Consider the following 268,562-nt stretch of genomic DNA (forward strand, 5'->3'; position numbering starts at 1 on the left):
CTGCAGCAAAACCTCGCGGCTCTTAAACTCAATCCCCCTGTTAATGAAAGCCAACACGCCTTCTTAACAACCCTATCAACCTGGGTGCAGCTTTGAGGGATCTATGTACATGGACCCCAAGACCCCTCTGTTCCTCCCACTTCCAAGAATCCCGTACTTTAACCCTGTATTCAGCATTCAAATTTGATCTTCCAAAATGAATCACTTCACGTTTATCTAGGTTGAACACCATCTGCCACATCTCAGCCCAGCTCTGCATCCTGTCAATGTCCTGTTGTAACCTGCAACACAATATACAACTCCCCCAAGCTTCGTGTCATCGACAAACTTACTAACCCACCCTTCCACTTCCTCATCCAAATCATTTATAAAAACCACAAAGAGCAAAGAACAGCTCTCCAGGTGGAATACTTTCCATCCACTACCACTCGCTGTCTTCTTTTGTCCAGCCAATTCTGTATCTAGACAGCCAAATTTCCCTGTATCCCATGTCTAACTTTCTGAATGAGCCTACCATGGGGAACCTTATCAAATGCCTTACTGAAATCCATATACACTACATCCACAGCCCGACCTTCATCAATGTGTCTCGTCACATCCTCAAAGAATTCAATGAGGCTTGTGAGGCATAACCTGCCCCTCACAAAGCCATGCTGACTATCTTTAATCAAACTATGTTTTTCTAAATAATCATAAATCCTATCTCTCAGAATGTTTTCCAATATTTTGCTCACCAGAGCCATAAGACTGACTGGTCTGTAATTCCCAGGGATTTCCCTATTCCCTTTCTTGGACAGGGGAACAACATTCGCCTCCCTCCAATCTTTCGGTACTACTCCAGTGGAGAGTGAGGACGCAAAGATCATTGCCAACAGGGCAGCAATCTCCTCCCTCGTTTCCCATAGAAACCTTGGGTATATCCCATCAGGCCCAGGGGACTTATCTATCCTGATGCTTTTCAAAATTTCCAGCACATCCTCCTTCTTAATATCAACCTGTTCGCGTCTATTTAACCTGGTTCACACTGTTCCCATGAGCAACAAGGTCCCTCTCTCTGGTGAAAACTGAAGCAAAATATTCATTTAGGGCCTCCACATCTCCTCAGACTCCAGGCACAAGTTCCCTCCACTATCCCTGATCGGCCCTACTCTCACTCTGATCATCCTCTTATTTCTCACGTAACTGTAGAAGGCCTTGGGGTTTTCCCTGATCCTTCCCGCCAGGGCTTTTTCATGTCCCCCTTCTAACTCTCCTCAGTCCATTTTTGAGTTCCTTCCTGGCTACCTTGTAACCTTCTAGAGCCGTGGTTGGGTCAGCTTTTATTGCCCATCCCTAATTACGCTTGAGAAGGTGGTGGTGAGGCACCTTCTTGAACCGCTGAAGTCCCTGTGGTGTGACCCACAGTGCTGTTAGGGTGGGAGTTCCAGGATTTTGACCCAGCGACAGTGAAGGAACGGCGATATATTTCCAAGTCAGGATGGTGAGTGACTTAGAGGGGAACCTCCAGATGGTGATGTTCCCAGGTATATGCTGCCCTTGTCCTTCTAGGGGATGGTAGGGGTCATAAGTTTGGAAGGTGCTGTTAAAGGAGCTATGGTGAGTTCCTGCAGTGCATCTTGTAGATGGTACACACGGCTGCCACTGTTCTTTGGTAATGGAGGGAAGTGGAATGGTTATGGAAGGGGTACCAATCAAGCGGGGCTGCTTTGTCCTGGATGGTGTTGAGCTTCTTGAGTGTTGTTGGAGCTGCACTCATCCAGGCAAGTGGAGAGTATTCCATCACACTCCTGACTTGTGCCTTATCGATGGTGGGCAGCCTATGGAGAGCCAGGAGGTGAGTTACTCACCACAGGTTCCCCAGCCTCTGACCTGCTCTTGTAGCCACAGTAGCTGGGTCTTATAGCTGGGTCCAGTTCAGTTCCTGATCAATGGTAACCCCCAGGATGTTGCCATTTTGCAAAAAGAGAGAGAGCAATAGTTGCACGTGCACAAAGAGATGGAGAGACTGAAGAGGAAGACGTACGCATGGAAAGAGAGAAACAGAAACTGAGAGAGAGAAAGAAGCAGTTATTCCCAGATTGCTCAATGGTGAGAATAACGGTCACTGTGTATGTTATACATCAGTCAATGTCAATGTGTAATGGGTTCTATGGGTCAGTAATTGTTCCAGCTCATCTAGTCAATTCTCTTTGATAATCGGTCACTACCACCCCCAAGATGTCACTCTTGCAAGGACTTATTTTTCCTTCTTCCTCCAGGATGTTGAGGAATAATCGCATCAACTGTATCCATAACAACAGCTTCACAGGACTGAGCGGTGTGCGCCTTCTCTCACTCTACCACAACCAGATTGCCACCATTACACCAGCTGCCTTCAACACACTGCACTCGCTCTCAACCCTGTGAGTACTCCCAGAGTTCCCTCCTCCTTCTGTACCAGACTTTATTTTACTCTGGTTTACGTATGCCGTAAGGTTTTTTAATAACCCTCCAGTACAAGGGGGCTAACTCCGCTTCACCCCGAGTAAACAAACACTTTTATGAAGAGAAATCTTTTCCTCCCCCCCCCCCCCCCCCCCCCCCCCCCCCCCCCCCCCCCCCCCCCCCCCCACCTTGGGCTGAAGAAATCAAGGACTTCGCTCAGGTGGGAGTTTTGAATCTCCCGGTGGGAATGCGGCCTAGTGAGTGGTCAGGCCTGCCCGGGAGTGACAGCCAGAGGCCCAGCTGGGTGGTGAGCGCAGTGAGACGTTGTCAGGTCAGGCAAAGACCTCGAGAGAATGTCAAACGCAGTAAACGGTTTCTGGGACCCCCACCATGACCATTGCCACTTATTGCACCCACACCAGCCCAAATGACATTGAAGTTCCTCTTCACCCCCATAGCAACCCTGGACAGCAGAACTGTTGCATCGTATAAAATGTCATAGAATATATGCACCTTCTCCCCGGGTTTCCTCCGGGTGCTCCGGTTTCCTCCCACAGCCCAAAGCTGCGCAGGTTAGGTGGATTGGCCGCGATAAAATTGCTGTTAGTGTCCAGAAGATTAGGTGGGATTACTGGGTTACAGGGATAGGGTGGGGACCTGGGCCTAGATAGGGTCCTCTTTCGGAGGGTCGGTGCAGGCTTGATGGCTGAATGGTCTCCTTCTGCACTGCAGGGATTCTATGATTCTATATGGAACAGAAACAGACCGTTCGGTCCAACTTTCCATGCTAGCCTTTACGCTCCACACAAGCATCCTCCCACTTAAATCACCCATTCGATCTATCCTTCTATTTATTCATGTACTCATATAGTTTCCCCTTAAATACATCTATACCATTCACCACAAACACAAATGTATAGATACACACATATACATTTACATGCATGCACAGTCACAGACACGCATGTATTGTTGGGCATAGGCATACCATGCTTTCTCCACACCTACCTAACCTCAGAATGCTCGATGCCCAACACAGGGACACACTCATATGCCTGCCCCTGCATCTGCTTCAGAAGGTGGTGGTGAGCTGCCTTCTTGAACCACTTCAGCCCTTGAGGTGTAGGTACACCCACTGTGCTGTTAGGGAGAGAGTTCCAGGATGTTGCACCAGCGACAGTGAAGGAGCGGCGATATATCTGCTGCTCTTGTCCTTCTAGATGGTAGTGGGCATGGGTTTGGAAGGTTCTGTCTGAGGAACCTTGGTCAGTTGCTGCAGTGCATCTTGTATATGGTACACACGGCTGCCACTATGCGTCGGTGGTGGAGGGAGTGAATGTTTGTGGAAGGAGGAGCAATTAAGCGGGGCTGCTTCGCCCTGGATGGTGTCGAGCTTCTTGAGTGTTGTTGGAGCTGCACTCATCCAGGCAAGTGGAGAGTTTCCATCGCACTCCTGACTTGTGCCTTGTAGATGGTGGACAGGCTTTGGGGGGGGTCAGGAGGGGAGTTACTCGTCTTAATATTCCTAGTATTTGACCTGCCCTTATAGTCACAGTATTAATATGGCTAGTCCAGTTCAGTTTCTGATCAATGGTAACCCCCAGGATGTTGATTGTGGGAGTTTAGTGATGGTAATGCCATGCTTAGATCCTCTCTTGTAGGAGATGGTCATTGCCTGGGGCTTGTGTGGCACAAATGTAACTTTCCACTTGTCAGCCCAAGCCTAGATATTGTCCAGGTCTTGCTGCATTTGGACACGGACTGCTTCATTATCTCAGGAGTTGCGAATAGTGCTGAACATTGTGCAGTCATCCGCAAACATCCCCACGTCTGACCTTATGATGGAAGGTCATTGATGAAGCAGCTGGAGATGGTTGGGCCTAGGACACTACCCTGCGAATTCCTGCAGTGATGTCCTGGAGCTGAGATGATTGACCTCCAATCACCACAACCATCTTCCTTTGTGCCGGGTATGACTCCAACCAGCGGAGGGTTTCCCCCCTGATTCCCATTGACTCCAATTTAGCTCGGGCTCCTTGAAGCTGCTATCGAGCAAATGCTGCCTTGACATCGAAGGCAGTCAGTCTTACCTCTGGAGTTCAGCTCTTTAGTCCGTGTTTTGAACAAGGCTGTAATGAGGTCAATGTTGTAGAGGGCGTGAGGCCCAGGATCTGACAAGGAGAGCCACAGGCTTATCAGGGTATTAAAACTAGTTTGTTTACACTACTTATAGTAAGTACATAGTGTGTTATTGGGAAGGAATATCACCTCAGTGGGCTGCCATCTGCGCCCTCCAGTGCCTGGCACACAAATGCCTCACATCATGACGTGTCCCATGAATTGACATAGCCATTCTGTTAACCCTTTATACTCCAGTCAGGAGCTGAGTGGCCCTGGCAAATCCCAAACTGAATGGCAGTGAGCAGGTCATTGCTGAGCAAGTGCCGCTATGATAGCGCTGTCGGAGATCCCGTCCATTACTTTGCTGATGGTGGAGGGTAGGTTGACATTTGGCAGGATTGGATTTGTCCGGCACTTTGTGGCGACGACACCTCTGGCCAACCTGCCACGTTGCTGGACAGACGCAAAAATAGTGAATGATTGTTTGGAAAAAGATCAGTTAAGGTTTTGTTATTCGAAGGCTGTTTGTCCACACTGTGGGTGGTCAGGATATGTAATGATTCACCCCGGGCGGTGAATCGTTTCAAAGAGAACTGGATAAATCATTTGAAAACAGTGTAAGAGGATTTGGACGGAAGCAAGGGAATGGGAAGATGGTGGTTAGCTTAATTTACCGACAGCTGAATCAATATTTACTGCTTTCAACCCTCTGATCAATCGCCTGCGAAGCTCACTGCACATTTACATCACCAACAGGTACGCTATTTGGAATAGAAAAACAAATATAAAAGCATGTGTGTGTTTGCATGTTTACATGTGCACATGCATGCAGATAAGGGAAAACACATGTGCACACACACACTCCGCAAACATACACACACACCTGAGCTGCACACATGTGGCACAGATATGTACACATGTTTAACACACATGCACAGGCATACACACATGCGCGCACACACACAGACATGAAAATGACAATTGCTTATTGTCACGAGTAGGCTTCAATGAACATGCACAAATGCATGCTCAAACACACTGCTATGGGCCAGGGTTTAGAAAACCCCAAAGTGTATCATGGAGATCACCTGACCCACAACTTTGAATAGATTGTGGTATGGGGAGCACACGGCCCACTCTACAGGTGTGGTACAGCAGAAATGGAAAAGTATTTTTTAAAGCAAAACAATGTTTATTCTCTGAACTCAAGTTAAACTTTTTAAAACATACAGTGAACATCTTAGCAACCATCAATTCAAATACAACCCCCAAAGAAAGCAACACTATGTAATGCTTACACTGTCCTTTTATATCCAAAAAACATAACCTTTAACAGAAGCACATCAGGTTAAAGTCACGACTGAAAACATTTATAATTCTGAATTCACCAAATGATCAAGAGATAGTCTTTTCATGGCAGAGAGAACAGCAGTACACCTGCTTTGTCTGGCTCCAGCTCCAACACTGAAAACGAAACCAAAAAAACACAGACACACCCAAGCTTTTGTCAAAGTGAAACTAAAAAGCAGAGCCAGAGCTCAGCTCCACCCACACTCTGACATCACTGCAACAACAGTTCTTAAAGCGACATTCTCATGACACACACACACACAAAGTACGACCAGTCACTGCTCCTAGTGCATTTTACACTTGTGTGTTTATTACGTACCTTGTGTTGCCCTATTATGTATATTCTTTTTATTTTATTTTATTTTCATGTACTTAATGACCTGTTTGAGCTGCTCACAGAAAGATACTTCTCACTGTGCCATGGTACATGTGACAATAAACAAATCCAATCAATCCAGTTTACATAACTGTCCTGACACTCTGCAGCAATCTCCTCGCAAACGCCTTTAACTGTAACTGCCAGTTAGCCTGGCTGGGAGAGTGGTTGAGGAGGAGGAAAATAGTCAGCGGGAATCCACGATGTCAGAAACCGGACTTCCTGAGAGAGATCCCACTACAGGATGTAGCTTATCAGGACTTCCGCTGTGAAGAAGGTAACAATCACTTGCTTTGTTATCGGATCAATAAAATTGTTTAGTTTTATTTTGTGAACTTTTGCACTCATTAAAGTGAAGGACCTTGTAGTTACAGAATGGAATCATAATTCACCATCACACACTCCCAGGACAGGTACAGCACGGGGTTAGATACAGAGTAAAGCTCCCTCTACACTGTCCCCATCACACACTCCCAGGACAGGTACAGCACGGGGTTAGATACAGAGTAAAGCTCCCTCTACACTGTCCCCATCAAACACACCCAGGACAGCTACAGCACGGGGTTAGATACAGAGTAAAGCTCCCTCTACACTGTCCCCATCAAACACACCCAGGACAGGTACAGCACGGGGTTAGATACAGAGTAAAGCTCCCTCTACACTGTCCCCATCAAACACTCCCAGGACAGGTACAGCACGGGGTCAGATACAGAGTAAAGCTCCCTCTACACTGTCCCCATCAAACACTCCCAGGACAGGTACAGCACGGGGTTAGATACAGAGTAAAGCTCCCTCTACACTGTCCCCATCAAACACACCCAGGACAGGTACAGCACGGGGTTAGATACAGAGTAAAGCTCCCTCTACACTGTCCCCATCAAACACTCCCAGGACAGGTACAGCACGGGGTCAGATACAGAGTAAAGCTCCCTCTACACTGTCCCCATCAAACACACCCAGGACAGGTACAGCACGGGGTCAGATACAGAGTAAAGCTCCCTCTACACTGTCCCCATCAAACACTCCCAGGACAGGTACAGCACGGGGTTAGATACAGAGTAAAGCTCCCTCTACACTGTCCCCATCAAACACACCCAGGACAGGTACAGCACGGGGTTAGATACAGAGTAAAGCTCCCTCTACACTGTCCCCATCAAACACTCCCAGGACAGGTACAGCACGGGGTCAGATACAGAGTAAAGCTCCCTCTACACTGTCCCCATCAAACACACCCAGGACAGGTACAGCACGGGGTCAGATACAGAGTAAAGCTCCCTCTACACTGTCCCCATCAAACACTCCCAGGACAGGTACAGCACGGGGTTAGATACAGAGTAAAACTCCCTCTACACTGTCCCCATCAAACACTCCCTGGACAGGTACAGCACGGGGTTAGATACAGAGTAAAGCTCCCTCTACACTGTCCCCATCAAACACTCCCAGGACAGCTCCAGCACGGGGTTAGATACAGGGCAAAGCTCCCTCTACACTCTCCCCATCAAACATTCCCAGGACAGGTACAGCACGGGGTTACATACAGAGTAAGGCTCCTTCTACACTGTCCCCTTCAAACACTCCCAGGACAGATACAGCACGGGGTTAGATACAGATTAACACTCCCTCTACACTGTCCCCATCAACCACTCCCAGGACAGGTACAGCATGGGGTCAGATACAGAGTAAAGCTCCCTCTGCACTGTCCCCATCAAACACACCCTGGACAGGTACAGCACGGAGTAAGATACAGAGTAAAGCTCCCTCTACACTGTCCCCATCAACCACTCCCAGGACAGGTACAGCACGGGGTTAGATACAGAGTAAAGCTCTCTCTACACTGTCCCCATCAAACACTCCCAGGACAGCTCCAGCACGGGGTTAGATACAGGGCAAAGCTCCCTCTACACTCTCCCCATCAAACATTCCCAGGACAGGTACAGCACGGGGTTACATACAGAGTAAGGCTCCTTCTACACTGTCCCCTTCAAACACTCCCAGGACAGATACAGCACGGGGTTAGATACAGATTAACACTCCCTCTACACTGTCCCCATCAACCACTCCCAGGACAGGTACAGCATGGGGTCAGATACAGAGTAAAGCTCCCTCTGCACTGTCCCCATCAAACACACCCTGGACAGGTACAGCACGGAGTAAGATACAGAGTAAAGCTCCCTCTACACTGTCCCCATCAACCACTCCCAGGACAGGTACAGCATGGGGTCAGATACAGAGTAAAGCTCCCTCTGCACTGTCCCCATCAAACACACCCTGGACAGGTACAGCACGGAGTTAGATACAGAGTAAAGCTCCCTCTACACTGTCCCCATCAAACACTCCCAGGACAGGTACAGCACGGGGTCAGATACAGAGTAAAGCTCCCTCTACACTGTCCCCATCAAACACACCCTGGACAGGTACAGCACGGGGTTAGATACAGAGTAAAGCTCCCTCTACACTGTCCCCATCAAACACTCCCAGGACAGGTACAGCACGGGGTTAGATACAGAGTAAAGCTCCCTCTACACTGTCCCCATCAAACACTCCCAGGGCAGGTACAGCACGGGGTTAGATACAGAGTAAAGCTCCCTCTACACTGTCCCCATCAAACACTCCCAGGACAGGTACAGCATAGGGTTAGATACAGAGTAAAGCTCCCTCTACACTGTCCCCATCAAACACTCCCAGGGCAGGTACAGCGCGGGGTTAGATACAGAGTAAATGTCAGTGCTGTGAAGTTGTGGTTTGTGTTGTAGGTTACGAGGAGAGCAGCTGTATCCCTCGGCCTCAGTGCCCTGCAGAGTGCACCTGCCTGGAGACTGTCGTCCGCTGTAGCAACAAACACCTGAAATCTTTACCGAAAGGCATCCCAAAGAACGTGACTGAACTGTGAGTTAGAGAGGATCAGACAGAACCCGCTGTGATGTTCTCACTCACTGTATTACGTGTATTCACAGCCAATGTGATATTACTGCAGTAATCAGATTGCCTCTCTGCACCTTCACCAATGCTCGACAGTGACTGTGAGGTAGGGAGGAAGTGTTCATGCCAAACAGACCGAGAAAAACTGTGAGAGCGGAAAAGAGATAAATAAATCAGGCATGAGGCAAATATATGATATCAATTTCAACGTAACCCACGCAGAGACAAAATGACGTGAGCTGAATGTCACTACAATTTTAATATCCCCATCAGTTTCACACTCTGCAGATCAGTTAGTTAGAACCAAACAATAAGAAGTCTTACAACAACAGGTTAAAGTCCAACAGGTTTGTTTCAAAAACTAGCTTTCGGAGCACTGCTCCTTCCTCAGGTGAATGGAGGTGAAGGAGCACTGCTCCGAAAGCTAGTGTTTGAAACAAACATGTTGGACTTTAACCTGGTTGTGGTAGCATGACTAGAGGTACTACGGTACCTGGGAGTGTGAGCTATCATTGGTGGAGAAGGCTCCTTGCTCATTGGCCCAAGTGTTTGCATTTCATTGATCGGAATGTAAGGTAGCTCCGCTCAGTGAGGCGGAGTATAAGAACCCGTGTTTCCCAGCAGCCTGCCTCTTTCTGTACTCGAGCTGCTGGGGAAACATCTTGGTGATTAAAGCCTTCAATTCGGACTACATCCTCGTTTCAGTAGTTATTGATCACGCATCACTGGTGTTGTAAGACTTCTTACTGTGCTAACCCCAGTCCAACGCCGGCATCTCCACATCAGAACCAAACAACCAGGAGAGAATCAAAGGGAGGAAAAGGAAGGGTTTTCATTTAATAGCAACTCCTATGACCCTAAGATGTCCCAAACTCCTTCACAGCGAATTCATTAAAGTTTAATTTGCTTATGATTTTCCAAAATTCCCTCGATTCAGGAATGACTCCCGCAGATTGAAAGTTAGCAAGTGTGATATTGCTATTCAATGAAGGAGGGAGGGAGGAAACAGGGATCTCCAGGCCTGTGGCCCCAGTATCAGTCATCGGGAAATACTGGAGTTTATTATTAATGAGGTGTTAGCGAGACACTCAGAAAATTGCCATAGAGTCATAGAAGTTTACAGCATGGGAAACAGGCCCTTCGGCCCATTTTGTTCATGCTGCCCAGTTGTTACCACTAAGCTGGCCCCAATTGCCCGCATTTGGCCCATATCTCTCTACACCCAGCTTTCCCATATAACTGTCTGACTGCTTTCTAAAAGACAAAATTGTACCCACCTCTACGACTGCCTCTGGCAGCTCGTTCCAGACACTCACCACCCTCTGTGTGAAACAATTGCCCCTCTGGACCCTTTTGTATCTCTCCCCTCTCACCTTAAACCTTTGCCCTCTAGTTCTAGACTCCCCTACCTTTGGGAAAAGATGTTGACTATCCACCTTATCGATGCCCCTCATTATTTTGTAGACCTCTATAAATTCACCCCTAAGCCTCCTACGCTCCAGGGAAAAAAGTCCCAGTCTGTCGAGCCTCTCCTTATAACTCAGACCATCAAATCCCGGTAGCATCCTCGTAAATCTTTCCTGAACTCTTTCTACTTTAATAATATTCTTTCGATAATAGGGTGACCAGAAAGGATATTATTAAACTAGAAAGAGTGCATGATTATACAGAGTCAGTATAATTTGATAAAAAATTTGATATAATTTGATAAATATCAGGGGCTGTTTAGCACAGGGCTAAATCGCTGGCTTTGAAAGCAGACCAAGGCAGGCCAGCAGCACGGTTCAATTCCCGTACCAGCCTCCCCGAACAGGCGCCGGAATGTAGTGACTAGGGGATTTTCACAGTAACTTCATTTGAAGCCTACTTGTGACAATAAGCGATTTTCATTTTTTCATTTCAAAAGCCCTGCAATTGTCCAACTCAATGACACCAGATATTGCTTTTTTACCATCATAAAACTCCTCAAGGCATTTCACAGGTGCATCATCAAACAACACTTGACATTGAGCCATAAATGAGGTGCTAGGACTAAAGCTTGGTCCGAGAGGGAGGTGGTTAGCAATGTCTTGTGGGGGAGAGAGACTTACAGAGGTTGAGGGAGAGAGTTCCGGACTTTAGGGCCCCCAAGCAGCTGAGGGCACAACCACCAATGGGAGAGCGTTTGCAATCTGGGTTTGCGTAAGAGGCTGGAATTTGATGAGCGCAGAGGCCTCGGAGGATTGAAAGGTTAGAGAAGGTCACGGAAATAGCGAGGAGTCAAGCCATGGAGAAACGTGAACGCAAAGGTGGGAAATGTTAACATTGCGGCACCGCTGGACTGCGTAGCAGTGTCAATCAGGGATCGCAATGGCTGATGGGTGAATGGGTTTCAATGCAAGTTACCATCTGGGCAGCCGGGTTTTGGTGACGCTGGAGGTTATGGAAAGTGGACAGTGGGACGCTGACCATTGGGAACATTATTAGAATAATTGCCGCGGTAGCAAAGATGCAGAGGAAGGTTTCAGCAGCAAATGGACAGTTACATATTTATGTCAACCAATGATGCAATTGTAATTGAACACAACCCATTTCATAAAATTCCACCAGCCCTCATTTTTTTCTTTATCTTCCAGGTACCTGGATGGTAACCAGTTTAGTTCAGTTCCCACCGTACTCAACACCTTCAGACATCTACAGCTGGTGTAGGTATCCTGGGGAGAAGGGTGGTGTTGGGGTGGAGGGTGGTCCGAGATAATGCTTTTCCAGGAACATGCCCTGAACATGCGAATCGGGGAGTGGGACGGCTCCATTTGATTTGCGATGACCCATTTTAAGATCCATGTTCCCGAACGCAAGGTTTTGAAAAATACTGGGGTCCCAGGAGACCAACAAGGGGACGAAGACCCAATCACATGGCTCTGTGTCCAGTGACGTAGGTCAGGGCCTTAGAATGAGGTGAATCAGGACATTCCTGCCTCATTATTCTTGTCTGTCTCAAGGGGCACCCAGATATCTGCAGAGGCCTCAATGTGTTCCTGGGAACAGGGTGAAGCCGGGACCTTGCTAATGGCCAGAGGAACCGCACTCGGTTAGCTAAGGCGCTGTGTCAAGGGTGCAGTGTGGGGAGGTGAGAGAATTTACCTCTCTTATTGCTGAAGTGATGTTTGTACACATCATACCGCATCCCTAAATGCACTTGAAGGAGGATTATTCAAAGCACAGGGGAGGTGGTCACTTCCGCCTCCGCCATTGTGAAGACCATGGCGAAGGCGGAAGGAAAAGAGTGCCCCCACGGCACAGGCCCGCCAGCCGATCGGTGGGCCCCGATCGCGGGCCAGGCTACCATGGGGGGACCCCCGGGGCCAGATCGCCCCCCTTCCCCCCCAGGGCCCCGGAGCCCGCCCGCGCCGCCTGCTCCTGCCGGTAAGGTAGGTGGTTTAATCCACGCCGGCGGGAGAAGCATGACAGCGACGGGACTTCGGCCTATCACGGGCCGGAGAATCGCCGGGGGGGGAGGGGGGGGCACGCCGACCGGCACGGAGCGATTCCCGCCCCCGCCGTGTCCCGAATTCTCTGGCACCGGAGATTCGGCGGGGGCGGGATTCACGCCGGCCCCTGGCGATTCACCGACCCGGCGGGGGGGCGGAGAATCCCGCCCATGGTTTATGGTGAGCCCAACAATGCGTAAGAGGAGCAGGCGATTCTGGGCCTATAGTTCCCAAATCACTCCACCATTGGGGGGGCTTTCCCTACCTCTTGCCTGGGTCTGTTGTAGACACACTGATAGAGATTGGTTGCTGTAATGAAGTTATCATTAACTTCATTGTCATTGTATTATGGGACTGTCGGGGGCGGTGGGGCGGGGGGGGGGGGGGGGGGGGGGGGGCGGTGGGAAGGACAAACTAGATGAAGCTGATTTTTTCTTTCAGTCTGGCTGTTCCTGGTTAAGCTCAGTTGTGAGGAACCATACTGTTTGGATTATGTGCTGTGCCTTAGCACCAGGAGGCACAGCCGGAGGTCAGCTTGCCCTCTGACCCCATGTTCCATTGTGACAGGGTAGGCTGGGCTGACGGTCATTTTGAACCTTCGAAAGCCCCCGTCTTCCTCGCAATGCACCCCCCTCCCCCACGATCGACCCACCTCACCATGCACAATAACCTATCAGCTTCATCCCAAAAGGCTAGTTTGAGGACCACCCAAAATTGGTCCTGATTTCAGAGGCTTCGTGCTCTGATCCCTCCTAATTTCCAGCTAGTTGCTTCATTGGCAGCTGCTGTGAGTTAAGTCCTGGGAGCTTTGAGAGGGGGGGGGGGGGGGGGGGGGGGGGATTGAATGGGAGCGGCACCAAGAACGGATCCTCAATCTAGCCTCTTCTGGTTCGCACCCAAAAAACCGGGGCAAACCAATGTATATTTCCCGATGGGATGAGGGTCATAGTGTGCACGGTGAGGTAGGCCAATAGGAAATGAGGGGGGAGCTCTGGGAGAAGGATGGGGCGTTCAAAGGATCTGCCTACCACCTCCGAATGGCCACATCGCAACCGCAGCTTGAAAAGGTATTCGCACAGGGGTCAATAGTGCTCAGGAGCTTGGCTGAGCCCTCCTGCTGCTCTCCCTTCCACCATAAAGTAAATAATTTTAATAAACTTTCCTTGAAACATCACTGGTTAAGCTGCACGTAGAGCAGATAAATTCTGAGTGCAAAGCCCCAAATAAGCTCTGGCGCAGACACGGGGAGAACGTGCAGACTCCGCACAGGCAGTGACCCAAGCCGGGAATCGAACCTGGGACTCTGGCGCTGTGAAGCAACAGTGCTAACCACTGTGTTACCGTGCCAACCACAATGCCACGGGATCTATGAGGGCAGACAGGGTCTCAGTTTAATGTCCCAGTTAAAACTCAGCATCTCTAACAGTGCAGTACTCCCTCTGTACTCCCTCTGTACTCCCTTAATACTCCCTCAGTACCCCCTCAGTTCTCCTTCAGTACTCTCTCAATACCCCCTCAGTTCTCCTTCAGTACCCCCTCAGTACCCCCTCAGTACTCCCTCAGTACCCCCTCAGTACCCCCTCAGTACCCCCTCAGTACCCCCTCTGTACCCCCTCAGTACCCCCTCACCCCTCAGTACCCCCTCAGTACTCCCTCAGTACCCCCTCACCCCTCAGTACCCCCTCAGTACTCCCTCAGTACCCCCTCACCCCTCAGTACCCCCTCTGCACCCCCTCAGTACCCCCTCAGTACTCCCTCAGTACCCCCTCAGTACTCCCTCAGTACCCCCTCACCCCTCTGTACCCCCTCAGTACCCCCTCAGTACTCCCTCAGTACCCCCTCAGTACTCCCTCAGTACCCCCTCAGTACTCCCTCAGTACCCCCTCAGTACTCCCTCAGTACTCCTTCAGTACCCCCTCAGTACTCCCAGTACCCCCTCAGTACTCCCAGTACCCCCTCAGTACTCCCAGTACCCCCTCAGTACTCCCTCAGTACCCCCTCAGTGCTCCCTCAGTACCCCCTCAGTGCTCCCTCAGTACCCCCTCAGTGCTCCCTCAGTACTCCCTCAGTACTCCCTCAGTACCCCCTCAGTACTCCCTCAGTACTCCCTCAATACTCCCTCAGTACTGTACTGGGAGCGTCAGCCTGGATCTTTGCACTCAAACGCGAGTGAGACACAAACCCACAAACGTCTGACTCCAAGGTGTGAGTGCTGCTCCCTTTTAACATGTCCAAGACGTCAAACGCCTTCCTGAGCCAGCAGCCGGAGACGTCACAATTGTGCCTGAACCGATAGGGCATCAGAGGTGAGAGTTTGGCTCCTTAATATGAACCTCCCTCCCTGCGTGGAAGACCAATCACAGGCTCCCGCGGTTTTCAACCAATGATGATAATCATTTCCTTCCTCCCTCAACAGGGACATGAGTAACAACAGGATCAGTTCCTTAACCAACACGTCTTTCATCAACATGAGCCAGCTGACTACACTGTAAGTAACATGTAGCCATGGGTATTTACAGCAAGCTGTGAGCCCTCAAACTGGTGTAGGATGGTGAATTGAGTGGGCAAAAAATTTGGCAAATGAGTGTATAATGTGGCAAGAGTATGGGCGCGATTCTCTGAGCCCCGCGCCGGGCCGGAGAATCGGCGCAACCGTGCCACGCCGCCCCGATTCCGCCGGGCGATTCTCTGAGGAGCGGAGCATCGGCCACATTTGCGCCGGCGCGTTTGGCACGACGCCAGTAACGGGCCGCTCTCCGCGGCCACCGATTCTCCGACCTTGATGGGCAGAGCGGCCACGCGGAAACGGCAGAGTCCTGCCGGCGGCGTTCACACCTGGTAGCTGCCACCGGGAACTTTGCGCGAAGGGTCAGGGGCAGCTTGTGGGGCGGGGAACAGCGCTCCTTCACCGGGGGGGGGGGGGGGGGCTCCGATGGGGTCTGGCCCGCGATTGGGGCTCACCGATCGGCGGGCCGGCCTCTCTAGCCCCGGCCGGCCCCTGAACCCCTACGCTATGTTGCGTCGGGGCTGGCGCGCGGAGGAAGTACCCTGCGGATGCGCGGGTCGGAGCGGCGCCCATTTGGTGCCGGGAAGGAAGGCTGGAGAGTCGGTAGTCCCCGCGACCATTTCGCGCCATCGTGAAACGCGACGGCGTTCACAGCGGCGCGAACACTCTGTTTCGGAGAATCGCGCCCAATATACTTTGGCAAGAGACAGCAGAATGCTGCAGTCCTGCGTATCCTTGGAAAAGGAATGACAAAAAGTTAGTATGCAGCAACAGTAACTAATTCTGATGGTGCAATGCAGAGGAGGAACGAGGATGTGGGGCGAGTCACCAAGTGATAATAAAGTCACGTTTGATTGTCGCCGTCTCACTGTTGCATTTTCTTCCCCTGTCTCTTTTTTTCCCCCAGGATTCTCAGTTACAATTCCTTACGGTGTATCCCCGGCTCCGCATTCCAGGGTCTGCGCTCTCTCCGACTGCTGTAAGTCCCGGCTGGAAAATACTTTGCCATCTTACAACACCACAGCTCGGGTATCAGGGCCCATTCTGGGCAGCCGGATTTGAGGAATTTTGTCAAGGACTTCGGGAGCAGGGGGGGGGGGGGAGGTTTACTGTAACGGTGCCAGGCTGCCACCGGGAACTTTGCGCGAAGGGTCAGGGGCAGCTTGTGGGGCGGGGAATAGCGCTCCTTCTCCGGGGGGGGGGGGGCCTCCGATGGGGTCTGGCCCGCGATTGGGGCTCACAGGTTTACTGGAACGGTGCCAGGCATGATGGCCTTCAGAAATGTGAAGAAGCTAGGGTTAGAGCAGGGAATCGCAGAATCCCTACAGTGCAGAAAGAGGCCATTAGGCCCATTGAGTCTGCATCAATCCTCAGAAAGAGCACCCTACCCGGCCCACTCCTCCACCCTATCCCCGCAACCCCATAACCCCACCTAACCTTTTGGATAAGAAGGGGCAATTTAGCGTGTCCAATCCACCTAACCTACACATCTTTGGACTGTGGGAGGAAACCGGAGCACCCGGAGGAAACCCACGCAGACACGGGGAGAACGTGCAAACTCCACACAGATAGTGACCCGAGATCGGAATTGAACCCGGGTCCCTGGAGCTATGAGGTAGTAGTGCTAACCACTGTGCCACCGAGAAGGTTAAGAGAAGAATTAATTGAGATGTTCAAAATTATGAAAGTTTTGAGAGAATGGTTAGGTAGAAACTGTTTCCACAGGCGGGTTCAGCACTGGGCTAAATCGCTGGCTTTAAAAGCAGACCAGGGCAGGCCAGCAGCACGGTTCAATTCCCGTACCAGCCTCCCCGAACAGGCGCCGGAATGTGGAGACTAGGGGCTTTTCACACTAACTTCATTTGAAGCCTACTCGTGACAATAAGCGATTTTCATTTCATTTTTATTTCACTAACCAAAGGACACAGATTTGAGATAATTGTCCAAAGAACGAATGAGGAGAATGATTGCAGATGTGGCAGGGTTAAATCGTGAAGGGCAGGTGCACAGACCTGCCTTCCCTGGGTTTAGAAGATCAGGATCGCTCTAATTGAGATTTAAAAATGTCAAAATAATTTATTATTGTAGAGACAGAGAAATGGGGTTGGATTCTCCGCCTCCTCCCGCCGAAATCACGGCCGTCACTGGGGAGGGGAATCCCGTTTGGCGCAGGAATCGGCGGTTCGGCGATTCTGCGGGCACCGAAAATCGCGTCACCAGGGGGTTTGCCGTGACGGGGTAAAACCCCACCAAACAATCAGAGGATGGTTACATCTCCTCGAAAGATTCAGCCTTTTGTGCCCAACAGGGACTGGGTGAAACACGCTCACCCCATCTCTGGCTACTGGCTTCCCAATTGGCAATGGCTCACCTCTTTGCCAGCTCTCAGATCAAAACATGAAGTGTCTTGATGCAGTCTCCTATCAGTCCTTGAACAACATGTCCCTAATTTGGCATAAAATTAACGTCAAGTCCTGTTCACCCCTGTGCTCACTGACCCAGCTCCCTGGCCAGTAATGCCTCAGATTTAAGATGCTGGTCCTTGCTTTCTGATGCATGTCTGTGGGGGAGCTGGGGGTAACTACATCCCAACGGACAGCTGCTTTGAGGGGGAGCGCAAGGGGGAGGGGCGGAAACTAGGAAAGTAAAAACAAAGGCTGTATGAAGAAATGGAGCCCTGAGTTACTGTGCAGACTGTGTGTGTGTGTGTCTGTGTGAATACCAGCAGGCTCTGCTTATCAGAGTGTCAGGGTGCCTTGTTGTGGTGGGTGGGGAGATATCAGTGATGCTAACAAATTGCCTGTCTTAAACACAATCTCCTTCATATAGTGTTACTGACTCTGAGTGACCAGGAGGATGGGCAGTAATAGCAGCTGAGCCTGAAGGGGCAAGGGAGTGTCTCTAAATTAGTGGAGTCTTACCTCACAGTGTTTTTAAAAATTATTAATTCTAACTTCGCGGTATCTTTCAAATAGTGTTTATTCTCTGGTTCCTCCCCCAACAGATTGCTGCTGGAGGTAGTCCCAGAGGAACCTGGTTCCCTTTCTGTTCTCGCTGCTCCTCTCTAAGCCCGAGCAGTAAATCCAGGCCGACTATTTGAACAAGGAGGTGTTCCTGCTGTGCCCCTTCCTCACCTGCCCGAGACCCACTTCCGTCCTCACGTTCACACAGTCACTCACACTGACACATACTTACTCACACACACACACTCACTCACTCACACACACTCACACACACACTTACTCACACACACACTCACTCACTCACACACACTCACACACACACTTACTCACACACACTCACTCACTCACTCAGACACTCGCGCACACACACTCACTCACACACACACACTCACTCACACACACACACACTCACTCACTCGCGCACACACACACTCTCACACACACACACTCACTCACACACACACACTCACTCGCACACACACACACACACTCACGCACACACACACACTCACTCACACACACACTCACTCACTCGCACACACACACACTCACTCACACACACACACACACTCACTCACTCGCACACACACACTCACGCACACACACACACTCATTCACACACACACACACACTCTCACTCACTCACGCACACACTCATGCACACACTCACACCCACTCATTCACTCACTCACTCACACCCACGCACATACACTCATGCACACACACACACACACTCTCACTCACTCACTCACACACTCATGCACACACTCACACACCCACTCATTCACTCACTCACTCACACACACTCACGCACACACACTCATGCACACACACACACACTCACACACACACTCATTCACACACACTCACTCACTCACTCACTCACACACACATAATCACACACTCACATACGGACACGCACTCACACACACGCACTCACAGATGCACACACTCACATACATACATACTCACACACACATATACTCACCCTCACACATACTCACACTCACATGTACTTGCACATATGCACTCACGCACACATACTCACACATGCACTCACACACATGCACTCACACATACTCGCACACACTCACATACACATGCATTCATACATATGCACTTACACACATGCACACACTTGCACTTACGCACACGCACTCATATACACACTCATACATACACACTCATATACACACACACTCATATACACACACATACACACACACTCATATACACACATTCAGACATACTCACTCATATACACAGACTCATACACATACTCAGACACACTCACTCTTATACACACTCATATATACACACTCACATGCACACACTCACACATACACACACTCACTCATATACACACATTCAGACATACTCACACTCATATACACATACTCAGACACATTCACACTATTCTACACACACACTCATATACACACACTCACACTCATCTGCACACAGTCACACACACACTCATATAGACACAAACACATATACACATATCAGTGAACAGCGCACCGTCAAGAAACACACGGCTTGGGAGTCCAGAGAATCCAGCCTGTACTCAAATACACACTCATATACTCACACTCATATACACATACTCATATACTCACACTCATATACACATACTCATATACACACACTCATGCTCTTATACACACACTCATACACACACACACACACACACACTTATACATACATTCATATACTACACTCACACACACACATTTACACTTATACACACACATTCACACTCATACACACACACATACGCACTCACATACACTCATATACACACACTCATATACACACTCACACACATATATACACTGCACACAACATTCACACTTACACTCATACACACACACTCACATACATGTACTCACACACTTAGACATATACACACACACTCGCACACACACTCGTACACACGCCACGCACACATTCATACACACACATTCACCCACACTTTCATACACTTGCTCATGCATTCACACACACACATTCTGATACACACACACTTGCGCACACATTCACACACTTAAACTCATACACACACACACATGTACACCCATACACACACTTATACTCATACACACATGTACACTCATATACACACACATCGTAAACATATTCACACACTTACACCCATAGAGGGGCTGGTTTAGCTCACTCGGCTAAATCGCTGGCTTTTAAAGCAGACCAAGCAGGCCAGCAGCACGGTTCGATTCCCGTACCAGCCTCCCCGGACAGGCGCCGGAATGTGGCGACTAGGGGCTTTTCACAGTAACTTCATTTGAAGCCTACTCATGACAATAAGCGATTTTCATTTCATTTTCATATACACACACATTCACACATGTACACTCATACACACACATCGTGCACACAAGTACACTCATATACACACACACACACGTGCACACATTCATATACATGTGTGCATGCACACATTTACACAGTTACACTCATACACATGCACTCTTGTGCACTAACACATTCGCACACACAGATTCACACACCTACACTCATGCATGCACACTCTGATACACAGACACAAACACACATGAGAACTCATACGTACATATATATGTACGCACACACATGCATGCACTTACGCTCACGCACACTTAATCTTGCACACATTCACATGCTCACACAGGCACGCACACTTACACACACTCACTTGCACACACTCATCACATACACACACTTACATACACATAGTCACACACACACACTTACACAGACACATACTTAGACAGAGACACACACACAGACACGCACACACATTTTCCAATGTAGATAAGGTTCAGGGTGCTGTGATCATATTTATTTCATTCCACGCCAATGTTCCTGATTTAAACCTACTCATCCCTCTGTCTCTGCCGCCTTTGTTCATCTCTCGCTCTGTCCTAATTGTCCGTTTTTCCCTGTCTCGATCTCAGTCACTCCCCTTCACTGCACCGAGCACCAGGTTCGATCCCGGCAGGTCAGGTGGATTGGACATGATAAATTACCCCCTGTGCCCAAAAGGTCAGGTGAGGTTACAGGGATAGGACAGGGGAGCGGGCCTAGGTAGCGTGCTCTTTCAGAGGGTCGCTGCAGACTCGATGGGCCGAATGGCCTCCTTCTGCACTGTAGGGATTCTATGCCTCTCTCTGCGATTGTCGCTTGCTCTCTCACTGTCCGCGTGGAGTTTGCTCTGTTTTCTCTCTCTCACCCCATCTCTATCTTTCTCCTGTTCAATGAATAATTACATTCAATTATTGCACCGACTTTTCAAGAATAGGAGAACAATGGGCCAGTTAGCCTGACGTTAGTAGTAGAGAAAATCTGTCGTTAGGGATGTGATATCAGGGCATATAGAAAGTCATTTACTGATTGGGTAGTGACAGTATGGATTTATCAAAGGAAAATTGTGTTTGAAAAATGAAAAAAATGAAAGTTGCTTATTGTCACGAGTAGGCTTCAATGAAGTTACTGTGAAAAGCCCCTAGTCGCCACATTCTAGCGTCTGTCCGGGGAGGCTGGTACGGGAATCGAACCGTGCTGATGGCCTGCTTGGTCTGCTTTTAAAGCCAGCGATTTAGCCCGGTGAGCTAAACCACCCCCGGACAAATCTGTTAGAGTTTCTTGAGATTGTAGAGGAGGTGGTGGTATAGAGGTATACTAGTCACTGGACTAGTAATCCAGAGGCTCAGGGTAATGCTTCCACAGGGCAGATGGTGAACTATGAATTCAATAAAAATCTGGAATTAAATGTCCGATGATGAGAATGAAACTATTGTCAGGGCAGCACGGTGGCGCAGTGGTTAGCACTGCAGCCTCACGGCACGGAGGTCGCAGGTTCAATCGCGGCTCTGGGTCACTGTCCGCGTGGAGTTTGCGTGGGTTTCGCCTCCCCCCCCCCCCCCCCCCCCCCCACAATCCAAAGATTATAGGGCAGCACGGTAGCACAGTGGTTAGCACAGTTGCTCCACAGCTCCAGGGTCCCAGGTTTGATTCCCGGCTTGGGTCACTGTCTGTCGGGAGTCCGCACGTTCTCCCCGTGTCCGCGTGGGTTTCCTCCGGGTGCTCCGGTTTCCTCCCACAGTCCAAAGATGTGCAGGTTAGGTGGATTGGCCATGTTAAATTGCCCTTAGTGTCCAAAAAAGTTTAGCTGGGGTTTCGGGGATAGGGTGGAGGTGTGGGCTTAAGTAGGGTATTCTTTTCAAGAGCCAGTGCAGACTCGATGGGCCGAATGGCCTCCTTCTGCACTGTAAATTCCATGAGCAGAGTAGGTGGATTGGCCACGCTAAATTGCCCCTTAAAAGGAAAAAATGAATTGGGTACTCTTAAATTTACATTAAAAAAAGAATGAAACTATTGCTGACTGTCGTAAAAACCCATCTGATTCACTAATGTCCTTTAGGGAATGAAATCTGCCGTCCTTACCCGGTCCGGCCTACATGTGACTCACGACCCTCAGCAATGTGGTTAATTCTTAAATGCCCTCTGAAATGGCTTAGCAAACCTCTCATTCAAGAGCAATTTAGGGATGGGCAATAAATGCCAGTCCAGCCAGCACGTCCCATGAATGAATAAAAAAAACCAAGCAGGATGGATAAGGGGGAACCGGTGGATGGAGCATATTTAGATTTTCAAAAGATATTCGATGAGATGAAATTCGGACACAAAGTTAGTGCTGATTGGGGTAATATATTAAATGGATGTATTTTAATTTCTTTCATGAATGTGGGCATCACTGGCAGGGGGAGCATTGGTGCAATCCCTTAATTGCCCTTGAGAAGGTGGTGGTGAGTTGCCATCTTGAACCGCTGCAGTCCGTGTGGTATCTATAAGTTGCTGCAACTGTGTGGCTTGCGAGGCAGGTTCAGAGGGCATTTCAGGGTCAACCACATTGCGGTGGATTTGGAGTCACACGTCGGCCAGACCATGGGAGGACAGCAGACTTCCTCCCCTGAAGAACATTAGTGAACCAGATGGCAGAGAGCCTCACAATTGTATCGAATCGCTCGGCACATGGACTGCAGCGGTTCAAGGAGGCAGCTCACCATCAAGGGCAATTAGGGATGGGCAATGAATGCTGCGATGCCCACATCCTAATGAATAATAAAAATGCTGCCATGGTGGGATTTGAACTGGTGTCACCAGCACTTTAGTCTGGGCCCCTGGATTACTAGTCCAGGCACATTACCACAGAAGCACTATGTGTGCGTGTGCATGGCCTTAATGGGACCTCAGCTAGTTTCAATTTACATCAACAACTAAAGAAAGTACTTGAGTCAAGCTTGCTGAGGTGAAATGTAAGCTGGAAGGAGAGCACAAACCGACTGCAGAAGGATTTATAGGTTAAATGATTTGTCAAGAACTAATGCAGATGGAGTATGATGCGGGGAAAATGTGAAGCTATCTACTTCCAAAGGATTTTTACAAGATAAGAGACTGAAAAATGTCGGTTTTTGATGGGGTCCGGGGTGTTGTACTTGGTTCACAGAGCGTTAACATGCAGGTAAACAAGCAATTAGGAAAAGCAAACGGCGTCTTAACCTTTATTACAAAAGGATTGGAGTGTAAGAGTGAAGAAGGCTTACTGGAATTATACAGGATCATCGGGAATACTGTGCACAGTCCCGATCTCCTTACCTGAGAAAAGGATATACTGATTTTCGAGGGATTGACTCCTGGCGTGAGAGGATTATCCTGAGGAGAGATTATGTGGAGTGGATGATTCCCCTTGGGATTTCAAAGAATGAAAAGTGATCTCATTGAAACAGAAAATATAAAAAGTATATAGAATATTTGCAATGGGCTTGCTAGGATAGAGTTTGCCATCAATGTCTCAGAATAAGAGTTGATAATTTGCTATATATATATATATATATCTCCCTCTGTCTCTCAGTCTCTCTTTTTCTCTTCCCCCACTATTTCTTTCTCTCTGCCCCGTCTCTCCTTATGCATTGTCTTTCTATACCTTATTGTATTGCCCTCTCCTCGTAGAGCTTCACTATTCCTGAATTAGCATCACTTCAGATGCCCCTTCCCTTTGTGTCACACAGAGACATCATTTAGGATTTAATATTTCCATTTCAAAAAAAGAAACAACGCTAAAAGTCTTTGGAAAGAGTGTGTTTGGTTTCCCCTCCCTTTCCTTGTTTTTGTACCTTTTTGGAGACGGTCCCTTAGCCATGCTCTGCCCCTTGCCCCTTGCCCCTTGCCCCTGCTGCTCTGAGAACACTTTCAGCAGTCCAGTTCCTAATTCAGTCACAAACTGGCAGATTATTTAACAGGCCAGTGCTTTCATTAACACCCAGAAACTGTGTCACCTGACAACGTGCTGAGTGCTGCTGGCAGACAAGAGTTTACTAATTACAGACTTCATCTCTCAGCGAGTGAGGTGATGGCTCGGAAGAGATTGAAGCATGGAGTCTGTTAATTTGACATTTGGTGAAGAATACCTCCAACTGGTAAAAGCATCGGAGTGCAAAGTAAAATGCACGGATGGTAACAGAACTGAGATGCTGTAATTATGAGGAAAGGCTGGAAAAGCTGGGTTAATAGAAGAGAGAAGGGAGTACTGATGGAGGTCGTTAAAATTATGAAGGAATTCAAAGGGGTAAATGTACAGAAGGCATTCACACTTGTAATGAAATGAAAATCGCTTATTGTCACGAGTAGGCTTCAAATGAAGTTACTGTGAAACGCCCCTAGTCGCCACATTCCGGCGCCTGTTCGGGGAGGCTGTTACGGGAATCGAACCGTGCTGCTGGCCTGCCTTCAAAGCAATCCAAAACTAGGAGCCATAAATGAAGATATTGATAAATACAGAGCAAATTTATTAACCACCAAAATGAAATGAGATTCACTCTTATTTTATTACAAGGTCCAAAAACACAAAACAATAATCATTTGAACTCCCATTCCTCACAGCCTTGGTCTGGATTATCCCATCAGTCCTAATTGAGTCCCTTTAAGTTCTGGGTGGGTTTCCGCAATCACGTTTGACTTCCCCGAAATGTCAGTGATCTTTGGGTGATGCTGTTGGAGGAACGAACTCCAGCGGGATAACCTCGCGTTCTGAATTTAGAATTTCTCCACCGAGGTCAAAGGGTTTGTTGTGTTTCTTTAATGATGTAAAGGCACCAGTCACTCGTAAGGGATTGGACGCGCTCATTGTGTGTTTTTCTATTTAGACTAGGCACATGGGAGCATTTATTCATAGGTAGAAAGCTTGAAGACATCATCAACAGAGCTGTGCGTACTCTGCTCAAAATCAAAAGTGAAACTAATACTGAATCACATGACACTCTCCCTCTAGCACCTTAAAGACATATTACAACATCCCCCTTTCTTTGTAACAATATTTTCCCCCTTCCAAAGAAGTCTAAGTATTTATAATACATGTTCACATTTAGTTACCATTACATAAGTGTATAGAACTGATGAGTCTCCAAGTGTCCAATGTGTAACTGTAATTCGATGGTACAGCCAGATCTTGTAAGGTAAACTCCTCTGGAGGTTTCTTCAATTGCTCACAGTGATTTGTTGTTTTGGCGTTCTTGGATGATGTTCCTGGTTGCGTTTGGGATCGAACCCTTGATGCAACAGGACTGTATGGTGGGTGAGGAGCTGGAACGGATTTGTCCATGGTTCTACCTCACCATTGTGTCTCTGTGCATAGTAGCTTCATAGGACCTTGGTTCCAAATAAATCCTTGGCACCTCAGATGGTTTCCATGGACCTTCTATGGGATCCTCGATGCAAAGCTGTCGTCCCAATTGTAAAACTTGGCAATCCAGTATCTGCATTTTATCTGCACATTGGTCATCTTCTCTTTTTTTTATTCATTTATGGGATGTGGCCATTGCTGGTTCGGCCAACATTTATTGGCCATCCTAGTTGCCCTTAAGAAGGTGATGGTGAGTTGCCTTCTTGAACCGCTTCAGTCCTTGAGGTGTAGGTACATCCACCGTGCTGTAAGGGAGGGAGTTCCAGAATTGTGCCCCAGCGACAGTGAAGGAACAACAATATAATTCCAAGTCAGGGTAGTGAGTGACTTGGGAGGAGAATCTCCAGGTGGTGGGGTTCCCAGGTATCTGCTGTTCTTGTTTTCTGTATGGTAGTGGTCAAGCAATTTTAGAAGTTGCTCTGTAGTTTCTGGAGAGTAGAATGGGTAATAGTAGGTGAATTGGTACACACTGGTTTGCTGAATATGAGCTGTGCCATGGATGGTGTAGTAAGAAGTCTTACAACACCAGGTTAAAGTCCAACAGGTTTGTTTCAAACACGAGCTTTCGGAGCGCAGCTCCTTCCTTAGGTGAATGAAGATTAGGGTTAGGTCCTTCATTCACCTGAGGAAGGAGCTGCGCTCCGAAAGCTTGTGTTTGAAACAAATCTGTTGGACTTTAACCTGGTGTTGTAAGACTTCTTACTGGGCTCACCCCAGTCCAACGCCGGCATCTCCACATCATTGATGGTATGGTTACACTTAAAGGTGTGACTCTCACATGTAACATTGCACTGTCTATATTTGAGAATTAAGGATTTTACTGTGCAAATTATTCAGTCAGCTAGGCCATTGGATCTATGATAATGAAGTGAAGAGGTAGTGTGATTGATATTCCACTTCTCACACATATCCTGAATTCATAATGGTCTCTCTAGGCACCCCCAACTAAACTAAAAATAGCACTTAAGAGTTTGCGTGACAGTTGTGCTTGATGTACTACTCAATTGCTGAATAATTCGATACTTGGTAAAGTAGCCAACGATAATGATGAAGTTAGTGCCAAGGACATGAGAGAAGTCAAACGTAACTTTGGACCAAGGATGGGCAGGAACTTCATGTGCAACAATCAGTGGTTCTTTGTGCTTTTGCCATATACTGTTGATGCCTTACACTTCTTGACAACTTCAATATCATTGTTCATATCCAGCCAATTGACTGTCTCTCTTGTGAGTCTTCTGATCTGATCTATGCCCATCTGTGAGCGATGAAGATGCTTAAAAATATCAGGTCGCAAAATTCCAATATGATGACCTGCCTGTCTTTAAGAGTAACCCCCTCCTATGAGATGCCTTGCTCATTCCAATAAGGCCCAAAATAGTCCCACGTGAGGATTGCCTCAGTTTCTGTAATGTGGAATCTTTTTCCGTTTCTTCTTGTGCTGTGTTGTTGTGCAAAATGTACCAGACCAATTGACAGACTTGCATTCTCCTGCAAGCTTAAAGCTGCAGCTCCTTTGAAAGTGCCCGTTTTGTTGAAGCATTCTGAATACTTCCAAGTTAGGCCATGGACTGAGGTTATGGAAGCAGTTTCTGAGATTGGTCTACCTTGTGATTTCTGACCAACGCTGTGGATTGTCATCAGTGCAAGGTGGCGGCCATGATGTAGAATGTCTGTCACACCCAGGAGGTTGCACATGGAATTCACCAACAGTGTACACTGAATGTCTCACAGTGGTAGGCTTCTCCATGGAGTTCCGTCTCTGTGGATATATGTTCTTTTAGGACTCGCAGAGGTAGTATATTGGCTCTTACCCCTGTGTCAATTTTGGCCAATAACGAATCGTTGCCAACTATTATAGGACAGATAATTTGACTCTTGGCAAACACTTTGGATGGTGTGACAGCATCTGTGTTTTCCACGAGATTACTGGTGAGAAACATGTGTTCTCCACTCATCATCTTGTTGTGCACATCATTGTAATTTTCTGGTTCGTCAGTCACCTTTTCTACATGTTTTTGATGGGACACCGGATGGTCTCTTATTGCTTAAAGGTGCCTGCTGTGTGCGGTCTGTTTGGATCAGTGCACAGCTCTTTGTAGCTGCATCTGCCTTTGCTCGAGTGCCCTCCCGCTGCCCTTTCCTGCCCACATGCCTTGCAGAATTGATGAACAGCTAGGCACTTCCTTGATGCCTTCAGAAGTTTGCATTTTCCACCGGTCTTGCTGGGTTTAGATGCCAGAGAGGGCTTCAACGTTTGGGGTTGTATTTCAGGCCTGTAAGCTTAGAACATAGAACATTACAGCGCAGTACAGACCCTTCGGCCCTCGATGTTGCGCCAACCTGTGAAACCCCTCTAAAGCCCATCTACACTATTCCCTTATCATCCATATGTCTATCCAATGACCATTTGAATGCGTTTAATGTTGGCGAGTCCACTACTGTTGCAGGCAGGGCATTCCACGCCCTTACTACTCTCCGAGTACAGAACCTACCTCCGACATCTGTCCTATATCTATCTCCCCTCAATTTAAAGCTATGTCCCCTTGTGCTAGACATCAGCATCCGAGGAAAAAGGCTCTCACTGTCCACCCTATTTAATCCTCTGATCATCTTGTATGCCTCAATTAAGTCACCTCTTAACCTTCTTCTCTCTAACGAAAACAGCCTCAAGTCCCTCAGCCTTTCCTCATAAGATCTTCCCTCCATACCAGGCAACATCCTGGTAAATCTCCTCTGCACCCTTTCCAAAGCTTCCACATCCTTCCTATAATGCGGCGACCAGAACTGCACGCAATACTCCAAATGCGGCTGCACCAGAGTTTTGTACAGCTGCAACATGACCTCATGGCTCCGAAACTCAATTCCTCTATCAATAAAAGCTAACACACCGTACGCCTTCTCAACAACTCCATCAACCTGGGCGGCAAATTTCAGGGATCTATGTACATGGACACCGAGATCTCTCTGCTCATCCACACTACCAAGAATCTTACCATTAGTCCAGAACTCTGTATTCCTGTTACTCCTTCCAAAATTAATCACCTCACACTTTTCTGCATTAAACTCCATTTGCCACCTGTCAGCCCAGCTCTGCAGCTTATCTATGTCCCTCTGTAACCTGCAACATCCTTCCGCACTGTCCACAACTCCACCGACTTTAGTGTCATCCGTAAATTTACTCACCCATCCTTCTACGCCCTCCTGCAGGTCAATTATAAAAATAACAAACAGCAGTGGCCCCAAAACAGCTGGAGAATGGCCGGGTCCGTGGCTGTGCGTGTGCACGGCGACGACCTGCAGCGGTCGCCGTGTAAACCTCCATTCCCAAACGATTGGCAAACTTTGATGGCTTTCCCGTCTGGTTCAGACGCACCTGAATCAAGAAATCATTGGCGGCATTCTCCGATCCGCCAGTCCCGTATTCCGGCACGGCGACCCCCCCCCCCCCCCCCCCCCCAGCAGCGGTATTCTCCGTTCCCGCAGCCGGCCTATGGGGTTTCCCATTGTGGCCACCTCACCGCGAGTGCGCTGCCGATGGACAGGAGGATCCCGCCGACGGAGAATTCCGTACATATGTTTGTACGTTGTTTAATCATTTTGAATTCGAAGTCTGTCAGCCGCATCCCAGTTCAAACTGGGGAATTAAATGGACATTCTGACAATATCTCTTTAATGTTCCTCCTCCCGCAGTATCTGGGATGAGAGTCACTGTAGCTGCTTTCACTCACTGTTCCGTTATAAACGCAACCTTCCCTCGCCCCGTTTTTATGACGATTTGTTTTCTTTGACCCCCCCCCTATTGATCCGACCCACACACCGGCCACTCGGCGATCCCAACTGAGCTACCCTGATGCTGGACATCTCAACGGGACGTCCTACTCGCTGAACTGACAGTCTCACCCTGAGGGATCTGTCTGCATACCAGCTCTCGCTCGGTGCTGTGACTTCAAAGCTGCCCTGGGCAGTCGCTATACTGAAGGCTCAACACCCTCCAACTCTGCCACTCAGTTACAGTCTGACCAAAACATCAAGGGTCATCTCACACCGTGTAGCAAAATCGAGGTTGTTCACAGTGTCGCACCTGCACTCAATCATTCGGCCAGGCTGTTTGACCACTGCTTCGCTCCAGGTTGTGTTGTTATAATGATATAAAGGCACCAATCTCTCCTAAGGGTTTGGGTAAACATGTCGTGGATTCATTTAATGACACTAGGCGCATGGGAGCAGAGCTGTGTCAGTGTTCTCTGCTCAAAAGCAAATGTGAAACTAAGACTGGATGGCAGGACACATTTCCCTTCTCGTGATGTCATGCTGCGCCCCCTTAAAGGCATATCACACTAGAATGTGGTCTCCCTGTATTCACATTGGACGCACATCTCAAAGTAATAAACCGAGGATTTCTTTTTCTACTGTGGAAAATTGTCTCTGATCTTTGTTCAGTTTTTTGGGGAGAAGTAACTGATCTATCCCTGACTCATCGTCCTGGAAGAAGACAACCCCAACCCTGACACCACGAACAGGAATGGCTACTTTAAATACTTGGTTAAAGTTCGGAGCTGTGAGCACGGGTTCACTTCTTAAAATGGCTTTCAGCTTCTCAAAAGCTGCCTGGCATTTCTGAACCCTTACTACTGCTGCTTTTATCAGTGGTGGATCTGTCAGCAAGGCAGCTATTATGTCTGAGGTTTGTCCAGAACTTGCGGCACACATCCCTAAAAATCTTGCCATTTCCCGTTTTGTTGTCAAAATGGGTAAATGTCCGACTGCTTGTGCCTTTGCCGCTCGAGGAAGTACTTTTCCTTGACCCACTACGTGTCCCAGATAGATCATTTGAGCCTCATCAAACATCAAACTTGCTCTTTGCAAGATTGACCAGGAGGTCAGCTGACTGCATTTTCTGGAAGTGGGCTTCAAGGTGCTCCAGGTGAGTTTCTCAGGTGTCACTGCACACAAGGCGGTCCAGGTACTCTACGCAATTTGATAAGTCCACCACTAACTGGCTCATCAACCGTTGAATGGTGGCTGGGGCATTTCTCAGTCCAAATGGCCTCATTCAACACCGGTATAAGCCATCCGGAGTCGGGAAGGACGGGTTTTCCTTCATGCAGGTGGTCAAGGGAACCGGTCGGTATCTCGACGACCTTGCAGGAGTCGATTCAGAGCCTCGTAGAGCCACGTGGCTTGGGGACAAGTTTAACTGGGGAGCTCCAGTTACTGTTCCTAGACTTTATCAGTTGACGCTCCACCATGTTGTCCTGAACATGGGCTGGCTTTTCTGGATGATAGGGGCGGTGTCTTGTGGGAGGGGACACACCGTGTCGAGCTAAAGTGGTGCAGCCTAACCTGACTCAACAAATGCAGGCAGCAATTCCCGTACCAGCCTCCCCGAACAGGCGCCGGAATGTGGCGACTAGGGGCTTTTCACAGTAACTTCATTTGAGAAACCTACTCGTGACAATAAGCGATTTTCATTTTCAGGACACTCTACATAAAGCAGACAAAATGTGACATTGAGCCACCTGGTGAGATATTCGGACAGGTGACTAAAAGATTGGTCAGAGGTGGATTTTTACAGAGGCTCTTGAAGGGTGTGTGGGGGAGAGAGCTTTAAGGAGGGAATTCAAGGCACAGCTTCCAGTTGTGAAGTGATTAAAATCTAAATTGGAAGAGTACGGAGATCTCAACGTGTTGGCGGGCTGGAGGGAGTTACAGAGATTAGGGAAAGATAGTGATGTCGTCAATGATGAAATGGCCAGTTCAGAACTCAGTGCTGGTGGATGAAGAGCTTTTCAGAATTCAGTGGATTGAAGGGACATATTTTCAATGAAAAAGAATGGGTGGGGGGGGGGGCGCAATTTAAAGAAAGATATTCCATAGAAGCAGAGACTTTGCTAATCTGCATGTCTCGGTCAGTGAATCATTCACACACCTGAACAAGAACAGACCGTTCACAGCTGACAGGTCACATCTCATAAGTATTTCCACCTCCGATCGATAATTTGAGGTATTGAGTGATCTGTCCGGCCTTCCGAAAGATCGGTACATTTTCCCATGTGCTCGGTCTCGGTGGTTCCCTACTCCACAGGGCACTTCCTGAACTTGCCTCTTCGTTTGTCCACACAGCTCACTGCATGGGAATGACATCTCCACTCTTCCCGGAGGAATCTTCGCAGACGTGGTATCTCTATCTCACCTGTAAGTGCGGGACCTGTTCACTGCGTGTTATATTAAACATTTGATGTTAGTTCGTGGGGACTTCTTCATGTTCATCCAACATTCCCGCCAAGACAGGAAGTCCCAGATTTCCAATCTGCGTTACTGACTGATCTCCCCAGGACAGCTGGGGACATGCTGATGTTGGCCGTGGCTTTGTGAGTGGGGGGCGGGGAGCAGTTAAGAGTTAACCACATTGCTGCGGGTCTGGAGTCACAAGTAGGCCAGACCAGGTAACAACGGCAGATTTCCTTCCCTAAAGGACATCACTGAACCAGATGGGTTTTTCCAATGACAAAAACAAATGACAATTTTATGATTACCATTACTGGTACCAGCTTCATATTCCAGATTTTCTGTTTGATTAATTGAATTAACTTTCTACCCACTGCCTTGGTGGGATTTGAACCATGAAACTAGATTACTAATTACATTAGCACGGCACCATTACCTCCCTTTTTGAAAGTCTCTGGGGTTAAGTGGGTGTCAGACGAAGGCAAAAAGAAGGGTTGAAGGTGAACCTCCCCTCAGTTAACACCAGGACAAGCGGCGATTGGATTCCCTAAACACCTCAACATAAAGAAAGACTTGTATTTATATAGCATCTATTACCTCAGGGCATCCCCCAAGGTGCTTCACAGCCAATGACGTACCTTTTGAAGTGTAGCAACTGTTGTAATCATAGAATTTACAGTGCAGAAGGAGGCCATTCGGCCCATCGAGTCTGCACCGGCTCTTGGAAAGAGCACCCTACCCAAGGTCAACACCTCCACCCTATCCCCATCACCCAGCAACCCCACCCAACACTAAGGGACGTAATGTAGGAGACACGGCTGTCAATGTGCGCACAGATGTAATAAGGGCTGGACAATCTGGTTTTAATGATAATTGGTTACAAGACAAATATTGGCAAGAGGACCGGGAATAATCCCCGGCTCCTCTACCAATCAGGGCCATCCAGATGGGGCCTTGCTTTAATGTCTAATCTGAAAGATGTTAATTCCACCAGGGCAGCGTCCCCTCTGCACTGCACTGGGAGTGTTGACCTAGGTTATACGTTCAAGTCTCTGGAGTGATTTTTAACCCACAGCTTCACATTCGGAGATGAGAGGCCACCGAGCCTTCAAAAATACTTAATTGGCTGTAAAGCAGGTTGGGAAGTCCTGAGGTTGTGAGCGGTGCAATAGAAATGCAAGACATTTTATCTTCCATAGAAATTGTTCCCCTTGATACACAAGAAAGAACTTGCCTTAATGTAGCTTTTTTATTTCAACTCCCAAAAGTCACTTCACATACAATGAGTTCCTTTTTGAAGTACAATGACTTTAAAAAAAATAAATTTAGAGTACCCAATTCATTTTTTCCAATTAAGGGACAATTTAGCGTGGCCAATCCACCTAGCCTGCACATCTTTTGGGTTGTGGGGGCGAAACCCACACAAACACGGGGAGAATGTGCAAACTCCGCACGGACAGTGACCCAGAGCCGGGATCGAACCTGGGACCTCGGCGTCATGAGGCAGTTCAATGACTGACATACACACTGTTTCGTCAAACTATAATTTAATTTGAATCTTTATTAGTGTCACAAGTAGGCTTACATTAACACTGCAATGAAGTGACTGTGAAAATCCCCTAGTCACCACAGTCCGGCTCCTGCTCAGGTACACAGAGGGAGAATTCAGAATGTCCAATTCACCTAACAAGCACGTCGTTCGGGACTTGTGGGAGGAAACCGGAGCACCCGGAGGAAACCCACGCAGACTCCGTACAGACAGTGACCCAAGCCGGGAATCTAACTTGGAACCCTGGCGCTGTGAAGCCACAGTGCCCAGGATTGGCGACAAGGATTCAGAAAAATGCTTATGTGTTTTTGACAGCATTGGAGGACGGAATTTGGGAGATTTGTTCGCTTCACATGGAGTCATGGAATCTTTAACATTTAGCACTGGGCTTCAATTTAATTCCTCAGTTAAGTAACAGCACCTCTGACAGTGCAGCACGCTCTCTGTACTGACCCTCTGACAGCACGGCGCTCTCTCAATACTGACCCTCTGACAGTGCTACACTCCCTCAGTACTGACCTTCTAACAGTGCAGCACTCTCTCAGTACTGACCCTATGACAGTGCAGCACTCCCTCAGTACTGACCCTCTGACAGTGCAGCACTCCCTCAGTACTGACCCTCTGACAGTGCAGCACTCACTCAGTACTGACCCTCTGACAGTGCAGCACTCCCTCAGTACTGACCCTCTGACAGTGCAGCACTCCCTCAGTACTGACCCTCTGACAGTGCGGCACTCCCTCAGTACTGTCCCTCTGACAGTGCAGCACTCCCTCAGTACTGACCCTCTGACAGTGCGGAACTCCCTCAGTACTGACCCTCTGACAGTGCGGCACTCCCTCAGTACTGACCCTCTGACAGTGCAGCACTCCCTCAGTACTGACCCTCTGACAGTGCGGCACTCCCTCAGTACTGACCCTCTGACAGTGCGGCACTCCCTCAGTACTGACTCTCTGACAGTGCAGCACTCCCTCAGTACTAACCCTCTGACAGTGTGGCACTCCCTCAGTACTGACCCTCTGACAGTGCAGCAGTCCCTCAGTACTTACCCTCTGACAGTGCGGCACTCCCTCAGTACTGACCCTCTGACAGTGCGGCACTCCCTCAGTACTGACCCTCTGACAGTGCAGCACTCCCTCAGTACTGTCCCTCTGACAGTGCGGCACTCCCTCAGTACTGACCCTCTGACAGTGCTACCCAGTGAGGCAGGGTTGACACTGACAGGGTGCGATCTGCTTTGACTAAATGGAAAATGCTAGAATGGAGTAAACCTCTTGCTGACTCTGTCTCTCACTCTCTTTCAGTGCCATTGGGGCGAACCCACTCCACTGTGACTGTAATCTACAGTGGCTTTCAGACTGGGTTAAAACTGGGTACAAGGAGCCTGGCATTGCCCGCTGCGCTGGACCAGGGGACATGGAGGGCAAGCTCCTCTTGACCACACCCGCCAAGAAATTTGAGTGCCAGGGTAAGAATGTCTCCTCTCTCGTTGGACAATGGTGTTTTGGGCTGAATTATAGTATTTCTCCCAAAGCCCTTCATTATCATGTGAATCGGATGACATCATGTTGAGCTCGACCACAGGTCCCCCCCCCCCCCCCCCCCCCCTGTGCAAAACCTCGGCCAGCTGTGTAGCAGTTTCAGACGGTCCACACACTCACTTTCCTGCAAATGATGCTCCAGATTCAGCATTGCTCCACATAGACTCCAGATTCAGCATTGCTCCACATAGACTCCAGATTCATCACTGCTCCACATAGACTCCAGATTCATCACTGCTCTAGATAGACTCCAGATTCAGCATTGCTCCAGAAAGACTCCAGATTCATCACTGCTCTAGATAGACTCCAGATTCAGCATTGCTCCAGATTCATCACTGCTCTAGATAGACTCCAGATTCAGCATTGCTCCAGATTCATCACTGCTCCACATAGACTCCAGATTCAGCATTGCTCCACATAGACTCCAGATTCAGCACTGCTCCACATAGACTCCAGATTCAACATTGCTCCAGATAGACTCCAGATTCATCATTGCTCCACATAGACTCCAGATTCAGCATTGCTCCACATAGACTCCAGATTCAGCACTGCTCCACATAGACTCCAGATTCAGCATTGCTCCACGTAGACTCCAGATTCAGCATTGCTCCACATAGACTCCAGATTCATCATTGCTCCAGATAGACTCCAGATTCAGCACTGCTCCACATAGACTCCAGATTCATCATTGCTCCACATAGACTCCAGATTCAGCATTGCTCCAGAAAGACTCCAGATTCATCATTGCTCCACATAGACTCCAGATTCAGCATTGCTCCACGTAGACTCCAGATTCAGCATTGCTCCATGAAGATTTCACATCCATAGAATCCCTACAATGCAAAAGGAGGCCATTTGGCCCATCACGTCTGCACAGAACCTCCGAACGAGCACCCTACCTGGGCCCACTCCCTGCCCTATGCCGGTAACCCCGCGCATTGACCATGTCCAATCCACCTAACCTGCACATCTTTGGACTGTGGGAGGAAATCGGACCACCCGGAGGAAACCCACGCACACACGGGGAGGATGTGCAGACTCCGCACAGACAGTGACCCAAGCTGGAATCGAACCCAGGTCCCTGCCGCTGAGAGGCAGCAGTGCTAACCGCTGCGCCACCGGTGATAGAGATACAGCAATGATTCACATAGTTCAGCGCTATTCCTCCAAGACAGCAACAACAACTTGCATTTATATAGCAAATTTAACACAGTACACATCCTAAGGCACTTCACAAGATTGGAAGGTACTTTCACAAAGAGCCACATAAGGAGATATTAGGAAGTGCGACCAAAGGTCTAATTAAAGAGGTAGGATTGAAGCTGAGCATTAAAGGAGGAGAGAGTAATGGAGAGGTTTAAAGAGGAACTTCCAGTGTTTCGGGCCTGGATAACTGAAGACATGGCCACCAATGGTGGAGCAATTAAAATCAGGGCCAGAATTGGAGGAATGCAGAGATTTCAAAGTGTCTTCAGGCTGGAGGAGGTTACAGAAGCCTCGAGAGGGAGAGTTTTATTAATTCAATGTTGCCGTACTGATGTATTTGAAGTTTACGTCCTTTGTAGAGAATGGTATTCCGTTACTCAGCCACTCCAGCTGCATTCTGGGTGTGCTGATGTCACTGGCTATGCCTCAGATAGAACAGGTTACTGGAACACCAGCTGATCTGCCCGATCATTGCTCAGTAATAAGCATTAATTAAATGTGGATATTTTACAACTGGAAAGTTTAACACCGAGCATGCTGGCTTTTGCCAGCAGACCAGATATTGCTTTCTGTGTCACACAACACTGTGTTGTCCTACACAGGTCCAACAGAGCTGAGCGTCTTGGCAAAGTGTAGCCCCTGTCTTTCCAACCCCTGCAAGAACCAAGCAAACTGCCGGGATGATGCCTTGGATTATTACAGATGCACCTGTCTGTCTGGCTACAAGGTAACAGCAGATTCACTGTGATTCTCCCAAACCCCTCGATTAGATTCCAGTCTGTAACTCACTCCCGGGTATCTGTTATTCTATATTTAAACCACCCTGAGCCCCTCGATTAGATTCCAGTCTGTAACTCACTCCCGGGTATCTGTTATTCTATATATAAACCACCCTGAACCCCTCGATTAGATTCCAGTCTGTATCTCACTCCCGGGTATCTGTTATTCTATATATAAACCACCCCGAACCCCTCGATTAGATTCCAGTCTGTAACTCACTCCCGGGTATCTGTTATTCTATATATAAACCACCCTGAACCCCTCGATTAGATTCCAGTCCGTAACTCACTCCTGGGTATCTGTTATTCTATATATAAACCACCCAAACCCCTCGATTAGATTCCAGTCTGTAACTCACTCCCGGGTATCTGTTATTCTATATATAAACCACCCCAAACCCCTCGATTAGATTCCAGTCTGTAACTCACTCCCGGGTATCTGTTATTCTATATATAAACCACCACAAACCCCTCGATTAGATTCCAGTCTGTAACTTACTCCCGGGTATCTGTTATTCTATATATAAACCACCCTGAACCCCTCGATTAGATTCCAGTCCGTAACTCACTCCTGGGTATCTGTTATTCTATATATAAACCACCCAAACCCCTCGATTAGATTCCAGTCTGTAACTCACTCCTGGGTAACTGTTATTCTTTATATAAACCACCCAAACCCCTCGATTAGTTTCCAGTCTGTAACTCACTCCCGGGTATCTGTTATTCTATATATAAACCATCCAAACCCCTCGATTAGATTCCAGTCCGTAACTCTCTCCAGGGTATCTGTTATTCTATATATAAACCACTCAAACCCTTGATTAGATTCTAATCTGTAACTCACTCCCGGGTATCTGTTATTCTATATATAAACTACCCCGAACCCCTCGATTAGATTCCAGTCTGTAACTCACTCCTGGGTAACTGTTATTCTTTATATAAACCACCCAAACCCCTCGATTAGATTCCAGTCTGTAACTCACTCCCGGGTATCTGTTATTCTATATATAAACCACCCAAACCCCTCGATTAGATTCCAGTCCGTAACTCACTCCTGGGTATCTGTTATTCTATATATAAACCACTCAAACCCCTCGATTAGATTCTAGTCTGTAACTCACTCCCGGGTATCTGTTATTCTATATATAAACCACCCCGAGCCCCTCGATTAGATTCCAGTCTGTAACTCACTCCTGGGTAACTGTTATTCTTTATATAAACCACCCAAACCCCTCGATTAGATTCCAGTCTGTAACTCACTCCCGGGTATCTGTTATTCTATATATAAACCACCCCAAACCCCTCGATTAGATTCCAGTCTGTAACTCACTCCCGGGTATCTGTTATTCTATATATAAACCACCCTGAACCCCTCGATTAGATTCCAGTCCGTAACTCACTCCTGGGTATCTGTTATTCTATATATAAACCACCCAAACCCCTCGATTAGATTCCAGTCTGTAACTCACTCCTGGGTAACTGTTATTCTTTATATAAACCACCCAAACCCCTCGATTAGTTTCCAGTCTGTAACTCACTCCCGGGTATCTGTTATTCTATATATAAACCACCCCAAACCCCTCGATTAGAATCCAGTCTGTAACTCACTCCCGGGTATCTGTTATTCTATATATAAACCACCCTGAACCCCTCGATTAGATTCCAGTCCGTAACTCACTCCTGGGTATCTGTTATTCTATATATAAACCACCCAAACCCCTCGATTAGATTCCAGTCTGTAACTCACTCCTGGGTAACTGTTATTCTTTATATAAACCACCCAAACCCCTCGATTAGTTTCCAGTCTGTAACTCACTCCCGGGTATCTGTTATTCTATATATAAACAATCCAAACCCCTCGATTAGATTCCAGTCCGTAACTCTCTCCAGGGTATCTGTTATTCTATATATAAACCACTCAAACCCCTTGATTAGATTCTAATCTGTAACTCACTCCCGGGTATCTGTTATTCTATATATAAACTACCCCGAACCCCTCGATTAGATTCCAGTCTGTAACTCACTCCTGGGTAACTGTTATTCTTTATATAAACCACCCAAACCCCTCGATTAGATTCCAGTCTGTAACTCACTCCCGGGTATCTGTTATTCTATATATAAACCACCCAAACCCCTCGATTAGATTCCAGTCCGTAACTCACTCCTGGGTATCTGTTATTCTATATATAAACCACTCAAACCCCTCGATTAGATTCTAGTCTGTAACTCACTCCCGGGTATCTGTTATTCTATATATAAACCACCCCGAGCCCCTCGATTAGATTCCAGTCTGTAACTCACTCCTGGGTAACTGTTATTCTTTATATAAACCACCCAAACCCCTCGATTAGATTCCAGTCTGTAACTCACTCCCGGGTATCTGTTATTCTATATATAAACCACCCCAAACCCCTCGATTAGATTCCAGTCTGTAACTCACTCCCGGGTATCTGTTATTCCATATATAAACCACCCCGAACCCCTCGATTAGATTCCAGTCTGTAACTCACTCCCGGGTATCTGTTATTCTATATATAAACCACCCAAACCCCTCGATTAGATTCCAGTCTGTAACTCACTCCCGGGTATCTGTTATTCTATATATAAACCACCCCGAACCCCTCGATTAGATTCCAGTCTGTAACTCACTCCCGGGTATCTGTTATTCTATATATAAACCACCCCGAACCCCTCGATTAGATTCCAGTCTGTAACTCACTCCCAAGTATCTGTTTTTCTATATATAAACTACCCCAAACCCCTCGATTAGATTCCAGTCTGTAACTCACTCCCAAGTATCTGTTATTCAATATATTAACCACCCCAAACCCTTCGATTAGATTCCAGTCTGTAACTCACTCCTGGGTAACTGTTATTCTATATATAAACCACCCTGAGCCCCTCGATTAGATTCCAGTCTGTAACTCACTCCCGGGTATCTGTCATTCTATCTATAAACCACCCCAAATCCCTCGATTAGATTCCAGTCTGTATCTCACACCGAAGTATCTGTTATTCTATATGTAAACCACCCCAAACCCCTCAATTAGATTCCAGTCTGTAACTCACTCCCGGGTATCTGTTATTCTCTATGTAAACCACGCCAAACCCCTCGATTAGATTCCAGTCTGTAACTCACTCCTGGGTAACTGTTATTCTATATATAAACCACCCTGAACCCCTCAATTAGATTCCAGTCTGTAACTCACTCCCGGATATCTGTTATTCTCTATATAAAGCACCCCAAACCCCTTGATTAGATTCCAGTCTGTAACTCACTCCTGGGTAACTGTTATTCTTTATATAAACCACCCAAACCCCTTGATTAGATTCCAGTCTGTAACTCACTCCCGGGTATCTGTTATTCTATATATAAACCACCCCGAACCCCTCGATTAGATTCCAGTGTAACTCACTCCTGGGTATCTGTTATTCTATATATAAGCCACCTAAACCCCTCGATTAGATTCCAGTCTGTATCTCACTCCCGGGTATCTGTTATTCTATATATAAACCACCCCGACCCCTCGATTAGATTCCAGTCTGTATCTCACTCCTGGGTATCTGTTATTCTATATATAAACCACCTAAACCCCTCGATTAGATTCCAGTCTGTAACTCACTCCCGGGTATCTGTTATTCTATATATAAACCACCCAAACCCCTCGATTAGATTCCAGTCTGTAACGCACTCCCGGGTATCTTATTCTATATATAAACCACCCAAACCCCTCGATTAGATTCCAGTCTGTAACTCACTCCCGGGTATCACTTATTCTGTGTAAGAGACAAATAAAGCAGCAATAGATGTGTCCGGGAGGTTTAAATGATTACAGAATAACATTGGGTGAAGGAATAATATTTCTACTTCTCATACTATCACTTCCTTTTCTTCCACAGCCTCACTCTCCATTCTTTATTTCTCCATTACGTTCCCGTCCAATCCTTTCCGCGGCTCTCTATTTGATTTTAAATTGTTAAATTTGTCGGGTCTTCCAATTCTATTGAAGAGCGGTCGAGCTGAAACGTTAATTCTGTTTCTCTCTCCGCAGGTATTGCCAATTCTGCTTAGTATTTCAAGGAGTTTTTGTTTTAATTTCAGGTCTCCAGTAAATCACACCATTCGGTTTTCACTGTTTGCCAAATTCCTTTGTTGCTCAATAATCTTGGTGTTGGCCCATTCCTGCCCTGCCTGCTGATTTTCTGACGACACCACATCTAAATGAGAGAGGTCTCACAGTCTGAGTGCCCTTTATGTTTGTGTGTGTGCGCGTATGTGTGTGCATCTGTTTGTGTGTGCGTGCGTGTGATTGTATGAGAATGTGTTTGTGTGTGCTTATATGAGAATGTGTTTGTGCGTGTATGAGAATGCGTTTGTGTGCGTGTATGTGTTTGTGTGTGTATGTTTGTGTGCGCGCGTGCTTGTATGAGAATGTGTTTGTGTGTGTGTTTGTGTATGCGTATCTGTGTGTGCGTATTTGTGTGCGCTTGTATGAGAATGTGTTTGTGTGTATATGTTTGTGTGCACGTGTGTTTGTATGAGAATGTGTGTGTGTATGTTTGTTTGTGTGTATATATGTTTGTGTGTGTGTTTGTCTAACTTTGATATAACTGGATTAAGAACAGCTGATGTAGGGTCTGACAGGAATGCAGGAACAGGAGGAGGCCATTCAATGAGATCATGGCTGACCTGTATCTCCCAAACTCCCTTTCCTTGTTGATTGACAAAAATTCATAACCACGGATTTAAAATGAACGGTTGACCCAGCATCAATGGAAGTGAATTCCGGCCTTTGCCTGTCGAAGTGTTTGCTAACTTCACCCCTTGAAGGTCTAGTTCTGATCGTTAGACTGTCCCTCGGCTGGAGGCTCTGAAGGTAGTGGTGATAGTTCCACACAGAACCCTTGGGTCCGTGGTGAGAGAGACAGAGTGACCTGCCCACTTGGTCCCAATTGCCCTCCTCATTGAGCTGCACTTGTTACTGTTCAAGTATTTATCCAATTCTTTCAGTGTTAGGATTGAATTTGCGTCCATCCTGTTGTCAGGCAGTACATCCTGGATCGGGACAATTTACTGCATTAAAAATATTCTCCCACCCGCACTCCACTTTGCCAATTACCGTAAATCTGCATCCTCTGGTTACTGATCCCGCAGCAGTGCAAACAGTTTCTATATCAAACCCCCAGTCTTGATTGTGACTGGCAGTGGCCGCTACACCTTCACTGACATGGTACCCAACAAGAAGTAACTTTGCTCTTTTCTCCAACTCTTCCAGGGCAGGCACTGTGAATCTCCGATCAACGCCTGCATCAGTAAGCCTTGTGAGAATGGAGGGACTTGCCATGTTAAGGACGGAGACCGCAGTCCATTCTGGTGAGCAGAGATCTTTTTAAACATCTCCTTTATTTTAACTGGCCCCGGAGTCGAGCTCCTGACCTCTTTGCTCAGAATGCCAATTCCTCTGTATCGTGGTGGTTCTCTGACCTGCCTCAGTTCCTCTGTTACCAAAGTCATCATCCCTTCTGTGACATTATGAGAAATGTACAGAACTGTAAGGGTTAATGTTATGTCTCAATCAACCACTAGAGGGAGCTAGATGCAGAACTATATAAAGCATCAATGCTGAGCCTTCTGGGAGAGTGGTGCGGAGAATGATTGTAGGAAACCTGGTGTGAGTGAGAGCAGATCATAATTATTGTATTAGTCTAGAGATTATTGGTAGATGAGTGTAGATTGTATATTTATTGTCAATTGTTTATTACATAGAAGAGGTTTAATTCAATTAAGTAATGTAAATAAATCTTTAGCTTTGTTTAATACAAAAGCTAGTTGTGGTCTTTGCGAACACTACACCATCCTGTGATCCGAACCATGAAAAACACCACATCTTCATCACTTCCCTCCTCGATATTCCAATGGTCCCCCGGCCGGAACGCCACTTTGCGTACGGTACAAACCTGGGCTCGTTCAAGACTCCGCTGTGTTATAAATCACACCAAGAACCAGTTGCCCAGGATTGTGCTCACTGAAGTTGCCCCCCCACCCCTTCCGCACCATCTCTGTCCTGGCCTCCAGCCCGACAATCCTCTGAGATCTCCACAAACCTCCAACCCTGCCCTCGAATACACCCCCGATGGAGGCCCCGGGCTCTGGAGGGCACAACGCCAGAAACGAAGGAATCAAAAAGTAAACAAAAAAAAGTGAAAGTTGAGTGAACTGCTCCTCCAATTACCCTGTCTCTCCCCCCACCCCCACTCCAACACATCCCCATGACCCAGGGTTGTAACCCAATACAGTATAACACATGTTACCCAGAGACGGGTGGCCAAGATTGTGGCGTTGTGTAAATAATCAGCAGTGGATTTCCATTGGCTTCAATAGATTAGGTTTGAATTTGATCCACTTTGTAAACACACACGAAAATTTCCAGCTGTCGCTCAGAAACATAGCTTTCCATTTCTTCAGCTTTTCATTCTTTGTCTCCAGTGTATCTTGGGGGTGTGGGGGTGGAGGTGGGGGTGTGTAAAGGATGGAGGGGGTGGGGGTGGATCTGTCACCAGCATCATAGCGGCCCGCCCCCCTGCTCCCCGTCAACACTCACCTCGCCACCCAGCCGCACCGTGTCCTCCCCCTCATTGTCCACTCCCTCAGTACTGACCCTCTGACAGTGCGGCACTCCCTCAGTACTGACGCTCTGACAGTGCGGCACTCCCTCAGTACTGACCCTCTGACAGAGCGGCACTCCCTCAGTACTGTCCCTCTGACAGTGCAGCACACCCTCAGTACTGACCCTCTGACAGTGCAGCGCTCCCTCAGTACTGACCCTCTGACAGTGCGGCACTCCCTCAGTACTGACCCTCTGACAGTGCAGCACTCCCTCAGTACTGACCCTCTGACAGTGCGGCACTCCCTCAGTACTGACCCTCTGACAGTGCGGCACTCCCTCAGTACTGACCCTCTGACAGTGCAGCACTCCCTCAGTACTGACCCTCTGACAGTGCAGCGCTCCCTCAGTACTGACCCTCTGACAGTGCGGCTCCCTCAGTACTGACCCTCTGACAGTGCAGCACTCCCTCAGTACTGACCCTCTGACAGTGCGGCACTCCCTCAGTACTGACCCTCTGACAGTGCGGCACTCCCTCAGTACTGACCCTCTGACAGTGCAGCACTCCCTCAGTACTGAGCCTCTCACAGTGCGGCACTCCCTCAGTACTGACCCTCTGACAGTGCGGCTCCCTCAGTACTGACCCTCTGACAGTGCAGCACTCCCTCAGTACTGACCCTCTGACAGTGCGGCACTCCCTCAGTACTGACCCTCTGACAGTGCGGCACTCCCTCAGTACTGACCCTCTGACAGTGCAGCACTCCCTCAGTACTGAGCCTCTCACAGTGCGGCACTCCCTCAGTACTGACCCTCTGACAGTGCAGCACTCCCTCAGTACTGACCCTCTGAGTGCAGCACTCCCTCAGCACTGACCCTCTGACAGCGCGGCGCTCCCTCAGTACTGACCCTCTGACAGTGCGGCACTCCCTCAGTACTGACCCTCTGACAGTGTGGCACTCCCTCAGTACTGACCCTCTGACAGTGCGGCACTCCCTCAGTACTGACCCTCTGACAGTGCGGCACTCCCTCAGTACTGACCCTCTGACAGTGCGGCACTCCCTCAGTACTGACCCTCTGACAGTGCGGCACTCCCTCAGTACTGACCCTCTGACAGTGCAGCACTCCCTCAGTACTGACTCTCTGACAGTGCGGCACTCCCTCAGTACTGACCCTCTGACAGTGCAGCACTCCCTCAGTACTGACCCTCTGACAGTGCGGCACTCCCTCAGTACTGACCCTCTGACAGTGCGGCACTCCCTCAGTACTGACCCTCTGACAGTGCAGCACTCCCTCAGTACTGACCCTCTGACAGTGCAGCACTCCCTCAGTACTGACCCTCTGACAGTGCAGCACTCCCTCAGTACTGACCCTCTGACAGTGCAGCACTCCCTCAGTACTGACCCTCTGACAGTGCAGCACTCCCTCAGTACTGACCCTCTGACAGTGCAGCACTCCCTCAGTACTGACCCTCTGACAGTGCGGCACTCCCTCAGTACTGACCCTCTGACAGTGCAGCACTCCCTCAGTACTGACCCTCTGACAGTGCAGCACTCCCTCAGTACTGACCCTCTCACAGTGCAGCACTCCCTCAGTACTGACCCTCTGACAGTACAGCACTCCCTCAGTACTGACCCTCTGACAGTGCGGCACTCCCTCAGTACTGACCCTCTGACAGTGCAGCACTCCCTCAGTACTGACCCTCTGACAGTGCGGCACTCCCTCAGTACTGACCCTCTGACAGTGCGGCACTCCCTCAGTACTGACCCTCTGACAGTGCGGCACTCCCTCAGTACTGACCCTCTGACAGTGCAGCACTCCCTCAGCACTGACCCTCTGACAGTGCAGCAGTCCCTCAGTACTGGAATGCTGAGCTATGATGGGAATCAGTGGGAAGATTTGCTGCTTATTGTCTCATTAAGGCTGTTTTGCTGTTGTTAAATTGTGTGCGGGTTTTGAGCTGATTATCGTTACAATATCCTGTTACCCTACAGGTGTAGCTGCCCAGACGGTTTCTTAGGAAACACCTGTGCTACCAATCTTAATGACTGCAAAGTAAACGCCTGCAAAAATGGTGCCACCTGTTTGGACGGAATCAATAACTACACCTGCCTGTGCCCCCCCTATCACACAGGTGAGTGATCGCTCTGATCCAGACTGAGCAAGTGGCAGGAGAGGGAGGCTGGCAGCTCCAACACACAGAAAGAACTACATTTCTATAGCACCTTTCTCAACCTCAGGCCATCTCAAAGCTCTTGACAGCCAATGAGCTAAATGTGGAGTGTAGCTACTGCTGTAATGTTACAGTTGCCGCAGCCAGGTTATGCACAGTAAGATCCCACATGCAGCAAGGTGATAATGAACAGCTTTTTGGGATTCTGGGTAAGGATGAATTTTAGCCAGAGGGGACATCCTGCCTTTTGTTCCAAATATCAAACGTTTAAATCCATCTCAGAGAGCAGACAGGGCCTCGCTTCAACAACCCATCAAAAGACAGCACCCCTGACAGTGCAGCACTCCCTCAGTACTGACCCTCTGACAGTGCAGTACTCCCTCAGTACTGACCCTCTGACAGTGCAGCACTCCCTCAGTACTGACCCTCTGACAGTGCGGCACTCCCTCAGTACTGACCCTCTGACAGTGCGGCACTCCCTCAGTACTGACCCTCTGATAGTGCAGCACTCCCTCAGTACTGACCCTCTGACAGAGCGGCACTCCCTCAGTATTGACCCTCTGACAGTGCAGCGCTCCATCAGTACTGACCCTCTGACAGTGCGGCGCTCCCTCAGTACTGACCCTCTGACAGTGCAGCACTCCCTCAGTACTGACCCTCTGACAGTGCAGCACTCCCTCAGTACTGACCCTCTGACAGTGCAGCACTCCCTCAGTACTGACCCTCTGACAGTGCAGCACTCCCTCAGTACTGACCCTCTGACAGTGCGGCGCTCCCTCAGTACTGACCCTCTGACAGTGCAGCACTCCCTCAGTACTGATCCGACAGTGCAGCACTCCCTCAGTACTGACTGACAGTGCAGCACTCCCTCAGTACTGACCCTCTGACAGTGTGGCACTCCCTCAGTACTGACCCCCTGACAGTGCAGCACTCCCTCAGTACTGACCCTCTGACAGTGCGGCACTCCCTCAGTGCTGACCCTCTGACAGTGCAGCACTCCCTCAGTACTGACCCTCTGACAGTGCAGCACTCCCTCAGTACTGACCCTCTGACAGTGTAGCACTCCCTCAGTACTGACCCTCTGACAGTGCAGCACTCCCTCAGTACTGACCCTCTGACAGTGCGGCACTCCCTCTCACTGACCCTCTGACAGTGCGGCACTCCCTCAGTACTGACCCTCTGACAGTGCAGCACTCCCTCAGTACTGACCCTCTGACAGTGCAGCACTCCCTCAGTACTGATCCGACAGTGCAGCACTCCCTCAGTACTGACCCTCTGACAGTGTGGCACTCCCTCAGTACTGACCCTCTGACAGTGCAGCACTCCCTCAGTACTGACCCTCTGACAGTGCGGCACTCCCTCAGTACTGACCCTCTGACAGTGCAGCACTCCCTCAGTACTGACCCACTGACAGAGCGGCACTCCCTCAGTACTGACCCTCCCACAGTGCAGCACACCCTCAGTACTGACCCTCTGATGTGCAGCACTCCCTCAGTACTGGCCCTCTGACAGTGCAGCACTCCCTCAGTACTGACCCTCTGACAGTGCAGCACTCCCTCCGTACTGACCCTCTGACAGTACAGCACTCCCTCAGTACTGACCCTCTGACAGTGCAGCACTCCCTCAGTACTGACCCTCTGACAGTGCAGCACTGCCTCAGTACTGACCCTCTGACTGTGCGGCATTCCCTCAGTACTGAGGGGGGGGAGGGGGAGAGGGGGAGGGGGGAGGGGGGGGGGGAGGGGAGGGGGGGGGGGGGGGGGGGGGGGGGAGGGGAGGGGGAGGGGGTGGGGTATCAGGCACCGGGTTGGGGGGGTGTTTTGGGCGGCCGGGACACAGATCCGATGCAGGGGCACATGGCCGATCAATGGCCGACATTACGGAGCTGCCTCTCCAGTCCGAATGCGCCACGGCATTCAGCGTGGCCACTAGTGGCCGCCATCGTGCTCATGCGTGGACTCAAAACTGAAATGTGCGGGGCCCGTATCTGCAGCTAAAGCTGCGAGAATCACTCCGGGTCCCTCCTCGTCCCCTGTAGATAAGCGAATCAGTCTATCTTTTTTCAGGAAAGTGGGGGGTGCAACGCCAGCGACTTTACGCTGACGTGGGGACATAGCCCCATTTTGGGAGAATCCAGCCCCATATGTTTCAATTCAGTCACCTTTTCATTCTTCTAAACTCAGGCAGTGCCACAGGCTCAGTACCCACACGGATTTAATCCCGAGTGCAAACTAAATCAAGGAGTAAGTATCAATTAGAACATGCAAGCCAAAGCTGTTAAACAACAAAGACATTTGCATTTCAATACACAAACTCAGGACTTCCCACAATGTTTCACAGCCGGAGAAGCGTTTCAAGTGGATCACTGTCGTCGTGTAGGATCCAATTTGCACACAGCAAGATCCCAAACAGTGATGTGGTAACCGCCAGATAATCAGGTCTTCCTGACGTTGGCTGAGGGATAGGTATCGCCAGGACAGCTGGGGGAAACTCCCCGGCTCCTCCTCAAAATAGTAGACGTGGAATCCCTTATCTCCATCTGAGGGGGCAGACAGAACTTCAGTTTATCATCTCATTTGGAAGAGAGCATCTGAGACATTTCAGCACTCCCTCGGGGCTGAATTGGGAGAATCTGCATCCTCTTCACGTCAGAGTGGGGTTCTGACTCTGAGATAACGCTGCTACCCAGCTATATCACCGCAGTTCCCCAGCTTACTGACAGGATATGGATGGTGTGTGTCTGAGCTGGGTCCTGACCAAGTGTTACCTTGCTCTCTCTCTCTCTCCCGATGCAGGAGATTTGTGCGAGGAGGTGGTTGACCATTGCACACCCGAATTAAACCCATGCCAACAGGAGTCAAAGTGTGCGGTGACTACTGAAGGACCCAAGTAAGTAACGTATTGGAGCCGCGAAGATCTGACCCAATCACCAACACCAATTGTGTTATTGGGAAGTTAAAGAACAGGATTGATGCAGGTAGTTTCATCAAGTACCGTACAAGTGGGAACAGTGTAGAGGGAGCGTTACTCTGTATCTAACACCGTGCTGTACCTGTCCTGGGAGTGTTTGATGGGGACAGTGTAGAGGGAGCTTTACTCTGTATCTAACCCCGTGCTGTACCTGTCCTGGGAGTGTTTGATGGGGACAGTGTAGAGGGAGCTTTACTCTGTATCTAACCCCATGCTGTACCTGTCCTGGGAGTGTTTGATGGGGACAGTGTAGAGGGAGCGTTACTCTGTATCTAACCCCGTGCTGTCCCTGTCCTGGGAGTGTTTGATGGGGACAGTGTAGAGGGAGCTTTACTCTGTATCTAACACCGTGCTGTACCTGTCCTGGGAGTGTTTGATGGGGACAGTGTAGGAGGAGCTTTACTCTGTATCTAACCCTGTGCTGTACCTGTCCTGGGAGTGTTTGATGGGGACAGTGTAGAGGGAGCTTTACTCTGTATCTAACACCGTGCTGTACCTGTCCTGGGAGTGCTTGATGGGGACAGTGTAGAAGGAGCTTTACTCTGTATCTAACCCCGTGCTGTACCTGTCCTGGGAGTGTTTGATGGGGAGAGTGTAGAGGGAGCTTTACTCTGTATCTAACCCCGTGTTGTACCTGTCCTGGGAGTGTTTGATGGGGACAGTGTAGAGGGAGCTTTACTCTGTATCTAACCCCGTGCTGTACCTGTCCTGGGAGTGTTTGATGGGGACAGTGTAGAGGGAGCTTTACTCTGTATCTAACCCCGTGCTGTACCTGTCCTGCGAGTGTTTGATGGGGACAGTGTAGGGGGAGCTTTACTCTGTATCTAACCCCGTGCTGTACCTGTCCTGGGAATGTTTGATGGGGACAGTGTAGAGGGAGATATACTCTGTATCTAATGGATAGGAGTGTGTAGGTGTGAGGCTGGGCCTTACTCTCTGTCACTGGAACCTGTCCAAGTTAATCACAGTCCCTGGTTTGAATCTTGATGTTGTGTTTCTTAGGTGTGAATGCAATTCTGGATATGCCGGAGATAACTGCAGCGTTGCCATTGACAACTGTGACGATCACAAGTGTCAGGGAAGCAGTTTGTGTATAGCTGGGATTGATGGCTATACCTGTTTGTGCTCGGAAGGTTACAGGTGAGTGAGGTAGACAGTTTACAGCTGTGAGTATTGCCAAGCTATCCGAGTCTCACAGCTAGCAGTACATCAGTGGGAATGAATAAAGATTTGGATTTATATATAGTGTCCTTAACAATCCCAGGAAGCCCCAAATCTCTCTGCAGCCAATGAAGTGTAGAGAGTGCGGCAGCCCAATTGTGCACAGCAAGCTCCCACAAACAGCAAGCTCCCACAGACAGCAAGCCCCTACAAACAGCAAGCGCCCACAGACAGCAAGCCCCCACAGACAGCAAGCTCCTACAGACAGCAAGCCCCTACAGACAGCAAGCCCCTACAGACAGCAAGCTCCTACAGACAGCAAGCGCCCACAAACAGCAAGCTCCCACAGACAGCAAGCGCCCACAAACAGCAAGCTCCCACAGACAGCAAGCTCCCACAAACAGCAAGCTCCCACAAACAGCAAGCTCCCACAGACAGCAAGCCCCCACAGACAGCAAGCTCCCACAAACAGCAAGCCCCCACAGACAGCAAGCCCCCACAGACAGCAAGCTCCCACAAACAGCAAGCTCCCACAGACAGCAAGCCCCCACAAACAGCAAGCTCCTACAGACAGCAAGCCCCCACAGACAGCAAGCTCCCACAGACAGCAAGCCCCCATAGACAGCAAGCTCCTATAAACAGCAAGCTCCCACAGACAGCAAGCCCCCACAGACAGCAAGCTCCCACAAACAGCAAGCTCCCACAGACAGCAAGCCCCCACAAACAGCAAGCTCCTACAGACAGCAAGCCCCCACAGACAGCAAGCCCCCACAGACAGCAAGCTCCCACAGACAGCAAGCCCCCACAAATAGCAAGCTCCCACAGACAGCAAGCTCCCACAGATAGCAAGCTCCCACAGACAGCAAGCTCATACAAACAGCAAGCTCCTACAGACAGCAAGCTCCCACAGACAGCAACCTCCTACAAACAGCAAGCTCCTACAGACAGCAAGCTCCTACAAACAGCAAGCTCCTACAGACAGCAAGCTCCTACAGACAGCAAGCTCCCACAGACAGCAACCTCCTACAAACAGCAAGCTCCTACAGACAGCAAGCTCCTACAAACAGCAAGCTCCCACAGACAGCAAGCTCCCACAGACAGCAACAAACAGCAAGCTCCCACAAACAGCAAGCTCCTACAGACAGCAAGCTCCTACAAACAGCAAGCTCCCACAGACAGCAAGCCCCCACAGACAGCAAGCTCCCACAGACAGCAAGCCCCCACAAACAGCAAGCTCCTACAGACAGCAAGCTCCCACAGACAGCAACAAACAGCAAGCTCCTACAGACAGCAAGCTCCTACAGACAGCAAGCGCCCACAGACAGCAAGCTCCTACAGACAGCAAGCTCCTACAAACAGCAAGCTCCCACAAACAGCAAGCTCCTACAGACAGCAAGCTCCCACAGACAGCAAGCTCCTACAAACAGCAAGCTCCTACAGACAGCAAGCTCCCACAAACAGCAAGCCCCCACAGACAGCAAGCTCCTACAGACAGCAAGCTCCCACAGACAGCAAGCTCCTACAGACAGCAAGCTCCCACAAACAGCAAGCCCCCACAGACAGCAAGCTCCTACAGACAGCAAGCTCCCACAGACAGCAAGCCCCTACAGACAGCAAGCTCCTACAGACAGCAAGCTCCCACAAACAGCAAGCCCCCACAAACAGCAAGCTCCCACAGACAGCAAGCTCCCACGGACAGCAAGCTCCTACAGACAGCAAGCTCCTACAAACAGCAAGCTCCCACAAACAGCAAGCTCCCACGGACAGCAAGCTCCTACAGACAGCAAGCCCCCACAAACAGCAAGCTCCCACAGACAGCAAGCCCCCACAAACAGCAAGCCCCCACAAACAGCAACAAACAGCAAGCTCCCACGGACAGCAAGCCCCCACAAACAGCAAGCTCCTACAGACAGCAAGCTCCCACAGACAGCAAGCTCCCACAAACAGCAAGCTCCTACAGACAGCAAGCTCCCACAGACAGCAAGCCCCCACAAACAGCAAGCTCCTACAGACAGCAAGCCCCCACAGACAGCAAGCTCCTACAGACAGCAAGCTCCTACAGACAGCAAGCTCCTACAGACAGCAAGCTCCTACAGACAGCAAGCTCCTACAGACAGCAAGCCCCTACAGACAGCAAGCCCCCACAGACAGCAAGCTCCTACAAACAGCAAGCCCCCACAGACAGCAAGCTCCCACAGACAGCAAGCTCCCACAGACAGCAAGCTCATACAAACAGCAAGCTCCTACAGACAGCAAGCCCCTACAGACAGCAAGCCCCCACAGACAGCAAGCCCCCACAGACAGCAAGCCCCCACAGACAGCAAGCTCCTACAAACAGCAAGCTTCCATAGACAGCAAGCTCCTACAGACAGCAAGCTCCCACAGACAGCAAGCCCCCACAGACAGCAAGCTCCCACAGACAGCAAGCCCCCACAGACAGCAAGCTCCCACAGACAGCAAGCCCCCACAGACAGCAAGCCCCCACAGACAGCAAGCTCCTACAAACAGCAAGCTCCCACAGACAGCAAGCTCCTACAGACAGCAAGCTCCCACAGACAGCAAGCTCCTACAAACAGCAAGCTCCCACAGACAGCAAGCCCCCACAAACAGCAAGCTCCCACAGACAGCAAGCCCCTACAGACAGCAAGCTCCCACAGACAGCAAGCCCCCACAGACAGCAAGCCCCCACAGACAGCAAGCTCCTACAGACAGCAAGCTCCCACAGACAGCAAGCTCCCACAGACAGCAAACTCCTACAGACAGCAAGCCCCCACAGACAGCAAGCTCCTACAGACAGCAAGCTCCCACAAACAGCAAGCCCCCACAGACAGCAAGCCCCCACAAACAGCAAGCCCCCACAGACAGCAAGCCCCCACAGACAGCAAGCTCCCACAGACAGCAAGCCCCCACAGACAGCAAGCTCCTACAGACAGCAAGCCCCCACAGACAGCAAGCCCCCACAGACAGACAGCAAGCCCCCACAGACAGCAAGCTCCCACAGACAGCAAGCTCCCACAGACAGCAAGCTCCCACAAACAGGAAGGTGACACTGACCAGTGGATGTGGTTTAGTGATGTTGGGTAAGGGATGAATATTGGCACCTTGCAGAACTCCCCTGGATCTGAAGGATTTACTGCCTGTGAGCTGGTAGGATGGACTTGTTTAACATCTCACCCAAACAGCATCTCAGACAGTACAGCACTCCCTGCATTGCCACATCCGTCTGCATTTTGCGTTCAACGCTCTGGGGTCTCACTCTGACGGGTGGGAAGCTGCCCACGGAGCCTCGGGAAGCTCAAGGTGAGAGTGGCGATCGAGATGTTACAACAGCCCGTAACTTCCTCAGACCCGGGGGGGGCACAATCAGATCAGGTAGAAAGTGGGGAAAGGTCAGTCGGGCAGGGTGGGGGGAGAGGTCAGACCCGGGGTAGGGGGGGGGGGTCAGACCCGGGGGTGGGGGGGGGGGGGGTCAGACCCCGGGGGGGGGGGGGGTGGCACAATCAGTTCAGGTAGAAAGTGGGGAAAGGTCAGTCGGGCAGGGTGGGGGGAGAGGTCAGACCCGGGGGTGGGGGGGGGGGGGGTCAGACCCCGGGGGGGGGGGGGAGGGGGGTGGCACAATCAGTTCAGGTAGAAAGTGGGGAAAGGTCAATCGGGCAGGGTGGGGGTCACACCAGCAGGGAGGGTCTTGCCAGGAACAGGGTTCGGATTGGACAGTGGGGGTCGTGTCGGCCCAGAGTGGGGATAGGGGGTTCAGGTGGTGTGAGTGTGGTGTGGTGGATCCCCTGGGTGGGGGTGGGGGGGGGGGGGGGGGTGAATATGGAGATAGGGAGAAGAGAGTCAATGGAGGGGTTTGAGCTCAAGGTTAAGAATATTAGAAAATTAATCGCCATTCAGCATCAAGTCTTCACAAAGGAACACTTGCATGACGTCTGATTCAACCAGTGGGGCTGTATCCCAGGCAGCAGGATGGAAATGATAGTTGGGAAGCAGTTTTTAGGGGAAATGTGTTTTGATCAGCCCCAGTCTGACCAATGCCTCTCTTTCTCTCTGTGTCTCTCTGCCTCCCCCCAGTGGCCGTTTCTGTGAGCTCCCTTCCCAGGCACCTCCGGTGACTGCCCAGTGCCAACTGCAGGATTGTCTCAACGGTGGGCAGTGTGTCAACATTGGGCCCCGTGCCCTGTGCCAGTGCCTCCCCGGCTTCGGAGGGGCGCGGTGCGACAAGCTGGTCAGCGTCAATTTCGTGGACCGGGACTCCTACCTCCAGTTCACGGAGCTCAAGAACTGGCCTCGTGCCAACATCTCGCTACAGGTGAGTATGAGGGGGAGAGACGCTGAAATATTCTACCCCAGACAGTGTGAAGGGGAGAGACGCTGAAATATTCTACCCCAGACAGTGTGAAGGGGAGAGACGCTGAAATATTCTCCCCCAGACAGTGTGAAGGGGAGAGACGCTGAAATATTCTTCCCCAGACAGTGTGAAGGGGAGAGACGCTGAAATATTCTACCCCAGACAGTGTGAAGGGGAGAGACGCTGGAATATTCTACCCCAGACAGTGTGAAGGGGAGAGATGCTGAAATATTCTACCCCAGACAGTGTGAAGGGGAGAGACGCTGAAATATTCTACCCCAGACAGTGTGAAGGGGAGAGACGCTGAAATATTCTACCCCAGACAGTGTGAAGGGGAGAGACGCTGGAATATTCTACCCCAGACAGTGTGAAGGGGAGAGACGCTGAAATATTCTACCCCAGACAGTGTGAAGGGGAGAGACGCTGAAATATTCTACCCCAGACAGTGTGAAGGGGAGAGATGCTGAAATATTCTACCCCAGACAGTGTGAAGGGGAGAGACACTGAAATATTCTACCCCAGACAGTGTGAAGGGGAGAGACGCTGAATTATTCTACCTCAGACAGTGTGAAGGGGAGAGACGCTGAAATATTCTACCCCAGACAGTGTGAAGGGGAGAGATGCTGAAATATTCAACCCCAGACAGTGTGAAGGGGAGAGACGCTGAAATATTCTACCCCAGACAGTGTGAAGGGGAGAGACGCTGAAATATTCTACCCCAGACAGTGTGAAGGGGAGAGACGCTGAATTATTCTACCTCAGACAGTGTGAAGGGGAGAGACGCTGAAATATTCTATCCCAGACAGTGTGAAGGGGAGAGACGCTGAAATATTCTACCCCAGACAGTGTGAAGGGGAGAGACGCTGAAATATTCTACCCCAGACAGTGTGAAGGGGAGAGACGCTGAAATATTCTACCCCAGAAAGTGTGAAGGGGAGAGACGCTGAAATATTCTACCCCAGACAGTGTGAAGGGGAGAGACACTGAAATATTCTACCCCAGACAGTGTGAAGGGGAGAGACGCTGAAATATTCTACCCCAGACAGTGTGAAGGGGAGAGACGCTGAAATATTCTACCCCAGACAGTGTGAAGGGGAGAGACGCTGAAATATTCTACCCCAGACAGTGTGAAGGGGAGAGACGCTGAAATATTCTACCCCAGACAGTGTGAAGGGGAGAGACGCTGAAATATTCTACCCCAGACAGTGTGAAGGGGAGAGACGCTGAAATATTCTACCCCAGTGTGAAGGGGAGAGACGCTGAAATATTCTACCCCAGACAGTGTGAAGGGGAGAGACGCTGAAATATTCTACCCCAGTGTGAAGGGGAGAGACGCTGAAATATTCTACCCCAGACAGTGTGAAGGGGAGAGACGCTGAAATATTCTACCCCAGACAGTGTGAAGGGGAGAGACGCTGAAATATTCTATCCCAGACAGTGTGAAGGGAGAGACGCTGAAATATTCTACCCCAGTGTGAAGGGGAGAGACGCTGAAATATTCTACCTCAGACAGTGTGAAGGGGAGAGACGCTGAAATATTCTACCCCAGACAGTGTGAGGGGGAGAGACGCTGAAATATTCTACCCCAGACAGTGTGAAGGGGAGAGACGCTGAAATATTCTACCCCAGACAGTGTGAAGGGAGAGACGCTGAAACATTCTACCCCAGTGTGAAGGGGAGAGACGCTGAAATATTCAACCCCAGACAGTGTGAAGGGGAGAGACGCTGAAATATTCTACCCCAGACAGTGTGAAGGGGAGAGACGCTGAAATATTCTACCCCAGAGAGTGTGAAGGGGAGAGACGCTGAAATATTCTACCCCAGTGTGAAGGGGAGAGACGCTGAAATATTCAACCCCAGACAGTGTGAAGGGGAGAGACGCTGAAATATTCTACCCCAGACAGTGTGAAGGGGAGAGACGCTGAAATATTCTACCCCAGAGAGTGTGAAGGGGAGAGACGCTGAAATATTCTACCCCAGTGTGAAGGAGAGACGCTGAAATATTCTACCCCAGGCAGTGTGAAGGGGAGAGACGCTGAAATATTCTACCCCAGACAGTGTGAAGTGGAGAGACGCTGAAATATTCTACCCCAGTGTGAAGGGGAGAGACGCTGAAATATTCTACCCCAGACAGTGTGAAGGGAGAGACACTGAAATATTCTCCCCCAGACAGTGTGAAGGGGAGAGACGCTGAAATATTCTACCCCAGACAGTGTGAAGGGGAGAGACGCTGAAATATTCTACCCCAGACAGTGTGAAGGAGAGAGACGCTGAAATATTCTACCCCAGACTGTGTGAAGGGGAGAGACGCTGAAATATTCTACCCCAGTGTGAAGGGGAGAGACGCAGAAATATTCTACCCCAGGCAGTGTGAAGGGGAGAGACGCTGAAATATTCTACCCCAGACTGTGTGAAGGGGAGAGACGCTGAAATATTCTACCCCAGTGTGAAGGGGAGAGACGCTGAAATATTCTACCCCAGACAGTGTGAAGTGGAGAGACGCTGAAATATTCTACCCCAGTGTGAAGGGGAGAGACGCTGAAATATTCTACCCCAGACAGTGTGAAGGGAGAGACACTGAAATATTCTCCCCCAGACAGTGTGAAGGGGAGAGACGCTGAAATATTCTACCCCAGACAGTGTGAAGGGGAGAGACGCTGAAATATTCTACCCCAGACAGTGTGAAGGGGAGAGACGCTGAAATATTCTACCCCAGACAGTGTGAAGGGGAGAGACGCTGAAATATTCTACCCCAGACAGTGTGAAAGGGAGAGACGCTGAAATATTCTACCCCAGACAGTGTGAAGGGGAGAGACGCTGAAATATTCTACCCCAGACAGTGTGAAGGGGAGAGACGCTGAAATATTCTACCCCAGACAGTGTGAAGGGGAGAGACGCTGAAATATTCTACCCCAGTGTGAAGGGGAGAGACGCTGAAATATTCTACCCCAGACAGTGTGAAGGGAGAGACACTGAAATATTCTCCCCCAGACAGTGTGAAGGGGAGAGACGCTGAAATATTCTACTCCAGTGTGAAGGGGAGAGACGCTGAAATATTCTACCCCAGACAGTGTGAAGGGAGAGACGTTGAAATATTCTACCCCAGACAGTGTGAAGGGGAGAGACGCTGAAATATTCTACCCCAGACAGTGTGAAGGGGAGAGACGCTGAAATATTCTACCCCAGACAGTGTGAAGGGGAGAGACGTTGAAATATTCTACCCCAGACAGTGTGAAGGGGAGAGACGCTGAAATATTCTACCCCAGACAGTGTGAAGGGGAGAGACGCTGAAATATTCTACCCCAGAGAGTGTGAAGGGGAGAGACGCTGAAATATTCTACCCCAGTGTGAAGGGGAGAGACGCTGAAATATTCAACCCCAGACAGTGTGAAGGGGAGAGACGCTGAAATATTCTACCCCAGACAGTGTGAAGGGGAGAGACGCTGAAATATTCTACCCCAGAGAGTGTGAAGGGGAGAGACGCTGAAATATTCTACCCCAGTGTGAAGGGGAGAGACGCTGAAATATTCTACCCCAGGCAGTGTGAAGGGGAGAGACGCTGAAATATTCTACCCCAGACAGTGTGAAGTGGAGAGACGCTGAAATATTCTACCCCAGTGTGAAGGGGAGAGACGCTGAAATATTCTACCCCAGACAGTGTGAAGGGAGAGACACTGAAATATTCTCCCCCAGACAGTGTGAAGGGGAGAGACGCTGAAATATTCTACCCCAGACAGTGTGAAGGGAGAGACGCTGAAATATTCTACCCCAGACAGTGTGAAGGGGAGAGACGCTGAAATATTCTACCCCAGACAGTGTGAAGGGGAGAGACGCTGAAATATTCTACCCCAGACAGTGTGAAGGAGAGAGACGCTGAAATATTCTACCCCAGACTGTGTGAAGGGGAGAGACGCTGAAATATTCTACCCCAGTGTGAAGGGGAGAGACGCAGAAATATTCTACCCCAGGCAGTGTGAAGGGGAGAGACGCTGAAATATTCTACCCCAGACTGTGTGAAGGGGAGAGACGCTGAAATATTCTACCCCAGTGTGAAGGGGAGAGACGCTGAAATATTCTACCCCAGACAGTGTGAAGTGGAGAGACGCTGAAATATTCTACCCCAGTGTGAAGGGGAGAGACGCTGAAATATTCTACCCCAGACAGTGTGAAGGGAGAGACACTGAAATATTCTCCCCCAGACAGTGTGAAGGGGAGAGACGCTGAAATATTCTACCCCAGACAGTGTGAAGGGGAGAGACGCTGAAATATTCTACCCCAGACAGTGTGAAGGGGAGAGACGCTGAAATATTCTACCCCAGACAGTGTGAAGGGGAGAGACGCTGAAATATTCTACCCCAGACAGTGTGAAAGGGAGAGACGCTGAAATATTCTACCCCAGACAGTGTGAAGGGGAGAGACGCTGAAATATTCTACCCCAGACAGTGTGAAGGGGAGAGACGCTGAAATATTCTACCCCAGACAGTGTGAAGGGGAGAGACGCTGAAATATTCTACCCCAGTGTGAAGGGGAGAGACGCTGAAATATTCTACCCCAGACAGTGTGAAGGGAGAGACACTGAAATATTCTCCCCCAGACAGTGTGAAGGGGAGAGACGCTGAAATATTCTACTCCAGTGTGAAGGGGAGAGACGCTGAAATATTCTACCCCAGACAGTGTGAAGGGAGAGACGTTGAAATATTCTACCCCAGACAGTGTGAAGGGGAGAGACGCTGAAATATTCTACCCCAGAGAGTGTGAAGGGGAGAGACGCTGAAATATTCTACCCCAGTGTGAAGGGGAGAGACGCTGAAATATTCTACCCCAGACAGTGTGAAGGGAGAGACGCTGAAATATTCTACCCCAGTGTGAAGGGGAGAGACGCTGAAATATTCTACCCCAGACAGTGTGAAGGGGAGAGACGCTGAAATATTCTACCCCAGAGAGTGTGAAGGGGAGAGACGCTGAAATATTCTACCCCAGACAGTGTGAAGGGAGAGACGCTGAAATATTCTACCCCAGACAGTGTGAAGGGAGAGACGCTGAAATATTCTACCCCAGACAGTCGCAGATGATCTGCTTTTGAATGCATTTGAGACAGAGGTCAATAGAATTTTAGATAGGAACTAGGAACACAAGTCGGCAATTCAGCCCTTCGAGCCTGCTCTGCCATTCAATCAGATCATGGCTGATCTCGTCCTGATCTCAAATCCACCTGTTCTCCATATCCCTTTGACCAGTTTTTAAAAAATAAATTCAGTGTCCCCAATTCTTTTTTTTATCCAATTAAGGGGCAGTTTAGCGTGGCCAACTCACTTACCCTGCACATCTTTGGGTTGAGACCAATGCAGACACAGGGAAAATCACAGAATTTACAGTGCAGAAGGAGGCCACTCGGCCCATCGAGTCTGCACTGGCCCTTTGAAAGAGCACCTTACCTAAGCCCATACCTCCACCCTATCTCCGTAACCCCACCTTAACTTATTTGGACACCAAGGACAATTTAGCACAACCAACCCACCTAACCCGCACATCTCTGGACTTGTGGGAGGAAACCGGAGCACCCGGAGGAAACCCACGCAGACACCGGGAGAACGTGCAGACTCCGCACAGACAGTGATCCAAGCCGGGAATCGAACCTGGGACCCTGGAGCTGTGAAGCCATAGTGCTAACCACTGTGCTGCCTTGCTGCCCTTAACTCATTTCTTTAAATCAAAAATATATCTGTCGCCTTTGTGAAACTATTTAATGATTCCGATTCCACCGCACTATGGGGGCAGCGAGTTCCACAAATTCACCACCCTCTGCGAGAAGTAGTTCCTCCTCATCTCAGATCTAAATCTGCCCCCTCTCAGCCTACAGTGACATGGGATAGTGTGTGGGAAGATGGAGGTAGATCAGGTGTGATCTTAATGAATGCTGGATAGTCTCGAGGGGCCGAATGGCCTGCTCCTATTTCTTAGGTTGACAGGAAAATGGGACTAAAACGTTGTGACAACAGGAAGCACAGCTTACAGACAGGAAGTGTCTACACCAGACACAATAATATGCAAGTGACGCCTTGTTTCCTCAGGTCTCGACTGCGGAAGACAATGGGATCCTCCTCTACAACGGAGACAATGACCACATAGCAGTTGAACTCTATCAGGGTCACGTGCGGGTCAGCTATGACCCAGGAAGTTACCCAAGCTCCGCTATCTACAGGTAATGGGAAGCGGGGCCCCGAGGTTTCGGTATAACCGGTCCTCAACCAGGACCATTCGATCTGCTCCTTCCTTTCTCCAGTAACCTCGCTTCCCATTCTCTCCACCACTCCCTCGCTAGCTGTCCTTTCCGCATCGTGACCAAGTGTCCGTTCTACGTGGGTGAGGCCGGGCAGTGAACACTGGAGGTCAGGAGAGGCGTCCCCATTCCTCCCCGCCAGCTGCCTCCAGAAGGAAGGTCCCACATTGCACACAGCAAAGATGGCGGATGGAGAGTTGCTGCAAGGCACATTTCACACTGTCTCCATGTCCTGAGACACTTTACAGCCGAGTTCTTTATAATGTGTAAATACTGATGTAAAATAGGAAACTGAGTGGCCAATTTACACACAGCAAACTCTTTGGAATGTTAGTTAAAGGATGCGGGTCTTGGGGTACAGGGGGACGCCCCTCCCTCGGAATCAGAAGCTCTGGATTCAAGTCACACTCTGGACTGGCTATCCATGGGCAGTGTGTCCATAATGTGGCCGAATCTTTCCATTACGTCAATGGCCGCTTGTAAGAATAGGAAGTTTCCTGATCAGCCAAAACAGACCCACGGATGGGCAGAGTAACCAACACCCTCATGACGAGAGAGAATTAAAGGATAAATATTGGCCACACCTCCGACAGTCCCGCACTCCCTCAACGAGCACCTCCGACAGTCCAGCGCTCCCTCAGAGAGCACCTCAGACAGTCCAGCGCTCCCTCAGTGAGCACCTCCGACAGTCCAGCGCTCCCTCAGAGAGCACCTCAGACAGTCCAGCGCTCCCTCAGTGAGCACCTCCGACAGTCCAGCGCTCCCTCAGAGAGCACCTCAGACAGTCCAGCGCTCCCTCAGTGAGCACCTCCGACAGTCCAGCGCTCCCTCAACGCTCCCTCAGTGAGCACCTCCGACAGTCCAGCGCTCCCTCAACGAGCACCTCCGACAGTCCAGCGCTCCCTCAGTGAGCACCTCCGACAGTCCAGCGCTCCCTCAGCGAGCACCTCCGACAGTCCAGCGCTCCCTCAGCGAGCACCTCCGACAGTCCCGCACTCCCTCAACGAGCACCTCCGACAGTCCAGCGCTCCCTCAGCGAGCACCTCCGACAGTCCAGCGCTCCCTCAGCGAGCACCTCCGACAGTCCAGCGCTCCCTCAGCGAGCACCTCCGACAGTCCAGCGCTCCCTCAGTGAGCACCTCCGACAGTCCAGCGCTCCCTCAGCGAGCACCTCCGACAGTCCAGCGCTCCCTCAGCGCTCCCTCAGCGAGCACCTCCGACAGTCCCGCACTCCCTGTGAGCACCTCAGACAGTCCAGCACTCCCTCAGCGCTCCCTCAGCGAGCACCTCAGACAGTCCAGCACTCCCTCAGCGCTCCCTCAGCGAGCACCTCAGACAGTCTAGCGCTCCCTCAGCAAGCACCTCCAACAGTCCAGCACTCCCTCAGTGAGCACCTCCGACAGTCCAGCGCTCCCCCAGCGCTCCCTCAGAGAGCACCTCCCACAGTCCAGCGCTCCCTCAGTGAGCACCTCCGACAGTCCAGCACTCCCTCAGTGAGCACCTCCGACAGTCCAGCACTCCCTCAGTGAGCACCTCAGACAGTCCAGCGCTCCCTCAGCGCTCCCTCAGTGAGCACCTCACACAGTCCAGCGCTCCCTCAGCGCTCCCTCGGCGCTCCCTCAGCGAGCACCTCCCACAGTCCAGCACTCCCTCAGCACTCCCTCAGAGAGCACCTCAGACAGTCCAGCACTCCCTCAGCGAGCACCTCAGACAGTCCAGCGCTCCCTCAGTGAGCACCTCCGACAGTCCAGCACTCCCTCAGCGAGCACCTCCGACAATTCAGCACTCCCTCAGTGAGCACCTCCCACAGTCCAGGGCTCCCTCAGAGAGCACCTCCGACAGTCTAGCACTCCCTCAGTGAACACCTCCGACAGTCCAGCACTCCCTCAGTGAGCACCTCCCACAGTCCAGCACTCCCTCAGTGAGCACCTCCAACAGTCCAGCGCTCCCTCAGCGAGCACCTCCCATAGTCCAGCGCTCCCTCAGTGAGCACCTCGGACAGTGCAGCACTCCCTCAGCGAGCACCTCGGACAGTGCAGCACTCCCTCAGCGAGCACCTCCGACCGTCCAGCACTCCCTCAGTGAGCACCTCCGACCGTCCAGCACTTCCTCAGCAAGCACCTCAGACAGTCCAGCACTCCCTCAGTGAGCACCTCCGACAGTCCAGCGCTCCCCCAGCGCTCCCTCAGAGAGCACCTCCCACAGTCCAGCACTCCCTCAGAGAGCACCTCCGACAGTCTAGCGCTCCCTCAGCGTTTCAATCTGAACTTTTGTGCTCAAGTCCTACAACCGTCTAACTCAAAAAGCCAGATCACTGTCCAATGAACCACGTTTGACACCTTACTTTGCTCCAAGTTGTAAATCTGCAGCCTCTGGTGATCGAGACACTGACCGGTTTTCAGGTAGAGGAGGAAAGGGGCGGAATGGTCAGCCAATTTCTCTCTTTCTGTGCATCCTGCAGCCTGGAGACAATCAATGATGGTCAGTTCCACACGGTCGAGATTGTGACATTAGACCAGATGGTCAATCTGTCCATCGATGGTGGGACACCCAAGAGCATGGAGAGCTCCGTCAAGCAGTCAACACTCAACCGCGAGACACCGCTGTACATCGGAGGTACGATGGCAACAGGCCAGGTTGGCTGGCTCACCCCTTCCTCCTCAAACAAACTCACAATTCCTATAGTCAGGAACGTTCTTAAACTTAATTCATTTCACGCTCGGGATGGTGGTCGTCACTGCCAGGGACAGTAATTATTGCCCCCCACTTCCCTTGCCCCTTGAGGAGGACGTGAGGAGCCGCCATCTTGGGTCTTCATCTGGTTGGTAAGGGGTGGTGAGGGATTGATGTACCCGTCAGGTGGCCAATGGAGATTGGCACCAGGGGAGGGTCTGGCAGCAAATCTGTAAGGTGTTGGACTACGGGAATCTGAACCATCCTTTGACCTGAAACGCACAGACACGGATGGCCCAATCACCAGCACACGTTTATTAAGCTCAATTAGCATACACATACTTACAGCCGGACAGTGATCTCTGCCCCAATGTCTCCGGGACGATGTCGGGGTTTTCCTGTTGACCACACTCACCGCGTCTTCGCCAATGATGTCCGAGATTCCGCCCTTTTTACCCCCTCGGCACGCTGCTGGCTTGTCGGACTGGGAGGGTGGCACAGTGGTTAGCACCGCTGCCTCACAGCGTCTGGGGCCCAGATTCAATTCCCGGCTTGGGTCACTGTCTGTGCGGAGTCTGCACGTTCTGCCTGTGTGTGCGTGGGTTTCCTCCGGGTGCTCCGGTTTCCTCCCACAGTCCAAAGATGTGCAGATTAGGTGGATCGGCCATGATAAATTGCCCCTTGGTGTCCAAATTGTGCAGGATAGACGATGGGGCTAGGGCGGGGGAGAGGACTTGGGTAGGGTGCTCTGTTGGAGGGTTGGTGCAGACTCGATGGGCCAAATGGCCTCCTTCTGCACTGTAGGGATTCTATGATACTAACAGGATTAGATTTGAGTGACATCATTGTTCGTCCTGACCACATGATGTCTCAGCAAGATAACATGATTGAATTAGAGCTATTGGACGCAGGCTAATTTGATCTTCTTTATCTTTGCCATTGTTCTTGAAGAAAAACACGTTTCAGCAACATTTAATTAGACAGAGGTCAGAAATCAGTGCCAAATGGCAGAATGAGCAGTTACACGTTGGTGACTTTTCCAGCAAGGTTAATAATCATGCCTCAATGCTTAGCTTTATTCATAAAGGCAAGCCATGAAAATACCCTGAACCCTACAGGCTACGATACAGGTCAGCCATGAACTCTTGGACTGGTGGAGCAGACTCAAGGGGCTGAATGACCTCCTCATTTTTAACATGTTTCCGGGGCCTGTTGCTTGCTTACTACAAAGAACAAAAGAACAAAGAAAAGTACAGCACAGGAACGGGCCCTTCGGCCCTCCAAGCCCGTGCCGACCATACTGCCCGTCTAAACTAAAATCTTCTACACTTCCGGGGTCAGTATCCCTCTATTCCCATCCTATTCATGTATTTGTCAAGATGCCCCTTAAATGTCACTATCGTCCCTGCTTCCACCACCTCCTCCGGCAGTGAGTTCCAGGCACCCAAAACCCTCTGTGTAAAAAAACTTGCCTCGTACATCTCCTCTAAACCTTGCCCCTCGCACCTTAAACCTATGCCCCCTAGTAAGTGGCCCCTCTACCCTGAGGAAAAGCCTCTGACTATCCACTCTGTCTATGCCCCTCATAATTTTGTAGACCTCTATCAGGTCACCCATCAACCTCCGTTGTTCCAGTGAGAACAAACCGAGTTTATTCACCCTCTCTTCATAGCTAATGCCCTCCATACCAGGCAACATCCTGGTAAATTTCTTCTGCACCCTCTCTAAAGCCTCCACATCCTTCTGGTAGTGTGGCGACCAGAATTGAACACTATACTCCAAGTGTGGCCTAACTAAGGTTCTATACAGCTGCAACATGACTTGCCAATTCATATACTCAATGAAGGCAAGCATGCAGTATAAACATTAAGGCACCAACCACACACAAGTGATTGTTCAACACAAAAATACGACAGGTTCATTTCTGAAGGATGTTGGTGACAGTATTGATCGCAGATGTCGAAGTTGGCAGCTTCATCAGAATCATGTGCTTCGTTTCCTCTCGTGATGGATACAGAAAACATCAGCACATTCACTGAAAGGTGCACCGCAACAAGGTAGTATAATAAATAATTGGCGATAGCCCTAAAAGGGATATTTATACATTCGTCCAAGAAAAATTTCACCTCCTTGTGCTCGAAAGAAGATAAGAAATGGGAGCAGTAGGCGGCCATTTGGCCCCTTGAACCTGCTCCACTGTTTAATAAGATCATTAACTCTGCCCGCTGCCCAGAATCCCTTCCAGTCCAAAAATCGATCATTCTCAGCCTTGACTCATGAACATCCGTCGAACTCAAAGATTCACAACCCAGAGTGAAGCAATTTCTCCCCATCTCAGTCCTAACTGACCCCAACCTACCCCTGAATCCGGAGACTGAACCCTAAACTCTCCAATCAGAGGAAGCAGCGCCGACTCCATCTTTAAGAATATATAGGCTCGGTGAGGTGAGTCACCTGGAGGGTAAAGCCGCCACAGTCCCAGGTGACCATCGGCTGCTTTCCCCCTTTTTTTGTTTTTAATTAAGAGTATCCAATTAATTTTTTCCAATTAAGGGGCAATGTAGCGTGTCCAATCCACCTAGCCTGCACATCTTTGGGTTGTGGGGGTGAAACCCACGCAGACACGGGGAGAATGTGCAAACTCCACACGGACACTGACCCAGAGCTGGGATCGAACCTGGGACCTCGGCGCCGTGAAACAGCAGTGCTAACCACTGCGCCATTGTGTTGCCCTAGGCTGCTTTCCCCTTTGAGGGGGAGAGCTGACTGGTGGTGACTTAACCCGAGGTCACCACAGGGGCAAAGTTGAGAACATGAATAATGTCAGCAGGCACGGGAATCGAACCCACGATGCTGGACCCGCTCTGGATTACGAACCAGCCATCCCGCCTACTGAGCTAAACTCCTGACAAGTAGAGTTGCAATTTACCAGTTCTTAAAGCAGTTGTGTTTCTGTTCCCTTTCCCCCTCCCCCCCCCCCCCCCCCCCCCCCCCGTGCCCAGGGATGCCCGTCGATGTGAATTCCGCAGCGTTCCGGCTCTGGCAGATCCAGAATGGATCCAGCTTCCACGGGTGCATCCAGAACCTATACATCAACAACGAGCTCCAGGACTTCACCAAGACTCAGATGAAAGCTGGCGTGGTGCCTGGCTGCGAGCCCTGCAGAAAGATCATCTGCCTCCACGGCATCTGCCAACCCCGCACAGACTCTGAGCCGGTCTGCCACTGTGAACGGGGCTGGATGGGGCCTCGCTGTGACCAGCCACTCGGTGACCCCTGCCTGGGACACAAGTAAGTCAAAGGCCACGACCTGAGACCTGAACCAAACCAACGCCTGTTCATTCATCAGCCCCGCGCTCACTTGACACACACAAGCTCAGAGTTAAGCTACATCTCAGTTTTAAAACTCTCAGTGCGTCACCCTGGCCTCATCTCTGTAACCACCTCCAACCCAAAACCCTCCGAGATATCTTCGCTCATCTATTTCTGACTTCTCCTGCACTAAGATTTGCGCTGCCTCGCCGTTGGTGGCTGTGCCTTCAACCGCCTGAACCTGTCGGCCCCAAGCTCTGCAATTTCTTCCCGGAACTTCGCCCAACTCTTTGTTCCTTTAAGACATTTCTTCTTTCACCAAATGTTTGGTGATCTCTGATATCCCCTGACGAGGCGTGGTGTTAAACATTCAAAGTGCTAACCAATCAGTTCCTCCTTTCCCACAGCCCCTACATTTAAAAAAAAAATACTTTCTCAGACCTCAATCCAAAAGTTACCATTAAAATTTGATTCCACCCCCCCCCCCCCCCCCCCCCAAACCCGGAAAGCACACACTCCAGAAATGTGCGAAAATCTCGGTGAGCTCTCGAGGGAGAGATTTCCCCGTCTCGGGGGCGAGACATTAAAATGTGGCCCCACCTTTTTTCTCAGGTAAGAGTAAAAGATTGTCACAGCAACTATTTTGAAGAGGTGCGGGGTGGTTTCCCCCAGTGTTCGGGAGAATATTATAATTGACATCATTAAATTGATCCGGTCATTATCAGTTTGTGGGACTTGGGCGTCTGCACATTGGCAGCGGTATTCCCGATATTGTGGGCGACAATTGACAAATCGCAGCGTTGGCTGTGTAGCTCTTTGGGACTGACCAAAGGTTTTATATTTTATATACTGTACCCAAGATCACAGTGATTGTTAGATGCAGGTTTGTACGGTGGTGACTGGTTGAAATCATAACCTTGCCCACCAGGGGTCAGTGTTTGCCACCCGTGAACATTTGGACCCCACGTTTGCAGTGTGGAGCAGGTACATTCATAACAAAGTCCTGTTAGCCCCCACCTCCCCTCCCTCAGCCCAAACCCAACACCCCCACATTACTCGCCTGCTAATGGCACCACCCTGTGTGATACTGAGGCTTTGAGACCAGAAGGCTAATTTGATCTCTGCAGAGTTAGTTGAATGAAGTGAAGCTGGCCTCATTAATCTTGGGGACACTGACTCAGGGGAGGGTTTACCACAGGATTCAGCTCCTGATTTTGCCACCTTGGAGTGGGACCAGCCTCAGCCACGATTCACCCCAAGGTCGATCAGCCTGCCACGCTGTCCCCATTCACTGGGGGTACAGCAATGGGGTGCTCATTGAGCCTGGGTGCCATCAGCTCCCAGGAAGGAATCCACAGGGGGAGATGGGAAATTAACGTAATGATCCTTTCAGCTCGTTGTCTTAGAACTTTGGAACATTTACATATTGCGGATACATTTGAGACAGTCACAGAATCAACTCCTTCTCCATTCGCAGCCCTAAAACAAAAGTGTATTGATTCAGAGTAAAGCTCCCTCTACACTGTCCCCATTAAACACTCCCAGGGCAGGTACAGCACGGTGTTAGATACAGAGTAAAGCTCCCCCTACACTGTCCCCATCAAACACTCCCAGGACAGGTACAGCACGGGGTTAGATTCAGAGTAAAGCTCCCTCTACACTGTCCCCATTAAACACTCCCAGGGCAGGTACAGCACGGTGTTAGATACAGAGTAAAGCTCCCCCTACACTGTCCCCATCAAACACTCCCAGGACAGGTACAGCACGGGGTTAGATACAGAGTAAAGCTCCCTCTACACTGTCCCCATCAAACACTCCCAGGACAGGTACAGCACGGGGTTAGATACAGAGTAAAGCTCCCTCTACACTGCCCCCATCAAACACTCCCAGGACAGGTACAGCACGGAGTTAGATACAGAGTAAAGCTCCCTCTACACTGTCCCCATCAAACACTCCCAGGACAGGTTCAGCACGGGGTTAGATACAGAGTAAAGCTCCCTCTGCACTGTCCCCATCAAACACTCCCAGGACAGGTACAGCACGGGGTTAGATACAGAGTAAAGCTCCCCCTACACTGTCCCCATCAAACACTCCCAGGACAGGTACAGCACGGGGTTAGATACAGAGTAAAGCTGCCTCTACACTGTCCCCATCAAACACTCCCAGGACAGGTACAGCATGGGGTTAGATACAGAGTAAAGCTCCCTCTACACTGTCCCCATCAAACACTCCCAGGACAGGTACAGCACGGGGTTAGATACAGAGTAAAGCTCCCACTACACTGTCCCCATCAAACACTCCCAGGACAGGTACAGCACGGGGTTAGATACAGAGTAAAGCTCCCTCTACACTGTCCCCATTAAACACTCCCAGGGCAGGTACAGCACGGTGTTAGATACAGAGTAAAGCTCCCCCTACACTGTCCCCATCAAACACTCCCAGGACAGGTACAGCACGGGGTTAGATTCAGAGTAAAGCTCCCTCTACACTGTCCCCATTAAACACTCCCAGGGCAGGTACAGCACGGTGTTAGATACAGAGTAAAGCTCCCCCTACACTGTCCCCATCAAACACTCCCAGGACAGGTACAGCACGGGGTTAGATACAGAGTAAAGCTCCCTCTACACTGTCCCCATCAAACACTCCCAGGACAGGTACAGCACGGGGTTAGATACAGAGTAAAGCTCCCTCTACACTGCCCCCATCAAACACTCCCAGGACAGGTACAACACGGAGTTAGATACAGAGTAAAGCTCCCTCTACACTGTCCCCATCAAACACTCCCAGGACAGGTTCAGCACGGGGTTAGATACAGAGTAAAGCTCCCTCTGCACTGTCCCCATCAAACACTCCCAGGACAGGTACAGCACGGGGTTAGATACAGAGTAAAGCTCCCCCTACACTGTCCCCATCAAACACTCCCAGGACAGGTACAGCACGGGGTTAGATACAGAGTAAAGCTGCCTCTACACTGTCCCCATCAAACACTCCCAGGACAGGTACAGCATGGGGTTAGATACAGAGTAAAGCTCCCTCTACACTGTCCCCATCAAACACTCCCAGGACAGGTACAGCACGGGGTTAGATACAGAGTAAAGCTCCCACTACACTGTCCCCATCAAACACTCCCAGGGCAGGTACAGCATGGGGTTAGATACAGAGTAAAGCTCCCTCTACACTGTCCCCATCAAACACTCCCAGGACAGGTACAGCACGGGGTTAGATACAGAGTAAAGCTCCCTCTACACTGCCCCATCAAACACTCCCAGGGCAGGTACAGCACGGGGTTAGATACAGAGTAAAGCTCCCTCTACACTGTCCCCATCAAACACTCCCAGGGCAGGTACAGCACGGGGTTAGATACAGAGTAAAGCTCCCTCTATGATGTTGTTCTGTGTTATAGGTGTGTACATGGCAGCTGCGTGCCGTTGGACTTAGTGACTTACCGCTGTGTCTGCGATGAGGGACATAAGGGAGCACTCTGCAACCAGCAACAGGAGCTGTTTAACCCGTGCAAGGGACTGCAATGCGAGCACGGCCAGTGTCAGATCACAGAGCTGGGCGATGCCAAGTGCGAGTGTGAGAATGGTTACACTGGAGATCTCTGCAACCAAGGTAGTGGCTCAGCTCAGGACCTGTGTGGAGCTGGTGGGGGAGGGGGGGAGCCCACGGTCTAACGGGAGTGCATTTTAAGTGTGTGTTTATTGTTAATTACATCAATGCGATCTGGACCAAAGCATATGAGCCAGAGTGATCAGAGTGTTTTCGGCTGGCTTAATGAAACTGCACCAGGTTACCCCTCTCAAATACGCAAAACCTTTTTAAATGGAAACTTTTAAATAAATTGATGATTCCAATCCATTGTCCCGGTTCATGGGAGGTTTCACATTCACGATTATGCTTCAATGGAAACATGTCGGTGTGTCAGCCTCTGGTCACTCACCCACATTCCTGCCTTGGAAGAGCAGGGGGATTTCCCCCCCCCACCCCACCTTACCCATCCTGTCAGTGTCCTCGCCGATATTTATCCTCTCCTTACACTGGAAAAACATACCTGCGCCCGGTCATGTCACTGTGGGATCCTGCTGTGCGCAGATTGGCCGCCGTGTTTCCGACATTACAACGGTGACGAGGCTTCAAAAGTACTTCCTCAAGGGCAGCACGGTGGCACAGTGGTTAGCATTGCTGCCTACGGCGCTGAGGACCCGGGTTCGAATCCCGGCCCTGGGTCACTGTCCGTGTGGAGTTTGCACATTCCCCCCCGTGTCTGCGTGGGTTTCGCCCCCACAACCCAAAGATGTGCAGGGTAGGTGGATTGGTCACGCTAAATTGCCCCTTAATTGGAAAAAATAATTGGGTACTCTAAATTTTAAAAAAAAAGTACTTCCTCGCGCTTTGGGAAGTCATAAAAGTTATTAAAGACACTCCGTAAATTCAAGTTTTCCCTTTAGAAACAGAGTGTGCGGGACGGCACTGATTTCAAATGTGGTCAGCCCTGGATCATTCCGGAGGCTGAGGGCGGACAGAGAAAACCAGGTTAGAAAGTTAGGAACGCAATTGTTAGCAAATAGTCCAAAGTTTAAAAAAACAAGGTAAATATAACAATGAGGAATATATATTTAAAAAAAAATCTTATTGGCAAAAGGACATGGGGTCGATAGTACAGAAATAGGCAGCCAGTTCCACTGCCCTTGTTGGGGTGAATGCTGCACAGAACTCCAACCCTCGCCAGCTCATCCATCCAGCACATCCTTCAGTTCCTCTCCCCCTCGTATGTTTATCGAGCGTCCCCTTAAATGTATCCATACTACTCACCTGTAATAGCGAGTTCCATAGTCCCACCACTCGCTAGCTAAAGATGCTTCTTCGCCTGAAGTCCAGATTGGATTGGCTGGTGACAGTCATATTGTAAAACGTGAATCCTAGTTAAGACCCAATATTAAAGTAACAGGTTTATTATTGTAATATACTATCTGTTTTCTATGTCACAGTTTCTAAGAACTGGCACGGCGGCGCAGTGGTTAGCACTGCTGCCTCACAGGGGCCAGGGAGCCGGGTTGAATTCCTGCCTTGGGTCACTGTCTGTGCAGAGTCTGCACATCCTCCCCGTGTGTGCGTGGGTTTCCTCCGGGTGCTCCGGTTTCCTCCCACAGTCCAAAGATGCGCGGGTTAGGTGGTGGAACGGCCATGTTCAATTGCCCCTCAGCATCCAAAATCATGCAGGTTAGGTGGAGTTACGGGGGATAGGGCGGGGGAGTGGGCTGAATGGCCTCCTTGTGCACTATGGGGATTCTTTCCACAGCGGACCAGCTCCGCCAAGTTAGATTGAGCCTGAACAGAACTATTTGTACATTTAAATCTTTTCCTGACTCTGCGAACGTTGAGTCAAGCGTGGGGAGTGACTTGCTACCAGAGCCATGAGCATAATCAGAGCAAGCCTATTCCAGAACAAAGTCAGGAGCTCTCACTCCCCGAATAGCTAGCCTGTATCTGCAATTCTGCAGAGGGTTAACTGGACGGAGATTGCTAGATTGTTAGTTGGGGATAAACCACTATGGGGCGAAGACAGCGAAATGGAGTCAAGATACACAATAACCCGAGAGGCTGAATGGCCTTTTCCTCTTCCTACATCAAGGGATTGGCAGCCGAGGACAGAGATGTCAGAACAAAATCGAAATTCACAGACCGGGTTGCATTGCGAGTAAAACACTGACCACTCACGTTTAACCTCAGTGTTGTCCAGCTCGCACTGGTACATCTATAATGATGGGTTAACATCGGTAAAGGGATCAGCGAGTCGCAAATCAATCATTAGCTCAGTTAGTCCTTCGTTATTTTTAGAGCTAATGTTGAATAAATTCTTTATTGGAGGATATTTTTTATGTTCTCGGAACACACGTATCAAAAGCCCCAATCAAACATCGCCAGAGTTATATTCAGAGTAAAGTTCCCTCTACACTGTCCCCATCAAACACTCCCAGGACAGGTACAGCACGGGGTTAGATACAGAGTAAAGCCCCCTCTCCACTGTCCCCATCAAACACTCCCAGGACAGGTACAGCACGGGGTTAGATACAGAGTAAAGCTCCCTCTACACTGTCCCCATCAAACACTCCCAGGACAGGTACAGCACGGGGTTAGATACAGAGTAAAGCTCCCTCTACACTGTCCCCATCAAACACTCCCAGGACAGGTACAGCACGGCGTTAAATACAGAGTAAAGCTCCCTCTACACTGTCCCCATGAAACACTCCCAGGACAAGTACAGCACGGGGTTAGATACAGAGTAAAGCTCCCTCTACACAGTCCCCATCAAACACTCCCAGGACAGGTACAGCACGGGGTTAGATACAGAGTAAAGCTCCCTCTACACTGTCCCCATCAAACATTCCCAGGACAGGTACAGCACGGGGTTAGATACAGAGTAAAGCTCCCTCTACACTGTCCCCATCAAACACTCCCAGGCCAGGTACAGCACGGGGTTAGATACAGAGTAAAGCTCCCTCTACACTGTCCCCATCAAACACTCCCAGGACAGGTACAGCACGGGGTTAGATACAGAGTAAAGCTCCCTCTACACTGTCCCCATCAAACACTCCCAGGACAGGTACAGCACGGGGTTAGATACAGAGTAAAGCTCCCTCTGCACTGTCCCCATCAAACACTCCCAGGACAGGTACAGCACGGCGTTAAATACAGAGTAAAGCTCCCTCTACACTGTCCCCATGAAACACTCCCAGGACAGGTACAGCACGGGGTTAGATACAGAGTAAAGCTCCCTCTACACTGTCCCCATCAAACACTCCCAGGACAGGTACAGCACGGGGTTAGATACAGAGTAAAGCTCCCTCTACACTGTCCCCATCAAACACTCCCAGGACAGGTACAGCACGGGGTTAGATACAGAGTAAAGCTCCCTCTACACTGTCCCCATCAAACACTCCAAAGGACTGTTTTCTTCACATTCTTTAACCGCTGCACACCATCCTGACTTGGAAATATATCACCACTGTTGTTGGGTCAAAGTCTTGCAACTCCCTCCCTGACAGCACAGTGGGTGCACCTACACTACGTGGACTGCCGCGGTTCACAAAGGCAGCTCACCAAAGGCCAACTAGGGATGGGCAATAAATGCTGGCCTAACCAGCGAAGCCCACAGCCCAAAAAATTAAAGCTGTTGACCAGCGACAATACTGAGATGGGAAAAATAATTGTCTAATCGGGTAACAAAGAACGTGAGGTGGAATGCGACTGCCTCCTGGGCAACCTTTGGTGTGCATCGCCTTCTTATTGTTTGTGTTTGTGGAGATGGACATGCCAGGAGACCATGCCTGGAGAGTGGAGGCAGGGTGGTTGGGGGTCATGTGATTAAAACTGCCACAGAAATATAGACAACCAACGTTGGCGATTGGAGAGACGCTGCACGAGGTATCGGAGAGTTCAACCGTGAGTGAGCATTCACGGACCCCGGTGTGATACACAGGAAACGGATCGAGGTGGGGGGCGTGGGGGGGAGGGGTGGAGAGACACACTGGCTCAGTCGCTGAAAGCACCATCTGCTGTGGGATTGAATTATCGCAGAGGCGGAAAATATGTTGGTCCCGTCGGTTAGGGGCAAAAAAACAAGACGTCGCACCTCATGCTCCAAGAGCCAGGCATTCCTGCCGTCCTCGTCCTGGACCTGATTGGAATGCGGCAGCTGATTCAGGGCAGGCTCTGCCGACCCCATCGAAGCCGACTGTTGATTCGCACGTTCACGGTGTCTGCGAGATGTGGGAGCGCAGAATCCTCGAGGGAGAAGAATTTTCAAAGGAAGCAGTGAATGGAATCTTTAACCCCCCCCCCCCATCTGCAAACCAAACCTGAAAACAGAAGAAAAGCTGCGGTCATTGGGAAATCAGAAACCTGCCAAGCATTCCCCCAACCTCATTAAAAGCATGCCCAGGTGTATGCCAACAACAACGTGCTTTGATAGAGAGCCCCTTTTGTGCTCAAATACCCAAGGTACTTTGCAGGAGCAACATATGACACAGAGTCTGAGAAAGAGATCTTAGAGCAGAGAACCAAACACTCGATAAGATACCGAAGGAATGTCTTACAGCTGAGGGGGCGGAGGTGCAAGGGAGTGAGAGCAAGAGAGAGTGCAAGAGATTGTGAGAGGACAAGAGAGAGCGAGAGCGTGCAAGGGAATTTGAGAGTACGCGAGAGAGAGGGCGCGAGAGAGAGCACGTGAGAGTGAGAGCGAGAGAGAGAGACAGCGATAGAGTGCGCGAGAGAGCTAGAGCATGTGAGAGTGTGGAGCGAGCGTGCAAGATTGTGGAGCGAGCGTGCGAGAGCGTGGAGAGAGCGTGCGAGTGCGAGAGAGAGCGTGCGAGAGAGAGAGAGAGAGAGAGAGCGCACGAGAGAGAGCGCGAGAGAGCGCGAGAGAGAGCGAGGGCGTGGGAGAGAGCATGCGAGAGAGCATGGGAGAGAGAGCGAGTGTGCGAGAGAGAGAGTGTGTGTGTGTGCAAATGGGAGAACAAGAGAAAGAGAGAACAATTAATATAGAGGGTGCTCAACCTGCCAGATTGGTCAGAATCTTGTCGGAATGAACAGGGTCCAAGGAAACTTCAAATCGTCTTGAAGTAAGAAAGTTCCAATTTTCAGCTCATTTCATTGTCACCCGTGAATCTCAGACATACCATGAATTTGCAATAGAGAAAAGATTTCTATTTAATCTATGACTAATTCTGCCATAAATCCAGTAAAAGATACCAGGCAGGTCCACTTCAAAAACAAATTCCTATTCAAAGATCAGCAAAGTTTCCTGCTGCCCCTGGGAAGCCGATGATGAGGGACCGACCCCCCCCCCCCCCCCCCTTCCCCAAACAGGTTGGGGTATAAATATTGGGCAGGACACGAGGGAGAAATCTTCAGCACCTCTTCGAAATAGCGGCACAGGTTTCACCCGAGCAGGCAGCTGGCTTTAATCTTTCAGCTGGTTTAGCACACTGGGCTAAATCGCTGGCTTTTGAAGCAGACCAAGGCAGGCCAGCAGCACGGTTTAATTCCCGTACCAGCCTCCCCGGACAGGCGCCGGAATGTGGCGACTAGGGGCTTTTCACGGTAACTTCATTTGAAGCCTACTCGTGACAATAAGCGATTTTCATTTTCATTTCATTTTTCAATGCAGTGATCCCACAGCACTGGACTGGAGTGTTAGCCGTGATGGTTCTGTGCTCAAACCCTGGGATTGGGGCTTTAATTCCGGAACCGTGTGATTCAGAGGCTACGCCCGGAGCCTTCAGGTGCAAATGCGGATCAGCCCCGAGAAGGTTCTGACTGATTTTCTCTTGTCTCTCCTTATCCCGTGACTCCCCCTCCCCTCCCCTCCCTTCCCCTCCTCCCCACGCACCTTTGCAGAAGCGGAGTGTCGAGGGGTTCCCGTGCGAGATTATTACCAGCTGCAGAGAGGCTACACCATCTGCCAGAGCACGCGTCGCGTCTCCTGGGTGGAGTGCCAGGGGTCGTGCCAGGGCCCGAGTTGCTGCATCGAGCTGCAGGTGAAGCGACGGACATATACCTTCGAGTGCAGTGACGGCTCCTTCTTCACTGAGGAAGTGGAGAAAAGCACCAAGTGTGGCTGCATGCGGTGCCTGTAGCTCGCAAACCTTCGCACGAGACAGAGTATATTATATATCTTAAAGCAAACACACACCAGTCAATGACATCGCAAATCAGCAAGATCGGCAAAGGGCAGTGACTTATTTGTACAATTAGACTGGTTTGAAACAGTCACAGAAATAACCGGACAACATTGTCCGATCTGACACATTCTCCCTGGACTCGAGGGAGAATTGTGCATTCAGAAGAAAATAAACTATTGTGCTGCATTGACACAACCAGAACATCAGAGCTGAAGTCTTGGAGCATCTGGAAGCGGGACTGAACGCTGGGGAGACTGTGGGGGAGGTACGCAATCCAGGATGCCAAGAGTGTCTGTCCCTTGTCTTTCTTACATTCTTGCAGAGAGGCTTGTCTGATGTTAGGGGAGGGGAGGGGGAGGGTTTGATGGGAGGGGGAAGGGATGGGGTGGGGTGGGTGGGGTCTCGGGGATCACATAATAAAAAAAAACAAATCCAACTCTTGTTCTTGTGCATGTCATAGAGGAATGAAAACTCCCTTTACATTCCAGAATTATTCAAACAGAAGACTCGACAAAACATATCATCCTCGCATATTTGATGGGGACAGTGCAGAGGAAGCTTTATTCTGTATCTAACCCCGTGCTGTACTTTCCCCGAGGTGTTTGATGGGGACAGTGTAGAGGGAGCTTTACTCTGTAACTGACCTCGTGCTGTACCTGTCCTGGGAGTGTTTGATGGGGACAGTGTAGAGGGAGCTTTACTCTGTATCTAACCCCGTGCTGTACCTGTCCTGGGAGTGTTTGATGGGGACAGTGTAGAGGGAGCTTTACTCTGTATCTAACCCCGTGCTGTACCTGCCCTGGGAGGGTTTGATGGGGACGGTGTAGAGGGAGCTTTACTCTGTATCTAACCCCATGCTGTACCTGTCCTGGGAGTGTTTGATGGGGACAGTGTAGAGGGAGAGTTACTCTGTATCTAATCCAGTGCTCTACCTGGTACTGGATATCCGAGTGAGCTCTACTCTCTCACACTAATAACCCTCATTCCAACGTACCAAAAACTTGACACTAACAAAAGTTGACCATCTGGAAAGGTGAGTCACATCTTAGAGTCTATGAGCCTCTTTAGATTTCATATCACAAATTGTCACCCTACCTCCATCATGTGTTTCTGTCACATGCCTTGCTGCAGTCTTTGCCTCATCCTCGATGTTAGTATGATGTGTAGGCAGCACTGCGAGCAATAATGGGCTTGCACCTTTCCAGCATAGCAAGATAAGAGTCCTTGTGCGATGGGAGAAAATAACAAGTTACTGAATGAATAGTATTATGAGTTTTTTTTAAAAACAATAAGATGCTTGGCTTCCCAGTTTTGTTGTATGGTTATAATATAAAATAAAATATTATTTAAAACAGTCAGAGCTAACTGGCTTTATCCTTAAAACCAGTCAATAAAATGGTTAATAAAGAATATCTCTCTTGCACATTCTCCACACGTCTGCGTGTGTCTCACCCCCACAATTCAAAGATGTGCAGGGGATAATAATCTTTATTAGTGTCCCAAGTAGGCTTAGATTAACACTGCAATGAATTTACTGTGAAAAGCCCCTAGTCGCCACACTCCTGCGCCCGTTCGGGTACACAGAGGGAGAATTCAGAATGTCCAATGCACCTAACAGCACGTCTTTTGAAAGTTGTGGGAGGAAACCGGAGCACCCGGAGGAAACCCACGCAGACACGGGGAGAAGGTGCAGACTCCGCACAGACGGTGACCCAAGCCAGGATTCCAATCCGGGTCCCGGACGCTGTGAAGCAACAGTGCTAACCACTGCGCTACCGCACCGCCCACGGATTGGCTCCGCTAAATTGCCCCTTAATTGGGAAAAAAAATAAAAAATAAAATAAAGGTCGCTCAAGTAGCCTCCATGGTTTAAATACGAAAGTAATCGATTCTGCCATGTCATGGTGGATCTGAGCAAGAGTTGCAATGGAGACACTGCAATTGGCTTCAACATCCGATCCTGCGATTTGATTCCCACTGCCAGAGTTGTATTTTGCCTGAAAAGGATGTGTTAGACTCTTATATTCTCCTTCAGTCTATACTCACCAGGTGGGCGTCAATAGTGGAGGACCGAGCTCTCCATGCATCCAGCCCTCCATGGTAGTGGACACCATTAGGGTTCCGGAATTGTCCAGGAGGCTCCAGGAATTAAAAGATTAATTTCCAGGTGCGAGCCCAATACAGGAACAGGAGAAAAAGGGGCAACAACAAAAAAATGTGCCTCAAAAATAATTCCTTAAACAACCTTTCAATAATAGCCACAAAATTATAGAACAGTTGCAGCAGGTCATGGGAGAGACCTCTACATCCCCACAGTGCCACAGGATCCTTTACAACCACCTGAGGGGGCAAGGGGGGGGGGGGGGGGGGGGTCTTGTGTTAACATCACCTCAAGCAGATTGACAAAACATAAAGGCAAAAGGAGGCAGACACAGACTGGAGGACGAAAACATTTATTCTTCGGCTGTCCCCCGGGGTGAAGGATGACTTTGATTCTCTCCAGTTTGATGGGTTCTGAGATGGCGGATAAGCCCACCCCCCCGACTCTGCCACATGTGGGACAGGTGGCGTTTGAAGGTTTGGGCAGACGGGTGATTCGGAGGTTTGTGCCCTCCTTCCGCCATCTCGTCTTCACCGCTGAACGTTCACGACAATCTCTCGAGATGCTCGGTGCTTTCCGGATGAACTTCCTCCATTTATGTCGGTCACTTGCCAGGGTCTGTCATGAGTTGGCGGCGACATTTGACCTCTTGAGGACATCCCGGAAGTGTTTCTGCTCTCTGCCTGGGAGTCTCCTGCCCTGAGTGAGTTTCGAGTAGAGTGCCTGCTTTGATCATCCAGTGCCAGGTAGCATGGTGGTTAGCATAAATGCTTCACAGCTCCAGGGTCCCTGGTTCGATTCCCGGCTGGGTCACTGTCTGTGTGGAGTCTGCACGTCCTCTTGCAAAAATACAAGTTTCTAAAAGGATATCTTGAACATTTGAAAACCATCTAAATAAGAGATAAAAATACAAGCTCATTCAGAGTGATCTGAACACTTTACTCAGATGTGGGAAGCTTTGATCTCTGAAGATTTTAGACACAGATTGGACAGAGTACAGTTTTCTATTTGGGGTCAAAACAGTGTTTTACACAGCTGTTTTATACACAATAAAAAAGTCAATGTTTTTCAGTGAATCATTCTGTTTGCCCAGTGAACTAAACAAATCAGATAAATTCCAGGTTTAATCCCAGTCTTGGCCGAGTTATCGCCCGTCAGGAATACATCTGGTGCCCAATTTTGAAAATGTGTGAAGCCATAAACTGAATATCTGTAGGACCTTTCACATCAGGACTTGTTCACAACCAGCGAAGTGCTGTTGATGTGTAATCACCGTCTTGAACCAAATGTAGCAGTCAACTTGTACACATCAGGATCCCACAAACAGCAGTGACATAAATGACCAGAGAATCTGAGATTTTATTTTAAGGCTTTGAATAAGGAATAAAGCACACCAGGATAACTCCCTTGATTTTCTTCAAATAGTGCCACAAGATCTTTCATGTCGACCAGAACAGGCAGCCCCAGTGGTTTAATACACCATCAGAAAGACGATGCCAACACTCCCTCAGTACCGCACTCAACTGTTGTCAGCCTAGATTATTAGTATTTGCTCTCTGTAAAACCCAAGTGTACCCAAGACTGGACGCACTGCTGTTTCCGCTTCTCTCCAGCATGCCTGGAGTGAATAACAAACCCAAAGCATCTCCTCCCCAATGCTCTGGTGCAGAACAAGTCTCAGTTCCTGATCTCGAGGTAGGGCAATCGGTGGACTGTGGACATCCTTCACTCACGGCCTGACCTGCCTCAATCAAGTTCTGCTAACCTTTCCCCCTGAATGATTTTCTGAATGCACAAGAGCTTCACGCCCCAGTTTGGAGCCAAGAATTAGTTGTGTACTGTTGTGGAATGCGCGCGTTGCTGAGCTGCTCACACACAGTGTTGATGACCTGATGTTTGAAAGACTCAGTGAAAGGTCGCCTGACATTTTCTTTTGATGTTGGGTAGACAGGCTCTCTAGGGTATGGCTTCATGGGTCTTCCCCACTAATTCACCCAAATTTCTGTGTCTTAGTTTTGGCAATAAATTCCAATTGAGAACATCATATCTCGCCTGACGTCCTGGCCAATATTTACCCTTTGATCGTCACTAAAAAAATAGATTATCTCAATGCCCTTGCGGGAGCTTGATGCGCACAAATTTCACACTCCAAAGTGACGACACTTCAAAAAAGTACTTCACTTAAAAAGCTTTGGAACATCCTGAGGTGGCTATATAAATTCAAGCTCTCTCTTCCTTGACCAGGCCCCCGTCTGCTCCCAGCAGCCACAAGCTCACACTCACTCCCAGGAATGTGGGCAGCGACCAGGATCATGGAACCCAGACTGAGTTCCCTATACCCAAGAATGATGCAACAAACCCATTAATTCATTGAGCAAGGACTGTGAATTGAGCGTCCACATCTCCACAATCTGCTTGACTGAGAGACAGAGATGCAAACTCCAATATGGCTGGTTGTATATTACTGACATTGCTTTTGGCACAACAATGAACATCACCAAGAATCGCTTCAAGCCAAGGGCAGAAATGCTTAGGCCAAAAAATGACTCATAGAACTTTAAAGAACAGAAACAGGCCATTCAGCCCAACTGGCTTATACTAGAGTTTGCGCTCCACATGAGCCTTCCTCCCACCCCACTTAACTTCAACCCATCACCATTTTTTTTCTTGAAAGTAAATAAAGCCTTGCATTTAGATAGCAGCTTTGAGAACATCCCAGAGCGCATTACAGCCAATAACTTTTGACATGTAGTTAGTTATAATGTAGAAAACACAGCAGTTGATTTGCGCACAGCAAGATTCCACTAATAGCTGTAAGACAATCATCAGATAATGTTTTTTTTTTCATAGCGGTGTTGATTGAGGGATAAATAGCGCCCAGGACCCTGGGGAGAATTCAATTGCTCGTCCCCGAATTAGTGCCATCGAATTAGGTCCACCTGGTGGGACCTCAGTTTAACCTTTCACCCGAGAGGTGGCACACCATTTGACAGGGTAGTACTCCCTGGGTACTGCATTGGGAGTGTCAATCTAGCTTTTGTACTCAAGTCTCTGGAGTGGGAATTGAACCCACAACCGTAACCTGAGTCAAGCACCTAGTCTTTGTTGGCTGGGAAGAGCTATGAGGCACCCAGAGGTCAGAAAAAGGTACTATTGAAATGCAAATTCTTTCTTTAACCCGAGAACTCTCTACTTCAGTCCACAAGTGCTGTGCCAATGAAGGCAGCTTTAGTATCTGTGACCTCACGTCTACACATTAAATAAACTCTACAGCAAAGACACCAGAGAAGGACATAATCAAGTTATGCTTTAATAAGATTTGATAAAATATACACATCAGGAATGGCCAGAATAAGTACAGCATGATGATGCTAGAACATTTGAAAAACACAAGTAGGAATTGAGAAAAAAAAAAATCAAAAAATACTGATTCGACTGGGAAAGAAATTGGAAAATTAAACTCTAAGACATGGCTTTTAACACATCAAGTTAGCATTGATTTCCCCATTACCCCAATGATCAGTAACAGGTGATCTAGTCCTGGATGGAGGCCACAAATGAAGAGGACAGGTTGTATAAAATTTCTGTACGCTAATTAAAAGAGAGAGCGAGGGAGAGAATGTGGAAGCAGTAGGAAAGAGGGGGAGAGGGAGAGGGGAAGAGAGTTAAGGCAAGTGAAGACAATGGGGGAGGTAGGTAGAGAGATGGAGAGGGACAGAAAGAAAGAGCGAGACAGAGAAAGAGACAGAGAGAGAGGGAGAGAGAGAGGGGAAACAATCAGAGAGAGGGAAAGAGAAGGCAGAGAAGGAAAAGGGGGATAAAAAGTAGGGAGTACACACATTAAATAAAGAATATCCAATTTGCCATTGTGAAGCTGAAGCAAACAATGAGTCAGTTATACATATTGCAAAACACAACAATATAATTCACATATTTTATAAATAAAGTTTTAAACTTTTTTCTTTAAATTTTAATAGTGAGGTATGAACCATGCATCAGACAGTGTGGTGTTGTGGGAATTTTATTTCAAACACTGAAACATGATTTACTGCCAGTCACGAGATGGAAGTGCTGAACGTTGTACAGAATGTGCGCACTAGCTGTGCAAGAATCTACCCTGTCGAATAGACACCGGTCCCACCACTACCAGGCCAGTTGAAAATGCCCACTAAATAGATCTCTGCAGTCACAACATCCAAACCTTGTCAGCACACAGTAAGGGGCTGGCTGCGTTCCTGATAAATTAACTTTCTTCCATCCAACCTACACCAGCAACGGTGTGGCCAGATACACGAGGGGTTTGGGGAGGGAGTTAAGTGGTAACACCAGGGGGCAAACAGTACCAAGTAACAGGACATTAATATCTGCAATTCAACCGTCAGAATTTTGCCTTATTGAACTTCAAGTACCTTTGTGCATGGGATAACGCTGAGGCCCCAAAATTATACCCATCAAATCTGATATCATTTTTCAAAAAAAATAAAAATGGGGCCAACCCGGCGAGCACCAGTCCTTTTGTTTTCCAATTGTCCTGACGCACTATTGCACGTACAACAACCACCCACCTGATGCACTATTGCACGTACAACCACCCACCTGATGCACTATTGCACGTACAACAACCACCCACCTGATGCACTATTGCACGTACAACAACCACCCACCTGATGCACTATTGCACGTACAACAACCACCCACCTGATGCACTATTGCACGTACAACAACCACCCACCTGATGCACTATTGCACGTACAACAACCACCCAGTACACATTGACCAAGTCAATAACGGAGGGATTGGTTATTGCTGGGTCAATTAAAACCCTTTGAAAAGTCTCTCCTTCCCCTGCCCACTAAACCCCTATCCCAATTATAGCAGCCGCTAAGTTTACTCTTTTGCTACCCTTCTTGTGGAAGGCTCTCCCACATTATTTACATTTTGATTTTTATAACCCCAAATAATTAGCATAAATATTATTTACAGAAGCACAATGGATTCTTTCAAATATAAAGAAAAGCTTTCCTTTAAAAACCCGGGAGAAAATACTGAGGTCTATTGAAAGACATTATGGATTATTGAGAGGCATTGCCCAATCAAGTTTCTAATATTGTACAATTACATAAATCAAATTACTGGTTATTCTATCAGTGTCATTTATTAATTGAATGAAGGATGTTTAAAAAATGGTTCCACACCTTGGAGAGCTGCTTTGAGATGTCCAGATGGTGTAAGTCTCTATTTATTTCAATGATGGGGCTCATTTTGCTCCTGAATAGGTCAAATTCCTTGCTTTAAGTATCTGAAAGGGTTCCATGCAAGAATTGTAATGCTACATCTCTTTTTCTCCATCTCTGTTACAAAATTAACCCAGCTTTAATATAGACTCCCAATTCTGCAGAAATAGTTTTCGCTTTCTAACCTCAATATCCTCCAATCCAGGGCCAGTTTAGCTCAGTTGGCTGGTCAGCTGATTCATGATGCCGCGGGGCTGGTTTAGCACAGTGGGCTAAATAGCTGGCTTGCAATGCAGAACAATGCCAGCAGCACGGTTCAATTTCCGTACCGGCCTCCCCGAACAGGCGCCAGAATGTGGCGACTAGGGGCATTTCACAGTTACTTCATTGAAGCCTACTTGTGACAATAAGCGATTATTATTATTAAGGCCAGCAGCATGGGTTCAGATTCCCGTACCGGCTGAGGTTATCCATGTAGGCCCTGCCTTCTCAACCTTGCCCCCTGCCTGAGGTGTGGTGATCCTCAGGTTAAATTACCACCAGTCAGCTCCCCCCTTCAAAGGGGAAAGCAGCCTATGGTCACCTGGGACTCTGGCAACTTTATCCTTCAATCACATCACCCTTTAACCTTCTCAATTCCAGGAAGTACAACCTTAGTTTGTGTAATCTCTCTTACTTTTAGTGAGGTCCAGGTTATCATTCTGCTAGACCTCCCTCCAAGGCCAATTGGCAAAGAGTCACCCAGACTCGAAACCCTAGCTCTCTTGTCTCCACAGATGCCGTCAGACCTGTTGAGGTTGTCCAGCGTTTTCGGTTTTTGTATCCTTCTTAAAGTGGAGGCCTCAGAACTTACATGGTCCTCCAGGGATGGTCTAATTAGGACTGAGATATAAAACCCAGCATTTTATTAGACATTGACTATTTCCTGTCCCTATTCATGACATTTAAAGATCAATGTATTTGGATCTCAAGTCTATTTAGATCGGAATCCCTACACAGTGAAGAGGCCATTCAGCCCATAAAGTCTGCACCAACCCTCCAACAGAGCACCTTACCTAGGCCCACTCCCCCTGTAACTCCATAACCCCACTTAACCTGCACATCTTCGGAGAGTAAGGGGCAATTTAGCATGGTCAATCCAGCAAATCTGCAGATTTTTGGACTGTTTCTAGCGTTTCACTGTTTAGAAAGTCCTCTGTTCTATCCCTTTTGATCCAAAATGGACAACTACACATTTACCTACATTGAAATCTATTTGCTAGTTTTGCTCATTCCATCAATCTCTCTGTGATATTATATCTGTGTCTACACGGTTTACATGCCACCTATCTTTTGTGGCATTGGCAAACTTGGATATGTGCCTATCTCTCCCATCAGCCAGGTCACCTTGGCAGTGTTGTTGAAAATCCTGTCGCAGCACAGTGAACAGACTGAGACAATTTCCTTTCAAAAAAGGCTTGTGAATGGATGGGAGTGAGTAATCCACAGCCTGAATAATTAGCGAGAAATCAGTGGGTTATTTATATATGGCAGCACACCAGAACTTTCGGAAATCACATACACCATTAATTGAATAGTTCAGAGTTTGTTTTATTTCTGTGACGGCTCATATATTCAGCCCTTGGTAAGTGTTAATCTACCCATTTTAAGCAGCATCTGTCCCCCCAGACAGTTCACAGCTTCTTGCAAAGTGCAGTAAAGCTGGGGGTAGCCTTCTGCCTATCTCCATGTAACCCCATCAACATATCCTCCCTCGCGCCTATCCAGTTTCCCCTCAAATGCATCTGTGCTATTAGCTACAACCAATCCTTTTGGTGGCAAGTTTCACATTCTCACCACTCTGGGAAAAATGTTTCTCCTGAATTCCCTGTTGGATTTATTAATGACTACTGCATCATTCACAAAATAGATTCCCAAGAGCACCAATTGGTAAATCGATCATCACGGGAGTGAATTATGCAGTGGAAAATGAAATAACTCATTACCATCATCCTGAGATAGCGTCACAACCATGCAATTCACTTGTCATGTGAATGTCCCTTTAAGAAAAGTGTGCTTTATCAAATGGCTGCAGTGATGTCATTGTGTGGGTTTGTTTAGTTTCGGTTTCAGTTAGAGAGCTGTATTCAAACCAAGCAGATGTGTATTGATCTCTCTCTCTGCAAACTAAAGAATGTCTCCAGATCACTCGATGATTTCAAAGTAATACCTGCTTCTGTGAGGAACGCAAACCTACTGTCTTTGTTAAAAAGGGTTTCTGGCTTATGGATGTTGCTAGGAAAGTTATTAAGGGTTACCTATAGAGTATTGTATCTGTTGGGATTATCAGTGTTGGTAGTTGATGAGATGTGTTCTGTGTGTTTATAAAATGTTAACTGGATTCATAGACTAAATGTTGTTTTTGTGTTAAAATACTTTAGATCTCTGTTGCATCACACCTGTAAAGTGGGCCGTTGTGCTCCCCATAACATTTCATAAACACACAGTAAACATCTTATCAACTACCAACACTGATGATTCCCACAGATACAATACGCTGTAGGTAACCTGTAATAACTTTCCTAGCAACATCAATAAGTCAAAGACCCTTTTTAACAAAGACAATGGGTTTGCATTCCTTAAAGAAACAGGTATTACTTTGAAATCATCAAGTGATCTGGAGACATTCTTTAGATTGCACGGAGATCAATACACATCTGCTTGGTTCGAATACAGCTCTCTAACTGAAACTAAACTAAACGCACAGCCAAAAGGGGCTTCCAGCTCCACCCACACATTGACATCACTGCAGCCATTTGATAAAGCACACATTTCTTAAAGGGGCATCCACATGAGACACTGTGCAAGAGATGCGAAAGTAACCCCTGCAATTTCTACAATTTCCAGCAATGAGTCAGCTGGGCATTGCACATAAACCATCTACAATCCTTTGGCTGGATCACTGTCTGAGCTGTTTATTCAGTAAGAATAACCATTTAAAGCTCTCGCTGTGTCTGTGCTCGGGGAACCAAGACCTATTATTTCCATATACAATCATTTTGATACAAAAATCTGTGTGCATTAGAAATTTTGAAAATACCAGGGAGTGATCTCACACAACTCAACGATTTCGTCTCGACATCCGTGCAGTATTCAAGAGAGGCAACTCAACATTCTGAGTGTTTAAAAATAATATCTAAACTTACAATTTGGGCAGAGGTGATCATTCCATCACCGAGCATCAACCTCTCTTTGGCAAGTTTTTTTTGCCATCTGACTTTTCCTTTTAAAAAAAAAAGAGTTGCAGGACAGGTTGCACGTGCCAAGTTTTAGAGAACACAGTGCATGCTATTGGGCAGATGGAATTCAGGCAAAAGCTGCCAGGTTACTCTGGGATCTCAGTATGGTGCAAGACTGGCGACAATACCATGATAAGCCATTACGAAGTAACAGGCTACGTGGCTGGCACAGAGGACCAGAAACAAATGGAAAAACGGAACAAAATGGGGAGGGAAAGTATGATCAGCTGAAGATCAGCTTTACCACAGCCTCAGAAGAAACATCCAATCTCAGATATGGGTTGAGACAGCAAGTAACTTGGAGAATCGTGGAGGCTGTGGACAAACTTATTTCTATCCCTGGTCTGTATTCTATGGTTGCATTCTCCAGAAAGAGTTCTTCCCAGATCTACCTCTCTCTCCCAGTGACATTGGAAGGCAACAGTAAGATGAAGAGTGGAGATTGGAGGGGAGGACACTGTTGCCTTGGCTAAGAATCCAGAATCTGAACGCGCAGGATAATCTCAAAACAATTTTGGACATGGTCTGCGATGCATTCCTCACCTCAGCGATGAGAGGCAGAGATGGAGAGAGGTCATCTCTCTGGATGTGTGGTTCCCCAATGTCCTCCATCGCCCTGATAAATTTCTAACATCAGTCATGTTATCACATTATATAATCAATAACTAGGCTGTGCCCAGTTGATGGCATGTGCAGAATTTTACAGAAGCATGTTTTATTACTGGGACCAGGATGCAACCATTGTGGCAGCCCAGCATTTAAACTTATGACTTAAACAAAATAATCGGCAAAATCTTGCAAATAAAGTCATATCTTGATGTTGGGTTGAATCACACAGCACAAACACACTGTCCCACGAGTGTGAGGATGTGGGTCATAAGACAAGTTTTCCCAAAATAGAGTTCCCACTTGCATCCGGTCCGCTGTAGGAAGGTGTTCAGTGAAAGACAAATAGACGTACACAGTGTGGAGTTACCGTGCTAGAGTAGGACCTCTGCCTCAGCCCTGCTACCCCAATGTGTCCAACGCGAGGGAACCTGCGGACATCTTATCGTTTTGTCCTACTTGCTGGCGCAAGCCAGAGAACAACTTGCTTCTATAAAGTGCCCATGTTGTAAAACTCAAGTTGCTGGACAGGAGTGTCATCAAACAAATGCTGACAAAAAGCCACATTGGGAGATATTGGGACAGGCGGCCACAAGTTTGGTTAGAGGTAGATTTTAAGGAGCAACTCAAAAGGAAGGAGGAGCGGTGTATTTACGGACGGAATCCCACAGGATAGGCCCTAGCAAACTAACAGCACCAGTAGCAGAGTGATGAAAAAAGAGGCCAAAGCTGGAGGGTTGCAGACTGAAAAGATAGGGAGGTACGAGGCAAATAATGGTTTGAAAACAAGGCATTGCCAGACAAGGAGCCAAGTCAGTGAGCACAGGGGAGATCCATGAGTGATACATCTAAACCCAAACTTAGACACGAATGATGGAAAGGAAGATTGGTCAAGGCGGAAACCAGGTTATATCACAACCATATCTAACCTACCCACCTACAACCAGTGTAACACATCTCTCCAGCTGAAATCAACCACAATAAAAAAAAAGAGTAATCACATTCATTGTTCGTGTTTATCAGGTTTCGACAAACATCACATGAAATAAATTAGTTTGAAATATGGGGACAGTTGACACGGAGGTAAAATATTGTTTTACAACTCACCGTTGTTGGTGGGACTTTGCGGTGAGCAGAACAGCTGCCAAGTGTGTCCAATTACAGCAGTATCTGTGTGACCCAACTTTAACACCGCTACCTCGGTGACCCAGGGCCACGTTCATTCTTCCAACTTAGCAGCACTGCCGCATGATCTCAGATTGCCATCGGTGCCATGGTTCAATCAAAACATCACCAGGCATCAATATTCAATACTATAACAATTATTACTCAAGTTTAAAAAATAACTCTTGCATAGAAATAAGGGTGAACAGCAAGGCACCGTGCAGAAGCCAATCACTCATCATTGAAGTGGTACAAAGTGTTATTGCTTCGTGTTGGGATCAGTGGGGCAAGACCCATTGGTCTGACCCATAAAGGTCATCCAACCTTTGGAAAAAACAGGTGGAAATCAAAGCTAATGGGAAGAGACCCGAAAGGTCTTTCCCTCAAAAGCAGGTTACATGATGCACAGGCCCAAATCATGAGCCTCTGGCGATCATCCCCACATCAAAACAGGAAGTTAATGGAGTGTTTCCACTTGCGGATAACAGAAAAAAACAGGGACCACCAGTAAAAGGTAGTCATGAGGAAATCCAACAAGGGATACAGAATGAACTCCCTGACCCCAGAAAAATGTGGAGTTCTCGACCACAGGAAGAGGCCGAGGGCAAAGACGCATTTAAGCAGAAGCTAGTTTAGCATATGGGGAAAATTAGTGGGTTATGGTGAGAAGTGTTAGATGAGGAAGGAGGAGAAGACTAGTATGGAGCATAAACAGCAGCACGGACCAGCTGGGCCGAATGGCCTTTCTCTGCTCTGTAAAAGTTGACAGTTCCAGAATGGTTCTAAACTCTATTTCCATTCTCTTCTACAAGGTGCAGTTAGCCCTACTGTAATGTGGCAGAATATTCTGTCATCCAGTAAAGCAGAATCAGAGGATGTTGGAAATACACAGCAACGGAAGAATTAAGAGATATCTAAGAGCACAGAAGGCTATTTAGCATGACGTACCTCTGCTGGTTCTTGACCGTCCCCCCCCCCCCCGGCTTTTTGTCTGTCACCGTGTATTTTTTCATCAAGTAGCTGTGCAAATTCCTTTTGAGAGAGAGACAGCAGGCTCATAGTGTAGGCTCAGAACCTTAGTTAGAATAGATCTGTGCTCATTGTTGCCTCCCGGGATTTTCCTTTAATTTCAGATGTCCCTCAGCGTTTCATGCTTCAGATGGTTTATATACTAAACACTCGCGCTACCTGTGGAGAAGGTCGGGAGTGGGAGGAGGAGGTAGGAAGGCGAGATGGAGGGAGGGTTGCCCTTACATTGGTCTGGTGGATGGGCGAAAAAGATGCCAAAAGAAGCTAAGCCACGTTTCCAAGTACCTTCAGCAGTCTTCCGACATGGTAAAGCTTGGCCAAATCAGCCTGGCAGGGAAACCAATTGTCAAAATATTGAAGCAACCAGTCTGTGATTAGAAACTAAAACTCTTGATTGCACCACTTAACGCACAACTGGTCATTTCAATTAATTTTTCCCCATTTTAGTTACAATAACACAGGTCTTGCTCCTCCCTGAATTACCCTACAAGTAGCACTGGGCAGCAAGCTAATGCCTGCTTCACGTCTCATTCAGATTTTAATAATGACCTGTAAGTCTGAGCTCGAGATCAAAGTTACATCTGGTGCCCTCCTAGTTGGCGTCACAGGGACAAGTAGAATTGTCGACGGTGATCAGTGCTCTAACTAAACAAGGGTTCTGAGGAATGCTGGAAAGGGTGGTGGAAGCATACTCAATAACTTACAAAAGATAATCGTATGTACACTTGAAAAGGAAAATATATATATATATATATTTTGCAGGGCAATGAGGAAAGAGGGGCGAGACACCAATCGGCTATCGCTTTCAAAGAGCCAGCACTAGCATGCTGGGCCAAATGGCCTCCTTCAGTATTGCATCATTCTGGAAGGGAAGAAGGCATGTCTGCTTTTGCCATTGCTATCTTGACTGTCCGAGTAAAATAAATTATATAGCAATAAACAGTGGCATCTAGCTCGGGGTTTAATAGTACACTGATGGGCCTTCACCTTGTGATCAGTATTGGCTACTGATAGTGGCTACTGATTGGCTACTGGCTACTTTATGGCTTAGCAAAAAGCTATGAAAACAATCGAGAGCATAGGAGGGCTGAAATAAATGGCTGTGAGATAGTAGATGCATCGATAATAGGTTTTCAAAGTTCCCTAGATTCTGGCACGGTCCATAAACTCGAAAATTGGAACTGTGATTAGGGGCTGGTTTAGCACACTGGGCTAAATAGCTGGCTTTTAAAGCAGACCAAGGCAGGCCAGCAGCACGGTTCAATTCCCGTACCAGCCTCCCCGAACAGGCGCCGGAATGTGGCGACTAGGGGCTTTTCACAGTAACTTCATTTGAAGCCACTTGTGACAATAAGCAATTTTCATTTTCATTTCATTTTTCATAATTCTTCTATTCAAGAAAGGAGGGAAACAGAAAGCAAGTAACAACAGGCTAGTTACCTTAACATCGGTCACAGGGAAAGTGCGAGAGTCCATTATTGAGGTGGTTGTAGCAGGGCACTTGGAAAATCTTAATGTGATTAGGGGCTGGTTTAGCACACTGGGCTAAATCGCTGGCTTTTAAAGCAGACCAAGGCAGGCCAGCAGCACGGTTCAATTCCTGTAACAGCCTCCCCGAACAGGCGCCGGAATGTGGCGACTAGGGGCTTTTCACAGTAACTTCATTGAAGCCTACTCGTGACAATAAGCGATTTTCATTTCATTTTCAGAGTCAACATGGTTTTGTGAAAGGGAAATCATGTTTGATTAATTTATTAGAGCTTTTTGAGGAAGTAACAGTGACGTGGATAAAGGGGAACTTGTAGATGTGGTGTACTTGGATTTCCAAAAGGTAGCTGTTCAAAGTGTCACATCAAAGGTTACTACAAAAAATTACGCTCATGGTGTAGGGGGGTTAACATATTGTCATGGATATAGAGGATTGGTCAAGGGTAGGGGTAAATGAGTCATTTTGGGGGTGGCAAGGTGTAACGAGTAGAGTGCCACAGGGATCAGTGCTGGAGCCTTAACCATTTACAATCTATATAATTGACTTGGATGAAGGGGCCAAATGTATGGTTGCTAAATTTCCTGATAACACAAAGATAAGCATGAAAGTAAATTGCGAGGACAAAAGGATTTAGGTAGGTTAAGTGAGTGGGCAAAATATTAGCAGACGGAGTAAAATTTGGCAAGAAGATTGGAAACCGAGTATATTTTTGAAATGGAAAATGATTGCAAACTCTGTGGCACAGAGGAATCTGGGTGTCCTGGTATATAAATTAAAACATAAGTATGCAGGTACAGCAAGCGATTAAGAAGACAAGATGTTGTTCATTGCAAGAACAAAATATAGAAGTTGGGAAGTTTTACTACAATTTGTAAAGGCCGTTGGTGAGACCACATCTCGAGTTTTGGTATCCTTACTTGATAAAACCTTTTGCAACATTAGAAGTAATTCAGTGAAGGTTCATGACTGATTCGTGGGATGCGCCTTCACTGAATTACTTCATGAAGGTCGGATCTGCATCCATTCAAGATTAGACAAATGAGAGGCTATCTTATTGAAAAATAAGATTGTGTGGGGAATTGACAGGATTAATGCTGAGAGGATTTCTCTCCTTTTGGGGGAAGGCTAGAACTGGAGGATAAAATCCAAATACAAGGGGCTAGATTCTGCACAGCCTGACGCCGAAATCGCAGCAGGCGCCGGGGTGCAGAATTCATTTGCCCACAGGGAATCGGGACCAGCTCCGGTTCCCCAATTCTGCGGGCCGCAAACCACCTACTATCGGCCATTGCTGGAGTCCCACCCAGCCATTCTCTGCCCCCGACCGACCAAACTCCTGACGGCGTGGATCTGGTGTGGTCCAGCTGGTCGGGATACTAGCGTGGTGGCTGCGGACTCAGTCCGCGGCTGCCCTGGTCAGGGGCAGGCAGATCAGAGGGCTGGGGGGGGGGGGCCTTATTCGCGGCAAGCAATGTTTGGGCGGACGGTCAGCATCAGTCATGCCGTCGATCGGGGGGTTCTATTTTTAATGTCCAGCTCCGCGGGCTGAGTCCGCCATGGACCATGGCACGGCCGCTGGAGGACGCCGCTGTGCGCATGCGCGGCCTCCGACCCAGAAGTGCGGGGGGCCCGTATCTGCAACAAAAGCCCCGCTCGCCCCCTGCAGGGCGAGGAATATGTGGCCCTTTCACACCAGTTTTTCTGGCATGAAACTCCAGTTTTTACAACGGCGTGAGGACATAGTCTCAAAAACAGAGAATCCAGCCAAAAGGGGTCTCCCAAAGAGAATGTTTTCTGAGGGTTATTGGTCTGCGTAATTCTCTTCCTTAGAGAGCAGAGGGCTATTGAATATTTTTAAGGCTGAGTTAGATAAATTCTTGACTGACAAGGGAGGCAAAGGGTATAGGGGGTATACAGGAAAATGGAGTTGAAGCCACAATTAGATCAGGGACGATCTTATCAAACAACAGAGCATGCTTGGGGGGCCAAGTGGCCAACTCCTGCCCCAAATTCACATGTTTGTAGGACTTGAGCCAGGAGGAAAGATCACAGAAATCCCTATTTTCCAACCTTGGAATGAGGCAAGTGAGGGGACGCTATGGAAGGCTGTATATGGCAGTTACTGAAGAGCATAGTAAAAACAGAAAATGATGGATAAACTCGGCAGGGTCTGGGCGTCATCTGTGGAGAGAAACAGAGTTAACCTTTCAGGATCATTTAGACCCAAAACGTTAACTCTTCCTCTCCACAGATGCTGCCAGACGTGGCGAGTTTATCCAGAATTTCCTGTCTTTATTTCAGATTTCCCGCATCCGCAGTATTTTGCTTTCACTGAAGTGTAGACTTGTCATCAGAATGCAGAGTGGACCCTGCGTGGGGCAATGGAAACATGACCAAGTTGGAAGAATTTAAGCCCTCGTTAAGGGCGAAACAAGGCATTGGATCTTCCCGGGTGGTAAGATTGTAATGATTTTGTGACGTTAGGGAGTGGGGAGGAGGGGAATACCTCACACACCCAGAGTACAGCCATCCATCCAGTGCAACACAAGGCTTAAGCAAACATTGAGATTTCAGGTACGCATTCAAAGAGAGCTGAAGCTCATTTGGAACCAAGTGTTGCTTAAGATAGCTGAACTAGAAAGGTAAAACAATATCGACTTTATTGACAGCATCAGACCAGCACCAGAAAGATCAGTTAACATCTTAGATACAAGGATCCTGACCCAAGCATAACTTCTTTACTTCCTGGTGGAGCTTTAGCAGTGTGATTTACCCCGGCCTTCCAACATTCTTTTTCGTTGATCTGGATAATTACATAGACAGAGATTTGGAGAGACTGGGGTTGTTCTTAAGAGCCGGGAAATTTAGTAAGGAGATTTAATAGAGGTGTTCAAAATTTTGAAGGGTTTTCTAATTGAGTAAATGAAGCGAGACTGTTCTGCTGGTAGAAGGGTTGGGTAATTGGCAAATGAATTGATGGGGAGATAGCAATTCAGTGTTTTAAAAAGAAAAGTTGTGATCTGGAACGCGCCCCGTTAACGAGTGGCAGAAGCAGATTCAATTGTAACACTCGAAAGGGAACTGAATAAATACTGAAATAAAAAATCTGCAGGGATACAGGGGAAGAGGAGGTGGAGCGGGACTAATTGGATAACTCTTTCAAAGAGCTGGCATGGACAGGATGGGCCAAATGGCCTGCTCCTGTGCTGCATGATTCTAGATGCGTGATGGCTTTAATTTAAAAAAAAAAAAGAAAGTGGAGGTGCAACAAGTACAGAGAAAGTCTCCGTTGTGAATGCAAGCCTTTAATCTCAAATACACACGCAAAAAAAAAAATTATTTCCGTCTCATCATTAAATAAGGCACTGTTCTTTTCCATTTTCAGCTCTCGTCATCAGTTTTAAGCTGGGGCAATATTTTATATATATATATATATATATAAAAATCAAAACAGGAAAAAGAAAACAATACTATTCATAGCACCGTATAAAAACTCTATTCACAGTCGGGGGAAGCTCCCTGTATTCTCTTTACAACAAGCTATCTGCTTACTTGCTTAAAAAAATAAAATTAAAATCACACTCCAGTTCTTTCCTCTGCCATTTCAAAGACTTGCTTCAAGATTATAAAAAGCAGCTTCGACAATTAATGCTTTCTGCAGTCAACAATTTTCTTCTTTGTTGCTGTTGTTGTACAAAGACACAATAATTTACAGTTTGTCCTTCGGGAAGCGGGTCATTTTGTGTCAGTCCGCTTGCGTTTGTTGGGAACCGGGTCTCTCTTCTCACTTAACTTCCGTTTCTTTTTGTGCGTGGCTTCGGCAGACACTTCGCCCTTACGCTTGCGTCTGGCTGGAGTGGCAGCCTTGTTTTTCTTTTTGGCGTCAGCCTTAACCCGCTGCTTGGTCTTGGCTGAAGGCGCTGCCCTCTTCTTGGTGGGTTTCACCAGACCTTCTTTGCTGTTGCTGCCTTTAGCCTTTTTGGCTTTGGCACTATCTCGGTTTTGGGACAGGCTCTTCTTGCCCTTTGTCATGGTTTTCAGACCAGATCCCGAAAACCTCTTCTCCGAAACGTTGGCCTTAACATTCACAGTGGGTTTTTTGGGGACTGGTGCCTTGACAGAGCCGCCCTCCGCTTTGGACTTGCGATTTGCCGGTAAATGCTTGGGTGTGGATTTGGGCGGAGGTGCAGGAGGCCCCGTCTCAGATTTGCTGCTCTTTACTCGCCCCACACGGAGTCCTTTTGCGGAGGCGTTCTTGGATGGCTTCCTCTTCTCCTTGCCCTCAGGTTTGCGAGGAGCAGTAGGAGCAGGAGCCCTGCGTGAGTCCAGTTGGGTCTGCGAGGTCAACTTGGGCGAGACCATGGGGTTCATGCAGACACTCTTGTGTTTGGCCAGGAGCTTCTTACCCGCATGCTCTTTCCCCTGCTGCAATTTATGGAGCTTGCCCCTCATGTTGGAATACTTTCGCAGGATCCATGCGCTAACTGGCTTCTTCAGCCCCAAGTGCTTGGAGGGCTGGGCTGCTGTCCTTTTGCTGGGTGACCCGTCTCCCTTGTCGGGGCTGCTTTCCATTTTGGCCGGAAAGAGGTCCCTGGGAGCCAGGCCTCCTCCAGGATCTAACGAGAAGTCCCAGTGCTTCTGCCCAGCTCCATCTGTCCCAGCCATGGCACTCCTCTGCACATTTTCCAGCAGGGCCCGGGTCTTCCAGTTGTTTCGAGCAGGTGAGGCCACTGCAAACTTTTTCAGGTGCTTCTTTAGCCGCTCGGCCTGTGGACTGGGGAACAGGCCAACCATGGAGTTCTTCTGGAGGAAAGCTTTGGATTTCATGGTCTCCACTGGATTTCGGGCACTGACATTCTTGACTATGATCAGAGACCTGGTCTCGGTCGTTTCCATGAACCACTTACAGATGCTGGCAAGGTTGAAATTGGTCACAAAGAGTTTCTGCACGGGAGATATTTTGTGGTCGTACAGTCCTCTCGCTTTGCGTGCCCTCTTCTTACTTTTCCAGATTTCCTTGAGCCGGTCGGACTTACTTTTTGCCTTCTGCAACACTGGCACTTCCTTCTCCATCTGAATCCAAGCCTTGTGAACGTTCTCATATGTGGCATTCAAGGTGGTGATTAGTTCTTGATTCTCGTCCTCGGAGCACCAGTCCAAAAATTTAGGGCGACTCACTTCAGGAGCATCATCATCATTCGGACCCAACAGTTCAGAATCTTCATCCTCCTCGTGAACCCCAGTGGGTTGATTTATATCTTGGCATTTACTGTCCCCTTCTAGCATAACCGTTTCTGGTTCAGTGATTGGTACATTTGGGCATCGCAAGGTGCGAGACCCACCAACAATCTTATCTCCTGGTGGCACTTTGCCGACTGTTCCCTTCGCTGTTTGATGCAGTGATCCCAAATTGGTTGATCTTTTCATGAGGCCTCCCCTTGTCCATTTTGTGTTCTCTTTACAGGTATCTGCCTTCTGTTGGTTCGCAGGAGTTGCATCGTCCATGGAAGACTCAGAATCTCGACTGGTTCCGACATTTTGAATGGAGAAGGAAACTTTCCGCTCTTCGGGTGATTTAGTATCCACACAGACCTCAAGAATTCGACTTTGTCCATAGTGTGCACTTTCACAGATAAAACGGTCATCCATCGGTTCTTCGTCTTCAAAGCTTACCAGCTCCTTCACCAGAAGATCTTTGGAGACCTTCTTGCCTGTTGCCTTTCTTGTTTTGCAAAATTCTTGCTCAGGCGTGGTAGCAAGAGACTCATCTACTCTGCTCTCCGGGTCAATAATGCTTTGCAAAAGGATTTTGTTGAAGCAGTCTGTTGGAAACGGAACAAATGCCACTCTGTTGATCCACACTTCCCTTTTGTATCCCCTCTCGCCTTGACTTCTCAGGAGTTTTATGTTGAGACAGGGTACCTGTAGCCCATCACCACAAACTAGTGGCTGCTCTGTAGCATCGCTGGGACAAACGACAGTTTGTACCTTCGGTTGCTGACTCCGCAAACATCTGTCTGAAGAAGCAAGCACCAGCTTTTTGCGATACTTTTTCTTCTCTGACGTGGTCGGGTTACGTGTCTTCTCCTTGTGGTTGCTGGTATGCTTTTCAGACTCAGGAGTTCTCTCAATGCGAATGCCTCTTTCTTTCTTGTCATCCATCACATTTTCATCAAGGTCTTCCAACCTCCTCTTCTCCAGACCCGGGTCACTCACTGCCACATCACCCCTCACGCTGTCAGTTCCCTGAAGAGGTCCTTTCGCCAGCTCCAGTGTGGGTTCTCCGGAAGCATCGTGACTGCTCTCATCTTGACATCTGGAATCTATTTGTGGATATAAATCTTCCTTCGGAGTGACGGAGCAAGCAACTGCTTCTGCTGGAATGCAGAGTGTCTGCCCTGAGCCATCGGACCTTTCTTCTTCAATTAATGATGTTTCTACTTGTACCTCATTCGTTTCTTCAACAGATTCAATTGAATCTCCAGCTTGCCAATCTTCTGCTAGCGGGCTGCTGGGAATGTTGTTCATCGTCGCCTCATAGGTATTTGATATTTCACTGTTGCTGCAGATCGGATTGCTGCATTCCTCGGTAGGAATGATATTAACCTCAAAACAACTAACAGGACTGCTGCGTCCCTCATCCAGAGAGCATAACGTAGGTGTTTGGTTCTCGTTGGCAGGAACGGGCTCCGAATTGTTTGGAGAACCTACTGATGAGGATGTGCCCTCCACGTCTCCGCTATCCTTAACTAATTGCTCCAGTTCTGAAGGGCTCCTTTGGACTTCACTGCACTCTTCCAGCCGCCTCAATGGCTCAGCGATCTCACAAACACCAGATTCATCTGCTAAGCGGTCATCAAGAATTTGGCAACCAGCACATGTTGGGGTGGGGTCATCGGCTTGTGGACTGGAGACCAGTGTGTCCTTGATTTCCACAGAAAGACCTTTGGAGCTGGAAGTGATGGCCTGGTCCCTTGGCCTCCCGGGATCCCCTTGTGGGCTGTTTGCACTTGGGGAAGGTGCCTCAGTCTCCTGCGATCGACAGGGCTGAATTGGCTCGACAACCAGCTTGCCTTTACTTTCTGAGCAACTAAAGTCTTGACTTTCTTCCGTCAAGATTTTTAACTGCAGGGGCTTGGAGTCCTCGCGAATGGCAGTGCCAGAGGCCACAGGAACACCAATGGCGGGCACGCTAACTGGCAGAATAAGTGCTTGCTTCGGCGTCACTGTGGTGGCTGGTCTGGGAATCAATGAGGGACAGTTCCCCTTTCTTGCTTCTATTGTTGAGCTCTTGGCCAAAGTGCGGACAGTCTTTAGCTCCCAATATTCTTCATTGCAGAGATGGCCACGAGTGCTTTTCCTTGCAGTCTTCCGACTGGAAGACAAGGACCGCTGAGCATCGAAGCGGCATTCTGTGATGGGCTTGCTGATGTAAACAATGTCACATTGGTTGTCGTGCTCGTTCACGTATTGGCACATGGTGGGCATGGCAGTACGTGCCCGCAGCACAGACACCCTGGTGCTCTTTCTGGCCGTCTTTGTGAGAGGAACTTGCGGCTTTAATCTCAGGCGGCCATTACTGTCACGCACAGCAGTACGCGGCTTCGAGACAGGCCAGCAACCTTTGGCGCTCGTGTCTGTCATGAGCACATGGTTACCTTTGATCATTCTTTTGGTAGCATTGATATTTTCTCGAGGCCCTCCTTGAATTGATGTATATTTAATTGTTTTGTAATCCATGGAGGTTCCAGAAGCGCTCCGTGAACCACTCTGATTTTTGGTCAAATTCTTACTCAAGTTCAAAAGCTTGGATGGGAGAGCTCGGAGGGATTCAACCTGATCTTTTGCGGGAACGGCATCCTCTGTTTTGCCCTCCTGGCTGTTAGAATGCACGTCTTCCATTCTGGCAACAGAGCTAGTGTGTGCACATTCATTGGAGGACTGATCCAGTTGTGAGTCACTGATCTCCTCCTGATTCACAGTTTCTTTTTGTAGAACTTCTACACTCCCCATTTTATTGCAGTCAGTAGTACATATATTCATAGAGTGGAACCCTGCCTCTATAGTGCAGTTTTTGATACAATTCCCACTGCTACAGCAGCTTCTGGGTGTTGGTTTTTCAATGGAAGCTACGTTGTTTGCTTCAGTTCCGACCAGGAGTATCTCCTCATGAGGAAGCTGTTTCTCCTCCTTAATCATTTCACTGCTTAACTCATTGGGTGTTTGTATCTCTTGGTTCAAGGAAGGGCATGATTGTAAAGAAGATTCCCTCCCAGTCTGGCCTTCGGAGTTTTTAGACTTTAGATGGACAGCAGCTGGGTTGGAGGCAGCCATGTCCTCACGTGGTGGCGATTCTGCTGCTTCCTCAGTTGGACTCACGTCGCTGCTCATGTAGCTTAGTACGCTCATAAACTGTATCTGATGATGTCTACACAGCTTAGCCATAAACTGGTCCAGGGAATTCTGCGATCCTGTATTGAGCGGTGTCTCCTGCCTCGATATCTTCTTGTTGCTAAAAAACAAACAAACAAAGAAAGGACATTTATACTTCTTAAAGGAACAGTTTTAGACAACAGCTACGTGGCTTCCTTTTACCCGTATATATCATCTCATTAGCTGCCACAGGATGTGACCCTCTTGTTCTCATATCTCAACATATTTTGCTTCAAGTTGACAAAAAAATCTGCTTCAATTAACCTTACTTTATTAAAAAAAAATCATAATTGTTCTCCAAAGTAATGATCTAGCCAGAGTTTGGCATGGAGGTAAAATTACTGACTGTTTGGCTAAGGTTGTGGTTTCACTGGTGCAGAAACCCTACATCACAACAACCAGCAGCAGTTCGAATTGGTGGCTGGAGATATACACATGGCAATGGTGGCAAAAATCAAGGGACACTTGTGGCTACCAAGACTGAGCTTGACAGATTTTTGTACGGTGGTTATCAAGGGCAGGTAAATGAAATTGACGCACAGATCAGTCATAATCTGACCGAATGGCAGAATATCTCTAACAAGACATCGCAAAATGGCTTCCCCATGACATCCAACGACATGCCAACCTGGATCATGTGCTCAAATCTCTGGACTGAGTCTTGAATCCACAGCCTTCAGACTCAGGAAATTCTCTCTCCAAACCACAGCACAAGTTTGAAAGGGCAAAATGGACAAACGTGTTAATTTTCCCCCCAACGTCACCATTCAAGGAAAAGTGATTTGAGAATGGCATACACTTGACATTCTATTTTACTGAGAATCTAATGACCCGACAAGAGGATTATTGCTGAAATCAGGTACAACCACTCCCAACTGAAAGCACCCGCTCTCATTCTGGGATACAAGGAGTGCCACGCAATTGGGAAGAAATATGTCGGCAATTTGAACCACAAAATCAGTGATTTAACAACTATGTATACGGAGCCTTCAATATAATAAAATACTTCACAGCAGTGTTACCAAGCAAAATTTGACACCGAGCCTCATACGTCAATATTGAATCTGCTATTCCCAATATTTAAGTGGAGGGAATATCTGTTCATCCAGAATTGGATGTTTGATCACCAGATAATTTATCAACAGTTGAGTCAAGAGAAGTGGTGGTCAGGTGGCGCTGGCTATGAACCCGAATGCTGTGTTTTCAGATGTTGATGCTGAGGTTGGCGTGAGAAATAGGAGAGGGAGAGGTTAGATCCTCGGGGATAAAGCTGACAGTGCGGTCTGGAAAGAAATGAAATGAAAAAATGAAAATCGCTTATTGGCACGAGTAGGCTTCAATGAAGTTACTGTGAAAAGCCCCGAGTCGCCACATTCCGGCGCCTGTCCGGGGAGGCTGGTACGGGAATCGAACCGTGCTGCTGGCCTGCTTTAAAAGCCAGCGATTTAGCCCAGTGAGCTAAACCAGCCATTGCAAGTTATACTCTGGTTCTGATTAGTTACGTAAGAACAGAATCAAGCAAGTGCAGCCTCACTGGTGGTGGGACATTGGAGGAGAGTGGGGTGGTCCACCATGTCGAAGGATGTAGAAGGTTTGAGGAGGATAGTGTGCCTTTGTATTGTCACATAGGATGTCTTTAGCAAATTTGATAAGAACCATTTTGTACTGTGGCAAGGCAGAAACTTGACTGCAGGAATTCAAACGCAGTCCCATAAAAGATGAGCAGAGTAAGAAGTCTTCCAACACCAGGTTAAAGTCCAACAGGTTTATTACAAACACTAGCTTTCGGAGCAGTGCTCCGAAAGCTAGTGTTTGTAATAAACCTGTTGGACTTTAACCTGGTGTTGGAAGACTTCTTACTGTGCTCACCCCGGTCCACTGCCGGCATCTCCACACCATAAAAGAGGGGCATGGATTTGGGAAGTGATAGCTAATTCAAGGGAGACTGGAGATGGGATAGCAGTTTGCAAGGATAATGAGGTCAAGGGTTGATTTTTTTTTCTTGAAAGGGGCAGATGGTAGAGGGGAACAGTACAGAGGAGAGAGCAGCATTAACAATATCAATGGGAACAGGACAAGGAATGGTAAAATGACAAGCCTGATGGCTTTGTGCCTTAGTGTGCGGAACATTCACAATAAAGTAGATGAACTAATCACGCAAATAGATGTGAACGGGTATAATGTAGCCTGACATGGCTGTAGGGTGACCAGGGATGGGAACTGAACATCCAGAGGTATTCAGTATTTAGGGAGGAAAGACAAAAAGGATAAGCAGTTTGCTGGTTAAAGAGGAAATTAGCGCAATAGTCAGGAAGGATACTAGCTCTGACAATGTGGAATCAGTGTGGGTAGAGCTGAGAAACACCAAGGGGCAAAATACGTTAGTGGAGGTTGTATATAGACCTCCAAATTGTAGTGGTGATGTTGGGAATGGCATTAAGGGGCAGCAGGGTAGCATGGTGGTTAGCATAAATGCTTCACAGCTCCAGGGTCACAGGTTCGATTCCCGGCTGGGTCACTGTCTGTGTGGAGTCTGCACGTCCTCCCCCTGTGTGCGTGGGTTTCCTCCGGGTGCTCCGGTTTCCTCCCACAGTCCAAAGATGTGCGGGTTAGGTGGATTGGCCATGCTAAATTGCCCGTAGTGTCCTAATAAAAAAGTAAGGTTAAGGGGGGGTTGTTGGGTTACGGGTATAGGGTGGATACGTGGGTTTGAGTAGGGTGATCATGGCTCGGCACAACATTGAAGGCCGAAGGGCCTGTTCTGTGCTGTACTGTTCTATGTTCTATGTTCTAAACAGGAAATTAGAGATGCATGCCCTCTCCGAGGGACATCTGTAATTATGGGTGACTTCAATCTGTATATAGATTGGGCAAATCAAAATAGCCACAATACCATCGAGGTGGAATCCCTAGAGTGTATATAGGATGATTTTCTGGACGAATACGTTGAGGAACCAACTAAAAACAGGCCATCCTATACTAGGTATAGTGTAATAAGATAGTTGCATCAAGCGTGTTACGGATGAGCAACCATAATATCATAGAATTTTTCATCAAGATGGAAAATGATGTAGTTGATTCTGAGACTAGGATCCTGAATCTAAATAAAGGAAGCTACAATCATGTGAGGCACGAGCTGGGGCAGCACGTGGCACAGTGGTTAGCACTGCTACCTCACCGTACTGAGGACCTGGATTCGATCCTGGCCCTGGGTCACCATCCGTGTGGAGTTTGCACATTCTCCCCGTGTCTGCGTGGGTCTCGCCCCACAACCCAAGGTAAGTGAACTGACCATGCTAAATTGTCCCTTAATTGGAAAAAAATTGGGTACTCTAAATTAATAAAAAGGATTACATTCGCTGGAGTTTTGAAGAATGAGGAGGGGAATCCCATTTGTATTTCTTAAATTTAAAGAATCCAATTCTTTTCATTCCCAATTAAGGGGCACCTTAGCGAGGCCAATTCACTTACCCTGCACATCTTTGGGTTGTGGGGTGTGTGACCCATGCAGACGTGGGGAGAATATGCAAACTCCGCACGGAAAGTGACCCAGAGCCGGGATCGAATCCGGGTCCACAGTACGGTGAGGTAGCAATGCTAACCATTGTGCCACCGTGGGGGGGGGGGGGGGAAAGAAGGGGGCTGGATCTCATAGAAAGCTATAAAATTCTAACAGAACTAGACAGGGTAGATGCAGGATGTTCCTGATGGCAGAAGTTTAGAGCCAGGGGTCACAGTCTCGGAAGACATTTAGGACTGAAGCAAGAAGAAATTTCGTCATCTAGTGGAATTCACCACAGAAAGCAGTTGAAGCCAAAACATTATTGGAGTTAGATATAGCTCTTGGGGCTAAAAGGATCAAAGGATATGGTGAGAAAGCAGGAACAGGTTACAGAACTGGATGATCAACCGTGATCATAGTGAATGGCGGAGCAGGCTCGAAGGGCCGAATGGCCTCCTCCTGCTCATATTTTCTATGTTTCTAATAACTAACATGAGAAACAGGAAAGGAAGTGGGTTTAGCGGGGATGGGCAGCAGTGATGGGGCGCCAGGACAAGGTGAGCTCAGAGAGGGCAGCACAGTGGTTATCACTGCTGCCTCACAGCGCCAGGGACTGGTTCAATTCCAGCGTTGGGTGATTGTATCGAGTATGTATGTTCTCCCCGTGTTTGCATGGGCTTCCTCTGTGTCTACTCCCACAGTCCACATGGATGTACAGGTTAGGTGGATGGGACATGATAAATTTGCCCCATAAAGTCTAAAAGGTTATGTGGGGTTATGGGGATGGAGCAAGGGCATGGGCCTAGGTCGGGTGCTCTTTCAGAGGGTCAGTGCAGACTAGAGCCGAATGGCCTCCTTCTGCTCTGCACTGTAGTGGTTTTATGATTCTGAACGGTCCTGTGAAGATATAGGAGAGAAATTAACAATGAGAATTCAGGGCTAGGACAGAATAGTGCGAGTGAAAGGGAGAAAAGCTGGTTGCAATCTTAGTGACAGAGGTCCATGAGCTCCTTGCACTTATTGCTGGAGACAAGGGTCAAGGAGGGTTTGCGGTTGAGAAAAGCCAGCTTTACATTCCGAAGATGATCCTGTAAAAGGAGAGCAGTTTTATCAGAAGGCAGAAGGATGTAAACTCCTTCAAAAAGTAATCCTCCTCCTCAATTTCACCATTCTGGCCAAGCTGTTAGCCAGCTGCGTCCTTATGTCTCCCTTTTTCCAGCAAACCATATTGGGACCGTTGTTACACTTAACAGTTGTGTTAAAGAAGCTTTGACATTATGGGTGGCACAGCAGCAAGCACTGTTGCTTCACAGCTCCAGGGTCCCAGGTTCAATTCCCGGCTTGGGCCACTGTCAGTACGGAGTCTGCACGTTCTCCCTGTGTCTGCGTGGGTTTCCTCCGGGTGCTCCAGTTTCCTCCCATAAGACGTGCTGTTAGGTAGTTTGGACATTCTGAATTCATGGGGCTGGTTTAGCACACTGGGCTAAATCGCTGGCTTTTAAAGCAGACCAAGGCAGGCCAGCAGCACGGTTCAATTCCCATACCAGCCTCCCCGAACAGGCGCCGGAATGTGGCAACTAGGGGCTTTTCACAGTAACTTCATTGAAGCCTACTCATGACAATAAGCGATCTTCTTGTTCCTCTGTGTACCTGAACAGGCATCGGAATGTGGCGACTAGGGGTTTTCACAGTAACTTCATTGCAGTGTTAATGTAAGCCTACTTGTGACACTAAAGATCATTAACAAAAGCAAGAAATAGTTAAGTGACACAATGGGACTGGTTTAGCACAGGGCTAAATAGCTGGCTTTTAAAGCAGACCAAGGCAGGCCAGCAGCACGGTTCAATTCCCGTACCAGCCTCCCCGAACAGGCACCGGAATGTGGCGACTAGGGGCTTTTCACAGTAACTTCATTTGAAGCCTATTTGTGACAAGCGATTTTCATTTAATTTTTATTTTTCAAAGCACATTTGATTTACAATCTAATAAGCCAAAACTGATCAATCATGGCAGTGGTAAAGGCTCGACAACAAAAAAAAGAACTGCTTGCATTTATATAGGGCGCCATTTAACCAACAAAAATTCAAAACGTAATTTCGAGCGAGTTTGGCTGGGTGATTGTTGCCGGCTTTTTGGGCGAGATCCACACCAGCATTCACCATATTTTGGCGGGGGGGCTTGGGGAGTTTCCCCTCGGTCTAGCCCACACGTGGGAAATTCTTATTAATAATAATAATAATAATAATAATAATACAATAATACAATTGTCACAAGTAGGCTTCAATGACGTTACTGTGAAAAGTCCCCAGTTGCCACATTCCGGCGCCTGTTCAGGGAGGCTGGTACGGGAATTGAACCCGCGCTGCTGGCCTTGTTCTGCATCACAAGCCAGCTATTTAGCCCACTGTGCTAAACCTGCCGCAGGTAATGGGGATTTCAGTAATGGGGAGCTGAACTCTCAGAGATCGGGCTGCCGTTTTGAAAGGATGCCCTGTTCTCCCAGTAAGCTTGAACATCCCTCACCCACCCCCACCTCCCCCGTTCCAGGATCCCCATCCTTCACCTCCCCCACCATTCATACCCCTCCTCATCCTCCCCTTTCATGGGCATGGCCCCCAAAGACCCTGACCCTTGGTAGTGTCACTCTTGTACTGCCACCCACACACCCTGGCAGTGCCCTTGCCAGCATGGCAGTGCCAAGGTGTCAGAGGAAGAGCAAGGGCAAATGGTCAGTGGTGACAGTCTTGTATACACGTGGATGTTCTAAGTGGCGGGGGCTGAACGAATGCTCCCCTGGAGACCTGAAAATACTGAATATCCTGGAAGCCCTGTGGCCAATGTTGATCTACTCCTCAGGACAAACCCTCCCGCCCCGAAGTAAGCATAGTCTCCAAGGACTCAAATCTGACAATTTATCCAACGGTAACTCGTCTGCTCTCTCCACACAGGAATGCTCCCTGGAACCCTCTGGCCCCACCACAAATACCGATGCTTGGGGGGACCCCAAAGTCAATTACGCAAAGGCAAAGGCAACCTCACTGCAGGAATAAGCTTTTTCATCAGCACCCGGCAGCCGACTGTAAGCTGCAGTCATTGAGCACGAAATACAGGAAGTATCAAAAGTAGATATGTGTGAAAAATCGATGAACCTTTCACATTTACTATTCTAGCTTCACCAAGAATCTCTTGCGAGTTAACTTCTCTGACCTACTTCTCTGGACATGATGCTTCAATATGTCGATACTTACATGCTGACACAGGTCGGAAATAATCCTGCTGCTGCCTAATAATGAGCTTTTGGCAGGATCTTCCAAATTTTATCACTTCTGAGGGGAAATGAGGAAGCAACGAGGCTGTGGTGTCCTTCCTCACTGTTCCATTTTAAATCCTTTACATCACTTCCTCCTGACTTCTCCCTCAAATCCACTCAGCGGTTTTTTTCCAAACTGTCACTCGGTCCTTTTCCAAGCATGTTATGTGTCAACTCACCTAATTTCTCTTCCTGCTGCTCTCAAACCAAAGGAGAACAGCAGCAACGAATGAACTCCCATCTGGAGCTTTCCTGATCACGCTTTCTGCCCAGCCTGTTTGCAAAGGGTAGCTGGCTTTTAAAAACTGATCTGCAGGGTTCAACCAAACAAAAGGCAGCCTGGATGGGGGATGGGCCTTAAAGGTAAACAGTCTGCTTTCTCCTTAAAGGGAAGGTTGAGCGTTTTGGTCAAAAGCTTGTTAGCTGCCCTTGACTGCTCCCCCCCAACCTCACCCCAGCACCTCTCTTTTGTGCTAAATATCTTTGACAAAGACCGCAATCTTTACAAAATTAAACCTTTTCCGTAGATGTAATGTTGGCTTCCCAGAGATATGTGACAAAGCTGTCACTATTTCCCGATTCCCCAGTCTGGAACTCTTCATTCCTCTGCCCAGGCATATCCTGTAAACCATCCTTTCAACCTCAACAGCAACCACTTGTATTGGTACAGCACCTCCTAATATAGTCAAATATCTCAAGGTAGGACTGTAATCAATGAAAATTTAACACCGTCACCTGCTGTGATACCTCCTTCTGTGGCTCACACAGGTTGGTCAGACGCGTGTTTTAAGCAGCAAATTAAAGAAGACAGAAAAGGAATTCTAGAGCATGGTCTCACAGGTCCCTGAAGACACAGCCATCAATGTGGAGCAAAGGAAATTGGAGCGCTCGAAGGGCAGGAATTGGAGGCGATTGGAGAGTGAGAGAGCTGAAGGAGTTGACAGAGATGGCCTCCCGGATTCTTTGGAAACCCCGCCCTCGACTTCTCACCATCTCTAACCAAGCTTTTAGCCGTCTCTCAATGTCTCCCTTTTCCCAACTCAGCCTCTTTGCATTGACACACAAAACACACAGGGTCTTTGTAACACGGAAGATTCTTTGTTGTGTTGATGATGTTTTGGCATTTTTAAAACCAAGCGAAGAGTTGGATGACATGTATCCCGTTTGATTTTCAGTCTGATAAACTTTAACTAAGCTTAGCAATGGCAGGGACACGAGTAACAAAACCTTTAATCTAAAATAGTAAACTGTACCAAGGCACTTCACAAGAGCATTATTACGGTAGCAGTGGTTAGCACGGTTGCTTCACACCTCCAGGGTTCCAGGTTCAGTTCCGGCTTGGGTCATTGTCTGTGTGGAGTCTGCACATTCTCCCTGTGTCTGCGTGGGTTTCCTCTGGGTGCTCCTGTTTCCTCCCACAGTCCAAAGATGTGTAGGTTAGGTGGATTGGCCATGCTGAACTGCCCTCGAGTGTCCAAAACGTTTGGATGGGGTTACTGGGTTACGGGAATAGGGTGGAGGGCTAAAGTGGGGTGCTCTTTTCAAGGGCTGCTGCAGACCTGATGGGCCGAATGGCCTCCTTCAGCACTGTAAATTCTATGATGTGATAGAACCTGACCCCAACACCAAAGCACAGAGAGAGGGGTATTAGGTCAGCTGATCAGAAGCTTAGTCAGAGGCACATTTTAAAGAATGTCTTAAGGAGGAGAGACGTACAGAGAGAGGGGGGTTTTGGGAGTGACTTCAGCAATTCTGGGCACGAAAAGGAGGTGAAGGGGAAGCTTGGCTAGTGTTGCGAATGCTATTAGTTCCCCAATGACCCCTACTGGAAGTAACCATTGGCCCCTTGAGGGTCAGACTGGGGAATTATCTTTTTTTTTCACATTTTCTAAAATTCCAATTAAGGGGTAAGTTAACGAGGCCAATCCACCTACCCTGCACATCTTTGGGTTGTGGGGGCGAGACCTGCGCAGACACGGGGAGAATGTGCAAACTCCGCACGGACAGTGACCCAGAGCCGGGATCGAACCCAGGTCCTTGGCGGCATGAGGACTGGGGAATTATCAATGAGAACATTAGAACTAGGAGATGGAGTCGGCAATTCAGCCCCTCGAGCCCGCTCCACCATTCAATACGATTAATTTTCTCAAGCCTGAGAAATCCAGCCATGTCGCTAACCCATACCCCCGATTTCGGGGGCTCAGAGTCCCTCCACACCAATAGGATCCGTCTCCAGGCGACCAAGGAGGCAAAGGCCAAAACGTCAGCCTCTCTCGACCCCTGGACGCCCGGGTCTCCAACACTCCAAAAATCGCCCCCTCTAGTCTCAGTGCCACCCTTGTCTTTAATACCGTGAATTCCATAGATTCACAACCCTTCGAGAGAAGTAATTTCTCCTCATCTCCATTTTAAATCTGCTACCCCTTGTCCTAAAACTATGACCTCTCATTCTATTTTCTTCGCCAAAATATTTTATTCAGGCATTTTCATAAAAAACAAAGAAGCAAAATTATACAACATTATAAATAACCAACACTCACTCACCATCCACACCCCTCCCCCTTGCCAGGCACCCGACTCTCACCCTCTCCTCCCATCCTACCTGCCCCAACTTGACCCCCTTACCACCCCCCCCCCCCCCCCCCCCCCCCCCCTCCTCCTCCTGTCTCCTCAATCCTCCTTAAAGAAGTCAATGAATGGATTCCAGCTCCGGGCAAGCCCATCAACCGACCCCCTCTGGATGTACTTGACTTCTCCTGCCGCAGGAATTCTGCCAGGCCACATTTACCCCCAATATCTCAGCCATTACAACTGCAAACCCCTGCCAGAACCACTTTTAGCTTTGGATTCGCCCAAAACACATGGACATGATTCGCGGACCTCCCCACGCACTGCCCACACCTATCCTCTACCCCCTCAAAAAAAAAACTACTCATCCGCGCTACCATCATATGTACCCTGTGAAAAGGCAGCTCGATGGCGCAGTGGTTAACACTGCTGCCTCACGGCGCTGAGGACCCGGGTTCCATCCCAGCCCTGAGTCACTCTCCGTGCGGAGTTTGCACATTTTCCCCGTGTTTGCATGGGGCTCGCCCCCACAACCCAAAGATGTGCAGGGTAGGTGGATTGGCAATGCTAAATTGGCCTTTCATTGGAAAAAATTAATTGGGTACTCTAAATTTATTTTTTTTAAATGTGCCCTGTGCAGTACTTTAAACTGGATGAGGGTTAGCCTCGCACACGAAAAGAACGCATTCACCCTCCGCAGAGCCAGGATCTCAGCCCACGTTCCAGCCTCCAGCTCCTCCTCCCACTTCATATCCCCCATCAGGGTCCCCTCCCAATCCATCAGTTCCTTGTCGACCTCCGACACCTTCCCCTCCCCTATCACCTCCTTTAACAGCACCTTGTCTTGCAACCCAAGGGCGGTAACCCAGAGAAGGATGGTACCTCGCTCTCCACAGATTCCCAAAGCTGCAGGTACCTGAAGCCGTTCCCTCTGGGCAGCTCATGCTCTTCCACCGACCCTTCTGACACCTGCCCACAAGCCACCTGCATGTCGCGATCACCTCTTTGAAAATCCCCGAGGTAGGCAACACAACCTTCAGGATTCTCGGTCCTGGTCACAGAAAACAGAGTCTATGCCCCTAACAATATTATCATCAATTAAGAATACATTTCTCTCCCGCCCCGTACCACAATGTTGCGGCCAGTTTGCTCATCCTCCCCAAAGTCCACACTTGAAGCAGTTGGATAAGGACAAGGCAAACCTACATCCTGGCTCCCTCTGCTATCTCACCCACTGTCGTACCCTCCTGCCCTTGACCACTGTCAAAATTCAAAATAGTATCTGAGGGGTGTGACCGCCTCTTGAAACAGTGTCCAGGTAACTCTCCCCCTCCCTGATGTGTTGCAGCATCCAAAGCTCAGATTCCAGATCATCAACTCTGAGCAGAAGTTCCTCAAGCAACCAACACTTGTGACAGATACGTTCAGTAGAAACCACAATGGGGTCCACCAACTCCCACATCATGCAGGAACAACACTTCTCCTGGCCCTGCACCTCGATTTTATTTAATTTATTTTCTCTAAATTTCCAGTTGTTTTTTAAGTCTTTCTAATCTGTAAAATATTTCTCTTTACCTTTAAGATGAAAGCAACTTAGAATAAGTAATGCAAATTAGCAGTTATTCACCAGCCAGTGAACTTAACATTTTTCTATCATGTCACTCCTGGACTGTTTTTCAAACTCCAAGCCTGCTGCCCAGAGGTGTCCCTCCCAGCTCCCGCTCATTTACATCTCATCTCTCGGCTCCCGCTCATTTACATCTCATCTCTCGGCTCCCACTCATTCATATCTCCGCTGTCTCAGCACCCGCTCTATTTAAATCTCCGCTCTGACTCTCAGCTCCCGCTCTTCAAACATCTGCTCCGGCTCGCAGTCCCTGCTCTTTTTAAATCCCCACTCTGATTTCAGCTCCCGCTCTTTTTAAATCTCCGCTCTGATTCGCAGCTCCCGCTCTTTTTAAATCTCTATGCCGACTCGCAGATCCCACTTTTTAAATCTCCGCTCTGACTCTCGGCTCGCATTATTTTCAAATAAAGAAATGAGATACTTTGAATAAGTATTTTGTGTTCGTCTTCACAGTAGAAGATACAAAGCACCCAAGAAAACTAGACAATAAAAGGCAAACTTAAAACCATTATGATCACAACAGAAAAAGTAACGGGACTAATGACTGACAAGTCTCCCAGACCTGATGAGCTGCATTCTAATTAAAGGAAGTGGCTGCATAGAGAGTGAATACATTTGTTAGAATCTTCCAAAATTGCTGAGATTAGCTGCAAAGGTCCCAGCGGATTGGAAATTCACAAATGCAACACCACGATTCATGAAAGGAGGGAGACAGAAAGCAAGAAACTATAGGCTAATTAGACGAGCACCTATTCATTAGGAAAACATCCGAATCAATTATTAAGGAGGCAGTGGTAAGACATTTAGAAAATCATAAAATCAGGCAGAGTGAACGTGGTTTTGTCAAAGAGAAATTGTGTTCGACAAATTTATAGAGTTCTTTGAGGATGGAACAAGCCGTTTAGCACACTGGGCTAAATCGCTGGCTTTTAAAGCAGACCAAGGCAGGCCAGCAGCACAGTTCGATTCCCGTAACAGCCTCCCCGAACAGGCGCCGGAATGTGGCGACTAGGGGCTTTTCACAGTAACTTGATTGAAGCCTACTCGTGACAATAAGCAATTTTCATTTTCATTTCATTTCAAGTAGGGTGGTTAAAGGGAAACCAGTAGATGTAGTGTATTTAGATTTCCAAAAGGCATTCAACAAGTGCCACGTAAAAAGGTTATTGCACAAGATAAGAGCTTATGGTGTTGTGGCGGATGTATTAACATGGATGGAAGACCGGCTAATTAACAAGAAACACGAGTCAGGACAATGGGCTAAATTTCAGGTTGGCAAACTTTAATTAGAGGAATGTGCAGTGGTCAGTGCTGGAACTCAACTATTTACGATCTATATTGATGACTTTGATGAAGGGATAGACTGTATTGTAGCCAAGCTTGCCAGTGATATAAAGAGCGAATGAAAGCAAGCTGTGAGGGGGATAGATGGACATTAAAGGGCCCAGAGTGAAAAAACATTTTGGACCAGTATCCTTATTTCCCCATTTAGTTCAGACCAGTATTCTTATTTCCCCATTTTACTGTTTTTCCTTATGGGGGATATAGAATGGCTAAGTGAGCGCGTAAAACAATTGGCAAATGGAGTATAATGTGGAAAAATGTGAGGTTGTGCCTTTTCACAGGAAGAGTAGAGAAACAGACATTGTAATGAGCAGACACTGCAGAATGCTGCAGGACAGACGGGTCTGGGTGTCCTTATACAAGAATTATAAAAAGTCAGCAAGCAATTGAAAGCAAATGGATCATTGGCCTTTATTACAAAGGAGATGGAGCACAAAAGTCTTGCTACAGCTGCACAGTGCATTGGTGAGATCAAGTCTGAATATTTAGAAAAGGTTCATTGGGCTGCTTTCTGGGATGAAGGGATCATCATGTGAAAAATGGTTGCGCCTATTTTGGAAGAACAAGAGATGATCTTATTGAAACATTCCAAGTGGGGTAGATGTTTGGGGGGGGGATGTTTCCTCTCGAGGAGAATTCAGTTTAAAATTAAGGAGTTATCCATTTATGACATAGATGGAGGCGTAGAATTTCCTCTCTCAAGAGGGTCAGGGGTCATTAGTCTCTTCCCCAGAGAGCAATGGAGGCTGGTTCATTGACTATATTCAAAGCCGAGTTAAGCAGATTTTTGATTAACAGGAGAGTTTTGGGGGACAGGAGTTAAATGGCACAGGAGGTTTGATGGGCCAAATAGTCTTTCCCTGCTTGTACTTTATGACCTTAAGTCTCTTACATTGAGTCCGCATTGAATCATAGAATTTACAGTGCAGGAGGAGGCCATTCGGCCCATCGAGTCTGCACCAGCTCTTGGAAAGAGCACCCATCTCCATCCTATCCCCATAACCCAGCAACCCCATCTAACCTAAGGGCAATTTATCATGGCCAATCCACCTAACTTGCACATCTTTGGACTGTGGGCGGAAACCGGAGCACCCGGAGGAAACCCACGGGGAGAACATGCAGACTCCACACAGACAGTGACCCAAGCAGGAATCAAACCTGGGACCCTGGCGCTGTGAAGCCATAATGCTAACCACTATCCTACTGGGCTGCCGAATGAGGAAAGGATCGAACTGTGTCATAAAGTCTTCCCTGTAGCTAATATTCCAGCCTTGGGTAACTCTTATAAAATTACAATTTGGTCAAGCTACTGGATGGCACCTGCAACCACTGAACTGGAGTTAAGGGTAGGGTTTGTCTGCCCCCTAGGTGGACATGCAAGATAGCAGAAACACTATCCAACGTGGCAGCCCCCTGTATCCAGGCCAATTTCTACACCAACCAACCATCACTGAAACAAGACTATGATCAACTTGCTGCTGGTAGGAGTTTGCTTTGAGATGTCCCGTGGTGGGGCAATGAATACAAGTTCCTACTCTAATATTTTCAGCATTCAGCAAGGGCTTTAGGGATGGGGGGATGGCGGAAATCATTTAAATGTTACATCTGAATAATTACTATGGCAACGCTGGGTATTCTTCATTTAGTCACTGGAGGTCTACGCATCTTGGCTAAATATATCACAATGCATGAGACACATCTCGGCAAGTGGAAGTTTTCTTGTTGGGGAAGATGTGCAGAGATGTCAGGTGGAATGATACCAGAGTGAAGTGGGCCATGATGTCAGACCACACACGTTCAAAGCACAAAAGCCCCAAATTTGTAAATTAATTATAGGACAGAAGCATCCAATTTTCCAGAAGAAGATGGTTGTGAAAACAACGTAGTGATTTGCTAGGCCATTTCATAGGGTATTTAAGCCTGTTCTGAGTATGGAGTCACAAAGGTTAGATTGGGCTAGGACAGCAATTTCCTTCCTTAAAGGACACAGTTTTTATGACCATCTGGTAGTTTCATGGTAACTTAACCGATGTGAGCTTTTTATTGCAGATGCTTCAATTAACCAATTGGGGCGGCACGATGGTTAGCATTGCTGCCTCACCGCGTTAAGGACCTGGGGTCGATTCCCACCTCAGGTGACTGAATGTGTGGAGTTTTCACTTTCTCCCAGTTATGGATTTCCCCCAGGTGCTCCGGTTTCCTCCCACAGTCCAAAGATGTTGAGGTTAGATGGATTGGACATGCTAAATTGCCCCTTGGGGCGAGGTTACAAGGTGGGAGATAGGTTGGTGCAGACTCAATGGGCAGAATGGCTTCTTTCTATACGGTACGGATTCTATGAAAATGGCGCAGCTGCTGTGGTGGGAATTGAACTGTCTCTGGATCATCAGTCCACATCTCTGGGTTACTAACCTAGTAACATAACCATTATGCTACTGTACCCTTGCTCCAGTATTCTCCAGCATTTCCCTGTGACCAGTGTTATCACATGTGTATGATAGCTAAACTCGCACCTGAAGTTCTATGTTGGAAGGACAGAGTTCCAGAGGATGTCTCAGCCTGCGAGTGCTCTGCTCTTTCATACTAATTTTAGAATGACAAGTAGAGACTTGTGACATATCAGGGCACCACTGTTGAAGAGATTGGAATAATGGCTGTGCCTTCTGTTGCCTCCTGCAACCAATGAAAAGTTAGGTTCTTGTTTACAGAGGTGACCTTTATATTGTCTGAGCAGCTGTGTCATCTGTCCCAATGATCTATGCTATTCCATACCTCTTAGCTCTCAATTATCTGTATACGGAAACTTTAACACTTGCATAATTATTTTTAAAATTACTTTATACCAACTTTAACAATTGTCTATAACTAGATCATGAATTATAATTACTTCTTTATTTGTATAGTCATCACATTCGGCTCCTGCCCCCATGTTTTTTTCAATAATACTAATTTTCTATCTAGATTACAGAAAATAAGGGAGCTTCACTCTGGATCTAACCCATGCCGTACCTGCCCTGGCAGTGTTTGATTGGAAAGTAGAGGAGGAGCTTCCTTCCCAGAGTATCATCCTTGATTATTTGCGGGTCACAGCACCATGGTCAATGCTTGGAGTTACTTTTAGATCTTCAAAACATTCAGTCTCTTAACAAGTAAAAAAAAAAATCTGGTCATCGTCACACAGCTGTTTGTAGGAGCTTGCTGTGACCAAATTGGTTGCTGCATCTTCTACATTACAATAGTGACTACACTTCAAAAGTACTTCATTAGCTGTAAAGCACTTTGGCATTTCAAGGTCATGGAGGGTACTATAAAAGCAGAAGTTTGATCTTTATTTATTGGACTGTCAAAGTGACTATTACACAATTTAAGATGGAGGGGGAGAGAAAACTGAGAACTACAAACCTGTTAGCAAGGAATTGCAAGGAAAATGTTAAAATCTATTATAACGGATTTGATAACTGAACACTGAGAAAATAATGATATGATTGGTAGAGTCAATGTGGATTATGAAAGTGAAACCACGTTAGACAAAGCTGTTGGAATTTCTTTGATGCTACTTGCAGCATACATAAAGGAGAACCAGTGGATGTGTTGTATTTGGATTTAAGAAGGCTTTCAATACGATCCCATGTAGGTTGGTAAACAAAAAGAGAGCACATGGGATTGGGGTTAGAATACAGCTAATGGATTGAGAATTGGCTAACGGGCAGTAGGAATAAATGGGTCACTCAGACGGCAGGCTGGTGGGGTACCTCAAGGATCAGTGCTTGGGCCGCAGCTGTGATTTGGTTGTGAGGATCAATATAATATTTCAAAGTTTGCTGATTATGCAAAACTAGGTGGGAATGGGAGTTGTGAGGAAGATGCAAAGTTTTTTGGATAGGCTAAGTGAACAGGCAATAGCATGGCAGATGGAATATATTGTGAATGGAACATAGTGTGAATAAGTATGAAGTTGTCCACTTTGGTATAATAAAAACAGTAAGGCAGCGCATTTCTTAAACACTGAGCAGTTAAAGAAGTGATGTCCAAAAAGGGACCTGGGTGTCCTTGTTCCTGAGTCACTAAAGGCTAGCAGATTTTCAAACTTCACACCAGCTCAAACAGTTAAGTATATCAACTTGAACAATTTTTGGAAGTGAGCACAGATCTTCCTGGAACAGGCCACGCATGCCAAATTAGACAGGGGTGTTAAATTCAGAGAGGTAATGATACCCGGACTGACTTTAATTCAAATTGGGCATTGCACAAGGTGTTACATGTGGCAAGGTCGCACCTACTTCAAACACTCCAAGATTTGAACTTTCAACATTCAAATGCCATCAAACTTGTGCTTCAAATAGTCTTTCATGACTTTCGCAAGGATAAAACCATCCAGACCTTTTAAATTTTGAAGGTTGATACACTGTCAAATTTGGATTTGGCACAGATCCTGTAGATTTCTAGGCTGTCTTTTAACTTCCTGTAAAAAATCTCAAGCAAGGTCTGCTGGTTCCAGATAGAGTTACAGAGGCAGCCAGAGGGGTTTGTCCCTCAGTTCTTTGTGTTCCAGTCTGCATCATATTTATGCAATATCCGTGCACAAAGCACCTAGTCCTCTGGTACAAACGTAATGGGGTTACTATTTGTGTCTGCACCTCTTTGAAGAAACATTCAACAATGAGTGTTACTGTTTATGAAATGAAAATCGGTTATTGTCACGAGTAGGCTTCAATGAAGTTACTGTGAAAAGCCCCTAGTCACCATATTCCGGCGCCTGTCCGGGGAGGCTGGTACGGGAATCGAACCGTGCTGCTGGCCTGCTTTAAAAGCCAGCGATTTAGCCGAGTGCATCACTGTATATTGCAGAATGCTGCCATTATCGCTGAGTGGGTCGACCTCCACTTTAAACTCTAGCAGCAGTCTGATGCGTACAGGTGCAGCAAGCAGTTAGGAAGGCAATATTGTCCTTTACTGCAAGGGGGTTTGAGTACAGGATTAAAGATATCTTGCACCTGGAGTAATGTATACAGATTTGGTCTCCTTTTCTAAGAAAGGATATACTTGGGGCGGCACGGTGGTTAGCACTGCTGCCTCACGGCGCTAAGGACCCGGGATCCATCCATCACTGTGGAGTTTGCACATTTTCCTCATGTCTGCGTGGGTCTTACCCCCACAACCCAAAGATGTGCAGGGTAGGTGGATTGGCCGCCATAAGTTGTCCCTTTAATTGGAAAAAAAAAAGAGAATTGGGTACTGTTAAATTATTTTTTTTAAAGAAAATAGATGTACTTGCCATCGAGGAGTGCAGCAGAGGGTCACCAGATTAATCTCTAGGATGGCGGGATTGTCTTCGGGAAGAAATTGGGGAAGCTGGGCCTGTATTCTCTAGAACTCCGAAGAAAGAGAGTTGATCTTATTGAAACTTACAGGGTGCAAAATGGTGGGTGTGGGTAGTCTAGAACCAGGGGACACAATCTCAGAATAAGGGGAAGGCCATAAAGACTGAGATAAGGGGGGAAACTATTTGGAATTCTCTACCCTAGAGAGCTGTGGAGAGTTCAATCAGAGAGCAAGTTCAAGACAGAAATCAGGAAGATTTATGAAGTGTAATGACATCAAGGGATACTGGAAAATCAGCCAGTCTGTGCAAGAGATACAACTCTAAAGCTGGGGACCAATCACACCAGCCCCAGCAGAGGGGCCACGTGATGCTGCTTTTACCACACTGGCTTGGATGGTCCTCACGCAAACAGGGCCACTGATCTGAAAGCCAAGATGCAATAGCTGCACGTGCATAAGTTTGTGGCCAACATGAGCATCCGCCCTTCTAAAGGGCACTGACATGCCTTGAGATAGAGGGGCAAATGAATGGACTGGGAAGCAGTAACCTCGAGACAATGACTTTGAAGAGCAGGAAGTGTGTTTTACTAGGCAGAAACATCGCAGCCCACTCTGCTACAATACAGGTATCTCACAAACATACAAACTCGGAGAAGTAAGCCATTCAGCCCCTTGAACAAGCTCCACCATTTCAGAAAATTATGGTTGATCAGATTGTGGTCTCAAATCCACATTCCCTGCCCCAATAATGTTTGACTCCCTTGTTAGTCAAGAATCTATCTACCTCTGCCGTACAAATACAAAAATGACAAGATGAAGAATGTTTTTGGTCATGTTGATTGAAGGAAGAATGTCAGGCAGGATCATGCAGGAAAGGGCTTGGGATTTGTCATGAATGAGAATGGGATTAATAGAGGGTTGGGGGAGGGTGGGGGATAGAATCCACTGTCAAACGAAAAAAAGATGCTGGCTTAAACTCAACTTAATTTAGGGGCCATTACAACCAGGAGTTTCCAACATCTTGAACACAGTTGAAAACTGACGTTTGCATCCAAAGCGAAAGTACTGTATTGCAGTGTATCTCACTATCCAATCCTTGGCTTTCATTAACTGGAAAAACTATCCAGGTTTTGTGATGGGAGGAGAAACAAGAGTCCCACACTCTGTATGAAATCTAATAAAACAGTACATTGTATAGAGATACAGACATATGACTAGGCAAATATATATGCAAACACATTGCACTCGTGTTTGAGACCGATTAGCTCTGGCATTGCAAACACAGCGGCTTCCAGTAACTACCAAGCTTGTTTTCAGTGACGAGTAAGGTTACCCTAATTTTTAAGAGGTCTACGGTCAAATGGGTCATTCATTTTGAATATTTTATCATATAATTATGTTCAATAGATCCTGTTGATTTCATCCCAGAATTGTTACAGCACAGGGGGGTCGTCATACGGCCCATCGTGTTTGCACTGGCTCTCCAAGTCAGCTATTCACCGAATGCTGTTCCCCTGCCTTCTCCCTGTGGCCTTGCATATTCTTCCTCTTCACACAAGTCTAATTTCCTTCTGAATGTTTCAATTTATCGTGCCTCCACCACACTCTCAGGCAGAGTATACCAGACCTCAATCACTTGCTGTGCGAAGTTTTTTCTCCTATCACTTTTCTTCTTTTGCCAATGTTCTGTGCCCTCTCATTCTCTATCCTTTCATGAGTGAGAACAGTTTCTCCCTATCTACCCTTACCTCAAACAAAATCACCTCAGCCTTCTCTTTTCCAAAGAGAACAGTCCAACCTTCGCCTATCTTTGTGACTGAAGTTCCTCATCCTGCAAATCCTTTCTGCACTCCCTCCAATACCTTCACAAGTGTGGCACCCAGAACCAACTGTAATCTACTGTATGCTTTATTAACTGCTCTGCAAACCTGTCTTGCCATGACTAATGTACATAGAAACCCAGGTCCCTCTGCTCCTGAATCCCCTTCCTTTATCTCATATTGTCTCTCCATATTCTTCCGACCAAATAAAATCACTTCATATTTCTTCACATTGAACCTCATCTGCACCTATCCACCATTGCACCAACTTGTCTGTGCCCGTTTAAAGTTCTACACTGTCCTCCTCAAACCTTCTCAATGTTTTAAGTTTCATATCATCTGTAAATTTTGAAATTGTACCCTATACACCAAGATCTAAGTTATTTATATATATCAGGAAGAGCAACGGTCCCAACGCTGACCCCTTGGGAATATTGATGGATGTGTGGAAGTTTATACAGGCAGGAGGTTCCATAATCAGAGGGCACAATCTGTGACAAGTGAGCCAGAGGGAGGTGGAGGAAGATTGTTTTATGCAGTGAATGGTTATGAGCCGGAATACATTGCTTGAAAGTGTGGTGAAAGTAGATTCAATAGTAGCATATAATTGAGAGGGGAATAAAACAAATTGGATATCTTTCAAACAACTGCCGCAAGCACGATGGGGAGAATGGCCTTTTGACATGTATCATTCAACGAGGATCCCATTGATATTTCTCTTCTGTGGATGACTTCTGGAAAAGAAAAGACTATCAGCGAACAATGTTTTTTTGAGGGTAGGAGCTGCCCTTCAGCTACAGAGAGAATGGAGCTCTCCAGGTGGGACATTTCCAACCACATTCTTCCTAAAGATCAAGCACTATAAAATGCATGTGATTAGCATGGGCCACAGCAGAAAACTGCATCCCTCCAAATTCAGCTATCAAAGTCGCTGGGATACTTGTAAACAGCGAAAAGGGGAGCCCGCAGGAAATTCCTCAAAAGCCAGTCCACCCTCTGTCAAGATGAGGAGAATGTTCTCCTCCTCCTTGAACACTGCTATTGGATTTTTTATACCTAAATTAAACAAACAACAACAACAACATGCATTTACACAGCACCTGTTGCGTAATAAAATATCTCCAGACACTTCACTGGAGCGTTATCAAACTGAATTTGAACCAAGCTGCATAAAGGGATATTGGGGCAGATCAAAAACTTGGTTGAAGAGGTAAGTTTCATGCAGCATCGGATGAGTAACAGAGTGGTTTAGGGAGAGAATTGCAGAGTTCCGGATATCAGAACACCTGGCTGCCAACAGTGGAGGAACTAAAATTGGAGACATGCAAGAAACCAGAATTGGAAGAGCAGAGATCTTGGAAGGGTATAGGGCTGAAGTAGGTTACAGAAATAGGGAGGGAACAAAGTAATGGAAGACTTTGAAAATATGGCTGCAAGCAAAAACCAGTATAAATGGGGCAATGCAGCATTCTTTAATACTGCAAGAGGTTCATAAGATATGCAGGAACAGGATTAGGCCATTTGGCCCATCGAGTTTTGTCCTCCATTCGATCATGGCTGATCCCATCCTGGCCAAAACTCCACCGTCCTGCACGTTCTCCATAACCCTTCAACCCATTACCAATTAAAAATCTGTCTAACTCCTCCTTAAATTTACTCAATATCCCAGCATCCACCACTCTGGGGTAGCGAATTCCAGATTCACGACCCTTCAGTAGAAGTCGTTTCTCCTCATCGGTTTTAAATTTGCTACCTCTTATCCCAAGACTATGACCTCTCAATTCTAGAATCCCCCCAAGAGGAAGCATTCACTCCATGTCAATGTAATCCATACATTTTATCATCTTGTATTCCTCAATTTGATATCCCCTCATTCTTCTAAACTCTAGAGAGCCTAAACTGTTCAATCTCTCTTCATACTTCAAACCCCTCATCTCTTTAATAACCTAGTGAACCTCCTCTGAACTGCATCCAATGCCACTATATCTTTCCTCAAATAAGGGAACCAAACTGTGCGCAGGTGCGGTCTCACCAATGCCTTGTACAGTTGCAACAACACTTCCTTACCTTTATACTCTATTCCTTTAGCTATAAATGCCAAGGTTAGCTTCCTTAAAATGGTCATCAGCTGACTTCTCAACATTTTCCATGACTTCAGATTGATAGAGAAACAATTGCAAGGTACCGGCGGATAAGCCAGCTGCTACTATTAAATAAGTGAAATAATTCAGCCCAAGGTTAACTTGAAAAAAATGTCAAACTTTTATTGTGTGCTTATCTTACACACACAATGAAGTGGAATAAATCAAACATTTATTCATGTCACTTGTATCCGTTACCATGAGTACAAGGCACATAGCCACCCCGTAATCGCTCTCCCAAAACAAGACAGGTTGTGCTCACATTTTAACTCTCAAGACGAGCAACAATCCTTCATGACAACAGACGTGGTGAATGGCAATAGGTATTCACCCAGAGGAAACATCGCCACCTAATTCAATTCTGCCCTTTCCTAATGACCAGACCATTTATTGTCTAAGATGAGTCATTGGGCAGCAAACAGTACTGGGAACTTTCTCTGACCCAGCAGTTTGATGGTGGTTGTAACTCATACTACTGTAATCAGCTCCAGGAACAACTCCAACACCTTCTGGAATATTGGGCGCCTCACAGACGCCATCATAAAATTGAAATCAGCTGTCACATTAACGTGTGTACACCTCGATTGTGGTTACCAACATACCTTGGTATTAAGAGTTATGCACCAATAAGGAAATAATCTTATACAAAATATACCCAGTACGCAAGAATCACAAGCACAGACAAAGATGTGGCTTTGTGAGGACAGCTAGGACTTGGGAGTCTACATTTTGCTCACAGACCAGTCTGAACTTAACTTAGTAACACTGCAAACTCAATGTTTTGTTAATGCAGCGCCCGTTACATTGCTTTAGTAGTTGCACAGGGATCCAGTTTCAGGAGCATGATTTCAGTTCATCACTCTTACACGGCACGTTGGGAGCTGTGTTCGACAAGACCACTGAGTTCCCTTGCACAACGCTGGGGTGGGAACCCAGATTACACAAAAAAAAAGGCCAATTTAATTCCCTTCACTGAACTTGGTGGTCTTAATCTGATGCACATTCAACAGCCATAAAGCTCTGAGCTCCACAATGCCATTGGCACCAGGAGCTTAAGTTTGTTTACACAGGGCAGGGAGAACAGGGTCCCTGCTTCTGGCTGCACTCCTATAGTTTCAAACATAAAGCAATTTGTTTTGGAGCAAAAGCATGAATAAAACATGGTACATTCTCCTTTGTGTCCTTAGTTGTAAGTGCTGGTCACTTACATTTGAAAGCGCCGGCTGAAGTATTCCTTTCAACAAATTCAGGTTAACACCATGTATGGTATGTCCTATCCTTCAACTCAATCTGTTCAGTTTATATGAGATAGAGACGGACAGAGACACACACCACACCAGAATCTCAGATGATGCACTGTGAAAATATTTACTATAGTACAGCAATTTTGTACAAACTAAACATGAGCATTATTTTACATAGCTTAAGTATAATTGCAGAGATCGTACTGGGTGGATAAATGATCTAGAATTTGTAATAGTAGGTTTGGCATTTAGCATTTAAGAAAAAAAACATTGTTAAAAAAATTCAAAGTGCCCAATTATTTTGTTTTCCCCAATTAAGGGGCAATTTAGCGTGGCCAATCCACCCAACCTGCACATCTTTGGGTTGTGGGGGCGAAATCCACGTAGTCACGGGGAGAATGTTCAAACTCCACACGGACAGTGACCCAGAGCTGGGATCAACCCCGGGTCCTCAGCGCTGTAGGCAGCAGTGGCAACCACTGTGCCACGTGCTGCCCCCAAGAAATTTAAAAAAAAATTTATTTACCTTTCAGGGCCTCGAAGCCCAACTAATCAATTCCTGTTTTTTTTTGTTTTTTTTTAAAATAAATTTAGAGTACCCAATTATTTTTTCCAATTAAGGGGCAATTTAGCATGGCCAATCCGCCTACCCTGCACATCCTTGGGTTGTGGGGGTGAAACCCGCGCAAACACGAGCTCAATTCCTGTTTTTTGAAGTGTCGTGACTGTTACATTGCAAAAAGAACTGTGCTTAAGCTCCTTTAATGCGAGCATGTCTGTGAGCTACCCGGGGCAGGAGTTTTAAGTTTCCATCATCAACCTGTATTTCATTATCCTGGAATACGCTATCTCACCATTAGTGCAGCATCACCACAAGGACGCAGCTCAAGGACAAGGCCTAGAGGCAATAAATATAGCCTTACCAAGAGTCACCAATCTCGGAGAACAAATTTGGAGGGACTTTCAAGTGTGTGTTATTAATAGTAATATTTCAAAACCCTGGATTTAAAAATGACCATAGATTAATGTCTAAAACAGATATGGGAATGTTTAATTATGGCTAGATTCTGGCGAGAAATCCAATATGTATAAGGAATAATGGTACAAGTACAATGGAAATTAAATGAAAACCGCTTGTCACGAGTAGGCTTCAATGAAGTTACTGTGAAAAGCCCCTAGTCGCCACATTCCGGCACCTGTTCGGGGAGGCTGGTACGGGAATTGAAACGTGCTGCTAGCCTGCCTTGGTCTGCTTTAAAAGCCAGCGATTTAGCCCAGTGTGCTAAACCAGCCCCTAATACACCCGTAATACATCTTTGTTTGAAATACTTGTTACTTATCACCTATGGTAACTTTAACTAATTAGCGTCATTCATAGAACTCTAGTGGATCTGCTCCCGCACACCAAATCTAATCAGATTTTCATTAAGCACTCTAAAGTTTGCTAATCAATCTCTCCAAATTCATCATCAGGTAACAAAGTTTCAGTTGTGAGCAGCTGATCTAATATTTTGGGCAAAATTAAAGTCAACAGCCTTGCATAAATCCCTGCACAATTGAATGCAGAACTTGCATTCTTGACTTGCTTTATCTGTTGTGCACTTGTCAGAAGGTATGGTTAGCCCATGAGGAGAGGGTGGGAGATCGGCCACCAGATCAATGGACTAAAAGGATAGTGATCTTGATGTAATGCTAACGGGAGCCACAGTTCTACTGCCGCCAACCACCCAGCAGCAGGAAGCTGGAATAATAGTTTCTGAAAGGACTATGCACATTTGCAATTGTCGTGCTTTTGCCTCGCTTACTTTACAGGGTTGTCAGTTATGCTACTAACCACCCCTAGAACTACAATATAGCATGAACAACATCTTTAGAAGTGGGGAAGAAAAAAAGAGAGATGAGAAAGAAAAGTTACAACCTCAAAAAACATCATAATTATAAAGAAATATGGCTTTATGGCACTTTACAAAAAAAAAATGAAATCTCTCCTGTTTCTGAGGTTTGTTTAAAAAAATAGACTTAAAACTAAGAGAACGTACAAATAAAGTATGAAAAAAATCTAAACTGGATTGAAGAAAGAAAGTTTTGCATTTTCCTCCCATTTCAGAACTTTTTTGGTAATGACATTGTATTTGCGTGTAAATAGAGTTTTAACTTATCACCAAAATCTCGGAACTGTGATACTTTGTCCACTTAATAATGAAAAAGCAGTAATGAAAACCAGCAAAATTATTAAATATTTCCTCCCAAAGTTGGTAGTATCTGAAAAGAGCATTTTGAGTTGGATAGCAATAGAGTGCATGCTGGTGGTTGCAAATCTGCCACTTGCATTGATGGAAGAAATTGGGGCAATGCATATTATAAATCAGGAAACATCAATACAAAGAATATTACTCAAGGCTGCCAGTACTTTTGTGCTGAGACAGTTTCAACAGCTGCAGAATGTTAAAATTCATTGCAAATTTTGCAAAAAGGTTATTTAATATAAGCTTCCTAATTGACAGCAGCAAACAGGTATATTGGCAAACATTGAACTGTAATGATTTACGTGCCATTTTTTATGGTACGAATACACTGAACAGCTGACAATCATTTAACATTAGCAAAATATGCAATGCAAAACCGAAAATAATGGAAGTAAACACTGTCCAGAAGTTAGCAATGTTAACATCTAAGGTTAACATTATTACTAAAGTGCCTGAAAGTTGCTGAGTTTCAACAGTGGCCGCTTTTAATTCAAAATGATTTTCAGAGCCTAGACTCAAATATTTTTAAGCACTTCTAGGTTTATTTTCTGACTCTTGCAGGTAACATGTTTTTTCCTTCCTTTTGTAGTGCCAAATTAAAACATTTCCAAAATATAACATTTTTGAATGTCAGACACAGGAGCAAGGATTGTAAATGCAAATGTGCTGCTGCTTCCAAGTTCAAACTGAATGGGAACATTACCAGAAATCCATGCCATACAGTCAGCTCTTCAGAGAATAAAAGTGTGCAAGAAAATAAAAAGCAATGAGGACAGAAAAAGGAAATTATCAGACAGCATAAAATTTAACAAACAGAATTTATTAGAAGAATAGTGTTTTTGTACCGAAACTGAGCCTAAAACAACCAGCAAGTACTACAAACACATTACAGTTAGAACTTTGTTATTTGTTAAACTTCATGTTATTCTTATGCAATAACAATCAAAAATTCCACATGCACAGAGACAGAATCATTGTTTCCCAACATACTGTACAATGCAAAGGACCACACAAGTTACAAAAAATCTAAAAAGTACTGGTCACTTACAGTAAGACACAGGGTATTTCAGTATTCCAAGTTGAAATCAGTTTCCAGTTTTAAAACAAATCGATTAACAGTAGTGCAAAAAATAAGTTTCACAACATCTATACAAGACATTGATAATTAATGGACACAGAAACAAGAAATACATTTATAATCAACTGCAAAATAAACTTTTTTTTAAATTATACAATTCTTTCAGACTGTAAACTGTTATTATAATGCGAGGTCAAACAGACCAGATGGGCACCCGTTTTTTGAACATTACCTGAATGTGGGACGGTGAGCTAGTTTGAGAATGGGGCAGTTATCAGTGCTCAAAATCCAACTGCGCTATGTATACTTCAGTGGCCATGTAGCCCATAGCTTTAAATCATAAGTCAAATGGTCAAAGGGAGACACAAATAAGCCTTAAGCAAGTTATAGCTCAAGATTCTGTCATTCAAGAACATTAAGGAGCACCTGCGCACTGAAACAACTAAAGTTGTCATAGTCTCAGATGACTACAGGCTGCTTTCCCCTTTGAGGGGGAGAGCTGACTGGTGGTAATTTAACCCAAGGATCACCACATCTCGGGGGGGGGGGGGGGGGGGGGGGGGGGAAGGTTGAGAAGGCGGGGTCCTCATGAATAACCTCAGCTGGTATGGGAATGGAACCCACGCTGTTGACACCACATTGCATCAGAAACCAGCTGTCCAGCCAACTGAGTTAAACTAGCCCAACTCAACTATTGTAGCTTACACTTGAATATTCTGCAGCCAACACTAGTAAAAATTCCTGAAATGCTTGTCTGAGATAGTGTGCTTTAAACATTAAAACTAGTTTATGAAAATGACAGTGTATAACTGAAACATTAAGCATGTTTGATACTGATCTACTCTGCCAGAGCTTTAAATGTCGAGGGCTCTTATGTCCAAACTTCTGGTGGAGAGTTCCTTCTGCAGCATTAACCTTTACTCTCTGATCTGTATTTACCAGTATTTTCTGTTTATATTTCAGATTCCCAGTATTTTTAAAACAGTTAATTGTAACTGTGACTGAATGAATTTCTACCAGTGTGTGCAAATCACAGACTGTTCATGGGTAAAATAGTGTTCATGCAGAATTCCAGTTAATCAACCAATGAGAAAACGGCAGAAATTCCTTGTACATTTTTGGTATGAAGAATGAAGAAATGTGCTATGGGAAAAGTCTGGATATGGTACATTGTAAAGGGCCATTTATGATTTTCAAAATGCCAGAACCGTCTGTTATAAATTCTGGTACCCAATTTAATGATGCTTTGTGATATCATACAACCGAAACAACACCTCTTCTCCATCACTGCTATATAAAGGGCATAGGTGAAATAAACAAAATTTACACTAATAAACTTGACTTCGATACAGCTGGACTAACACTAAACTAATCAACAAGCACAGCCCATTGTACTTGGGAGTATTTTCAGTTGGGTAGGACTTGCCAATTTAGGATCCCAAATTAAAAAAAAACAGCGAATCTGATTTAATACGAATAAATTATTTCCTCGTAATAGGTCAGAGTTTTTTTGTTAGAGAATATTAAATCCATTAAGTCAGACAAATGTGCCCCACTGCTGGGTCAGTTACATAGGATTAAAAATCTACTTTTAAAATGGGAGTAGGAAAAGGGGGAGATAATAACAGCTTTTGAATTTGCAGTACAAAGACCACTGATTCTTCCCCAGCCCAAAGATTCACAGAAACATCGTTTTTCCAATGTACTGTACAACGCAAACCATCACCTCAGTCACCCATACAGGATATTGCTATTTATGGATACGGTAGTGGATTTTGCTGGATACTTTAGACGTTCCATATTTTGTTGCCAATCTTCAAAGACAGGACTGGCTGGCCTAGCTTTTAAAAAGTGATCGCAAGTAATTGTGTTTGGATGAATCGAAAGCAATGCCTCTTCAAACAGCGGTGTATGATAACTTTACACAACACAGGTTTACCCGGGGTTAGAGATTTTAAAGAATACTCAGTGGGCTGAATTTGTTTGAGCTGAGGTTAAAGGGGAATCTAACACAAAGTATAAGCAATACATATGGAAAGTTTGAGTGTAACCAGAAGTATTATTTCTGTTGGTTGATAAACTGGTATTGGGGTGGCGGGAAGTTAAGATTAGTACTAAAACCATGTTGTTTGTTTAAAGGATTTTTTGTCATGCAAAGAACTATTAGAATATGAAATGCTTTACCATATGTAGTTATTGAAGCAAAATTGATCACAACCAAGAGGGAATTTGATGAATGCTCACAGGGGCAAAATATTAAACGGGTAGGGAAATGGGGTTGCAGTAAAAATGTTAATGCTTGAAAAGCCCTTAACCAGCAAAGATTAATTGTTTCCTGTGAAGCTGTTTGCCTCTCAAGCCCCAACCTATAAAATTGTCAATTATTGACTGCAGATTTTCTATATACGTTTTAAAAATGCGAACAATACTGTTAAAATATGGTACGTTCAGAAAACAGAGCCCAAGAAGTCTGTACAGAAATACACAATTGTGGACACAGAATGCCACAACAAAATGTCAGAGGCACAGTGTAGAATAAAATGAAACTTCGGATTGGCAGACTAAATTTGTGCTAAACTAAATAAAATTAACATTCACCAAGAGGTGTGAAATAACACTTGAAAATTCACTGTTAAATTTAACAATTTAGCCTAAAGTACCTGCACTAAGTGGTTTTGAAGTAGTGTGTCAAATGTCCCTGAGGGTTTCTTAAAACAGTATAGAGGCGCAATTTTTTTTTAAAGTCACTTATTCTTCCGACCGGTAACATAGAAACACAGAACACACTATCACAACTGAAATAACCAAAGAGGTTATTGAAACCAAAATAGGTTTGTTTCTTTGATATGCATCCAAGTAGTGACAACTCAGACAGCTTTTCTATTTTTTCCTCCATCATCTTAAAACTGTTACTTTTCATTTCATTTCATGTGACTGCGCCTCACAAACCAATATAATTCTTGCGAAATATTTTTGTATTTTGTAGGGACATCATAATTGTGACAATACTGGATCTGTCTCCAATCAACAGAGCCTGCTTTTAAAATGGACCATTTCCATCAATTTCTTTGGATTATAATTACTTAGCTAACAAGTGGTATAATTAGAATATATGATGGAGTCATGTGATATAATTCGCACCTGACTTTTGGCATTGACATTAACTCATCTGTTGCTAAGAATCTCATGAGGTATAAATCACAGCCAGTGGTATTTTTATCCTGCATCCTTCGTTCCTTTTGCAAATAGAAGCTATCCTTTGTGTTTTGTCACAACTTATGAAATGACAAAAAAATTGCCCATTGCATTCTAAAATCTGAATAGATGTTTAAAGGAGATGGCACTTGTGACTGTAGGAGGAACCTAAAAAAAGTGTAATATCCGAGCAAGATGAATAAAAATACATGGAGAAGGCAAAGGAATGTAAAAAGGAACTGGGGAATTTAAGATTCCCATATTCTAAGCATTTATATCTTCTCACACATGGCTCTACTTATCTTTTACCACAATGACAAGAGACAATACTCCCCAGTAATCTAGATACCTAATCTGCTGTGTTCTACTGCAACCAATTAATCAAACAAGTTGCAGAAAATCAAGCTCGAAGTTCAAGTCCTCCAGCTGGGACAGAAGAGGAGAATTCAAATGCAGAAGCTGGGTGAGGGAAGTATCAGGCTCTGCGGAGATGCCAGTTACAGATAAATCGCTCACTAACATTCACAGTCAAGGTTTTTCACACAAATAAAGGCCAATTGACCAAGGTGCTGGAAAGTGGGAAACTGATAGAGAAGACTGAGAAAAATACCTGAGTTTCAAGCTGCTTTATGCACAGATGAGATGCATATCAAAAAGGAACAAAGTCCACTTTCTGTCAACATTCTCCACACCCCGTACCCGCAGTAGCACTCATTTTACCCACTCCAAGCACACACAATCAGAATCAGATGTATTTTTAAAATGAAAACCAGGCATTTTACATCATTAATGTTCTGCACAAACCATGGACCTGAAAACAAAATAGGAATTCATGAATCTGGATAAAATGGATGTGAAATGCCTCATATATACATTGTACAATCAATTTTTCTGCATTGAAACAGGAAAGAAATGCTCCAGTAAACTGACAAATTATTCTGAGCATCCTGGTATGTTCACAGTCCATACGTCAGCCAGATTTTATTGAACTCTCTCTAAAGTAGCCTGTCATCATTGTTGTTTCAGATATGCTAAACCATAAATCATGTCCAGAGTGGCATATTTCAAACCCTGGACACGCCAAAATGTGAATTACAGCCATCCCCAAGAAAAGCTGTTTTCCTGTAAACAATTTCAGCCTCAATCTTCCCTTATGCCATCCCCGGAACCCGAAGAATATGAATTTTTATAAACTGGATTGCTGTAAATTTGGAAAATTCTGTAATTTCACACATTTATTTGGAGTATATTATATAGTCCACATTAACTACAAACTCAAAACAGACATTGAAGCAATAATCTATATATACATTTTACAACTTTCCTTCTCTCTTTGCTCAAGGACAAGGAGTTTTGCTTGGTTGATTCCGTTAAAGTACCATAGGTACCTCGTGTAAGTAGTGGACAATGAATGTCTGCATGTTACTCAACCATAAATGGAATCTCAGCCAAGGAATTGACGTGCATAAGAGCACCAATATGAATGCTGGGATCCTGACAGATTTACTGTAAGCCTACCAACTGATGGCACAGCCAGGTTTGGTAGTCCAGTACAGAGAGGGAATTGAACCTTGGATCTTTAATCTCTATAATTTAGTTCTACACCGAGCAATATCTTCACCCATTTGGCCGTAAGAACTTTTTTTATTATGCTAAGAAAATTCCATGCAAAGTGCATGGAGCATATACAGGGAGAAAAATGAGACTGAACAAACAAGATAACATGTCCATTCCACCTCCAAAAAAAAAAATTGTGCAAATAAGAACCCAGTTAGAACCTTGGACTGTATCAAATTAAAAATAATATTGAAGATTTCATTTTAAGTTCATTAGATCATTAACCCAATCCTGACTGTTGTGACTATCCAAGCAGTATGCAGAATCAGGTTTAAGGTTACACACAGTTGGCATTTCCCAGTTTTCAATCCAGCTGGGCGTTGACTGTTGGTTACACTTTTAGCATAATTTTCCCTACCAGTCCTGGTTAAATTAACACTGCATGGGAAAAATTAGAAAATTGCCATTGCCCACCGTCTCTTACAGCTGCATAAGTAATTTTACACACACCCTCTCTTCCAGGACTACTTGTTACCGAACTAGAAAGATCAGTCATGTTTACCATGTTTGAAGGATGGGCGGCATGTACAAAAGGACTGCTCGGTTAAGGTCAAGACTCACTAATATAGCAAAAAATAAAGAAAACATTTGAGAAAAAAACATTTTAACCACGATATGTTAATTCTGAAATGCAAAGTAACTGACAAACTGGCTTCGGTATCAAACTGTGAACAATTCCAGTCTTACAATAAAGGACAACAGCATTGCACAGATGATCACTAACAGACAGCTTGTCTAGGGAAAGGGCACGTTTTTTTAAAAAAAACATCTGTATGACAGAAAAATTAGGGTTATGAAACAGTACTGTGCAATACTGAGGAACACTACCATAATCAATACCTATCAGTAATATAACAGGAATGGAGTGCGCTTTTGGTTACCAAAACATATCGGTGAGACTAATCCAGAAACAATTGAAAAATACTGGACTGTTCGTTCTGCTCTATTTATTTGTACATTACAACCTCCAATCTACCATCTAGGTTTTGAAACAGATTCAGATTTAGAATGATACATTTTTTAAAACTTCATACAGTAACAATACCTTGAAGGGCTTGGCACACCATTCAATCTGGACATAATACTGAACCAATGTGAATTAAACTCAGAAATTTTGTGGAGAGAAAAAGTATGATGATGAAGAAACTGAGAATCTTGTCCACTCTAATCCCATCACTGATATATTGAACAAAATTGCTTTTCACTATCAGTTAGGGAATTGAAAATGGGATTTCCAGGAAAGCGTAATCTTGTTCAATGAAGATAAAAGAAAAACAAATCTTTAGAGCGTGGTGCGAAATAAATTTGTTAAATTGTGTTCTAAATAGTTAGTACTGCCAAAATTACCCGGTCTTTACAGCTGTGTTGCACCGTTAGCCATCTAATTTGTTTCACAAATGAGGCACCTTGCTCCTGACCTGAAACAGCTCTTTAAAGCCTGTCAGTTACCATAGCAACCTTTCTCTGGATTAGACATCCAGTGCATTGTACAGCTTATGAATCAAAATTACAATCAAACAAAATCTTGATGCGTCACAATTGTGCAAGTAGAAAAAACAAATCAGAAAAACAGGTTAAAAAATTTGTAAAATGAGAGATTGGAATGGGAAATTCAAGAGTTAAGATTCAAAAATTGCAATGATTTGCATTAATTTACATTAAATTTTGGGACCCATGCTGGAAAAAAAGTGATTAAAAAAGCTTTGACACTAACCATTGCGGCAGCATATTAAAATTTGATACCGTAATCTATATAAGCAACACCAGCTGACAGGGGCTTACAGGACCTGTCTGTTTGACTCTCTTGTAATGAATTGGAATTCCCATAATACTGATGTCCACCGTGATTTACCTTTTAACAAACTGCAAGAAGTATGAAATTGAATACGCTATGTGTTGAGGAAGAATGAAAACAATTGCAAAATCAGTTGTTAATAAACATCTCAGAACTGATTCATACCATCTAATGGAAGAAGTGGCTGCAAAGGGCGATCAACTATTAGCATTTTGGTGGGAAATCTTTCAATTTCTTTCTTAGATTACGTATCAGGTAGGGCAGAGAAAGCAGGTAAAATTTGGGGACATTGAGTCCATGCTTCCATTACTGCTCCAGCATACAGTATCACTAAGGCATGCAGAATGCTTTCGATACACATCCTATTCCAATAATGCTCTTCCCATCCATCTTCAAATTAGGCAGAGATTTCAAATTCTTTCTCCCTTATTTTTGTATTTTGTCAAATTTTAGGTTGCGTCACTTTATGTTCTATTAATGCAATTTATTCCTGTTGTGCTAATGTTGCTCTGTAGATTTCTGTGAAAATATAACCTTAGATTATGACAAAGTGCAATGAATGTAGTTTACCTACTATTCATAAAAAACAAACAAATAATCCTGTTTTTGCTTTTTTTATTTAGTGTCCATCATATGGTGGGAGATGTTAGTGCTCCAGATCGAAACTCCTTCCACCTAAAGCAAGCATTGCGCACTACCAGAATATGTAACAGACCTTTAGGATACAAAATAAAACTCCTTACTTTTTGCCCCAATACAACCCACCCCCAAATTCAAAATACTCCCTCAAAACAATCCCCAAGATGATTTTTATTTCATTGCCCGCTGGCCATCTGGGTGAGATTATCAGTTTAGTATTAAATTAGGAGCAGTTTTACAGTGTGGGTCCACAGTCTAAGAACTGCAGTAAATTTGCCGAAACCTACTTCAAAAACAGGCTCTTCAGACATTATAATTTCTCATTAAATAACCTGATTAAAGATGGGCAAGTAACAAGGGTAATTTAGCTGAAGATTAGGTCACTTCATGCTGCCCTGCCAGGGTATCAACCCTGTAAATTTACCAGCCAAGTGGCAGTCCTGTAAATATTATATTGATGCAACAAATACACTGAACTCTACAGAAATGGCATCTAGTTAAATAGTTTCCCCGCAGTCACAATTTTTTAAACTTTTGATGACAAATGGATTTCATTTCCATTAACAGAATGGTGTGCCAAGTGATTTTTTTGGTAATGTTACAGTATGCATGCAAAGTCATAACAAGCAGGAATAGAATGTCCCAGCTTCTATTGTTCTCCCTCTTCTTTAATGTTTCTTTTCCACCCCAATTGAAAATATTCTGGATCCACACTTGCAAAAGGCTGGCATAAATACAAGCCACATGGAGCAAGATGTGTTAAACCAGGCAATACGTTTTGTGAATACAGTTCAAGTTGTCAAATGTTACAGTTCAGAGGGCACATTATCAGTGTTCTAAGAAGTAACAGTAAATGCTTTCAATTTCAAACATTCTTTATGTTGCAAACAAAGTCAACAGAAACTGCATGACTCCAGCACTGGTCTCAAATATTTAAGATGGATATAGTTAGCATTCCAACTGGAATGGAGGCTTAATAAATTAGCAAAAATAACAAGATAATACTTTATTTTAGTGCTTTAGAATATAAATAAATAAATCAGTGACGCAGAGGCCACCCGCAATCAGTTCATTTTACATTAAATAATATAAAATATCATAAATAATTCAACAGAACTCCCCCAGGTCCCAGAGAAATGGATATGAAAAATTCAGGAGAGCTTCTTCCACATATTTCTTCTCCAAAAGAAACAACTCGAAATCCTGAAAACATTTTGCCTGAAGTTGATATTTGTCTTATCCGTCAGCCTATTTCAGAGTTGGGATACAGAAAGTTGGCAATTACAGTGTAAGCTTCAAAAGTTTGTGTTTTCCAAAAAACCCTTCCTGTTGAATTCATGGGGAACATTTAAATACTGGAACCAAGCAGTTTCTGTAAGTAATTCTGGGGAAAATGAATGCCTAAAAAAGGAACCGAATGAGTAGCGCTCAACAAAAATCACCTAAACAGCGATTGCAATATACAATGATAGGTTATGAATCTTGATAAATAAGGCTGTAAGGTTACTGATCATAAAGAGGTGAGAAAGTCTTGTATTAATACAATATTACAGTGAAGGTATCATTTTCACCATCTGATAATGTAACGTAGTTGTGCATAATTAGATATGAAGTATTAAGACAATTACAGTACCAGCACAATATTGTCAGCCATTTCACTGGCATGAGCTGTTATCTAGGTGAGCACTAGTATACAACATAGTATTATTTTCCCTTTCATTTTGATTCAGATCTATCCTGAAGCGATTCTTGGGCCAAAACGTATTTGTTAACCGACAGCTCCCCTTCTTATGTTTAGCAGCTGAGGATTTTTTAAAAATTTTACCCATTCCTATAGATACACAAATGTGTGATTTAAGACAGTCACATCAGATGACAAAACTTCAATGCATCTGGTAACTAAAGGAAACATGCAATCAGCACAAAAAACAGTCATGATCTGCTTCAAGAAGACCCCAAACAAGCCTTGGGAATTGGATATCACTTTTTTGAAATTCTGTACCGACTATTACACACAAAGACAAATAACTAATCACAAATTAGGCATGAAAATATAGCAGTTCAACTCTTGGAACACATTTATCATTCTGAAAGGAGAATGAAGAAAAGAGGGCAACGTGTATCGAAGTGTCCTATTTTATAAAATTATTAGATTTCCTATCACAACTTTTTTCCAATTTACGTAAAAACTCTACTCATTAAAATCTTACATATAATATGCGCAGGCTGAAATAGTTGGGAGTTCTTGAGTTGCTTTAACAACTTTTAAGGCCTTTGCACTTCACTGTCACACAGATTGATGTTGAGGCCCCATAGGAACCATCATCAAGAGCATGTGACTTCAGAGCACCACACTGCTCTTTAGTTTACCAGCGTTGCACAAACTTATGAATTTCCAAACTGAGGAAGTGCTTTTCCTTCTTCCTAAATATTTGGTTGTACATTAACAAAAGTAGCGGTTGTTAAAATAGTCTCCAGTTAAGCAACCAGTATTACACCTCAATAAATGACCTGTTACAATAAACTTAAGGTGCAACACTAAAGATTAAACCAGTTATGAAAAGTTGAGTAAACTTAAAAGTTCCAGCACCACAATCATAGTGAATATCCACGCTAATGGAAATCAACGATTTAGGACTATGACCCTTCATCATTACTACTCCCTTAACACTCTCTCTCTCAACAGATGCTGCCTGTCCTACTCAGCATTACTAGCACTTTGTTTTCATTTTCGCTTTCCAGAATCTGATGCATTTTGCTTTTGTGTTGATCAACAGTTCATTTGTTTAGATGAAAATGTTACATATACACCATCCTTTCAGTAAAAATAAATAAAACGTTTATGCAAGTCTAATTAAATATTCTAGGAAAAAAATGTTTTTAGGCAAAACTGCAGTTCTATCGTAATGTTATTTCAATAAAGTTATCTTCATAGCATCAGTTTGTCAACTTATTTGAATATTCAATCAGTCCATTTCTTTTATTAGTCCAAAGATGTGCAGGTTAGGTGGTTCTTTGGATTAGCCATGCTAAATTTCCCCTTGGCAAGTTAGGTGGATTGGCCACGATCAATGCCCAGGGTTACGGGGATGGGGCGGGGACTGGGTGGAATGCTCTTTTGGTGGGTTGGTGCAGACTTAATGGTCCAAATGGCCTCATTCTGCACTCGGGATTCCATGGAAGTGGTTGATTGATACTGAACTGTGTGTTATTCAATGGGTGGATGACACAATGTCAAAACCTATGTTTGTCAGAACCAAAATATACTGCTTTAATTTAATGACCACTTTTCATGACTTATCAACTTATCATGAGTCGATCAAGAAAATTAGTCAACAACACAACACAATGTTTCGATAGCAATCCTTCTTGCACAGCAACATGAAAATAATAGCGGAACAAGAAAGCTGGGGAAATTCAATCAATTCAGAACAGTGTAAATAGCTTATTTTAATTCATCGTCACTTTAGTTAAATTCACTTAAAATTTGAAAATGGCAGAGGGATGAACTGCAGCAGTGGACACGGTAAGGGTTTAAACTACTCTGGCAGGGGGTGGGAACTAGAGCAGGTCAGCAGGTGAAGTAACTGAGGGAGAGCTCGAGACTAAGGCCAGTAAGACTAAGAGGAAGAGCAAGCAGGGAGAAGTTGCTCAACACAGTGGTCTGAAGTGCATATGTTTCAACGCGAGAAGTATAACAGGTAAGGCAGAAGAACTTTACAGCTTCAATTAGTACTTGTAACTATGATGTTGTTGCTATCAAAGACTTGGTTGAGGGAGGGACAGGATTGACAGCTAAACAGTCCAGGATTTAGATGTTTCAGGCGGGATAGAGGAGGATGTAAAAAGGTTGGGGGGAGATGAATTACTAGTTAATGAGAAAATATCAGCTATACTGAGGGAGAGCATCTCAGGGGCTCATGCAGCGAGGCAATATGGGTAGAGCTCAGGAATAGGAAGTGTGCAATCACAATGTTGGGGATTTTCTATAGGCTTTGCAACAGCCAGCGGGAGATAGAGCAGATATGTAGTCAGATTTTGGAAAGATGTAAAAACAACAGGGTTGTTATGGTGGGTGATTTTAACTTACCCTGTATTGACTGGGACACACTTAATGCTAGAAGCTTGGGTGGGGGGCAAAAAACGTAAGGAGCATCTAAGAAGGTTTCTTGAAACAACGTGTAAATAGTCCAACTAGGGAAGGGCCGTACTGGACCTGGTATTGGGGAATGAACCCAGCCAGGTGATTGAAGTTTCAGTAGGGGAGCATTTTGGGAACAGTGGCCATAGTTCCGTAAGTTTTATGTGGATAAAGATAAGAGCTGTCCTCGGATGAAGGTGCTAAATTGGGGGAAGGCTAATTACAACAATATTACGCAGGAACTGAAGAATTTAGATTGGGGGTGGGTGTTTTGAGGGCAAATCAACATTTGACATGAGGGATTCTTTCAGACATCAGTTGATTAGAAGTCAGGACCGACATGTTCCTGTACAGATGAAGGATAAGTATGGCAAGTTTCAGGAACCTTGGATAACGAGCGATATTGTGAGCCAAGTCAAAAAGAAAAAAGAAGCATTTGTAAGGTCCAGAAGACTGAAAAAAGACAAAGCCCTGGAAGATTAAGAAAGTGGGAAGGAACTTAAGCAAGGAATTAGGATGGCTAAAGGGGCCATGAAAAGCCCTTGGCAAACAGGATTAAGGAGAATATCATGCATTTTATAGGTATATAAAGAGCACGAGGTTAGCCATAGAAAGGGTTGGCCCCCTCAAGGACAGAGGAGGGAATCTATGCATGGAGCCAGGGGAAATGGGCAAGGTACTAAATGAGTACTTTGCATCAGTATTCATCAAAGAGAAGGACTTGGTGTTGGTGAGTGTAGGAAATGATGTGTAGATATTCGGAGTCATGTCGATATCAAAAAAGGAGAAGGGGTGGGACATCTTAAAAAGCATTAAGGTAGTCCCCAGGGCCTGATGGGATCTACCCCAGAATACTGAGGGAGGCAAGTGAGGAAATTGTTGGGGCCTTGATAGAAATCTTTGTATCCCCATTGGCTACAGGTGAGGTCCCAGCGGACTGGAGATTAGTCAATGTCATTCCTTTGTTTAAGGGTGGCAGGGATAATCCAGGAAATTATAGGACGGTGAGCCTTATGTCAGTGGTAGGGAAAGTAAGTATTGGAAAAGATTCTTAGGGACAGGATCTACTCACATTTGGAAACCATTGAACTTAGCGATAGGCAGCAAGATTTTGTGAAGGGGAGGTTGTGTCTCACTAACTTGCTTGAGTTTTTTGAGGAAGTGACAAAGATGATTGATGAAGGAAGGGCAGTAGATGTTGTCTACATGGACTTCAGTAAAACCTTTGACAAGGTCCCTCATGGTAGACTGGTTCAAAAGCTGAAGTCACACAGGATCAGAGGTGAGCGGCAAGATGGATACAAAACTGGCTCGGTCATAGAAGCCAGAGGGTCGCGGTGGAAGGGTGTTTTTTGTTAATGGATTGAAGGCTGTGACTAGTGATGTTCCACAGGGATCAGTGCTGGGACCTCTGTTGTTCGTAGTATACATGAACGATTTGGAGGAAAATGTAGCTGGTCTGATCAGTAAATCTGCAGACGACACAAATATTGGTGGAGTTGTGGATAGTGGAGAGGATTGTCAGAGGATACAGCAGGATATTGATCGGTTGGAGGCTTGGGCAGAGAAATGGCAGGGATGGTGTTTATCCGAACAAATGTGAGGTAATGCATTTTGAAAGGCGTAATACACGTGGGAATTATACAGTAAATGGTAGAACCCTTAGGAGTATTGACAGGCAGAGAGATCTGGACATATAGGTCCACAGATCACTGAAAGTGGCAACGCATGAGGATAAGGTACTCAAGACGGCATACTGCATTCTTGTTTTCATAGGTCAGGGCATCGAGTACAAAAATTGGCAAGTCATGCTGCAGCTGTACAGAACCTTAGTTAGGCTACATTTGGAATTAGCATAGAATTCTCGTTACCACACTACCAGTAGGATGCGGAGGCTTTGGGGAGGGTACAGACGAGGTTTACCAGGATGTTGCCTGGTCCGGAGGGTATTAGCTACAGGAGAGGTTGGATAAATTTGGATTGCTTTCACTGAAACGAAGGAGGTTGAGGGGCCACCTGACAGAGGTTTACAAAATTCTGAGAGGCATGGACGAGTGGATAGTCAGATGCTTTAAGAGGCATTTTGACAAATATATGAATAGGATGGGTACAGAGGGATATGGAACCCAGAAGTGCAAAAGTTTTAATTTAGACAGGCATCATGATCGGAACAGGCTTGGAGGACTGAAAGGCCTGTTCCTGTGCTTCACTGTTCTTTGTTCAACAACAATATTCACAACTCGAGAGAAAATGTCATTCAAGTTCAGGTCATCCAGAGTCAGTGCATGACTACCTCAAGACTATCCCTCCGCCAACACCTGTTAATCTTCTACTTTAAGGACTAAAGCCCTGAAATTATGCTATGGTTAATGCACCCGACGAAATTCCTCTTTGTACTGTCTGAATAGAGGTGCAACCCATTTATTTCAAATTATGTCTTTACTCATGTAGCAAATACCAACACAGCAGATTGTCTACTTCCAAGAATTATAAAATTCTCTCAATTATTTTTCTCCTTGTGCCAATGTTATAGTATCATGTTCCTCCTACAATAAGGAAAGGTACCCAACAATATTTCGAATTAGAATCACTACAATTCAGAGGGAGGCCGTTCGGCCCATCAAGTCTGCAACAATCCTCTGAGGGAGCACCCTACCTAGGCTCTCAACTCTACCCTACCCCGTAACCTCCCTAATCGTTTGGACACTAAGGGATCATTTTAGCTTGGCTAATCCATCTAACCTACACACCTAACCCTGTGGGAGGAAACCGAAGCACTCAGAGGAAACCCAAGCAAACACGGTCAGAAAGTGCAAACTCGGGCAGCACGGTGGCACAGTGGTTATCATTGCTGCCTATGGCCCTGAGTTCAAATCCCGGCTCTGGGTCACTGTCCGTGAGGAGTTTGCACATTCTCCCCGTGTCTGCGCGGGTTTCACCCCCACAACCCAAAAGATGTGCAGGATAGGTGGATTGGCCATGCTAAATTGCCCCTTAATTGGAAAAAATAATTGGGTACTCTAAATTTTTTTTTAAAAAGTTTTTTAAAAAGTGCAAACTCCATAAAGACAGTCACCCAAGGTTGAAATTGAACCCAGGTCCCTGGCGTTGAGAGGCAGTAGTGTTAACCATTGTGCCACTCATATTGTTCTTTAGCTGCATAAAGGCAGGATGACAATAAGTGCTTTTCAATTTTCCCCCCTTTCCTTTCCCTACGTAAAGCAAACCAACATTTTATCACAGCAGCACATCCAAGAACATAAACTGGATGGTATGGAGATATGGGGCAGGTAAACTAGGCGGGGTCCTACCACGCTCCAATGCTATAATGGGTTGCACCACCAACTACCACAAAGATTCCCCTCCAAGCCACCCACCATCCTTACTTGGAAATATCTCACCATTCTTTCACTGTCACTGGGTCAAAATCATGGCACGTCCTCCCTAACAGTACTGTGGGTATACCTACACCACATGGAATAGGGCAGTTCAAGACAACAGTTCACCACCACCTTCTCAAGGGAAATGAGGAATGGGCAACACATGTTGGCCTAGCCCGCGACACCCACATCCCATTAATTAAATTTTAAAAAGAGGCTGTGGTACAGAGAACAGGTGCAATATGAATAAATAAAATTGATAATTCTGTTATTCAATAAGGACAACTTACTTAACAAGCTTTTCAGTTTTCCCATTGTTCAGAATAAAAATTTAGACAAACTTATTTTAGAATTCATTGTTCAAAGTTACTTTGGCGAAATATAAACTTTATTCTATAATTTATTCTACACTTACCCAACCCAACATTCAAGGTAGAATGTTAAATTATGCCATGGATACTAATCAATTTAAAATTACAATTTAACACTTTTATTACAAAGTTTACATATTCTGTTCTTCCAATTTGGTCAACACCTCTCCCATTTCTTGTCAAGTTCTTACTTTTAAAAACTTATGGAGATTTTCAAAGCCAATTTAACCATGAAAATGCTTGTAAAAAGAAAAAAAAAATCACTTAATTCTCAACAGTTCTGCTAGTTGCAATGTTGTCAGTTCATTATCCAATTTTGCTAGCAGAACAAATAGCCTCAGAATCACAGGGCCCGGTTCTTCCCAAAAATTTCCATGTTAATTTGTGGCGGGGTTTTTCAGGAGGTTTCCCACCGGCTCTGTGGGTGAGTTCCCCACCGCTATTCAATGACATTCGGTCACTTTATTGGGCCCTGGGGAGTTTCTCACCGGTTTGCCACACTCAGAATTTTTTTTTTTTTAAAGAAGTGGGGAGCTGAACTCCGAGATTGTGCAGCCATTTTGAAAGGGTGCCACAATCTCAGTGAGCTTGTGGGTCCCCCAGACCTCCCACCCATGGGCAATGTCACCCCCACACACATGGACACCCCACACCCCCCCAAGTGAGGACACCCCACACCCCCCAAGTGAGGACACCCCACTATGGGGTCCATGGGGTCCCCCCCCCCCCACACTTCAGGCACCACCAAGCCCCCATCCATCACCCACTCCCTTCTAGGGCCCTCATCCATCACCCAACCAATCTCCCAAGGGCCCCTACTAACCCACTCTGCGAACCACCCCTTCACCCTCATTTCATGGGCATGGCCTCCCTCGCCATCTGGCAGTGCCAGCCTGGCACTCAGGCACCATTGTATGCCACCTTGGCACCCAGTGCTCCTGCCAGCCTGGCAATGCCATCCAGGCATCTTCGTGGTGCCAGCTGGGCAGTGCAATGGTGCCCACATTTCAGGGAGTCACCCTACACTTAGCCAGCACTGATCGGCGCCCAGCTGCAGCCTCGCTGGGGAGGCCGAGGAATCACGGAGGCCTCTGGATTTTGTGCGAGTAGGTCATAAGTAGGTCCACAACCTATTTCTTAGAGCGTCATTCGGTCACGCCTATTTGGGGCGGGGCTCTGCCTCTGACGTCTTGCGGGACTCCGGAGAATCCCGGGAGGCGCGAAGTCTGTTGGGAGACACGCTGGTGGCGTCTCCCCGGATTCTCCAGCCTCGTTGTGCTCAAGCGAGAACACAACGTGGTCAGATATCCGTGCCCACTGAATCATTACAGTGCAAGAGTCCAATCGGCCCATTGAGTCTGCCCCGACCCTCTAAAAGAGCACCCTATCCCCATAACCCAATCTAACCTTTTGGACACTGATCGGCAAATTTTGCATAGCCAATCCACCTAACCTGCACATCTTTAGACTGTGGGAAGAATCCCACATAGACAAGGGGAGAACGTACAAACTCGACACAGACAGTAACCCAAGGCTGCCACTGTGAAGCATCCTGAAATTAGTATTAGGACTTTAAAAATAAGAAAAATCACCTATTTCCAAGCTCAAATGTTTCACTTATTTGGACTAGAAATATTTTTGTCGTTGCACACTAGAAGAAATAACCTTTCATCCTGAAATTAGTGTCAGAACTTTTCAAATTTTTTTTTAATTACCTCCCATTTCAAGATCAATTTTTTTTCATATTTGGACTGGAAATATTTTAGTTCCTCCACAATGTTAAAAAACTACAACTTTAAATCTTTAATCTATGATGGCAGGATGGTGATGATGGGGAATGTTTATTGAGGCATTATATGAGGCACAGCCTCAGAAGGGGTTTATTTAATCTGCACAAGCCACAACTGTGCCCTCTTGTGGGGCCCTTAATTAAGGCTATTAAATCTCCCTCGCTACTTTGAAATTAAATCTATCTTTCATATGCAGTCTAAGCGGCTTTATTAAATTTGAACAAAACAAAAGACAATTTTTCAAAACTGACACTTTATCTTTAAAACTTCCCAAATGATCAACTCAGTTTTAAAAAAACCATTACCAAATTGGAATACCAATTTAAGAATGCTTCACAATGACAGATACTGCAAACTTTGCTGGTAAAGCTGAAAAAGAACATCTGAAAAAAGATGTACATGAAAATAACTGATGTTGGCAAAGGCAGATCTGTACAATCTAAATTTGATATGCTTAAAAAGTATTTCCAAGATACTGTTAAAGAAAAACTGGCAAATTAAGTATCTCCGAAACATAAGGCTCCACTTCAATCACATTGAACGGATGCATCGAATTTAAACTAATTGCCAGACAGGAAGTGTTAGTGAAGGTGGGGATTGCAATATTTAGCCCTTCGCCTAATTACACTTAAAAAACGCGGTTTCAACGAGCTCTAGCAGGCTAACTAACACTGCAACGCTGAATGTTTGGTGACGACTATGGTGGATGATAAGAGTATTTATTATCTCTTGTGGTTTCGGATTGTGCTCCTCACTCACTGCCTCTGAGCTAGGCCTGTTTCCAATGGGATCAAATAAAAGCGCAGCCAGAACAAAATATGTTATTCAGCTGCCATTAGGCTGCTCTCTTGCACCGCCTGGCCGTCTCAATTTGCTAAGAGTTTTAAAAATAATCAATGCAGGCAGAGAATGAGCGGATGTATATTTGTGGAAAAGGAATGTGGGTGAGAATAGCAACACAGGAAAAGCTATCCTCTCCTCTCAGCCTAACATGTCTCTGCAAACTACTTACATTTCATACAGCTGCTTTCCCCTTCACAGTCAGCCCATTGTCTCGCCACTCCATTAAGAGGAATTTGTCAAAAGGCATTTTTCTTTCAATAAAAATGATACACAACTAGTTACATCCCAGGAGCCTGGGAGAGGAGGGCCTGGCCAGCCCCGCCCACACCTCCCCATTGGCCGACGCCACGGTACCCCCCTATGATTGGCCATCACAGCTGCCAATCAGCCGCTTTGGCCGTAGCCGGCCTCGGCGGGCGCCTGTCCCATTTTTATCACCTCGCAGCAAATTAAAGCTGGGAATTGATGGCTTCAAATGACCGAAAAATGGGCAGAATTCTCCCCAATAATAAGTATAAATCATTATGAAAATGTACATGATTAGCTCCAATAACTATCAATTACTGTTACATGCCTGCTGCCCAGCTCTCAGCTTTGGGCAGCAATGGCAGAGATAGGTCAGGGGCATTTCCTCCAAAGGGTTTTCTAATCTAATTATTGGGTGGAGAGAACCAAAGCTTTGTTGGAGGTTTGAGCACACGAGGACAGTATATCCTCTCAGCAGTTCTTAAAATCTGGCTGCCCGTTCAAGTCCATAAGACTCTTTGTGCAATAAAGGAAATCTGTATTGATATTCTACTGGAAAAATCGTACGTCGAGCAGAAAGCAAATTCTCCATTTTCAATTGACCTTTTTTCCCAAAATTTGAAACAATGATTATATCAATTATAGTGGCTTGATGGACCAAATTCCAGAATGAAATTTAAAGGGGCAATAATAGTCATGGGGTAATTATTCTTAATCTGTCTCTATGTTAGGAATATGAATATCGATACGAACAAATCACATTAGTTTCATGCCAACTACATTTTGTGAACTGGTGGACTGCACCAGGAAACATTATTACTGTGAACAATGCTTTGACTGAAGCACAGGTTTCTGGCATTCAATTTATCTACTATATTCTACAGACAGCTGTGTAAATGTTGTCTGCTGATCCTGCTATAACTGCTATTACCTTGGTACTGCTAGTTTAGAATGCTTCAGAAGTCTGTCTCCTGTTCAGTGCAAACTCCTTTGCTACTGCATTTTTTTTTAACTGCACAAAGGTTCACAGTTTAGAAAAAGATTTCTTTCAAACTTTTTCACTGGACCAGTAGTACTGCTGTAAATAGGAGGAAAATGCTTGAAACACTCAGCAGCTCAGGCATCCTCTGTAGAAAGAAAGAGTGTTAATGTTTCAGGTTAAATAAAACTGTGTTTCCAGCATTTTCTGTTTTTCCCCAAATTATCAGCATTTTGGTACTTCTGTTATGTTGGCTAGTTTCAAATAGATAATTGGAATTTCCAGGAGCAAAGGAGCACTCACTTTTTGTTCTCAACCTACCTCCACACCCCATCACCAGGATGTCATTTCAAATTGTCTTTTGTGCTTTACTAGTGCTCACCCAGATACACAAATCTCTACTCAACTTTCAAATTATGAGGACCGTGTTCGAGCTCATCATCCAACTCCTGGGGCTCTGGACTGAGGATTTTCAGCTTTTTCTTTGGCGGGTTTTTCAAAGTACCCAGCCTCTCTTTCACTTTGTACTCCAGGGTGCTGTGAGGGATTCCGTAGGTACTCTGGGCTTTCGAGACACTCATCTTCCCATTCATCACCACAGTGATAGCTTCTTCAAGGATCTCACTGTTGTACTGTCGGTAACGACCTCGCTTTTTTCTGGGCTGCTTCAAGTCACCTTCTTGTTCAGATGTGGTCTGCTGCTTACTAGAAGTAGGCTGGTCTGCATCTGAGCCCCAGGAATCATGTCCTCCATCAATCAAACTCACCACCCCTTTCCTGTGCCACAAATTCTGCTTTGGAAGGATCACTCTGAGTTTCCTGTGGAGTGCACTTTCAATCTGTGAATTTATGAACAACGAACTACAGTTATAATGATTTGTGACATTGGTTTCACAAGAGAGAGCCATTCCCCGAACCTGTGGTATCTTCAAATCTACTGAAGAGGAATGGCCTTGGTCTCTCTTTCCATGTTTTGTTTGAACCGACCCTCTCTGAAATGTAACCTGATGGAAAGGAAATTCCTTGGTATCTGCAGATGTATCATTGTCCCTGAATTTTACATGTTCCAAATTGAACTCATAATGTGGTTTGGCCCAAGGGGCCTCTCTAGCTAGTATTAAGTGTTGTCCACGGTGCTGAGATGCTGTTCCTAAACTTGGTGTAGTAGATTCCACACTCCTGCTTACTGGTTCCTCACCCTTCTGGGCGGATCGAGTCACTGGTATTTTGAGAATAACAGACGATGCAGAACTGTCCTGCGTCACGGGCTGTATGTTTCTTCGTGACTTTGGAAGTGCTCCTTCAATACTTTGCGATTCGCAGTCCAATTGCTGTTGGCCAGCTCTCACGGGACGCCTAGGATTGGATGGAAGGAAACTCAGGTGAGCAGGACTTGCACAGGCAGCAAGGGATCGATGGAGGTCACTCCTTTATTAGAAGACCTTGCTTGGGTAACATCACTTTATGAATATACAGAATTTAACAACCTCAGCATCAATTTTAATTTTTTGTTTGAATTATTCATAAAATTGAGAAAATATTCACCAATAGTCTGAAATAGCTCAAACTGAGGCATTTAAATCAAAGCGCCCCTAAATACAAAAATAATACAGCAGAAAGGGCAATTGTTTTTAAAAAGGGTGCACAAATTTCTCTTGAAATGATTCGCCGAAATAGTCTACAAACAGTAGCTTTATTGCACATTACAACTTAACATATATTGTCACTCTACAATACAGAGTTAATTTTAGTGTAACAAATGTGACGTTACCTCTAAACAAGTAATAAAAGAGTCAGCCAAATTATGCAAGATTAAACATTGAATGCCATTATATTAAAATAACACATTAAAGGTTTGGGCAAGCCACTTTTTCACAAAATCATGGTAATCACCTTATAACAAATATATCATAACAGAACAGTATCTGATGAAGTCAAAATACAAAAGTTCTCAATACTTTTGTTGTGCTTGCCAGTTTGATTTCAACATATTACCTTTTTCAGATGCATTGCCGTTTTTCCTGCAATTTCTTTCCCTTTTTTGCTCCCTTCACTTTCTCATGCTACAACATAGTTTCATGAGTGCCAAGTGTCCTCTGGCACTTGCCCAGGTGGTCACTCTTCATGCTTCTGCCTCGGCAGAGCGTTAAAAGGCTACTTTATCACATTAGGTAAAGCACAGTGGCACAGTGGGTAGAACTGCTGCCTCACAGCGCCAAGGACCAGATTCAATTCCAGCCTTGGATGACTGCGTAGAGTTTGCATGTTCTTCCCGCGTGTGCGAGTTTTTCCTCTGGGTGCTCCAGTTTCCTCCCACGGTCGAAAGGTGTGCAGATTAGCTGAATTACCAATGCTGAAAGTGCCTCTTCATGTCCAAAGATGAGCAGATTAGAATTATGAATCACAGAATACCTACAGTGCAGGAGGCCATTCGGCCCATCAAGTCTGCACCGAACCTCTGAAAGAGCACCCCACCCAGGCCCACTTCCCCCACTCTATCCCCGTAACCTTGTAACCCCATCCAGCCTTTGGACACAAAGGGGCAATTTAGCCGGAGCACCCGGAGAAAACCCACGCAGACACGGGGAGAACGTGCAAACTCCACACAGACCATCACACAAGGCCGGAATTAAGCCTGGGTCCCTGGCGCTGTGAGGCAGCAGTGCTAACCATTTGTTAGCACTGCTTTCATACCCACTGCATTCATAGAATCATAGAATGATACAGCACAGAAGTAGAGATAGTTCAGTCTATTGTCTCTGTGCCAGCTGTTTGAAAGAGTTAGCCAATTATTCCACTCCCCCGATCTTTCCTCATTGCCTTCCAGATTGTTTCCTCTTCAAGGATTTATCTAATTCCCATTTGAAAGTGATTACTGAATCTGCTTTCACCACCCTTTCAGGCAGTATAATCCAGATCATAACAACTCACTGCATTAAAATATTTCTTAGCTCACCTCTGGTTATTTTTAGCAGTTACATCAACTCTGTATCCTTTGGTTAGTGACCCTTCTACCACTAGAAATGTTTTTTTCTTATTGACTTTATCAAAGCCCTTCAGGATTTTTAACCAAAAAGCTTTCACTTACCCGATCTGGCTTTCTTATTGCACCTACTCCACCAGATAACTTTTAATACTTTTATTGTTTTGAGAATTTGAAAATGTGTTGAATCATTGGCTCAGAACAACCTCTATATGGTAGCATTCGTGAAGAAATACTAAACTGCATCATTTGTAAAACACTAATATTCTTATCAAGGGTGTACTCAAATAGGTTTATCATACATGCAAATTTTATAGCAATGGGTCAGATGGGTGGAAATTTAGTGAGGTCATTGCAGATAATTTGCAAGGGCAGAGAAAATAAAAGGAACCGTATTATATTCTACATTCAAACACGGATAAGATATATGGTGAAAATCACTACTTTGTAACAAATGTAAAAAAGCAGCTCAGCACGAGATTGCTTACACTAGATATCCTGTATCCAGTAAGTGCCAATCTGTGCTGAATTGTAGGTCGTCTTGCTCGAAAGGTCAGCAATAGAAATTTTGCTTTGGCTCCTGAAAGCTGGCAGAGAGAATTATGCTTCGTTCAGTTTGATCCAGTTCCCGGAGATAAGTAGTGAGCTAACTTGCTGCATTTGTTTTCAGTTATAAAGTCAGTTGGTAAGGAAGATTCAATATTTCCATTGCATTGGTAGACAAAAAAAAAACAAGCCCAAAAAACAAGCCCAGTAAAATCTGACTAATAGCATTCTATTAACAGTGGCCTCACATTTAACATTTCACTTATTTTAAAATCTCCAAAAACAAGTTCATCCACCAAGTGCAGCCTAGCCCTACAATGGTATCTAATTGGTTCTTAAATAATTTCAGCGTTTTCACCTCTGCTGTCCATTCCACCTCTTGATCACAGCTTCTGCGAAAGCACAGCTTTGTGCCATCTATCCTAATTTGTCTTTTACAAATTCTAACCTAGCAATTTAGTAATTTCCTGGATTTCCATTTTCCAAGCTGTTTAATGTCTTGTATACTTCCAGAATGTTGGGCAACTCTTTTCCCTAAGACTGAAAAATCCAAGTTCCTAACTTTTCCTGGTAACTCAGACCTTTGATGCTATAAAACAGCCTAAATGTATTTCTCCACCATATTGTCTCAACGCTTGGATGTGTCCCTTCTGCTCTGGTAAACATAAATGAAGACAGCATACAGGGAATAATCTCGCCAGAGAATTATACAGGTTTAAATATGAATTTCTGATTTGTTTTGCCTATGTACTTCGAAATTATACTGATTTCAAATTCATACTCTACTTTTTTTTTATTCCGGGAGATGGCTAGACCAGAATTTATTGCCCACTGTAAATGCCCTTCAAAGGGTGGTGGTGAACTGCCTTCTTGAACTGGTGAAGTCCATGTGGGGCAGGTAGACACTCAGTGCTGGAATTCCAGGATTTTGACCCAGCAACAGTGAAGGAAAAATGATATATTGCTCGTCAGAATGGTGATTGGTTTGGAGAACGTTCATGGCATGGTGTTCCCAGGTATCTGCTGCCCTGGCCTTCTCTATGGTGGTGGTTGGGGGTTTGGAAGGCACTAGTTAAGGGGCCTTGGTGAGATCCTGCAGTGCATCTTATAGATGGCACTCACTGCTGCTACTGTGCATCATTGGTGGAGGGAGTGAATGTTTGTGGACAGGGTGCCAAACAAGCGGGCTGCTTTGTCCTGTCATATGAGGAGAGACTAAATTGGTTAGAATTATATTTATTGGAGTTTGGAAAAGTGAGAGGGAATCTTATATAAACTTATAAAACTTTAATAGGATTAGATCGGGTAGATTGAGAAAGAACATTCCCGATGGGAATGTCTGGAGTGCTGTTGGAGCTGCACTCATCCAGGCAAGTGGAGAGTATTCCATTACCGCAGGATTCCTGTCATCTGATCTTGTAGCCCCAATATTTATATGGCTACTCTAGTTCAGTTACTCGTCAATGTTAACCCCCAGAATGTTGATAGTGGGAGATTCAGCGACGGTAATGTCATTATGTCAAGCGATAATGGTTAGATACTCTCTTGTTGGAGATACATAAAAATAGAAGCAGGAAGAGGCCATTCGGCCCTTTGAGCTTGGGTGATCATCAAGTTCAATACCCTGATCCCACCTCCCCCCCCCCATATTAATTTATCCCTTTAGCCCCAAGAGCCATATCTAATTCCTTCTTGAAATTGCACACCGTCTTGGCTTCAACTACTTTCTGTGGTAGTGAATTCCATAGATTCACCACTCTCTGGGTGAAGAAATTTTCAGATCTTTATGTCCGGTTTCAGGGGGTACTTTTTGGTTGAGCTGGTGTGGGAACTTCTAAGGAATTGATGGAATGGCAAAGTTTTTGAGGAACGGTCAGGGAAGGAAGAGTGCAAGTGAACGACGAACAGCAAGTCCAATAGGGAGAAAGATTGTGGGTGCTGGTTCATCGCGTGGAGCCGCTCCTATTATGGTTGAAAGTCTGACCGAGGTGGTATCCGTAAAGTTTGAAAGGCTGGTCACCAAGCATTTAGAGGTGCATCGGAGAGAGATGATGACCTTGCTTGCCCTGATAAAGGCTGTGTTGGTGAAGGCGTTGATGGAGGTGCGGGAGCATGGAGTAGATGAGGGGGGGGGGGGGGGGGGGGGGGGGGGTCGCAGCAGAGCAACCAGCTCACCCCGATGGATGAAGAGCTGTGGTGGGTGGTGGACATGGGTCAATAAAAGGCTAAGAGCTGGAGAATAAGTCAAGGAGACAGAATTTGAGGATCGTGGACCTGCCTGAGGGGTGGGGGCGGAGGGTCACTAATGTTATACAAGACTCCCACTAATGTTTTTTGCACCTTGGTGTTTCTCAGCTCGACCCATACAGATTCCACATTTTCAGAGCTAATATCCTTCCTCGCTATTGCTTAAATTCCCTCTTTAACCAGCACTGCCACTCCACTGCCTTTCCCGTTTTGTCTGTCCTTTCACTATCACTATTGCCCTTCCATTCTTCTTCCTTCCCTGTACAGCTGAGCCACCCATGATTCCACGGGCCTGTCTCTGGCTGCACTTCCCTGAGGAACCATCGCCCTCATCAGCTTCCAAAATGAAAAACCAATTAGCAAGCGAGATAGACTCGGGCCTCCTACGTTACTAGTCTGGTTATTGGAGACTGCCTGGCGTTGACGCATTCCTTCTCTGGCTGCACTCTTCTAAACTGTGGTTTGACCACCTCCCTAAACGGGCTATCCACACCGTCCTCTGCGTCGTGGATGCACAAGTGACTCCAACTAAAACGCAAGTTCCAAAACCCGGAGCTCAAACTTGTGCATCTGGTGGCACATACAGATATGTTTGTCTAGGACATATAATGCTTCCATAACTTCACAGGATGTACTTAGCCAAGATGACCTGCCATCCCGTAACTCTAAAACCTATTTATTACACTTAGCCTAAGTAGAATTAATAGAATAAATTACTGGTAACTTACCTTTACTACTCTTAGGCTAACTTTATCTTACTTTGTTTACTTTATTACCTTATTTCACTTTAACTTGATGTAAGTTTACTTCCTTATTGCTGGCATTCCTTACCGAAATCCAAGGAGTTACCTCTTTGTAAATGATTCGTTTTTCTAGTTTAAGCTATTTAAACACGCTCACCAACAGCAGTTTCTCACCAACCAATGAAATTACCATTTTCTTGTGATTCCACTCCTGGATGTTCTCTTCAAACTCAGCCCGTGCCCCAGTAGGGGTCTCTCGCATGTCTGAATATCTCTGCTCCCGGGAAACTGAGAGGAAGAACCTCCTTAACTTAATAAGGAACTTATGTTTCTCCTGTGATGTTAAGCACTAGGTGCTGCTGACTGCCTGTCCCAGTGTCCTGCTCTCACTCTGCTCTAGGTGCTACTGACTGCCTGTCCTGGTGTCTTCCTCTCACATAGAAACATAGAACATAGGAGCAGGAGGAGGTCATTCATCCGTTCAATCCTGCCCCACCATTCCTTATGATCCTAGCTGATTATCCAACTCAATGGCCTAATGCCTTCCTATATCCTTTGATCCCTTTGCCCCAAGTACTATATCTAACTGCTTCTTGAAAACATGCAATGGTTTGGCCTCAACTATTTTCTGTGTTAACAAATTCCACAGGCTCACCACTCTCTGGGTGAATACATTTCTCCTCACCTCTGTGCTCAATGATTGGAAAATCCTTCTTGCAGCTACCTGTGTTGTTGACTGCTTGTTCCAGTGTTCTCCGCTTACACTCTCCTCTAGGTGCTGCTGACTGCCTGTCACTATTTAGGTGAACTGGTAAAGATTTTGTTGGTTTCATGAACCTGTCATCAAGGTAGATATGCGGTGTTGTCTGGCAGTGCTCACACAAGTACAGTGAATAAAGAACCAACATTTCCTTATATAGGACTCAAGGTAAAGGAAATCCTTTGGTGCTGATCGTATTGGCCAGATGGATTGCTTATTACCCCAGGCACAACATATTTAGCACAGTGGGCTAAGACAGCTAGCTTGTAATGCAGAACAAGACCAGCAGCTCGAGTTCAATTCCCGTTACAGCCTTCCCGAACAGGCGCCGGAATGTGGTGACTAGGGGCTTTTCACAGTAACTTCATTGAAGCCTACTTGTAACAATAAGTGATTATTATTATGAAATGAATTTGACGTAACTCAAGGATGCTACCACCAATTGGGCTATGTAGTCTATTGCCCTCAGCCAGCAAGAAGGTAACTTTTTTTTAATTAAGGGGCAATTTAGCATGTTCAATCCACCTACCTTGCACATCTTTGGGTTGTGGGGGCGAAACCCATGCAAACACGGGGAGAATGTGCAAACTCCACACAGACAGTGACCCAGAGCCAGGATTGAACCTGGGACCTCGGCGCCGTGAGGCAACAGGGCTAACCCACTGCGCCACCGTGCTGCCCCGCAAGAAGGTAACATTAACATAATGGAATGAGTGTGAGACCAGAGTGAAATAGTGAGTGTTATAATGAGAGAGTGTTCACTTGTGAGTTATCGAATGAGAATGAAAGAGTGATTGAGCGACTCAATGAGTGGCTAAGTGCATGTGAGTGAGCAGGAGAGTATTTGTTAACGAGTGATTAAGTAAAAGAGCGTGTAAATGTGAGTTACCATGTGAGGAACAGAACACAGGAAATAAAAGCAGCAGTAAGTAATAATAATCTTCATTACTGTCACAAGTAGGCTTACATTAACACTGCAATGAAGTTACTGTGAAAAGCCTCGTCACCACATTCCGGCGCTTGTTCGGGTACACTGAGGGAGAATCCAGAATGTCCAAATTACCTAACAGCACGTCTTTCGGGACTTGTGGGAGGAAACTGAAGAACCCAGAGGAAACCCATGCAGACACGGGGAGAACGTGCAGACTCCACACAGACAGTGACCCAAGCCGGGAATCGAACCTGGGACCCTGGCGCTGTGAAGCAACAGTGCTAACCACTGTGCTACCATGCAGTCGCATTCAGCTGTCTCAAGTCTGCCATTTAATAAAATCGTCGTTGATCTGATCTTGGTGTAAACACTTTCTTGCCCATATCATAATCCTTGATCTCCCCCCCTCCATAATTCAAAAATCTAAATATATTCAAGGTCAAGATAGACGATGACACAACCTCCACAGCTGTCAGGGGTAGAGAATTCTAAAGATGCACTACCATCTGAGAGAAGCTCCTCCTCGTCTTCACCTTAAAGCAGCAACCCCCTATTCTGAAACAATGTCCTCTATGTACTAATGCATGTTTCAATAAAATCAATTCTCATTCTTCGGCTTAACCTGCACAACCTTTTTCAAAAAACAACCCAAGAATCAATCTTGTGAACCTTCTCTGAAGTGCCTCCAGTGCAAGTATATCCCGCCTTAGAGAGATTCCAGGCAGTACTCTTGGTATGGTTTTATCAGTTCCCTGCAGCAAGACGTCCCTACTTTTATACTCTGTCCACCTTGCAATAAGGGCCAACTTTCCATTTGACTTTCACTTGCTGTACCTGCACATTAACCTTTTGTGATATATGCATGAGGACATCCAGATTCCTCTGTTCCACAGCATTCTGTACTCTCGCTCTCTCTCTCTCTGGTTAAATATTTTGCATTTGTGTACTTCCCATCAATGTGGCCAACCTCAAATTACTCCTAACAACACAAGCTCTTATCTTGTGCAGTAACCTTTTTTGTCAGACCTTCCTGAATGTCCTTTGGAAATCTAAATACACTGCATCTACTTGGCCCCGTGTCCAGCTGTTTGTTGCGTCCTCAAAGAACTCTAATAAATTTGTCAAACATGGTTTCCTTTCATAAAACCACGATGGCTTTGCCAGATTGTACCATGATTTTCTAAATGCCCTATTACTACCTCCTTAATAAAATATTTTAACATTTTCCCAATGACAGATGATAGGCCAACTGGCCTATAGTTTCATGCTTTTAGTCTCCCTTCTTTCTTGAATAATGGCGGTGCATTTGCACAGTTTTCCCTTAAATCTTTGTCTTTTGTCCCATTAATGTTTCTAGTACGAAATTAGTGCAGAACGTTGTGAGAAGAAGTAAAAACTTAACAGATCAAAGCAGTCGGACAACTAGTCAGCCAGATCGACCTTTCGAGGGCCATACAAATTAGGTTTCTATTTCTGTTCAACTAACAATGCTTAGGTTATTCATATTTACAAGAACAGAATCATAGAATTTAGAGAAGGAGGACATTCAGCCCACTGAGTCTGCAATGTTAAGACAACATAAAGTGACCTTGAAATGCTACAAGGTCTCTAAATTAACAATGGTTCACTAGATTGAGGCCAGTGAATTTAGAAATAAATGAGTAGCAGTTCGGGTATGACTGGCCTGAGGGACCAGTGAAGTAATTCCAACTAGCAACATGCACTGCTTATCACTCAGATTCCCGACCAGGCGTTAAACAAATTTGCATCGATACCTGCCCATAAATAGAAAATACAGCTTTTGGAACTCAAGCAAAGCAGTGACTTGTATTACTTCTCAACCGATAGACTATTGTTTCTCTCCCTTCATTTCAATTCAGGACTCCAGCAGTAAAAAGTCTGGTACCTAAGCATTACATTTCAAATGATTTCAATTCCAATGAATTTGAATGTGGTCAATAACAAGAATAGAAAGAACTTTCTATCCCTGTAATACTACTGTTACGTCCAAATCCTCGAGTGGAAGCACCTAGCATCTCACCATCATGGCATTTTTATTGAACTAACTAGCAGCAAATATGAAGTTGTGATTCCAATGTTTGAATTGCCATGAACATGAGTAATGTGTCCAAATCCCAGAGAGATCCACTGATGGACTGCATGCAAAGCAAGTAGGGGAGAGGAAGATTATGAATAGATGAATCTGTTACTGGGCATATCTAGGTTGCTAGTAGCATACATACCAATGCTACTACTAGGCATATTTAGCATAATGATACCAAAATCAAAGTAAATCCAAAATATTTTAATATTTCCCCGGCATGTTTTGTGTCAGCCACCACAATCACTGGCTCCACCATGTTCCATCCTAATGTCACAGCTTCAATGCTTTCCCCAGATGCCACCCAATCTCAGGAGGATAAATCTAAAAAATATTATACATCCACTACTAAAACGCCAATGACAATACTCAATATGTTCTGGCATGTCACTTTGGTACGCAAACCCCAGGAAACCATCTATCTCCTTTCTCCTGGACTGTGATAAATAAATTGCAATAATTATTTCATAATAAAGGCCAAAAGATAAATCAAAAAATTCCTTTGACTTGCACTGCAACATTTGAGATGCTTTTATACTGCAGAGTTTCACATTTCCATTTAGAATCTTCCATATCGTGAGCATCACTGGAGATCATTTATGTATGAATTTTCCATACTTTGCCTATTTTACAGCCTGCTCAATACTGCTGTTAACTTTAGTGGAGTTAAATTGAACAGGGTGTAAAACCAATATTGCCGCTGATCCATTCAGTTTCCTGATGGATGAACTTGGTTAAAATTGCCTCTCATCGGTCTTATAATTAAGGACAAACACTGGAATTTACCTAAAACTCAAATTAAAATATAAAAGCAACTTAAAACTTCCATGATAAATTACAAGATGAGCAATGTCTGGACCGTGGGTTCTGTAGACTAGTTTAGGGAAGGTATTTACACTGTTCTAAGAAAGATAGTATGGTCTTGTGCAAAGCTGTAGCATATTAAATGGCTAACTACATTGGATCAAAATTATACATATACTGTGCAACCTGGAGTTTCAGAAAATGTGTTTCATAGAATTTACAGTGCAGGAGGCCATTCCGCCCATCAAGTCTGCACCGGCCCTTGGAAAGAGCGTCCTACTTAAATCCACACCTCAAACCTATTCCCATAACCCAGTAACCCCACCAAACTTTTTGGACACTAAAAGTAGATTTAGCATGGCCAATCCACCTAACCTGCACATCTTTGGGCTGTGGGAGGAAACCGGAGCACCCAGAGGAAACCAACGCAGACACGGAGAGAATGTGCAGACTCTGCACAGACAGTGACCCAGCGGGGAATCAAAACCTGGTCCCTGGCGCTGTGAAGCAATAGTGCTAACCACTGTGCCACCAGTACTAGGTGTGCGATCCCAAATTGTCTTCAGAAATTATTTTTAAGATAGTACAGGCTTAAAAAACACAGAATTTTAATATTAAAAAAATCTTTCCCAAATTATATTTCCCATCCAATTTCATCATGGATCATGTATAAAGTCCATGCTTTGTGTATCCAGGAAAAATAGCATAGTAGTTATACCAGGGGTGGGCAAACTTTTCCGTGCAAGGGCCACATTCAGAAATTCACAATTTTAAAGGGCCGCATAGTATATTAAGTAAAATAATTACTTCACCCGGTTATGATTCTGGGCGCCTCATATAGAACATAGAATAATACAGCACAGAACAGGCCCTTCGGCCCTCGATGTTGTGCCGAGCAATGATCACCCTACTCAAGTCAACGTATCCACCCTATACCAGTAAGTAACCCAACAGCCACCCCCCCCCCCCCCCATTAACCTTAAAAAAAAATTATTTAAAAAAAAAAAAAATTTTTTTTTAAATGTTTTTTTTTTAATGACTTGGTGGGCCGCATAAAGACCTTTGGCGGGCCGCATGCGGCCCGCGGGCCGTAGTTTGCCCACCCCTGAGTTATACTATTGGGCTAGAAATACAGAAGCCTCAGCTCGTGGACTGGTATTGTGCGTTCAAATCCCATCCTGGCAGCAGGGGCCTTCAAAACTCTGTTGATGGCACAAAACAGTTAAGTATGGTGAAGTGTGAGGAGGATAGTGATAAACTTCAAGAGCACACAGATGGCTGATGATATTGGCGGACACATGGCAGATCAAATTTAATGCAAAGCAGTGTGAAATTATATATTTTGATAGGAGGACTGAGGGAAGACCATATTAAAAAAGGGTACAATTCTAAATCTAGTGAAAGAACAGAGGGGCCTGGGGGTACATGTGCTCAAATTATCAAAGGTGGCAGGGAAGGTTGAGAAAGCCATTATTATGGCATATGGAATACTGACTTGATAAACCCTTGAGGCACAGGGTATGAATGCAAGGAAAGACACGTTCCCCCCGTGTCTGTGTGTGTTTCCTCCACATGCTCCGGTTTCCTCCCACAAGTCCCGAAAGACGGGCTGTTAGGTAATTTAGACATTCTGAATTCTCCTTCAGTGTACCTGAACAAGTGCCGGACTGTGGCAACTAGGGGATTTTCACAGTAACTTCATAGCAGTGTTAATGTAAGCCTACTTGTGACAATAAAAATTATTATTGGTGTAAGTTATGGTGAACTTTTATAAAACACTGGTTCGGTCTGAACTAAAGTATTTTGTCCAATTCTGACTTTAGAAAGGATGTGAAGGCAATGGGGAAGATGCGGAAAAAATCTACTGGAATGATTCCCAAAATGAAGGACTTCAGTTATGTGGATAGCTTTGGGAAGCTGGGATGGTTTCCCTTGGAAAAGGTTGAGAGGAAATGTGATAAGGTATTTCAAATCATGAGGATCTGGGCAGAATAGTAGTGAGAAAAGTATGTGAAAGACTCGAGAACCAGAAAACTTTTTTTTGCGCAGCAAGTGGTTGGAATCTGAATGCAGTCTTTGACAGTGTGTGGAAGCAGATTCAAACGTGAGTTTCAAAAGGGTAATTATTGAAAGAGAAAAAAACTGCAGGGATATGGGGAAATGCCAGAGGAGCGGAATTAGCGGAGTTGCTCTCACAGAGAATCTATACAGAAACAATGGGCTATAAAGTCTCCCTCTGATTTGTAATTATTCTATTACTCTTATTGTATTTGAATTTCACAAACTATAGGTACCAGACCCCAAAATACAAGTAACCCCAAATCCAGGAAGTTTGGGACAGGGGACTTGTCATATTTGGGATTTTAGGTACAAGGCCTAGTATGTACTTAAAGTATGAAAAATATAGAATGAAAGGGTTTTACACAAATTGTTAACCAAGGTTCCAACTTTAAGTGCAGCAGGTTTTCAGGTCCTTCTGGATTTTGGGATGCGGGATAAGTTGTCCAGTACCCATAATTGCATTTGTTTAGTTTCATATGCAAATTATATTTCATGGACACACTCTCCTGACATCAGTAATTGCAAGAAGTTCAACATCATTAACAAAATGTGATGTTTTATTATAGAAATAAACTTAGTTTAAGATCAAGTTAATTTAAAAAACACTGAAGAGAAAATACTTCAGTGAGCCTATGGCTGTACGTATCATATATATCTAAATACTGTTATATGTTTCTATCTGGGGCACTGGAAGATAATTATAAAAATAAATGCATTTTCATATTTTAAAAAAGTATAACTCAAATGAACAAGTACTCTATAACAGAAATATAATTAATACATGCATTAACATACTGCCTTTCAAGTCAAACAAGTGAAAGCATTTTCCATAATATTGTCACATAGGCAACTACAACAACAATTTCATGCTAGTAACAATCCACAAGAAGCAATAAGATAAATGATCAGAATAATTATTTTTCGATGAGATTTCTTTGTGGCGAAATCTTGGCCAGGACATTTGTAGATCTCCATGCTCGTCCCCAAATATTCCCATAAGAGCTTTGCACATCCATCTGAACAGGTTGACTTTTCCTTGGATTAATGTCCCATCTAAAAGCTGAGAATTAACTAAGTACTTACCTACAAATAATCACCAGAGGAAAGATTTTTTAAAAAAAATAACATTTTAAATGAAACATTTGTTTCATTCAGTAATCAATTTGATCAGTGGCAACAGTTTGATTGAAGGCTCTTTTTTTTTAAGCACATCCTATCTCCAATGAATATTTCCTGCCTGTTGGTATCAGTCCAAATATATCAATCATCAAAGGAAACGGAGACTGGCATCATCATGGCATATCTACCTCACCCTCAATAGTAAACCTTCTAAGAGCTTTTTGGAAAAAACATTCTTAAAAAATATAACACCAAACATGTCAGCCTGAATATTTGCCAAGTTGTGTCAACCCGGGAGCTCTATAAAATTGTTGGGTGGCACCCAATTCTGGATTCTTGCCCGAGGCACGTTTCCAGCAATTTTCACTGGTGCAGGATAAGGGTATGGATTGCCAGCCCACACTCTGCATTATCCCCAACCTATTCCCCATCCCTCCTCCTCCACTGGAACCTGTATCAAAAATAGCAGGCTGAACAAATGGCCTTATCATGAATGTCCGGCTGAACTCCACTTCGTTCTCAACAAATAATGCTTACACAGGGGCAGAGAGGAGTGAAAGCTTTGTTTGATAAACATCTCCATTACCTTGTAATAACCATCTGTTTCTTTGAAGAGCTTTTTTCACTACCTGTGTTTATTTACACCAGATTACGAGGTTTCAAATGAATAAAGGTTTCAGACATTGATACTGTGAATGACTGTGGTTGATTGACACTTTCCTAGGTTATAAGCGGAGTTGGTTTTTTTCAAAAGATCTGGCTAAAGCTACCACTTATTATGCCAGCTTCAGGATAATTTTCAAAACTTGTCAACGGCTCATTAGTCGTATAGATAGTGGATACTGGGAGAATGGAACAAATTTATGGCAGGCAAGGGCCTCCTTAATAGAGATGGGTTGCAAAGTCAGGAACTTATCCCAACTCCCAACTTGGATTACGAAAATCCAACCCGCAGTATCTGGAAATTATTTGTTTTTGTACCTGTTTTCAAAAGCTGGAAATACTATTACCATGGAAATACAAGGAATCCAATAGTGACTTCAAGACATTTATAAATACTGTAAAATTGGCTTTATAAATAACTGTTCTTTCCCAAATACAATGTTTGTCCAGTTTATGAATCTATTAAAATTTTGCCCTGTGTACTGTTCATGGACCTCTGCAATTATTTACAAAATACAATTCCTATCAAAGGCAATGTAGTGTGCAAGAAAACATGACACCCTGAAATCAAAAGAGTAATGCTCTAAACTTTCACATTTTTGCAGCAGGCATGGGCTTTGTCAATTTACTTAACCGCGGATCATAAGTAGTCTGTTCAATGTCTTACTGTAGGTAACATATAGTGCCACTTTTTTTAGAGAAGTAGTAAAATGAATTATTTGGCCTTTATTGGCCAAGAGAAACGGTCACGAGCAGTCCATGAAACAAAGCAAGCAGTCTTTTTTAAATTAGCTTGTCCATATCCTTCACAATAATCTACATGAGCCGACCTAGATAGTTGTCTTGTTATGTCTTGTCAAGTCGAAGGCTTCAAAAAGTAGCCTTTATGTTAAAACAAAGAACTTGTATTTACATAGTGTGTTTCACAGCCTCAAGACACCCTAAATCACATTGTGACCAATTAAATACTTTTGAAATTTAATCCATCATTGTTGTAGTGTAGGAAAGTTATTATTTTAGCAACCAGAGTTTGGAAGGCAATGTCCATGAGGTCATGATAAAGTGCAATAAATTCAAATCATACTTCTAAAGTATGTTTAAATACAAATGGAATCAAACCAATAATTCCCCTTTGTTTAAGGGAACAGCAGAAGGAAGTGGCACTGTTCAACTGAGTCAACCAGTTCTTCCATTGCTACCCCACTGAGATCAGTTTGCAATCTGGACGGTGAATCGACCATGGGTCATTCCCATCTCTAGGATTCCAGTTGTACTCATGTGTTTGTATTTATTCACTAATCAATCAGAGAAGCATAAAAAAAATCTATGTGATATAATACTGAAAACAAACACCAGGAAGGTTTCAGGCTCAATCTTAGATCATTGCAGAGTTCATCGAGCTTGGCTGACACAGCACTAGGGACAGAAAGATTAGCCTCAATGTTTCTTGGCTATGAGGAGCTTATGAGATCCTAGAATATCCCAATGGAATAAGCCAACATTCTCCCCAATGTGCTTTGTATAAAAGCAGCAGTATTCTTCAAAATGAAGTTGGTGATAGGATTATGAACAGTGGTTAGCCACATTCTGAAGGTTTGTTTGTGGACATCGCTGGCTGGGCCAGCATTCATTACTCATCCCTAATTGCCAATGAGAAATGGTGTAAACCACCTTCTTGAACTGCTGAGTCCATGTCGTGTAGGAAAACCCACATTGCTATTAGGAAGAGAGTTTATAGTTCCAAGTCAGGATGGTGTGCGGTATGGAGGGGAAATCCCATGCATCTGCTCCACTCGTCCTTCTAGTTGATAGAGGTCACAGGTTTGGGAGATGTTGTCAAGGAGCCTTGGTGAGTTTGTGTCAATTGGAGTCCTGGACCAATCAGAGGGCTGGTCACTCAATAACACAAATGATGGGTGTGGCGAACAAGCTTCCCGAGTTAAACTGCTGGCGCTGATCTGCTGCAATATCGCACAACTTGGCCAGCTTCCAGGCAAAGGTGGAGGTCTATTCTCGGGAACGTATGCAGTTTTGACCCCGGTTATTTTAAATAGAACCCAATGGAGCATGTGTGGTCAGAAAACTGAATGAAAAACTCTGGGCTCTCAGACAACTGGAACTCCAGATGAAACTGCAAAGTGAACAGTGCACATTCCAATCAATTGAGCCCTAAAATGACACTTGGGATCCTATATGATTCCCCAGGTTTCCATGCTAAAATAGACTACTGCATCACTCAGGCAGTAGTAGTAGAGTTGCCAATTCTGGTTGGAGGCATTTGTGAAGGTCTGATCATGTGATATTGTGGTCATGTGACAGTCTGATGCTGTTGCTCCATCTCTCTTTCCCCATCCCTTGTTGGGACTCGGGTTGGAAGTCTCAGTCAGAGCTGATGTGTACTTAAACTTCAAATGTCAAAGTCAGCTGGCATGGACAAAACAAACTAAAAGATTGTGCAAACTTCTCAAAATCATCATTCTAAACTCAGCTCAGCATCAACTTTTCTATGTTACACCATAAAAAAAGTTTTCATAGAATGATAGAAATCATGGAGGAGGAAGTGACCATCCGAACCCCCACAGTCCCATTCTCTCTCCTGTAATGCTATACTCTCTCAGATTCTTTAAGATTATTGCTTTTCAAATATTTACCCCATTCTCTTTTTAAATGATGTGTCAATCTATCTTGTTTGCTAATCACAGTGAAGCATCCAATGGTCCAATAGGCCAGGTTCAAAAATTTTCCTTCTCTCCTCCTCTTTGGTTCTTCTAGTAAAAATCCTTGGTTTTTGTTTTCCTTTAACCACAGTGAAATCCCCAAGTCTCACTCACCCATCAACTAGCTGTTTTGCTCTCAGTCCTGATGACACTAAGTTGTTATTGCTGTTCCTGGCTCTGCAGAAAACACTGCTGCTCACACCCTACCCCATTCACAGTCTCCCTTGTCGACCCCAGTCCCCCAAATCCTATTCCCGTCTCCCTCTTTCCCAACACAACCCCGATTCCCCAGGGCTCGAGCACAACGTGGCCGGAAAATCTCTGGAGAGCCCTCTCGCGAGCTTTCCGGCAGCCTCCACCCCTCGCGGGATTCACCAAAGTCCCGCAAGGCGCCCCATTTGGAACTCCGCCCAAAAGGGACAGGACAAAATGGCGACCCTGGAACTAGGTCTTAAACCCACTTAAGACCTACCTACCCAGGAGCTACCAGCATCTCTTCATTCTCCGGCCTTCCCAGGGAGGTTGCATCCAGGGGCCATCAGTGCTTAATGGCAACGGAGGGCCTCCCAGGTCATTGGAGACTCCAGGGTGGTCAGGGTCAGTGCAGGGTGGCTCCCTGGCCCTCCTTCCCGGATCGTGGGTACCATGGCACAGCCCAGCTGGCACCTTGGCACTGCCACCCTGGCACTGACTAGGTGCCTGAGTGGCACTGCCAAGCTGGCTGGAGCACTGCCCAGGTGTCAGTGCAAAGGTGCCCAGGTGACAGGGTGGCACTGCCAAGGTTCAGGGCCCGAGGGGGGGGAATGTCCATGAAAGGAGGGTGGAGGGCGGCTTGAAAGATGGGGGTGTGTAGGGCAGGGTGTGCAGGTAAGTAAGGAGGTTTGGGGGGGGGGGTGCTGGGTGGGGGTCCTGGAAGGGAGGAGGTGCAGTAAGGGTCTTGGGGAGCCTCCCAGAGACCCCATAGCAGGGTGTCCTCACTTGTGGGATGAGGGGTTTGGGGTTGTGCCCATTTGTGTGGGGGTGACATTGCTCAAGGGTGGGGGACCCACAAGCTCACCTAGAGATCAGGGCACACTTTCAATATGGCGGCCTGATCGTGGAGTTCAGCTCCCCAGTGCTAAAAAAATTCTAAGTGTGGGTTAAACCGGTGAGAAACTCCCACGGGTCCAAAAAAGTGACCGAGTGTCATTGAATAGCGGTGGAGAACTCGCCAGCAGAGCGGCGGGAAACTCCCTGAAAAACCAACCACAAACGAACTGAGAAATATTTTGGGAGAATTGCGCCCCCAGTCTCCCCCAATAATGCCCCATTTTCTGCACTATCCAGAATATTAATCTTTAATTCCTAGTCCCTCAAGGACATTCCAGGAGAGGTGATAACCCTAATTGCTCACGGTTAATCCTGAAAACGGAGACATTTCAAAGAGTCTAGGAAACACTGAGGCACAGTTTAATTCTTGAACATATGCTCTCATTGTTTACTGAGTTCATTGATGTGCAGATGGATTTAGTTTTAATTTTCCATACTAATGAAATATAGTAACTATACTTTAAAAAGCTTACATTCTTACATCAAACAAATAGAGAATTTATGATTCTTCTTATTCTGCAGTATGTTGATAGGTCCTTCATGTTATGTGCAATTAGATGATCGTATACGATGAATGTTCAGCATCAATAAAGTTAAAGAGCATACATTACAGTATGAAGAGAAGTCTTGTGTAATCCAAGAGGTGCAGAAGATACCCATTGAGACTGCTTTATATATGCAATATCAATTAGGCTAAACATGCTTACATATCACTACAAACAAAAGCCAGTCAAATACTACAGCTTCCGCTTCCTCCCAATTCATCACATACGGAGGTGCTGGGCCTTTGCATTTTATGTCACACAGATTGTTTTTTGCAACCTTATGAATTAGTTTAAATGGCCTGAAATAATATCCACAGAACAACCCAATTCTTGACACACTTAAGATTGCTTCTGAAGGGAACTCTGAAAAACAGCTATTTATTTGCAAAAGTTCTGTTTATCAAATCTAAATGGGGAATAGAAATATTCTATCGGATGACTGTACCATGACTAACTATATCATCCAGCAAGTATGGTTGATAAAATACCCACAAAGTTGTCAAAAATAACTGACTGCTACAAAAACAGAGGGGAACAAAATTTTAATTCATAAAGATAAATAGGTAATAATAAACCACTTAATTTGCTGTAAATTAGTGATTTACTTTCTTCCCCACCTACATCTTGCACTTATTGCATTGTTGAATTTAAAATGCAAGAAAAACCTCAAGTATAAAAGAAACACTTAGCATTCATATGGTTCTTAGTCATAACCCAATGCAAACTAAAAATAAAAAAGATAGTACTTAAGGTGGGGGGGGGGGGAAATAACAATTTAAGGCAGACGTCATACTTACTCTTTGCCTAAAATAGTCGATGTGGAACAGCCCAGGGACTTGCTTGCGGAAACACTGCTGGCACAAAGATTTTTCTTCGTTGACAGATCAAGCACTCCATCTGGAAAAAGAAGCACAGATGTCAAAAAGCCCAGACTGACAGATTGATGCAGGAGTGGGCGCACATTTCTTTGGAACTGCCTACAAGCCTGCCTAAAATAGTAAGAAAATGAAATTAGCAAGAAATAAAAATCGAATTCTTCATTTCAAGTGAGAAGCCAACAAAGGTGTACTTTACCTGAATGCTCATAGTATTCGGAATAAGGTACATGAGTTGGTGGCGCAAATCATTGCAAATGACTATGATTTAGTGGCCATTGCTGAAACATGGTTAAAGGATGGTCATGACTGGGAGTTAAATATCTGAGGGTATCAAACTATTCGGAAGGACAGAGTGGATGGTAAGGGAGGTGGTGTAGCTCTGTTATTTAAGGATGACATCCGGGGAATAGTAAGGGATGGCATCAGTGCTATGGAGGATAAGGTTAAATCCATTGGGGTGGAAATCAGGAATAGTAAGGCAAAAAAGTCACTGATAGGAGTAGTCTATAGGCCACCAAATAGTAACATTATGGTGGGGCAGGCAATAAACAAAGAAATAACTGATGCATGTAGAAATGGTGCAGCAGTTATCATGGGGGATTTTAATCTACATGTCGATTGGTTTAACCAGGTCAGTCAAGGCAGCCTTGAGGAGGAAGTTTATAGAATGCATCCGCGATAGTTTCCTAGAACAGTATGTAATGGAACCTACGAGGGAACAAGTGGTCCTAGATCTGGTCCTGTGTAATGAGACAGGACTGAATAATGATCTCATAATTAGGGATCCTCTCGGAAGGAGCAATCACAATATGGTGGAATTTAAAATACAGATGGAGGGTGAGAAGGTAAAATCAAACACTAGTGTTTTGTGTTTAAACAAAGGAGATTACAATGGGATGAGAGAAGAGCTAGCTAAGGTAGACTGGGAGCAAAGACTTTATGGTGAAACAGTTGAGGAACAGTGGAGAACCTTCCAAACGATTTTTCAGTGCTCAGCAAAGGTTTATACCAACAAAAAGGAAGGACGTTAGAAAGAGGGAAAATCGACCTTGGATATCTAAGGAAATAAGGGAGAGTATCAAATTAAAGGAAAAAGCATACAAAGTGGCAAAGATTAGTGGGAGACCAGAGGACTGGGAAATCTTTAAGGGGCAACAGAAAGCTACTAAAAAAGCTATAAAGAAGAGTAAGATAGATTATGAGAGTAAACTTGCTCAGAATATAAAAACAGATAGTAAAAGTTTCTACAAATATATAAAACAAAAAAAAGAGTGGCTTAGGTAAATATTGGTCCTTTAGAGGATGAGAAGGGAGATTTAATAATGGGAGATGAGGAAATGGCTGAGAAACTGAACAGGTTTTTTGGGTCGGTCTTCACAGTGGAAGACACAAATAACATGCCAGTGACTGATAGAAATGAGGCTATGACAGGTGAGGACCTTGAGATGATTGCTATCACTAAGGAGGTACTGATGGGCAAGCTAATGGGGCTAAAGGTAGACAAGTCTCCTGGCCCTGATGGAATGTATCCCAGAGTGCCAAAAGAGATGGCTAGGGAAATTGCAGATGCACTAGTGGTAATTTACCAAAATTCACTAGGCTCTGGGGTGGTCCCGGCGGATTGGAAATTGGCAAACGTGACACCACTGTTTAAAAAAGGAGGTAGGCAGAAAGTGGGTAATTATAGGCCAGTGAGCTTAACTACGGTAGTAGGGAAGATGTTGGAATCTATCATCAAGGAAGAAATAGCGAGGCATCTGGATAGAAATTGTCCCATTGGGCAGACGCAGGATGGGTTCATAAAGGGCAGGTCGTGCCTAACTAATTTAGTGGAATTTTTTGAGGACATTACCAGTGCGGTACATAATGGGGAGCCGATGGATGTGGTATATCTGGATTTCCAGAAAGCCTTTGACAAGATGACACACAAAAGGTTGCTGCATAAGATAAAGATGCATGGCATTAAGGGTAACGTAGTAGCATGGATTGAGGATTGGTTAATTAATAGAAAGCAAAGAGTGGGGATTAATGGGTGTTTCTCTGGTTGGCAATCAGGAGCTAGTGGTGTCCCTCAGGGATCAGTGTTGGGCCCACAATTGTTCACAATTTACATAGATGATTTGGAGTTGGGGACCAAGTGCAATGTGTCCAAGTTTGCAGACGGCACTAAGATGCAGAAGAGATTCACTAGGTTAATCCCAGAGCTGAAGGGGTTGGATTACGAGAGGTTGAGTAGACTGGGACTGTACACATTGGAATTTAGAAGGATGAGGAGGGATCTTATAGAAACATATAAAATTATGAAGGGAATAGATAGGATAGATGCAGGCAGGTTGTTTCCACTGGCGGGAGAAAGCAGAACTAGGGGGCATAGCCTCAAAATAAGGGGAAGTAGATTTAGGACTGAGTTTAGGAGGAACTTCTTCACCCAAAGGGTTGTGAATCTATGGAATTCCTTACCCAGTGAAGCAGTTGAGGCTCCTTCATTAAATGTTTTTAAGATAGAGATCAATAGTTTTTTGAAGAATAAAGGGATTAAGGGTTATGGTGTTCGGGGCCGGAAAGTGGAGCTGTGTCCACAAAAGATCAGCCATTATCTCATTGAATGGCGGAGCAGGCTCGAGGGGCCAGATGGCCTACTCCTGCTCCTAGTTCTTATGTAAGCCATCAGTTGTGCAAGACAATTTCATGATTATTGCTTTCTTAAGACACAAACAAGCTAATCTCACCCAAAAAAAACTCCACAATTTCAATGCTAGCAAGTTAACAGTAACCAAACATTAGAATGGATTGCTCCTGGGGTAAATTTGTTGCAGCGTGATCATTTCTTTTCAAAGCAGCAATGCCAGCCTCTTTTCTAATGAAGCAGCTGTTTTCAGGAACCAGACCTGCTGTTAACACTCAAAATGGTTCCCTAATTACATAATCGCTCCTTCCACTTTCAACACTTCTCAATAAATACATTCCATAAGTATGTGGAGATATTGTATATGCTTCCCTTCCTCCAACTTGAATTCCAGTTCAATTATGCAAGGTTATCCGTATTATTTTGATTAGCTCAATCGATGCAAAGTATGGGTAGCACCACACTATAGCTGGGATTCCAAATTAAAAACAATGACAATCTCAAAACTTATCCTTAGACACCCCACTAAATACTTCACACACTCCAACATAATTGTTCTAACAAGTATGCTCTGTTTTCTTCTGAAGATTTGACCTAAATTCCCATAATGTCAGTTTGATCACTTTTTAAAGTGGAGTTTAATCAGATGTCTTTGGAATTCTAGATACAAGTGGCTTCTTCCATTGGATACTTTGGGTGACACTTAGTTAGAAATGCTAAAGAGGTTCATCCTTTTTTAATCCACAATGCTTTCTATTTAATAAGTTTTGATTTAACAGACAAATCCTCAATTTTCTTCATCATACATTCCCGTATTTTACAAAGGATAGTGGAAACACTACAACAGTTCTATAGTTTTCCATACCTGTTTTTGAAAAGTCATCAAGTCAGCCTGTTACTAATCAGCTGATCCGTGAAATATGAATAGAGTTTTTTTTAGAGGTACTGAAATAATTTCTCACCATTAGGTTTTACCACTACAGCTGTACACTTCTGAATCACTCTTTGCGCTTCTGACCATTCTCAACATAGTAAAAGTTTCAGGCACCAGAAAACATTTGGTGTAACTAGCCCACCCATCCAGTGTTCCCTTGGTGTATTTCTAATTACCCTGAATCCCATATGTTGACAAGAATCTGTTTAGTTTGTCCTCAAAACCGATTAAGGTTTATATAGTTCAATTGGCAACTGTCCATCTATGTAAGATGATGGACATGCAGCAAATCCACTGAAGATGAGATAGTTTCATAAACTGCAGCCAGCTGATGGCTGAAGAGATTAATTCACGAGGGCTAGGTTCTACAACAAGTGTGACACATAAGGTGGTTATCAGATGTCGGTGTGGATTTTTGTTTTTTCGTGTTGACATCTGTTGTCAAGCCCTTATAACCACTGATCATCATGGTGGCACCATTACCCGGTCACTGGTTAGTGTCTCTCAGGTGTGAAAAAATTATGTTTATGGCCTTTAAGTCATACTTGCAAGCATCCTTGAAGCAAAGCTCTGGGCATCCTGCTGATCTCCTGGCTCTGGCTACCTCACCAGACAGAAAATCTTTAAAAATCCAATCCTTGTTCCTTTCTGTGAAGATGCTCAAGGTCGATAAGTCACTTCTGCTTGATGAGTGCCAGTGTACTTGAGAGATTTGTCTTTGAGAGGACAGTCACACTTAAGAGAAAAACTAACTTTCTGAAAGGCACTAAACCAACGAAAGTTCATTTAAAATATATTTCATACTTTCAAACAAAAAATCAAGAGCCAATAATGAAGTTTCTGGGAATCTAAGACCTACTCTTCATCTTAAATATAATTCATTTGGGTTGCGATTAAACTGTGCAGAACATTTTGACCATTTAGATTAAATACTGAGAAGTATGTTTGCATTCTTAGGGATCCCTCTTGTAGATAGCCATCCACGAAAAATAAACTGTTAGCCCTGAGAATTCTGTGTCACATTCATAGATGAGAATAGATTAGAAGTTCTTGTTTTAAGTGGCCTGCCTTTAAGTTATTTCATTTTGAAGTTGGTTTTGTTTTAGGTCAATTTTTCCCAATTAAGTTACGATTTCAACTTTAGAGTTGTTTTGTACCACCTCCATGAACGCATCAATGCCGCCGGCTTTCCTTGCATGCAGGTGATTGCAGTTCATCGCCGCCTGTCTTCATTGGCGCATGTATCATCGCTACCTATTGTCACTGCGCAGTGCATGTCATCACACAGCTGGCATCATTACCTCCTACTGTCATCACACAGCACATTATCACACTGAGTGTCATTACACATCAGGTCCCTTCATGTAAGGTCGGGTCCTGTGCCTCTATCCGCACCATTGTTCAGGAAGATGTCTGTGCTGTACAAGAGGTAACATCAATTAAAAAAAGCCAAAAGAATCGAAAGCTGGAGTTGTTTTCTCAGGCCAAAAATTGGATTTAAATTTTGGAATGCCTGCTATGGGTGAGACTTTTAATTTACTTTTAAACATGAACCAGTAATGTCCAGTAAGTGCTGGTAGTGTGCCTGCCGCTGTAAAGAACATAGAACATACAGTGCAGAAGGAGGCCATTCAGCCCATCGAGTCTGCACCGACCCACTTAAGCCCTCACTTCTACCCTATCCCTGTAACCCAATAATCAGAGTCTGCACATTCTCCCCGTGTGTGCGTGGGTTTACTCCGGTTTCCTCCCACAGTCCAAAGATGTGCAGGTTAGGTGGATTGGTCATGCTAAATTGCCCTTAGTGTCCAAAATTGCCCTTAGTGTTGGGTGGGGTTACTGGGTTATGGGGATAGGGTGGAGGTGTGGGCTTGGGTAGGGTGCTCTTTCAAAGAGCCGGTGCAGACTCGATTGGCTGAATGGCCTCCTTCTGCACTGTAAATTCTATGATACACTTTTTACAGAATTATGAGGACCAGATCGTGGAAATTGACACGGGTGTCTGAAGAGGGACATAGTAATTCTGATGAACCGGATGAGGCTATTTGTCTCAAAGGAAAAATGCCAAAAGTTGGCACTAAAGTGACATACTTGCCAGAAGGGGCCAGTCAGTGGAAGGATGCAACTATCATTGGTAGAGCAGGAAAGGCACTGGAAAATATAAAAACTGGTTGAATGCACAAGATAAAGGGGGGGGGGGGGGGGGGGGGGGGGGAAGAGGAGAGAGAGAAGGAGGTTAGGCCCATGGATTGGGAACATGAAGCACAAACATGGAGAGCACAGAAACATAATGTCAGTTCAGACAGTAGGGTCTGGTAGTAAACATGCCCATAGGAAGAGATCAAGAACTGTTGATAGAACATCTCATAATAGGAGGGGCAGATCAAGCAGCAGCTATTCAGAACGAGATATAAGGCAGGATAGAGGGCGCAGCTTAACAAGGTCAAGAAAAGGAGTGGCACAAGGTGCAGAAACCCATATGATCAAAAAGTCTTCGAGATTTCCAACAAATTAGATGATAAATTAATGAAAGATGCAAAACAACAAAACTGCAAAGTTGGAAAGAATTGGGGATGTACACTAAGGTCTCAGATAAGGGACAATGAGTTCTATCTCATAGATGAAAATGCACAGAAAGGAGCTTCCTGATGGAAGGCCAAAGCCAGATTGGTGGAACAAGGTTTTGAAGAAAACTTGGGTGACCAAGGTAGATTCACCTGCGGCAAGAAAGGTAATTTCAAAAATCACCTTGGCTCTGCTATCCACAGGTGTTTGGGAATGCAAGTCGATAGATATTAAAGCTGCTTACTTACAGGGACATGAGCTTCAAAGAGAAATTTTTCTTTGTCCTCCAAAAGAGGCGCCAAACACAGAAAGGGTATTCTGGAAGTTAAATAAATGTGTATACGGGTTAACTGACGCCTCCAGAGTTTGGTATTTCTCGCAGGTCAGTTTTGTTAAAGTTGGAGTGTCTTCAGTTTGAAAGCAGACCATGTGATCATGGAGGGAAACGTCGGGCCATCTGCAAAACGCATGTAGATGATTTTTTGTGGGGTGATAGTAACAAATTTGAAAATACTGTTATTAATGGGCTGAGAACGGAGTTCAAGATTGGAAGTCAGGCCTCTGGTGCATTCATTGGGTTAGAAATGATGCAGAGTGGTTCACATGTCCAGCACCACTTGACTCAGAGTCGCAACACAGTTCACATTAACATTTAAATTTTTTAAAATCCAAGTCTTTGGTCTTTGGCTGCCAATAACCACAGTCACCAGGTTTGTAAAAGTATATGGCGGGAAAAAAGAGGAACTCCGAAGTTTAATTGGGCAGCTGAATTGGTTAGCTAGATAAACAAGACCGGACACCAGTTTTGATGTTTTAGAACTAAGCGCAAAAATGAACGATCCCAAAGTTCAAGAAAATGTTTGACCAAACAAAACATTGGCAACCTTTAAATTGGAGAATTATGTTTTGAAATTCCCATCTTTAGGTGATATTAAAAAAGTGAAACGGTTTGTGATGCATGCTAATCTTTGCGGTGGCTATTTCAGTGCGGGAGGATAGGTCCTTTGGGAGAATGTCCAATCTATGAAAAGCGTAAATGAGAAGAGATTACAAAATGCGAGCGTAAAATAGATGCTAGAGAACAGTGTTACAAACCCCTGGACTAGTGTGGGGTCAATTCCAGCACCACTTGACTCGGAGTCGCAACAAAGTTGACATTAACATTTAATTTTTTTTAAATCCAAGTCTTTGGCCTTTGGCTGCCAATAACCACAGTCACCAGGTTTGTAAATTTAAACACAATTAACTTTTACTATTAACAGTACTTACAATTAAATAGGCAAAAAATACAACTGGTTAACTATCTTATTTCTAACCCCTCCCCCCATCTTTAACTCGCCCACCCTCTACACACACATCAGAAACAAACAGGGGAAAGAGGGGTGTAAAGAATAAGACTAAAAGTAAAAGAATAAGAGTCTTTGTTTCAGATGGACGCCTTCCAGTTAGATTCTTTCTTCACTCTAGGTCTACAATTGGATGCTAGCTTTGCCTTCAGTCTGTAATGGTTTTCACTGCGGACTCATCAGGGTTTAAAGACTCAGACAGTCGGCAGCAGAGCAGAGAGCTGCTTCCACTTTCTCTGTAGCTTCTGTAAATTCACAAAAACAGGAAGCAGCCGACATTTGACAGAAAGAGACAGAGAGCAACACAGCATCCCCTTTTGGAGTCCAGAAGATTTCTGCTGGGTCCTCTGGAAATCCCCCCTGGCAGGACCCAATTGCTATCTGTTGCCAGGCAGGATACGTTTTTTGGCCAATCCATTGGCCACCAGAATACATCCAATCTCTCGGATGCCATAAAGTCTAAGTTCTCCTGCTCTAAATCTAAAACGTCAAAGCACAGAGTACTATTTTGAAACTTCTGAGCTTCTCACTTCCTCTGCTACCAATTATCTGACTGTCTGAGGAAATAAGGAGCTAGCTCAAAGAAGTTATTCAAAATTGTTAAAGAGGGGCATCTTGATTGATTGATATTTATTGTCACATATACTGAAGTACAGTATTTTTCTGCGGCCAAGGGAACGTACACAATATGTACACAGTAGACAGACGAATAATCAACAGAGTACATTGACAAATGGTACATCGACAAATAGTGATTGGTTACAGTGCAGAACAAGGGGCCGAACAAAGCAAATACATGAGCAAGAGCAGCATAGAGCGTCGTGAATAGTGTTCTTACAGGGAACAGATCAGTCCGAGGGAGAGTCGTTGAGGAGTCTTGCAGCTGTGGGGAAGAAGCTGTTCCTATCTCTGGATGTGCGGGTCTTCAGACTTCTGTATCTTCTGCCTGATGGAAGGGTCTGGAAGAAGGCAAAGCCTGGGTGAGAGGGATCTCTGATAATGCTGTCTGCCTTCCTGAGGCAGCAGGAGGGGTAGACAAAATCAATGGGAGGATGGCAAGTTTGTGCGAGTTCACCACACTGCAGTTTCTTGCAATTTTGGGCTGAGCAGTTGCCATACCAAGCTGTGATGCAGACGGATAGGATGCTCTCTATCGCACATCTGCAGAAGTTTTAGAAATACCGAATTTCTTTAGCTCCGTAGAAAATAGAGACGTTGTTGGGATTTCTTGACTGTTGCATCAACGTGAGTGGACTAGGACAGACTGTTGGTGATGGTGACCCCCAGGAACTTAAAGCTATCGGCCATCTCCACTTCGGAGCCATTGATGTAGACGGGGGTGGGGGGGCTGTCATACTACGCTTCCTGAAGTCGATGATCAGTTCCTTGGTCTTTCCAACATTTAGTGAGAGGTTGTTTTCAGTACACCATGCAACCAAGTGATCTATATCCCTCTGTAGTCTGATTCGTCGTTGTTTGAGATACGACCCACCACAGTCGTATAATCTGCAAATTTATAGATTGAGTTTCCTGTAAGGAAATTCGTTTCCTGTATTCCCCAGTGGTGGAGTTAGAATTAGAGCTTTAATTGTTTAATAGGTCACACTTATTGTTTGATTGACTGAACACACACACACATACATACACACACATATATACATATATATAAATAAAATACAGGTGGCACTGTGGTGTTGGAGAAGTGATTGTAGAACACAATAAAATCCAAGTTGAAGAAGTCAAGACTTGCTTTCTAGTTCTTTTTACAGAGATACCAAGGGAGCTTAACAGTGCAACTACATAAACGTTGGCTGAATACGGGTGTCAATCTGTGATGCCAACACAACCAAGTGGTAACAGAAGCAGAAATATTGGCAGTCTATTCAAGAGATGTTGCTTCCTTGTAAATGAAACAAAAAACTGCATGCATATAGCTCCACTACATTGTCACTTGATCTTAATACATATTTTATCGGAGGGCCACTACACTACAATCAGGAATAAGATTCTTCTCCTTTACTAAACCCAATTCAAATTAAATCAGCATACAGCAGGACTCAAACCTGGATAATTTTCCGTCTGCATTATTCAGTTACATGCTGCCTTCATTTTAATATTCTCACAGTATCTTTTCCTCTAATTATACGAGACACTGGTGTATTGTTGGGAGTACACCATAAAACACAAATACAAGTTAGAATTGGTCTTGAACCTCTTTAAAGAGTATGACACAAAATGAGGGGAGGTGCCTAGGTTATAAGCAGCACTTTGGAAGGAAGGGAGGTTCAAGAATAAAGAGAAAAAAGATTTTACAACAAAACAGTTAAATGCAAATATAGAACCTCACTTTGAAATGTTACAATCTCTGATTTTAGGATTTTTAGCGATAAATCATTTGAAATATACTTTTTACAACAACACTGCAATACAAAACACGAGGATGCAACACCCATGCAGCTCCAAAAAGCCAGTCTTCAAAGAGGGTTGATAGGAAGTGGACTCTAGCTTAAAAAAAAAATCAGGCTTACAAAATCACAATATTTGATCAGAATGTCCAGCCTATTTATCACCTCAGTGGAAACTATTGTAAGCAAAATAAATTGATGACAGAAAATCAGTTAGAAGACTGTTATTGTAGCCTTACCTTGATTGTCTGATTCAGAATTAGACTTTTTGACAGTTAGATCCAAAGGTCTATCTTGGTCATCCATAAGAAGTTTGCTTAAAACAGGATTTAGAGCACTGGCAGCCAGCACAGGCGTTTTAGATGCACTTTGGTCCTTAGTGCTGGTGAGTACTATAGAGTCCTGAGAAGTGCTAGTTTTTGAGGTATATTCAGCAGCAAATTGCCTGATCATTCGATGCATAATATCACGAGCCACTAAAGGAATACTGGGATCCACAACCCATGGGCTGTCTGCAAAGGAGATAAAAGAAATGTTTTTCATTTTAAAGGAAGTACACGGATATTCTCATTCAAGGTGGTCAAAGAGGGTTGAAAATCTCTCCCCAAGATGGAAGCTAGAATATCCAGCAGTTGATAAACTTTGTGGCTATTCCACTGACTCACAAGTCCCTCTCTTACCTGTCTCATTTCTCTTTACTTTCTATATCCTAATTGAACCTGTTACCAGTATTATAGAATTAAAAGCAAATTAAAGGATACTGGAATCTGAAACAGAAAAAGACAATACTGGACAAACAAATGGCAAAGAGTCACCCAGACTCGAAGCATGAGCTCCCATCTCTCTCCACAGATGCTGTCAGGCCTGCTGAGATTGTCAAGTATTTTCTGTTTTTGTGATTGTAGAATTTGTTGTTTTATCTGACATGTGTGTCCAAATGAGAGAAAAGTCTTTCAATATAAACATCTTAAAATATCTGTTCAATTAGTTATTCAAACTAGCCACTTTTCGGACACATTTAATCTTTTATCTGCCTGAACCTTCAAAGAGATAGTTGGAGTTAATTACTCCTGTGATGAATGTAAGAAATTGGTACATAAATTGTATTGTACATCTGTTGTTGGAAGATTTTTAAAAGCCTGGGTTTGGGAATAAATTTGTTGCAGTAATATTATAAAAGAATCTAGGTCAAGGTATCTAGATTGTGTGTCTGTTAAAACTGTAATTAAGAGGTTGTAAAGGGTGAGGCATGATTGATTCTAACCATTTACTTCTTTATATATTGACAGCTAATGGAAAATGTTATGATTGCTGGGGATTCCATGAAGAGTATATAATTTAGGAGGGGTTGCATTTAGTCCTAGCTATGCAGGTCATGTGACTTCTTAGTGGGATATATATGATATATTTAAGGGGAGGAGACAATTCTCACTTTAGAGTCATAGACGTTTAATGCACAGGAAAGGCCCTTTGGTTCCTCGTGTCTGCACCACCTAAGTATTCTAATCCCATCTTCCAGAAGCTAGCCTGTAACCTTGTATTCCTCAGCATTGGAAGTGCACATCTGAATGCTACTTAAATGGTATAAGTATCTCGGACTTCCGTTGCGAGCCATGAGCTGAGCAGTCGCATGAAATGTGGCTCCCTCCAAGAAACTCTCATTAGACCCTATTAACCTGACAAGCGGGGACCAAAAGTACGAAAAAGTTTTCCAACATAACCCTCACTCACTACCCAACCGACTGGGATGCCAGCAAACCAGGAGCCAGGCTGCAAGCCCAGCAAGAACAAAGAGCGAAGACCCCAACGCCAAAACAGGGAAACCGGCGTGGCAACCCAGCAGGATCACCAACGCTGGCCCAATCGTCAACGGAGAAGCTGATGGAATTTATCTCCACAGTGCTCCAAAAACAGACAATACAGAGGACCTCATATCGACAATGAAGTCGGCAATAGAGGCCGCGCTGACCCCCATAAAGGGAACATTGGACAGGGCAGAGCGGAGACTGAAGGCCCAGGAGGCGGCCATGCGGAACCTGGAGAAAGCAGCCACTGACCTGGCCGAGTGGATCGCCTCTCTTGAAGCAGAGGTTGCACGGTTGCCGACAACCCAAAAAGCACTAAAGGGGAAGGTAGATGACCAAGAAAGCAGGGCCTGGCAGCAGAACCTTTGAATCGTCAGTTTATCGGATAGCGTAGAGGGTAGGAACCCACCGGAATGTATTTCTAAGATGCTAGGAAATTTGATCGGGGAGGAGGGCTTCGCTCACAGGCCTCTCCAAGAGAAACCCAAGTCAGGGGAACCTGCACGGGAAATATTAGTGAAGCTCCACAAATTCCAGGACAAGGAACGGGTTCTGAGGTGGGCGAGGAGCACGTGGACGTGCAAGTGGAGGGACACACCATCCGCATTTACCAGGACATTGGAGGCGACCTGTCCAAGCGCCGGGCAGACTTTAACGGGGCCAAACCACACTGTTTAAAAGCAAAGTGCGATTCGGTATATTGTACCTGGCAAGACTATGGGTCATGTACAACGATAAAGAGAACTATTTCAATACGCCGGAGGAAGCAAACAAGTTTATATAATAGAACGGAATTGGAAAGAAACAGTGTGGACTTGCACGAACTGGGGGAGGAGTGGGAGGCAACTGTACTTGGGGACTTGAAGGGGGGGAAATTAGACAGATTTGGTACAAAAAGATCCATTTCCAGGGGGAGCCACCACACTAGCGAACAAACTGGTGCACAGAAATAAAAAGAGAGGGGGCTTCAGCGTGTCTCCTAAAAGGGAGGAAGCGCCAAGCAGGAGAGGGGGTAAAGATTCACTTCCCGCAGTAATGAGAACTCATGTGGATCAGCAAAGGGTTAAAACTGCTAGACAGGCAGCAGAAATGGCAGATGATTTTGAATTAGTTCATAAATCAAGGTTTGGTTTTCAACACCAATTTCAATCTGTGAAGATTAGAAAGTGATGAAATGAGAAATCCACAGGTGGTCAAGGCAAAGGAGGTCTAGTTGAAAATATTACAGAGATTTTGTCTCGGGTTAAAAAGGAACTTATGACGGTGGAAGAGAGAAAAGAAAACTTAAATGTTTTCATTGTAATAAATTTGGACACACAACATCACAGTGTTGGTGGTTTATAAAAAGTACTGGGAAGGCAGACTGTTTAAACAGGATAAGCTAGTGGGATTTATGAAAGTGAAAAAAAAATCACGGTTGCAGCTGAAAAGGTGCAAAACAATATACAGCCTGTTCAGAGGTTGGCTGATGAAGTGTCAGATCATTTTAAAGATTTTATTTTTCAGTGTACGGTTTATTAATGTGTACAAGGTGTAAAACGTAAGGAGACTAACATCTTAAGGACTACAGGAAAAAGTCAATGAGAGATAAGGAGATATGTAATTCAGAAGGAGTATTGGCAGAAAAGGTGGTAATATGTGGCACTACTGGTGAAGTGAGTAGTATTCAATTATGTACGGCAAGGTTAGAGATTCCAGTGAAAAGTGGTGAAGTGGTGGTCGGAGTAATAGAGAAATTACCTTTTTCCAGAAGTACAATTTATCATAATACTCCCATAAATAGGACAAAAAAAATACAAGAAATGAACTGAAACCTAGCAATATTGGTTGTATCAATACAGTAGTCACATGGAGCTTCACAGCTCCAGGGTCCCAGGTTCGATTCCCGGCTGGGTCACTGTCTGTGTGGAGTCTGCACGTCCTCCCCCTGTGTGCGTGGGTTTCCTCCGGGTGCTCCGGTTTCCTCCCACAGTCCAAAGATGTGCGGGTTAGGTGGATTGGCCATGCTAAATTGCCCGTAGTGTGCTAATAAAAGTAAGGTTAAGGGGGGGTTGTTGGGTTACGGGTATAGGGTGGATACGTGGGTTTGAGTAGGGTGATCATGGCTCGGCACAACATTGAGGGCCGAAGGGCCTGTTCTGTGCTGTACTGTTCTATGTTCTATGTTCTATGGTCTCTAAATTTTATTACAGAAAATTATCAAAGCATAATACCCACAGTAAAATTATACATACTGTCACTGTTCTGGTTTGCATGTCGTGTTATTGCAAAATAAAATTTCTTGGCAGTTGAAGTCGAAGTCAAAGGCTAGTGCTGTGTTATTCTGCCACTTTCCATAGACAAAAATGATCATGTAATGAAACAGATATCTGAAACAAAGTCGGAGAAGATTCTTTGTTCATTTACTGGGCCCGCTTAAATTGACCTAGCTATCTGGGAAAGCAGAAACACTACCTCAGCTATGAGAGTTAAAAATATGTACAGTCAATTAGAAAAGGAAACCCAGAATTATAGACCAATCAGTTTAACATTGATGGTAAGAAAAATAATGGAACCAGAGTGAAGGGGAGAATAGAAGAACATCTAAAAATGAATATAATAATAATGATATGGATTTCAAAATTGAAAATGTTGCTTGACCAAGCTACTGAGTGTTGTGAAGAGGTAACAGAGTAGACAATGGTAATGCAATAAATGTAATTTACCTGGCTTTCCAAAAGCCCTGCAATAAGGTGGCCCATAATAGATAAACTAATACGGTCAGAGAATGTGGAGTCAGGGGACAAGTGTCAGAATGGATTACCATCTGGTTTCAGGGCCGAAGGCGGCACTAAAGGGTAGCTATTCAGAGTGGCAGAAGTTAGAAGATGATGTTCCACAACGATCAGTGCTGGGAACACTGCTGATAACAATTTACATTAATGATTTGGGCTTTGAAACCAAAAACACTATTTCTAAATTTGCAGGTGACACCAAATTGGGGAGGAAACGGACAGTCAATACTGAGAACAGAAACAAATTACAGGAAAGCATTATAAACTTGCAGAATATGCAAATTATTGGCAAATGAAGTTTCATAGAATCCATGGAATCCCTACGAGTACAAAAGGAGGTCATTTGGCCCATCGAGTCTGCACCGATCCTCCAAAAGAGCACTTTACCTCGGCTCACTCCCCCGCCCTATCCACGTAAGCCGGACAATGATCATGGCCAATCCAGCTAACCTGCATATCTTTGGGGTGTGGGAAGAAACCGGAGCACCCAGAGGAAACCCACGCAGATATGGGGAGAAAGTGCAAGCTCCACACAGTGAGCCAAGGCCGGAAATGAATCTGGGTCCCTGGCGCTATGAGGAAGCAGTGCTAATCAGGAAGTTCAACACAGATAAATGTGAGATAGCACATTTTGATAGCATTGAATTTTACATTTAGTTTGAGGGGGAGAGGAGTGGGTCCAAGACTATGTTTTTAAACTTAAATAAGGGAAATTATAAGGGCATGAAAGCAGAGCTGACCAAATTGAATTGGCAAATTAGGTTAAGGGATAAGTCAATAGAGGTGTGGTGGCAAATATTTAAGAGGATGTTTCAGAATACTCAGAATAGATACATTCAAACAAGTAAGAAAAAGTCCAAGGGAAGGGCACACCATCTATGATTAATTAGAAAGGTTAACGGTAATATCAACCTTATAGAAAAAGCATATAAAGCAATGGCAGGTGGCAGGTCAGAAGGCTGGACCGAATACAAGGAACACAACGGATAACTAAAAGATTAATAAGAAGGGAAAAATTTAAGATAACAAGAGGTCCCTAGACAATAGTATAACAACAGTGTTTCAAAAATATCTTAAAAAGCAAAGGCTAACAAAGTGAGCCTTGGTCCGATAGAAAGCAAGTCTGCAGAGCTGATTATGGAAAACAAGGAGGTGGCAGATGAATTGAACAGGTATTTTGCAGAGGATACAAGTAACATCCCAGAAGCAGCTATAAATCAGGAAATGGAAAACAGGGAGGAGCTCAGGAAAATTACAATCACCAGAGAAGTGGTACTGATTAAATTGTTGGAGCTGCGGGCTGGCATGTGCCCGGGATCTGATGGACATCACCCTAAGCTCTTGAAAGAAGTGGCTAGTGAGACAGTGATGCATTGGTTTTCCAAAACTCCTTAGATTCAGAGATTGGAATATAGAAAATGTAACTCCATTATTCAAAAAGGGAAAAAGACAGAAAACGGGAAACTACAGGCCAGTTAGCTTAATATTTGTCATAAAGAAAATGTTGGAAGCTATTATTAAAGAAGTTATAGCAGGGCACTTGGATAAGTTCAAGGTAATGAGGCAGAGTCAACATGGTTTTGCAAAAGGGAAAATCATGTTTAAGCTACTTATTGGTTTTAAGGGCTGGTTTAGCACACTGGGCTAAATCACTGACTTTTAAAGCAGTCCAAGGCAGGCCAGCAGCGCGGTTCAATTCCCGTACCAGCCTCCCCAGACAGGCGCCGGAATGTGGCGACTAGGGGCTTTTCACAGTAACTTCATTTGAAGCCTACTTGTGACAATAAGCATTTTTTAAAAAAAATTATTTGAGGAAGTAATATGTGCTGTGGATAAGGGGGAACCAGTGGATGTACTGTACTTATGTTTCCAGGAAGCATTTAATAAAGTGCCCCATCAATGGTTATAGCAGAAAATATAAGCTGATGGTGTAGGGGGTGACCTATTAGCAAGGATAGACGATTGGCTGGCCAACATGAAGCAGAAAGTAGACATAAATAGGTCTTTCTCAGGTGGCAAGATCTAACGATGATCAGTGCTGGGGCCTCAGCTGTTTACAATTATATAAATGACATGGCTGAAGGGATAGATGGACGGTTGTCAAATTTTCTCACCACAAAGATAGGTAGGAAAGCAAGTTGTGAAGAGGACATAAGGAAGCTACAAAAAGTTATAGATAGGTGAATTGAGTGTGCGAATATCTGGCAAATGGAGTATAATGTGGGAAAATGTGAAATTGACCATTTTTTCATAGAATTTACAGTGCAAAAGGAGGCCATTTGGCCTATCGAGTCTGCACCGGCTCCTGGAAAGAGCACCCTACCCAAGATTAACACCTCCACCCTGGGACGCTGGAGCTGTGAAGCGATTGTGCTATCCACAATGCTACCGTGCTGCCCCGGCAAGAGAATAATGGAGAAGTATATTTTCTAAATGGCGAGAGGTGATAGAGCTCCGAGATGCAGAGGAATACAAGTGTCTTAGTACATGAATTGCAAATGACTAGTATGCAGGTACAGCAAGTAATTAGGAAAGCTTTTTTTTGGTAAATTATTTTTCCCAATTAAGGGTAATTTAGCGCAGCCAATCCACTTACCCTGCACATCTTTGGATTGTGGGAATGAAACCCACGCAGACAAGGGGAAAATGTGCAAACTCCACATGGACAGTGACCCGGGATCGAACCAGTGTCTTCGGCGCCGTGAGGCAGCAGTGCTACGCCACCGTGCTGCCCGTAATTAGGAAAGCTTAATAGAATGCTATCATTTATTCCGAGGGGAATAGAGTACAATAGTAGAGAGGTTATGTTGCAGTTATTCAGAGCACTAGTGGGACCATATCTGGGGTATTGTGTACAGTATTGGTCACCATGTTTAAGGAAGGATGTAAATATGTTGGAAGAAGTTCAGAGAATATTTTCTAGACTAATACAAGAATGGACGGGTTGTCTTAGGAGAAAAGATTGAACAGGTTTGTATCTGCTGGAGTTCAGAAGAGTAAGAGATGGCTTGATTGAAACACATAAGATCCTGAGGGGTCTTGGCAGGGTGGATGTGGAGAGGATGTTTCCTCTTTTGAGACAATCTGGAACTAGGGGTCACTGTTTAAAAATAAGGGGTCGGTATGTTTTCTCTCAGAGGGTGTGGAACTCTCTTCCAGAAAAGATGATAAAAGCATCTTAAATGCCCTTTGAAATGCCATGGCAAGCCATTCAGTTGTGCAAAACCTCTCGAGTATTTGAAAATCTTTACGCCAGAGGTAGATAGATTCTTGGTAAGCAAGGGGGTGCTAGGTTATCAGGTGTAGGCAGGTTGTAAATTTGAGGTTACTCAAAGATCAGCCAAGGCAGAGCAGAGTGGAGATGAATTGTCCGCTCCTGCTCCTTGTTGATGTGTTCAAATAAGTACAAGAGACGAGGCACAATGTCCACAGCCAGAAGTGCCAAATGGATTATCTCACTCAGCCTACTCCTGAGACTTCATATAACATGAAGAAGCTGAATGCACTGAATATTATAAAGGCCACGAGACATGAAGACCTGTGCACCCAAGCGAGTCATGCCCCTGGTCAACCACAGCCAAGATACTGGCAAATACCAGAGAATTTGGATGGCTGTCCTATTAAGTTCAAATCACTAAAATAGGAAAATCTAAACTGGTCAATCACTGCCCTATCAGCCTCCTGCCCATCTGCAATAAAGCAACAGAAGGTATCATCAACAGAGTGATCAAAAAACACAAATCATTGCTAACCAGTGCTCAGTTCAGTTTATAACAGAACCAACTCAGCCACAGACCTCACCACAACCTTGATCCAAACGTGGGTGCAAGAGTTAAATGTCAGACAAGAGAAACTGCTCTCAACACCAACATTTGACCAAATAAGGTATCATGGAGCCCTGAAAAAAACAAAATCAGGGAGGTTCAGAGGGAAAATTGACATGTCACACTGCAGCAACACACTAGCACCTCCTTCCTCCACACTTCAGCAACAGCAATGATAGGAGTAACATTGGCATGAGAACATCACTACTTACAAGTTATGGATCATGCTGATTTGCACATACATCGGTATTCCTTCACTGTAGCTGAGGTGGCAGCTCCATAAATATCCTCATCCTCAATGTTGAGGAAGCCCCGCATATCAGTGCAACAACCTACAACCACCTTAAACCAGAGGTGCTGAATGGATGATCCAACTTGGCCTCTTCTGGAGGTGCCAGCATCACAAATCCCAATCTTCAGCCAATTTGATTCACTCCACGTGATAAAAAAACAGGTGAAGTCAGAAGATACCGCAGAAGGCTATGGGCTCTGACAATATTCCAGCTATAGTACTGAAGACTTGTGCTCCATCATTGCCGCACCTGATTCAGTACAGCTACAACACTGGCATCTAGCTGCCATGTGGAAAATTGTCCAGTTATGTCCTGTACACAAAACGTAGGGCAGATCCAACCTAGCCAATTACTGCCCATTAATCTGCTCCCGATCATCAGTAAAGTACTGGAAGGGGTCGCTAACAGTGCTATCAAATAACACTTGTTTAGCAATAACACACTCACTGGTGCTCAGTTTGGGTCCTGCCAGGATCATTCAGCTCCTGACCTCATTACAATCTTAGTTCAAATATGGGCAAAATAACTGAACTCCAGGGTAGAGGTGAGTGACTGTCCTTGGCATCAAGGTAGCATTTGACTTGAGTGTGGCATCAAGGAACCCAGGCTAAACTGGAGTCAATAGGAATCAGGGAAAGACTATAATAAGAGCGTAAGATGAAGGAGCAGAAGTAGGCAATTCGATCCATCTTGGCCTCCTCTGGAGGTGCCAGCTCCGCCATTCAATGAGATCATGGTAATGATAATGAGAGAATGATACTCCTCAACTCCACTCTCCAGCCTCATTCCCATGACCCTTGATTCCTTTACTGATTAAAAATATGTCTATCCCAGCCTTTAGCACAGTCAATCACCCAGACTCTACAGTTCTGTGGTAAAGAACTCTACAGATTTACTACCCTCAGAAGAAATTCTTCCTAATCTCGGTTTTAAAATGGATTACCCTTTACTCTGAGATTATGCCCTCTGATCCTGGGCTCTCCTACAAGAAAAAGCATCCTCTGAGCATCTACCCTGTCAAGTCCTGAGAATCCTATATGTCTCAATAAGGTCACCTCTCATTCTTCTAAACTCCAATGAGTACAGGCCCAACCTACTTAACCTCCCCTCATAAAAAATTCCTCCATACCCAGAATCAACCTTGTGAACCTTCTCTGGACTGTCCCCAATGCCAGTACAGTATATCTTTCCTTAGATAATGGGACCAAAACTGTTCACAGTATTCTCCACTGGTTGGAGTCATACCTAGCACAAAGGATGATGGTTGTGATTGCTGGCAGTCAATCTCAGTTGCAAAATATCTCAGCAGGAACCTAGTGTAGTGTCCCAAGCCCAACCATCTTCAGCTGCTTCAACAATGACCTTGCTTCCATCAGAAGGTCAGAAGTGGGGATGTTCACAGGCAATATTCAGCACCATTTCCAACTCGTGCCACACAAGTGCCAGGCAATGAGCAGCTCCAACAAGAGATAATCTAACACCATTGTCCCTTGATATTCAATTGCATTATCATCCCTGAATCCTTGGGGTTACCATTGACCAAAAACGGAACTGGACTAGCCATATCGATTCTTCAAGAGTTAGGATTCCTGCGGCAAGTAACTCGTCTCCGAACAACCCAAAACCTATCCAACGTCTACAAGGCATAAGTCAGGAGTGTAGTGAAATACTCTCCACTTGCCTGAATGAGTACAGCTCCAACAACACTGAAGAAGCTTAGTGAGAGGTGGTGGTGGGACTGGGGAATTGTGTTTATTAGCCATGTTGGCTGGGTTTCGTTGTAGGTTGAGGGGGGGTGGGTGTTATTTACTGAGTTACGTTTACATATGCATTTGTTGTTATAAAATCATAAATGCGTAATAAAATGTAAAAACACTGAAGAAGTTTGACAGCATCCAGGGCAAAGTGGCTCGCTTGATTGGCACCCAATCCACAAGCATTCAATCCTTCCACCACCCTATGCACAGTGGCAGCAGTATTTACCATCTACAAGATGCACTGCAGGAACTCACCAAGGCTCCTTAAACAGCATTTTCCAAACCTACCATCGAGAAGGACAAAGGCAGCAGATACATGGGATTATCATTGACCCCCCTCCAAGCCGTTTACCAACCTGACCTGGAAATCTATCGCCGTTCGTTCACTGTTACTGGGTCAAAATCTTGGAACTCCCTCTCTAACCATAAGGCCATAAGGTACAGGAGCAGAATTCGGCCATTTGGCCCATGGAGTTTGCTCTACCATTCAATCATGGCTGATATGTTCCTCATCCCCATTCTCCTGCCTTCTCCCCATAACCCCTGATCCCCTTGTTAATCAAGAAATCCCCTTATTAATCAAGAACACCAGATTTGTGCTCGAGGTGCTGCTATCTACAAGGCTACAGACCAAGAGCTGGAAGGTGAAATTAGACAGAATAGTTCCATCTTACAACATCAGAACTGAAGAATCAGGAGCAGGTAATTTAGCCTCTTGATCGTGTTCCACCGTTCAATACAATCATAGCTGATCTCATCATGGTCTCAACTCCACCTCCCTGCCCGTTCGCCGTAACCCTCCATCCCATTACGAATTAAAAATCTGTCTAACTCCTCCTTAAGGTAACTCACTGTCCCTGCATCCACCGCACACTGCAATGGCGATTCCACAGATTCACGACCCTTTGGGAGAAGTAGTTTCTCCTCATCTCGGTTTTAAATTTGCTACCCCTTATCCTGAGACTTCGACCTCTCATTCTAGAATGTCCACAAGAGGAAACATCCGCTCCACGTCTACTTTATCCATACCTTTTATCATCTTTTATATCTCCGTTTGATCTCCTCTCATTCTTCCAAATTCTAGACAGTATAGGCCTAAACTGCTCAATCTCTCTTTATAAACAAACCCCTCATCTCTGGAATCAATCTTGTGAAACTCCTTGAACTTTTTCCAATGTCACATCGTTCTTTAAATAAGGGGACCAAAATTGTGCACAATACTCCAGGTACGGTCTCATCAATGCCTTGTACAATGCCGAACAGCAGTGTGGGTGTATCTATGCCACATGGGTTGCAGCGGTTCAAGAACATGGCTCACCACTACCTGCTGAAGGGCAATTAGGGATGGGTAATAAATGCTGGCTTAGCCAGCAACGCCCACGTCACAGAAATTAATTTTTTAAAGGTGAAGTAGCGTTTTAAATGTACTTCTTTGAACTTAGAATACAACATTTGCTTCTCACAATTCGGTCTCCTCCACAATGGGGAGACTAAATGCAGATTGGGTGACCACTTTACGGAATATGTCTGCTCAGTTTGCTGTCTTGACCCCAAGCTTCTGGTTGCCCACCATTTTAATTCTTCACCTTCTCCTGCTGACATCCCTCTTCGGCCTGCTGCAGCGTTCCAATGAAGCTTAATGAAAGCTCGAGGACAGCACTCCATCTTCCGATTAGGCACAGCTTTCTGGACGAAACATTGAGTTCAACAATTTCATACTGTAAGCTCGGTCTCCACATTTTTTTTCTTTATTTTTTGCTTGCACCAACTTCATTGTTTTCTGTGATTTTGCTTTCGAACACAGCTATTCATTATTTTGCCGTTCACTCTGGACAAATCTTTTGTTTCTTTACTACTACCATTCCCATTCTCTGCCCTTTACACCATGAAGTCTTTAGTCATTCAATCTCTCCTGCAGAGGTCGGCATGTGGCACAGTGGTTAGCACTGGGACTGCAGCGCTGAGGACCCGTGTCACTGTCCGTGTGGAGTTTGCACATTCTTCCTGTGTTTGCATGGGTTTCACTCCTACAGCCCAAAGATGTGCAGGGTAGGTGGATTGGTCACGCTAAATTGCCCCTTAATTGGAGAAAAAATACTCTAAATGTATTTTTCAAAATAATCTCTCCTTCCTTTGCCCTTTCAGACGCCTTCCTTTATTTCTTCCTTCCCCTTTTCACTTGCACAAAATCTACTACATTGCTAACCTCCTTCAGCACCTGAAATATTAACTGTTTCCCTCTCCACATGTCCATGATTTGCCACAACCGCTGAACATTTCCAGAATTTTCTCTTTTCAGAAATGACGGTACTTGCTTGAATAAACTCTTCACCTCAAAGGTTTTCCTTCACTGAGTGACTAAAAGTTGGAAAAAGCAATTGCTGAATTATATAATTAAAGATAGTTTCTATTGTGAATATTCCATTGTGAATGTTCACCACCGAGGGTCTATCAAACACTTACCATCCACCTTACCACGATGACATCAACTAATACTTAAATTCAAATCATAGAATGCAAAGAACAAGATTTGCCGAATGCAAAGAACAAGATTTGCCATCTGTGGCAAGTGATACAGAGTTAACTTTTCAGGTAATGACCCTAGGTCAGAACCAGTTCAGACAAATGGACATGAAACTGAAATGTTCACTGTTTCTCTCTCACCATGCTGCCAGACCCGAGTATTTCCAGCATTTTCTGTTATTTCAGATTTCCAGTATCTGCTGTAGTTAGCTCCCCATTGGTTGACTTAGTAAGAAGTTCCTTTTACTGCCGAGGCATCAAATAACTATTAATGTTATAAGATTCAGCCAATAGTTTTCACATAATTCTATCCTGGAATGAAATGGAAGAACTTCCTAAAAGACGAGCTTTCAAACCAGGCAATCCAATTATTTTGTGAAGTACTTGGAGGGTACAGAAACAAAACAACATAGAATGCAACTCCAACGGTTACCAATTCACAAGAAGCAAAACATGGTTCCATCACAGCAGCTTCTCTAAATGACTTACCTTTTCTCTGAAAGACAGCATTGAGAAATTCTTCTGCTTGTTTTTCTAAACGGTTAATTTTGGCCTGTTCCTGTCTTGAGAATGCCTTTTCTCCCTCTTCTAATTTTGGTTGATCAAGAGAGGCTAAATGTTCCTGTAGAGAAGCAAGCATGCAATTAGGGCCAAAGGATGGAGTTCTATTAAATTTACTAGATATAAATCCTACATAGAAGCTGATGTATAAATAGCACCTTCATACATGGTGCTCACTGGTTTGGGAGCAGGTGGGGATTAAAACCAGGGAAGCTGACAGCATGTTCAGAAGCCTGTACCAAACCAGACTTCCACATTTAATTCTGGTATCTTAATCTGCGCGCGAGCAATCTCCCCAGGAGCTGCATACTGTCAATTTCAATATGTTAATCAGTTAACTGCAGCGATAGTAACATGATGTTTGCAATTTAACTGTAGGTCCACATTTTTCTCAGGCTTCCTGAAATTTGCTAGTAAAGCCAGGTGAGAGCACAGCAGCAACTGAGGGGCTGAAAATATGATAAGGAGAAATGGCAATAAGTATTGAAACCTCACAGCTGGTTCTGGTGTGAAAGGCTTTGCTCACACTAATTGTGTTACAGGCTAACTTTTACAATTTTAGAGGTTTATACATCAGAGCAGCAGTTTGGAGCTCTGATCTATCAGATCGGCCAGCATGAGTGCTGTTTATGCTGTATTATGCTTTGGGCCTGAGACATGAACCAAGATGAGTACCAACAGCAGGAGCAGAAACAGCCTGCCCCTTATAGACCTGCAACTCCACATGAGAGGATTAGCAGACAGATCCACTTCCTGGGAGGCCATACCCAACAGAAAGGACCTACAAGCAGAGGATAGATAAGCTCAATCAACATGTTCCAATACCAATTTCAGAAGTCTTAGGGTCTTGCACCAAGTGGTGGCGAACATTCGCAGCATTTGGAAGAATACCTGATGGCCATGTCTTATCAGTGGCTGTCAAAGTTTTTTTTAAATATTTTTATTCTCCTCTTTCACATTTTTTTCAAAATTTACACCTGACCAACAAACGATAAACTGTAACAAATACAATGTCAATTCCCTTATTAACAACGATCCCATCTTCCCACCAACCCCCAAACAAAGGCCCTTAATGACAATATAAGCATCAAATAAAAAGTAACTTCCCAAGAAAAAGAAAAAGGGAATCAGGAATCGCCCATGGTCACCATTAACATATATAGTCCACCCCCCCCCCCCCCAACCCCACCCCCCAACTATTCAAAGCGATCCAATCTTCGAAAATGTACTGTGAATGACACCCGTGAATTGTAGCCCCTCCCCCCCACAGATTCTCCCCTCCACTTCCTCTCAGAAATTCCTCCCCCGCAGCATCGGTTCCTTCCCTCAACTTTTCACTCAGCTAGACTCATCAGAACCTGTTCTACCAGGCTCCGATGGCCACAGCCCCACCCCCATCTCACTCCCGTTCACTGGCTGGCTGAAACCAGCAAGTGTGGAGGCCCCCGCCCGGGTCTCATTTACACCCCCCTCCCGCCCGGTCCCAGGGAAACAAAGAAATCCCCTTTAACACACAAGCCCAGAATACACACCCAAGCCCCAAAGAGCCATCATTGCAAATAAAAGTCCCAACTCTTCCCTTGTCCAAATATACAGCGTCGACTCATTTAGTACATACACCAACACGCAGAGAAAAAATAAAGTTACATGAGGCTACATCAGTACAAGACCAGCTCTCAATCCCATTTCTTAATTCTGCCATTGTCCTTCTGCCTTCACAAACCTCTCCACCGCTTCCGCCGTCCCAAAATAAATGTCCTTGGATATGTAGGTCACCCTCAACTTAGCTAGATACACTATGCCGCACTGTACCTTGCTGTTGTACTGTGCCTTCTTCACCCGGCTGAAGGCTTCCCGCCTCCTCGCCAACTCCACCATGAAGTCCTGGTATCTGCGTATACCAGCTCCAGCCTACTGCACCACCTGCTTCTGCTTTGCCCAGCACAGGACCTTCTCCTTCACGCTGAAGCAAACAAACAGTTACTACTCTTGGCGGTTCACTCGCCTTTGGTATATGCCTCCATGACCAATGAGCCTGATCCAGTTCGTATCGAGAGGGATCATCCCCCTCCCCCAATAGCTCCGCCAACATCGTGACAAAATACTCAGTCGGCCTTGAGCCTTCCACCCCTTCGGGCAGACCCACAATCCTCAGATTCTGCCACCTAGATCTGTTTTCCAGGTCTTCCATTTTGGCTAGCAGACCCTTGTTGGTCTCTATCACGCTCCGCAGCTCCTTCCCCATCGAGGTGAGTTGATTACTGTGCTGCGATAATGCCTCTTCCACTTCCTTTAGTTTCTCACCTTGCTCCTGCACCACCGCCGCTGCGCTCGATATCGCCGCCTTCACCGGGGCAATTGCCTCCTCCACCAGCACTTTCAATACCGCCCCCATCTCCTTCATCGCTTCCATGTGCTTTGTGAACTGTTTTTCCAAGTTCCACGGCCATCACCTTGGTCATTCCTTCTGCCGTGAGCAATGCGGCCTCCCCCGGCGCCCCAGCCTCTGCTTTCCTTGCAGTTCGCGCGCCAACTTTTCCACTCACTGGCAGACTTTCATTGGCCCCCTTTTTTACGGCCGTTTTTTCCAAAAACTTGGACATTTCTCCTCACTGTGTCTTCCTACAACTTTTTCAGCATCCGTTGCCCCTGGGACCGGGCATTAAAACCCCGAAAATTCTATTCCTGAGCGGAAGCCCTCTAACGTGCGGCTGCCTCCTGCCCGTCATCACCGGAAGTCCCAGTGGCTGTCAAAATTACCAACACCTACATTGTCAGTGCCTCTAGTTCCTTCCAGGTCTCTGCTGGAGACATTTGTAAAATCTCACATCAGTGACTCATAAATGCATAAAACTGGTGGCTGATGGTTTGTTTCCAGGTTAGGCAATTGTGTCAACTTTGGCACTGATGATGTCAAACAGAATGAGCAGGCATTTGGATTTGCAGATCTGGCTAACTGCGGACGACTACAGAGCATTATTGCCTGCACAAATGTTGCAATTAAGGCACTCCCAGATCAACCAACCACAAGGGCTTACAATCCCTCAATGTCATGTTGTGCAACCACAAAAAAATCTTCATGCAAACGTTCCCAAGATTCCCAGGCAGTTGCCGTGATGTTTTTATTCTGCAGCTGTCCACTTTCCTTAAGTTCGTCATACCTTGGCTGCTCAGAGACAAGGCATAACTACTTAAAGTGTTGGCTGAGGCATCCAAGAGGAACCGAATCAATGAGGCCAAGGATCAATACAACAAAAGCCATTTAACAACTAGGTAGATCATTGTGCAAGCCACTTGAATGCTGAAAATGCATTTTAAATCCCTGGGCAGATCTGGAGGTGCCCTTCAATATGTACCAGCTACATTCTCCAGAACAGTTGTGGCTGTGACCACTCTGCAGAATATCACACAGCAGTGAGATTTGGGCCAGCAAGAGAAACAAAAAGGAAAGCATAAAGCCTCCTCAAATTATTCCAAGAAGGCAAGACAGTTATTGCAGAACATGACACAATTAATGCAACAGCAGTTGCACACGTTGCAGTCCAGGATGCCCTTCTAACACCAAACAGTCCTGCAAACAACCAACATCGCTTTCACAGTCCCGAGTTGCTTGATATCAATTCATGTCTTACCATTAATCACAAATGGAAGGGCCACATTTCAACCAGCAAACAAAAATGATCAAGACAAGACAGGAAAGGAGTAGGGAGAAACAATATTTACTCAAAGAGAGAATGGACACTTACAAATCTAGCATTGTTTAAGACATCCAAGTGCATACCTGGTGTGCCTCAAATCCTCACTCTTGCTTTTGCTCACACCTCTATGGTACAACCCATTTGACTTCAGGGAAGATAGAGGCGATTTGTTCAGATCCCTGCTCCCACTATGGAGGTGCTCTTTGCTGATGTCCTCTTTATTCTGGAACCTATAAGGGGCCCAGCAAAGATTACCTACCTGCACCTGTGCAGGGGCAGACTTGGCCATCAGATCATAGAATTTACAGTGCAGAAGGAGACCATTCGGCCCATCGAGTCAGCACCGGCTCTTGGAAAGAGCCCCCTACCCAAGGTCCTCATCTCCACCCTATCCCCATAACCCAGTAATCCCACCCAACACTAATGCCAATTTTGGACACTAATGCAATTTATCATGGCCAATCCACCTAACCTGCACATCTTTGGACTGTGGGAGGAAACCGGAGCACCCGGAGGAAACCCATGCACACACGGGGAGGGCGTGCAGACTCCGTACAGACAGTGACACAAGCCGGAATCGAACCTGGGACCCGTGAAGTAATTGTGCTATCCACAATGCTACCGTGCTGCCTCAAAGGACAGGGGTCAGCATGTGGGCACTGACTGGAGGGAGTGTGTGGGGACAATGGGTGAGAAGTGGAAGCACTTTGCACCAAGCCCCCACTTCCATGTCCCTTTGCACCATCATCCATTTCATGCACCACCCACTTTCCTGCTCACAATAAACTGCAGAATACTTTGTTCTAGACTAGCAGGTGAATGGCCCTGGAAAAGGTATCATGCATCCTATTCAAGACAGCATAGTGAGAAAGCCACTAGTGAAGGCCTGTATACACCTGTTTCATTCTCCATGCAGGTGGCCACTTTTTCCATGAACAAAGGCACCATCTCAAAAACTGGATCGCCTGCCAGTACATTGTATCTTCTCTGATGCTGCTCCAGAAGTATCCTGTTTATCATCAGCCCCAAGACACAGCATCCACATGCAGCTGAGCAAACGGTTGAGCATCCTGCAGCTTCCAGTGTCGACTCTCCACTGTTGTCCCCAAATCTACCATCAGCTTTTTCCCACTTTTGACATGGACACAGTAAGAGGTCTTCCAACACCAGGTTAAAGTCCAACAGGTTTGTTTCGAATCACTAGCTTTCGGAGCACTGCTCCTTCATCAGGTGAGTTAAGAGGTGAGGTGAGACAAAGTCAATGATGCAAGAAGATACTTTGAATGAGAGTTTTTGCAGGTAATTAAGTTTTTACAGGTCCAGGCGGTTCGACTGGAGAGAGGGATAATCACAGGTTAAAGAGGTGTGAATTGTCTCAAGCCAGGGCAGTTGGTAAGATTTTGTAAGCTCAGGCCGGATGGGGGTGCGACATCTCCACATCTTGACATGGAAGTCACAAAGTGAAAACTCAACCATCTGTATTACTGATCCCACTAAAGTGAGTATCTGAGCGGTACATTGTCTGCTCAAATTCTATAGTGGTGTATCCTCAGAGGGAGCGATCTCTTCCAAGGGATCACCAGCCTTCTCTTGTTGCATGCTTGAAAATCCTGTGCGAGATTAAAAGATATGAATTGTAACGGTAAGAATGCATTAAATGAGCAGTACGCATGGTATTTAATTCCCAGTTCAAGTCAATATGAGTTAGTGTTTTGTACCACATGCTTGTCTGATATTAAATCCTGCCACCAGGTACTTGCGATATCCCTATCTCTAACAGCCAAGAACAGCTGCAGAGGAGTTGGTGTCAGTTGACAGGTGACTGGAGAACCATCTCCAGTTCTCTGACTGTCCCTCATGCTCTGTGCTAGAAGAGATCTTTGAGTGAGAGTAATGGCATGTGTCAAATGGATAGATCGAGGGAGAGCATTTGTTGACAATTATGGAGGAAGAAACATGACATTTGAGTAAGGATGAGGGAAGAGTGTCAGTGGTGAGTATGCGTGAGGAAGTGCTTTGAGAATGCAGATCGAGGGGGTTGGCGTGACATGCATATCAGGATGCAGGTGAATATCTCACTATATTTTCCCATCCTGCTTAGGTCATTAAACAACTTTGGACATTGAATCCATCAGCTTGGTGACTTCATGGGCAACCTCCAGCTTGCTTTGTTTCTTCAACAGGCTTCGTCTTCCCATTGGTAGGGAAGAGCATCTCCCTGCAGGCCCTTACAGGCTCCAGCATCACATCCAGGGATGTGTTAGTAAAACAAGGCACGGTTTTAAAAACCTGGAATCCATTCCACTAATTCCAAAACCCATCAAGTTACATCTTTGGAATGTCCCTATAAATACTGGAATTGAAACAGATTCGAGGTCATCATCATTCGCACACAAGTTAATTGGTCAGGAAACTCAGAAATTATAACGGTAGTGTAGTTTTTGAATTAAAAAGCTACCCACACACAGGCTGCACTTGCTTCTAAATTTCTTTCCAGCCCTCACCAAAGCCCCCCACCCCCCCAAGCAGAACTTAATTCAACCCGTGGTTTTTAGTTCATCTTACAAAGAGAGAAAATAAGTTATGTACCAATGTAGCTTCTCACTTTTCCTGAATGGTAACTGTAAAATCAAAAAGAGCCAGGTTCTACTTGAAATAGGAATACAAGTTGTCTATCAATTTTTACTGATATGAAATAGATCAGTGCATTCTTATTAACAAGTGATGAGATACACATCAGAGATCTGATATGTTGCTCGCTTACAAAACCTGATTTAAGATACTAGTGTGTTATTAGGTCAGTCCAAAGATCCTGATGGTCTCCGTTAATTCCCCAATTCACATTATTTTAAAAATTCTATTAAACTTGTAGAGTTTAGGGTCATGCTATTGGAATGGCATAATGATAATCCAGTAACTTCTGTAATGCTACAGTGATAATACCGCTAAATGATGCCCCATTTTTGAAGTTACCCTATTTAGGGGTGGCACAGGGAGGAAGTGTTTGCAGCAAGCTAAAGTGACTCACAAAACCATTAGCATCTCTAGGCGTAAAACAGAAAATGCTAGAAATGAGCAGCAGGATCATTTTTTGTCAGTTTTTCAGATTTCCAGCATCTGCGGTGTTTTATATTAGCATCACTGGGTACTTCAATATTGTCTACAATACTCCTGCAGCTGATAATTGATAATATAAAGCAGGCAAACTTTATAGATCCAAACACACTGGGAAGATAGTACTTTAAGAGCTGCGAGAGTGGAAGGTGGAGGTGTGATTGCTACTACCCCAACAGGATGCTGGCAGCATACATGGTGCAACCACAAATGTTGTGGTTGATGCTCTATATTTAAAGATAATGCAAAAAGTGTGTAATTCCAAAAGTACAAATAAGAGTCTGAACTCCTTTTTTGTCAAAGAATTGGCCTGGAACTGTGAAACAATATTGCAAAATATTTTTAGCTGACTCAATGTTCTTAGTAAAACCATCTAAAACATTTTTCCATTATGAACTATAATGTCTGTGGTCAGGAAATGATCTACTGTAATATTGATGCATTCCGGAAATTATCTACAAGCATCTAAACAGAACTTTCTTACAGACAAAGGGTGAATAATTTTAAAACCTTAACTTTGAAATAAATTACAGGTTAATTACAGTTCAGCTGTGCATTGTGCTCCGAGATCGAGGACATCTGATCATAAGGCATGTGCTGCATAAATAATGTTGTAATTATAATTAGCAGATACCAAAAGGCAGATGCAAGAGAAACCATACGGAATTCAGTTAAGCAGGATGTTGTTTCACAAACAGTAAAGCCTATGAACATTCTTTTCACCAATAGGTTACAGAAAAGGCAACTGGCCCAACATTGACTTTGCTATTTTAATTTTAGGGTGAATAATTTTGTATTCCATATCATTTAATTGCAAACAAATTAGTTGCCTTAGGCTGAGAAGACCCCCTCCGGAATTCATGGGTGATGTTTGACTATTCAAAGAAAGTGTGCAGCATAGCACAAGGCTACATTTAAGCCAGTGTCTGACTGAAAATGGGATGATTATTCATCCTTGAAATCAAACAGCTTTATGAAGATTGGACACTGGAAAAATACAACTTTTTTTTCATCCATTCATAAATGAGATGTGGGTGTTACTGTCTAGGCCAGCATTTATTGTCCATCCCTAACTGCCCTCAAGGAGGTGGCGAGCTGCCTTCTTGAACTGCTACTATGCATGTAGTGCAGGTACACCCACAGCTGTTAGGAAGCGAGTTCCACAATATTGACCCAGTGACAGGAAAGGAACAATATATATTTCCAAGTCAGCACGGTGCGTGGCTTGAAGAGGAACTTCAGGGTGGTGGTGTTCCCATGTACCTGCTGACCTTGTCCTACTAGATGGTAGTGGTCCTGGATTTGGAAGGTGCTGTCTAAAGGAGCCTTGGTGAGTACCTGCAATGCATCTTGTAAATGGTACACACGGCTGCCACTGTTTGTCAGTGGTGGTGGGAATGAATGTTTGTGGATAGGGTGTCAATCAAGCAGGCTGCTTTGTCCTAGACGGTGTTGAGCTCCTTTAGGGTTGTTGGAGCCGCACTCAGCCAGGAAAGTGAAAAATATTCCATCATGCTCCTGACTTGTGCCTTGTAGATGGTAGATAGTCTTTGGGGAGTCAGGAGGCGAGATAACCGCTGCAGGATTCCTAGCTTCTGACCTGCTCTTGTACTCAACAGTATTTATACGGCTAGTCTAGTTTAGTTTCTGCTCAAATTGCAACCCCCAGGATGTTGATAGTGAGGGAATTCAGCAATGGTAATGCCATTGAACATCAAGGGACAATGGTTAAATTCTCTTTCGTCACTGCCTGGCACTCGTGTGGGGCAAATGTTACTTGCCACTTGTCAACCCAAGCTTGGATACTGTCCAGGTATTGCTATATTTGGATATGGACTGCTTCAGTTTCCGAGTCGTGAATGGTGCTGACCTTATGATGGAGCAAAGGTCATTGATGAAGCCGAAGATGGTTATGCCTAGGACACAAGGATCTCCTGCAGTGACATCCTGAAACTGAGATGATTGATCTCTAACAACCACAACCATCTTTCTTTGTATTAGGTATGAATCACAAAGTACAAAATCAAACGGTAAGACACAAGAGCAGAAGCAGGCCATTCTGCCCATTTAATCTGCTCCATCATTTGGAGTATTGTGTGCAGTTCTGGTCACCTCATTATAGGAAGGATGTGGAAGCATTGGAAAGGGTGCAAAGGAGATTTATCAGGATGCTGCCTGGTTTGCAGGATAGGTCTTATGAGGAAAGGTTGAGGGAGCTAGGGCTTTTCTCTTTGGAGCGGAGGAGGATGAGAGGCGACTTAATAGAGGTTTATAAGATGATGAGGACGATAGAGTGGACATTCAGAGTCTATTTCCTCGGATGGATGTAGCTGTGATAAGGGGGCATAACTATAGGGTTCAGGGTGGGAGATATAGGAGGGATGTCCGAGGTAGGTTAGGGTGTGGAATGGACTGCCTGCTGTGATAGTGGACACTTTAGGAACTTTCAAGTGGTTATTGGATAAGCACATAGAGCACACCACAATGACAGGGAGTGGGATAGCTTGATCTTGGTTTCGGACAATGCTCGGCACAACATCGAGGGCCGAAGGGCCTGTTCTGTGCTGTACTGTTCTATGTTCTATGTTCATGTTCTATCATTCAATGAGATCATGATTGATCTGAAAGTCTTCAATTCAACTTTGCTGTCTTTTCCCCATCAGCCTGGATTCTCTTACTGATAAAAAAAAATCTATCTATCACAGCCTTAAACATAATTAACGACCTGTGGTGAAGAATTCCACAGATTCACTACCCTCCGAGAGAAAAAAAATTCCTCTCATCTCTGTCTTAAATAGGTGACCCCTTACTCTTTGATAATGCCCTCTGGTCCACAAGAGGAAACAACCTCAGCATCTACCCTGTCAAGCCCCCCGAGAAACCTATACATTTCAACAAGGTCGCCCCTCATTCTTCTAAACTTTAAAGAATATAGATCCACCCTACACAACTTCTCCCCATAAGAAAATCCCTCCATACCCAGATCAACCTAGTGAACCTTTTCTGGACTGCCTCCAGTGCCGGTATATTTTCTTCAATAAGGGGACCAAACTGTTCACAGTATTCCAGGTGTGCTGTAACTAATGCCTTGTATAATTTTAGCAAGACTTTGAAAAAAAGGCCAACATTCCATTTGCCTTCCCTATTGCCTGCTGAACTTGCAAACTAACTTTATGCACGAGGACCCTCAAACCTCTCTGTGCTACAGCTTTCTGCAGTCCTTCTCCATTTCTAGAATAATCTGCTCCTTCAATCTTCCTGCCAAAGTGCATAATTTCACATTTTCCTCCTTTATATTCCATCTGCCAAGTTAGCTTATGCAAACAGTTTGGAAAGCAATGAAAGAAAATCACATCCTGTACAAAACCCTAAATAATAATAATCTTTATTAGTGTCACAGGTAGGCTTAGATTAACACTGCGGTGAAGTTATTGTGAAAATTCCCTAGTTGTCACTCAATAGCGCCTGTTCAGGTACACAGAGGGAGAATTCAGTCTGTCCAATTCACCTAACATGCACGTCTTTCAGGACTGTGGGAGGAAACCGGAGCACCCGGAGAAAGCCCACACAGACATGGGGAGAACATGCAGACTCCGCACAGACAGTGACCCAAGCTGGGAATCAAACCCAGGTCCCTGGTGTGAAGCAACAGTGCTAACCACTGTGCTGCCATGCAGCCCTTATTAAATTGCAACATGCACAAAACAAGGAGCTGTTCCATTCACCTCATCATTAGCCCTTTTCCATATTCAAGCCTAGAAAGATTTTCAGGTGGCTATTCTATCAGGCTGCATACCGTGGCATCATGTGGGCTGGTAAAAATGAAGATGGTGGGGTCAATTCCCTGTCAATCATGACTGGTGTCTGCACTGCAATAAGTAACTGGAATCAATTTTTTTTGTGAATAATTTGTATTATGTAACTATTTTTCACTCACTATATTTTCTGGCATATTATTCCCTTTGCTGCTGTCATGTACCTTCAGTTCATCTACAGAAGATGTCTACTTGCATACCAGAACTGATGGAAAGCTATTCAACATTGCCTACCTGAGACCCATGACCAAGATACACCGTCCGCATCAGAGAATTGTTTTATACCAATGATGTTGCATTAGCATTTCATACAGAGCAGAACCTCAGCTGCAAATGGACAGGCTCTCTCATGTACCAGCCTCCCCGGACAGGCGCCGGAATGTGGCGACTAGTGACAATAAGCAATTTTCATTTCATTTCATTTTCATGTCTGTAAAAAGTTTAGTTTGATCATCAGGAAGACATGGTCATAGCCCAGGATGTTGCCATATCAGAAACAATCAGCATTGTCATTGTAATGCTGGAGGTTATTGATAGTTTCACAAATTTAGGTTCTACAATCACCAGCAATCTGTCATTTGATACGGAAATCAACAATTGCGTCGCAAAAGTTGCAGTTGTTACGTCCAAACTGAGAAAGACTGGAACAACAAGCAACCCAATCAAGAAAAGGCTGAATAATTTCCACCTTCGCTGTCTCACGTGTTTTCTCAGCATCTCTTGGCAGGACAAGATCACCAGAGGCCCTGGGGCATTCCAATTCCATCAGCATACACTCATTACTGTGCCAATGTCTGTGCTCATTAGACTACATTCATCGGAGTGATTACTGCTGTATACCGAAACGTCTTCTGTATGGTGAACTGGCCACTGGGTCACGACTCAATGGAAGTACGTATCTCCACTACAAGGACACATCTGAGTAAGAGATGTAGATGGCAGACATTGACACAGACAACGGGGAGACAGTGCCTGACAGCTATGACCTCTGGAGGCCGTCTGCCTGGATCGGCACTGGAAGTTATAAAGAGAAACACAATGCGCAGTTCTTCTCAACTCACTTTCTTCATTGCAGCAAATGCAGCAGGAGCTGCCATGACAGACTGAGGCTCCAGAGCCACACAAGGAGATGCTTAACGCAGAGTTAACCACCATGGTACAAATCACCGTCTCACAAGACAGAAGGCTGCCAAAGTTAAAGATCAATGTTAAAAAAAAAAGCCACTCAATTACTGCTTCAGAAAGATGCAGTACAGAAGACCGAATTGAAACATGCAGTCTGCCTGTATATTTAAATTTTAGCATAACATGAAAGGATACAAGTGCTCACTAAAGCCTTTTTGTCAGTTTCTTTTGTTCAATCCTCATATTATAACTGACAACATCTGAAGGAGAGCGAAAGCTGTCCTGTGCAGACTGGTCAGACAAAAGATTTTCAGCACAACATTTAATGGATAAACATTGAAATGTGGGTTATGATTTCCATCTAAATCGGCAAATAAATTAAATACTATGTTTGTAATGTGCAGAACAGGTTTACCAGACTGATTCCTGGGATGGCAGGACTGACATATGAGGACAGATTGGGTTTGTTAGGATTGTATTTGCTGGAGTTCAGAAGGGGGGGTCGATTAGAAACCTATAAAATTCAAACAGGACTAGGCAGGATAGATGCAGGAAGGATGTTCCAGATAGTGGGGGTGTCCAGAACCAGGGGTCCACAGTCTGAGGATACAGGGTGGACCATTTAAGACTGAGATGAGGAGAAATGTCGACACCACGAGACTGGTTGGCCTGTGGAATTCACATTAACTTGGAAATACTATGCAGGTTCTTCAAAACATGTAAATATAAAAGACATGCTGGCATTTGGATGTGGGAGAAAATAGAATATAGTCTAAATAGTCACAGCAAGTACAGTTAGGACTGTTTACTTTGGATCACATGTCACAAGAAGCATTTTAGCGATATGCGACTAAACTTTATTCGCAATTGGGAAATTTCAAGTTACAAATAGCAGATAATGGTAGCAATATGTTATAGGCAATATTACGTTAATCTGACCTACTACCACCAAGAAGGAAACCACAATCAGAACAATCTGACAGTATCAAATGCAATGTTTTGTTGCCGACTGCAACTGAAAAGGAAAGTAGTCTGCAGTTTACTTATCATTTTCAGCTTCTAGATAGCATTTCATGAAAAAATGAAAATCACTTATTGTCACAAGTAGGCTTCAAATGAAGTTACTGTGAAAAGCCCCTAGTCACCACATTCCGGCACCTGTTTGGGGAGGCTGGTACGGGAATTGAACCTGCGCTGCTGGCCTTGGTCTGCTTTACAAGTCGGCTATTTAGCCCACTGTGCTAAATCAGCCTCATAATAAAAGCAAATTACTGTGGATGCTGATATCTGAAACAAAAGAGAAAATACTGGAAAATCTCAGCAGGTCTGGCAGCATCTGTGGGGAGAGAAAAGAACTAACATTTCGAGTCGGATGACTCTTTGTCAAAGCTCATATCATATCAGCCTCATATGTTGCAGTGAGACATTAAAGAGGTCCAGACCTCAAAAGTGAGTGAAGAAATCAGCTGAAGTAACTGAAACGTTGGCTTTGTCTGTCCCACAAGTGGAATAGCACCCACTTTTTAATTTCTATATATGAGAAAATAAATTACTCATTGAAGAAGACATCACCAGGAAGTGGACAAAACAAGACCTTTCTCGAGAACCTTTTAGAATCTTACACAACATCTGTAAAGTGATACGAAAGCCAATTTAGGAATAATTCATGAAAAAGATCCAACAATTTCCATCTCCAGTATCTAGTATGCATCTTCGGCATCACATAGAAAAGACAAAGTCACCAATAAAATAGTCCTTTCCGGTGCAAACATGCCACATATGCAAGTGTTAATTAAGCAAAAAAGGCTTCAGTGGCCTGGGCAAGTGAACAGGATGGAAAAGGCCAATTCTCCAAGGCAGATAGTCCGTGCCAAGAGATCAGCAGGGTGGCAAAAGTTCCAATTCAAGGATGCTGTCGGAAGAGAAATGAAAGCCTCAATATCAATCACAACAAGTGGGAAATTCTAGCTGATGGTCAATGCAAAAAAATGACACCAGTTGAGGGGAGGAATTCACCACCACAATATTCCGGGCAGCACGGTAGCATGGTGGTTAGCATAAATGCTTCACAGCTCCAGGGTCCCAGGTTCGATTCCCGGCTGGGTCACTGTCTGTGCGGAGTCTGCACGTCCTCCCAGTGTGTGCGTGGGTTTGCTCCGGGTGCTCCGGTTTCCTCCCACAGTCCAAAGATGTGCGGGTTAGGTGGATTGGCCATGAAAAATTGCCCGTCGTGTCCTAAAAAGTAAGGTTAAGGGGGGATGTTGGGTTACGGGTATAGGTTGGGGTTTGGGTAGGGTGATCATGGCTCGGCACAACATCGAGGGCCGAAGGGCCTGTTCTGTGCTGTACTGTTCTATGTTCTATATTCCAAAGCAAAAAGCCCTGCAAACAAGGCATCAGCAGAGATCTTCCTGCACCAAGGGACAATTTCATGTGAGGAACTTATAACAGACTGGATGTACCTTTCCCGAACCAGTTTGTTCAGCCATCAAAACAAGTCCAGAAGATCTCACCTCATGTCACTAAAGCTTTGAGGATGCATTCCCATCACCTCTCACAGATGAATCAATGGCATCCCGAAGTCCATGTCGAAAGTCGGAAGTGTTGTTTATCAAATTTCTTTATAAAATTTGGGTGTACTTTGAATGAAATATTAGATACTTTGTTCAGGTTCTTCCCCATCATTCAGCTAGGTTAAGATCTAATTCTTTCCACTCAGCTTCAAAGAGGATCAGCAGCAATGAACTGATAGCACAAAGTTCCAACCCACAACATGCCTGCTTGTAGTCACCCTGAAAGATTTTGTCGTGGGAGATGGGGATGGGGCAAAGTGCAGAGAGAAAGGTCAGATGGATAGTCATGTTCATGCACCTCGTTACAACTGTCAAGAACATTTTGTAAAATCCTTGGGATATACTGCCCATCCCTAATTGCCCAAGAACTGAGAGCAATTAAGTGTCAACCACATTGCTGTGGGTCTGTAGTCACATGTAGAGCAGACCAGGTATGGGTGGCAGATTTTCCTCAATTAAAGGACATTAGTGAACCAGGTGGGGTTTATGACCATCAACAATGGTTTCATGGTCATCTTTAGACTTTTAATTCTAGATTATTAATTAATTCAAATTCCACCATCACCATGGTTGGATTCGACCCTAGGTCCCCAGGGCAATACTCTGAGTCTCTGGATTCCTAGTCCAGTGAAAATATCATTACACCATGTCCTACCGACATAGAGCATGGCCTGCCAGGGAGTAAAGGAAGAAGGACATACCCTCAAAAAATATAATACAAAAATATTATATTTTTTTCAATCCAGGCTACATAACCTAATAAACTGAGCCGCATTATTCTGTTCTAAACCAAGTGTACCAAGTAGTCGCTAAAATTAAATATTTCAAATTGCTCTTACCTTCACTTTTTCTCTTCTCAAGCAACAGAAGAGACAGTTTTCATCAAATGACCAGTCAGAAACACCTGTAGGCTCACAATCTGTGGAATTCAAGAATAATTTTAGCCTAACAAGAGATTGACTTTGTTGCTGTTTTAGTCTTTTTCCCCCATCCTTCATTTGGGAGGGTGTATGATCTGCCAAATAGCACCCTATACAATCATTCCACATTTCAGTCGACCAGAGGTACACTTGGCAAAACTCCGAAACTTCCTCCTTCCCAGCGGAAAAGGAGGAAAACTAAGAACTCAGCTTCTATGTTCTATAAATAAAACCTCTACACATAACTGAACAGTGCTTAGAATAGAAACAAAACTGACTTAGCTTTTTGTATTTGAGGGTATGAAAACACTTCATTCTTTCCTTCTTCCTTTGCTTCTCAGACAGGTATTGCTACGCCCTTGCAGCTGAGGGAAGAGAGCCCCAAGCCCTCTGTCAATATAATTCTTCATTCAGAAGTTTAACAATAAATCTTGCAGCAATTTTACTCCACCTCCCAAAGCATAAGGACATGTTACAATAATAGTCGGCATGGTACCTCACCAATGCAGCCCAGATAACGTACTTACAACAATGGATGGTAAATCAAACATAAATTCTTCCAATTCTTAAAGTAGGAATGTTGGTACTCTTAACACAAAATAATGTTCTGTCCACTATGATCCTTACAAAGACATCAAAGTCACAGAGAGACCGCAGTGTTAACTGCTTACACTGTGCACAGAGTGGAAGCTGAGCTTAACTTGCCTAATTAAACCCATTAACTGGAATAAATCATTTCTAAACTTAGTGTTCAAAAGGTCAAGAGGAACTGGGTAGTGCAGTGGGTCAGAGAATAAACCTTCACTTACAAGATATCGAATCCAGCCCAACATAATGGGATTAAAGTATCCTTGATCATCTGGCTTTAAGGGTCTTACATGAAGTTATTCTGAACAGTTTCAATTCAGCTCCGAGTGGGTATGGCACACCTCAAAACTGTCGTCATTCAGCATTAGTTGACAGGGATCAATAAATTATGTACCAGTATGCAGTAGGAGATACTTCACTAGGTTTGGGCTGCACCACATTATTGGGGTCTGATGTTGGTTGGGGCGGTACAGTGGCGCAGTTAACACTGCTGCCTACGGCGCTGAGGACCCGGGTTTGATTCCCGCCCCCGGGTCACTGTCTGTGTGGAGTTTGCACATAGAAAATACAACATACAGTGCAGAAGGAGGCCATTTGGCCCATCGAGTCTGCACCGACCCACTTAAGCCCTCACTTCCACCTTATCCCCGTAACCCAATAACCGCATCTAATCTTTTTGGACACTAAGGGCAATTTAGCACGGCCAATCCACCTAACCTGCATGTTTTTGGACTGTGGGAGGAAACCGGAGCACCCGGAGGAAACCCACGTATACACAGGGAGAACATGCAGACTCCACATAGACAGTGACCCAGCAGGGAATTGAACATGGAACCCGAGTGCTGTGAAGCCACAATGCTAACCACTATGCTACCGTGCTGCCCCTTATTCTCCCCGTGTCTATATGGGATTCTTCCCACAGTCCAAGATGTGCAGGTTAGGTGGATTAACCACACTAAACTGCCACTTAATTGGAAAAAAATAATTGGGTATGCTAAATTTATTTTAAAATGTCTGATGTTGGTCGCCCAGAATGGATTCTACTCTATTTCCAACATCCAAAAACTTCTTCACAATTTAAAAAAGTATCAAAATGGTGCAATTGATGAAAATTATTACGGGTACATGATAATGCAAGGACTGACTGATAACAGTTTACTGACAACAGAGTAACAAATTAAAATGAAATTAGAAACGCACAAGTGGTGGTACTTAATGTGTACTCATTAATTATTCAGAAAGTATAATATCACAGAACAACCCTTGCTGTGCTGCATTTTTAAAATATCTCTTTCTGGGCCAATACCTTGGTGCCCTATTTTAGTCTATTTTATCTGATAAAGATATGTTCAGTAATAATACAGAACAAAGGGATCTCTTTGCAGTATGGTGTTACGACACTCTGGGCTTGCGCGGTCAATTCCAGCCCCACTTAGAGCATAGAGCATAGAACAGTACAGCACAGAACAGGCCCTTCAGCCCTCGATGTTGTGCCGAACAATGATCACCCTACTTAAACCCACATACCCAACAATCCCCCCCATTAACCTTACACTATGGGCAATTTAGCATGGCCAATCCACCTAACCCGCACATCTTTGGACTGTGGGAGGAAACCGGAGCACCCGGAGGAAACCCACGCACACACGGGGAGGACGTGCAGACTCCACACAGACAGTGACCCAGCCGGGAATCGAACCTGGGACCCTGGAGCTGTGAAGCATTGATGCTAACCACCATGCTACCGTGAGGCCCCACTTGACCCGGACTCACAACATAATTGAAGTGAACTATTAATTCTTAGAAAATATCTGAAGCATATGGTCTTTGGCTGCCCACTAACCACAGTCACCAAGTTTGTAAATTTAAACACAGTTAATTTTTATTAATAACAATAATTAAATAGGCAGCAAATACAACTGGTTAACTATAATCTAAGTCCTAACCCACCTCTTTAACTCACCCACCCTCTACATACGCACAAAACAGACAAACAGAGGGGAAAGAGGGGTGGAAAGAAAAATAATACATAGAACATAGAACATAGAACAGTACAGCACAGAACAGGCCCTTCAGCCCTCAATGTTGTGCCGAGCAATGATCACCCTACTCAAACCCACGTATCCACCCTATACCCGTAACCCAACAACCCCCCCCCTTAACCTTAACGATGAGTAAAAGGATAAAAGTCTTTGTTTCAGATGGACATCTTCCACTTTGATTATTTTGTGTGTGCCTTCAGTTGCGGGAAGGTCTTTGCTTTCAGTCGGTTATGGTTTTCACTGTACATTCATCTGGATCTCAAAACTTCTCTGCAGATTCAGAGACGACAGGCAAGAAACCTTTAGAGAGAGAGAGAGAGAGAGAGAGAGAGAGGAGAGAGAGAGAGAGAAAGAGAAAGAGAAAGAGAAGAGAAAGAAACTCACAGCTTCTAAATTACTGTCTGTTGCCAGGCAGAATACAGTCTTCGGCCAATCCATTGGCCACCAACCAACTAATTAAAACAAATCCCTCCAATCTCACCTGTACCAAAAAGTCTAAGTTCTTCTGTTAAAAATCTAAATTTTTGGGGCGGCACAGAGTCAGAGTGGTTAGCACTGCGGCCTCACGGCACCAAGGCCCGGGGTTCAATCCCAGCCCCGGGTCACTGCCTGTGTTGAGTTAGCACATTCTCCCAGTGTCTGCGTGGGTCTCACCCCCACAACCCAAAGATGTACAGGATAGGTGGATTGGCCCCTTAATTAGAAAAAAAAATTTGAAAAGAAAAAAAGTCTAAATCTTCAAAACACAGTGTACTATTTTGCAACTTTTGAGTTCCTCCCTATAACATTGAACTGTTGTAATAATAAACTCCAATGGAATAACCTTGCATTCCAAGTTTTAACCCTTTCTAAAAATGCAAGCAGATTATAAACTAAACTTTGTTTACGGTCATGATGGACATATGCTTCAAAGTGCTGAAGGGTAGTAGCAATGCTCAGGCTTCCTTTTCAATGGTGGAAAACTTTCTTTGGCACAGACTTAAGTTTTTCTGAAAACTATCCCAGTAGCCTCTCTATTCTTGCAGTAGTACTGCCCTATCACCAGGTCACTGGCATAGAACATAGAACAACATAGAACATAGAACAACATAGTGCAGAAGGAGGCCATGAGGCCCATCGAGTCTGCACCGACCCAATTAAGCCCTCACTTTCACCCTATCCCCGTAACCTAATAACCCCTCCTAAGCTTTTTGGACACCAAGGGCAATTTAGCATGGCCAATCCACCTAATCTGCACATCTTTGGACTGGGGGAGGAAACCAGAGCACCCAGAGGAAACCCACGCACACACGGGGAGAACGTGCAGACTCCGCACAGACAGTGATCCAACGGGGGATTGAACCTGGAACCCTGGCACTGTGAAGCCACAGTGCTAGCCACTTGTGCTACCGTGCTGCTCCAATGGCATCTGTGGCCATTTTTAAAGGTCTGTAAAGGAAAAAACAGGCGGCGGCCAGAACTGGTTCGCCCACCAACATGGCCCTCAATCTCTCAAATTCTATTTAGTGTTTGGTAGACCACATCATTTCTGCAACATACCCAACATGCTGGTTTCCGCAACATATCCAACATGCACTGGCATTTCGCACCTAACTGAACCAGTTACTGTGGATTCAGTCGAGATGGTTGTTGCTTTACTGGTTCAGAGTTTCCTTTGTCTAGACCATAAGACCATAGGGGCTGTTTAGCACAGGGCTAAATCGCTGGCTTTGAAAGCAGACCAAGCAGGCCAACAGCACGGTTCGATTCCCGTAACAGCCTCCCCGAACAGGCGCCGGAATGTGGTGACTAGGGGCTTTTCACAGTAACTTCATTTGAAGCCTACTTGTGACAATAAGCGATTTTCATTTCATTTTTTCATTTTCTTTTTTTTTTAAATTTAGAGTACCCAATTAATTTTTTCCAATTAAGGGGCAATTTAGCGTGGCCAATCCACCTAGCCTGCACATCTTTGGGTTGTGGGGGCGAAACCCACGCAGACACGGGGAGAATGTGCAAACTCCACACGGACAGTGACCCAGAGCCGGGATCGAACCTGGGACCTCGGCGTCGTGAGGCAGCAGGGCTAACCCACTGTGCCACCGTGCTGCCCTATTTTTTCATTTTCAAGATATAGGAGCAGAAATGGCCATTTGGCCCATCGAGCCTGCACCGCCATTCGATCATGGCTAATATATTTCTCATCCTCATTCTCCTGCCTTCTTCCCGTAACCCTTGATCTATCCACTTATTTTATTTTTGAAATGTTTTTATTGACGTTCACATTTTATGTATACATTTCAGTTCATAGGTTAAGTTACAAGTTGCAAAACCACGCAAAACAATGCAAAAACAACCAAGGAAAAATTTTAATTACCAAAGAGCGGTAAATAAAACTGAAACAAAGATCACTATATATATTTACACGTACTTGTCTCCCCTCTCTGTGGCTGTGGTCCACATTTGGCCAATCTGCCTCAGCTGTACTCCCCACTGTTGGCCCAAGCAGGTGTTAACCGGCGTGTTTTTTTTATTATTCACTCTGGTTTTCTACTGGCCCTCGGACCAGTCCCGAGGCTCTGTCCCTTGAACCTCGCGATCTTTTAGCGAGCTTTCAAAGCCATCGTGTACAGACCCAGAGTCCTCAACCATTCCTCATATGACAAGCCCTTCATTCCTGGGATCATTCTTCTGAAACTCCTCTGGACCCCCTCAAAGGCCAGCACATCCTTCCTTAGATACGGGGCCTAAAATTGCTCACAGTATTCCAATAGGGTCTAATCAGAAGTTTATACAGCCTCAGCAGCACATCCCTGCTCTTGTATTCTAGCCCTCTCGACATGAATGCTAACATTGGATTTGCCTTCCTAACTGTTAACTGAAACCTGCATGTTAACCTTAAGGGAATCCTTAACTAGGACTCCTAAGTCCTAGTTGTGCTTCAGATTTCCGAAGCCTTTTCCCATTTAGAAAATGGTCTAGGCCTCTATTCTTCCTACCAAAGGGCATAACCTCATACTTTTCCACATTGTATTCCATCTATAATAATATAATAATAGCTTGTCACAAGTAGGCTTCACTGTGAAAAGCCCCTAGTCGCCACACTCCGGCACCTGTTCGGGGAGGCCGGTCCAGGAATTGAACCCGCGCTGCTAGCATTGTTCTACATTACAAGCCAGCTGTTTAACCCACTGTGCTAAACCAGCCACGTCTGGTCTTCCCCTATCACCCCGGCACACAGTTCTCAATTCTCAATGCGAGCACCTTCACCAACAACTTTGCATCAACTTTCAGCAGCAATATCGTGCAGTATGACTCACACTGCTCCGGGTCCTCATCTTTCTTTAAGATCGGAGATTTGGGGGGGGTACATCCTCACCAACAACAGCCCCAGCTCCGCACCAAACTGCATTAAAAAACTCTACTGGGAACCCATCCGGCCTTCCCTGCAGGCATCGCACCAATGTGATCCATCACCTCCCTTCACCCAATCGGGGCCCTCAGTCCCTGCACCCTGCCCCCCTCCACCTTAGGGAACTCCAAACCATCCAGGAACCACCACATACCCTCCTCCCAGCCAGGGGCTCTGACTAGTACAGCCTCTTATAGAAGGCCTCAAATACCCCATTCACCCCCTCCAGACCCGTCACCACTTTACCCCTTTCAACCCTCATCCTACCAAACTCCCTCGCTACTGCCTGCTTCCTCAGCTGATGGGCCAGCATCCTGCTCACCTTTTCCCATACTCATACACTGCCCCTCTAGCTCTCCGCATCTGCCCCCTCGCCTTCCCCGTGGACACTAACCAAAACCCCATCTGGAGCTTCTCCTTTAACAACCCCTCCTCTTGCGCTACCGAATGCATCCTATCCACCCTCAGAATCTCCTCTACGAGCCTCGCCCTCTGCTGCTCCATCGCAGGTTCGCTCAGAGTAAGCCTCAGCTGCTTCCCTCTCACCTTTTGAATACTCTGGTTCTGCTCCGCTCGGCCCCGCTCCACTCTCACAGGTTCGCTGGGAGTGTGAGCCTCAGCTGCTGGCCTCTAGCCTACATCATTAGTTAACGTAGTGCACCCTGGTGTGTTCTTACAAATATGCCCATTTTTTTTTAGTATCCTTATTAGATCTTTTTGCTGGTCTTCTAAAGAGACAAACTCGCTCTCTACCTGTTCTAAGATGTCTGTATTTGTTAATCGTACCACAGGAGGGTCATGCTGTGAACAGTCGACCTCTTCTCCTACCTCATTCTTCCCACTACTTCTACCATCTGACACACCTGTTCCTTCCCTACGATGATATGATGATATATCTTCAACATATTTATGTGGCATAATCTGTCCTTTTTCCTGCAGTCTGGAGCATCTATCAGGTAAGCAGCGCCGGCCCTAGGGTTGCTGGCGCCCCGGGCAAGCTGAACTTCGGCGCCCTTCGGGGGCCGAGGCGGGGGGGGACGGGGCCGGGGGGGGGCTGACGGAGGGGGGGGCGGCCAGAGGGGGGCCGGAGGGGGGGGCGGAGGGGGCCGCCCTGGGGGAGGGCGGCCACCGCGCATGCGCTGGTTGGCACCGGCCCAACTGCGCATGCGCGGGACCAGAGTCTCTGGCGCCCCCTAGCACATGGCGCCCCGGGCGACTCCCCGAGTTGCCGGTGCCTTGGGCCGGCCCTGCAGGTAAGTCACCTTATTGACCCTCCTAACTACCTTATAGGGGCCACTGAATTTTGCTTTCAGAGGTTCACCCTGCAACGGCAACGATACTTGCACTTCATCTCCAGTCTGGAATATTCAGGACCGGGCATGTTTGCCTGCCCACATCTCACTTCCACAACTGCAGGGTTGGCCATGCTAAATTACCCCTTAATTTGGGGGGGGGGGGGGGGGGGGGGGGGGGGGGGGGGGAGAATAATTGGTTTCTCTAAAAAAAAAAATGTTTTTAATTACCCCTTCATTGAAAAAAAAATTGGGTACTGTACTCTAAATTTTAAAAAAAGAAAAGAAAAAAAAAGGTTCCTCTCCCCACATTTTCATTCTTGCTCCCGAAGCTACTATCTTAGCTGTAATTGTTCTCAAAAGGTATAGCGTCCGGAAATTGGGTAGTCATATCCATGACCATAACAATGTACTGATGCGCTGCCTTCTTTTTAGGCACTGGTCCTACGCAATCTACCAATACCCGACTAAATGCTTCTTCAAACACTGGTATGGGGAATTAAAGGTGCGGGTTTAACCTATTACCTGACAGATAAGACAGGTTCTACAGAATTGCACTACATCCTTATGCAGTCCTGGCTAGGAATACTCCTGTTGACTGATGCCTGAGTTTTGCGAATTCTCATATGTCCTGCCGTTGGTATCTTATGTGCTGTCCGCAATACTTCTCCACGATATTTGGGCTGTATCTCTATCTGATGAACAACCATCCAATCCCCGCCCTCAGGTTGATGAGGATGTCTCCACTTCCTCATTAGAACTCCGTTCTTAATGTAACAGCACTCTGGAGCCCCTCATCCTCAATTTCTGAGAGAGCTGACTGTGCTAATCTATGTGCTAATCTATGTATCTCTGGATCCAACTCCTGGGCCTCAATTAGTGAAGTCCCACCAAGCACTTCCTCGGAATTATCCCCATTCTCAAGGATAGTTTTGGCTACTCTACCATCTGATTGTGACGTTACTTTACTCTCGGGTGGTGTAGATTGTTTAGCCATTGCCCTGGTCAGTACACACTGTAACTGTTCTGTCTCCTTATCTACACGCCTACCAAATCGTTCCCCAAAATCAGTCTACCCCGTCAACTGGTAACTTCTGAACCACTCGGACAACTACTGGACCAGACAATAAATCACACTTCAATTGTACTTAATACAATGGAATTGGGCTATAATCTCCACTTATCCCATTCACTAATACCATCACTTTCACTGAACTCTCCAGAGGAAAAACCAAATCCCTCTCCATCGGAGGGTTTGTGTAACACCTGTGTCCCTTAAAACAGTTACGGGTTTGGCCACCTCAGTTGATGAGAAAGGGGTGATCGTTGATGGAACAAAGGTTTGAATTTATGGATCAGCTCATAATCATCAGCCATTATTGCTGCTTTTCTAGCGGTCATCACCCTTTGGTTTTCAACATGGGTTCTTGTCACGGAAGGTAGTGAATTCTTAAATTCTTCTAAGAAAATGACTTCTCGCAAAGCCTCATTGGTAGTTTCAATTCCCATTGCTCATATCCACCTATTAAAATTGTTCTGCTTAATCCTTTCAAATTCAGTACAGGTCTTTCTCGGCTGTTTCCAAAACTTTTGCCTATATGCCTCAGGAACAAGTTCATTTACACCTGTGGAAGTGGATTTCATTTATTGTCTTGTTTTAATCTTACTGTCTGTATGTAATATTAAGGGTCTGAAATATATCTGTGATCCTCAAGTAAAAAGATGTTAAAGGGTTGAGGGAATGGAATGAGAACAGAACTCTATCTGTTAGTGCAGAGACAGCAAAAATGAGTGTGTAAAACCTTGTCAACTGAGACAATGGACATTGGAATGTGAAAGAGCTGACTCAGGAGCACGAGAGGGAAGGAGATAAGGAAGTTGGACCTGATGGACGGATAGGATAAGAAAACCGTTAGCAGCAGCAGTAATGATTATGTCATAGTCACCACCCTCTACCTCGAGGATAATAATTCCATATAAGTACATGTTCTGGATCCTTGCCAAATCATTGGTGTATCTAGGAATTTAAGGGGACCACCTCTAAGCTGTGATTGTATAAAGAGACAGTCCATACTTTGGGACTTGGGCACTTCTCGAAGGTGGTTCCCCGACTACTTAGAGATTTGTCCCGGCCGTGAATAAACGAATATTCGTTACTGACGTGTTCGAGTGTTTTACTTCTGGATTGACGGACGGCTATGTGAAAGCGCAATTCACACACCCAGAATCTTTTTTTTTTACCTCGTCATAATCCTTCCACACACCTCCGACAGGGAAGCATAAACTTCCTGTGCCTGCCACATAAATTTACTTAGCATGGGTAATGTCCACTTTTCTTTCATCCATTTGGGTAGCTTTTTCTCAAATGCCATGAAATGTCTCTACTTCCTTTTCTTCAAACTTTGGTAGGGCCTGTATAAACCTAAGCATATTGCCACTGGGTTCCATTGTATGTTAAAGCTCCCCTCTACCTCCTGGCAACTCCCTTTTAATTTCCAGTGCCTTAAACTGGATAGCTCTCTCTTTTGCTTTTTCCTCTGTCTTCAATTCCAACCTCCTCATTCCATTGGAAAAGCTCTTTCTTTTTGCTGCATTTCCAATTTTCTTTCTTTTTGCTGTATTTTTCTTTTTAACATTTTTATTCTCCATTTTCACATTTTCCTTCAAAATTTACACCCCACCCACAGACAGTAAATGGTAACGAATACAAAATCAATCCCCGTAACAATAACAACGATCCCATCCTCCCACCACCCCAAACAAAGGCCCACCTGTCAATATATGCATCCAATAAAACAAACCCTCCCACGGTGGAAACAAAAAAACAAAGGAGAAAAAGAAAAAGGAGTCCGGGACCGCCCATGGTCACCATAGAGTGCACTCCCCCCATCCCCCCCATTCCCCATTCCCCCCCCATCCCCCCTCCTCCCCCCCCCCCCACCACACTCAACCCCATCCAACCTCTGAAAGAGTACCATACATGATACCCAAAAGTTGTAAACACCACCCCCCCCCCCCCCCCCCCCCCCTCCGACTCCTCCCGTCCACTGCCTCTTGTAAAACTCCTCCCCCCAACCTCGGTTCCTTCCCCCCAACTTTCCACCCTGGCTAGACCACTCGGACCCTGTTCTGCCAGGCTCCGATGGCCGCAGCCCCTCCCCACACCTCACTCCCGTTCACCTACACCCCAAAGAGCCCTCACTTTGAGTGAAAGTCCCATCACTTCCCTTGTCCAAATATATACAACATTGGCTCCTTTAGCCCATACACCCACACGTAGTGAAACAAAAAAGAAAATACAGTCATGAGGTTACATCGACACATGGCTATTTCTCAATTTCTCAGTTCTGCCACAGTCCTTCTGCCTTCGCAAACTCCTCCGCTACTTCCGCCGTTCCAAAATAAAAGGCCTTGAGCTTGTAAGTTACCCTCAGCTTCGCTGGATATACAATGCCGCACTGCACCTTGCTAATGTGCAGTGCCCTCTTCACCCGGTTGAAAGCAGCCCGCCTCCACCGTAAAGTCCTGGTATACACGTATACCAGCTCCAGCCCACTGCACCACCCGCTTCTGCTTGGCCCAGTACCTACGGAAGCAGAGTCACTACCCTTGGCGGCTCACTCACCTTTGGTACAGGCCTCCACGACCGATGAGCCCGATCCAGTTCATATCGGGAGGGATCCTCCCCCTCCCCCAATAGTTTCGCCAGCATCGCGGCAAAATACTCAGTCGGCCTCGGCCCTTCAACTCCTTCGGGCAGCCCCACAACCCTCAAATTCTGTCGCCTGAATCTGTTTTCCAGGTCTTCCATTTTTCGTCGCAGATCCTTGTTAATCTCCATCACCTTCCGCATATCCTTCCCCATCGAGGTAAGTTGATCACCGTGCTGCAATAATGTCTCCTCCACTTCCTTCAGTGCCTCCCCTTGCTCCCACACCTCCGCCACTGCGCTCACGTCGCCGGGGAAATCGCCTCCTCCACCAGCACTCAAAACCTCCCTCATCTCCTTCCTCATTGCCTCCATGTATTTTGTAAACTGCCTTTTGAATTCCGCAGCCATCACCTTAGTTATTTCTTCTGCCGTAAGCAATGCGGCCTCCCCTGGTGCTCCAGCCTCCATTTTCCTTGGTGACCTTTCCACTCCCCGACAGACCTTCAGCTGTTTTTTTTAACGGCCGTTTTTTTTGCTCACCCTCGAAATTTTCCTTTACTGTGCCTTCTCCCTGCTTTTGCCGCCTCCTTGGATCCTGGGACCGGGTTTAAAGCCCCGAAAATGCCGTTCCCGAACAGGAGCCATCCATTGCGCGGCTGCCTCCTGACCGCCGTCACCGGAAGTCCCCTTTTTGCTGTATTTCTAACAGTTTCATTTGTAACTGGATTTTAACAAGTTCCACTGTTTCTTGCCACGTCCCAGGTTGAGTTTCTGGAATTGCTTTCAAATTTAAATGCTGACCAATCGCTTGCATTATCTCTACCTTCCTACCTTTAAGCAGCACCTCCATTTTTAATTCACTTGCTGATTCATTTAGCTTGCCTTTTCAAAGTCCTTGTAAATAAACCAGAAGCAGGTCCTCCACCTGATCATAGAATTTACAGTGCAGAAGGAGGCCATTTGGCCCATCGAGTCTGCACCAGCTCTAGGAAAGAGCACCCTACACAAGGTCCACACCTCCACCCTATCCCCATAACCCAGTAACCCCACCCAACACAGGGTAATTTTGGACACCAAGGGCAATTTAGCATAGCCAATCCACCTAACCTGCACATCTTTGGATTGTGGGAGGAAAACGGAGCACCCGGAGGAAACATACGCAGACACAGGGAGAACGTGCAGACTCCGCACAGACAGTGACCCAAGCCGGGAATCGAACCTGGGACTCTGGAGCTGTGAAGCAATTGTGCTATCCACAATGCTACCGTGCTGCCCAAAGCCTTTGCACCTTCCAGAGCCATCCTGTTACACTATTACAAACCTGCTGCATTTTCTTAATAAATACCGTGCCCCAAATGTCACGGTCTACCATTCCAAAGATCACAAAACCAAGCCCGCAAATTATGTTACGATATCCTGGGCTAGTATCCGGTCAATTCCAGCCCCACTTGACCTGGAGTCGCAACATAATTGAAATTAACTATTAATTCTTAGAAAATACCTGAAGTCTTCGGCTGCCCAATAACTACGCTCATAATAACTATAATTGAAAAGGCAGCAAATACAACTATTAATTATTATCCAATCTCTAACCCCGCTCTTTAACTTACCCCACCCTGTATACACACGCATACACACAACAGACAAAGGCAGAGGGGGAAAAGGGGTGGAAAGAAAAATAATACGATGAGTAAAAGGATAAATGTTTTTGTTTCAGATGGACGTCTTCCATTATTTTGTGGCTGTGCCTTCAGTTGGAGACAGGACTTTTCAGCCTGTAATGGTTTTCACTGTAGATTCATCAGGATCTCAAGGCATCGCTGCAGATTCAGAGACAGCAGGCAAGAAATCTTTTTTGAGAAAGAGAGAGAGAGTAACACACGCAACACACAAGTTCTTCTCTCAGCGTCCAGGAGAGTTCTTCTCTTTGGGTCCCCTGCAAACCTCCCACCTGACTGAAACCAATCACTATCTGTTGCTGGGCAGAATACGGTATTTGGCCAATCCATTAGCCACCAGCCAACCAATCGAACCAAATCCATCCAATATCCCAGGTGCCAGAAAGTCTGACTTCTTCTGTTAAAAGTCTAAATCTTCATAGCAGTGTACTAGTTAGCAACTTTTGAATTCCTCACTTCCTCTTAAAGGTATATGTCCGTTAAATATCAATGGGTCAAAAAGTATAACGACAAAGTAAAAGAATTGAGAAATAAGGGAATCAACAGGAAGGGAATAAGGGAAAGGTCCTCACAATGGTCATTCAGTGTCACGATGTTTGTGTCTTCAATCTTCATAGACATATCTTTTTATTTTTAAAATAAGTAAATAACCTTAAAAAATAACTTTAAAAACCAAGCTCAATCCCCCTGGGACAATGGGGAACCACTGGCTTTGTTCCAGGACATCAAACCCAAAGGGATAAATATATAAGACAGAGAAGCTCTAAACCTTGTGAAAACAAATCAGAGGACAGTCAGCTAAGTTATCTGTCATAGCTTTCAGCAGTTTAGGTTCAGACTTACTAACGTTCTTGATTGTTCAAAACCATATATAATTCCTGTATCAAAGTGACAGAAATATTCAGCAACATATCTGTCCAAAATGAACAAAATGTTTTGTATTCTCAAAAAAACCCCCCAAATTTGAGCGCAATTTATTATAACCCTCGGAAGCACCAACTTGACAGCTTGTGAAATTACAGAAAAACCTCCCCTACATTGTTCCATCTTTCTAATAAGGATTTGTTAAATGAACCTTACCGTACAATCCAGCTGCTTGTATTTTATATCATTTTCTTGTTTAATAAAATATAGTATTTACTGTTATTTGTGCTACATGCCGAGCTAAATTTTGTGGGTTTTTATTACCCATCAACTTCCATTATAGCAGAAATACAGAAGTCTACTCCCTTCCTAACAGCACTGTGGATGTACCTAAATTATATGAACTGTAGCCTTTCAAAGTAGCAACTCACTACCACCTTCACAAGGGCAATTAGGGATGGACAATAAATGCTGGCCTTACCAGATATGCTTACATCCCATCAACAAATAAAAATAGCCTAAAATACATTAGCCTAAACCTTTCAGCATGGGTGGCATGGCTATCCTCTCTCCCTCATCCAAAAATAGAATCCTGCAGGGAAAAAAACAAACATATTCCACTATTTCCAGAATTTGTTCTAATAAAAACTATGGGTTTCATAAACTATTATTGGGTGAGGTTATTAGAAATAAATTTAAAAGGTTTACCTTTGAATAGGCTGATATCTTTTAGAAGTCTAGGTCCAAACAGTCCTTCCAAAATGCTTTCAAACCCTTATAGAAAAACAATTACAACAATGTGAGTACAAACAAAATTGTCCTGGCAACAACATGCAGGAGCAGAAACAGCAGGCATTAATTTCACAATTATATATCTACCAACCCGTGCTGTAATATTTATTATACCCATTGGACTGTGATTAATAGAGCTGCTCAATATATTTATAGACATAAAAAAATGTTGCCAATTTTAAAATACCAGCATTAATATTTTTAAGTAATAATTCAGCTGGAACACAACTTCACAAAATATTGCTAATTCTTGCTTGTATATTGAGAAATGTCAACATAGGTACACTGGATCTGTGATTTTTTTTTTTTACAGCTTTACACTGCATCTAACCAAGCCATGGCTGACCTGGCAGTGCTTGATGTAATGACTAGTTTATACCAGATACGCAAAAACATATGTTTTCTCTTGCATATATCCATCAACAATAGGACAACTGGAACGGACTATCCACAAAAGTAATCACAATCGTAACATCCAACCTGCAATATTTTATTTCAGCATTTGGGCAGAATTATGACATTAAATACATATTTGGGCAAGGGAGTGGTTCCATACAGATCTTTTAAGCAGTTCGCCATGACATTGGTAACCTTGATGGTTCAGCTTTCTGCATTGGTCACTGATTAGTCCACAAGCTTGGACTGAATCAAACCTTCCAAATAAAGGAAATTCTAAGATTGTTTTATAGATGAAAATGGAAGAGGGAAATATGGAACAGGAGCAAGTTGATACCTCAAGAATGTGGAAAAACACAAATAAGCAATCACTGGAACCCGACTCCCAATATTTTGCTTCCAATCCTCATACACATTTTCATCCGTACTGTTTACCAAACTCAGTCAATAAACAAACAAAATATGGACAAAGATGCAGACTTCCACTTAACGCACAGTTAAACACCTCCACGGTACGGTAGCACAGTGTTTAGCAAGTTGCTTCACAGCTCCAGGGTCCCAGGTTCGATTCCCGGCTTGGGTCACTGTCTGTATGGAGTCTGCACGTTCTCCCCGTGTCTGCGTGGGTTTCCTCCGGGAGCTCCAGTTTCCTCCCACAGTCCAAAGATGTGTAGGTTAGGTGGATTAGCCAATGATAAATTGTCCTTAGTGTCCAAAAAGGTCAGGTGGCGTTACTGGGGTTATGGGGATAGGATGAAGTTGTGGGCTGCTCTTTCCAAGGGCCAGTGCAGACTTGATGGGCCAAATGGCCTCTTTCTGCACTGTAGATTCTATGATTCTCCAACCAAGACATTCAGGAATACCATGTAAATAACAGAAATCCACTATTTCTTTTATTAATTGACGGGATGTGGGCGTCGTTGGTTAGACCAGAATTTATTGGCCATCCCTAGTTGCCCTTCAGAAGCTGGTGCTGAGCTGCCTTCTTAAACCGCTGCAGTTCTTGAGGTGTAGGTACACCCATTGTGCTGTTAGGGAGGGAGTTCCAGGATGTTGCCCAGCGAGAGTGAAGGAATGGCCAATATATTTCCGAGTCAGGATGGTGGGTGACTTGGAGGGGAACCTCCAGGTGTTGGGGTTCCCAGGAATCTACTGCTCTTGTCCTGATAGATGGTAATGGTCATGGATTTGGAAGGTGCTGTTTAAGGAACCTTGGTGAATTATTGCAGTGCATCTTGTAGATGGTTCACACGGCTGCCACTATGCGTCGGTGGTGGAGGGAATGAATGTTTTTAGAAGGGGGAGCAATCAAGCGGCCTGCTTTGTCCTGGATGGTGTCGAGCTTCTTCTTTAAAATAAATTTAGAGTACACAATTATTTTTTTTCCAATTAAGGGGCAATTTAGTGTGGACAATCCACCTAACCTGCACATCTTGGGTTGTGGAGGTAAAACCCACGCAGACACGGGGAGAATGTAACCCAGGGTCAGGATCGAACCTAGGTCCTCAGCGTCGTAGGAAGCAGTGCTAACCACTGCACCGCCCAATGTCGAGCTTTTTGGGTGTTGTTGGAGCTGCACTCAGAAAGGCAAGAGGAAAGTATTCCATCACACTCCCGACTTGTGCCTTGTAGATGGTGGACAGGCTTTGGGGGGGGGGGGGGGGGGGGGGGGGGGTGAGTTACTCACCGTAGGCTTCCTTGTCTTTGATCTTCCCTGGTAGCCACAGTATTAATGTGGCTAGTCCAGTTCAGATTACGGTCAATGGTAATCCCCAGGATGTTGATTTTGGGGGATTCATTGGTGTTAATGCCATTGAATGTCAAGGGCGGTGATTAGGTCCTCTCTTGTAACAGATGGTCACTGCTTGGCACTTGTATGGCGCAAATGTAACTTGCCACTTGTCAGCCCAGGCCTGGATATTGTCCAGATCTTGCTGTATTTGGACATGGACTGCTTCATTATCTGAGAAGTTACGAATGGTGCTGAACATTGTGCAGTCATCTGCAAACATTCCCATTTCTGACCCCTGATGATGGAAGGGAGGTCATTAATGAAGGAGCTGAAGATGGATGGGCCTTGGACACTATCCTGCAGTGATGTCTTCAAGGAGAAGTTCTAAAATATTTTCTCATAACAATCTTCTGCTTTTGTAGTCTTATTTTCTATATATTTATTTATTTATCCTGATCGTACACTTTCTTTAATCTTCTCATTTTATTTTCATCAACAATCACAATTGCAACTCAATTATCAAATTGTTCCTTGTAATTACTTCCCTTTGTTTATATTTTCCTCCGTTGTTTTGTGCACAAGTAAAATAAAGTATTTAAAATATTAAAATCAGAATGGATTTATTCAGTAACATTCACAGCGAGGGAAACTTGGAGGGATAAATTGTGTGAAAAAGAGTAGCTGTCTTGCAGGATTTATAGCTTCATTTAAAGATCTCTGCTGTGTTGGCTTCACATGACCTAACCAATAGATAAGCCTGTAGCTAAAACCCACAACTGCTCTAGTTTCAGTCCGCTTGCACAATTGCTTATTTGTGCACAATGCCGGATATTCCATGATTTACTTTAGGGTGTAGGTGGTGTGGGTAAGTTGCCCAAGCAACTCTAGGAGCTAAACTAACACACTACAATTCAGCAAACTACTGACCACTGTCAATGTTGAGATAGCTATGCTAGTATCTCCAGCCTAAGCTACCAAATACTGATTTGAAAAGCATGTGTCTTGGGATTGTTCAATTAATCCAATGTCCACCTTTGTTAATATTTTAAATCTGTAATATACACTGATCATATTTCCTGGTAATGAAATTCCCATTACTGAACAGATTCAGCCACAGTTAACCGATCCTTCAGTATGTGCATCAACCCTCAGCACACAGACTATTAACTTCTTCCAGTTAACATTGATGAAAAGGCCCAAAACAGTACATCAGCAATCTGAAATTCCCCTCTCACCAATTTGCGACTGATAGGAAAACAAAGGTAGCTTTAAGGGAGTTATATTTGTATTGGTAAACTTTAGAAATATGGTACAGTTTTATGTTTGTTCAATTTAATGTTTCTGTACCTGGAAGGGTGAACCCTATAGTTGGATTAATGCTGGAGAGAGATGTTAGTATATGTGGGGGTTGGTTCAGTTCCAACTGTGTTTTATGCGTAGAGAGGGCTCCCCAATGAAGTATAAATAAACCAGCAGTGGTTGTTTAATAACTGGGGCACTTTAAGCTCGAGAAACCTTTAAGTTTTAGCTCAGCTAATTTGATTGCAGTTCTCACAGTTCTGCGAGAAGCAGTTGGTTAGAAGGCTAGAGAGGGAACGTCGCTCTCGGCTTTGCTGGAGGAAAAGGCATACCATGAAATAATGGGAGCAGCTAGTTAATGAAACTAGAGAAATGAAGAGAAGTTTCCAAAAGGTCGGAGATCAAAGGTACTAGAATGCACTCTTCAGTAGAGACAGACAGAGCTGAGAATAAGGCTGAGACAACAGAAAGGTGTCCAAAGTGATTGTCAGGTTTGTGAGATTTTACTGCAGCCTGAGGAACGAGATTTGACAAAACATTGGAAATTGGTAGCTGGATCTCATCCGAGTCTGGACTCGCTGTTGAAAGTGGAGGGTAAGCTTTTTTTTTTAAAAGTGTAATTTTGAAAACCTGGTTTGGATTTCAGAATGCAAACCACAAAGGGAAAGGTTTATTCCGAGAGAAGATTTCAAAGTGTGTTTTTGGGAGTGGAGTTTGGAATTTCTCATGTGACAATCATCTTGTAGGATTCTGAAAAGAAAACCACAGACACCAACTTGGGTTCAGAGTGGAGTGTGTATTTGACCACAGCCAATCTGGTTGTTTAAAGGAGATTTTGTGTTACCATTATAGTTTAAGATGTATTCTTTAATCCATGCTAATTTAAAAATCTTTTATTCATTTATGGGATGATAGCATCACTGTTAGGCAGCATTTATTGCCCATCCCTAGTTGCCCTTCAGAAGGGGAGATGTCTTCTTGAACCGTTCCAGTCCTTGAGGTGTAGATACAACCACTGTGCTGTTAGGGAGGGAGTTCTAGGCTGTTGTCCCAGTGCCAGTGAAGGAACTGTGATATATTTCTAAGTGAGGATGGTGAGTTGCTTGGAGGGAAACCTCCAGGTGGTGGGGTTACCAGGTATCTGCTGCTCTTGTCCAGATAGATGGTAGTGGTCGTGGGTTTGGTAGGTACTGTCCAAGGAACCTTGGTGAGTTACTGCAGTGTGTCTTGTCGATGGTACACACGGCTGCCACTGCTCGTAGGTGGTGGAGGGTTTGAATGTTTGTGAAAGGGGGAGCAATAAGGGCAGCACGGTGGCCTAGTGGTTAGCACAACCGCCTCACGGCGCTGAGGTCCCAGGTTCGATCCCGGCTCTGGGTCACTGTCCGTGTGGAGTTTGCACATTCTCCCCGTGTCTGCGTGGGTTTCGCCCCCACAACCCAAAAAATGTGCAGAGTAGGTGGATTGGCCAAGCTAAATTACCCCCTTAATTGGAAAAAATAATTGGATAATCTAAATTTTTTTTTAAAAAGTGAAAGGGGGATCAATCAAGCAGACTGTTTTGTCCTAGATGGTGTCAAGCTTCTTGACTGTTGTTGGAGCTGCACTCATCCAGGCAAGTGGAGAATATTCCATTACACTCCTGACTTGTGCCTTGTAGATAGTGGACAGGCTTTGGAGCGGAGTTACTCGCAGTAGGATTCCTGGCCTTTGACCTGCCCTGGTAGCCATAATATGAATATGGCTAGTCCAGTTCAGTTTCTGATCAATGGTAATCCCCAGGATGTTGATTGGATTGGATTTGTTTATTGTCACATGTACCAAGGTACTGTGAAAAGTATGTTTCTGCGAGCAGCTCAACAGATCATTAAGTACTTGGGAAGACCAGGGAATAAAAGAAAATACACAATAGGACAACACAAGGTATACAATGTAACTACATATGCATCAGCATTGGATGAAGCATACAGGGGTGTAGTGTTAATGAGGTCAGTTGATAAGGGGGTCATTTAGGAGTCTGGTAACAGCGGGGAAGAAGCTATTTTTGAGTCTGTTTCTGCGTGTTCTCAGACTTCTGTATCTCCTGCTTAGATTGTGGGGGGATTCACTGATAGTAATGCCATTGAATGTCAAGGGGCAGTGGTTAGATCCTCTTTTGTAGGGGATGGTCATCACCTGGCACTTGTGTGGCGCAAATTTAACTAGCCACTTGTCAGCCCAGGCCTGGATATTGTCCAGACCTTGCTGCATTTGGACATGGACTGAGGAGTCATGAATGGCGCTGAAGATTGTCTGGTCATCCGCAAACATGCCCACTTCTGACCTTATGATGAAGCAAGTGAAGAAAAATGGGCCTAGGACACTACCCTGAGGAACTCCTGCAGTGATGTCGTGGAGCGGAGATGATTGACTTCTAACCACCAGAACCATCTTCCTTTGTCTCAGGTATGACTCCAGCAGAGATTCTTATTGACTCCAGTTTAGCTAGGGCTCCTTGATGCTATACTTGCTCAAATGCTGCCTTGATGCCAAGGGCAGTCACTCTCACCTCATCTTTGGCATTCAGTTCTTTTGTCCATGTTTGAACTAAGGCGGTCAGGAGCTGAATGCCCCTGATGGAATGCAAACTGAGCGTCCCCAAACAGGTTATTGCTAAGTACCACTTCATAACACTGTTGTTGACTCCTTCCATCACTTTGCTGATAATGGAGAGTAGATTAATAGGACGGTAACCTGGCTGGGTTGGATTAGACCTGTTTCTTGTGCACAGGATACACCTGGGCAATTTCCCACTTTGCCAGGTAGATACCAGTGTTGTAGCTGTACTGGAACAGCTTGGCTAGGATGCGGCAAGTTCTGGAGCACAGGTCTTCAGTACTATTGCCAGAATATTATCAGGGCTCATAGCCTTTGTTAAGCTAAGGGGGAGTAAAGGAGTATTGTATCATAATCCAACCTTTCATGTTTAGTAAATGTTTTTTCCTAATGTTGTTAAAACTATTTAGCAGCCCTGTGACTCTGTTCCTTCACATTTTATTTTTTAAGAAGGCCCCTGATGTCTTTTGGACCAGGATTCCAAACAAAGAACAAAGAAAAGTACAACATAAGAACAGGCCCTTCGGCCCTCCAAGCCTGCGCCAACCATGCAGCCCGTCTAAACTAAAACCTTCTACACTTCCGTGGTCCGGATCCCTCTATTCCCATCCTATTCATGTATTTGTCAAGATGCCCCTTAAACGTCACTATCGTATTCCATTCTGGGATCTCCTCGTCCAGATCAACTGGTATCGCAAAAGTATCAACCTGCTTTCTCATTTATTACATTTTCGAATGAAATGTAATGACATCACATTTGGGGGGAGGGGGCATGTTAGCACAGTGGTTAGCATAGTCGCTTCACAGCTCCAGGGTCCCAAGTTCGATTCCCAGCTTGGGTCACTGTCTGTGCAGAGTCTGCATGTTCTCCCAGTGTGTGCGTGGGTTTCCTCCGGGTGCTCCGGTTTCCTCCCACAGTCCAAAGATGTGCAGGTTAGGTGGAGTAGCCATGCTAAATTGCCCTTAGTGTCCAAACAGGTCAGGTGGGGTCACTGGGTTACGGGGAAAGGGTAGAGATGTGGGCTTAGTTAGGGAGCTCTTTCCAAGGGCCGGTGCAGACTTAATAGGCCGAATGGCCTCCTTGTGCATTGTAAATTCTATGATCACATAGAAGGGAACTCTGTACAAACATACCAATGTCCAGACTTTCTTTAACAAGCAAATATATATTACTTTTTGAAACCCTGCATTTCATTCCTCATAACAAAGTGGAGCTTGGAGAGGGAAGAAAGGTCAGTTTTTGGGAGGTTTGTGTGAAATTAGTTTTTATTTAATTTTCATACAGACAGAAATATAAGTGTTCACTTGACAGGTGTATATGACTGAACATCCAAACTTGCTCAGTCCATTTCTACTTTAATAGTAAAATGCTAATAATTTGTTTGGTGGCAAACTCCATTCATAAGTGATGTTACTGAACTCACAGTAACAAGTGATCTCAATCAACAGTTACAGCTTTTAAAAAACACCATTGTTTGCACAGGGGTTACAACAGTTTCTGGGCAGCCAGAGAACTGAATATTCCAAACAAACAAAATTATCCATCATCTTCAAAAGCAATGACTAAGACTGCCCCACAAAAAAATACTGATATGATACTGAACAGTTTTCTCCCATTACATACGTTATGCAGCACAGAGCACATAATTCAGCACGTGTCCAGTCATGTTAATGCTCCACTTGGTGTTGGGGGGGGGGGGGGGGTGGTGTTTGGGGGGGGGGGGGGTGGTGTTTGGGGGGAGGGGGGGTGGTGTTTGGGGGGAGGGGGGGGTGGTGTTTGGGGGAGGGGGGGGGGTGTTTGGGGGGGGGGGGGTGGTGTTTGGGGGGGGGGGGGTGGTGTTTGGGGAGAGGGGGGCGGTGTTTGGGGGGAGGGGGGGCGGTGTTTGGGGGGAGGGGGGGCGGTGGTGTTTGGGGGGAGGGGGGGCGGTGTTTGGGGGGAGGGTGGGGCGGTGTTTGGGGGGAGGGGGGGCGGTGTTGGGGGGAGGGGGGGGCGGTGTTAGGGGGAGGGGGGCGGTGTTTGGGGGGAGGGGGGGCGGTGTTTGGGGGGAGGGGGGGCGCGTGTTTGGGGGGAGGGGGGCGGTGTTTGGGGTGAGGGGGGGGGGGCCGGTGTTTGGGGGGGGGGGGGGGGCGGTGTGGGGGGAGGGGGGGCGGTGTGGGGGGAGGGGGGGCGGTGTTTGGGGGGAGGGGGGGCGGGTTTGGGGGGAGGGGGGGCGGTATTTGGGTGGAGGGGGGGCGGAATGTTTGGGGGAGGGGGTGGGCGGTGTTTGGGGAGGGAGGGACGGTCTGTTCTGGGGGGAGGGGAGGGCGGTGTTTGGGGGGAGGGGGGCCAGGGTTTGGGGGGAGGGGGGCGGTGTTTGTTGGGGGGGCGGGTTGTTTGGTGGGGAGGGGGGGCGCGTTGTTTGGGGGAGGGGGGCGGGTTGTTTGTGGTGGCGGTGTTTGGGGGGATGGGGGGGCCGGTGTTTGGGGAGGGGGCGGCGGTGTTTGGGGGAGGGGGTGGGCGGTGTTTGGGGGACGGGGGGCGGTGTTTGGGGGGAGGGTGGGGGGCGGTGTTTGGGGGGAGGGGGGGCGGTGTTTGGGGGGAGGGGGGGGGCGGTGTTTGGGGGGGGGGGGGCGGTGTTGGGGGGAGGGGGGGCGGTGTTTGGGGGGGGGGGGGCGGTGTTTGGGGGGAGGGGGGGCGGTGTTTGGGGGGAGGGGGGGCTGTGTTTGGGGGGAGGGGGGGGGCGGTGTTTGGGGGGAGGTGGGGGACGGTTGTTTGGGGGGAGGGGGGCGGTGTTTGGGGGGAGGGGGGTGCGGTGTTTGGGGGGAGGGGGGTGCGGTGTTTGGGGGGAGGGGGGGGCGGTGTTTGGGGGGAGGGGGGGCGGTGTTTGGGGGGAGGGGGGGCGGTGTTGGGGGGAGGGGGGCGGTGTTTTGGGGGGAGGGGGGGCGGTGTTTGGGGGAGGGGGGGCACGGTGTTTGGGGGGAGGGGGGGGCTGGTGGTTGGGGGGAGGGGGGCGGTGTTTGGGGGAGGGGGGGCGGTGTTTGGGGGGAGGCGGGGGGCGGTGTTTGGGGGGAGGGGGGGGCGGTGTTTGGGGGGAGGGGGGCGGTTGTTTGGGGGAGGGGGGGCGGTGTTTGGGGGGAGGGGGAGATGTGTGGGGGGAGATGTGGGGGTTGGGGGAGGGGGAGATGTGGGGGGGGAGGAGGAGATGTGGGGTTGGGGGAGGGGGAGATGTGGGGGGAGGGGAAGATGTGGGGGGGGGAGGGGGAGATGTGGGGGGAGGGGGAGATGTGGGGGGAGGGGAGATGTGGGGGGGGGAGATGTGTGGGGGGGAGGGGGAGATGTGTGGGGGGGAGGGGGAGATGTGTGGGGGGGAGGGGGAGATGTGTGGGGGGGGAGGGGGAGATGTGTGGGGGGGGAGGGGGAGATGTGTGGGGGGGGGGGGAGATGTGTGGGGGGGGGGGGGAGATGTGTGGGGGGGGAGGAGATGTGTGTGGGGGGGAGGGGGAGATGTGTGGGGGGGGGGGGAGATGTGTGGGGGGGGGAGGGGGAGATGTGTGGGGGGGGAGGGGAGATGTGTGGGGGGGAGGGGGAGATGTGTGGGGGGGGAGGGGAGATGTTGGGGGGGGAGGGGGAGATGTGTGGGGGGGGAGGGGGAGATGTGTGGGGGGGGAGGGGGAGATGTGTGGGGGGGGGAGGGGGAGATGTGTGGGGGGGGGGAGGGGGAGATGTGTGGGGGGGGAGGGGGAGATGTGTGGGGGGGAGGGGGGGATGTGTGGGGGGGGGAGGGGGAGATGTGTGGGGGGGGGAGGGGGAGATGTGTGGGGGGGGAGGGGGAGATGTGTGGGGGGGGCGGGGGAGATGTGTGGGGGGGGAGGGGGAGATGTGTGGGGGGGGAGGGGGAGATGTGTGGGGGGGAGGGGGAGATGTGTGGGGGGGGAGGGGGGATGTGTGGGGGGGGGAGGGGGAGATGTGTGGGGGGGGAGGGGGAGATGTGTGGGGGGGGGGGGGGGATGTGTGGGGGGGAGGGGGAGATGTGTGGGGGGGGAGGGGGAGCTGTGTGTGGGGGGGGGAGGGGGAGCTGTGGTGGGGGGGGGAGGGGAGCTGTGTGTGGGGGGGAGGGGGAGCTGTTGTGGGGCGGGGAGAGGGGGAGCTGTGTGGGGGGGAGGGGGAGCTGTGTTGTGGGGTGGGAGGGGGAGCGTGTGTGGGGGGGAGGGGGGAGCTGTGTGTGGGGGGGGAGGGGGAGCTGTGTGTGGGGGGGAGGGGGGCTGTGTGTGGGGGGGGAGGGGGAGCTGTGTGGGGGGGGGGGGGGGGGGGGAGAGGGGAGCTGTGTGGGGGGGGGGAGGGGGAGCTGCTGTGTGGGGGGGGGAGGGGGAGCTGTGTGTGGGGGGGGGAGGGGGAGCTGTGTGGGGGGGGAGGGGGAGCTGTGTGGGGGGGGGGGAGGGGGAGCTGTGTGGGGGGAGGGGGGAGCTGTGTGAGGGGAGGGGGGAGCTGTGTGAGGGGGGGAGGGGGGAGCTGTGTGGGGGGGGGAGGGGGAGCTGTGTGTGGGGGGGGAGGGGGAGCTGTGTGAGGGGAGGGGGAGCTGTGTGTGGGGGGGGGAGGGGGAGCTGTGTGAGGGGGGGAGGGGAGCTGTGTGGGGGGGGGAGGGGGAGCTGTGTGGGGGGGGGGGGGGAGCTGTGTGAGGGGAGGATGGGGAGCTGTGTGTGGGGGGGGGGGGGGAGCTGTGTGTGGGGAGGGGAGCTGTGTGTGGGGGGGGGGGGAGGGGGCGCTTGTGTGGGGGGGGGGGAGGGGGGCTGTGTGGGGGGAGGGGAGGGGAGCTGTGTGAGGGGAGGGGGGAGCGTGTGGGGGGGGAGGGGGGAGCTGTGTGAGGGGGGGAGGGGGAGCTGTGTGGGGGGGGGGGGGGAGCTGTGTGAGGGGGGGAGGGGGAGCTGTGTGAGGGGAGGGGGAGCTGTGTGGGGGGGGGGGGGGGAGCTGTGTGGGGGGGGGGAGGGGGGAGCTGTGTGGGGGGGGGAGGGGAGCTGTGTGTGGGGGGGGGAGGGGGAGCTGTGTGTGGGGGGGGGAGGGGGGGCTGTGTGTGGGGGGGGGAGGGGGAGCTGTGTGGGGGGGGGGAGGGGGAGCTGTGTGGGGGGGGAGGGGGAGCTGTGTGGGGGGGGGGGGGAGCTGTGTGGGGGGGGAGGGGGAGCTGTGTGGGGGGGGGAGGGGGAGCTGTGTGGGGGGGGGAGGGGGAGCTGTGTGAGGGGAGGGGGGAGCTGTGTGTGGGAGGGGGAGCTGTGTGGGGGGAGGGGGAGCTGTGTGTGGGGGGGGGGAGGGGGAGCGTGTGGGGGGGGAGGGGGAGCTGTGTGAGGGGGGAGGGGGGAGCTGTGTGGGGGGAGGGGGGAGCTGTGTGGGGGGGGAGGGGGAGATGTGTGGGGGGGGGGGGGGAGCTGTGTGGGGGGGGAGGGGGAGCTGTGTGTGGGGGGGAGGGGGAGCTGTGTGTGGGGGAGGGGGAGCTGTGTGGGTGGGGGGGGAGGGGGGAGCTGTGTGTGGGGGGGGAGGGGGAGCTGTGTGTGGGGGGGGGAGGGGGAGCTGTGTGTGGGGGGGGAGGGGGAGCTGTGTGTGGGAGGGGGAGCTGTGTGTGGGGGGGGGAGGGGGAGTGTGTGTTGGGGGGGGGAGGGGGGGCGGGTGTGGGGGGGGGGGGGGGGAGCTGTGTGTGGGGGGGGGGAGGGGGAGCTGTGTGGGGGGGGGGGAGGGGGAGGTGTGGGGGGGGGGGGGGGGGAGCTGTGTGGGGGGGGAGGGGGAGCTGTTGTGGGGGGGGGAGGGGGAGCTGTGTGGGGGGGGGAGGGGGGAGCTGTGTGAGGGGGGGGAGGGGGAGCTGTGTGTGGTGGAGGGGGAGCTGTGTGTGTGGGGGGGGAGGGGGGAGCTGTGTGGGGGGGGAGGGGGAGCTGTGTGGGGGGGGAGGGGGAGCTGGTGGGGGGGGAGGGGGAGCTGTGTGGGGGGGGGGGAGGGGGAGCTGTGTGAGGGGAGGGGGGAGCTGTGTGAGGGGGGGGAGGGGGAGCTGTGTGAGGGGAGGGGGAGCTGTGTGTGGGGGGGGGGGAGGGGGAGCTGTGTGGGGGGGGAGGGGGAGCTGTGTGGGGGGGGAGGGGGAGCTGTGTGGGGGGGGAGGGGGAGCAGTGTGGGGGGGGAGGGGGAGCTGTGTGGGTGTGGGGGGGTGGAGGGGGAGCTGTGTGGGGGGGGTGGGGAGCTGTGTGGGGGGGGGAGGGGGAGCTGTGTGGGGGGGGAGGGGGAGCGTGTGGGGGGGGGGAGCTGTGTGAGGGGAGGGGGAGCTGTGTGAGGGGGGGAGGGGGAGCTGTGTGAGGGGAGGATGGGGAGCTGTGTGAGGGGAGGGGGGAGCTGTGTGAGGGGAGGGGGGGAGCTGTGTGGGGGGGAGGGGGAGCTGTGTGGGGGGGAGGGGGGGGGAGCTGTGTGGGGGGGGAGGGGGAAGCTGTGTGAGGGGGGAGGGGGAGCTGTGTGAGGGGGGAGGGGGAGCTGTGTGGGGGGGGGGGGGGAGCTGTGTGGGGGGGGGAGGGGGAGCTGTGTGGGGGGGGGGGGGAGCTGTGTGGGGGGGGAGGGGAGCTGTGTGGGGGGGAGGGGGAGCTGTGTGGGGGGGGAGGGGGAGCTGTGTGGGGGAGGGGGGGAGCTGTGTGAGGGGGGGGGGGGCAGCTGTGTGAGGGGGGGAGGGGGAGCTGTGTGAGGGGGGAGGGGGAGCTGTGTGAGGGGGGAGGGGGAGCTGTGTGAGGGGGGAGGGGGAGCTGTGTGGGGGGGGAGGGGGAGCTGTGTGGGGGGGGGGGGGGAGCTGTGTGGGGGGGAGGGGGAGCTGTGTGGGGGGGGAGGGGGAGCTGTGTGAGGGGGGAGGGGGAGCTGTGTGAGGGGAGGGGGGGAGCTGTGTGGGGGGGAGGGGGAGCTGTGTGGGGGGGGGGGAGCTGTGTGGGGGGAGGGTGAGCTGTGTGAGGGGAGGGGGAGCTGTGTGGGGGGGGAGGGGGAGCTGTGTGGGGGGGGGGGGGGGAGCTGTGTGGGGGGGGGAGGGGGAGCTGTGTGGGGGGAGGGGGGGAGCTGTGGGAGGGGGGGGGGGGAGCTGTGTGGGGGGGGAGGGGGAGCTGTGTGGGGGGGAGGGGGAGCTGTGTGGGGGGGGAGGGGGAGCTGTGTGGGGGGGAGGGGGAGCTGTGTGGGGGGGGAGGGGGAGCAGTGTGGGGGGGGAGGGGGAGCAGTGTGGGGGGGGAGGGGGAGCAGTGTGGGGGGGGAGGGGGAGCAGTGTGGGGGGGGAGGGGGAGCAGTGTGGGGGGGGGAGGGGGAGCTGTGTGGGGGGGGAGGGGGAGCTGTGTGGGGGGGGAGGGGGAGCTGTGTGGGGGGGAGGGGGAGCGGTGTGGGGGGGGAGGGGGAGCAGTGTGGGGGGAGAGGGGGAGCAGTGTGGGGGGGGAGGGGGAGCAGTGTGGGGGGGGAGGGGGAGCAGTGTGGGGGGGGAGGGGGAGCAGTGTGGGGGGGGGGAGGGGGAGCAGTGTGGGGGGGGGAGGGGGAGCAGTGTGGGGGGGGAGGGGGAGCAGTGTGGGGGGGGGAGGGGGAGCAGTGTGGGGGGGGAGGGGGGAGCAGTGTGGGGGGGGAGGGGGAGCAGTGTGGGGGGGGAGGGGGAGCAGTGTGGGGGGGGGAGGGGGAGCAGTGTGGGGGGGGGAGGGGGAGCAGTGTGGGGGGGGAGGGGGAGCCGTTGTGGGGGGGGAGGGGGGAGCCGTGTGGGGGGGGGAGGGGGAGCCGTGTGGGGGGGGAGGGGGAGCAGTGGGGGGGGGAGGGGAGCAGTGTGGGGGGGGGGGAGGGGGAGCAGTGTGGGGGGGGGAGGGGGAGCAGTGTGGGTGGGGGGGAGGGGGAGCAGTGTGGGGGGGGAGGGGGAGCAGTGTGGGGGGGGAGGGGGAGCAGTGTGGGGGGGGAGGGGGAGCCGTGTGGGGGGGGAGGGGGAGCAGTGTGGGGGGGGAGAGGGAGCGGTGTGGGGGGGAGGGGGGAGCCGTGTGGTGGGGGAGGGGGCAGCCGTGTGGGGGGGGAGGGGGAGCCGTGTGGGGGGGGAGGGGGAGACGTGTGGGGGGGGAGGGGGAGCCGTGTGGGGGGGGAGGGGGAGCCGTGTGGGGGGGGGAGGGGGGAGCCGTGTGGGGGGGGGAGGGGGAGCCGTGGGGGGGGGGGGGGGGGGAGGGGGAGCCGGTGGGGGGGGGGGGGGGGGAGCAGTGTGGGGGGGGGAGGGGGAGCAGTGTGGGGGGGGGGAGGGGGAGCAGTGTGGGGGGGGAGGGGGAGCAGTGTGGGGGGGGGGGAGGGGAGCGGTGTGTGGGGGGGGGGGAGGGGGAGCGTGGTGTGGGGGGGGGAGGGGGAGCGTGTGGGGGGGGGGAGGGGGAGCCGTGTGGGGGGGGGGGGGGAGAGTGTGGGGGGGGAGGGGGAGATGTGGGGGGGGGGGAGGGGGGAGCTGTGGGGGGGGGGAGGGGGAGCTGTGTGGGGGGGGGGGGGGGAGCTGTGTGGGGGGGGGGGGGGGAGCTGTGGGGGGGGGGGGGGGGAGCTGGTGGGGGGGAGGGGGAGCTGTGGGGAGGGGGAGGGGGAGCTGTGGGGAGGGGAGGGGGGGAGCTGTGTGAGGGGGAGGGGGAGCTGTGTGAGGGGAGGGGGGGAGCTGTGTGGGGGGGGGGGGGAGGGGGAGTGTGGGGGGGGAGGGGGAGCTGTGGGGGGGGGGGGGGGAGCTGTGGGGGGGGGAGGGGGAGCTGTGTGGGGGGGGAGGGGGGAGCTGTGTGAGGGGGGGAGGGGGAGCTGTGTGGGGGGGGGAGGGGGAGCTGTGGGGGGGGGGAGGGGGAGCTGTGTGGGGGGGGAGGGGGAGCTGTGTGGGGGGGGGAGGGGGAGCTGTGTGGGGGGGGGGGGGGGAGCTGTGTGGGGGGGAGGGGAGCTGTGTGAGGGGAGGGGGGGGAGCTGTGTGAGGGGAGGATGGGGAGCTGTGTGAGGGGAGGGGGGAGCTGTGTGGGGGGGGAGGGGGAGCTGTGTGGGGGGGGGGGGAGCTGTGTGGGGGGGGGGGGGGGGGAGGGGAGCTGTGTGGGGGGGAGGGGGAGCTGTGTGGGGGGGGGGGGGGGAGCTGTGTGAGGGGAGGGGGGAGCTGTGTGAGGGGGGAGGGGGAGCTGTGTGAGGGGAGGGGGGAGCTGTGTGAGGGGGGGAGGGGGAGCTGTGTGGGGGGGGAGGGGGAGCTGTGGGGGGGGGGGGAGGGGGAGCTGTGGGGGGGGGGGGGAGGGGGAGCTGTGGGTGGGGGAGGGGGGGGGGGGGGGGAGCTGTGGGGGGGTGGGGGGAGGGGGAGCTGTGGGGGGGGGGGGAGGGGGAGCTGTGGGGGGGGGGGGGGAGGGGGAGCTGTGGGGGGGGGGGAGGGGGAGCTGTGGGGGGGGGGAGGGGGAGCTGTGGGGGGGGGAGGGGGAGCTGTGGGGGGGGGAGGGGGAGCTGTGGGGGGGGGGAGGGGGAGCTGTGGGGGGGGGGGAGGGGGAGCTGTGGGGGGGGGGGAGGGGGAGCTGTGGGGGGGGGGAGGGGGAGCTGTGGGGGGGGGAGGGGGAGCTGTGTGGGGGGGGGAGGGGGAGCTGTGTGTGGGGGGGAGGGGGAGCTGTGTGGGGGGGGAGGGGGAGCTGTGTGTGGGGGGGGAGGGGGAGCTGTGTGTGGGGGGGGGAGGGGGAGCTGTGTGTGGGGGGGGAGGGGGAGCTGTGTGTGGGGGGGGGAGGGGGAGCTGTGTGTGGGGGGGGGAGGGGGAGCTGTGTGTGGGGGGGGGAGGGGGGAGCTGTGTGTGGGGGGGGGAGGGGGAGCTGTGTGTGGGGGGGGAGGGGGGGCTGTGTGGTGGGGGGGGAGGGGAGCTGTGTGTGGGGGGGGAGGGGAGCTGTGTGTGGGGGGGGGGAGGGGGAGCTGTGTGTGGGGGGGGGGGGAGGGGGAGCTGTGTGTGGGGGGGGGAGGGGGAGCTGTGTGTGGGGGGGGAGGGGGAGCTGTGGTGTGGGGGGGGAGGGGGAGCTGTGTGTGGGGGGGGGAGGGGGAGCTGTGTGTGGGGGGGGAGGGGGAGCTGTGTGTGGGGGGGGAGGGGGAGCTGTGTGTGGGGGGGGGAGGGGGAGCTGTGTGTGGGGGGGTGAGGGGGAGCTGTGTGTGGGGGGGGGAGGGGGAGCTGTGTGTGGGGGGTGAGGGGGAGCTGTGTGTGGGGGGGGGAGGGGGAGCTGTGTGTGGGGGGGGGAGGGGGAGCTGTGTGTGGGGGGGGGGAGGGGGAGCTGTGCGGTGTCCGGACTACAACCCCCATGATGCTGTGCGGCGGCGGTCCGCGCAGGCGCGCTGGCCGGTTCACGCGCCGCCTCCGTCCCTTTATTTTGAATATTGGGCTGTGGAATAAATAACGGTTTTAACGGCCTGGCAACCGCGCTGCCGGAACCCAGTGAGAGAAATAAATAAATAAACTCCTCTGCGGCATTGTGACAGACCCGGGAGAGGTGATGTGCTGGGGGGGGGGGGGGGGTATTGAAGGATGGACCAGGGCTGAGCCGCAGTCAGCCCCTCTCCCCCTGTCCCCCGGCCCCGGCCTGAGCCGCTGTCAACCCCGCTCCCCCTGTCCCCCGGCCCCGGCCTGAGCCGCTGTCAGCCCCGCTCCCCCCGGCCCAAGCCGCTGTCAGCCTCGGCCCCCCCGGAAACACGGTAAATCTTACCTACACAGTCAGTAAGTTTATGTCGCCAAGAGTCGAGCTCCTGTCGGAAGCCGCGCCTTTCCATCGAGCATTGTTGAGTGTGACACGGACTCGCCATTTCCTGACAGGGGTTTGGGGGGGGGGGGGGGGAGATATGATATAAAAATTAATCCGCCTCCATGGCGGTGGCTGCCCGATGAGGGAGGGGGGGTCTGAGTGGGGGATGGGGAGGCGGGCTGCAGGCGGCGGCGACAACGTGCGCGCCCGCGTGTGCGCGCCGCCCCAGAGAGCTGCGTGCGCGTACCCATCCCGCGGCGCCGACAGGTTCTCCTGGCCCCGCCCCCTCCTCAGGCCCTCCCCACCCCCTCGGCCCGCCCCCTCCTCACCCACTCCTCAGCCCCTCCCCCACCCCCTCCTCAGGACAAAGGCCAGAATGCCAAATTTCCGAGTGTTGTGACCTGCGGCTCCCTCCTCGTCGCCAGCTGCATTTGCGCCTCCCCCCCCACCCCATTTAGTCAGCTGTATGTGGCTGCTCGCAATGCAACCCCCTCCGCTTTTGAGAAAGGGGGGGGGATTGCTGCGGCGGACGGACTGGGCGACTGACCACCTTGTGGGAGGCCTTCGCTCGGCCAGCAAAAATGTAGCCAACCTCCCTGCCGCTCTGCCATTTTAACACGGCGCCTTGCTCTCGTGCCCGTATCTCCATCCTTGGCCTGCTGCAGTGAAGCCCAACACTAGCTGGAAGAGCAGCATTTCATCTTCCAATTAGGCACATTACCGTCCTCAGAACTCAAGATTGAGTTCAACAAATTTAGACTGCGACCTTTCTCCTCCATCTTAACCTCATTTTTATAGCCCCTACGTTTTTGTCTCAATGCAACACCCCCCCCCCCCCCCCCCCCCCCGTCCTGACCCCACACCAGGCCACCTGCCTCTTGTTTAGTTTGCAACACCTTTGCTGCAATCTCCCAGCTGGTTTAATATTCAACACATTTTCCCTCTCTGTTAGTTCCGATGAAGGGTCAAATGGACTCGAAACATTAACTCTGCTTTCTCCCCCGACCGATCCTGCCAGACCTGCTGAGTTTTACAGCATTCTCTCTTTTTGGTTCAGAATCCAGCATCCGCAGTATTTTGCTCATTTTGTTTATCTGAGACCACCGCCTCATGTCCCCGGGCTGCATGGTGGAACAGGGTCAAGGGGCTGGATGGTCTACCTCTGCTCCAGTTTAGAATGTTTGTAAGTTCACGACAAATTAGCTTCTCTGTTCCCTGCATTACAACAGTGGTGATGAAAAACATACCTCGAGTGCTCTGAGAAATATGATGGTTGTGAAAGGCGCCACGTAAATGCAAACATTTTCTTGTCTTAACATTACAAATATGGGTTGTGACGGACAGTGATTCAGAGCTGGAATCAAACCTGGGATCTCGGTGCCATGAGGGAGCAGTGCTATCCACTGCGCCACTGTGCTGCCCTCAAGTTCCACATTCCCATCTACCCCCGATAACCTTTGATTTCCTTGCCGAACAAGAATCTATCTAGCTGTGACTTAAAAATATTGAATTAACTGGCCCTCTGTGGCAAAGAGTTCCAAAATTGCAATACACTCGGAGAGAAAAATCTCTTCACATATCTGTCCTGAAAGGGCGACCCCTAATTTGAAAACAGTGCCCCTAATTCTGGACTCAAACACAAGAGGAAACATCCTTTCCACGTCAACCTTGCCAAGATCATTCAGGATCTTTTACACTTCCATCAAATCACCCCTCACTCTTCTAAATTCCAATGAAAGCAAACGCAGCCTGCCGAATCTATTCTCAAACTTTCTAAGAATTATTTCAATGTCCTCTTTTTCCTTCGCTATATGAAACACAAATGACTAAAACTTCTTGATGGCCTTGGAGCCCATTAGATTTAGTAAGCTGTAAGCTTGTATCTTTTTTGATTTATCCGATAATACAGCACCGCAATAGGCCACTCCGTTTTAAACTTGGCTCAGCTGCCCGCAGTATTTTCATCGAATACGAGCAGATGGATGCGGCAAAGTCCTTGTGACACGCTGCCAACTCCTGACGCCATACCGAAGTGCTGGGTTCCCAAAGACTGGTGACAAAGGCACACTGTGACAATTATATTGTGAAGCTAATTGTCTCATTAAAGACAGGTGATGGTTATTGGTTTAATGTCCAAAAGAGTACAAATGGACAGAGCTGATACATTTGCTGTGGGGATTTAATATGGAGTTTGTATCGCTTGAGCTGGATGCATAATAAACATGCTGACAGTAAAAGGACACGTTGCTGTATTATTCCTCCACCATATACCAACATTTAATATTAGCCTGGTAGCAGAGCATTGGTGATTGGCAAAATAAGGTTTTTGGCTTCACCCTCTGACCAAAAAGAAGTATATTGCTGTTGGCAAAGTTAAGTCAGAGGATGGCAGAAGGAAAATACAAAATCTCAAACTTTGATTATCCGCCGATTTTCTGTGAGACTGAACAATATCAACAATGGAAAAACAAGATGGAAATGTGGTCGCAGGTTAGCACTCTGCCCTGGAAGAAGTAGGGCTTTGTCATTACTGGGAAAAAGTAGGATTATTAGTAAGTGTTTTCATAAATGGAAGTGAATGAGTTGGATAGTGAAGAGGGACTGCACCTTCTATTATAATATAATCTTTATTGTCACATGTAAACTTACATTAACATTGCAATGAAGTTACTAGGAAAAGCCCCTAGTCACCACATTCCGGCGCCTGTTCGGGTACACAGAGGGAGAATTCAGAATGTCCAAATTACCTAACGGCACGTCTTTCGAAACTTGTGGAGGAAACCGGAGCGCCCGGAGGAAACCCAGGCAGACACGGGGAAAACGTGCAGACTCCGCACAGACTGTGACCCAAGCCGGGAATCGAACCTGGGACTCTGGCGCTGTGAAGCAACAGTGCTAACCGTTTGGGGATTAGTTTTACAAAAAGGATGAGTTAATGGAAGCATTTGAAGCAAGATTAACCTTCGATAAACTAAAGAAAACAGATGATCAGTCCATGGGGAATATATTATGGACTTTGATAAATGGTGTAAGACTGGAGACATTTGAGTTTGAAATCCCGGAATCTGTATCAGAGAAACCAACTATTTTCAATTTGTAAAACTGAAAAAATGTTACTGTACGACAGGAGTGATAACTCTGACGCATAGGTGTCTTTTATGCCAAAACAAACTTTCATTTAATCATAGAATTAACTACATTAACAACAAATAAATAGCTTTACGGTTAGCAGTTCTTAAAAAAAGGAAGAAACCTTAATTTACTTCCTAAACCTGCCACTCTGTTCCAATTAAGCAAACTAATATATATTAAATTCCAGTCATGAATAAAGTTAGCAACCAGTGTTTTACTTACTTTTATCTGTGCAGTCTTTGGAGCAAGAACCTTTCAGGAACAAACTAAAACACCTCTGTTCAAATTAGAGTTCTAGGACCTACTGACTCTTCAGACAGACCTGGCTCCTCCAATTAACTACATCAGTTGTGCCCAAAGCATATGGCATTATTTTGCCTCTTCTTACAAGATATTCCTTGACATTACAGTGAAAAATATAAAATATGACAATTTTGTATATTCATCACAGTATTAACACTTAAGTTTCTCAAATGTGCACGTACTTCTCATGTCGATAGACTTTTGGTAGGGATTTAATTTTACAGTAAATGCAATCTCCGAGACAAATGGCTGCTGCTCAAAAAATAAATATTGGAAGACAGTAATTTCTGGCTACTTTTCTATTGAATACAGCCACCGTGTCACCTGGCTAGGAATCCTGTGGCGAGTAACTCATCTCCTGACCCCGCAAAGCCTGCCCACCATCCACAAGACACAAGTCAAGAGTGTGATGGAATACTCTCCACTTGCCTGGATGAGCGCAGCTCCAGCAACACTCAAGAAGCTCAACATCTGGAGTATTGTGTTCAGTTTTGGTCTCCTTACCTGAGAAAGGACGTACTGCTGCTGGAGGGTGTGCAGAGGAGATTCCCTAGGTTAACCCCAGAGTTGAGGGGGTTGGATTACGAGTAGAAGTTGAGTAGACTGGGATTGTACTCATTGGAATTTAGAAGGATGCGGGGTGATTTTATAGAAACATAAAAAATTATGAAGGGAATAGATAGGATAGATGCGGGCAGGTTGTTTCCACTGGCGGGTGAAAGCAGAACTAGGGGGCATAGCCTCAAAATAAGGGGAAGTAGATTTAGGACTGGTTTTAGGCGGAAATTCTTCACCCGAATCTATGGAATTCCCTGCCCAGTGAAGCAGTTGAGGCTCCTTCATTAAATGTTTTCAAGATAAAGATAGATAGTTTTTTGAAGAATAAAGGGATTAAGGATTATGGTGTTCAGGTGGGAAAGTGGAGCTGAGTCCAAAAAAGATCAGCCATGATCTCATTGAATGGCGGAGCAGGCTCGAGGGGCCAAATGGCCTACTCTTGCTCCTAGTTCTTATGTCCTCACAGCGCCAGAGACGCGGGTTCAATCCCAGCCTTGGGTGACTGTGTGGAGTTTGTACGTTCTACCCATTTCTGCAAGGTTTCCTCTGGTGCTCCAGTTACCTCCCACAGTCCAAAGATGTGCAGGGTAGGTTGATTACTGGGGCAGCATGGTAGCACAAGTGGATAGCACTGTGGCTTCACAGCGCCAGGGCCCAGGTTCGATTCCCTGCTGGGTCACTGTCTGTGCGGAGTCTGCACGTTCTCCCCGTGTCTGCGTGGGCTTCCTCCGGGTGCTCCAGTTTCCTCTCACAGTCCAAAGACGTGCGGGTTAGGTGGATTGGCCATGATAAATTGCCCTTCGTGACGAAAAAAGATTAGGAGGTGTTACTGGGTTATGGGGATAGGGGGGAAGTAAGGACTTAAGTGGGTCGGTGCAGACTCGATGGGCCGAATGGCCTCCTTCTGCACTGTATGTTCTATATAAATCTATTTTTTTTTTAAATTTAGATTACCCAATTATTTTTTCCAATTAAGGGGCAATTTAGCGTGGCCAATCCACCCACTCTGCACATTTTTGGGTTGTGGGGGCGAAACCCACGCAGACACAGGGAGAATGTGCAAACTCCACACGGACAGTGACCCAGAGCCGGGATCGAACCTGGGACCTCAGCGCCGTGAGGCGGTTGTGCTAACCACTAGGCCACCGTGCTGCCCTGTTCTATATAAATCTATGATTGGTCATCCCAAATTGCCACTTAGTGTCCAAACTGTTAGATGGGGTTATGGGCTTGGGCCCAGGTAGGGTGCTCATTCAGAAGGTCGGTGCAGACCCGACAGACTGAATGGTCTCCTTCCACATTGTATGGATTCCATTATTCTAAGATATTTAAACATTTTCTGCCAATCATAAATAGAAGTGGCTCACAGGAAAAAAGAAAAAATCCCAAGGCCAAGAGGAGGAGCTGCTGAAAAAACAGAGGGGTTAACAAAACAGAAAATAATTATTGGAGCATTAAATTTGATGGTCACCCCATAGAACGCAAGCTAGTTACCAGCGCATGCTATTCAGTGTTATGTGGTAAAGGAAAGTGGCTTAAAAGTATCATGTTACAGCCATCCTCCATTCAATTGCAAGGTACAGGATGGACCAACACTGGCAGGATTAAGATACGAGGATAAAGGATTTGTTGGAACTCCTGTAGTTATACAGAACCAGCAGTCATCATTATTGGGCAGAAAAACATGTTTGCAATTGAGGCTCATTTACAAGGTTGATGAAATTGCTCTTGAGGAGGCCAGTAATGTACACAGAAACAAATTTACACCCCTTATTTTCATTTTTAGGAAAGCTGAAGACAGAATATCATTTGACCCTAACAGCAGCTCCTAAGCCAATATGTCTATTCACAGCGAGAAACATCCGTCACACACTCTTGGATAAGGTTAAAAGTGAGATTGAACAACTGTTACAACGAGGGGTCATCTCTCCCAGTAACCATACCAACAAAGTGGTGTCCTGGACTGGTTACAGTCCCAAAACGAATGATTCAATTAGAATCAGCATGAACTAAACAAGTCAGTAGAGTGCTTCAGTGGACGAACGTCTCACTAAATTAGCAAAAAGTACGCACTTTACAAATTTGGATGCTAACAGCAGCCTGTGGTAGTTACATCTGGACAAAGAATCCAGATTGTTAACTACTTTTATCACCCCGTTTGTTGTTATTGTTTTAACAGGTTGCCATATGGAATTTTCTGCACCTGTGATAGAATCAGAGAATCTCTACATTGCAGAAGAAGGCCATTCGGCCCATCGAGTCTGCACCGACCCTCTGAAAGGCACCCCCAGTAAGCCCATGCTCCCACCCTGTGCCCGTAACCCGGTAACCTCACTTAATCTTTTTGGACACTAAGGGGCAATTGATCATGGCCAATCCACCTAACCTGCACACCTTTGAACTGTGGGAGGAAACCGGAGCACTCGGAGGAAACCCACGCAGACACGGGGAGAAAGTGCAGACTCCACACAGACAGTGACCCAAGGCTGGAATTGAACCCGGGTCCCTGGCGTTGTGAGGCAGCAGTGCTAATCAATGTGCCACGGTGCCAATATTCTAAGGAATTGCCCTTAGAGTCCAAAAAGGTTAGGAGTTATTGGGTTAAGGGGATAAGGTGGAAGTGAGGGCTTAGGTGGGTCTTTGCAGACTCGATGGGCCGAATGGCCTCCTTCTGCACTGTATGTTCTATGTAATGACCCCGGAAGGCACGGAAGGAGTAATATGTCATATGCACGACATTCTCATTCACGGTTCATTGAAGGAAGAACATGACGATTGAGTGAGATCATTCAAGAAGCAGGTTTGCATTGAACAACAAATGTGAATTTGCAAAGCCTATGTTAAAATTCTTAGGGTACATGATGCAAGCTTCATGAATTATGGTTGATCCATGGAAAACCAAGCTGATTAGTGTGTTCCTACAGCCTAGAAACATCAGACTATTGCAAAGATTCCTTGGGACGGTCAACCAAATAGGCAAGCTCCTACAAAACTTTGCAGAATTCAACAAGCTATTAGCACAAGTGTAGAGGCAAGGTGCTGGAACATGGGCCAGCAAAATGCTTTTGAAAGAATTGAAAATCTCCTAATTTAACCAGAAGTTCTAATGCAGTATGATCCAGAATTACCAGCAATTGTAGGAGCAGACACATCATCTTTATGCCTGGGCACAGTGCGGTTTCAAGTTTTTAAAAAATGGACAAATAAGACCAGTTTATTGTGCCTGAAGGCCTCTCACAGGCACAGACAAAAGCTATTCAGCCATTGAGGAAGAAGCTTTAACAGTCACATGAGCTTGTGAGAAGTTCTTTGATTATGTGAAAATTGTTGAAAGTTGAAACTGACCACAAACTTTTGGTTACTTTTCTTAACCTAAGGAAAATGGCAAAAATGGCACCTGTTTCACCATTTTAGACTGAGACTCATGAGATATGATTCAGTTACTGAGTAGGTTCAAGGGAAGTACCATATGACAACAGATACACTATCAAGAATATCAGTGGAAGGAGTCAACCAGGAAGATTTAAATCTTATTGAGGGAGTGGAAGCATTTACTCCACTCATTACACACCAACCACAGAAAATAAATTACAAGAGATTAAGCAAGAAAAATAACAGGATGCCAAGTGCAGCCAAATAAGAGTATTTCCAGACGGATGGCCAGATTATACTCATAGTAAACTAGTACGTTGCCAGTCCTTCAGAGAAAACATCTCACAATCATTGATAATTTCTTGTTTTTAATGACAGACGGGTCACCTCTAAAACACCTTGATTGAACATTCTCCGCAAGGTATATCAAGGTCAATTGGGAATGGAAAAATGCTGAGCAAGTGCCAAGCAGTCAGTCTGGTGGCCAGGCAGCAGTCACTCCATTGAAGAGATAATGAGGAATTGCCTTAAGTGTGGAGTAAATAGCAACAGCAGAGCAAACTACTGGCACCGTCCACTTGCCTTCGAGACCATGGTAGCACCTGGGAATGGATTTATTAGAGCTAAAACGCAAAGTTTCGTCATTGACATTGATTACTACCCAGATGCTTTGAAGTGAGTAGACTGCCCAGCATCACAGTGGAGGCAGTGACGCCATCATTAAAAAGAATCTTCGCCACACATAGCATCCCAGCCATTGTTGCGTTAGACAATAATGCTCAGTTTGCTACAGGGCTGCTCCATAACTTTGCGCAGGAATATAGTTTCATGCATGTGACTAGTTTGCCGAGATATCCTCAGTCGAATGGAGAAGCAGAAAGAAGGGTTTGAGCAATGAAGAAGAACAAGGATGTTAACGTAGCCCTTCTTACCCATAGAACCTAACCGCTGATACCAGGTTCTCGCCATTGGAATTATTGATGAGAAGACGGCAGGGAACATAACCTCCAGCTCAGCAAAACCTAACATTACCCCAGATGGTCATGAGAGAGTTAGAAAGTGTGTGGAGCAACAATGCTGCTGCTCTGGGAGGTGTTGCTCTGGGTGCTGTTGCTCTGGGTGCTGTTGCTCTGGGTGCTGTTGCTCTGGGTGCTGTTGCTCTGGGTGCTGTTGCTCTGGGTGCTGTTGCCCTGGGTGCTGTTGCTCTGGGTGCTGTTGCTCTGGGTGCTGTTGCTCTGGGTGCTGTTGCTCTGGGTGCTGTTGCCCTGGGTGCTGTTGCTCTTGGTGGTGTTGCTCTGGGTGCTGTTGCTCTGGGTGCTGTTGCTCTGGGTGCTGTTGCTCTGAGTGCTGTTGCTCTGGGATGTGTTGCTCTGGGTGCTGTTGCTCTGGGTGCTGTTGCTCTGGGTGCTGTTGCTCTGGGTGCTGTTGCTCTGTCACTGTGCTGTTGCCCTGGGTGCTGTTGCTCTGGGTGCTGTTGCTCTGGGTGCTGTTGCTCTGGGATGTGTTGCTCTGTCACTGTGCTGTTGCCCTGGGTGCTGTTGCTCTGGGTGCTGTTGCTCTGGGTGCTGTTGCTCTGGGTGCTGTTGCTCTGGGTGCTGTTGCTCTGGGTGCTGTTGCTCTGGGTGCTGTTGCTCTGGGTGCTGTTGCTCTGAGTGCTGTTGCTCTGGGATGTGTTGCTCTGGGTGCTGTTGCTCTGGGTGCTGTTGCTCTGGGTGCTGTTGCTCTGGGTGCTGTTGCTCTGTCACTGTGCTGTTGCCCTGGGATGTGTTGCTCTGGGTGCTGTTGCTCTGAGTGCTGTTGCTCTGGGATGTGTTGCTCTGGGTGCTGTTGCTCTGTCACTGTGCTGTTGCTCTGGGATGTGTTGCTCTGGGTGCTGTTGCTCTGTCACTGTGCTGTTGCTCTGGGTGCTGTTGCTCTGGGTGCTGTTGCTCTGGGTGCTGTTGCTCTGGGTGCTGTTGCTCTGGGTGCTGTTGCTCTGGGTGCTGTTGCTCTGGGTGCTGTTGCTCTGGGTGCTGTTGCTCTGGGTGCTGTTGCTCTGTCACTGTGCTGTTGCTCTGGGTGCTGTTGCTCTGGGTGCTGTTGCTCTGGGTGCTGTTGCTCTGGGTGCTGTTGCTCTGTCACTGTGCTGTTGCTCTGGGTGCTGTTGCTCTGGGTGCTGTTGCTCTTGGTGGTGTTGCTCTGGGTGCTGTTGCTCTGGGTGCTGTTGCTCTGTCACTGTGCTGTTGCTCTGGGTGCTGTTGCTCTGGGTGCTGTTGCTCTGGGTGCTGTTGCTCTGGGTGCTGTTGCTCTGTCACTGTGCTGTTGCTCTGGGTGCTGTTGCTCTGGGTGCTGTTGCTCTTGGTGGTGTTGCTCTGGGCGGTGCTGCTCTGGGTGCTGTTGCTCTGGGTGCTGTTGCTCTGGGTGCTGTTGCTCTGGGTGCTGTTGCTCTGTCACTGTGCTGTTGCTCTGGGTGCTGTTGCTCTGGATGCTGTTGCTCTGTCACTGTGCTGTTGCTCTGGGTACTGTTGCTCTGGGTGCTGTTGCTCTGGGTGCTGTTGCTCTGGGTGCTGTTGCTCTGGGTGCTGTTGCTCTGGGTGCTGTTGCTCTGGGTGCTGTTGCTCTGGGTGCTGTTGCTCTGTCACTGTGCTGTTGCTCTGGGTGCTGTTGCTCTGGATGCTGTTGCTCTGTCACTGTGCTGTTGCTCTGGGTGCTGTTGCTCTGGGTGCTGTTGCTCTGTCACTGTGTTGTTGCTCTGGGTGCTGTTGCTCTGGGTGCTGTTGCTCTGTCACTGTGTTGTTGCTCTGGGTGCTGTTGCTCTGGGTGCTGTTGCTCTGGGTGCTGTTGCTCTGGGTGCTGTTGCTCTGGGTGCTGTTGCTCTGGGTGCTGTTGCTCTGGGTGCTGTTGCTCTGTCACTGTGCTGTTGCTCTGGGTGCTGTTGCTCTGGGTGCTGTTGCTCTGGGAGGTGTTGCTCTGGGTGCTGTTGCTCTTGGTGCTGTTGCTCTGGGTGCTGTTGCTCTGGGTGCTGTTGCTCTGGGAGGTGTTGCTCTGGGTGCTGTTGCTCTTGGTGCTGTTGCTCTGGGTGCTGTTGCTCTGGGTGCTGTTGCTCTGGGTGCTGTTGCTCTGTCACTGTACTGTTGCTCTGGGGTGTATTGCTCTGGGTGCTGTTGCTCTGGGTGCTGTTGCTCTGTCACTGTGCTGTTGCTCTGGGTGCTGTTGCTCTGGGTGCTGTTGCTCTGGGTGCTGTTGCTCTGGGTGCTGTTGCTCTGGGTGCTGTTGCTCTGTCACTGTGCTGTTGCTCTGTCACTGTGCTGTTGCTCTGGGTGCTGTTGCTCTGGGTGCTGTTGCTCTGTCACTGTGCTGTTGCTCTGGGGGGTGTTGCCCTAGGTGCTGTTGCTCTGGGTGCTGTTGCTCTGGGTGCTGTTGCTCTGGGTGCTGTTGCTCTGTCACTGTACTGTTGCTCTGGGATGTGTTGCCCTGGGTGCTGTTGCTCTGGCACTGTGCTGTTGCTCTGGGTGCTGTTGCTCTGGGTGCTGTTGCTCTGGGTGCTGTTGCTCTGTCACTGTGCTGTTGCTCTGTCACTGTGCTGTTGCTCTGGGTGCTGTTGCTCTGGGTGCTGTTGCTCTGTCACTGTGCTGTTGCTCTGGGTGCTGTTGCTCTGGGATGTGTTGCCCTGGGTGCTGTTGCTCTGTCACTGTGCTGTTGCCCTGGGTGCTGTTGCTCTGGGTGCTGTTGCTCTGGGTGCTGTTGCTCTGGGTGCTGTTGCTCTGTCACTGTGCTGTTGCTCTGGGTGCTGTTGCTCTGTCACTGTGCTGTTGCTCTGGGTGCTGTTGCTCTGGGTGCTGTTGCTCTGTCACTGTACTGTTGCTCTGGGGTGTATTGCTCTGGGTGCTGTTGCTCTGGGTGCCGTTGCTCTGGGTGCTGTTGCTCTGTCACTGTGCTGTTGCTCTGGGTGCTGTTGCTCTGGGTGCTGTTGCTCTGTCACTGTACTGTTGCTCTGGGTGCTGTTGCTCTGGGTACTGTTGCTCTGGGTGCTGTTGCTCTGTCACTGTACTGTTGCTCTGGGGTGTATTGCTCTGGGTGCTGTTGCTCTGGGTGCTGTTGCTCTGTCACTGTGCTGTTGCTCTGGGTGCTGTTGCTCTGGGTGCTGTTGCTCTGGGTGCTGTTGCTCTGTCACTGTGCTGTTGCTCTGGGTGCTGTTGCTCTGGGTGCTGTTGCTCTGGGTGCTGTTGCTCTGTCACTGTACTGTTGCTCTGGGGTGTATTGCTCTGGGTGCTGTTGCTCTGGGTGCTGTTGCTCTGGGTGCTGTTGCTCTGGGTGCTGTTGCTCTGTCACTGTGCTGTTGCTCTGGGTGCTGTTGCTCTGGGTGCTGTTGCTCTGGGTACTGTTGCTCTGTCACTGTGCTGTTGCTCTGGGTGCTGTTGCTCTGGGTGCTGTTGCTCTGGGTGCTGTTGCTCTGGGTGCTGTTGCTCTGGGTGCTGTTGCTCTGTCACTGTGCTGTTGCTCTGGGTGCTGTTGCTCTGGGTGCTGTTGCTCTGGGTGCTGTTGCTCTGGGTGCTGTTGCTCTGGGTGCTGTTGCTCTGGGTACTGTTGCTCTGGGATGTGTTGCTCTGGGTGCTGTTGCTCTGGGGTGTATTGCTCTGGGTGCTGTTGCTCTGGGTGCTGTTGCTCTGGGTACTGTTGCTCTGGGTACTGTTGCTCTGGGTGCTGTTGCTCTGGGGTGCTGTTGCTCTGGGTGCTGTTGCTCTGGGTGCTGTTGCTCTGGGGTGTATTGCTCTGGGTGCTGTTGCTCTGGGATGTGTTGCTCTGGGTGCTGTTGCTCTGTCACTGTGCTGTTGCTCTGGGTACTGTTGCTCTGGGTGCTGTTGCTCTGGGTGCTGTTGCTCTGTCACTGTGCTGTTGCTCTGGGTACTGTTGCTCTGGGATGTGTTGCTCTGGGTGCTGTTGCTCTGGGTGCTGTTGCTCTGGGTGCTGTTGCTCTGTCACTGTGCTGTTGCTCTGGGGTGTATTGCTCTGGGTGCTGTTGCTCTGGGATGTGTTGCCCTGGGTGCTGTTGCTCTGGGTGCTGTTGCTCTGGGATGTGTTGCCCTGGGTGCTGTTGCTCTGGGATGTGTTGCTCTGGGATGTGTTGCTCTGGGATGTGTTGCTCTGGGTGCTGTTGCTCTGTCACTGTGCTGTTGCTCTGGGTTTTCCGCTGCGCTGCTCCCACACCTTCAACAGGCGGCAGCACCGAGCAGCCAGGGTAAGCCCCGCCCCCTTCCGCATCACAGCCCTAGCAACGGCCCGCAGCCAATGGGATCGCTCCGTACTGCCGGTGCGCGGCGCAGCCAATGGCGGGGCGGCGTCCGGGCTCCGCGAAGCTGTGATGGCGCCGGTGAAGCTGTGCATTCCGGGTACGGGGCCTGGGTCCGAGCGGGGCCGGGGGCCTGAACCACCGGGGCTGGGGACCGAAGGCCTGAACCACCGGGGTCTGAGCGGGGCCGGGGGCCTGAACCACCGGGGTCTGAGCGGGGCCGCGGGCCTCAACCACCGAAATCTGAGCGGGGCCTGAGCCCGGGTCCCCCTCCGGAGCCGGGCCCCCGCAGCCTGGCCTGGACCGGGGAGCCGGCACTGAGGCAGCAATTAAACAGCCACAACGGCCCCGTCAACATCAGCACAGCGCTGGCTCAGCTCAGGGGAACATAGAGAATAGGAGGAGGCCATTCAGCCCCTCCAGCCTAGCCCGCCATTCTCATCATGGCTGATCCTCTAACTCAACAACCTAATCCCACTTTCCCTCTACTTCCTTTGATCCCCTTCGCCCCCAGTGCTATATCTAACTGCTTCCTGTGGTAACAGATTCCACAGACGGACCACTCTCTGGGTGAAGAAATTTCTCCTCATCTCAGTCCCAAATGGTCTACCCCCATATGCTTGCAAAACGTCATCATTCTTGATCAAACGAGCCCGAATCTGTAATTTTCTGGATGATACGGTGATTGCTGAGCAGCAAAGCCCAGAAATGCCTTGGCTTTGGAGGACCGTAACTGCTTTTAATCTGTGAACGGGTCTCATGGGTGATGACATTGGAGTGCATAATTTGGGATGACATTGTGTCCTACTGGGGGAGTGCTCCACTGTAGGATGTGTCCTCTTGAATGTGACATTGAAGGTTCACCCCTCGGGTGAACATAAAAGATTCCAGAGCACTATTTCAAAGTCGAGTAGCGGCGTTCTCTCGAGGTGACCTGCCAATAGTTATTCCTCAACCAACATCTCTAAAGCTGGTTGTGTGGTCCATGTCACATTACTGTTTGCTGTACAAAAGAGGCTGTCCCTATATTCTTTTCCTTAAAACAGTGACTAGACTTCAGATATATTAAATTTGTTGTGAAGCACTTTAGGACTCTGATAAATGTAATTTTAAAAAAATTATAATCATCCTGCATGTATATAGCTTAATTTGTCAATATTCTGTTGCATGTCTACAGGGGAGAGATTGTGCAACATAGAGGACGGCACTCCTGGTAATGGCACGTACTCCAGACACGGATACATTTTTGCATCTTTAGCTGGATATGTGGTGAAAGAAAATGACAATGGAATGGTAAGCAAGGCACAGTCATTGATGCCACAGATAAGGTTTGAGCCAGGGCTTGGTGGGTTGTAGTTTCAAGTCCCACTCCAGAGACTTTGGGAAAAAATAATCCAGGCTCTTATTGACAGAATTTGTGTAACCTCTGCCAGTCTGTAATTGGGATGATTGCATGTAAGTTGTTTGTATTTCCTTGCCCTCTGAGTGATTTTTGTCTAATTCAAAGATAAATGCAAGCAGCAGGGTTTTTGGTGATTTTTATAAATAAAGGTTAATATTGTACAATAGCCCCAGATGTTTGAAACACAATATCTCAATCACTCGTCTCACTTACACTATCACGCGCTAAGATTAAATACAGATGAGTTTAATTATAATTCTAAAGGTGTAATTATAAAGATGTAATTTATAGCTTGTGGAGGCCTGATATTGTCGTGATTAAGTTAATACTTGAGTTGGTGTGTTAGGGTGGCATGGTGGCAGTGGTTAGCACTGCAGCCTCACAACGCCGAGAACCCGGGTTCGATCCCGACCCCGGATCACATCATCCCTGTGTCTGCGTGGGTCTCCAAGATGTGCAGGGTAGGTGGATTGGCCACGCTAAATTGCCCCTTAATTGGGGAAAATAAAGAATTAGGCACTCTAAATTTATTTTTTAAGAAAGAGTTGGTGTGAAGGTCTTTTAGAAACAAAGGACTCATAAAACTGTGTTGCCTCTTGTAGATGAATAGCCAGGGAGCTGGTTCTCAGGAGACATGGAAACTGGAACAAGTACAGTACTTTGGCTGCATTGGGAGACTTTTAACAATGATGGTTTAGTTGTTTCTCTCTGGATTTGCTTTGTTCAAGATGTTTTAAACTAGAGTTCCTGAAAATTAGTTTGTCACATGATTGCAGGGTTAACACTTTGTCTGGGGTCCCCACAGCCACGGTACCATACCAGTTGACAATTGCCATTCACTCTTACCTCTGCCCCAACTTGAGCTCAAATATTTTCCTTTGATGACTTGGTGACTACCCCAACTAAAGTATTAACTAAGAAGAAGTTAGAAATTCCTTTTTTATAATTATGGCATTTAACTTGAATCAGTATCTAATCTTTGCGTCTGATAGCGTGAGTGATTGGGATATTGCTTTTCAAATATCCAGGGCAAGTGTGTGATGATAAATAACCTCCTTTGAGGAATATGGGAGTCTAGAGATCCAGTGGCGTGCAGAGGTCTGGTGATGCCCGGGGCAAATCTTGATTGTATGCCCCAAAGACTCAAGTATAAGGCCTAATATACTGAGAAATATTATGAGAAAGGAAAACATTTTGAATATATAAACACAGATGAAACATGAAATAAACGCTTTATTCGATTTTAATATAAATCAATCAAATTTATTAAGTTCTTTTCCCCAAATGATACCTCCTGTCACAAAACACCTGAACTACTTCACTTTTTACATCAGCTGTGAGAAATTCTTTTTCAATGCTTATTAAAGCCAGGTTGGTCAGTCGCTCCTGTGACATAGAAGACCTCAGATATGTTTTTATTAATTTCAGTTTTGAAAATGACCTTTCACAGCTTGCGACTGAAAATGCGATTGTAAGCAGTAATCTGTATGAAACACACAGCGTCGGAAAGACATCCCTCCCATACTGCAGTAAAGGCTCCAGAGCATCTTTAGGATCAGGGGGAACTCTATTCCCTCCAGCTCAAAGGAGCATCACAAAATCAATAATTTTGTCATATAACTGAATTGAAACCACATCATTGTCATAATAATTTGCAAAGTCTGAACATTCCTTTTTTAATTTCTCTCTTTCTTGTTCATCTTCAATCACTCCTGAATTCAAGTTCAGAAGAAAAGAAAATCGGTCACTGAGTCTTTGAAGACGGACACTGCGGTCTTCAATTTCAGTTTTTAATCTGTTCACAATCTCTACCATTACTTTATTCATTTCTTCTTGTGCCGTCAGTCCACTATCTCTTGCTGACTCTCCAGGCATTATTCTTCTTCTCCTTGTTCGTGCAATTGGTATTCCCCAATTTTGACAATATTCATTGGCTAAATCTATTGCATTGTGGATAATTTCGTCATTCTTCAAACTCAAGATATGAATAAGTCCTCTCAGATCACAAGAAGCTTCATGGAACCCCATTTTCGGATCCTGCAAACGTTTTGAGACTTTATCCACTGATGATAAAACTGAGTAACAAAAATGTAATAAAGCTATAAACGGGAACTGTTGAATAGAGTTCAGTAGCGATCCTGCATCAGATTTAGTTTCCCTTGAAAATTCTCCTTCCAGCAGGTGTTGAAGGCTTGCAATAACGTTGTCACACTCTTCGTGGATTACTTGCACAGCATCATGGCTGGAACTCCATCTTGTGTCACACTGTCTTTTCACAGTCCGAGTGACAAATGATTTTAACACTTCCCAACGAGAAGTAGATGACGAAAAAAAAGTAGAGTTTTTCTAGAATGCCAAAAAATGTAACAACAACAGGTTGCACCTCACTTGCATGGACACAGGACAAATTGAGGCTGTGGTTCTCGCAGTTCACAAACACAGCTTTTGGGTTAACTTCAAGAATTTTTTGTTGAACACCTCCTCTCACTCCAGCCATAACTGCTGCGTTATCATATGCTTGACCACGACAGTCATTCATGGAAATTTTGTCTTCTTCCAATTTTTCCTGAATTTTATTTACCAGGCTGACTGCATCTTTCTTGTTGACTTGAAAAAATCCCAGAAATGTCTCCTTTATTTCTACTTTTCTGTTTTCATCAATATGAACGTAACGCAGAATTTCAGAAACCTGATCTTCATGGGCAATATCTGGAGTTGAATCCAGCATTATGCTAAAATATTTTGCGTCCTTAATTTCGGAAATTATATTTTTCTTGACAGTTTCACCAAGAAGATTGATTATTTCGTTTTGAATTCTGTTGGACAAGTAGGTGACACTTTTTGGTTTCTCTTTCCCTCTCTGCAAGTGTTTTGCTAAGATGTCATCATATTTGGCCAAAAGTCTGATTGTTGCTAGAAAGTTTCCTGTATTTTCACTGACTGTCTCCCCTGGCTCTGATAACCCAGATATTCCTTCTCCTCAATGTCCACGATAGGCCAGATTCTGTTTTGCCAGAAAGGATATAACCTCGACAATCCGTTCAGTTATAGCTTTCCATCTTTTCTTTTCAGCAGACATTTGCTGTTGAAGTTCAGCATCTATCGTAGTTGAATTATGGAGTCGAACTACAAGGTTCAGGTATTCCCTCATGTGAGCTCTATAAGAAGGGCTTTTCTCATGGTCAGGTATTGTTGGATTTAATTTTCTCCAAGTGGAGAAACCGTCTTCCTTTCCAAAGTTTGACACAGACAACAAATGCTCCTTTGAAAACAAAAAGCAAACAAAACAGTAGCATGCTTTCCGATATGGAGAGTATAACAACCATTTTCTCTCCACAATTTCTCCGTTTGTGGAAACTTTATCAAACCACTGTTTGGAAAATGATCTCCCATCCTTCTCAGCAAATGGACCACTTTTATTCTGATATCTTTCAGGGCCATGTTGTAATATTGTCATCTTCAAATGATCTGGAATCGGTTTCTTCAAACAGCCAAAATCGCTTCTTTGCAAAAATATGCAAATATCTTCTTTATTTTCTTCACATGGATCATCATCCTGACAACGAGACTGAGGAGAGAGAGCTTTATGTTCTGACCGAGCTGAATCCGTATCAGAAAAATCCTTCTCTGCACCCACATCATCTTTTACTTCTCCAGGTTCTCCTACTTCTTCTTTACTTCTTTTTATCCATGCATCTAATGCCCCTCTTTGATGTGACTCTTCTTCGACTCTGGCCCTCTTTTTTTTCCTGTTCTGTGCTCCACTCGGTTGTACACGAAATACTCGTAACATTTCATTTTCTATCTCAAAAACCGTAATACGCATGAGAAAATGGGAAGAAAATGGTAAACAATCGGTCAGTTGCAGATGGATAAACCATATTTCATTTCTTTGTTCCTTCGTATCAAATTATTTCACACTGATTCTCCACTGATAATTTTGTGCAATTTATATCATAGACTTGCAAATTAGTGGTATCTGTATTTGAATATTAGCATGTTAAGGAATAAATGTCTCCTATTCCGAGATTAAATGCCATAGCAGTCCTCTGATCATCCAGGCTTCACTCTTACTACATCCCACGTAAATATTTCATTAAATATCGCCAAAAAACCTATAAAAACCGTAGTTGCACCTGTTCTAGAGCTATTCACTGACCTGAGTAGGTAAAAGAACTAATCTAGATGCACAAAAAGCTGAAGAAAAGACGAGTTATGACTCGAGGAAACGCAGGAACGAACAGCCACGTCTGCTTGTTGCTTTTGATGGTTGCACCACGTACATTATGCGCATGCGTGTGGGGGGGATGGGGAGAAGGACCATTTTCTATAGACAGAAAGGGTACACCATGTTAAAGGAATAAAAGGCTAACAACTGCCTCTGCAGTGTGGTGAGCCTCCAAAAATTGATTTATCACCGCTGAAATTTTAAAATTACTATCTTATTTCCTTCTCTGGGGCAGCATGGTGGCCTAGTGGTTAGCACAACCGCCTCACGGAACTGAGGTCCCAGGTTCGATCCCGGCTCTGGGTCAATGTCCGTGTGGAGTTTGCACATTCTCCCCGTGTCTGCGTTGGTTTCGCCCCCACAACCCAAAAAATGTGCAGAGTAGGTGAATTGGCCACGCTAAATTGCCCCTTAATTGAAAAAAATAATTTGGTAATCTAAATTTAAAAAAAAAAAAATTTTTAAAAAAAATTTTTTTTTTTTTTCCTTCTCTGATTGGATGCCCCCATCCAATGGATGCCCGGGGCCAATGCACCGTCGGCCCCCCCCTCTGCACGCCACTGTAGAGATCCCATATTCTTCAAATGCTGGGTCACCCTTAAACAGTGAGATGTTTAAACTTCACCGGTGGCTGCAAAGTATCCTCATTGAGATCCATGTTTAACTCTGCATTGGCCACACAATTGAATACTGACCACAATTTAAATGCCTGTAGCCTGATAATTTGCAGGTTTTGGTGGCCATTTTCACAGTCTTAGATATCCAATATCCTCATGCTTGTACTAAACCTTGATAGTGACATCTTTCGTACAAGATGTTAAATTGAGTCTCCGTTGTCTTCCTTTATGGGTGTTAAAGAGCCCATGGCATCTTTTGAATAAGAGCAGGGGAATTCTGACCAATGTATTGCTTTGCCCAAGTCGTTAAAAACAGCTTATCTGGTTGTGCTGTAGATGTGCTCATAATGCGTTGTCTACATTACAACAGCAATTCCAATTTAAAAGTGTTTAATTGGTTGTAAAGCACTTTGGGGTATCCTGGGGTTGTGAAAGGTGCATTTATAAATTCAAGTCCTTGAGCTTGGGATCGGAGCTTAAGAGGAAATCCCTCGGGAATAGGATACCTTTGAGGGGAACCTGGACAAGTACAAGAGGGAAAAAGGAACATGCGGATCAGGTTAACTGAAGGAGAGTGAAGGGAGATTTGTGTGGAGCAGAGACACCAGTTGGACTGAACGATCTGTTTCTGTGATAACTCTGAGCTGTTATTCCCAGGTGCCACTCGTATCAGTGGTTCGAGACACAGAACCCCAACTCCTGCCAGAAGTCGGTGTTGTTGTGACATGTAAGGTAAGATGGTTTCAAACCTTTTCTCTGCGGCCCTCAGTAGAACCAAACAGGGCAGCACGGTAGCACAATGATTAGCTGTTGCTTCACAGCTCCAGGGTCCCAGGTTCAATTCCCGGCGTGGGTCACTGTCTGTGTGGAGTCTGCACGTTCTCCCTGTGTCTGCGTGGGTTTTCTCCGGGTGCTCCAGTTTCCTCCCACGAGTCCTGAAAGACGTGCTGTTAGGTAATTTGGACATTCTGAATTCTCCCTGTGTGCCTGAACAGGTGCCGGAATGTGGCGACTGGAGCTTTTCACAGTAACTTCATTGCAGTGTTAATGTATGTCTACTTGTAACAATAAAGATTATTATTATACGTATTAATTTAAAATTCCAAGTATTTAACCACCAGTACATCCTTTTTCTATGCAGTGAGTGCTGTGATTCAGGAAGCACTCCCTAAAAATGTGGGAGAAGCAGATTTGGTAGTAACATATGTAAAGGAATTGGATAAATACTTGAAAAGGAAATATTTTCAGAGCTATGAAGAAACAGTAGGTTAAGTGGTACTAATTCGATAGAATTGTAGAATTTACAGTGCAGAAGAAGGCCATTTGGACCATCGAGTCTGCACTGGCTGTTGGAAAGAGCACCCTGGGCAGGATTCTCCCAGCCCCGGCCGGGCCAGACAATCCCCGCAACCGGGCCACGCCGCCCCGACGCCAGCACGCGATTCCCTGTGGAGAATTGACGCTGGTCGCGGTCCACTGTACGTGGCCAGGCCGCCGATTCTCTGGCTCGCATGGGCCGAACGGCCGCTCTAAAAAGGCAGAGTCCCACTGGCGCCGTCCGCACCTCTGTCCGCACCTGGTCACAGCCGGCGGGAATTCTGCGCGCAGGGTCGAGGGGGCGGCCTGTGGGGGGTGGGGGCGCGACCCCACGCAGGGGGGGGCTCTGACCCGGGGCGGGGGGGGGGCCTCCGATGGGGCCAGGCCCGCGACCGGGGCCCACCAATCGGCGGGCTGGTCTCTCGCTCCCCGGGCCTATTTTCCTACGCGCCGGCCCCTGAACTCCCGCGCCATATTGCGTCGGGGCCAGCACGTTGAGGGAGGCCACCGCGCATACGCGTGTTGGTGCCGGCGCCACTGTACACGCGTGGATCCCGTGGCTCACAGTTCGCGCCGGAATGGGAGGCTGGAGCAACGTGAACTGTAGGGGCCAGAATCAGTACTCCCAGCGACCCGTTCACGCCATCGTGAAACGCACCGGCGTTTCCGACGGCGTGGACACTCTGCCACCGAATGGGAGAATCCCGCCCCCTACCCCCACCTCCACCCTATCCCTGTAACCCCACCTAACCTTTTTGGACACTAAGGGGCAATATAGCATGGCCAATCCACCTAACCTACACATTTTTGGACTGTGGAAGGAAACTGGAGCATCCGGAGGAAACCCACGCAGACACAGGAAGAACACTCTTTCAAAGGGCCAGCACAGGCAGAATGGGATGAATGGCCTCCAGCGCTGTATGATCCTTGGACGAGTCGCTTGATGTTGTGCCTTGTCCACATTCACACCAATTCTAGTTGGAAGTAAAAGAGTGATTAGTTTCTTTCCAATCTTAACTCGATGCCACGAGAGCCATTGCATAACTCAGCCCTCCACCCCATCAGAGGTTGGCTAACAGCCATTTCTTAATCCCTTTCGCATCCCTTAAATTCCACCTTGGCTGAAGAGTTGGATCCTCTCCACCACCAGAGCACAGTAGCAACAGAGTGTGCCATCTACAAGATGCACTGCAAAGATTCGACCAACTGTGACCTGTCCCACCTAGAAAATAGCAGGTGCATGAGAACACTACCACCACCAATATGTTGCACTCCCAAGTTGCACAAGATCTGATGGAAACTGTTTTGCTTTTTCTTCATTGTTGCTGGGTCAAAATCCTGAATCTGCCTCCCAAACAGTCCTGCGAGCATCTTCACCGCATGGGACTGCAGCAGTTCAAGAAGGCGGCTCACTTGCACCTTCCCAAAGACTATTGGGGATGTCCAGCAATGCCTACATCCTGAAAATGGGGAGGGGGGTTGGCGGGAGGACCTTTTACCCTGTGCTAGATTACGTGGCAAACTGTTGCTCACTTGTACTGACAGGATTGGTCCGTGTGTTAAGATTGAGATGTGCACAGTTTAAAGCCTTAAAGGTTTTAAAATTAACTTAGCTGACAGTCAATCTCTCCGATCACTATCATTGTAGCATGTCTGGAAATAGAATAATGAGTTTTTGCTCTCTATTCCCCCCCCCCCCCCCCCCCCCCCATAGCCTCCATATCACAACTAGACATTGTTTGCCGCGCCTCAAGTGTTTTGTATCACATTTAATATGAATATAAATGGACACTTTTCTTTTTATAAACAGGTGACCAGTATTAACCCTCGGTTTGCTAAAGTCCATATTCTATACGTACGATCCACTCCACTGAAAGGGACTTTTCGAGGAACCCTCAGGTAATAATAATGCAAACTGGCTCTGCACTCTGGCAGGAGAGCATGAGCCTAGTCTATAAATCTGCTTTACAACTTCCCACCAACAATGACTCAATCAGGTACCTTGTCCTCCTTTTGCCCCTTCCCTACTCTGGTTTTAGTTGTTTGGCACAACTTGAGGCAAGTAAGTGGTTAAGCTGTTGCCAATCTGCAGCCAACTGGCTGTTCAGAAGCAAGGAGGAGAGGTCTTGGAATTGTTGCGCAATGACATAGATGCACAAGTCGTTGTCTGCATTTAGGGGGCATTAAAAGTTGGCGGATTTTACTCCACAATTTTAGAATACTTCACCATAGCCCCTCATTATCTGGCGTGTTCATTTCAGCACAACAATTAACTCTCTTTAGTGAGACTGTTGTGCAGAGATTTGTATTATAGAGCTCTCTGATACACTGCCACTAACATTGCTCTGGTTTTGGTGATCAAAGACAGCCAGGATTCTGCTTCAGGAATACCTTTTAATAATGGTTTCTGTAAAAATGAATAGGCATCAAACACAACAAGGTCAGGATTAAATTGATGCTCCAGGATTTGCAACATGGAAAGATTAGTAAGGAGTGATGCTGCAGAATAACAGGCAGGCGTGAGACTGGATCCTCCCAAGAACCCTGAAATAAAAGCTAATTAGACCAAAAAATGGCAGTGCTGCATGTGCTGACGAAGGACTGCATTCATTCCACTTTCTTTCACAGTTTTGGAGGTATTCTCTGCACACTGGACAAAATTAGCACCATGTTATAATCTCGCACATCTTCAGTCTGTGGTCTGAGTCGCTACTTTTTCATTCATCTCCAGAATGTTGGCACATTGGTAAAGTCTCTAATTGTTATCCAACCTTCATTGCCCATAGATAATGGCGGTGAACCACCTTTTTGAATGCAATTGAGTGAATTACTCAGCCATTTCAGAGGTAATTCAGAGTCAACCACATTGTTGTGGATCTAGAGTCAGGTATAGACTAGGACAGATAAGGACAGCAGATTTCCTTCTCTAAAGGACTTAAATGCAGTCCAAAGATGTGCAGGTTAGGTGGATTGGCCATGCTAAATTGCCCTTAGTGTCCAAAAAAGGTTAGGAGGGGTTATTGGGTTACGGATAGGGTGGAAGTGAGTCAGTGCAGACTTGATGGGCCAAATGGTCGCCTTCTGCATTGTATGTTCTATGTAAGTGAACCTGTTGCATTTATATGATGATTGAGTAATTTCATGGTTTGCACTGATGATGCATAAGAGCTTTTTATAACAGGTTTTATTCAATTAACTGAATTTAAATTCACCAGCTACTGTGGTGGGTTTTGAGCTCATGTCTCTGGGCCAAGCCCTTGGATTCCAGTACTGTAACACTATGCTACTCTGTCCATGTCTATATGTTCTTATTTGCTAGAGAGCAGACTTATGATAGCTTCACCAATTCCAGCATGTATCACTCCCTCAAAGTATTAAATACTAGAAAACTAAAACTTTGAATATTTTAAGGACAGGAAAATGTTTTCCAGAGAGGTGGACTCGATCACAAATCATAACTTTACATTATTTTATGCAGAAGAGAAGATATTCGAGCAACAGAAAAGGACAAGGTATGCACCGTCTTTCTCTTCACTGCTTTTGGAGAAAGGTCACGTACTCCCTCTATCAGTGCCCTCTCCAGCGTTACGTTTATATGTTTGTGATGGAAACTAAAATGGTCACAGGAGTCATTCTTTCTAAATTTTTGACACCATGACTCAATCTTACCCGTTGGTCTCCGACTGAATTTGGCTGACAATGAATTCGGGATTTGACTCTCGGGGAACAAGCTGGCAACTTGTTGCAATTCGTGGCACACTTGCCTCTGGGCCAGGATGTTGTGTGTTTGAGTACACGCAAAGAGTTTGAGCTGATTGGCCATTCCCGTACTGAGGGGGGCAGCACAGTTCCCCCGGAATAGATCTGCCTTTTAAAAATTCATTCATGAGGTGTGGGTGTCACTGGCGGGAGTTAATGTGAGCACTAATTGCCTCTACCTGAGTGTCTTGCTGGGCCATTTCAGAGTGATAGATGGGACAGACTGGGAAGAGGCAGCAAGTTTCCCTCCTTAAAGGACATTGGTGAACAAATGGGTTTTACAAGAATCTGATGATTACTTGATCTCCGTTACTGACAGGAGGCTTGTATTCCAAAGTTTTAATTGAATTTAAATACTGGGATTTGAATTTGTGTCTCCAGATTTGTGTCTCCTGAATTACTTGTCCGGTGACATGATGTTACTGAGCAAATATAAAAGGTGCCATGGCATTATTTGTACAATTCTTCTGCTGTCCTACCCAACATCACCTGAAGAGCAGATTAACTAGTCAGTTATTTCAATTGATGTTTGCAGGATCTTTCTCTGCACGCATTCGAAACCATGCTTGTCAACATATTATCTGGCATTTAAATAGCTTCTTTCACAAAGTAAAATGCCCCACGGTGTTGCATCTAACAATGTCTACACTTTGAAGGTATTTCATTGGTTGTGAGGCAGTTTGGAGCATCCTCGGGTGCTGTGTCAAGGATTGTTTTTCTTATTGTAAATTTACTGTCAATTATTTTCAGATAGAAGTCTACAAATGCTTCAGACCCGGGGACATTGTTTTAGCGAAAGTGGTATCCTTTACATGTTGTTATTTGAAATCTGATTATGAGCTGCATCTCGGAATATTTGGTCGAGGAATTGCATATGGCAATGCATGTTTACTGTCCACTCCAGCACCGAGGGAATGCTGCATTGTCAGAGGTTCTCCCCTTTGGAATAAGACATTGGTGCAGTTGTTAACAAATCCGTAGTAGTGCTTGACGAAGAGCGTAAAGCTCCCAAGATGTCACGGGCCAATATACTTGGCCTCCGTAACAACAGTTACTTGTGGCGACATGGTGGTGCAGTGGTTAGCACTGCTGCCCACGGCACTGAGGACCCGGGTTCGATCCCGGCCCCATATCACTGTGTGGAGTTTGCACATTCACCTGTGTCTGCCTGGATTTCACTCCCACAGCCCAGGGATGTGCAGGGTAGGTGAATTGGCCACACTAAATTGCCCCTTAATTGGAAAAAAATAATAATTGGGCACTCTAAATTTTTTTTTTTTAAAACAAGTCACTTGAGTTCATTATCTATGCCATGTTGAAATGTTTTCGAAACAATAAGTTGCTACATAGAAAGAGACAGACAGTGGCCCATTTGTATCCAAGGCAGTATCTTGAATCAGACAGTGCCTAGAATGTTTGTTCCTCAGTCTCTGCCTTTGAACCAAGAACAAGGATATCAGCAGCCTAATGGAAGTTATTGCTCAGCTTCCTTATCCAGCCAGAATCTGAGCTGTACAGACCAGAAAGGTACTAGCGTCTGTTCCCTATTGTCTAATTTGAGATGGAGCACCTCAACATAGAACGGGAACTTAACTTGGCCTGTGGGCTCCTATTCCTTGGTATCTACCAGCCGGCCCTGCTGGGAAACACATGTGAACACTGGGCAAGGGCAGGATCTATTTTTAATATGATACTCCCAGCAGCCAACTACCTCTGGAAAAAACAGTGGGGAGATGTGATTCGCTTCACATTCCTTCTGTTCTTTGGGCAAAGAGATTTCTTCTGAATTCTCCATAGGGATTTCTTGATAACCATCTTATATTGTTGGCCTGTGGCTATACTCTTTCCGCAAGATGTAACATTCTCTCTCTCTCTATCCATTCTCTATCAAAGGTTTTCATAATTTAAAAAATCTCTACGTCATCCCTCCGGCTTTTTCAAAAGAAAACAGATGCAGCCTGTCAGTCGTTTCCTGTTATATATATCCACAGACTTCCTTGTAAATCTTCTACACACAGTTTCTATTGTCTCTTATTCATTAGTCTACTATGGGACATCCTATCAAAAGCCTTTTAAAAATCCAGATAAATTACATCCACTCATCTGCTGCATTATTAGTGCCTGCTCATAGAATTTACAGTGTAGAAGGAGGCCATTCGGCCCATCAAGTCTGCACCAGCCCTTGGAAAGAGCACCCCACGCCTCCACCCTATCCCCGTAACCCCACTCAACCACTTTGGGCACTCAGGGCAATTTAGCATGGACAATCCACCTAATCTGAACATCTTTGGACTGTGGGAGGAAACTGGAGCACCCGGAGGAAACCCACGCAGACACGGGGAGAACATGCAGACTCCGCACAGACAGTGACCCAAGCCGGGAATCGAACCTGGGACCCTGGAGCTGTGAAGCAACTGTGCTAACCGCTGTGCTGACGTGCTGCTCCCTCTGTTACCTTCTCAAAAAATTCAATAACGTTGGTCAAGGAAGATTTTCCCTTTATTAAATCCATGCTGACTATTAGTTAATATATTTCTCATTGCTAGTATCTATCAGGACGGATTCCATTATTTTTCCTCCCACAGATCAGCTGTGATTCCTTGGACTGTAATTCCCTGGACATGTTCTTACCCTCTACTTCTCTACTTAAATATAGGACTTGCATTCGCTATCCGCCAGTCATCTGCCTCAGCTCCCTCAACCCAAGATTGATTAAAAATCCATCCAGAACCCTCCGTTCTGTTTGATTTTGTTCAATGCCTCTCGTTTTATTTTAAACGCACTCGTTACTCATCTTGTCATTCTAATGATTAGACTGGACAACTTGCATTTTTATCCTTAACATGTCCTCCTAGATCTCTTTAGGTGACGCTCAGTCTAACTATCTACTGACGACTGCAGAGAATGAACTCGGTGTGGTAGTCGCACACAGTGAAGCAGGTAAGTGCATCCTAACTCGTTCTCATTTTTGAAGTATTTCTGAAGTTCATCAAACTCTTACCTTCCGGAGGACAGGATACACAGACTTAACTATGCTTGTATTCCCTCTAGTACAGAAGGTTGATGAGTGGGCTAATCGAGGTGTTATACATGAGTAAAGGAGTTGACAGAGAAACTATTTCCTTTGGTAAGGGGGCAGGGAGGTGTTCAGAACAAAAGGGGCAAGACTTTAGAATTAGAACTAGGCCATTTGGGGATGAAGTCAGGAAGAACTTTGTCACACAAAGGGCAGTGGAAATCCAGAGGTAAAGAGGAGGCGAGATTTCGGGGTGAATGTCCAGAGCTCATTGTCGAAGCAGTTGAGGTCATGGCCGCCAATCGTGGAGTATTGAAAATCAAGTGCAAAGAGGCTAGAATTGGAGCAGCGCTGTTACCTTGGCGAGTTGCAGGTGAGGAGTTGGTTACGGAGATAGGAAGGGGCAGGGCCAAAGAGGAATTTAAGATCAAGAGTAAGAGTTTTAAAATTTATGGTGTTTTGGTACTAAAGAAAACGAGCACAGGGGTGATGGGTGAATGCGATTCTGTGCAAGTTAGGATATGAACAGCAAAAATATAGATAGCTGAGGTCGAATTTATGTAAGGTAGAGATGGAAAGCTGGTCATACTCGAATAATGGGGCAGCATGGTAGCACAAGTGGACAGCACTGTGGCTTCACTGCGCCAGGATCCCAGGTTCGATTCCCTGCTGGGTCACTGTCTGTGTGGAGTCTGCACGTTCTCCCCGTGTCTGCATGGGTTTCCTCCGGGTGCTCCGGTTTCCTCCCACAATCCAAAGATGTGCAGGTTAGGTGGATTGGCCATGATAAATTGCCCTTAGTGACCAAAATAGGTTAGGAGGGGTTACGGGGATAGGGTTGGAAGTGAGGGCATCAGTGGGTCGGTGCAGACTCGATGGGCCGAATGGCTGCCTCCTGCACTGTATGTTCTATGTCTAATCACTGGCTGAATTAGTGAGAGAATCCAACCTAGCAGAAAGTGAAATCTTTATTTATCAAAGTCAAATGGGAAGGGTGAAATGAGTCATGAATTGGATCAAACTTAAAGCAAAGGAGATTAAATTCTAAACCTCTGTGTCGGCATTGATCCACATCGCTGCATATTTAAAAATATAGTCTTTTCCCTCTCTTAGGTGCACAGATGGTTCCCATCAGCTGGTGTGAGATGCAGTGCCCCAAATCCCATGGGAAAGAGTTCCGGAAAGTGGCTCGTGTGCAGCCTGAGTTCCTCCACACCTGAATCCTGTCACCAACGACGTCAAGAGCCGGTTTCTCTGCCCTTGAATGATGCCCCTCACTTCTGTGAAGCCTGTTAATGAAGCCAGTTTGTATTAAGGTTATTGTTTGACATTCTGTTCCTGTAGTTGGTTGCACAAAGGACTGAACTGAATCCAGCTGGGGACTGGCACTGGAGATAATGTCACGGTTTTTTGGTCTGCTATTTCACACAACCTGCCGTACCAAGTGTCGTTATAGAGTTTTCATTTTAAATAAAATATCTTTAGATTTTAACCAGTTTGTCATTTTCAAGTAATGTCTGTCTCCCTCTTGCATCCATGTTCCCCGTGGCATCACATCTTGACTGCTGTGGAATGCAGGTATATGAGCTGCTTCTGGACATCTTTTCAGCACCTCGAGTAACCATCCGCCAGGAGAGACTGATACAGCTCAGGCACAGAGTCTTTCAGGCTGTGTTTATGTTGGTTCTCCTCACGCCAGGAACCTGCCACAACCTTTGCTCAGCATGGCCCTAATCACCTACTATGTGGGAATCAAACCTTCTTTATTCTTTCATGGGTTGTGGGCGCCCCTGGCAAAACCAGCATTTGTTGCCCGTACCTAACTGCCCTCTGAAATGTTCAGTTCAAGAGTCAACCATATTGCTGCGGGTCTGGAGTCACATGGAGGCCCGATCGTGTGAGCTCAGCAGATTTCCTGCCCGAAAGGATGTTACTGACGCCGATGGACCTTTACCACAATCAGTGATGATTTTGTGCTGACCATTGCTGAGAGTAAATTTCAATTCCAGATTTATTAATTGAATTTAAATTCCCATCAGCTGCCGTAGGTAGAATTTGAACCCGTGTTCCCAGAGCATTAGCCTAAGTCAGAAAACTCATCCTGTTACACTTCACCTTGGGAGTTGGTGCTATCATTGATCATAGTTTGTGTGTGCGCTGTTTTAAATGAAATGAAATGAAAATCTTACATTAGAACATAGCACATACAGTGCAGAAGGAGGCCATTCAGCCCATCGAGTCTGCACCGACCACTTAAACCCTCACTTCCACCCTATCTCTGTAACCCAATAACCCCTCCTAATCTTTTTGGACACTAAGGGCAATTTATCACGGCCAATCCACCTAACCTGCAAGTCTTTGGACTGTGGGAGGAAACCGGAGCACCCGGAGGAAACCCACGCACACACAGGGTGTTGTGTTAGGTACACTGGTCTGACACTGGCTGTAACTGGATGCAGTTTAGATCAGAAAGATACCCCAGACATTGAAGTTAGTTCAATCAGGTTTATTGAACTAATAGCACAGTTAGCACAGTTCTCTGTGAGTTCGACTCTCTGCTAACTTAAGTGTGGTTACTCTGTCTGACTGAACCAGACTAGCTCTTAGCTACGTGATGGAGGTGTGAGATTGTAACAACACCCTTAACTGACTCTCTAGATGTTCATCAGTGGAAAGAGGCGGAGCGTGAGTGCCTCGTGTCTTTTATAGTCAGATCCCACCCCTGAGTGTCCTGCCTGTTTATTGGTCATGTCCTGTTCTCTGTGTCCATTAGCTGCTTATCTGTATATCATTATGTTTGTGTGTGTGTGCGCCTGCATATCATGACAATGGGGTGAACGTGCATACTCCGCACAGACAGTGACCCAGCAGGGAATCGAGCCTGGGATCCTGGCACTGTGAAGCCACAGTGCCATCCACTTGTGTTACCGTGCTGCCATTCTTCAGTTTCTTAATTTGCTGAATAGAAATATATGCCACATGATCCAGGATAAGCACTGGAAGTTTTAATTTCACAGCTATTATTTATGCTGAGGGAGAATTGCTTGAACCTCCATTTCAGAAGGTAATCTATAATGAAGGTCATTTGTTATATTCTGGCTCCTTCATCGGAAAAAAATCCGAACAGACTGCTGATAAATATACTGAAACTGAAATTATCAGAGGAGTTCGGCGTGTGGGTAACGCTCAGTTTGTGAAGCTAAAGGAAAAGACGTGCAATTTAAAGCTTCTATTACAACCTCCAGATAGTTAGAAGCAGAAAAAAAAACACTTTTATGAAATACATTGACTGTTGTAGGAAAATACAGGGAGCAAGATGCCACACACAACACTGAGATAATTTGGTGATGTTATAGTGGGCTAAATATCGGTCAGGACATTTGTGAGATCTCCCCTGCCGTTGGGAATCGCACCATGGGACCTTTTAACATTCACCTGAGAAGGCAAACCTCTGAAATAAAATGCTGTGCTCGCTCCCTCGGTCCTCGCATTGGGCGAACCTGGATTTTTTTGCTCCGGCCTCTTAAGTTGGACTTCAGCTGGAGTTCTCAACCTTTTATTTTTAATATAAATTTAGTGCACCCAATTCATTTTTTTCCAATTTAGCATAGCCAATCCACCTATCCTGCACATCTTTGGGTTGTGGGGGCGAAACTCACGCAGACACAGGGGAGAATGTGCAAACTCCACGCGGACAGTGACCCAGAGCCGGGATCGAACCTTGGACCTCGGCGCCGTGGGGCAACAGGGCTAACCCACTGCGCCAACCGTGCTGCCCTGTTCTCAACCTTCTGACTCAGAGGTGAAAGTGCCACCTACTGAGACTTTGTGCATGTCAACAAATGTTAACTGATTTGTTGATGTCCATTTCATATGACCCTTGTTTGGACCTGTGTCCACCTTGATACTCTTTAATTTGAACCAGTGTCTCAGGTTGAATGGTGCTGTGTATCTTTAATACCTCGGTATGGTCACCTCTCGGTTACCTCCTTTCAAAAGGCTGAAAAGCCCAAGCTTCTCTCCATCTCTGTTTGGAACTCTGTCCCTGTGCTGGAGATCAGGAACCCTTTTAATGTAACAGAATGTCCCAACGCATTTCACACAGGAGATGGTGAAAGGAGTGAGTGAAAAGAAGGTAACCTTCAAATGCAGGAAGGAAGGTGGTTTGTGCAGGAGGTTCCTGTGACTGGGATGCTGTACGAAGGCTGGTGTAGCTGTGAAGAGTGCACAGGAGGCCAGATTCGTAGGCCCAAAAGAATTCCCTTCCTCCTTTCCACCCCGCTCTTCTTTTAAGATGGTCCTTAAAGCGTACATAGGTGGCCAAGGTTTTAGCCACCTATACTAATATCCTCTTCAGCTTGGTGTCAAATTGACACTCCTATGAAACACTCCAGGATGTTTTCTCTACATTAAAGTTGCTATGTAAGTGCAAATTGTCGCTGTAAAGCTGGTGCAAGGAGCAAAGATGGAGCGAGGCAGTGAAGGAGCTTTTGGAGGGTATGGCATCAGGAGATGCGATGAGAGTAATGGGTGAACAGTGTTTGATGCAGGGCACGAAGCGATAGCCTAATTTTGGACAAATTGAAATTTATGTTGGTTGAGGAGTGTGTTGGGAAAATAAAGTCAATGAAAGTTCAGCTACTTGTTCTGTATTGGATGTATATATATTGGGGGTGGGGGCAAAGAATTTGGGAGTAATGATTAAGGCAGAAATGTGGATAATATATGGCCCAAGATGGAAGGTTGAGAAGTGTAAATGCCTTTGGTTTCCATTATTCCTTTGGAACTGTGGGGAGGGGTTGCCTCTTTTCTTTGACCTTTGGGTGTGGGCTCTGGCCAGGGGCAACCTCACTAATAGTTAGATCTTAGCTACTGAACGGGAGTGAAGTGGGGGATGGGGCCAGAGGGATTTCCGGTGGAGTTTCACAAGATGTTTGTGTGACAGCTGGTGCAGTTATTAGCGGGGGTGTTTTGAGGGCTCGGTAACATGGGACAAGTATCAATCTCACTGCTATTAGAAAAGGATAAGGACCCCACGGAGTGTGAGTCGTACCACCCTATTTCTCTACTTCATGTGGATGCCAAGATATTGGCCAAAATGTCAGCACGGAGGCCGGAATGAAGTTTTCCTCAAGTTGTCGGGGAAGATCAGACGGATTTTGTTGAAGACCGGCAATTATCGTCTAATTTGCACCGATTGCTGAATGTGGGGCTTTACCCGTCTGAGGGACTTGACCCAGAGGTAATCGTCGCATTAGATGCAGAGATGACATGCGACAGGGTATCTTTTTGCGGTCTTGGAGAAGTTTGGGTTGCGGCCCAAGTTTGTGTCTTGGATACGACAGTTGTATAAGGCCCACACCAATAATGCAAGCTTGAGGTATTTCTAATTACAAAGGGAAACGAGACGGGGGTCTCCATAACATGGTGTCCCCATAATCCCCCATTTTGTTTGCATCGCCAACAGAGCCTTTGCATCGCCTTGAGGCATTCAGAAAGTGGCGGGGGATAGCGAGGGGCGGGGGATAGCGAGGGGCGGGGGATAGCGAGGGGCGGGGGATAGCGAGGGGCGGGGGATAGCGAGGGGCGGGGGATAGCGAGGGGCGGGGATAGCCAGGGGCGGGGGATAGCCAGGGGCGGGGGATAGCCAGGGGAGGGGGGTAGCGAGGGGAGGGGGGTAGCGAGGGGAGGGGGGTAGCGAGGGGAGGGGGGTAGCCAGGGGCGGGGGATAGCGAGGGGAGGGGGTGGCGAGGGGAGGGGGGTAGCGAGGGGAGGGGGGTAGCGAGGGGAGGGGGGGGTAGCGAGGGGAGGGGGGATAGCGAGGGGCGGGGGGTAGCGAGGGGCGGGGGATAGCGAGGGGAGGGGGTGGCGAGGGGAGGGGGGTAGCGAGGGGAGGGGGATAGCGAGGGGAGGGGGATAGCGAGGGGAGGGGGATAGCGAGGGGAGGGGGATAGCGAGGGGAGGGGGATAGCGAGGGGAGGGGGATAGCGAGGGGAGGAGGGTAGCGAGGGGCGGGGGATAGCGAGGGGAGGGGGATAGCGAGGGGCGGGGGATAGCGAGGGGAGGGGATAGCGAGGGGCGGGGGGTAGCGAGGGGAGGGGATAGCGAGGGGAGGGGGATAGCGAGGGGCGGGGGATAGCGAGGGGAGGGGGTAGCGAGGGGCGGGGGATAGCGAGGGGCGGGGGATAGCGAGGGGAGGGGATAGCGAGGGGCGGGGGGTAGCGAGGGGAGGGGGATAGCGAGGGGAGGGGGATAGCGAGGGGAGGGGATAGCGAGGGGCGGGGGATAGCGAGGGGAGGGGGATAGCGAGGGGAGGGGGATAGCGAGGGGAGGGGGATAGCGAGGGGCGGGGGATAGCGAGGGGAGGAGGGTAGCGAGGGGAGGGGGGTAGCGAGGGGCGGGGGATAGCGAGGGGAGGGGGATAGCGAGGGGCGGGGGATAGCGAGGGGAGGGGGATAGCGAGGGGAGGGGGGTAGCGAGGGGAGGGGGGTAGCGAGGGGAGGGGGGTAGCGAGGGGCGGGGGATAGCGAGGGGAGGGGGATAGCGAGGGGAGGGGGGTAGCGAGGGGAGGGGGGTAGCGAGGGGAGGGGGGTAGCGAGGGGAGGGGTAGCGAGGGCCGGGGGGTAGCGAGGGGAGGGGGGTAGCGAGGGGAGGGGGATAGCGAGGGGAGGGGTAGCGGGGGCGGGGTAGCGAGGGGGGGGGGGGGGGGCGAGGGGCGGGGGATAGCGAGGGGAGGGGGGGGGGTAGCGAGGGGCGGGGGATAGCGAGGGCGGGGGGGGGGGGATAGCGAGGGGAGGGGATAGCGAGCGAGGGGGAGGGGGGAAA

General features: G+C 46.7%; 3 protein-coding genes and 1 long non-coding RNA gene across 14 annotated transcripts in view; 2 read left to right on the top strand and 2 right to left on the bottom strand.

Moving 5' to 3' along the window:
* The window catches only part of LOC119979682 (slit homolog 1 protein-like), a 266,812-nt gene extending 190,090 nt beyond the window's left edge, over positions 1 to 76,722 (top strand). Inside the window, exons 15-34 of the mRNA XM_038822220.1 lie at positions 1,943 to 2,108; positions 2,259 to 2,402; positions 6,382 to 6,548; positions 9,025 to 9,157; positions 11,806 to 11,874; positions 15,077 to 15,148; positions 16,074 to 16,145; positions 31,991 to 32,062; positions 34,947 to 35,110; positions 36,992 to 37,116; positions 42,445 to 42,542; positions 45,765 to 45,904; positions 48,739 to 48,832; positions 49,916 to 50,053; positions 54,146 to 54,383; positions 60,494 to 60,624; positions 63,164 to 63,318; positions 66,378 to 66,666; positions 70,091 to 70,302; positions 76,090 to 76,722. Coding sequence (XP_038678148.1) covers positions 1,943 to 2,108; positions 2,259 to 2,402; positions 6,382 to 6,548; positions 9,025 to 9,157; positions 11,806 to 11,874; positions 15,077 to 15,148; positions 16,074 to 16,145; positions 31,991 to 32,062; positions 34,947 to 35,110; positions 36,992 to 37,116; positions 42,445 to 42,542; positions 45,765 to 45,904; positions 48,739 to 48,832; positions 49,916 to 50,053; positions 54,146 to 54,383; positions 60,494 to 60,624; positions 63,164 to 63,318; positions 66,378 to 66,666; positions 70,091 to 70,302; positions 76,090 to 76,328 — 2,918 coding nt within the window. The 3' untranslated portion in view covers positions 76,329 to 76,722. The remainder of the gene's footprint in view (positions 1 to 1,942; positions 2,109 to 2,258; positions 2,403 to 6,381; positions 6,549 to 9,024; positions 9,158 to 11,805; positions 11,875 to 15,076; positions 15,149 to 16,073; positions 16,146 to 31,990; positions 32,063 to 34,946; positions 35,111 to 36,991; positions 37,117 to 42,444; positions 42,543 to 45,764; positions 45,905 to 48,738; positions 48,833 to 49,915; positions 50,054 to 54,145; positions 54,384 to 60,493; positions 60,625 to 63,163; positions 63,319 to 66,377; positions 66,667 to 70,090; positions 70,303 to 76,089) is intronic.
* A 5,039-nt stretch (positions 76,723 to 81,761) lies between these two features.
* On the bottom strand, positions 81,762 to 84,036 carry LOC119950730. The gene is made up of 2 exons (XR_005457394.1): positions 83,071 to 84,036; positions 81,762 to 83,039 (listed from the first exon to the last, which is right to left on the bottom strand). It is a non-coding gene; the product is annotated as an uncharacterized LOC119950730 (long non-coding RNA).
* A 9,881-nt stretch (positions 84,037 to 93,917) lies between these two features.
* On the bottom strand, positions 93,918 to 234,908 carry lcor (ligand dependent nuclear receptor corepressor). Of its 11 annotated transcripts, none has more exons than XM_038773403.1 (8): positions 234,733 to 234,908; positions 217,967 to 218,032; positions 204,029 to 204,115; positions 203,670 to 203,749; positions 188,434 to 188,566; positions 175,208 to 175,480; positions 165,012 to 165,111; positions 93,918 to 99,786 (listed from the first exon to the last, which is right to left on the bottom strand). In XM_038773403.1, the coding sequence occupies exons 3-8, from the start codon at positions 204,063 to 204,065 to the stop codon at positions 95,010 to 95,012; spliced, it is 5,400 nt and encodes a 1,799-aa protein (XP_038629331.1). In that variant the 5' UTR covers positions 204,066 to 204,115; positions 217,967 to 218,032; positions 234,733 to 234,908; the 3' UTR covers positions 93,918 to 95,009. The 11 variants fall into 11 exon arrangements, with proteins under 11 accessions (XP_038629331.1, XP_038629332.1, XP_038629330.1 ...); XM_038773404.1 differs by having other exon boundaries at positions 234,729 to 234,791; XM_038773402.1 differs by lacking the exon at positions 204,029 to 204,115 and having other exon boundaries at positions 234,729 to 234,869.
* A 12,472-nt stretch (positions 234,909 to 247,380) lies between these two features.
* Positions 247,381 to 263,229, top strand: exosc1 (exosome component 1). Its single transcript, XM_038822338.1, has 8 exons — positions 247,381 to 247,498; positions 248,576 to 248,691; positions 254,303 to 254,377; positions 256,773 to 256,861; positions 258,441 to 258,474; positions 259,472 to 259,522; positions 261,577 to 261,661; positions 262,851 to 263,229. Exons 1-8 carry the CDS (start codon positions 247,471 to 247,473, stop codon positions 262,955 to 262,957), a joined length of 585 nt encoding a protein of 194 aa, XP_038678266.1. The 5' UTR covers positions 247,381 to 247,470; the 3' UTR covers positions 262,958 to 263,229.
* Positions 263,230 to 268,562: the final 5,333 nt, after the last annotated feature.

The sequence above is a fragment of the Scyliorhinus canicula genome, chromosome 16, assembly GCF_902713615.1.
Source record: "Scyliorhinus canicula chromosome 16, sScyCan1.1, whole genome shotgun sequence".
In the NCBI taxonomy this organism is placed as follows: Eukaryota; Metazoa; Chordata; class Chondrichthyes; order Carcharhiniformes; family Scyliorhinidae; genus Scyliorhinus; species Scyliorhinus canicula.

Excerpts from the sequence above, each read along its gene's own strand:
- lcor (XM_038773402.1), bottom strand. The coding sequence starts at position 234,825 with ATGGCGAGTCCGTGTCACACTCAACAATGCTCGATGGAAAGGCGCGGC. Across the intron at positions 218,033-234,728 it reads TAAACTTACTGACTGTGTAG|GGTTTGAAAGCATTTTGGAA; the intron begins GTAAGATTTACC and ends TTTTTCTATAAG. Across the intron at positions 175,481-188,433 it reads TGCTGTCTTTCAGAGAAAAG|ACAGCCCATGGGTTGTGGAT; the intron begins GTAAGTCATTTA and ends TCTCCTTTGCAG.
- exosc1 (XM_038822338.1), top strand. The coding sequence starts at position 247,471 with ATGGCGCCGGTGAAGCTGTGCATTCCGG. Across the intron at positions 256,862-258,440 it reads ACTTTTCGAGGAACCCTCAG|AAGAGAAGATATTCGAGCAA; the intron begins GTAATAATAATG and ends TATTTTATGCAG. Across the intron at positions 259,523-261,576 it reads ACATTGTTTTAGCGAAAGTG|ATCTCTTTAGGTGACGCTCA; the intron begins GTATCCTTTACA and ends ATGTCCTCCTAG.